The 278126-nt window shown below is 50.2% G+C and overlaps 2 protein-coding genes and 1 pseudogene across 18 annotated transcripts in view; 2 read left to right on the top strand and 1 right to left on the bottom strand.

Moving 5' to 3' along the window:
• The first annotated feature begins 22860 nt into the window (after window positions 1–22860).
• Window positions 22861–122404, top strand: PTPRS (protein tyrosine phosphatase receptor type S). Of its 12 annotated transcripts, XM_053579199.1 has the most exons (36): window positions 22862–23009; window positions 63800–63985; window positions 69727–69872; window positions 70428–70569; window positions 76221–76409; window positions 82309–82419; window positions 92725–92994; window positions 94616–95197; window positions 96952–97085; window positions 97437–97581; window positions 103044–103102; window positions 103235–103349; window positions 104570–104763; window positions 104914–104940; window positions 107015–107132; window positions 107667–108275; window positions 108741–108838; window positions 109331–109584; window positions 110173–110266; window positions 110372–110587; window positions 111200–111357; window positions 111872–111883; window positions 112126–112238; window positions 113816–113863; window positions 114853–114950; window positions 115034–115157; window positions 115677–115852; window positions 115936–116055; window positions 117604–117758; window positions 117837–118122; window positions 118272–118450; window positions 118928–119054; window positions 119145–119270; window positions 120189–120343; window positions 120477–120612; window positions 121157–122404. In XM_053579199.1, exons 2-36 carry the CDS (start codon window positions 63895–63897, stop codon window positions 121223–121225), a joined length of 5676 nt encoding a protein of 1891 aa, XP_053435174.1. In that variant the 5' UTR covers window positions 22862–23009; window positions 63800–63894; the 3' UTR covers window positions 121226–122404. The 12 variants fall into 12 exon arrangements, with proteins under 12 accessions (XP_053435148.1, XP_053435138.1, XP_053435158.1 ...); XM_053579143.1 differs by having other exon boundaries at window positions 103044–103349; XM_053579153.1 differs by lacking the exon at window positions 22862–23009 and adding an exon at window positions 57227–57354 and having other exon boundaries at window positions 103044–103349.
• Window positions 122405–127927: 5523 nt separating this feature from the next.
• On the top strand, window positions 127928–128439 carry LOC128577204 (translationally-controlled tumor protein-like; annotated as a pseudogene).
• Window positions 128440–170587: 42148 nt separating this feature from the next.
• The window catches only part of KDM4B (lysine demethylase 4B), a 143250-nt gene continuing 35711 nt past the window's right edge, over window positions 170588–278126 (bottom strand). The window contains exons 3-24 of one of the 6 annotated variants that reach the window (XM_053579248.1): window positions 272732–272897; window positions 266968–267143; window positions 265549–265663; window positions 259256–259449; window positions 236306–236355; window positions 231094–231197; window positions 226615–226752; window positions 203024–203220; window positions 193993–194094; window positions 193414–193613; window positions 187087–187553; window positions 186652–186772; window positions 184209–184387; window positions 182843–183065; window positions 181370–181446; window positions 181126–181181; window positions 180763–180871; window positions 175963–176148; window positions 175720–175884; window positions 175265–175384; window positions 171781–171873; window positions 170588–171114 (exon numbers count right to left, since the gene is read on the bottom strand). In XM_053579248.1, the coding sequence (XP_053435223.1) occupies window positions 170932–171114; window positions 171781–171873; window positions 175265–175384; window positions 175720–175884; window positions 175963–176148; window positions 180763–180871; window positions 181126–181181; window positions 181370–181446; window positions 182843–183065; window positions 184209–184387; window positions 186652–186772; window positions 187087–187553; window positions 193414–193613; window positions 193993–194094; window positions 203024–203220; window positions 226615–226752; window positions 231094–231197; window positions 236306–236355; window positions 259256–259449; window positions 265549–265663; window positions 266968–267143; window positions 272732–272872 (3396 nt within the window). In that variant the 5' untranslated portion in view covers window positions 272873–272897 and the 3' untranslated portion in view covers window positions 170588–170931. Of the gene's footprint in view, window positions 171115–171780; window positions 171874–174190; window positions 174324–175264; window positions 175385–175719; window positions 175885–175962; window positions 176149–180762; window positions 180872–181125; window positions 181182–181369; window positions 181447–182842; window positions 183066–184208; window positions 184388–186651; window positions 186773–187086; window positions 187554–193413; window positions 193614–193992; window positions 194095–203023; window positions 203221–226614; window positions 226753–229621; window positions 229777–231093; window positions 231198–233167; window positions 233258–236305; window positions 236356–259255; window positions 259450–265548; window positions 265664–266967; window positions 267144–272731; window positions 272898–278126 lie in introns of those variants that run through there. The other 5 variants (XM_053579262.1, XM_053579252.1, XM_053579276.1 and 2 more) reach the window with 5 other exon arrangements.

Genomic DNA, 278126 nt, shown 5'->3' on the forward strand with positions numbered 1-278126 from the left:
TCCTCACGTGATGTTCATTCACTGCAGTCAAGTCCAAGGTGGCTGATCCCTGACTCCTTCTGAGTGCCCAGCATAGAATCAGCACTCAGCTGGCACTGCCTATGGTTACGATCACCCCTCCCACACACACAGCAGTTCATGGGAAGAGACTGTGACTCACCTGGGGTGGATGACACACATAGAGTCACTCAGGAAGGGGCAGGTGGAGCCCAGATGAGCTTGAGACCAGTTGTTTCAACTGCAGGTGGCATCTCCTGTGGAATGGTGAAGGCAGGTTCCAGACAGACTATGCACATTACACATGTACACATGTGCGTGCACACACATATGCACAAGCCCATGTGTGCACAGGCACATGTGCACACATGTACACAGAGACATATGCACATGCTCATGTGTGTACACATACAGGCGAGAGCACACACGCAGGCACACTCACACGTGCATACTCATATGGGTAAACATGTATGCACACACAATCCACACAAACGTGAACACATGCACACACAAGCACGATCACATGTACACACCTGTGTGCATATACAATTGCCCTCACACATACACCTGCTGGCTGGGAGACCACAGCGTTCCTCATGGCCCCTTTCTTCCCCACTCCAACCCTCTCTCTCTTTCTGTCTCCCTCTCTCTCCTTCCTCTCTCAGAACCATTTAAACGATTACAAAGATGCTATTTTTATCTAGAGGAAAATTCAATTATAGACATTGACCTTTAAGTTTCTTCCCAGGCTCACGTGTGGCTGGCCCAGGGTGCGGAAGGCTTGCGTGAACATTCTCGGAAGAGACACTTTCTCAGACTCAGAAGCACCAGGAGTGAAAGAGAAAGGAGAGCCAAGGATGGAGGCCACGTCCACAGGATGGGAGGCAAGTCTCAGGCCTCAGGAATCCCAAAGAGGTCAGCGGCTGAGAGCAGGAAGCAATAAACACCCCAGGATGAAAGGGCTCCCCTTTTTGTTGCCATGTTTTTGGTAGGAAACACTGAATCTGAACTGGTTTGGGGCACCGTCTCTGCGTGGGTTATCCACCTTCCCTCTAATTGTATTTTCCAGAATCTGGCAAGAGTGGGTCCTCAGTAAATGAGCTGGGACTTCTCTTAAATATTTAATCACTCAGCAAATATTAACTGGGTGTCAGGCACCGTCCTAGGTGCTGATGACAGGAAATGGTGAATAAGACAGAATGAAGAGCTCTGTTTTCAAGAGCTGACTTTGTATGTTAAAAAAAAAAAAGTGAAATATGTGGTGGGTCAGGTGGTGATAAGAGCTAAAAAACTAAAAATAATGAGCAGCAAGGGAGTGGATGATAAATGTGAGGAGATGTACAGGGGAGTTCACAGTGAGATGTGGCATTTGAGCAGACAGCAAAGAAGGTGAGGGCAGAGAGGAAGACAGAGGGAACAGTACACAGAAAGGCCCGAGGCAGGATTGTGCCTGGCACGTTGGAGGCCCAGTGAGGAGGCCCATGTGAGGAGGATTGTGGAGGCCCAGTGAGGAGGCCCATGTGGCTGGAGCAGAGTGAAGAAGGGGAGAGAGGGAGAAGAGGGCTGACAGGAGACGGGGCAGGTGGTGCAAGGCCTGGTGGGCTCTGGGGAGGACTTGGGCTTTGACCCCAAGGGAGGTGGGAGCCATGGAGGGCTATGGGCACAGGAGAGACAGACCCTGACTCAGGTTCTTACAGGCACCCTCTGGCTGCTGTAGGGGGCAAGCATCAGAACAAAGGGGACTGGGCTACTCTAGGCAGGCAAGGATGAGGCTGGACCAGGGGGTGTGAAAGAGAGAGGAGAAGTAGGCAGATTCTGGATGGATTTGAAGGCAGAGCCAACAGGATTTTCTAAAGCACTGATTGTGGGGTGTGAGTTTCTGGCCTGAGCTCCTGGAATGTCGGAGTTGCTGCCAACTGAGACAGGAAGGTCATGGGGGGAAGGTGAGGTGATGATTGAGATTTGGCATGTTAAAGATGTAAGGATGAGTGGCCTTCTGGGTGCCCCTGTGGAGATGTCGATGGGGCCAGTGATATCAGGATATCAGGATATCAGGGCCTGGTGTTCCCAAGCAAGATGCCTTTTGAAGAAATAACTCTGGCAGATCTCATGGTGAATGATGTTAGAAGGCATTTGTCTCCATAAGGATGAACAGAAAGACAGGGACAGAAGTGCCCGAGGGCTGTCTTTGAGGTTAGAAACTGAGTGAGGAGACATGTTAGGTTGAGGAAGTCCCATCAGCGAGAAGGGGGAGGCTCAGAAGAGTGCGGGGGTGGGGAAGGAGGACAGTGTTCCAGGAGAAGGGGCTGGCTGCGGAGGACGTTCCTAGGCATGTGAGGAGGATGGGGACTGGGAAGTGACTTCTGGATTTGGACACTAAGAGCTCACCTCGACAAGGACAATCCCAGGAAAATGGTGAGGAGAGTCTAGCACTGAGATTTTAAGGAAGCACCTTAATTCTCTGAGGTCAGATACCCCAAGTCTGGAGTGAAAGTGTCAGTGGGGTCACACCCACCCACCCACCCAAGGTCGATCTGAGGGTTTGGTGAGGTTATGTGCTCAGCGCATGTCCTCCTTAGTAAGGCAGGGCTTGTGTCACTGGACTGTTGTCATTAGAGTTAGTAGTGCTATCTGTCTATCCATCCACCCACCCATCCATCTTCTTTTTTTTTTTTTTTTTTTGTGGCCGGGGCTGGGTTTGAACCCGCCACCTCCGGCATATGGGACCGGCGCCCTACTCCTTGAGCCACATGCACCGCCCCCCATCCATCTTCTTATCTACTCATTAATTGATCCATTACTCATCCATCTATCCATCCATTCATCCACCCATCCATCAATCCATCAATCCATCCACTCATCTATCCGCCCATCCATCCATTCTCACCTACCTATTCTCTCACACACCTCTTCATCGTCTACAAATGCTATGCTTTGTTCTATCTCCAAGCCTGTTCTATGGTCTCCTCCTGCCCCCTCCAGCCATTCTCCTGAGATACTCAAGGGGTCACCCAGGTTTGCCTCCTTGGTTTCCTTCTGAACACTCTGCCCTCACTGCCAACACATGGCTTTTTCCCACATCAGCACTGACCTGACTTGGCTGAATGGATCAGACCCAGCCAGGCTGCCCCTTGCATTCCCTGACTGTGTCTGTGCTCAGTGTGGGGCAGAGAACCTTCAACCGAGTCCTCTGAAGGGGGGCCCAGAGGGCCCACAACATTGGCATCAGCTGAAAAACATCCCTTCAGGGGCCTGTTTAGCCCTGGAAAGAGGTTGCAGATTCCAACCTCCCCTTGTACCCTAAACTCTGCTCCCTGATGCCCCCTTTAATCAGAAGACCTCCTAGCACCAGCATCAAACATTGCTTCTTTTGGATCGCTATGTCTTATTTCTGCTTCTTGTACCATCCCCGAGAGCTGGGCAGAAGCAGAGAGATGAGGAGGCAGAAACCACCACAAAGAGACTTGTCCCAGCTCTGCACTGTCTTGCTGCATGACCTTAAGACACGGCCCATCTCTGGGTCTCAGTTTCCCCAACTGTGCAATGAGACAATTCTTCCCTTTGGGGAGGGATGAGATTATATGGATGTGCCTCCCACACCGGCTGGCCCCTCACTGGTGCTCAGAGCATAGCTTCCTTTTCCTCTAGTGGGCAGCTGTTTGTTGGCAGGACCCCCAAAGAGAAAATGATATCAGAAATTAGTCACCCACAGTTCCGTGGTGGGCCAGAGCATCCTGGAGTTGGCCACCTGGGTTCAAATTTCACTTCTGCCACAGTTTACTGTGGGAATGTCTGAGCCTCAGTTTCCTTATCTGTACAATGGGGTTACAACTGCCCTCCACCTCAGAGTCACTGGGTAGACTGAATATACCAGCCGATTATATTATTTATATTGCCAGACACCAAACATAGCCATTACTAACATTGTGATGTTCTTTGGACATCTTTCTATGTGTAGAAATAGTTTGGGGATCATGTTTAAAACCACTTTCTCCAAAGGAAATAATAACAGTGAGAGTTAGGTCTCCTAAGCTAGCCTGGGCATTTGATATCTCATGAAATTCTCTCATCGTTTCTAAGAAAGTGATAGGCATACTTTCTCTCTCTCTGTCCCCCGTTCCCTCCCTCCCTCCTTCCTTCTTTTTTCTTTCTTTCTAGATAGAGTCTCACTCTGTTGCACAGGCTGGAGTGCTGTGGCATTAGCTTATCTCACAGCAACCTCCAACTCCTGGAGTTGGCAACTCCTCTTGCCTCAGCCTCCCAAATAGCTGGGACTACAGAAGCCTGCCACACGCCTGGCTAACTTTTCTATTTTTTTTTTTATAGAGATGGGGTCTCTTGCTCAGGCTAGTCTTGAACTTCTGAGCTTAGGTGACCACCTACCTCTACCTCCCAGAGTGCTGGGATTATAGACACGTGACACTGCACACAGGCCTCTTTCTCTCTTTTTGGTTCTACTTCATAGAAAAGGAAAATCTCACATGGTGACAAGATTGTGAACCCCAAACACCAGCCACAGTCCAGAGCTGAGTGAATGGGTCAGACCAGCCTCTGGGGGGTAGGGTAGAACATGGTCCCTCCTGGGATATATTGGGCCAGGCTCTGCCCCAGCCAGCAACTTCCTCCCGATGTCGTGGCAACTGGCTCCCTGGAGAAGCTAATTAAGGTGACTAGGAGATACTTCCCACCCTTTCTTGACCCTCACCTGGGAACAAAATGATAGGAGGGTCTCTTTAATCCCTGTGTAGGGAAGGTGTGGCAGAGTATCCGTGGCTGGAGGGACATGGTTTCCCCAGGTTGCATCACTTGTTCTGAAGCTGGGTCCCTGGAGGCCGGGGAGGGCATACGGAGAAAAAGGGGTGAGATCACCAGCTCAAAGATTGCAGAAGGGCTAGGCACCATAAGCTAAACACCCTCTATTAACCATTCATTCCACAGTCACAAAATTTATTCTTAGATATTCTTTGTTTAGATAGGTCAATAGCAGCAGGACAGTGTATCCAAGTGAAGAGCAATGCTTAGATGGCACCTGCCCTATTTGCAGCACCTCGTTAATATTAACACATTATAGCCTCATCCTAACAGTTCCCTGAACTGGGTTTCACCATCTCTGTTTCCTAGATGAGGATGCTAAAGCACAGAAAAGGGAAGTGACTTGCCCAAGGTCACACAGCTGATCAAAAGCAGAGCTGGGCTTTTAACCATCACGCTATTCTGCCCTTTTTTTTTTTTTTTTTTTTTGAGACAGAGTCTCATTTTGTTGCCCTCGGTAGAGTGCCGTGGCATCACAGCTCACAGCAACCCCCAGCTCTTGGGCTTAGGCGATTCTCTTGCCTCAGCCTCCCGAGTAGCTGGGACTACTATTCTGCCTTTTCTAGCCCTGATCACCCAGTGTCCATCCCAGCAATGGTCATTGTGACTCTGTGTTCCCGTGTACGCACAAGCATGTTTTTTTTGCCCGCCTGCTTTGCCCACACATGGGTGTGCACTCACATGCTGTTGTGTACCTTATCACTTAACAATACACCTTTGAGATAAGTTCTTCTCAATACATAAAGATTCTCACTCAGGCAGTGGGGCCGTACTTCACTGAGGAAGTAAAGCAGACTGTCACATGTTGTGTGTTTATGGCAGGATACATTTCACATAGTAGGAAGTTTACCATTTTAACCATTTTTAAATGTACAATTCAATGGAATTAAGTGCATTCACAATGCTCGACCATCGCCACCATCTATTCTGGAACAGTTTCACCAACACAAATTGCACACATGAAGCAGTAACTCCCCTTTCTTCCCTCCCCAGCCCCATCCTACTTTCTGTCTTGATTAATTTGCTTATTCTAGATATTTCATGTAAGTGGAATCTTATGACATTTGTTCTTTTGTGTCTGGCTTCTTCCACCAAACATAATGCTTTCAAGATTCAGCCATAGCAGCATAATCAGAACTTAGCTCATTTTATGCCTGAATATATTCCATTTTGTGTATTCATTTATCTGTTGACAGACATTAAGTTGTTTCCACCTTTTGGCTGCTGTGAATCATGTTGCTGTGAACATTCATGTACAAGTTTCCATTTGAACACTTGTTTGCAATTGTTGAATTAAACCAGACTGTTTTAACCTGTCCCCATGGACGGACATTTAGGTTGTTTCTATTTGCTTTCCACTATTGCAGCCAATACTGCAATAAACATTCTTACCAGCTCTGTGCCTTGGGCAGGTCACTTCATCGGTTGGTAGCTCAGTTTCCTCATCTGTCAAATGGGGGCGGATAAGAAGATTGTGGGAAGATTAAATGTGGAAACTGTAATAGAGGCTCGGAACAGGTCAGGTATACAGTAAGTGCTCCCCGAATGTTCATCCTTCTGGGAAGTTTGGAAGCGCCTTACCCTCCCAGCCCCATCGAGTATCAGCTTTTGTGGCAAAGGGGGTGGGGGTGTCGATTGTTATTTTATAGGGTGATGCTGACCTAAGTGGCTACACAGGATCTGACACACATAAAGGAACAGTTGCACAAACTCCCACATGTCACGTGCCCAAGGACAAGTGGGCTGAGCTTATGACTGGACAGGGACCTAGCAGCTGCAGTTTGTTGGATGTTATTAGCCCATCTGTCTTCCTTCATAGGCAGGCACACGGGAGCAGGGACACAAGTGGGTACACAGAAGCCACAGTGACATCTATACTCAGGGCCCCTTCTCTTACACCTGACTCATCAGGCCCAGAAAGACAGGACTTGAGAGAGAGGCAGAGGGAGTCCAGGCAGGAGCTGCTGAGGCCCCCCACTCACAGGTCAAAGCTGAGCCAGTAAGCATGAATGAATTTGCTCATTGGTTTGTTTGTTTATTCCTCCCTTCATTTATTAGGTACTACTGCATGTCAGGTGCTGCTCTGGGTGCTGTGGATACAGCCAGGGACAAGATGGCCAGTTGTGAGCTCACAGTCTATGGCTCTTACTCCCATTTAACAGATGAACAGACTGAGGCTCAGAGATGTGCAGGGAGTGAATGACATTGAGAAAGTAGTAAAGGATTTGGAGAAGGACTGGCCTGATAGGATTTCAATTTTAAAGAGACTCCTCCAGTTGCCTGTCCCCAGGCTCTGGGGGTCTCATAGGCAGTGGAAAGAATTTGAGATTTGGCATGGGAGCAAGGGAAGTCTGGAAGGGTCTCAGTGGCAGAGTGGCTTTGTGTGGATGAGGCTTGTGATTTCATATGTTCCTTCTAGCTGCTGAGTGGGGGATGGAATGTCAGAGGTGGAAGACAGGAGCTGGGGGCCCAGGAAGAGCTTGGAGTGGCTGGGAAAGGCCACTTCAACCCTTTCTCAACCCATATTTTTATTGCTTTCCAAAGTCACCCGTGGGTCAGGCACCAGCAAGATGCTGTTAAAAGGTATCCACTTTTCCTCCCTGATCCCCAAGGTCCCTTCAGTCTATGCCAAGTAACAAAGAAGGCAAAGTGGTTCCAGGCACCTGCAGACATAAATGCTATGGTGGGATACCAAGCCAAGTGCTGGCATAGGGACAGTCCCCACTTGGGTTGGCAAGGAGCACCCTAGCAGGTCCAGGTGAAGGGAAGTGAGTGGAGGCCAAGTGTGGGACATCCCCCTCCCATGACAGTCCCAAGCCCAACTGTCCCTGTGCCCACTTCATTTCATGCACACTGCCACCAGGTGGGGACATGGCTATGGCAGCACTAGGGACAGACCCCAGGTGCAAGATGCAGCCAAGGGTATCTGCCAGGTCTCGAGGGCAGACTTGGAACCACCCTGCAGCTGGGTCTGTAAATAAAAGTGATGTGGCTTCAAACCCTGGGCTGCAGGGAGGAGAAGGGCAACATCGATCACAGCAGAGGCCTACTGCATGCCAAGCACGTCACACATACCATTTCATACTGTTCGTGAAATAATGCCATGAGGTTGAGATCTCAGTACTCTCTTTGTGGAGGCGAAAAATGAAGCCCAGAGATGAGAAGCAATTTGCTCAAAGTCACACAGAGAGAAAACAGTCCAGCCAAGACCTGAACTCTTGTCTGAGTCCAGAAGCCATTCTACTGTCCTCTCCAGAAGGGTGTGGAGGATTTTCTCAGAGCATAAACAGCCTCTGAGCCCCATGAGGGCAAACATATACAGATCACAATAGTTCACTGAGCTGCCCATGGCAGGCATCACTAATCAATAACAGAACTCTTTCCCAAGGAATCAAGACTGAGGCATCACTATTAGATTGTAGCATGTCTTTCCCCACAGAAATGAGAGAGGCTCTGAATCCTTTTCAGCACAGCTCCCAAACACCTACTTCCCAGGAACAGCCAGGTGTGCAGTCCAGGTTGTGGTAAACACTTTTCACATTTCAAAAACTATTGCTCCTTCATCTTCCAGATTGATCTTTTAAAGCCACAAACTGAATACCTTCCCAGTTAAAAATTTATTCGCAATTTTTTTTGTCTCTGTAGATGAAATCCAAATTCCCGGCTTACTTTGCCTTTGTTCACTCTGCCTTCCATGGTAGCCCCACTCCTAACCACAGGGGCTAAAGTCTCCCAACGTCCTCATCATGTTACCGTGCTATATTATTTCTTTGCAGCAATTGTCACAGTCTACAATTAGCATTTATTCCTTAGCTTGCTTGCCCCCTCCCCCATATGGCAGGAATGTGGTCAGTGGTGTCCGGAACCTGGAATGGGTATTCTGATTGGCTTAGATCTCATCCAATCTGTTCAGACCAGAGAGTAGGGCCACGCTGTCAGTGAGGAGGGGATGGTGTCTTAGAGAGGCAAAGGGTTACTAACATGTTAAATATTAAAATATTTTCCATATTTGGCAGATGGGGAAAGTGAAACCCAGAGAGGCGGTGACATATGCCCAAGGTCATGCAGTGAGTACTTGGGTTTTTGCTAGAAACTTCCCTTCCTAGGACAATGAACATCTGTGCAACAGCTGGCTCAGGCAATGCCCTGCATGTAACAGACAACAAATGAGGTGCCCCTTCTCATGGGAGCCGAGCCTTTTCTCCTGTTCTGAGAGTGCCCCAAGGAGAAGCCCCTACCCCCACAGCATCTCACAGCCTATGTGACCTTCATTCAATCTCAGCATGCCTCCTCAAACACACTGGGCTTCAACTCCAGAGCAATTACATTCTCTTTGTGGCTGTCCTGCCCCAGCCACTCTAGAGGGCCTGGCGCTCACAGCTGTGGGTGAAGTTTGCGCATCGAGGACAGGAAGTGTCTATCTTTATATTCCAGCATTAACGAGCCTCCATCTTCTTGAAATGGCATTTTCTTTCTCCTCCTAATAAATGAGAATTTTTTTTAGCTCTTCCGCCATCACTTGATTCTCAAGTCTGAATTGTCTGAAGGCTTAAAACACTTCTGAGTATACCAACACATTTTAACATTTTCCTTTCCTGAAAGAGAAAAGCAGAAAAAGAAAGAAAAGAAAAAGAAAAAATGATCACACCACTCCACTCCAGGCTGGGCAACAGAGCAAGATCTTGTCTCTTAAAAAAGAAAAAAAAAAAAAAACAGAAAAAATTTCACTGTATTAACAGGAGTATGATGTGCAAAAAAAATGGAGGCGATTGTGCCACTTTCTCTGTTTGGAACCTAACTAAGAGAAATGTATTAAGTTCAGAAAACTCTGACTGACTGTAACTTAAGGAAAAAAGCAGGCAGAGTAAGATATAACATGAGCTGTTCAGTTTTGTTTTTTGTTTTGCAGTTTTTTGGCTGTGGCCAGGTTTGAACCTGTCACCTCCGGTATATGGGGCTGACACCCTACTCCTTGAGCCACAGGCCCTGCCCTATTTTTTTTTTTTTTTTTTTTGTGGTTTTTGACCAGGGCTGGGCTTGAACCCGCCACCTCTGGCATATGGGACTGGTGCCCTACCCCATTGAGCCACAGGCACCACACCCTATTTTTTTTTTTAAGAGAGAGTCATACTTTATGGCCCTTGGTAGAGTTCTGTGACGTCACAGCTCACAGCAACCTCCAACTCCTCCTGGGCTTTGGCGATTCTCTTGCCTCAGCCTCCCGAGTAGCTGGGACTACAGGCACCCGCCACAATGCCCAGCTATTTTTTGTTGCAGTTTGGCCGAGGCCATGTTTGAACCTGCCACCATCCGTATATGGGGCCGGTGCCCCACCCACTGAGCCACAGATGCCACCCTGTTTTTTTTTTTTTTTTAATTCACAGGCATTTAACGAGTACCTAAAGTGTAGCTGGTGCTGTCCAAGGGCAACAGCACGGTCTCCGCCTTCAAGGCACACAGAATTTGTAGGAAGGCAAATGTTAAAGAGTTAATGACGGGCGGCGCCTGTGGCTCAGTGAGTAGGGTGCCGGCCCCATATGCCGAGGGTGGCGGGTTCAAACCCAGCCCCGGCCAAACTGCAACAAAAAAAATAGCTGGGCGTTGTGGCGGGCGCCTGTAGTCCCAGCTGCTCAGGAGGCTGAGGCAAGAGAATCGCGTAAGCCCAGGAGTTAGAGGTTGCTGTGAGCCATGTGATGCCACAGCACTCTACCAAGGGCGGTACAGTGAGACTCTGTCTCTACAAAAAAAGAGAGTTAATGACATAACTATTATAGTTAATAATTTAGATGCAAACTATTCAATGAAAGAAGGAACCAGGAGGTGAACTTCAACTAACTTCTCAGGTTACATCCTGGTCTCAAGGACAAACCTCTCTCTGCTTGTCCTCTCTGTTTTTCACCCTCCTGCCTCAGGCCCTTGCACAGGCTACTACCAGTATTCTCTTCCCACATTGAAATTTGTGGGTCTCAGAGAGAATGATGAGAGGGAGTCCAGGGAATCCCAGGGGGCTCTTGAGCAGAGTTATATTTGAGGCATATGAGCAATAATCAGTGGGCTGAGAAGTGAAAGGAAAAAGAAAGGGATGGGTCAGGCTTGGTGGTTCATGCCTATAATCCCAGCACTTTTGAGAGGCTAAGGTGGGAGGATCTCTTGAGACGAGGAGTTCGAAATAAGTTTGGCCAAGATAGTGAGACGCCAACTCTACAAAAATTTTAAAAATTAGCTAGGCAGGGTGGTATGCATCTGTAGTCCCAGCTTCTCAGGAGGCTGAGGCAGGAGGATCACTTGAACCCCAGAAGTTCAAGGCTTCAGTGAGCTGTAATGATGCCATTGCACAGGACAACTAAGTGAGATCCTGTCTCAAGAGAAAAAAAAGAAAAGGAAAGGAAAAGAAAGTGGCAGCCAACATTCATTCATTTGGCAAACATTTATTTAACATCTACTACATAGCAGACCCTGAGGCCACAGGGACAATCCAGATAGGGAATATTGCCTGATTTTTCACTGATAAGGAAACTGACTCTCAAAGAGATGTCATGATTTACCCAGGGCTGCAGAGCTACTGAGTGGCAAGGTGTCTGACTCCAAACTCAGGGATTTGTCTGTTTTACCAAATTCTGGTTCTCAGAGCAAAGAGCAGCTTGCAAAGAGGAGGAGCAGGATCAGAGGATGGAAGTTAAAGGAAGAAGAGGAAGACTGGTAGAGGAAAGGAAAATAACCTGGCTGTTAGTGCTGTCCAAAACCAAGGTGGCTCTTCCATACAGTGAGCAAGGATCCCATTGCTGGAAGTATGAGAGTCTAGCTTGAGTCAGAAAGGGATTTCCACTCTGAGAAATCCACTGGGCTCCCTGGCATCTCACCTTTCCAATAGCTGAAGGGAGAGGAGACCCTAGCGCCAGACTTGTGGACAGCCTTTGCTCAACACCACTCAGTACACGAAGACACAGTTTCCAATCCTGGGTGTGCTGGGCGGGGCCTGGGCAACTTGTCTGTGCCTCGTCTATAAAATGGAACAATGACAGCACACATGTCCTAGGATTTAGGGTGGGGCTGTAGGAAGCCCACTAGAAAGTACCAGGAACAGAAACTGTGCTCAAGAAATGCTGTTTCTAGTGCCACTGCCAGCCCTGGTCACTCAGGGGCTCCAGTTGTCGGTGGGACCTTGGCATACACTGGGAGAAACTGGCTCTGGAAGCCATGTCAACGATGCCTCCCACTCAGCCATTGGGGACTCCAGCTGCAGTGCTCAGGGGAATGCATAGCTAGGCCTGAGTGTGGGACAGCAGCGGAAGTGCATGCATGCCTCACCTTGCTGCACAACTCCTAGGGCGGCAACTAGAGGTGACATGGGACTCTGGTGCTGTGGGCACAGCCCCTGACCAGTGCATCCCCACAGGTGAGCCACCATCGTCTGGGTTAATAATGGGAATGTGCCTCCCATTGGTTCCTACGGGTTGCCTAGGCCCCAAAAAGCCACTGGCAAGGCGGTCAGAAGTGGGGCTGAGGATCACTCCATCACTCAAGTCTGTCCCCAATATGGCCACTTCTCCCCCTTTTCAGCTCCTACCTGACTCCACCCCAGTATTACTCCCTTGGACCAGTGCAGTCACCTGGGCCCTGCATCCCCCCATCCCCATCCTCACCATCCATGATCTGTCCTCTCTGCAGCAGCCAGAGGGCGCCTGTGACCACCTCAGTCAGAGCCCATCCTTCCTCTGCCTACAGCCGTCAGGGCTCTCAGGAGGGAAAGCCCAAGTCCTCCCTGCAGCCCATCAGGCCCTGAATGACCCTCCCTAACCCCTCCCTGCCCTCTCCTCCTCTCACTCTCCCCCTCATCACTCTGCTTCAGGCATGTGGGCCTCCTTGCTGTGACGCCAACACCACTAGGCATGGTCCTGCCCCAGGGCCTTTGCACAGGCTGGTGCCCTCTGCCCAGGATGCTGTTCGTCTACCTCCTTCACCTCTGTTCAAACATCACAAAGAGGCCTTCTCTGACCACTTCTCTATTATTGCAGCCCCAACACTTCCCCTTTCTTGCTTCATTTTTCTCCCTGGCACTTCCTATCATCTGACCCGGTATAGATGTATTTATTTATCTGGTTTCATGTTCTTTTCTTCCATTAAAGTCAGCCCCTCACAGGCTGGGATTGTTGCCTATTTTGTTTCCTGCTGTATCCTCACTGCCTGGCACCCAGTAAGTGCTCAATAAATACTTGCCAGATACACAGATAAGTTAAGGAATGAGCCAGAGTTAGAGCTAAGATAGGAAGCCCAGCCCTGTCTCTCCCAACCTATGGGAACATCAGTACCACCATTCCCTCTCTGAGCCTCAGTTGGCTCTGCTATAAAATGGGACAGAAATAACCAGTCTTACCTTACAGGGTTGTTTTTGCTGCTTGGCCAAGTGGGAAGCTCTCAGCACAGACCAGCTGCTCGTCAGATGCAGGTTTCTGTTGTTCTGTGTCAGGGACCTTCTCCTTGGCTCTCTGCTCTCTGCTCAGAAACATCCCAACGTCTTTCTTTCTGTTCCAAAAAGTCATGACCATATTGAGGGACAAGGACAGTGACTACAGTCTGGGGAACCCATGCACAGTGCCTGAAATGCAGTCCTGAGCCTCTTGGGCATTGGAAAAACTCCCCTCTGGAGAGCCCCTGAGTGCCAGGCACCAGGAGAGGAGTTTGGGCGGGTAATTGGGACACATCTCCAGCGGATTTATTTAGCACTTCCCATTTTATCTGGTGCAACATCTCCGCTGCCAGGACGATCCCACTCGCACTCGCCTTGTGGTCTTGGTCTGTCATTCCCTATGTGCCTGGGGCAGGTGGGAGCCAGTGAGGGTGGCAGGGGGAGGGTAGACTCCCCTCTGGTCTCCTTTGAAGGTGTGAAATAATGCTGCCATTATTGAGTGCCTACTATGTGTCAGGTGCTGCTCTATGAGCTGCATGTGGTTACACTCAAGTAAATGTTGCTCTTGGACATTTGTTGATTGACTTACAGACTGACAAGCATAATGGCTAACACAGATGGGTTGAATTGCCCACCAGGACAATTTCCTCAATCTTTGGAAAGAAGTGCCATGTGCCTTACCCAGATTGGTAAACTGGGACTAGCCTTGTAACCTTCTGGAGGAAGAAATATACTTCAGATTGGTTGAATCAATGAGGAAAAGGATGTCACTCCGACTGATGCCACAACAGTTAGGGTGATCTGTGCCTCACTCCTCTTCCCCTCTTCTCAGCTTAGGGCCCTATAGCTCTGCCCAGAACCAGCCCTTTTTCCTTCATTCACCTTTCCAGGGACTCTAAGACGCCTCTCCTCCTCGATGATGATGCAATGTATTTCCAAGATACATCTGGGCCCAGTATGCAAATGTAGTGAGTTAACCTTTTCCACTCACTCAGCAGGTATTCGGCCAACCCCACGATGTGCTCCATTCTATGGGATAGGTGGATGAGCCTCCTACCTGTCCCAGGCCCCTAACCCAGCTCTAATAGTGACCTAAGATCAAGGGTTACAGGCTGAAAGAGTCAGAAGGGTTTCCCGTAGGTGGCAGGCGGAAGTTGTCAAGGGCACAAAGTGGCAGAGATAGTCAGAGGGGCAAGCCAGGTGGTTGAAAATACCCAGGGGCAGGACCACTGGGGAAAGAGAACATTGCTTCAATACCAGGTGCCTCAGTTTCTTCATCTGTAAAATGGGTCTCATGAAAGCCCATAGTGCCTGGGCATCACCAAGTCTCAGTGAGGTAGTTCAACCTATCTTCAGGCTTCAGTCCTCCTTAAACAACCTTGACCCATGCTGTCTGTACTATTGGCTACTTAATATTTTATTTTCATCATTTGTGTCCTTTTTAGGTAAATAAATGTCTTTTTCTTTTTTTTTTTTTTTTTTTGGTAAGGAAAACTTCAGGTCATGCCTCTAGCCCTAGCTGCAAACTACAAATTGAATAAATACACAAACGTAATAAGTCAAATGAATAAGACAGAAGTTTACAAAGAAAGACAATGATGACCCAGCCATGAAATTAATAAATCCCAGGAACATTAACAAACCCAAGCGCAATGATCTGATCTAAGAAGTAAATAGCTTTGGCCATCAGCGATTCCACACATTGCACACTGCATGTGCTGAACTTAAAAATCACCTTGCAGCCACCCAGCAGTTCAGGTGCCCACAGTGATCACAGAAGGGAAGACCTCTGGCTTGGTGAGGCTTGGGGGGGGGGGTCCAAATAGCAAAACCAGACATGTCCCATGGATATTGCATACAACACCCCGCGCAGCCCCCTACCTGATGGAAAATCTAAGCCTCTCTTCCTGAGAATGGGTGACCTAAGAGGCCCTGCCTGCACCAGCAACTGTCAGGAGATAATGGACTAATTTGAATTTGTCACTGGATCCCCAGGGAAGGCAAGAGAGTATAGTCCCTTGATCTTCCCATGTGCTGGCCAGGCCTGATTATTGGGAGGCTGATGACATGGTGTCCTCCAGGCTTCCCCCAAGCCTGGATCTTTGCATACAGCCAAGGGCATTTATGATTTATGGGGCAAGATCCAGCGTCTCTTATAGTATGTCTTAGGGACGCCAAGCTTCTCATCCTGGAGTAGCTGAAGTCTTTGAGGGATAGCAGCTAAGCTACCAGTCTTCAGGGAATAAGACTGTCATGGGGTTGAATTATGTCCCCCCCAAAAAAGAGAAATGTTAAAGTCCTAATCCTAGGACTTTAGAATGTGATCTTATTTGGAAATAGATCTTTAAAGAAATGACCAAGTTAAAATGACACAAGGTGGGTCCTAATCCATTATGACTGCTGTCCTTCCATAAGGGGGAATGGGGACCCAGAGACAGACAGACATAGAGGGAAGATGATGTGAAGATGTCGGGAGAAGACAGCTGTCTACAAGCCAAGGGCAGAGGCCTGGGAAGAAACCAATTCTGTCCACACACCTTCATTTTGAACATCCAGCCATCAGAGCCATGGGACAATAAATTTCTGCTGTGGAAGAAATCCTGTCTGTGGTACTTTGTTACAGTAGCACCAGAAAACGAATATATAGGTTCCCTGGAAAACACAAAGCCAGAGAAACAGGTGGGAGCTCACCCCAGGTATGCACCCTGTTCCAGAGTGTTAGGGCTGCCTCAGTTTCTTCTCTTGCTATCCGTAAGAGCTTAAATGGAGAATGGTGATTCTAGCCTCCCAGGGACTGGAACAGGGTTTTCTTCTAGGGTTAATAAGAGTCTTTGGGAAAGGATAAGTGGTCCATAGGGATAGGTGTGAGACAGCATGTCTAGCATTTGCTTTGTCCAGAGGTGCCCAAAGCAGGATACAGCACCCATACCCAGGACCAGAAGATAGGATGGCAGGGGTACTTCTCAGCCTCACAACAGGCTATTATTGGTTGATCGATTGAATGAATCTTGAATTGTGATGCAGACTGGGTTGCAGTGGCACAATCATAGCTCACTGCAGTCTTGAACTTCTGGCTGCAAGAAATCATCTTGCCTTGGCCTCCCAAAGTACTAGGATTACAGGCATGAGCCACCATGCCCAGCCCTAGCAGATTTTTCTTTAAAATTTTTTTATTTTTAAATTATCATAGGTTATAGGAGATTGCAAAAGTAGTGCAGTAGAGAGGTCCCATGTACCCTTCACCCAGCTTCCCTCAATGGTCATATCTTCCCTAACCATGGCACATTGTCATAATCAGGAAGCTGACATTATACAATTCACTGGCCTCTTGAGATGTCACTAGTTTTACATGCACTCATTTGTGTGTGTTTCCTTACCATTTTATCACACATTCAGATTTGGGTAACCACCACCACAATCAAGAGGCAGAACTATTCTGCATAAAAGTCTGTTTTGAAAGAATTGTCTAAACGACCCACCAATCCCACTCCTTTGTAGTTATCCACCAGAAACAAACACATACATTCACAAAAGACCAGTATGTGCATGTTCATAGCAGCTCAACTCATAATCATCTCAGAATTGTAAACAACCCAAATGTCCATCAGTGGATATGCAGAAAAACCATGTGGAGTACTGCTCCATAATAAGAATTAAGTAGGGATATGAGCAAGAACATGGTTGAATCTCAATGCCAACATGATCAGGCTCAAAAGGCAACATTCTGTATGACTCCATTCATGTAACATTCTGAAAAAGGCAGAATTAATCTATGGTGGAAAAAATCAGAACAGGAGTTATTTCTGTTCTGGGGTGGCTGGAAGTGTTCTCTGTTTTTTATTTTTGTTTGTTTGTTTTTTTAAATTTGGGTGATGGGGGTGACATGTGTTTATACTTATGCCAGTATGTGCATTTGTTTATATTAAAATAATGGAAAGATAGATAAGTTGAACACTTACCTAAGATTGGGTATGGTGGCTCATGCCTTTAATCCTAGCATTTTGGGAGGCCAAGGCAGGAAGATCAGTTGAGGCCAGGAGTTCAAGACCAGCCTGAACAAGACTTAGACCCCCCCCATCACTACAAAAATAGAAACATTATGCAGGCATGATGGTGGGTGCCTGTAGTCTCAGCTACTTGGGACGCTGAGGCAGCAGGATCACTTGAGCCCATTAGTTTGAGCTATGATGATACCACTGTACTCTAGCCTAGGTGACAGAGTGAGACTCTGTTTCAAAACAAGAAAAGGAAAGAAAGGAAGAAAGGAAGGAGGGAAGGAAGAAAGGAAAAAAAGAAGGGAGAGAGAGAGAGAGAAAGGAAAGTTTGATAAAAGGTAGAGTGTGCTAAACAATACTCTCTATTTGCTTTAGTTACTAAAAAAGTATCCTGGAGCCCCTTTCCCAGGAATCTAGGCAACGGATTCTTTTTCGTGACTGTATAATACTCTCCAGTGAGGTTATACCTGGTTAATTTAACTGGTTCCTTTTTCTTGGATATTTGGTGTTCAAGTGTTTCTTTACACTTTCCAAAATAATTTCCTATGATGTAGATCTGCTGACCCCCACAAAAAATCCTGAGCAATTAACTCATTTAAAGTATACAATTCAATGGTTTTTAGTAGATTCATAAGCTATCATCATCATCAATCATCCACAACCTAATTTTAGAACATTTTAATTACCTCAAAAGAATCCATCACCTAATTCAAGATCGTAAAGATTTTTTTTCTTTGAGACAGAGTCTCACTTTGTCTCCCTTGGTAGAGTTCCACCACGTCATAGCTCACAGTAACCTCAACCTCTTGGACACAAGTGATAAGTGATCCTCTTTCCTCAGTCTCCCAAGTAGCTGAGACTACAAGTGCTTGCCACAACACCCAGCTATTTTTAGAGATGGTGTCTCACTCTTGCTCAGGTTGGCCTCTAACTCCTGAGCGCAGGCAATCCACCTGCCTTGAACTCCTAGAGTGCTAGGATTATAGAGGTGGGCCACTACACCTGGCCTAAGATCATGAAGATTTATGCCTATGTGTGTGTTTTTTCCTCAAGAGTTTTACAGGTTTATATTCTTATATTTAGGTCTATGGTCCACCATAAATTAATTTTTGTGTATAATGTGAAGTCCAGGCTCAATGTATTCTTTTATACGTGAATATGCAGTTCTGCCAGCAGGACATGTTGAAAAGACTATTTTTCCCCCAGTGAATTGACAATTTTGATGAAAATCAATTGGCCATAGACATGAGCATTTATTCTGGACTCTCAATTCTATTCAATGAAGTTATGTCAATTCTCAGAGCAGTAATATACCATCTGGATTATTGCAGTTTTGCAGTAAGTTTTGAAATTAGGAAATGTCCAACTTTGTTTCTTCAAGATTATTTTGGCTATTCCGAGACCCTTACATTTTCAATATGAATTTTAGGATCAGCTTGTCGATTTCTGCAAAAAAGTCAATTGGTATTTTGATAGGATTGAATTGAATCTGTAGATCAATTTGGGGATGACAGGTGTCTTAACAACATTATCTTTCCAATCCATGAGCATGGGATGTCTTTGCATTCATTTAGGTCTTTTTAAACTTTTTTTGACAATGTTTTGTTATTTTTACAGCATAAGTTCTGCACTTTTTGTTATAAATATATTCCTAAGTATGTTATTCTTTCTGATCAATTATAAATGGAATTGGTTTCTTATTTCATTTTGTTTGTTCATTGCCACTGCATAGGAAATACAATGGATTTTTGTGTATCGACCTCATATCCTGCCGCTTTGATGAATTGGTTTACTGGTTTTAATAGGCTTTTAGTGGCTCCCTCAGGATTTTCTGTATACAAAATGATGTCATGTGTGAATAGAGATAGTTTAACTTCTTCGTTTCCAACAAGAAGGTATTTTATTTTGTCTTCTTGCCTAGTTGCCCAGCTATAGCCTCTAGTACAATGTTGAACACAAATGGTAAGTACAAACACCTTTGTGTTATTTCTCATCTTGGAAGGAAACATCCAGTCTTTCACCACTACGTACAATGTTGCCTGGAGATGCCCTTTATCAGGTTGAGAAAGTTTCCTTCTATTCGTAGTTTGCTGAGTGTTTTATTATAAAGCAATGTTGAATTTTTCAAATGCCATGGTCAGTATTTGAACTCATGTCTCTCTGACTCCACAGCCTCAATGCTTACTTTATAAGCTCTATCAGTAGAACCCAAATGAACCCCACATGGAGCCCAGCACACAACAGGAAATAGAGTGTTCCTATCTGTCCCTCCGCCCCTTTTCTCTTTGGCATTTGCATGGAGGAAGGAGGGAGGGGGGAGAGAGAGATCTATTTTGAAGTAATGTGCAATGATGGTAGAATTTCTGGCATAGGGCAAAGTGTGGGGGAGATGATTGGAATTTTGGACCTGTCTTATGGGATTCAAGGCTGGGTTTTGTGCAGATGACCCTGAACTTGGCATGAAGAGCCTTGTTTGTGTGCTACAGTGATGGGCAGCTGATGGTTTCCTAGGAGTTGTCTCAACAAAAACACAATGAAGTTAATTACCAGGTTCTGGGAGATGCTGAGGCAGAAGTTGGGCTGGCAGGGAAGGAGGAGGAAGGTGGGGGGGAAGCCTTTCCCCAGCTTCCCTGCAGAAGATGAGAAAGTTCATTGACTGACCTTTTCACCCAACAATGACTCATACCTTCAGTGTTCCAGGTGTTGTGGTCAGCAGACATGAACAGAGACCCAGAACCCAATATGCACCACTTCCCAAACCTAGTGTCTTCCATGGTGTGGAACTTTGAGGCTTCAGCCATGCTCCTAAGGACAACATCCCCTCCTTGGTTTCCTTTAAGCTTTGGCTTATAAGCAGTCTTGGTTTGGTGCTACTGTGACCTTAGCACCTTTCTGACACTTGTCATCCTCCTGCTGCAAGGGTATCAGACTAGACTGTTTTGTTCTTGTTGTACTGATTTTTATGGTCATCTTTTGTTTTTAGCCAGGGATTCTGAATTTCCCACTTACAGTATCGCGTGCATCAACTGACACCTTCTTCAGCCTGTACTTGGTGCCAGGTGACTGATATGATGCAACTTATTTGATCCTCCAACAGTCTTAAGAGACATAGATGATTCTTACCTTCATTAACAAATAGACAAACTAATGCACAGCTAGAGCAGGGAGACAGATAGGAAACAAGCAAACTGGCCAAAATATAAAATTATTCCATATAATATAAAATTAATATATATTAATTATACATATACTTTAATATATCTTAAAATATAAAATTAATAAATAACCTGTTACTGAAATGAAGATGAATGTGTGTGGCCACCTGATCAAGATAGTCAAGGAGAGACTCTACAAGACTCAGTGGGTGAGGAGGATTGGCCTTGGGGTGAGCAGGAGGGACCAAATCCTAGGCAGAGGGCACAACTAGTGCACAGGCCCTGGGGCAGGACGGTACCTGGCATGTTGGAGGCAGAGCGAGAAGGCCTGTGTGGCTGGGGTAGAGTGAAGAAGGGGTGGCAGGAGGAGGGTCAGGTGGGGAGGGTATGGCAGGTTGTGCAGGGCCTGGTGGGCCTCAGGGAGGACTTGGGTTTTTACTGAGTCAGACATTATTTATCTCCTCCATGGTACTGTTAAATCCAGGGATTTGGGGGTTTTTGTGTTTTTTGGGGGGGTTGAAAGACAGTCTCACTGTGTTGCCCAGGCCAGAGTGCCAGTGGCATCAGCCTAGCTCACAGCAACCTAACTCCTGGGTTCAAGAGATCCTCCCATTTAAGCCTTCTGAATAGCTGGGACTACAGGCACCTGCCCCCCACCATGACCAGCTAATTTTTCTATTTTTAGTACAGATGGAGTCTAGCTTTGCTTAGGCTGGTCTCCAGCTCCTGAGCTCAAGCAATCCACTTGCTTTGGACTCCCGGAGTGCTACGATTATAGGTGTGATCCACCACACCTGGCTGACTCCAGGGATTTTATAAGAGTTTTTACTTCTGTGGTCCACAGCACTTAAAAACACCCTAGCACACAGAATCTGAATGGACACATTTCCTGGACACATGCTACCGCTTTTTACTTTCATTTTTCTTTGCAGCTCACAAGAACCCTTGGAGGTGTAAGTGATTGTCTGCTTTTTGCAGAAGCTAGGCTCAGAGTGTTGCAGAAACTTGTTCAAGTTTCCTCCCCTAACAGGTAGTGGGGCTGGAGTTCATGTTATGTCCTCAGAGTCAGCAGTCTCATTTTATTTGGCCTGCATTGAGCAGGCAAAGCTTGAGCACCTACTGTGTATGAGAAACCACACCAACCATTTGTGTGTAGACTACCCCATTTGATCCTTCAAGATGGGTTTGTGTCCCCATTGCTTAGATGAGAAAACTGTGGCCAGATTGTCAACAGCCAGGTCAGGGTAACCCAGCCAGGAAAGAAAACAAAGCAAGTTCTGCAAACCTGGCCACTGCACTGGCCGCTGGGACACTCCAAGCTTAATTTAGGTTCCATGTTAAATTATTCATTCTCTCCTCTCTCTTCTCCTGTTTATGACTTCCGCCTTCTCATTTCGTTCCCAGGGTTAATGCTTTTTGTTTATCTGCATCTTTGGCCCAGATGAATGAATCAACAATTTTAGAGCCCCCCCCACCCCCAAGTTCTAAAGCTAAGTTCCTTTGTGGGCACAATGCCTTCTCCAAATACAGTACCTTGAGGAAATAAATGCTTTCAATGTGCTTAAAACACAACAGCTGGATGTGCCCTCAACTCCATGATAATATTTCTTTTATTTTTTTTTTCTTTGTCATGCCATTTCCAAGCACCAATTGCAGGTCAGGCAGGCACAATATAGCAATTCATCTTTACACCCTCCTTGGGCGCAGGGGCTACCTTGCCCTATTTCACAGAAGGAAGTTGAGACCCAGAGAAGCAAACCCATTTTACAGATGGGGAAAGTGAGGCTCAGAGCCCCACACAGCAAGTCAGCATCTCAGCTGGGCTTGCTACTGTAGTGTGTTCTGACTCCAGGGCATTAGGAGATGGTAATTAGGTAAGAACAGTGTAAAGTGCTCACAGGCCCCAGGCTCTCTGGAGCCACACCTCAGTGTGACCAGAATTAAAATAGGATGGGATAGAGCGTCTCCCAGGTGCTGCCGATTTGAGCAGAAACTGGAAAGATGAGAAGGGAAAAATCTTGCACGAGCAGGGTGAAGGAACTCTCAGAGGTTGGGTCGGCTGGAGCACGCACACCGCAGGGCAGAGTGATGGTGCCGGTGTTAAAAGTGAGTTGCAAACGGGAGGCTGAATTTTATTCAAAGGAAACTGGGGAGTCATGGTGGAGTCTAAAACAACGCATGCAAAGTGCCTCGGCCTTTACACCAAGCGCGCCGGGTCTCACCCCCGCGGGCAGTGGCTAGAGTGGCCCTTCGCACGGACTTCGCCACCCACGTGTCCCGCGAAGCCCCCTCGGCCCACGTGCTCCAGCCGCTCTTTAAATGCTCCTGGGCCACGTGGCCGCGCCGTACCGCCAGATTGGCTGGGAGGCGTGGCGATTGCGCGGCTGCGCAGTGACGCGCACGACCGGCTCCGCCCCGGCCCGGCCCCCGGCCTGCCAGCAGCAGCCGCGCTGGCGGAAGGGATGACGTCACCGGCTGGGGGAGCGCGAGCCGCAGTGAGTGTCCTCGCGCCGCCCGCCCGGCAGCCCGGCCGGCGCGCGCACGCCGCGAGCCGCTGGCTCTCGGGCTCTGCTCGGATCCCATGCAACAGCCAGGATGTGAAGCGGGGCAGAGCCGGGGGAGCCCAGCCCAGCCACCCTCCAGGTAAATAAGACAAAAAAAAAAAAAATCGTGTACTTGAGAAAAAAAAAAATCCAGGCTCTCCTGCGGGGGGCTCGGCGGCAGCAGAGTGGGCAGCGCGCCGGCTTTGTGCCGGGGAAGCCCTCTCGGCCATTGTGCTCAGAGGATGCTCCGCTGCAGCCGGCTGCACGCCCAGCGGCTGCGCCCCGAGAGCCGCGTCGGAACAATGCCCCGAGGGTCTGGGCCTGGGAGGGCTCGGCGGGCGGGGCCAGGGGGCTTCGTCCCAAGCGTAGGAGGGGGCTGGGCTGGCGGGGCCCCGAGCGCGGCGTTGGAACCTTCCCAGAGCCGCGGGCTGCACCACCCCGGGCTGCGGGCGGGTGGAGGCGCGAAGGGGGACGCGCGCGTGTAAGCGAAGGGGGTGCTGGCCCGGCGGGGCCCGGACGGGGTGTCCGGGCGGGGTCCTGGAGGCACCGGGAGCTGTGCAGGTGGGGGGCGTGCGGGAGCCCTGGAGTGGAGACGAGTCGGGACGGGTGGCTCGAGGTGGGGAGACCCGCCAGTGAGCTCGGGGATGCTGCGCCTGCCACCTCTCTCCGGATCCCCATCGTCGGGAGACCCCCGACTCAACGCCGGTTCCCCTTGCACACTCCGGGCCCTGTCGCTCCCTTAAGGGGTGGGTGGCCTCTCCGGCACCCGGGTCTTGCCCCACCCTTCTGCGGCCCCAGCGTCCCCTTCCGCCGGCACCAGACAGGGGGAACCTCAATCCCCTGCCCCAGGGTCTCTGGCGGACGGGCGCGCTCGCCCAGCACCTCAGTCTTCTTTCAGCGCTGGGGGCCCCGTGGGGATCCCGGGAGAGGGGAAGCCACCCCTGGAGCTGCCAGCCGGGCGGATTCCGCTTGCCCCGGGAGCCCCCTGGGGACTTGCTGGGGGGGAGGGGCGGTGACGTCACCCGGGGCGGGGCCGTTGGATTCAGGTTGAAGGGGGCGCGGGGCGTGCCCTGAGGGGAGCCCCTCAACCCCGCGGGTTAGAGCGCCGCGCCCTGGGTGCAAAGGTTTGGCCAGGCTGAGGCCAAGTTAATTGCTTTTTATGGGAATGCCTCCTAAATTTAGTAATCTCCTTACTACCTATCCGGTCACCCCCACCCAGTTTCTGGACACTTCCCACCAACCACCCCTCCTCAAATTGGGGAACTCCCCTTCAGCCGTTTTCTCTCTAGAATTCTCAAATCAGGGAACCATCCTTCTACACGGGAATATTTTTTTCAGCTGCACACCCAGTAAAATCTGGGACTTCCTCTTCCATTATCCCGTCCTCAAATCTCAAACCTTCTTCTGGTAGCCTCCTAAATATGCACCTTTTGAGAATGCCGCTTCCTCTACAACCTGTTTCAAATTCAGCTGCCTTCTAGGCACCTCACACACACCCCCAAATTAACAAACCTCCCGGCTCCTCTTCTTGGGGGTGCCTCCCCTTCCTGGGCTCAGCCGGGATTCCCCTGTCCCTATCTCAATCTAGGAGAGCCCCTATTCTGGTCTTCCAGCCTTTCTGCCTCTGGCTGAACCCCTGAAAAATCAGCTGGGCCAGTGGGGCTGGTGAAGGGGGCATCTAAGGTGTCGCGCCCTGGCAGAGAACTTGGGATGTCCCAGAACGCCGACAAAGCAGAAGGATCCCCCAGGTCCCAAGGATAGGGACCCGCCCGCTCTGGGCTCCTATTGGCCAACACTCAGACTTTGTTGGGATTCTGCCTTCCTTTTGAAGCCCCTCGTCACTGCTGTCCCTGGGGGTGAAGGATGAAGGCCCCTCTTTGTTCTGGGTGCCCTGCTTCCCCTTAGTGCCCTCTGTGAGCGGAGAGACAGCCGGTGCCTCTGCTCCTGTGATACCAGCTGCCGCTGCTGCTGGAGCTTTTATTAATGGCCCAGGGAATTGGTGGATTCTGCCATTTGCATAACTCCCCTCCCCCTCCCAGGGTCCCCTTCCTTTGTGCCCCCCTCCCCCTGCCAATCTCGCCTGCCTTCTGTCCCTCTGCTCCTCTCTCTCCTTCCTCTGCCAGCTGATACTTTGGCGGCTGAATGCAGGCAGCTGGGACTGGGGGTGGCTGCTTCCCACCTCCAAATCCCAGAGCCCACCAGGGTGGGCATGGGTCTCCACCTGGACCCGCTGTTTGACACAAAGCCCTCCATGGGGCATCTCTTTCTGCCTGCTGGCAGTCCATGCCTCCCTGCTTCCCCTTCAGAAAGCCACACTTGTCCTGCCCCGTCCCCGGGGGGTGGCACCTACACCATGACAGTGCACTTCTGTGGGGGGGAGGGCCAGGGCTCTCGAGCCCCCTGGGGGCCACCACCCGCCATACTCTATCACCCTGAGAGTTGGTCTAATTGGGCTTAGGCAAACAAAACGTCGCCGGAGACCCAGGCTGCCTGGTGAGCTCATGTGCTTTTCTATTTCTGCCACCCCAGCCGATGACATCGGCCCCCCCAGGGGGTGACAGAGGCTAGTACTGTCAGTGCCCATCCCAAGAGGTGGTGGGCGGCCTGACCTGTTCCCCACCCCTTGCAGGAGACAGCTGGCAGGTCATTTTGGTGTAGCTGGGGTGTGGTATTAAAGAGGACCATGGGATGGTGGACCAGCTCAGGGGCATCCCTCCTCCCACCCTCACCAGAGGGTGATCTCGGCCTCTGACCCTTGTGTGTGCTGGGGACAGAGGGGGGCACTCAAACCCAGGCTCTGCCTGCTGCCCACATAGAAAAAAAATCACTGGCTGACCATGCTTGATTCTTTATCCCCTTTGAGCATTTCTCAGTGTCTTTCTTTTTCCCTTTTGCATCTTTGAGTGTCTGTGCACCCTGCTTGGAGATGCAGGACTTTTACCCTAATGCTGGGACACTGTAGAATGGGGAGGAAGCTTTGTGGACGTTGGGGATTCAGTGGTAGCATCTCCGCGAGCAGATTTGGAGCCATCACTTTGCACCCGTTTTCTTCTTTTTTGGGTGGGTCAGAGTCGGGGGTTCCCCAGGCCTGGCACTGATCAAGGAAACAAGTCCTCCTCTGCTCATCAAATGTCTTTGCAGGAGGTGACTTGGTTTTCCCCCCCAGCCTTCTGGGTTGGCATTGAGCAGCCTTTCACAGATGTGGAAATACAGCATGCACCACCACTTGCCGCTCCCGGAATCCCGGTGACTTGGAGACCTGTGGCTTCACTGATTATTCCGGTGTCCGCATAGCCACAGAGATGGTCCTCAGGTGGCCAGGAAAGGCTGGGCAGGGATGGATGATGTGACTGTTTACGGAGGCATGCCATTTCCACTCCGGCACCCCGTGGCCTGGTGTTCACCCTTTTCCCGTGACTAGCGCAGCCGCCATGCGTGGGGGAGAGGAGAAGAGGGGGTGTTGAGAGTTCGGGATGGGGGTGAGAGGGAGGGAAACCCTAAAAATAAAGGTGGATATTTATAAACCCAGCGGGTTTGGGGGATAATTGACAAAGCTTAAATGTTTTCAGCTGAGAGCGATTCCTTCCCTCACCACCCTATTAGGCTCCATTTGTGGAATCAGTTGGAGCCAGGGGAGATTCTCAGGATGTGCATTGGGTTTGGTGGAAGCAGTGCTGGCTATGGCTCCCTTCTGGGGGTCTTGTGCTTTTGAAGGAAGATTGTGGGGGGGGGCGTCCCAAGAAGGAGCATTACCAGGCTCTCTTCTGCATCTAGGATGGCCTCGTAGTTTGCCCTCCAATGGGCAATTGTCCACTTCCCAGAATTTGCAAGATAGGAAACAATGTCTCTTGGGCAAAGCTGGTGCAGATGGCCCTTATGTCCTTCCCTGCAGCAAAAGATGCCCAGGATGAGGCATTCGAAGAGACCCCAGCTACTCACCAGGGCAGACGAGCTCAGCCTCCCCTGGGGCCATGATGGAATGGGATTAAGACATAAGTGCCATGCTTGGGCAGAATCTGGCAAAAAAAAAAAAGCCCACCATGGGCCGTGAACAAAAGCATGTATTAGAGAGCCTGGATCCAAGGACTTTTCAAACTGTTTCTTAAATCTCGTTGTCTTCCCACCTTACATTGGTCTGGAATCAGAAAGCTTCTGTCTTGTAGGGCAGGGGAGAGAAGTTGCAGGAAGGCGGTTGAGGCTCCAAGGCATGTTGTTTTATCACAAAGAGGTACTATGACATTCTGAATTGGGGGACCAGGTACCACTCAGAAAAGGAGGTTTGAGGAATGTGCCTTGCTGGGGGAACAGACGGCAGAGCATCGCCATGAGGTACGGAAGAAGTAGGGAACACCTGGGTCTCCCCAGTCCTGAGGTTCCAGCATATCGAGTGTAGTAGGTGGCTTCTTACCTCCCCCTATTATTTTTCTTTAAGGAAAGAAAAGACGCTCAAAACAGGGGGGGAAGAACCCCCATGTACCATTTCTGTCTCATCTCTGGTTGATATTTCAGAACTGTTTTGGGGAGGGTGTGCGTGGGGAACATGAAAAATCAATTGGCTTACACTTCTGCAGAGGCGAAAATTAACGAGCAAGTATGAGTGATTCACGGACAGGCCTTTGACTTTCACATTGCTTTATTTTTGTCTCTCTTCTTTTTTTTCTCTTCCATGGAACTGCTGATCTCTCCCTTACTCCGTGGCCTGGCCAGACTGGACCTGGGAGTTGATGCTATTCTGGGCTGGCTGAGGAATCCCCTCTTATGTTCCCTGGAATCAAGCCACCCTCAGGGTCCCGCGGAGGCTGGAGGGATTCCACACCTGAAAATAAATGCAGGATTTTTGTGTAGCGTTCCTGTTCCCTTCTCATTCCCTTGGATCCCACCCTGGTCAGGCGCTCGGAGCTTGGGTTTCTGGATCAGAGTGACTCCCTGTTGCCTTAATTGGGGCTGAATCACAAATGTTTCTTTTCAAAGAGATAGTTTTTAATGTTTTTTTTTTTTTTTTTTTTTTTAATTTTTGGTAGATGTGAGGTCTTGCTATATTGTCCGGGCTGGTCTCTAATTCTTGGCTTCAAGCAATTCTCCTGCCTCAGCCTCCCAAAGTGCTGGGATTATAGGCATGAGCCACCACACCCTGCTTGAAGGGACAGATTTTTGTCCAGTGCTCTCCTTATGTTACCTGGGTGACCCCTACTATTCGAGTTGTTTTTTATCTTTGCTGTTAGCTCCCTGTCATGCATCCTTGTCCTCCCCCAAACTGGAGAACTGAAATTCTTAATTTTTCCCCGGTTCTCTCTTTCCTTCCTCCCTCCTTAGTGACCTTACTTGTGTCCTTTAACTTCTCTGTGTAGTAGCTTCCTCTGTTCCAAAATGAGGTCACCCCTCTGGCTTCCAGGTTACAGTCCTGACTTGGGTCTCCCACTCCTCTTGAGTTGTGGGAACAGGGTTAAGTTGCGTGACTTCTCTGTTCCCTCATTTCTAAGATCAGTGCACTCATAGCCATGACATGAGATGCCATGGACTTGAAGAGCCTGCCTCGGCTACGCACACGTCGCCACTTCTGCCCTACAGCTCCACACCACTCAGTTGGAAAACTGCATGGATACAGTGTGGCAGAGAAGCCACAGCTTTGGAAGCCTAGGACCCTGGATGAGGCTTGGCTGTGTGGAGAGGGGCTGGGAGGATGCTTCATTGTCATGTGGTCTCGTGGATAATTGAGTGTTGGTGGAGATTCAGGGGTTCTAGAGAAGAGAGGTCGGCGCGTCTGTGTGTGTATAATTTAATGCCACTTATAATTAACTCCCATGATCAGCAAATGAGGGGATGTCGGGGGGATAATAATAGCTGCTCTGACTTATTTGGAGTTGGCACCCCGTGCCAGGCCCTCTGCTAAGTAAACACGTTAGTAGCATCCTCATCGCCTTGAACTTTCCATACTCTGGTAGCGGAGTTGCTATGATCAGAGCCCTATTTTGCAGAAAGGGAAACAGACAAAGAGAAGGGTCTTAGCTGGCTTGAGGTCACACAGCCCATAAGTGACACAGTGGGAATCTAACCCAGAGCTGTTGAAAGCAAGAACCAGAATTTTTTTTTTTTTTTTTTTTGAGACAGAGTCTTATTGTGCTGGAGGTGAGGGCAGCAGAAATGAGATGTGGAAGGAGATTTGGCCAGGGCAGACCACATGGGGTCCCCACCTGAGGAGTTTGAATTGTATTTAAAAACATGCACCTGGCCAGGTGCAGGGGCTCATGCCTGTGATACCAGCACTTTGGGAGGCTGAGGCAGGAGGTTCCTTTGCGGCCAGGATTTTGAGACCAGCCTGAGCAGCATAGGCTGAATGCAATGGCCTCACCCTAGCTCACAGCAACCTCAGACTTCTGGGCTCAAGCAGTCCCCTGCCTCAGCCTCCCAAGTACCTGGAACTAAAGGTGTGTGCCACCACACTCCACTAATTTTTCTATTTTTAGTAGAGATGGAGTCTTGCTCTTGCTCAGGCTGGTCTTGAACTTTTGAGCTCAAGGGATCCTCCTATCTCAGCCTCCCAAAGTGCTAGAATTACAGGAGTGAGCCACCTTACTGGCCTGGAACCTGAAATCTTAACCCCTGGGGGGGCTCTGCCAGGTTGTCAGGGCTGTCATCTTGAGTACCTGAGAACCACTACGGAGACCCACAGCTCTCAGCTGCCTTCTTCAGAGAATAAGAACAGGAACTCTGAATGGAGGTTGCCCAGGGTTCAAATCTCATCTCTGCCATTTCTTGGTTGTGTGACCTGATGCCAGTTGCTCAACCTCTCTGTGCTTCCATGTTTCTCATCTGTAAAATGGGAAGAGTAATAATACCAACCTTAAGGAGTTGTTAGGAGGGTGAAATGAGTTAATACATGTAAGATGTACACTTACAACAGCACCTGGAATGCAGATGCTACTGTGCTATTTTTTTACACCACAGGACATGTAGCAGGATCTGCCCCTGTCCCTAGCCCCTTGATGGGGTCCAGCACAAGAGAGATGTCAGGATGACTCAGCCACTGCAAACTGGGGCGTTCCCCTTCACTGGCTGCCTAATCATGGCTGCCCCACTTCCACAGCAGTGCCTGATGAGAGCTGAGTCGTGGAGGGCCAGGAAGGTGTGCAGGGAGGAGCAGGCAGTGGCCTTGCGGGACCCTCCAGGGACTCCAGACTTGGCTCCCAACTTCCAGAGCCCTTGATGGGTCTGAGTATCACCAAGGGGCAATTTGGGGCTTTGACTGTAGCCTCGTGAGGGGTGCTCCAGAGAGGGATCAGTTGCCAAGCTTGATGTGCGAGCATGTGTGCATTCATTCATTGACTCACTGATTTCATTCATTCCATCATCAGTGTTTATTGAAGACCAGCTGCCAGTGAACTTGGCAGCCGGAGTCTGGTTTGAGATTCTACCCTCGCTGCTGACCAGCCGTGGGGACCTTGGGCTAGTTACATAGCTTCTCAGTGCCTCGGTTTTCTCATCTGTAAAATTAGTACTTTGACTCTCATGATACGTATATTTTGTGAGGAATATATGAGTGCACATGGGGCTGGTGAACAGAAAGTGCTACGTAAGTTTTGTTTTTGTTTTTTTGGGTTTTTTTTTTTTTTTAGGAGATAAAGTCTCAGTTTGTCACCCTCGGTAGAATGCCGTGGTGTCATAGCTCACAGCAATCTCAAACTCTTGGGCTCAAGCAATTCTCTTGTTTTAGCCTCCCAAGTGCCGGGACTATAGGCACCTGCCACAGTGCCTGGCTATTTTTAGAAATGAAGTCTCGCTCTGGCTCAGGCTGGTCTCGAACGGGTGAGCTCAGGCAATCCACCCACCTTGGCCTCCCAGTTTTCCTCTTTTTAGCTAAAAGCAAATAAAAACAAAATTGTGGCGATACGGCTGTATTTGCAGCAGCCCTTGGACTCTTATCTGTTGGGGGACACTGAACAAGTACACAAGGCAAGTGCACGTATCGTGGATCATGACAGGGCTCTGCTAGAGTTGAAAATCTGGTGGCACATGGCAGCTTCCCTGTCACTATTTTGTCCAGAGTGATACAGTGGACCTTTCTGAGGAGGTGAAACTTGAGCTGAGACCTGAAGGGTGAGTCGGATCGTGGGGATATTTGAACAGGTGCTGGGATCAGTGAGTGCCAAGACTACGAGAGGGAAACCTACTGCGGTGCAGCTGGAGGTGAGGGCAGCAGAAATGAGAGGCAGAAGGAAATTCGTTTGGTGCAGACCACATGGGGCCCCACCTGGCAGAGTTTGAATTGTAGTTTAAAAACATGCAGCCCAGGGTGGCGCCTGTGGCTCAGAGGGGTAGGGTGCCGGCCCCATATGCCCGAGGTGGCGGGTTCAGACCCAGCCCAGGCCAAAACTGCAAAAAAAAAAAAAAAAAAATGCAGCCTGGCCGGGCACAGGGCTCAGTAACGCCAGCGGTTTGGGAGGCCAAGGCAGAAGGATCCGTTGAGGGCAGGAGTTTGAAACCAGCCTGGACAGCAGACCCTGTCTCTATAAAAAAAATTTTTTTTAAATTAGCCAGATGTGGCATACGCCTGTGGTCCCAGATACTCAAGAGGCTAAGACAAGAGGATTACTTGAGCCTGGGAGTTTGAGGCTGCAGTGAGTTATGATGATGCCATGGCCCTCTAGCCTGGACAATGGAGGGAGACCTCGTCTCTTAAAACACACCTGTGCATCCGTGCACGCATGCATGCACACACACACAAGAGCATGCAGCCAGAGTTTTCTGAAAGTTCTCCCAATGCTTGGATGATGCCACTATTGGCATTAACAGAGAACTTGGAAAAAATAACCTCTTGGAATGGTTATTGGGGCTGAGGCCCAAAGAGGGTGAAAAACTTGCCAAAGGCCACACAACTATGAAAGTCTTCCTGCTGGGCTGGGCTTTGTGAAGGAAGATAGGCAGGGACCCGTCCACACCAGTCTGAAGGAACTTAACAAGGCAAGAAAACAGGGAGGGAATGTCATTCTCAAGCTCCAAAATCTGCCAGGGCTGCACCCTTCCCTCACATGGGTGGCATAGGCCGATTGGACTCTCTAGTTCAGTGGTTCTCAACCTGTGGGTCGCGACCTACAGGAACTGTATTAAAGGGCTGCAGCGTTAGGAAGGTTGAGAACCACTGTTCTAGTTCCTAAGGAAGCCCCAGAATGGGCCCCCTGGCCAGATCTGCTGGTTTTTCTAAGGAAAACCAAAACTTCAGGTTTTAGGTGAAATTAACCTATTTCAACATCATTGGTTCATTCTTTTCCTAAGACATTGTAACACATCATGGTACAGAAATCCACTTCACCATGGGGTTTGACCACTTCCCCAGCTTGGACACCTCAGTTGCCAATGATGAGCCTCTGTTTCCTGGGTGGCGAAATGGATTATTTAAAAAAAAAAAGAAAAGAAAAGAAATGGATTATTTAGCCACCTCACAGGGTTGTTGAGAGGAACCGCTGTGATAACTCACAGGGTGTGCTCAGAACAGGGCCTGGGCCAGCATCTGCACTCGATAAACGTTGGCTCTGATTGTATTAATATTGGTCATAATGATAAACTTGACTTAAATTAAATGCTGCGTAGAAGGAAGCCTGCTCGTCCCGAGGGGCAGGGCTGTGAATTATCTGCTGGCTACAGGACCTGTTTCTCCATCTCTTGTTTTCTCTGGAACATACTTGCTTGCTCTCAGGGCTGGGAACCTGGGTTACCAGGGTTATTAGTTGAGTTTATCATGGCGATTCTCAACCAGGAGTGATTTTGCTTCCTGGGGAACGCTTGGCCTTGTTTGGGGACTTTTTGGTTGTCACATCCAGGGTCAGTACTGGGATCAAATTAAATGGAGGCCAGGGATGCTGCTCAACATCCTGCAGTGCCCAGGACAGCCCAACCCCAGAGGATGAGCTGGCCCCAAATGTCAGCTGTGTTTAGAAATGCTGATTTACACTCAAAACCTAAGATGGTGAAAGAAATCAGGTGGCAAGAGAAATCAGGCTCCTTATGCTGCTGTCCCTGAATATCTACCTCACATAATCACTGATGCCTCTTGGGGCCAGAACACCCAGATTACTAATGGATTTCTTCAGTACACCTGTCCTGGTTTCCCCGGCCAATTGATTATTGGAAGTGGGTAATTGCCCCTGTCGGATGGATTCTAGAGGGTTTCCGGCGACAGTTCTGCCTCCACCTCCCTGAAATCAGCAGGACGTGAAGAGGCTGCCAGACCCAGGACATTTTTCCTTGATCTCACCTGGTCCTGGAAGCTCAGGCTCTGACCCCTCTGTGGAAGGGCTTTGGAGATCTGAATACTCCCCGGGTTTAAATCCTGACACAGGCCCTCCCTGGCTGTGGGAAGTGACTCCATTCTTCTCCCCTGAGTGTCAGGTTTCTCATACATGAAATGGGGATGAATCTTGCCTGCCGCACCCTTGGGGATAAATTGATATAATGCTGGGGGCCCAAGACACACAGGAGGAGGTGCTGAATGACTGTAATCTCCCCGTCCCCATCTTCATGCAGTGCGCAGTTGGGAGACACAAGGATGGAGCCTCAAACCCATGCTACCCAAACAACAGTAGTGTAAGAGAGAGAACGCACACAGGCAGTGAGTTCCCCGTTGTAACAGCCACTTGGCCCTGGGCTCAGGATTCACTCGTGTGTTCTCTTTTTATCCTTAGAGCTGCCCTAAGAAGTAGCAGGTGGTACTTCATCTTGCAAGTGGGGAAACTGAGGCACAGCAAAAAGACTAGAAATGGGAATAGAAGCCTTTTCTCAAGCAAACAGAGTTGTGGTTTCTGTGCTCTTAAAGGCTTCATTGTGGGCTGGGCCCTGCAATTGTGTAGCTAGATTTTGTGGCAACAGTGTAGCCAGAAGGATGCTTCCTATAGCTGCCTGGAGACTGGGGATGCTGTTTTCAGCCAGAGTTTGGCAGGGTTCTGTTTTAGCTGCTTACAAGCTTTGTGGCTTTGGGGAACTCACTTCCCCTCTCTGGATGGCACACCCCAACCCTCTTCTCCATGGACTGTAGGCTGGGTCCTGCTGCCGCTCCCTACTTCCTCCTCCTCTCTGCCTTCCCCATTCCACTCCACACACATCCACCTTCCTTCTGCTTCCACCTCCCAGCCTTTGTCCTTGCTGCTTTCTGCCAGAAGCTCTGTTTGTGTCCAGGGCGACCCTTTCCCGCCATTGTCCCTCTGCTCACTGTTTCCCTGCCTGTATGCACCCCCCTCCTGTACCCAGACTCTGCCGGGTCCACTCTCTTCCTTCTAGATTAGCCTGCCTGGCTCTCCAGAGCCTCCACCTGACCATCCAGCACCAACTCTGATGCATTTGATTACCCTGATCAGTCAGGTAATGATGGGGAAAGCCCTGCAACGGCAGCTCACAGCCAGGGCTCCCTCGACCTGCTCCGATCAACTTGGAACAGCTAATGTTGCAAAGAGAAATAGCCATGGGCACACTCTGTCCTTGGGCTGGTAGGCTGGGAGCCCATGTCCTGGGTAGAGGTGCTATGTGACCTCAGCCACTTGCATGCCCTCTCTGAGCTGCCAAGTGTCCGAAGTGCCCAGCATAGAAGCAGTGAGGCATGGCCATTGAGAACTGTATGTCAGAGGGGTTGGCCTCCAGTCAGGGGTCTGAGGATAGAAGTAAGGGAAGTCAGTGAACACACAAACAGTCTGTGAGAATCCTGTTTCCTAGGGACAAGGTGAGAGGCCCAGAGGGGGCTAGGAGCCTCAAAAAGTATGCAGTGCCTGGACCAAATGATTTTAAGACTCAGCCATGGCCAGGCATGGTGGTTCATATCTATAATCCTAGCAGTTTGGGAGGCCAAGGTGAAAGGATTGCTTGAGGTTAGGAGCTCCAGACCAGCCTGAGCAAGAGTAGTCTATACAAGAGTAGAAAGAAAAAATAGAAAATTAGCCAGGCGAGGTGGCATACCCCTATAGTCCCAGCTACTCAGGAGGCTGAGGCAGGAGGGTCACTTGAGCCCAGGATTTGGAGGCTGTAGAGAACTATGATCATACCACTGTACTCCAGCTGGGCAACGGAGTGAGATCCTATCTCAAAAAAAAAAAAAATACTTAGCCAGTGTTGTTCACGTGATGATGCCCTGATGTTCACGTGACATCCCATGTATCCAGCCAGACAGTTGTAGAACTTACTGAGGAGCCGACCAGACTTGCATTTGGGGATTGAATTTGGCATTCTAAGAGTGATGCTGAGACAGAAGTTTTCCCTGCCAGCCTCCTCATCTGTAAAATAGGAGTAAGATCTTTAGGTGCAAGCACCTCAGTGTTGAAGGGTCTGTACTAAACATGCATGGAATACCCCAAACTGACTGAGATGTCACGAGATACCATACGTAAGTACAGCATGATGATTAATGCCGTTTAGAAGCAAGATTGGTATGCCTACAGATGGGCCTTTGGGGGCCAGGATTTGTAAGTTCTGGGATGTGGCTGTGTCCAAGCATATTGAGTTATGCCTGGTGCTGCCCCACTGCAGTGTCCAGAGCAGGTTGGCAGAAGACCGCAGTGAGCCCCAGGCAGGCCAAACACAGGCCAGGACAAAGGCAGTACTTGATGCCATGGGGGGGGTGCTGGGGACATGAGCAGGGCTGCCCCGTGAGCCTGGATGGGGAAGCTGCCAATGTGCCCAGAGCCCTCAGCGAATGTGAAGGGTCAGTTCTGACCTTCTCAGTCTGTGCCAAGGTTACTCTATGGGTTGCCCTTAGGTCTTTGGACTCCCTGTCCAGTGCTTTGCCACCTCTCTCCTATGGACTCAACAGAGTTCTTAAAACCCATTCTGTTTTAAAAGTTAAAAGAGAAAACTTTCTTTCATTCTTGTGAATGGGCACCTGGTATGTCCTTGAAAGCAGAACCTTAAAAATAAACGCCATGAGGGCAGAAACAATGACATTAACTTCTTGGCTGGTTTCCCTAGTGTTGGCTCTATGCTTGAAACTGAGGTCTGAGTGCCTGCAAGGCATTAAGATGCCTCAGCACTCACTTGAGACTCTCAGCCTTAAGCCAAGCACAGGAAAGACCCCTTGCTGGCTGAGTCATGCTACCGAGTGTGGCCAGAACTGTTTGAGGGAGTCCTCGATAGATCCTCTCCTGCCTTCAGCCTGACTTGTTTGGACTTTGCTTCTGAGCATTTTTTCTCAACAGCCTGGGGAGAAGGTTATTTCTCCCTGAATTCAATTAATGAGCCTATTAAAAACTATTTATTTTCTCAGACAGTTGTTTACTGAGGAGAAGGAGATGAATTGGCCGGTGTCCTCACCAGGTAGTGAGGAGGCAGAATGCAGGTGCCTGGTGGCTTAGCCCTGGTGCTTTGGAGAGCTCACGCTGTGGGTGGGATCCTTGCCTTCAGGGCGACCACAGGCAGAGCTTGTGCTACAGTTGCAGCCACTTTTTCCTGGCCTTGGTGTCTTTGGAGAGTGAAAACCATCTTGATGTGGAGGCAGAGGGTGGGCCCTAGTGATTTCCCCTTTCCAGGCCAAACTCTCTTCAAGTGTGCTTGTTTAAAACCTAATGCCTGGCCCCTATGGGCCACATGTTTGTGGCAGGGTCTCCCATATTCCCTCTTCCATGGCAGTTGAACTGTATGATTTTTATCTGAGTACATAGCCACCTAGAGGGGAGAAAACCATACTTCTCAGCGTATCTTGTGGCTATCTGTACCATATGATGCTATTCTGACCTGTGAGATGAATGAGCAAGATTTTCCAGAAATGCTTTTGGATGGTAGCACATTTTCCCCTCTACTCCCCACCTGGAATATGGAAGTGATGGCAGGTGCTCAGGCGGCTATGTTGGACCATGAGGCAAGTGTCATGTATAAGAATGGGGATTCAAAGAGATAGAAGGAACAGAGAGAAATTACAACTCTCCTGTGAGTTTTCTGGCATTTGCAACTCAACTTGGTTCTAACTGAGGAAGTATGTGAGCCTTGGGACACAGTGCTCTCTAGGGTGTAGCTGTTCTTGGCCCTCTGCCTCAGAAACCCCAAACTTGAAGTTCTCCAAAGGTGGACGATGAGGATGATGATAAAAGACCAAGTGTGACGGGTGCCAAGGCAGCCCCAGCCTCCTGCCATCATATTGTTGAATCTGCACAGCCCTCTGAGACAAGTACAGACGCTGCCATTAGTCTCACTCTGTCATCCAGGCTGGAGTGCAGTGGTGTCCTTATAACACTTTGTCTGCCCCTTTTTGCAAATACGGACACCAAGGCTCAGAGAGGGATATGACTTGTCCAGGATCACACAGTAGAATTCACACAATAGAATTGAGGCACTTGGCTGACCTCAAGTGCCTGGCTCTGGGCCAATTAGCTTCCTCCAGCCTAGGACTGGGCAGTGGGGACATGAGAGAAAAATTGTGTCCCCCTTTAACACAGAGAATGGTCCCAGCCACAGGGGCTGCCATCTGCTCCTGAGTCTCCCCAGGTTCCTACAAAAGGAAGCAGATTTCAGGTTCACAGTATAGAGACCAAGTTCCTATAACTCATATAAACAGGTGTTTGTTGAGCATCTGCTGTGTGCTGAGCACTTTACACTGATTGGCTTGTTTAATCATCAACCCTGTGCAGTGGGGGCAGTTGTCACTTTCCCTCCCTCCCTCCTTCCCTTCCTTCCTTCCTCCCTTCCCTCCTTCCTTTTTTCTCCAGAAACAGGGTCTCACTCTGTCACCTGGGCTGAAAATGCAGTGGTGTCATCATAGCTCATGGCAGCTTCAAACTCCTGGGCTCAAGTGATCCTCCCACCTCAGCCTCCCAAGTAGCTGGGACTATAGGCATGCAGCACAATGCCTGGCTAATTTTTTAATCTTTTGTAGAGAGGGTGGTCTTGCTGTTATCCAGGCTGGCCTTGAATTCCTCAAGCAGTCCTTCTGCCTCAGCATCTCAAAGTGTTGGGATTACGGATGTGAGCCATTATGCCAGGCCCTCATTTTCCTTCTTCCAGTCCTCTGCTATACCTGGTCTGGCCCCCAAATTACTCACCTGGACCATTATAGTTACCCTTGCCTGGCTCCTTGGGCTTTCACCTTTGCACCCCATGGTCTGTCCTCCCCACAGCAGCCACCAGATGGCACCTGTGAACCCCGAATCCCCCTGTCCCTCCTCTGCCCACAGCCCTTCATGGCTCCCAGCTCCCTTGATATCAAAGCCCAACTCCTTCCTAAGGCCCATCAGGCTCTGCACGACCGGTCCATCCCTTCCCTGCCTGCCCCTTCTCACTCTGCTCCAGCAACACAGGCTTCTTTGCTGTGTCCAGCATACCAGGTGTGGTCCTGCCCCAGGGCCTTCGCAAAGGCAGTTCCCTCCCTATCATATGTTTCCTCCAATATGAATATGGCTTTCTTTCTTACCTCCTGAGGTACCTGCTCACTTTTTGGTGGGACCTTCCATGACGACTCTATTTAATTTAGGCAGCTGCTTCCCCATCTCCCCATTTCCTGCTCTGCTTTGTCCTAAAGCACTTGCCACCATCCTTATTGTGTGCTTCTTAGTTATTGTCTGCCTGTGTCCTCCCCCACTGGGTGCGTGGTGGCACCTGCACACAGTAGGGCTCCATGCATATGTTTTGCCTGAACAGCTCTCCAGTCGTAGGGTAAAAAGGAGGCTCTGGGATACTCGAGGTCTTTCGCTGGCTGGTGGCAGTGGCTGCACTCATGAGGTGGCTTCCACGTTCTCACTCTGAACCTCCCGGGAGTCGGCCAGTCAAGGCGGGCCCATGTCGTCCCTGCGGCTGCTTCTTCCTCCCACCCCCGCATTCTCACCTCGGCCTCCAGAAATAGCCCCTTTAAAAAATAGCCACGTCCCCCAGTTCCGGGGCCTCTGCCTGCCCACGGACGTGGTGCGGCACTGCCGGGCCAGCCTCTTTATTGCTATGGGATTTTTAAAAATATAGCTGGTGTTAGATGACTTTTATTTCCCCTCTTTTAAACCCAAAGTAGCCTGGCTACCAACTGTGCTGCGTGTCTGTATTGATTCTCTGGTGAGGCACTGGCATGAGGGCATCTGGTTATCAGGGGTGAGGGTTTCTGCTGCTGGGTCATGCCAGCTCAGGTGTGGACCACGTATCCTACAGTTCCAAGTCTGGCCAAAAAGTCCTGGAATTGATTCCCAGAGCTGCCTCTTGCCAGCTGTGTGACCTTGCACGGTTAGCAAAACCTCTCTGAGCCTCAGTGTACCCTTCTGGAAATAGCCACAGTTTCAGGGTTTGAGCAAATGATTTAATTTCTCAGAGACTCAGTTTACCTTTCCATGAAACAGGGACATCTCAGGGCTTGGGCAAATGTCTGACATTCTTTGAGCTTTTGTTCCCGCCTCTGGAAATAGGACATCTCAGAGCTCTCCACTCCAGGCCAGCACACAGTAGATACTCATAAGGGATAAGCCAACTTCATTACAACATTCAGGTCCCTCTAAAATGATCTCCATCACTTATCTGAAGTAAGGATTTAGTGAATCTAGTGCTGGCTCTGGACCTGCCACTTCTAGGCTGTAGAACCTTCAGGAAATCACTTCTCCCCTCAAAGGACTCAGTTTTCCTCATCCCTAAAATGAGCCCACATCGCTGGGTTGTCAGGAGGCAACCACCTCTGTTTCCCCCAGTACGAGCATACAGCAAATGCTCCTTAGCAGCTGCTGGTGGTTCTCTGTTCCCTTACTTTATGCTCGTCATCCATCAAGAGTACGTCAATCAGACTTGACGCAATCTAGTCTCCACATGGCCTATGTCTGAATCTGTCCCTTATTAGCTATGACTTCTCTCTGGGCCTGATTCCCCATCTGTAAAAGGGGGATAATGATAACCTTGGCCTCTCAGCATCCTTGGAAGGACCCTGTGAGTGAATTGGGTGAAGCCCTAGGCAGGCTGGGCTGTCTGGCAATCATAGACAAATATGTTTATTCGCTAAGTATTTATCAGACCTTCCCCATGCTGGCCCTTCCCTGGGAGCAGGATTGACAAGCTGGACACTTATTGCCTCTGTGTGTCAGGCCGGCTTTAAGGTCTGTGCACCAGCAGGGGCTGTGTTCCCCCTCCTGACAGACCAGGGATTAAAGGCCACAGGGTCCAAGGCCATAGGCACTGCCGTGGCCGCCCCTGCTTCCTGTGCCTTCCTGGCAGGTGTTGGGCTGCCGGATGGCAGAGGACCGGCCCTGGATCACATGTAGGGACAGGAAGAGCCCAACTAGAGTAGGAGTGGATACTTCCGCTGTCAGCCCTGGGGGCCCAGTGGCTTGTTTGACTGCAGCTACCACCTTCAGATTTGTGCTTTCTTTGGTCATGGGGGAATTTCTTGGACACCTTCTGTACACCAGGGTCTGTGCTAGGACCCCACAGGGGACAGAGGGTGTGGCTTTGTGGAGTTCACACTCTGATCCTGGAGAGACAACAGGCAGAATAGAATATGTATGTACCTTGTTAGAGGGTGACAAGAGTGAAGGAGAAAAGGGACTGGGGAGTGGAGGGAAGAGAGATGTTGCTGTAAATGGGGTTGTAGGGATGGTGTCATTGTGCCATGATAGAGAGGAGAGAGGAGCCAAGTGCTTCTGTGGGGGAAGAGTGGTCTAGGCAAAGGCCCTGGGGCAGAACCGGGCCTGGCATATTGGAAGCACAGATAGGAGGTTCCTGTGGCTAGGCCAGAGTGAAGAGGAGGAAACAGGGAGGACGGGAGGGCAGGAAGGGGGCAGGGCAGCTCATGCAGGGCCTGGTGGGCTACAGGGAAGGCTTGAGCATTGAACACCCAGGAAGGTAGGAGCATGGAGGGCTGAGGACCAAGGAGGGACTAACCCTAACTCAGGTGTTCACAGCTGTCCTCTGACTGCTTTGGGGACTGACGGAAGGGCAAGAGGACCAGGATGGAGGGGATGAGCTGGTTCAGGTAGAGACCGAGGAGTAGGGAGAAGTGGGCAGATTTGGGATAATTTTGAAGGCTGAATATTCCTTCTCTTTTTCCTCCCATTTCTGTTAGTGGCCAGGCTGACCTGTCGCTTTCTCCTCAATCCTTCCATCTACATTTCCAGAACTTAGAATTTCAGGGACAGATACGGAGGTGAGGCCAGGCCAGGGCCTTGCCCTCAAAGGGGATGCACCATCACTTAAATGGAGAACACAAACAATTAAAGAGACTGTGGAGCAGCTTCTCACCGAACCAAGTGTCTGGGACAGGGGATGCTAGATACCCTGACAAGGATGGACAGAAATACTATTCACCATTTATCAGCCACTTTGGTATTGTGAACAGCTCTGCGAACCTTCTGTGGATTTAATCTTCACGGCGGCTGTGTGTAGGAGGGAAGAGACTGTTATAACCATTTTACAGGTGAGGAAAGCTGAGGCCCAAAGAGGTTGGTGTACCTCCTCAGGGTCACACAGCATGACCAGACCACCTTGCCATTGGGCTTGGCTGGGTTGGGTTGCAGCCTGCTCTGTCCTCATTCCCTCCAGCATTTTCTGGTCATGATTTCTTACTAATTTATAGGTGGACCACAACCCTGCTCTCTGCAAATGTAAAGGTCTATATGAGTTTGAGTTCTCTTATTCAGATGTTGATTGAAGTCCTGCCCTATGCCCGTGTTAGGAAAATAGGCACTGACAATGGCTGTGTGGACAGTGCAAAGCCAAGGATTCTGTCAGACCCAGATTCACATTCTGTCCTCACCTTCTACTTAGCTGTGTGACTCTGTGGTCATTGCCCACCCTCTCTGAGAACTCACTTTCTGTTAAATTGGGCTTGAGTGTTTGTGTATCCATAAAATATTTTCCCGATGTTTGCCTTAGGTGGACGGTTTATTTCTAGTGTCCTGTCTTGACTATTGTGGCCCTCAAAGCGTCACTCAACAAATCATGATGTTTGGGCATGTGAGGGTGGGGAGGAGCCCTGGCCATCTCAGTACTTTGTATGGATCCCTCACAGCAGGTGTCTCAGATGGCTGGAGGAAAATCCTGGGGCAGCAGGGGCAGCTGCCCATAGGAAAGGCTAAGAGTCCAGTGCCTGGTAGTTTGGGGAACAGTGCTGTGTGTAAAACCCCTAATCAGCAGCTCTAGGACAAAAAGCAATTTAGAAGCGCTGGACTCAGAATGCAGAAAAGTTTTCAGAAAACTCAAACCATGTATTTTACTTGTATTTTCCATTTACATATGTTGTTCAAAGGAGAAAAGTGTTAAAAATCTATATCCAAAGAAGTATCCAGAAGCTCTTTCAGTAGCTATTGAATTAATTGTCTGTGACAAGTAAGTCTTGGCCAATTTAATTGGCCATGCTGTTTTTCTTTCTTATTGATACATAAAATAACAATGCATCTTAAACTCAGTGGAATAAGGAAATTGCTGGAATTGGGATGAGGGAGGGGAAGAGAGGATGGGAGGGGAGATCAGGGAAGGCTTCCTGGAGGAGGTGATAGCTGGTGGGAGATGTGACAGTTGAGTAGGGGGTAACTGGACAGTGAGGGGAGGGAAGGGTGTTCTAGGCAGAGGGAATGGCATGGCCAAAGGTTTCCCACAGAAGGTCTTTGTGAACCTGCAGGACGAAATAGTTGTCTCACTTCATGTCTTGCATTGGGCCTAGAGCATAGTAGGTGCTCATTAAATGAATCATGGTAGCTGTTCAGTCAGTGGGCCCTGCCCTCAGGCCCAAACTCAAATAATGCCATGTGTGTATTGCTTTCTAGCAACTGTGTTCTGAATGACCTGAGACCCAGAGGCTTGGGCTTGGAGCCCCTAACTATGTCAACCATTAAGCCAGGAGAGCCTGCAAGGTCTTGAATCCTCAGCCCACTGCCCCAGCTACTAATGCAGCCCCATCCTTAGGGGCACCGTGGCTGCCCCAGTGAGAGATGGAGAAACCCAAATTAAACTGACATTAGTGAAAACTGAGAAGGTTTGTGTTAGACTGTATCAGCTTCAGGCATAGCTTGATCCAGGAGCTCAATCAAGGAGACTTCAACAGGTGGACAAAAGCAGATTCAGAGAGGTTGAACCATTTGTCTGAGGCCACACAGAAGAGTCCAAGCCACAATTCAGACTCTGGTCACTTGGAGTTGCTATTCCCTGTGGTTTAGAAGGTTGTCCCAGGACATGAAGTAACAACCATTTTATTGATGGGGAAACTAAGGCTCATACAAGGAAAATCACTTGCTTGAAGTCACAAAGTACACATGGAGCAGAACCTGGCACCAAGCTCACCTTAAACCTGTGGTTTTAGATGTATGTCATATGGTTTATTCATAAGCACAGCTTGAATGATGAGTTCAACTGAGATAGGTAGAAGAAAAGGCTGCAGCATTGACCTTGGGCCAGGCCTGCCCCACCCATCTGAGAAGTACTCACTCTCATCCCTCCTGCCACCTGCCTTGGATGGTTCTGACATTTCCCGTGTCTCTTGATGAACACGTCACAGGCTGACAGATAGGAAAGTCCTCCCTGACCCTGGCTCTGTGCCAGCCATGGACCCCGGCCAGGCCTGCCCATGTCTGTCACATGAGGAAATGAGACTGGCAGCCAGTTGTCATCCCCTGAGCCAGCCGTCTTACTCCCAACACCCAATTTCCTGCGTGTTTGTATTGATTGTGTGATTGCATTGATTCTTCCCTGTAAGCATTTTTCAGCCGATCACTGCACAAAGGACCACTCTATAAAGTCCTGCCATCCTTGCCTGGGCATGGCCCTATCTCTGCTCACTATGCCCTTGAGCATCTCCAGAACATTTATTGGCCACCCACTGTATGGCAGGCATCAAGCTTGGCTATCAGTGAGCATAGTCACCAAATCTGGATCTGGGCTTTGGGGCTCAGTGGTTTAATTTCATAACCTCCCTCTGCTGCCACCAAGTTGTGTGACCTTGGACAAGGATCCTGACCTCCCTGAGACTCAATGTTCTCATCTGTAAAATGGAGAGAATTCAATGAGATATGTGTATAGGGCTTTGAACAGTACCTGGGCACACATTATGTGATCTATAACTATTAATAATTATTGTTACTATTGGTATTATTTTTTCTTATTTTTAAACTCTAATCCCATGACAGGTTAAACTATTATTATTTTAGCAGTAGCATGGGTTGACATACTGTTCTCCTCTCCCCACTTCTGCACACCCTTTGCCCGCTGTTCCGTGCTGTGCTCTTTTACTACAGTACTGGGATGTGCAGAGCTGGCAGCCTCTTTTTCAGGGCTGCATACTGTGCCATCAGCCTGCCCAGCACTTCCTGATAGACTTGGCCATTTGTCTCTGCTTTGCTTTTGTAAGAAATGCATTGCAGTGCTCATTCACACACAGGCTTCATACTAAGCACGAGATTATGCGTGGGATGCACATTTTAACATTCACTCCCTCTCACCTGGTCACCCTGCAAAGAGTGTGTACAGTCTCTGCCCCAGTCACTGGCAAGTGAGTTGGGGCTTCCTCTGAAGGGCTTTTATGAGAAAGGAATGTTTTTCTTCTTTCCTTGGCCATCCTTGACTGCTTCCACCAAGCTGGCTGCAAGATCCCCCTGTCCATCCCCATTCCACTGTCCACTCGGTGTAGTTCAGATCTAAAATTTCCCTCCAAACCCTAAGAAAAGCTTCTGTATGTTCAGGAAACAAATCATAGTCTCCTTTCTGGGACCAGACCCTGCTGGAGGTCTAGAGCTCCATCAGTGGATACTTATTGAGCACCTATGGTGTGCTAGGCCTGATCCACACAGGACCAGTTATTGGAAACAGAGTGGTAAAGAAGACAGAAGGAAAAGCCCTGCCCTTGTGGAAGGCAGCAGGAGAAGGATGATAAAGAAATAGATTAAATATTTATTAAGAGTCTGTCCCAAAGCAAGAGAAGAGGTAGGTGAGAAGGAAGGGCTATTTTAGCTACACAATCAAGACAGGCCTCACTAAAGAGGTCACATTTCAATAAAGACCGGCAAGAATGAAGGATTAACCTGTGTGGAGATCCAGGAGAAGATGGTCCAGGTAAAGGGCACAGCCCATGCAAAGGCCAGCTAGGAGGCATGTGTGGCTGGAGCAGAGTGAGGAGGGGAACAGAGGGAGGAGGGAGGTCAGGGAGGGGAGGGGGCAGCTTGTGCAGGGCCTTGTAGGCCATGGGGAGGACTTGGGTTTTGACCCTGAGTGAGGTTGGAGCCAGGAAGTCCTGTTGGCAGAGGAGGGATGAGCCCGGACTCCAGTATTCACAGATGCCCTCTGGTGGCTGCTGTGGGGCAGACAGGCTGGGGGTGACGGGGTTTAGAGGTGGGGGAACAAGGGCAGAGGTGATTTTGTTGATCCAGGCCAGTGATGGTGGGGCTGAACCAGATGGAGGCAGAGAATAGGGTTTTTCAGAATTATCTGGGTTAGCCAACCGGTTTGGTTGAGAAGAAACAGGGTGACTCCTAGGCCTTTGTCCCGAACATCTGTGAGGATGGAGATGAACATCTGTGAACTGAGATGGCAGAGACTGTCAGAGGAATGGGCATGGGAACCCCCATGTTAGCGGGATACCAGCCAAAGATCCCAGGAGGCAGTGGGCTGGGCTGGTCCCTGGATCCAGTACTACACGCTGGCCGTCGAGCCTGGGCAAGATATATCCTCTTCTCTCCCTCAGTTTCTCCATTTGTAAAATAGAGACAATAACTGATAGAGAAGTGCCCAGCACAAACAAGGGCCCTGGCAGAGGATGTGAGCTACACATTTTGGGGTAGAATGTGGAAGAGTGGAGGTTTGGTTTGTAGATCCAGAGATTAAAGCCCAGAGTGGTTAAGGCACTTGCCCAAGGCCACACAGATTGAAGCCCAGAGTGGTTAAGGCACTTGCCCAAGGCCACACAGTAAACACTTGACCCTACTGAGAGGCCCACACACTTTCCCCACCACTAGAGCCAGCCAAACACCCCTCCCTTCTCTCTCCACCCCCACAGCTGCCAGCTTCAGTTCCCAGTGGTTTCCAGGCTCCCTTTATTTCCAACTTGGCTCTTAATTCCCACCCTAGTGTGCCATGAGCCCAGGGCACTATGCCAGATGGGTTCCAGGACTGGGGGCTGTCTAGGTAAGCACTCTCCACCTGACATTCAGGGTTCCTTTTGCCTATGCACACCACCACCGCAGTGCCCCTCCTCTTATGCTCCTGCTAATGAAGGAAGAGAAATAGGAGGGAGTGAGCAAAATTATATACACACACGAACATATAAAAATTAGTTTAGGATCCAGGCCAAGAACCACTTGCGCTTGGCCAGGCATTGTGGGTAATTCATCGCTGATTACCATAAAAGCCATAGAGCCCGGCTGACAGGCGGCTGTGGGGCTTTTGTTTAAGATTCTGATGAATATATAATCCCTCTCCCGGCTGCAGCCCATGGTTTCCCCTGCCCCTGAGACTGCCAGGCCCCTGCCTGTCCTGCTCTCTTCCCTGACTCCTGAGCAGGGCCCCCAGGAAGAATGTCTGAGGGGCGGGCAGTTCTGGCCTGTTCGGGAGCTAGCCCTGCTCCATGTTCCTTCCTTTCCTGAGACTGTGTTGGAGAAACTTGGCTTGGCATTTGATGCCCTCCACCAGCCACAGTGATCCCAGGCTTTGTACTGCGGCCCCTACCCTTAGCCCAATTCCCTCACTTCTTCCTCCATCCACTCAATGTGGATTTACTGGGCTCTGACTATTTGGCCACATGCAGGGGCTGCGTGTGCTGTGGTGGCTGATGCTGACAGGGTCCCTGCCCTTGTGAAGTCTGGGGGTGACGGATGATTAGACAAGCATTTATCTGTAGGTAAGGAGTCTCCTCTGTCTTGCCCAGGAGATGCAAATTAAAACAATGAGATACATTTCTTGCCCATCCATTTAGCAAAAGTGTTTGAAGCGTGGTAATATCCAAGGTGGCAGCGTTGAGGGGAACTAGGCCCTCCAGGCACTACTGGTAGGAGATTAAATTGGCATCTCTGTGTCACCACATCTGTTATTTTTAATTTATTGTTCTGGCCAGATAATGCATACACATGGGATAGAATTGAAGATGGAGAGATAAATGCACAGTGGGTTCTCGCTAGTGCTTGCAAAATCCCTCCCCTCTCCTTCCCTGGAAGCAGTCTCCTAGAACAGGGGTCAGTAGATTTTTCTCTCTAAAGAGCTGGATAGTAGATCTCTTCAGCTCTGCCAGCTGAAGTTTGGTGCTACTGAACTCTGTCATTGTGGTGTGAAAGCAGCCATAGACGAGATATAAACCAATGGGTGTGGCTATGTGCCAATAAAGCTTTATTTATAAAAACAAGTGAGGGGCCAGATTTGGCCTCTGGTGCTATCCAGAAGAACTTTCTGTGGTGATAAAAATGCTCTCTGTCTTCACTCTCCATACAGTTGCCATGAGCTGCACATGGTTATTGAGCATTTGAAATGTGGCCAATGCAACCGAGGAACTGAATTTTAAATCCTCTTTCCTTTTCTTCCATTTAAATTTAAACAGCCACATGCAGCTTGTGGCTACTGTTTTGGACAATGCAGTTATCTAGAAATCTTCTGTGAACATTCAGTAGGCGGATAGATTTATATTCCTTTGTTTAACCAAATGGTAGCATCTTTTACATGCTGTTCTGTACATTGGTTGTTTTTTTCCCCCACTTAAAAATATAGTATCTTAAAAGTAATTTTATAGTCATACATCTGGTGTTCCCATTCCTTTTCACAGCTGTGATACTGATCTCATAATACTAAGAGATACTAATCTCCTGTATCGTTATTTTGTCCTTCATGCTGTTATTTATTTAACCAGTCCCCTATTGGTGGGCATTTAGATCTTTTGCTTCAGGTCTTTGCTTTTTGCTGTGAGGATTTTCTACATGGGAATGTGTCTGATATTATCAAGCCCAAAGGGAACAAGTAAACTTAATTTTGGATAATAGCCATTTGGGGAGTACAGTCCCCAACCTCTTTGGGGACTGCACTGACATATACATTTCCAAATATGCAGAGGGGAGCCTGTTTGTTCAGAATGAGCTGTAACCAGACTCTCCACCACAGATACCCAACTCAACATCACCTGGGGAGACAGATGTTTCTCCAATGGGGCCAGGGAGGCATTAACATGGAGATTCTCCTCTGCATTAGATAAAGTTGGGGAAAATGGAGCAACCTATGTGTCCATTCACAGGGGATTGGGTAATAAACAGGTATAGCTTTGCAGTGGAAGATTTGACCCCAAGCAAAAAGTGGTCAGGTTGTGTGTGCTCAGTAGATACAATGTCATGTGGGGTAAGGGGAAACAGTGATACAAACAGAATGATACACATTTCACATTTAAAAAAAATTACTGAGTGTTGCCTTTGGTCTGTAACTGCATAGGAATGAAAATTGACACTAACAGCAGAGGTTGTTACTTCTAGGGACAGATAGGAGGGACTGTCCCTGTCACAAATATTTGCAGCTGCTGTGTTGCAGGTACTCCCAGGAGGAATTTGAATGAACTAATTCCCTGCCCTCTTGCTGCTTGTACACTAGCCAGAGAGATGGAGAATATACAAAGCAAAAGAGAAAAAGTATGTAAATATCAGAGGGTGGTAATGTTGCTCTAGACCGCAGGCGTCCTCAAACTTTTTAAACAGGGGGCCAGTTCACTGTCCCTCAAACTGTTGGAGGGCTGGACTGTAGTTTAAAAAAAAAACTATGAACATTAGCCGGGCGTTGTGGCGGGCGCCTGTGGTCCCAGCTGCTCGGGAGGCTGAGGCAGGAGAATCGCGTAAGCCCAAGAGTTGGAGGTTGCTGTGAGCAGTGTGACGCCACGGCACTCTACCCGAGGGCGGTACAGTGAGACTCTGTCTCTACAAAAAATAAATAAATAAAAACTATGAACAAATTCCTATGCACAGTGCACATACCTTATTTTGAAGTAAAAAAAAAACAGGAACCAATAGAATCACACTGTCTCATGTGGCCCGTGGGCCGCAGTTTGAGGACCCCTGCTAGGGGAAAAAGGTCAGGAATGGGAAGTGCCAAGGTTGGAGACAAAATTTTAAGTAGGATATACAAGAAGTCCTCACTGAGAAGGTAGTATGACTAGAGGCCAGGAGTGCGGGAGGGAGGTGTCTGGGTGGGCGTCTGTGGGGAAGAACAGAGTGAACAGAGAGCACAAAGTTCTGGTGGCCAGACCGCACTGTACAGTCCGCCGATGCCTGCGCACCCCTCCATCAGGGCTCCCAGGGAGCAGTGCTTATTGGGGGCATCTGCTGAGGAATAATTACTACTAGTAATAAATTTCGGAGCCAGTGGTTCATCCTTATGTGTCCTGCCCACGTGCAGATGGCTGGGTCACAGGGGGGCTAGGTTTAAGATGCAACACATCCTGGGCATCCAGACTTCCTCCAGGTGGAGGCAGTAGGGCAAGGGCTGGGGAGGGGAAATTGAGGCCCAAACAAGTGGTGGGAGGAGAAGTTGAGAACCTACTTGGCTTCCAGTCCCAGCTCTGCCTCTTACCAGTGGCGAGAATTTGGCCCCAACCTCTGTGCCTCATTCTCCTCAACTAAAAAAGTAGGGAGAAGACCAATTACCAGGTTTTAGGAGATTGAGTGAGCTACGTTCAAGCATGTCTGGATCATGGGAAGAGCCAAGAATGATAGCAAATGTACTCATTGAGCACCTACTGTGTGCCCAGCTAAGTTCTGAGTGCCACACTCATATTAAGTGCTTTAAAAGCTTTTTTAGGTTTTGGGAGGAGATGGAGTTGGTTCCAGATCCAAACCCCTGTCCAAAGATGTCGCCTTCTCCCTGGTCACCTAGGACTTGGGACAGCCTCCCTCGTCCCCACTCCCCCTGCCTTGGCCTAGCAATAGTTTTTTGTTTGTTTTTTTTGTAGAGACAGAGTCTCACTTTATGGCCCTCGGTAGAGTGCTGTGGCCTCACACAGCTCACAGCAACCTCCAACTCCTGGGCGATTCTCTGGCCTAGCAATAGTTCTTACATCCTTCACATCTTAGGCAGCCCCTCCTTCTGGAAGTTCTGCTGCATCCCCCATTGCAGCTCTGATCTTTAGCCCGAGACCTTGTCTGCCTCCCTCATATGCCTGGGAGCTCCCCAAGGCTGCTTTGGGGCTGCCTGGGTCATCCTAGTACTTAGCTTGGGCTCTGGTATACAGTAAATGCTTAATAAATGCTGAGGGTAGCCGTGAAAGGAGAATCATTACAGGGATGTGACAATTGTTTATTTCTCAAATACTAGGGAGTTGGAGAACACATTCCCCCATGCCCCTGTCACCCCTCTAAGACCATCTCCCCTCAGACCTTCTGTTCCCTGTCCATACCAGCTCCCCTTTTTCACTAGAACTGGGTGCGTTTTTTCTATTTTTATTTTTATTTTTTCACATATACACATGTTCATTAGGCTTCCACTTTTTGCCTTCACAAAATTAAAAAGGCTCAAAATTTAAGAACTGAGTGTGTTTTTTCCCACCTCAGTACCTTTGCATGTATTGGGATGCCCTCCCTGCCCCCATGTTCACATGGCTGCCTCCATCTCCTTCTCCCTAAAAAAAGAGCCTCAGAAAGTTATCAGCCCTCATGTGCGGTAGGTGCTGGGGTTTCAGCTATGACCCAAACCAGGTCTCATCCAGAAGGAAGTAGGAGTTGCATCCAGACCTGCCTTGAGGACCACTCTGGTTTGTGCCTCGGTTTCCTTGATCTTCACAGATCTCAAACCCACAAAAATCAGCCCTAGGCACCTAATTGCCAGGCCTCCTGAGTGCAAAGGTGGGGAAAGTGAGACTCAGGGAGTTGAAAGGACAGCTCTCTCAGAACAGAGCTGGGAAGAAAACCCAGGCCTTCTGCATCTTATGTGCTGTGATTTTTTAAGTCAGGAACTCACCCCTGGAACGGGGCTGTTTGGGGGTGGCCTAGGAGGAGGTATCTGGAAACCCAGAGTTGCATAGATCAGCTGCTGAAGCTAGAAGCTCCCCTTTCGTAACATGTCAAGGAGAGAGGCTCAGCCAAGTCTGAGTGATCTTAAACATGGCATCTGCCAGGCTCTTTACACAAAAATCCCATCCCCATCCGGCTGTTGGTGGCATTAGCAATAGTATCCAGCGAACACGGAAGAGCTAGGTACACATTTTCATCATGAAACAATTTCTGTTGACTTTCGAGGCTGGGTAGAGCCTACTGGGTCTCTGTTAGAGGTGTACAGTGCCATGTATTATGAGTTCGTTTCCAAAGTAAATTAATTAGTTCAAGGAGAAGATGTGAGGCAGCTGAATGAAAGATGAAATGAGGGATGTTGGGACGTAGCAGAAATCATGAACAAGGAGGAAAGACATGGGAGGAAGGTGCCACTGGGTACCTGCCAGGTGCAAGACGTACTTAAATGGAAGACACACAGGCATCTTGCAGAGAAGATGTGGCCAGATCTGTCAATGCAGCCATGGCTAGCTCAGGGTGAGAGATGATGAGCCTGGTGGGGGCCTGAGTGGGGACCAGACCTGGTAGCCAGCCATTCTGTCCTCATCCCCCATGGTTTTGGCTCACTCAACAATTTACAGGGCAAAGCAGTCTGGTTGTGATCAGGCAGCACTTTATAAATTTCTGCACTTGGGGCCGGAGTGGTCCCCGAGGAATGATTTTCATCCAGGAAGACCCAGGTTCAAATCTCAGCTGTGTGACCTTTCTTTTGGGGACTTTCATTTCCACATCTTAACAATGGGGAGTTTAGAGACCATACATGGCTACCAAAAGGCAAGAGTGGCTGGGGGGACTGTAGCACAGATGGCTTGCCCTGACCTCTTTCCTCCTGGCTCTGTAAGGTCTCTTAGCCCCGCATCTGTTCACTCATTTATAAATATTTATTGAGCACCTACTATGTGCCAGTCCCTGGCAATGACCAAGACAGACCTGGCCCCACCCTCCTGGCTCCTGGAGTCTTGGCTGCGCCTTCCACAGCACTTTCTGCAGTGATAGAAACACTCTGTATCATTGGGTTTCAATGCTGCAGCCACAAGTCACACTCGAAATGTGGCTGGTATGACTGAGGAGCTGAATTTTAAATTAACTTTAAATTTAATTAGTAACATGTGGCTAGCAGTTCCCATATTAGATGATGCAGATCATTATAGTAAATGAGTAAAGAGAAATTCAGGAGACAACAGCCATAAAGGAAAAAAAATAGAGGAAAGATGGTGTCACCTGAGCTGGTATGATCAGCAGGGCTTCTCTGAGGACATGATGCTTGAGGGAGAAGTGAAAGGTGAGAAGGAAACTGTCATAAAAATGTGAAGGGCATTCCAGATAGGAAACAGCCTGTGCAAAGACCCTGGGGCAGGACCATACCTGGCATGCTGGAGGCACAGGGAGGAGGCCTTGTGGCTGGAAAGAGGGAGGAGGTGAGGGTAGGAAGGGATAAGGGAGGTCATGCAGGGACTTAAGGACAGGAAAAAGGACTTTGGCTTTGACCATGAGGGAGGTGGGAGCCATGGAGGACTGGGCAGAACAGGGGTAGGCCCTGACTTAGACTGAGAAAGGTGAGGGTGGAAACCTGGGGACCAGTGTGGAGGTGAGTACACTAGTCAAAGCAGGCAATTATGGAAACTGGACAGGTTGAGAGGGAATAGGGATAAAGACAGATAAATTCACTGGAGACTTAAGAGAGAAATTGAGAGTATTTCTCAAACCAGTATCATTTGGGGTGAGGGAAGATGAGGAGTCAGGGCCAGCTCCCAGGTTCTAGCTTTAACCCTTGGAAGGATGGAGCTGCCATCAGCTAAAATGTGGAACACATGGGAGGAACATGCTGCTGGATCCAGCCACACCTGAAGGCATCTCAGATTTGTCCTGAAATAGAGGAAAGTAGCTGGATCGGCAGAAGCCAACAGGTGAAAAAGGCAGACAAGCTGGAGCATGCCTGCAGTGGGCATTATGCCCACTATGGTGGGACTGGCAGGCAGACCTGGCGCCAGGGCTGTGATATGAGCATGGGTGAGGCTGACTTCTGGCTGGATGGCACACGCTTACTGCCCCAGGTTACAAATGCCTTACTAGGTGGGGAGGGGCTTGTGGGGAAAGGGAGCCAAGGGGAAGCTGCCCAACCAGTTTCTTTCAAAACCCAGGGTGTGGAGTTTGGTGGTTGCACCTAATGAAACTTTCCGGTGCCATATATGAGGAAGGCAGGACGGAGTCCTGCCCCAGTGTGTCCAGGGTGTGGTTTGACCTGAGGTCCTCACATTAGGACAGGTTTCAGAGGCTTAAAAAAGAACATCCTAGTGGAGTTGTCCCTTCCTTGGAAGTTTCTTCAGGAAACAATGAAACACAGCTTCATTTGGGGATATAACTCAGTGTTGTTTACAATAGACGTAAACAAGTAGGACTTTATGAAGTTCTGTGAACTGAACATTCCAGTTGGTTTCAGAATGGTGGTTCTCATGTATATTAAAAAAAAAAAAAGAAGAAGAAATGTGCCTGTTCCCAAAACATAAGAAAACACACTGAAGGAAGCAGCCTCAAAGCCATTGTATTTGCTATTCCTTCTTCCTGGAACTCTGTTCCCATGGGTGTTTGTGTGTCTGATTTGCTCACTTCACCCAGGTCTAAACTCAAATGCCACTACCTCCAAGAGATCCTCAGCTTCTGGAGCCTCACCATGCATTTAATTTTCCTTCGGGCAATTCAAGCATTGCCCAGCATTGTGTTATAGAAAATGTTAGTTTCTTTATGTGTGTCCATCTCTCCTTGTCTGTGAGCCCCCACCCCCACCCCACAATGAGGACAGGAGGATTGGTTCTTTCATGCCCACCATTGTGTTGCAAACGACCCAGCACATAGGAGGTGCTGCAGTAAATGTTTGTGGAAAGGATGAATGAAAATGACCACATCGATAGCTAATAGTTCTCTCCAGGCAAGAGGAGGATTATGGGTAATTTTTATTTTCTTCTTTATGCTGATTTCCCCTAATTTTCTGCTGCACGCGCCTATTTTATAATTAGAAGAAAAGTTATTTTGAAAAAAAAAAAAAAAAAACCAAATATCCCAGCTGTGGGAGCTGACGTGCTCTACCCCATGTTCCTCCCCAAGGGCAGCCACTTTCTGGGTGTGTACAGAGGACATAGTAAGCAAAGATTCGGGGGTCAGCCCTCAAGATACTGGGTGGGTCAGGTAGTCTGGGAGGACTTCCTGGAAGTGCTTGCTCTAACCTCAAGGTGCTCAGCCAAAAGCCCTGGAGTCATTCTCAAGTCTCTGCTTTTGCTCATCCCACAACCAGCCCTTTAGAAAATTCCACTGGGTCTGCCTTTGCAGTCTGTGTAGAATGAGCCCATGGCTTCTGCTGCTTTGTTTCTCCAGTCATCCAGCCCCATCACTGCCCACCTGGACCAGCCTAATCACCCCTACCTTGGTCCCCTGGTTCTCACCCTCACCCCCCACAATCTGTTCTTCTAATAGCAACCAAGGGCACCTGTGAGTGCCTGAGTCAGGTACCATCCCTCTTCTGCCTCCCTTCAGGGCTCCCACCTTCCTCAGGGTCAAAGCCCAAAACACTGCAGCCCACCAGGCCCTGCATGACCTGTCCCATCCCCTCCCTGCCCTCCCCTCCTCCCTCTTCCCCCTAGTTCAGCCACACAGGAGGTGGTCCTACTCAAGGTGTGGTCCCACCACGTGTGGTCCTACTCAAGGCCTCACTGTGCCACCAACATGATAGGTGTGGTCTTGCCCCAGTACCTTTGCACAATCTGTTTTCTCTGCCTGCAGTACTCTTCCCCCCCAAACATTCACACCGCTGTCATATTTCCTCACCTCCTTCAGATCTTTGCTCACATTTTGCCTCCCCTGTCCTCTCCCCTCTACTTAATACATCCTCGGGTCCCACAACCCCTCTTGTTTTCATAGCATATACTACCCATCTCATCTGAGGTATAGCTCATTTCCTATTTGTCACCCCCATTGGAGTGTGTGCTCCCTGAAGGCAGGGATCTACGTCCGTCTTGGTTGCTGCTGTGCTTAGAACTAGGCCCGGCATGGGTGCTCGGAAATGTTTGTTTTTAAAAGGGCAGGTGGAGATACCCACTTTATGACAATGGCACCACACATTAAGGCTTTTGGGGAGAATAAGAAGGTTGAAGGTAGTTCTCCAGGGTGGGAATGGTCCCAGTTCTTCATGTAAATGCTTGCTGAGAACCTCTTGCATGTTGTAGGGTGACCATAACAGACCTGGATCTGCCTTCTGAGGCCAACCTTTTTTATTTCACAGAATACTTGAACCTATAGGTAAACTTTCGTGGCACATTTAAATTATGTTGATCAAAAAAAAGTATATATGTATATATATATATATATATACTTACTATGCTTTGAACTTCTTCAAAAATAATTTAATTAATGATCTTTAAAAATTTCCACAGCACATAGGTTGAAATCATTCATCTTGTTGGGGAGGCAGGCTTGTGAACAGGCAGTTAGTATCTGGGGTGATTGGAGCCATGGTGGGGACATTCAGGGCTCTTTGTGGACAGGGCCACTCAGCCAAGGAGGAGGCTACCAGGTCTGTCTCCCCCACTCCCTGCGGTCACTGCCATTGAATGGGGGCAGGAGGTCATCTCCATGGAGACATAAGCAGGAGGCCCTGAGGGCAGTGCTGGCCTGGGAGAGGATGGTAAACCCTCAGCCCTTAATCCCTGAATCCTAGGCAGCCCAGAGACAGGCATATCTGCCCTGAGTGTCCTGACAGTGTGCATTCTTTGAGCACTTCTTGTGTACCTGGTTTACGTTACAGATGGGGAAACCATAGGCCAGAGAGATGCAGGTCCGTCCTTAAGGCATATGGGATGAGTCTGGATTCACACCCAGGTCTTGAGCTTGGAACCTTGCTTCAGATGCAAGCAGGGCACCTACTGTGCTCCTGCCGGCATTTCCTAAGGGCCCACTAAGTGCTCCCTGCTGAACCAGGGAGAATGGGTCAATTCCACACCTGTGTTGGCATAAAGCACCTCCATGAAACACCTACTGTGTGCCCCACCACAGGTGTGGCTGTGTGGGACAGGAGAGATGTCACAGAGTCCCATTTTTAGTAGCACCTCCTGTCTGCTAGTCCCTGTCAAAGAGGCAGGTGGGGAGTCTGCATCTAGACATTCATAGGGCACCTGCTGTGCACACTGTGTTTAGTGGACTCCAGCTCAGGCTGCCCTGCCAGTGTCAGTCACAGGAGATTCTGTTTTGCAGATGAGGAAACTGAGGCACGGTAAGATAAAAGAGCATTTGGTGCTGGGGAGGGTAGAGGTGAGAGTGGATTCCTGGTGGGGGCAGGTGGTTGTCTCTTCTGGGCTTCCACAGCTGCTTGTGTGCCCATCAGAGCCCGTGTCCTTTGCTTCGCTGGGTCGTGGCCTCTAGAGGGTGAGGCTGTCTCCCATGCGGCTGTGTCCCTCCCTAAAAACAGGGGCTTAATGTTTTTAGTGTTTTATTGTCAGTGCCCGGAGGGGCATTCCCGCAGCATTGTGGGTGAGAGCTCAGGACCCAGACCTTGGTTCCAATCCCTGTTTTTCCTGACCTTGGGCAAATAATTTCTCTTCCTTCTTGGGAAAATAGGGATGATGGTGGGACCTGCTTTTAGGGCTCAGTGCGCTGTGTCGGCAGTGGGGTTGGTCCTTAGCGCTGATGGGGGCCAAGCAGATCCAAGGGCCGACCCCCCAGTTCCACAAGCTTTGCTGGGCATCTGCATTCCCGGCCTCGCCAGTGGAGTTTTCAAACCCGCACCCCAGGCAGCAGTGCCGGCTCCGATTGGCTGCTTGGGGAGAGCTGTCCCTTCCTCACCCCCTTTCTCTCTCTTGTCCCTCCGCCCCACTGGTGTCGCGGGCCTGGCACCGCGGCCCCATCTGTTTCCAATCTGGCCCGGAGCTCTCCGCCCCCTCCTCAGGGCGGGGGGCCTCTGCCACGGTATCCCCCCCATTCATTCCCGCCAGACCCTGTGGGGAGGTCTCCGGCGGGAGGAAAGCCTCTGCGTCCGTGCCCCTCCCCCACTTTCTGGGTCAAGGCCTCGGGTCCAGCCCAGCCTGGTGTGGGGGGTCTTTCTGTACCTTCCCAGACTTCTTGTATTTGGGTGTATTAGGGGAGCCCTCCGGCGCCGCATCTGTTGCCATGGCCATTATCAGAGCTGGGATGGGGGGAGTAGGGTAGGGGCCCTGCCTGGGTCCAGGCTTCCGAAGACAGAGTAGTCTTGGGTCTTGGCCCACTTCTAGTGCTGCACTGATCTGACTCCCCTCTGGTCCACACCCCCATCCCCGCCCCACTTCCGGCCAGGGCCCCGCCCTCCGCCTGCACTCCTAGGCGCCCTCCCGGGTCCCGCCCCTGGGAGCCCCGCCCTGCAGGCCCCGCCCCCAGGCCGAGATCCGCGGGCCGAGGCCTCTCCCGAGTCTCCGCTGTGTGCCGCGCTCCGCTCCGGGTGGCCCGAGCGACGCGGACAGGCTGCGGCGGGCCCTGCGGAGGCAGCGCGGGGCCCGACCCCGATCTCCGAGCTGCAGGGTGAGTGAGCCCCTGGTGACCCCTTCCACCCGAGATCCAGTCCGCGTCAGCTTTGCCTCTCTCCTAACTCCCCCTCCGCCAGGCTCCAAGAGGGGACCCCCTTGTCTCCCCACACAGTGAGGGCCCAGCATGGGGGGGTGGGCGCAGCTGCTGCCTTCCAGGGACAGCTTGGGCCTGCTCCCCTCACCATTCAGGCCCATCGCTGGCACTTTGGAAAACTCCAGACCGTTATGCTCCGCGGGGGCCCCCTCCCCCGCCTGGCCCCCAGCCCGACCTCCTCCCCCATCTCTTCCCCTACCTCCCAGGGGCGGAGCCAGGCTCGGGGCAGTTTTGCTGCCAGTTCAGGGGAGCTCAGGCTGGGACTTTGAAGACTTTGGAGGAGGCGGCGGGACTTCAGGGGGCAGGCAGAGGTGGAGGGTCTGTGGCTAGGATCCCTGCTCTTGTCACCCCCCAAAATCACAGAAAGTTTCCCTCCCTCTATTTGTCCCTGCTTCCCTTGGGTCTGCAAGCCCAAGGTATTACAGGTCCCAGAGTCCTGTGCTTACAGAGTTTGGTGACCCCAAGGGGCTTCCCGTAGACTCCCAGGCTGGCCCCAGCCCTAAGTCCTGCCTGCTCCTTCTAGAGTGCCAAGCTTTAAGGCTTGGGCAGATCCTCCCACCCAGGGTAGATATGAGGCTGCATCCCTTAACCGCCTCCCCTTCCCTGGGCAAGGAAGTGAGAAAGTGGGTATCTCCACCTGCCTATGGTGATCTCCCTCTGAGGCTTCAATTTTCCCCCTCTGGAGTGAATGTGACCACAGGAATGATATGGGTGAAGTGCCAGGTGGGGCTGAGTATGCAGCAGGCAGCCACTGTATGCTGCAGTGGGAAGGAGGCCTCCATACTGGGAGATGGTGAACTCACAATCAGAGCAGAACTGCAATGGGGGGACCCTGAGGCATCCAGGAAGACTTCCTGGAGGAGATGACAGATCAGCTGAGACCCGAGTGTGAGAGCTGGGGTTTGGTGGGAGAATGAGGAAGGGCGTACTGGGTGGGAAGAACACTGTGTGCAGATGTCCCTATGTGAACCAGAAGGCTGTTAGTAGGGGCCTCAAAGGATTGAGGGAAATGTGGTTCTGGGGCTATGGTGGGCATAACAGGGGCCGGATTGGCAGGTCTGGAGGCTAAGCATGTGAGTCTGAGTTTTAATGGACATTAGTGGAAACTATGGAAGGTGTTGGAGCAGAGGAGAAGCAGGACTGGACTGAGGAAGGGTCCCAGGGTCTGGGGAGGAATCCAGAGAGACTTAAGGAGTTGTGTGGCTGTGGCTTGAAGGGTGAGCTAGCTGAGGAAGGGTACATCTCCTGGGGAGACCTGTACTAAGAAAGGCTCAGAGGCCTGAGGCAGTGCATTCTGGGAACTGTAGTGCCTTGCCGGAAGAGGATAGAGAAGGGTCTCATTGTAAAGGGCTCAGCCAACCAAGCAGAGCAGTTGGGAGCTCTGGTGGGCACATGAGCAGAGAATGGGCACACCCAGATTTTGGAGTCTCAGGGTCTTCCACAAAGCAATCCTGAGGGACATGCTGGCAGGGTAAGCTTGTTAGACTTTGCACCTGGGGAGCATGGACTCTGGGCTCAGTGGAGAGCCGGGCCCTAGCCTTAAATTCCAGCCCTGGCAAGCCCCCTCCTCCATGCCTGAGCCTTGGCAAGATGCTCTCAGCCTCAATTTCCTTACCTGTTAAACGGGAGGAAGGATAGGGAGCATTTGGGGGCTTGGCATCCAGAGGGCACCCAGTGGACGGTAATAATTCCCCTTTCTGGGGCTGGGCCTTGTTCCCCATCAGCTCCACCCATTCACTCCTGGCCTTGAGGACCCTTGGGGACAGTACCCTGAACCTTCATGTCCTCCCAGTATAAATCAATAGTCAATTAAAGACAAATCCCTCAGCCCAGTGCTCAGTTCCGGGAAGGGTGGCAGGGCCAGTCCCACCCAGCTCCACCCTGAGCCTGTTCCCTGGTGGGAGAGACACCGAACAGACCTAAGAGGAATGGAGCTTGGCCAGAGCCACCTGTGACCACCAGTGGCCATAAAGCTGGAGCCCAGACTGGGGCTTGCTGACTAAGGGGGTTCAGCTGCCATAGGCTTGATTTGGCCTGTGAATGACCCAGGGATTCAGGGGGGCTGGGGGTCTGGATCTTTTCCTTGGAGGGGCTCTGAGGCCTTGGAAATGGGATTCCAGACAATGGTGTGAAAGAGAGATCTAAATGGGGGTGGTAGTGGCAAAGGTAGGGAGGTTGTACAGAGTTGGGGGTCTTTTTCCTACACTTCTCTTCGCCTCTCCTGTGCTGTGGGAAGTCCCCTGAGAATCAGGATTGGGCAGATGAGTCCCCAGAGCCCACAGGACAGGGTAGATAGACCCTGTGGCCAGAGCTAGGGCTGGGAGAGGCACCCAGGCCTCCTCGAACCCAATAAGACCCGCTTCATGCGGGTGACACAGCCTGTTTGCTGCTCAGCCCTGGGTCATAATCACCCCTTTATGTTCCCTGGACCGCGTGGGCACACAAAGCCGGCTCTAGGACCACATGACCCATACCTTGGCGCCTGTTTGGAATGAATGCCCACTTGCTCCCCACGACCGCAGTGTGGGAGCCCTCAGAAGCAGCTCAGTGGGCTGTACCAGTCCCAGAGAAGGTCATCCACTTCCCCAGCATCACATAGTAGCTGCAGAAAGACACGGCCACGTGATGTGCTCCCAGCTCCTTTACAAGCCTCAGTTTCCTTGTCTGTGAAAGGCGGCAGGCCACTGCCTCTAACCAGCCACTGCTAGCAAATGGTGGGCAATTCAGCACCTGACAGCCAGGCTGGTGGGTGAGAACCCTGCCTGGGCCCCAGCTTCCAGGTCCAGTGGCCAATCTCTCCCTTTTCCCCACCCCTGGCTCAGCCTCATTTAATGCCTGTTATTTCCTGCAACCCCCAGGGACAGCCTTTCTCTTGCTGATGGCCACACCATCCCTGGGAGCTTATAGATTGCTACACCTGCCTTAGTTTCCCTATCTTGGCAGTGAGAGGGCTGGTGACCCAGGGCGCTTTGTTGCAAGTGGGGCAGTAGTGGAGGGTTGGCCTAGTGCCAGCCTGGCAACGTTCCTCACTTCCTTGCCCAGGGCTACAGAAGGCTCCTGGCTGCCCTGTGGGTCTAGTTCATACATCCTCTCTACCCTCATCTCTCCTATCTTTCTCCTGGGACCTCTAGAACCTTCCTGCATAGAGACATCTTCACTCTCCCACCTCCCATCCCATCCCCACCCACCCTTAATCACATTCACACTTAGTCCTCAGCCAATCATTTAATAATATTAAATTAGGAACAGCCTATGCCATTGGGCAGGATCACACCTGGCCTGTTGGAGGCAATGTGAGGACTCTGAGTGGCTGGAGCAGAGTGAGGAGAGGGAGGAGGAGAGGGGATGGGGCAGGTCATGCAGGGTCTACTGGGCCTCAAGGAGGACCTGGACTTTGACCCTGAGGGAGCTGGGAGCCAAGGAGGGCTGTGGGCAAAGGAGGGATAGGCCCTAACTCAGGTGCTAGCAGGTGCTTTCTGGCTTCTGTGAATGGGACAGACTGTAAGAGTCCAGGGCTGGAGCTAAGAGACCAGGATGGAGGTGACAGTGATGGGGCTAGACCAGATAGAGTTGGAAGAAAGGGTGAGAAGTGGATAGATTCACATTAGCTTCTGAAGGCAGAGCTGATGGACTTGCAAATATCCTCCCCCGAGCCCTCAAATAAGACCCTACTTCTGGGGTCTTCCTGAAAGCAGGAGTCAGTGGAAGGGTTGTAGGCTTACGGGGTCCTGCTCCCATCATGGACCACACCTCCAAGGAAGACATGAGCCTAAGAGACCCTGCAACTTTTTGTCTTTTTTCTTGGTAGCATCTGACCCCCTCTCCCAAATATCTGTCCAATGCCTCACCATCCTCATTCCTACTCTGTCAAAAGCTACCATGGCTGTGGCTCTGGTTCCTAGCAGGCTGGAATGGCAGGTCTGGGGGAATTCACGGTCAGCCCTATCTCACCTGGACATCAGGAAGGTGTGGGCCAACCAGGCTTGGGCTGCAGGAGCTAAGAAATAATTAGGGTAGGGGCTGCTGGATTTAGAAGACACTGCCCTGGCTCCTCCCTGCAAGCAGGTGACTTCTGTGCTCTAGGCTGTAAGATTGCTGTGCCGCCTCAGTTTCCCCAGAGGCTCTCAGGGCCTGCCCAGCTGACCCAAGTGGTTTGGACCTGACTACTCCCTACACCATTTAGCCAAGCAGATGTACATCCATGGGTGGGGACAGCCATTGTGGTCACCCTAGCCCCAGCTGGCCACACTCCATCTGGGGTTACTGCCTTTCTTGTTGGCTACTCTTGCTCTTAAAGGGCCAGGGTGGGGGCGCAGGATAAGGGACTGTGCTTTAGGCTTCATTTTCTCCATTTACCCAGTCCCCAGCTGGTGTGTCCTAGGTGTATTTATCGTCTGACGGTGTGTCTGCCTGTCTTTATAGCCTGGCTGTGTGCACATAGTGTGAGTGGGAAGGGGATCTGCCTTTGCACATCTGTGTTTGTTGTCTAGCTAATGCACATGTGGTCTGCTGAGTGCAGTCTGACTGTGGTGGCATCCATGTCTTTGTATGACATTTACCTGTAGGTATCTGATCTGACGCCACTGACTACATGTTTGTATTTGCCTGTGGCCAGCTGTGTATGTGTACTGCCTGCCCATCCGTGACTATGTGTGTGCATCTTGTCCGACTTGTCCAACTTTAAGGCCTGGTTTGGGGCTTGTCTGTGTGCAGATTTTATTGGCCTGACTATGTGTGTGTGTGTGTGTGCCTGCACCCATCTCTGTTGCCTGTGTGAACATGTCTGTACACATGTCTGGTCTCCCTGTTTGCTTGTGGTCTGGCTGTGTGTCTGTCTGTGGCCTGCAGGCACCTTACTCTGTGTCTAGTCTGACTGTGTGCATGTTGATCCCCTCCACCCTTTCCTCTCCTTGAGCCATGACCGGCCACCCTGGGACCGCCCCAGGGCTGGGCAAGTGACCGCAGCTGGATATTTTGGGAGCCAGAATCATAGGGACTGCCCCATCATTACATGACAGCCGTCCCTGTGGCTATAGCCTGGACCCACCCAGGGCATGACCTAGGGTGGGCGCAGTCCTGACTGGGCCACAAAGACCTTTTCCTCAGGCCCCTCTCTGGCTGTCTGCCATGGCTTTGGCCAAAGAGGAGATGGGGGGGGGGTCAGTCCAGAGTGTGAGGTATGTGATAAGGGACCCTTTTGCCCTAGAAGAGGTGAAGTTCTTGTGGGAAAGACAGATGCTGAATGATTAACATTCTCATTTAATTTGGGAACTGGGGTAAATGCCATGCAGGGTGATCTTAGTCATTTCTGAGGCTCTAGGATGTGAAGTGGAGGTAAGGGGGTGGTTTGACCTTCAAAAGGCAGAGAGGGCTTCCTGAGGACCTGTCATGTGGTAGAGGACAGCATTCCTGGCAGAGGGCACAGCGGAGGCAGGGGCTCAGAGGTAAAATTGAGCTCAGCCAGCATGGCCATGCCTCCAAGTTGAGAAGAGGAGGTGAGGTCAGCTTAAGTGGCTTCATGTGGGGGCTCTGGGAGCCATGGTAGGTGTTAGAGCAGGGCAGGGACAGGTAGGGGTATGGGAAAGATCAATCTGGTAACCTGGGAGGGGCCAAGTTACAGGGCCAGGCAGCCCTATAACTGAAGATTGGGGTCTCATCCTCCCTGAGGCCCAAGCTGTGAGATGGAGAATTTGAGGTCAGAGTACCCCCAGAAGTGCTCCATCTTGGGTTGGGTCTCAGCCTGAGTCCGGGGCACAGCCTGGAGTTGGAGACTTAGGCTGGGATTAGGGCTTATCCCCGAATTGAGGCTTAGCTGGAGTTTGGGGGCTGCCTTCGTCCATTTGGGCTCCTGTAACAAAATACACAGACTAAGTGACTTATAAGTCCTAGCAATTTGTTCCTTGCAGTTCTGGAGGCTGTGCAGTCTCAGATCGAGGCACTGTAGATTTGTGTCTGGTGAGGGCTGTCTGGTTCACGGAAAACATCTTCCTACCGTGTCCTCACATGGCAGAAGGGGCAAGGGGGCCTCTCTGGGAGCTCTTTGATGAGGACACTAATCCCCTTCATAGGGGCTCCATTTGTGACCTAATCACCTTCCAAAGGCCCCATCCTAATAGGGGGGATAGGATTCAAGATTTGAGTGGGGGAGGGGGACACAGCATTCCTTCTCTAGCAGGGGCTCAGCATTTTCAGTCCATCTATTAGTCCACAACACTTCCCCATCATCCTGTGACCGTAACCCCCCCACAATCCTCCCGTGCCCCTCTGTGCTCCTCCTACTGCCTCCTCCGTGAAGGTCCCCTGGGTTTTTCCGCTCTGTTCTCACAGCTGCCTGTTGTCTCTGCAGACGTTGCCCCATCTGACACTCGGCTCAAGGCCTCTTTGTGAGGGACCTGGGAGGCCATCCCCATCCAGGACGGAGGTCAGAGGTCGCTGCCAAGCATGGCGCTCACCTGGGGGCCTGGCGTGGCATCTGTGGTTGGTCCCCTGGGTCTTCTCATGGTCCTGCTGGTCGGAGGCTGCACAGGAGAAGGTAAGAGGCTGGTGTAGGGTGTGTGTGGGTCTGCGTTTGCATTTGCAGGTACGTGTGTGAGTATATGTCCCCACCTCCTCGCTTGGCCAAATAAAGCTTCTGAGCTCTGTGAATGAGGCTGAGTGCCTGCTGTGTGCTGGGCCCTGAGAGATTCAGAGATAAATAATAATGATGCTATTAATAGAGCAATAACAGTAACGATGACGGTGATGTCTGTTTTCCCAGCATCGACTCTGCACCAAGCTCAGTGCTAAGCGCAGTCTTTACCTGCTTCATCTCCCTTGAGCCTCACAAAACCCAGGATACTGGTTTTGTTACCTTCCACATTTCCTGACGAGAGGAAACAAGGCTCAAAGGATGTAATGGACCTACTTGAGGTCACTCCTTAGTGAACCACAGAGTTCCCCTTTCCTTGCAGCAGGCAGAAATACCCGCACCTGGTGGCAGATACAAGGGCAGACAAACATTCCCAGGCAAAGCTAGGGGAGGCTTCTTGGGAGAAAAGGCATCGGGGCTGGGGTTTTGTGGTTATGGGGAGTTTGCTGATGAAAAAGCCATTTCTGGTGGGGTTGACAATATGTGGAAAAGTCTTGGAGGTGAAAAGCAGTAGTTATATTTCAGAGGTGGGCAAGGCTACATTTCTGGCTATAATGTGGAATATGAGAATCAGTGTGGATGCGGTACCAAGACCCACCCCACTCCACCACAGGGGATTTAAGGGAGGCATCATTCATGTCTATGAGGATATAGTCAGGGCAATGGGGAGAGACAGAGGGTTCCCCAGTCGGGCTGAGTTTGAATCCTGGCACTGCTGCAGACCTCGGGCTAGTGACTTAAGCTCTTTTGCCTGCCATGACAGGGCACATAACATTATCCACATTCCAGCATTCTTGTGATGAGGACATGGCCGTAAGCCCTTGCTTGCTGCTTGGCATATAGGAAGCCTGATAGTGTGTGTGTTACCACAGGAATAAGAAGTATTACTGCTAAGTGAGAACTCTGTAGACATACACCCCTGCATTATCCATTTGTGCTTTTTCTTGTTTTCACACATGCCTTGCATATTCAGATCAACTATCGCAATCTGATAAGGTGAATACTATTATCATCCTTCTCATTATACAGTTGGGAAAACTGAGGCACAGTGAGGTTAAGTCGTAGCCAGGAGGTGGCCATGCTGAGATTTGAACCTGGGCTGCCTTGTACCAGAATCCAGGTTCCTGAGCACCATACTGCTTTGAGGTCAGAGGCCAAATGTAGCAGAGCCATGATCTCTGTGGCCACTGCTAGGGCCTTTGTCTTCCTGAGCTCTGTTCCCTTCTGTGGGAATGGCAGGCCTTCATTGCTGAGCACATTTAATTTTTCATTCATTTATTCACCTTGGCACTGTGGACTTTTGGAGCTGGATCATTCTCTGTGCTGGAATCCATCGTCTGTGATGTAGCATATTTAGCAGCATCCTTGGCCTCTACCCACTCAATGCCATTAGTACCCTGTCCTCAGTTGTGATAGCGAAAAATGTCCCCAGACAAAATTTTCTCACCCCAGGTAAGAACCACTAATTTAACTTACATTGGTTGAATAAATAATGTAAGTTACTACTTCAACATCATGCTCCAGTGACAGTGATCAGCCTCAGGCATGATGTTTATTTATCAACCCACTGAGATCTCAAGAGCCCTAGAGCTGAGATCATCTGTGTTACAGGTGGGAAAACTGAGGCTGTAAATGGAGGTCATGGAATTTAGAGGCTCTACTGGCTTGACTTTGTCCTGGCAGGTTCGTGCCCTCATATGTTCATTCAGTGAAATTTTAATCATCTACTGGGTGCCAGGTGCTATTTTAGGCACAGGAGACAAAACAAATATCCCACCCCCTTACAGAGCTGATATTCTAGTTGGGGAGAGGTGCTTAGGTGTGTTAGATGATGGATGTGCAAGGGAACAAAATGAAACAGTAAAGGAGATGAGGATGTAGGGGTAGGGCTTGAGGGGAGTTGCAGTGAAGAGGTGGCATCTAAGCAGAGACACATGACCGTCTGGAGGAAAGGTGTCCCAAACAGCACACAGCCTGTGCAGAGTCCCTGCGGCAGGACTGCACCTGGTGTCTTGGAGCAGAGTAAGGAGGCCTGTGTGGCTGGAGCACAGTGAGGAGGGAGAGAGAGAGGACGAGGGAGGGGAGGAAGGGGATGGGGCAGGTCATGTAGGGCATGGTGGGCCATGGGAGGACTTGAGCTTTGACCCCAAGAGAGGTGGGAGCCTTGGAGGGCTGTGGGCAGAGGAGGGAGAGGCCCTGACTCAGGTGCTCACAGGAGTCCTCTGGCTGCAGGGAGGACAGGCTCACTGGCCTAGGTGAGTAATGAGGGAGATGTGACTTAGGATACAGACACCTGGCCTGTCCCAGAAGCTCACTCAGTGGGCTCTGTAACTATTATTACTACATTGTTGCAGGTGTTGGTAGTGACCTACACTCAAACCAAGGTCTTCCATCTCCAAGGCTGGGATATCTTGACCTTAGTAGGTGCATCTGTTTAGCAGGAGCCCTATCACCTGGGGGCTGGCAGAGGGCTGTGGACATTGTAGTTGGCACAGACAGTTGCAGGGGGTCATTTGGGGCCTTGGGGAGCACACAGGGAAGTGGTTGCTGTCCCTCAGAGAATCTGGTGGGCAACTGCAGCCTTTACCAGCCAGCATCAAGGGGGATGATTTCTGCTCTAGAAACATCCCCTGGTCCAGTGGAGCCTCCCCAGGGTGCTGTGGGCCAGCCCAGGCAGGGCTAGAGCGGATGGAGCGGGAAGGTTACCAGATTCTTCCCTGCAGAATCTGAAATGGAAAAACAGACATCAGGCCAAGCCAGGCCCAGGAGTGGGAGGCCTAAGCCCCAACCTTCAGAAAGATATGCGTTCCCTTCCCAGCCTCTGTGACGTTGACATCACCACTGTTAAACTCAGTTTCTTCATTTAAGAAACAGGGATACTGGGTGGCACCTATGGCTCAGTCACTAGGGCGCCAGCCCCATATACCAAGGGTGGAGGGTTCAAACCTGGCCTCAGCCAAATGCAACAAAGAAATAGCCAGGCGTTGTGGGCGCCTGTCGTCCCAGCTACTCAGGAGGCTGAAGCAAGAAAATTGCCTAAGCCCAAGAGCTGGAGGTTGCTGTGAGCTGTGATACCACTGCACTCTACCGAGGGCAACAAAGTGAGACTCTGTCTCTAAAGGAAAAAAAAAAGGAAGCAGCAGGGATACCCACAGTGCTTGTGGTTGATAAAGACCTACAATCCTATTTGACCAGCATGCGTTGTTTCCCAAATCCTGGAGCTGGGTGGGACTGGGCTGGGATCCTAGTGAGCTGTGTGGTCCGGTGCAGGTCATTTAATTTTTCTGAGCCTTGGTGTGACACAGGTATGAGGATGATGCTGAGTCCCTCCAGGGCTAGATAAATGCTTGTTCCCCTGAGCTGCAGGCATAGCCTTCTCAGCCCGGGGTGTCCTTCCTGTGTCTCTGCCCTATTGCTGAGAAAAGGAGGGGTTGGTTTGTCGGAAGGAGAGATTCAAAGCATCCACAAGAACTTATCTAATGGAGGATGCTATGGGCAGAGATAGCTCTTCTAGGCTGGCTTGGATCCCAGAGTTGCCCAGAGAAGACCAAGATGCCATCTGCTGGGCAGAGGGGAAGTTTCAGGGGAGGCGTAACCCCTCTGAGGCCAGGAATGAGCAGGCATCCAGGTTGAGGGCGCCGTTTTCTCAAAGGTCGCCAGACCCAGAGAGGAAGGTCCCTTCACCCTTCCTGCTGAGATCCAGTGTGAGCACAGCCCTGACAGGGGATGGCCAGGCAGCCAAGGGGACAACAGGAGCTCCTGACCTAGACTGCAGTAATCTGAGAAGGCTCCCCAGGGGAGGTGCTAGCCCAGCAGAGGCAGAATCTGCCAGATGAAGGGAGGAGGATGGGATTCCAGGAGGAAAGAACAGCACAGACCAGGCCAGAGCCCAGCTGCGGCCTCATCTCATTTGCTGGATTGGAGGGTGCAGGGGGTGTGCTCTGGCTCAAAGCCATAAACAGGCAGTTTCTGCTTTTCCTTCCAGCAGCTCCCAAGGGAGGGTTTTTACCAGAAGTAAGATTCTTGACCTGGCCACAGTGACTTTTCTCCATGTCCTTGGCTCGAGGACACATATGGCCCTGGGTCACCATTCTTGAGGCCAGACGGAGGGACAGCCCAGAAAATCAGAGCCAAGGAGGCCTAGCCTCAGGCACAGTGTAGAGGAAAACATCTGCCCTAATCAGGCTCCAGACCTGTGATAGAAGCATATAAGACTTGGGTTTGGGGGGTGGTGCCTGTGGCTCAGCGGGTAGGGTGCTGGCCCCATATACTGAGGGTGGTGGGTTCAAACCTGGCCCCGGCCAGCTAAAACAGCAGTGGCAACTGCAACAAAAAATAGCCGGGCATTGTGGCAGGCGCCTATAGTCCCAGCTACTCAGGAGGCTGAGGCAAGAGAATCGCTTAAGCCCAAAAAGAGTTGGAGGTTGCTGTGAGCTGTGACACTATGGCACTCTACCAAGGGCAACAGAATGAGACTCTGTCTCAAAAAAAAAAAAAGAGTTGGGTTTGAGAACAGAGGCCTGGGTTCAAGTTCTGGTACAGTCCGTTCTGAGCTCTGTGATAACCTTGCAAGCCTGTTCATGTTTCTGAATCTATATCCCTGCCTCAGGAGGATACACAAGAGGTGAATGAGACCACACATACCTGTGCACAGTGGGTCTATCAGTTTTTGAGAGAGATGGTCAGTGCTAACATGTGTGGTCGTATCAACAGAAGCAAAGCCTTGAATGAGGGAGGTGAGGCAGATCAGGCCACCAGGGCAGGGACTCTTTTGTTCAAAGCCCAGATTGAGCCATGAATGGGAAGAGTTGGAGTCTGTGGGGACCCAGACTTGAAACCTGAGGCCTCCTTGCAAGGAGGCCTCCTGCACTTCTGAAGAGCCAGAACTTTTTGAGTGAACTCCTTTGGTCCCTGTGCTCACTCTATCCATCCCCTTTTGTTGAATGCCCAGACTGCTTCCTGAGGGGTCCTTGTAACTCTGGTGCAGCCCTGTGTCTGTTGACAAAAATCTCAGAAGTAACTCCATCCATTATATGGGGTACATTGTAACGTTATTGGGAATAGAAACTTAGGGTCCCTTTGGGTGATTCAAAGGTCGCTGTAGAATTAGTCGATTCCAAGAAAACAATGTTAATGGATTCTTCATAGATACCATGTAGCTTGTCTCTGGGGCAGCTTGTTGAGGCTGCTCTAAGGTGTTAAAAGACATGGTATTTGACAGTTGGGACTTCCCTAGCAGGACGTAATACATCAAATCATCGTGGGGTTGGGAGTGCAAAAGCCAGTCTTATCCAACTGGGCTTGTTCAGCTTAGCCACAGCTTTGGTTTGTATCTAGCCAAAGTGAGTGCCTTGCCTGATCTGTACCTTGATTTTCTCACATATGAAATTTGTTTTACCCGTGTAGGGGTTGGGTTGGGGTATTTAGGCACCTCTGTGCCCATGGATGCCATGGGAAGGGACAGAAGGTGTCCACCGGCTTCATGTCCTCTGTGCCTTCCTCTTTCTCTCTCCAGCCTTTCTGCTGGGCCCACGTGGTACCCTGTGGCTGGACAGAGGGATGGAGGGCACGTTTGTGTGGCTCCGTGGGGTCCTAGCCACATTCCGGGACCCACCAGGACTCCCCTCTTCCTGCTGTATCCCCAGAGCCCCCCAGGTTTATCAAAGAACCCAAGGACCAGATCGGCGTGTCAGGGGGTGTGGCATCTTTTGTGTGTCAGGCCACCGGCGACCCCAAGCCCCGGGTGACCTGGAACAAGAAAGGCAAGAAGGTCAATTCTCAGCGCTTTGAGGTGAGTCCGGGTGGGGGGGAGGAAGCCTTGGGCCAGTGCTCCCCTAAGATGTGGCCACAACAGCTCCCCCACAGAAGATGTCACAGACATGCTCCCCAGATGTAGCATGGACAGTAGTGGCCAGGGCAGCCTGTCTGGGCGCCCTTTCCAGCTGGCCCCCTTCTCTCCCTACTATGTAGCCTCACCTGCCAGGCTCACTTGCCGTGCCAGATCCATGCTATGTGACTTCAGGCAAGGCCTTGAGCTCTCTGAGTCTTCTCACACACAGCACACTGCACGTAGGAGATACACAACTCTGAACACAGACACATGATCAGACATGCACATTTCTGCATCTAGCATGCCTTTGCCTGCCTGTCCCAGGGGCTTACATGCATGTCATCCACATAATACCCAGACCCAGGTCTCTGACTCCAGTGTATTGATGCTGGACACACACACACATGCGTGTACAGTCTTTCACTCATCTCTCAGATCATCTCCCACAATCCAGCCTGGGCAGGAACCTTCCTGGGACCCCAGCCTCACCCTGTCTTTTTCCCCTGCCCGTGGCAGACCATCGAGTTTGATGAGAGTGCAGGGGCTGTGCTGAGGATCCAGCCGCTGAGGACACCCCGAGATGAAAACGTGTATGAGTGTGTGGCCCAGAACTCAGTTGGGGAGATCACAGTTCATGCCAAGCTCACTGTCCTCCGAGGTACTGGGCTTCCTGGGCGGAGGGGGGCAGGGGAGGAAATGGACCTGGTCTTTGGGGATAAACACGAAAGGAATCCTTAAAGGTGTCCCTAAACCCTCCTGCTTTGGATTTTTGGGAGGGAGACTTTGATCTCCTTTTCCAGACCAAAACACTGCCAGGGTCCAGAACCTACTGGTAGGAATTTATTGAGCCTTTGCAGGAAAGAGAGGAGTTAAGGGACTACAGTCATCCCTATTTATTTATTTATTGAGACAGAGTCTCACTTTGTCACCCTCCATAGAGTGCTGTGGAGTCACAGCTCACAGCAACCTCAAACCCTTGGGCTTAAGTGATTTTCTTACCTCAGCCTCCTGAGTAGCCGGGATTACAGGCGCCCACCACAAAGTCCAGCTATTTTTTTGTTGTCATTGTGGTTTAGCAGGCCCGGCTGGGTTCAAAGCCACCAGCCTCCATGTATGTGGACGGCGCCCTAACCACCGAGCTACAGGGGCCAAGCCAATCATCCCCATCTATTAGCCTCATCATTCTCTTCTGATTACAAGAGGCTGATCCAAACACAAGTTGGTTCAATCAAGGAAGAGAATTAATTGGTTCATGTAATTAAAATTCTGTGGAGTAGTTGGCTTCAGGTTTAGCTGGATCTAGGGGTTCTTTCAAGAGAGTTCTCAGAGCTCAGTCTCTCTCTGCCTCTTGGCTTTGTTTACTTCTATGTTGACTTTATCCTTGGTGAGATTCCTCTCACCCCTTTAGCTTGGATCCCATGCTCTGAGGGAAGAACAAATACTCTGGCCAGGCTCTTCCCTGCAGGCAAGGGCATGCCAACCCATATAAACAGTTTAGTAAGGGTTGGTTCTCTCAAAGGAACAAAGAATGAGTGGCAGGCAGAAACAGCTGCTTGCCACTTCCCCTTACTTTCACACAGGCCGCTGGCCTAGTCCAGGTGGACTGAGAGCACCAAGAAGTTGCTTTCTCATTGTAATAAAAACAGCCTCACCACAAAACCCGTGCCCAGCTGTTCTCTGCTGCCTTCTCCACTATAACTTGGCTTTAGCCCTGGGGTGGCCACCTGAGTGCAAATCTTTGCTGCCACTTTGTAGCTATGTGACCTTGGGCAAATTAATGAACCACTCTGGTCTGTAGTTTTCTTATCCCTAAAGCAGAGTCATTTGGATCCTCCTAGTCAGTCAGAAGGAGTAATGATGGGTGAATGGTGCAGGTAGAGAGATCAGTATAATGCCACATGTGATGAGGTCTCTTTTTCTATTATTTTCATGACTCTTGTTATTTTGGTTCAGTTAGACAGCTGCTACCGTCTCTCTGCAGCCCTCAGGTGGGTAGATTCCATTTGTCACCTGCAGGGATGTTTCAACCAAGGGCATGAGACACAATGGTGCCCACATGTGGCTACAGGCACAGCTGTTCTAATGTTCTCTGGGGTAACATAGTTGTGGCCAGTGTGGAGCCCTGCAAGGACACACAAGGGCAATACAAGTGCCCATCAGCCCATGAATGTATTAAGGAACTGTGGTGTATGGATGCCATGGAGTACTATTTAGCCATAAAAAAGATGGTGCCTTTACATCTTTTGTATTTACCTGGATGGAGCTGAAATACTTTCAGTAAAATATCACAAGAATGAAAAAGTAAATCATCAGTGAATTCAATATTAACATGAAACCAACATATAAACAACTACATGCCCGCATATAAGAAAAACAAAAGTATAGTCTAGCAAGGTGGGAGGGGGAGGAGGGATGGTGATTGGCAGGATCTCACCTAATATACACAATGTGAGGGTGTCCAGCAGCCCCCTAGGTGAAGGGCTCAACTACAACTTGAACTTTACCTTAGAAATGAAAACAATGTAACCTAAACATGTGTGCCCTCATAGTAATCTGAAGTAAAAAAGAAAAAAAAGTAGCCCCCGAGTCATTTCATGCCAGACCCTGGTCACATGAGCTATGCAATCCCTCCTACACAAAGGCCTTGTGCTGGCCTGGTGCCTGTAGCTCAGCTGCTGGGGCGCCAGCCACATACACTGGAGCTGGCGGGTTTGAACCCCACCCGGGCCTGCCAAACAACAATGACAACTAGAACCAAAAAAAAAAAAAAAAAAAGCCGGGCATTGTGGCGGGTGCCTGTAGTCCCAGCTACTTGGGAGGCTAAGGCAAGAGAATCACTTAAGCCCAAGAGTTTGAGGTTGCTGTGAGTTGTGATGTCACTGCACTCTACAGAGGGCGACATAGTGAGAGTCTTTCTCAAAAAAAGAAAGAAAGAAAGAAAGGCCTTGTGCTGGGTTTTACGGTCTGCCATTGCCGTCTGGAAAATCTTAGTACGTCTCTAACAAGAGACCTCATAGTTGCATGTGTGTGGATCCAGCTGGGGGAAGGAGGGAGGAGCAGAGGAGGAGTATGCCTTCCCAGCCTGGCCTGCCCCCTCTGCCTAGCAGATATTTTTGACCTGACCTTTCGTGGGCACAGACAGAACAGCCTTTGAGCCTCCATTGTAAGTGCTCAGAGTGTTAAAGGACAAGTTGTGATATCGCTAACTGCCTCATTTCTGGGAGTCTGGGGTAAAAGGACCCTGTGCCCATCCAGTCTTCAGCTGCTGCTCTCTGTTGTCGGGCTAACTAGGAGCCCATCTTCCCTGCCAAGGCCCAGGGCTCTGGACCTCCTGCCCACCCAACCCCACCCCACCCCAGGGAACTTCGGCCAAGCCACCGACAAGGGGGACCATCTGGACTGCCAGAACTGCTTGAAGCACTCCCTGCCTCCTCCTCCTCTGCCATCTGATTGTGAACCCCGCGCATGCCTCCCGTGCTGTTGTTTTAATTAAACTCCGAGGAATTGGGCACAATGTGGTACGCGATGTACATTTTTGTTTAATTAGGAGCTCTCAGCAACGTCAGGCAGCCACGGCCTCCCCTTGCACCCTGGCTGGCTGCTACCTACACATGCTCACGGGGACCCCCACAAAGCTGTGTATGCACAGGAAGTGCTCGTGGGTAGATGTGTGTGGGTGCAGGTGCCCACAGGGGAGAGCGTTTACACCCATGCACACGCTGCACACACATGCCCACACACAGAAGAGTGTGAGGTTGCTCACACACAGTAGAGGCACACAGGCCCTCATGTGTGCACATGAGCACACACAGGGATACCCTTGGATTCGGCCCTGGGCACCAAGACAGCTTGAGGCCCAGATGTTCTGGCTTTAATCTCCAGTGATGTCATCAGCCAACCAGAACCACTTGCAAGGCTGTCCGTGCTTCTGGCGTATGAAAGAAGGATGAGGCCTGAGCCACCCCAGACAGGGTCTAGATGCCCCCTCAGGTACCTGATGGGTCCAGCTCTGCTTTGGGGGTTTTATAGCTGGTCTGGTCCAGCTCTGGGGCCAGCCAGGCCTGGATGCAGATACTGCTGCGTCCTGGCTGTGTGACCTGGGACAGGGGTTCATCTGCCTGTGCTTAAGTCTTCCATCCATGAGGAGGGCACAGCCTTCTGTGCCTACACAACACCTCCTACAGAGTTAGCTCAGGACCTGGGGCTGGGACTGTTTTACTCCCAAACAGTGACCTCTAGGCCAGACCTGAAGCTCTGTTCCACTGGGGAAATGCACATTTTGCCTGGTCTTGGCCTCTTGCCTTCTGCAGTGTTGCCTGGGGCTCAGACTCCTCTCTAGGTGGTGGCCTCTCACCCACCCGTATCCACTCTGTCCTCCTCATGCCCTACAGTTGTCCTGTTTGGGGCATTCATATGCAAATAACCCATGTGTTGTTTCTAATTTATGTAAACAGTATTATCTACTTTAGGAGATAGCAAACTTTTTCTCTAGAGTGCCAGAGGGTAAGTATTTTTGGCTCTGTAGGCCAGTCTGTCACACTAACAGCTCCACTGTGGAGTCATGGCAGGAAAGCTGAGAAACAATGGGCATGGCTATGTGCCAATAAAACTTTATTAACAAAACTAGAGGGCTAGATATGGCCCAGGAGCCATGGTTTGTGATCCTTGATCTATACCATCTTTCCTTTTGAATTTTGCCCACTTAGCAACATATCCTGGACTTTATTCCAATCTGTTTGTCCAACCATCTCTCTTGCTGTTTTAGATGGTCTAGCTTCTGTGTAGTAAGTCCCTATTGATGGATGTTTAAGTCCACTGTTGTTACTGCCAGCACCTCAGGACACCTCTGTGCATCCCTTCTGTAGTGCACAGTATGTAGATCATAGACGCTGGGCTCAGGGGGTCTCTGGTGGATGGTGCCAAATCGCTCCCTCCTGGGGCAGTGCTCCTACCAGCTTGCAGGCATGCCTTCCCATTTCTCCATGTTGCCAGCACTGTGATTAGTGACTTCTTTGTCACTTGCACATCAGGGGTGGAGTGAAGGGTGTATTAGTCTGCTCTGGCTGCCATGACCAAGTGCCCCAGATTGGGTGACTTAATAGGAATTTATTGTCTCATAATCCTGGAGGCTGGAAGTCTGAGATGAAGGTGTCCATGGGGCTGGTGTCTTCTGAGGCCCCTCTCTTTGGCTTGTAGACAGCTGTCTTCTCCCTGTGTTCTCACCCGGTTGTCCCTCTATGTCAGCTGTGGGTCACGATCCACAGGAACTATATTAAAGGCTTGAGGCATTAGAAAGGTTGAGAACCCCTGTTCTGTGTGTATCTGTGTTGCAGACTCCTCTTATTTCAAGGACTCTACTCGATTAGGGCCCACCAACATGAGCTTATTTTTACGTTAACTTCCTCTTGAAAAACCTTTCAGTCACATTTTGAGGTACTGAGAGTTGAGACTTCAGCATGCAAATTTGGGATTAAGGGGCAGAATTCAGCTGAGGACAAGGGGCTTGTGGTTGTTTTAATTTGTACCCAGAAGACTGCCCCCATCCCAGGGCTCCGTTGAGGATCAAAGGCCAGTGTAGAGATTGGGGCATGTTAGGAGTTAGAGCTGAAGGAGCAGCAGCCTCCCCCACCCGGCGTCAACTTCAGCTAAATTAGGCCACAGAGCCCGCCATCACGGTTTGTAGAGCACTGAACAGAGGCAACCCATCAATTAGCTGGCTGGCCTCATCGCCTCAGTCCGGAACCACGTTCCCACCAGTCACGGGCGCTCAGGGCCTGGGAGTTCCCAGGAGGAGCACATCAGGGGTGTTTGTGTCTCCTCCTTATGTTCTCCTTACCCCTGACTTACCCTGGCTGGCAAAGTGGGACCCTGAGGACTGGAGGCCTGGTACTGCGCACGGTGCTGACAGCACCTGGAATTGAGTTATCCGATCATTTATTGAGTGCCCACTGTGTGCCAAGCCCTGCACTGAATGCTAGGGACACCATGGTAACACAGCTATGTCATTATATACGGAATTTGATGTTCTGGAGAAGACAGTCGGGAGCCTGGGTGGATATAGGACAAAGCAGTGTGAGCCATTTGAAGGTGACATTCAGATAGGTAGATGGGGGGCAGGGGGGCAGGGATTCCAGGCCAAAGGAACAGCAGAAGCAGGTGACCCAGGAGAAGACTTGGGGACTTTAAGGGCATGGCTAGATTAGGAATAAGAGGAGAAGGATGACAGAGGTAGGTTCCCAAGCCTCAGGCCCAGAGGGGTAGCTGTGCATACTCAGACCTCTGCCCCATTTCTTCCATCTCCATCCTCAGAGGACCAGCTGCCCTCTGGCTTCCCCAACATTGACATGGGCCCACAGCTGAAGGTGGTAGAGCGAACCCGAACAGCCACCATGCTCTGTGCTGCCAGCGGTAACCCTGACCCGGAGATCACCTGGTTCAAGGACTTCCTGCCTGTAGACCCAAGTGTGAGCAATGGGCGCATCAAGCAGCTGCGATCAGGTGAGCACAGGTGGCCAACAGGACATGGAAATCATGGAGGATGGTATAGAGAGAGGGGCCTTAGGGCCTAATGGGAGACAGATAGGCAGAAACAGTGGCAGCCATGGAGGGCATTTGGCTGTGGGAGAGAATGTCTTCAAAGCTGTACCAGTGGGCAAAGAGGCAGGATAATGAATGGGCTGCTATGGGAGGTGGCAGAGGAATAGCATCTCTGCAGAAGCAGTAGGCTCGTTTAAGGAGAGTATGTCTAGTGCTGAAGCAGTACATGTCTCCAGAGGAAACAGTGCAGGTAAGGTGATGGGGAGCCAAAGAAGACTACAGAGACAGAGTGTCTCCAAGGCTAAAGCAGTACAGATGGAATGGGATGGAGAGACAAACAGGGTGGTGGTGAAGAAACAGGGTCTGTGATGGGCATAGACAGACAGCCCAGCCTGTTTGTTTAGACTCTGGCTGGGATGGGGAGACCTTTGAACAGAGCCAGGCCTTAGCCACCTTGGGGACAGGTGCTTCCACTATTGTACCTCAGCATAGCACCCACGTGCCCCATCTGAGTCCATCTGTTGGGGGGGGGCGGGGTTTGCATGTTGTGTCTGTCGTCCTACTGCTTCACAACGTGTCTATGTGTGCGTGTCTGGGCTCCCTTGCCAGCCAGGCCTGCTTCCGGTGTGTGGGCACAGGCGTGCAGGCCAGGCTCTCAGCACACATGGGTCTGCCTTCCCCTTCCCAGAGGAAAGCTTGTCCACATGCATCCACACTGCAGTCGCTCCCATGTCCGTGCATACAGGCCAGTGACCCATGTGCACATGTCTCAACCTGCACCTCCATGGTGCCCGTGCATAGGGACACACATGTGGTAGGGATGTGCTTGTGTGTCCTCACACATCTCTGGACATTGTGAGCACACATGTTGATGCCCATCGCATGTGTGTCTATGTCACAGATTTATATTTTAGCTTATTCAGAGCTTAAGGCCCTAAAATCACCCTACACCTCCCATACATAACTCTTTTTGCTTTCTCTCTCCCCTTCCTCTGAGGATCCCACCGTGGGAGCCCCCATCCCTCCCAGCAGACCTCCGCATCACACTCAGCAGCCCCCAGCTCACACCCATCTTCTCCCTACTCCCAAAAGAGCCCATTGGCCCATTCTCTACTTTTGGCTCCAGCAGCAAAGACCCAAGCCCTGAAAAAGGGCAGATGTGAAGCCCAGAATGATCTTCCCCGGAAAGACCCAGACCTTGCACTGGGAAAAGAAATAACTTCCCCCCTCCCAAACCGTAAGAGTGTTTGCAGCTTGTGGGATTCAAAAAGGGGGAACGATAGCAAACCTCGGAAAGCTAGTCATCTGCTGCTGGCTCCCACCCACAGAGCCCAAGCGGATGAAACAGCTGAGAGACTAGAAATTCTGGAGCCTGAGGACTCAGGTGCCAGCTCTGTGCCCTAGCACAGGCCACCCTCTGTGAGCCTCAGTTTCCTCATATAACGTACCTATCTCCTAGCATTCTCATGATGTCCAGGATGGAATTACTGGCACAGACTAAGTGCTCACTGAGCATAAGCCACTTTTTTAAAAACCAGGATAAATCTTATTATTCTGACTTTCCCTTTCTTCCCACCCCAAGGAGGAGACAGGCTTCTGCACAACCACCCATTAACATTCCTGTTCTCTTTTCTTATCCCTCTGTTGTAAACGTTCAGAAACCTTTGGTAAGTCTGATTTCTTCACAATGTCCACAACTAACGCCCCTCCCGTGTGCCCCTCCTGCCCTACCCCCTCAAACTAACAGCCACTGTGTCGGTAACTGTGACCTATTCTGCGTGGCATGTTTACTAACCTTCCACCCCCACCAGCCACCCAGCCCTCCATGCGGGGCACCAGTGGGCTGCAGAGAGAGGAGGCCAAAAGGAAAAGAGGAAAAAAGATAAGTCCAAAAAGGCCAACCAGACATCCTCAGGCTAGTGGACCTTCACATCTAACAGAGTTACCCTCCTGTACCATTCTTGGCTTCAGTGCCGCTGGAAAAGCATTTAATTACAGAAGTTTAAGGGCTAGAGATGGGGTGAGGTGGGGTGGGAAATTATCCAGCTGAGCTGGTACTAGGTACTTTTCACCTACTTTCCTTAGCATTCAGCCTGAATCTCCTGAAATCAACCACTGGACTAATTCTTACTAAGGTAAGAGTGACTGATACAGACTCACCGTAGTCTCTTCTCAGCTCCCTCTCGGTAGGAAGCAGAACTACCCTTAATGCCTAAGAGATGCAGTCCTCTCTGCTCGATAGAGTAGCCATGGGCAATTTGGCCATTTTGAGAAGCCTGGTTCTTCAACTCTAGCTTCTACTATCATCATCCAACAGTAGTGAAACAGTACAAAGGGAGGGCCAGTCTATATTGGTATTCTTCACAGAGTAGCCTCATGGGTTGTGGATATCCCAAAAAATTTAACACAGATTTCTGGTGTGGCTCACACCTATAATCCCAGCCTTTTGAGAGGCAAAGGCAGGAGAATTACTTGAGGCCGGGAGTTCAAGACCATCTGGGGCTACATAGTGAGACCCCATCTCTACAAAAATACAAAAATGAATAGTGCGTGGTGGCACACACCTATAGTCCTAGCTCCTCGGGATGCTGAGGCAAGCTAATCACTTGAGCTCAGGAGTTTGAGGCTACAGTAAACTATGATGACACCACTGTACTCCAGCTTGGGTGACAGAGTAAGACCTTATCTCTAAAAAAGAGGGAGGGAGAGAAGAAAAAACACAGGAACCACACAAAGTATAGATAGCCTAGAGTCTTTCTAGCCCAAGAGGCTGGAGAAGCTGGGATCTTGATGCCACCTCGGATTCTGAGCCTCGGGGCCTCCTGTATAACAGTTCTGGGCCACAAAGAAGAGGCTACATTTTCTCACCTGCCAGCAACTTGGCCCTGGTCTTGGGGTCTGCATAATTATCCCTAGCCATCATCAGCAGAGAACAAAGGCCTCAAAACTCCCCTGGAACATGAAGTGAGTGTATAAAATTCCAGCGTAGGGCTGTCTTTTCCTGCCTCCTAAGCCCAAATAGATAGCTCTTTCCTCTTTTCCTTTTGGAAGGTAAGAAGGCTAACAGGGCCCTCTCCCTCTGCCCCACCCCCTTCTCTGGCCTGTATGTAATAGCTTCCCTTTGCTTTATTAATGCCCAGCCCCGGGGCACTAACCCCTCCTTACCCCCCTGTCTCTAACAAGATTCCTGAGACTCCCGTCTCTTCCTGCCCTCCCTAATTCTGCTCTGTACTTGAAAGTGGTCCCTTGCTGGGCCCCCCAAGAAGCAAAGAAGGAAGGGCGGTTATGAAGGGCCAGGCCAGGCCGACAGACCTCCCATTGGGCATAGAGACACCCTTCAGGCCTGCCCAGAGAAGCTTCTGGACTCAATTTCCCTGAACCCCCAGAGATTTCCACCTCTACGGGAAGCCCTCCTTGTTCAGCATGCCCTGAGACCCCACCTCACTCATAGGAGGTTGTCCTGTATTCTTCAACAAAGCCTGGCCCAAGGCTGGCTCAACGCCCTTGGGGCAGAATGGACAGGCCTGGTTCTTGTGGCCTGGCCCAGCTTCCCTGGGGCCCCCCGGCCCCTCCGACTGCCTTCTGACATTCACCTGATTCTCTCTGCTTCCCTTACAGAAAGCACTCCGATCCGAGGTAAGAGGCTCTTCCCTCACTCAGCCACCCACCTACTCACACGCTCTTGTTGCCAACCCAGTCCCCCAGGCCCCACGAGGGCTGCCCCAGAACACCCCCTGCAATGTGTCCTCCTAGGCACCCTACCTGGTATCTGTCTAGTCTCTGCGTCTGTGTCTCTGTTTGTAGCTGGGGAACCAAGGATGACAGCCAGCTCACCTGGCTGTGAGAAGGGGGCTTTCTCCTCCCCAAGAAGGACACTCCCTGCCTCGCATGCCTACCCCAGTCATGGGAGCCAGGTGTGGTTTTGCCATCTGTAAAATGAGCATGCAGAAGAATGTTTCTAGCTTGTATAGCTCTTTTTGAACCTGGGACTCCCACCCGAGGACACGTAGAGACATGCATTCTCAAAAGCCAGGTCTCACTCCCTCCATCCCCAACGCAAAGTGCTACCCCAGAGAGAGACTAGAATAGGCCTGAGTGGGATCCCTGGAGAAGAATCAGTGTCTAGTCCTAACTTTTCTACAAAACACTGTGCGACCTAGAACAAGTTCCATACCCTCTCTGGACCTCCATAATGATACCTATTTGCATGCTTCCTTACATCCTTGAGGTCAGAGGAAAGTAGGAAATGTTCTGTGATGGTAGAGCCCTCATCCATTGCCCCCAGAGGGAACCTCCTAATCTGTGGGTCTGAGCCTGTGGGACAGCCATGAACAGAGGTGGGGAGCTTGACTGTGACTGAAGCCTGTGATTCAAACGCACTTGGAGATATTTACCCATCATTTAACTCATGGTCAGCAGGCACTTAGGTTCAGGTCTGTGATTCAAACATACTTATAGAAACCTTTGCCTCATTTATTAATTTATAGGCACTTAAGTATTTTATCAATGCCTATAGTTTCGAACATACTCAGCCTCATTTTCTTGTGAAAATGAGGACTTGTTCCACTTGTGGTTTCAAATGTCCCTAGGGAAATCTTGACCTCTTTTTCATTTACTCACGGGCGCTATAGTATTTAATCAAAGCCTGTGATTTCAGATATTCTTAGGACGGTTCATTCATTTTTATATGTTCACGTGGGAAGTGAAGTAATTGATTTGGGCCTGTGATTTCAAACATACTGTGAGGAAATCAGCCTTGCACCAAGGCCTTGGATTTGGGCCTGTGATTTTAAATATATTTGAGAATATTGGCCTCTTCTTGACATCTTTATTCATGACCAGCAAATTCTTTGATCCAGGTTTATGATTTCAACCATACTTGAGACATTTTAACCTCAACTTTATTTGTGAGCCTAAGAGACTTTCAGTTAAAACTCTAATTTCAAATATTTTAGAAATCTAATCCTCATGCAACCATGAGCATAATGAAGTTAGGTCTAGGACCATAATTTCAAACACACTTGAAGAAGTTCATTCAGTTACTCATAAGCTTTAGGATCTTGAATTCAGTCCTGTGGTTTTAAACACAGGTAGGGAACTTCAGACTTATTTACTGGGAAGTTTTCAAATGCCTGGGGAAATTATGATTCTTCTTCAGTTAGTTTCAGGCACAGAAGGCTTTGGTCCAGTCCTTTGATTTCAAACATACTTGATGCCTATCAGTCTCGACATCCTTTACCTTAGCTGTTCTGGGGTGTAACCCACTTCTGAAAGTTCAAGCACCCTTGAAGAAGTATAACCCTGTCTGCATTTATTTATGGGCACTGAGGGTTTTGAGGCCAAACATACTTGAGGAACCCAGATCCATGTTCAATCATTCATGAGCACTGGTTAAAACCAGCAAAGCAACCACTAGCTCTCTTGAGTTTTCACATTACTTATGGTGGCCCTTTAGATACCTGGATCCCTCAAATGATGGTTACAAGTTGTGAATGCCAATCTATCCTTTCTTCCTGGCCTGGAGAACATCACCTACAGCTTTCTCAAATACACTCCTCCAGCTTTATAATTTAACTTGGCAGTGGTTTTTATCTAGTACCAGTTAAGTGACCAGCTGCTTTTACAGTGAGAATGGAGGATTTGCTGGAGAATCCAGTGTGTTCAGGCCAGTATGGGACTGGTCTTGGGGTGGGAATTATACAAGCCCCAGCTTTGAGGCTTCTAGGCAAACTCATCTCTTTGTCTGCCTCTCCGGTCCAGCCAGAAGAGGAGACAGACCAAACCGTACTCTGGTGGGACAGCCTTCACCCACTTCCTGGCCTCCCTCTGACAAGCCAAGCTTTCTCCCCTCTTCCTGCAGGGGCCCTGCAGATTGAGAGCAGCGAGGAGACCGATCAGGGCAAATACGAATGTGTGGCCACCAACAGTGCCGGTGTGCGCTATTCCTCACCTGCCAACCTCTACGTGCGAGGTAGGGAACGCCGCATCCAGGTCAAAGGCAGGGACCCGCCCCGTCCCAGACCCCTCCCTCCTTGGGCTCGCAGCCTCTGGGCTCCCCCGTTCCCTGCAGACCCCAGCAGGAAGGCCCTTCCCTGGTTGCAGTGGGACCTTGAGTGAGGCAGCATCCCTGTCTGGACCTCAGTTTCCTTCTCTATAAAATGGGGACAGCTTAAATCCTCCCCCCACCCCGTGCCTTGCAATGGATGCCCCTCGGGGAATCAGTGATGGCCGGGTGGGAAGGCGTGGGGCAGGGTGGGGGGGGTAAGTCTTGGGCCTACAGGGCCAGGGGAGCCTGCAGGCTTCTGCCCCACCCCACCCCACCCGCCCACCCACCCACCCACCCAAGTCGGCTTCTGTGGTGTGTCGTGCCTTCCCGTGTTGTGTGCTGGCTTTGCTTTTCCCAACTCTGTGGCCTCATAGTGCCCTGCTTCACTACCCCCTGCCCTGTCCAGTGCCCTCAGTCTAAGAGTCGGGAGGTGGGGCGTCTTCAAGGCTACCCCTCACCTGCTGGTCCCTGCACCCTCAGCTAGCCCAGATCCTGGTGCTTTCTGTCTCTTCCTAATGACCCTCAGGAACAGACAGTTTAGACCATCGGGCAGCCGGGGCCATGGCAGGCACATGTACCCCAGAAGCTTGGGGGGTTCATCCAGCTGAGGCAGGCACGGCACCCAGGGAAGCTTGTCATTCTCGGTTTCTGATTTCCACTTAGTCCTTGCCCCCAGCACCTTCCCATCCCCTCACCCCAAGGAAGCTTCTGTATAAATGTCCTTCCTTCTGGGTCCCTTGGTGCCTCCTCCAAGGTGCCAGGGGGCTCCCCTGCCCCCAGATGCCTCTGTGGCCCTCCTCTTATCTTTGGGTTGGCTTTCTTGGGTCCTCTTCCTCCTTCATTTGCCACATCCTAATTAATGGTTGTTTCTGATCAGATTTGTGGTAGAAACAGCTTCCTCCCACAAGAATGCCAGGGCCCCCATTCAAACCCCAGGGCTACCCTGATGAGTTCTATAGAATTGACTCAATCGTATCCATCTCCAGGTCTCAGTTTCCCTCATGTAAGGCCCTAAGCCCTGGTCATTCTCCACTGGGGATGCCAGGCAGCTCCTGCCCTACCCACAGACCCTCACCTGCTCTGTCCCCACCGGCTGTAACTTCCACTGGCCCTGAAGCGACTCCTCAGTCCTAGACCTTGGGTTTTACATCTTGCTTCTGAGGAGGAGGCCACCCGGACGGGATGGGAATTGGGATGTGGGTGTGTGGGTGGGGAGGGGGTTGGGGGGCACCTCTGATCCACCATCACGGCACCTCTGGTGAGTTGCATATGTGTTCATGATTCCGATGGACTGGTCTTCACTTAACCTGCTTATTTCTCTGCCAACATCTGGGATGGGGGTTTGTAAATCTGGCAGAACTTAGAGAATGTGGACAGTAGGAATGGGGCAGGGAGTGGGGCGGGACCTTTGGCAAGGGTTTGAGGAGGGAGGGGCCTTCCGTGTCCTCAGCCCCCGGAGGTGGGCTCCCCAGCCTGAGCCTTCTTCCTCCTGGAGGCATTTGAGGGGCTTATGTCAGCCTCCCAATCTCAGATGCTCCAAAATTGAATTTAAATAAGAATTGAGAAAGAAAAATGTAGATCTTGTGTGTCAAGGGCAGAGTGGAGGAAAGGGAAAAAAAAAAAAGGTCATTGCTGTTATTTTTGTTTTTTAATTTTAATTTTTTTTTTTTTGGTTTAAAGAAAAAAAGACAACAAACTATTGCAGCTTTTAGCCTTGGGAAGTCCTCTTTTTACTCTCTGTATCTCCCCTATTTTTTTCTCTTCTTCCCATGTCATTGTGTTCCGCATCAAACCCCCTTTACATCCCTCAGAGCTTCGAGAAGGTTGGTGTGTTTTTTTCTTTTTTACTTTCTTTACCCACATTTTTACATTCTGAAAATGACACGCACACGCACGAAACACTTGTAGACACTACACGGACACGCGCTGACATGCACACAGAAAAAAATAGCAAAATGATGACAAAGATGAAATGTGAATAATAAATGCAAAGCAAACAAAACAAAAAAAATAAACTGCCAAGTGAGAGCAAAACCCAGAAAGACACGAAAATCTCAGCCGCGCCCAGCCCGGCCTAGGGCCGGCCGCACACATGCGATGCTTGCATTGTGTTCGCCTCTGCATCCGTTGGTAATGTTGTTGCTAAGTTTTTTGCACTCCTCGTCGTCATGGTAATTCGGGCCTGATGCATGCTGGGAGAATGTAAAAATTTCTCTGCATGCTTCTCTTGTTGGTTTGGTTTGGTGAATTCCTAACGCCTTCTGTTGGAGTGTTTCTTGTCTTCCGTTCTGTTCTTCTCTTTTCGTTTTCTTTTCTTTCTTTTTTTTTTTTCCTTTTCTTTATTTTCTTTTTCTTTTTTCATTTTCCTGGTTTTGTTTCATTTGGGGGGGGGGATTGATTGGTTCTTTTTCCCCCCTCCCATTCCCTTTGCCCAGTCCCTTTCTCCCCCAAAGCAATTAGTCTTTGGTTCTGTCTTGTTTCTGTGCTATTTAGTTTTGGTTTCTTGGGCTGAGCTGTTCTGTGGTTGTTCTCCAAACGCATTGTGATTTAAAAGCCAGTGTTCCTGTCCCAACTATCACCCAGGAGGGTGGAAGGGGTCCTGCAGCTAGGATGCTGGGGCAGAAAGTGACCACCTAAGCACAAGGACACAAGGGAGGTAGCACAGATGAATGGCAGAAGGTCTGGGTGGGGTGTATAAGGGGAGCAGCCTGATTTGCCTGAACTCACTGGCCAGTCCTTTTTTCCTAAGCTATCCCTCCTTTGGTGGCCATGGTGGAAGGAAGCTCAAGCAGGCACATTCCTATCCTTCTGCCTCAGCATTAGACTACCTGTTACTCTCCCCCAAATAACCCCTCACCTCCCCCCCAAAAAACAGGCATTTGAATGTGCATCAGCATTTTGTGTTCTCACTCAATTTAGTGATATCTCCAAATGAATAGTGATCACCTTAAGATGGGGGGCTCACAGCACCATCCTTCCGGGACAAAATATGCTTGGCACATGGCACCAGAATGGCAGCTGGCATGAAGACATTATACACTCTGTCTGGGCACACATTCAGAATTGCCCATCGGGAAAATGTAGAATGACAGACTTTGAAAGAAAAGCTTGGCCAGTTACCTGGCCTGGAGTACTACATCTCCACCTTCCAGGCAATGGTGGCTGCTTCCCATATTTCCCTCAGACTCTGAGCCCAGTCACAGGCATCTTTTGTCCAGCAACACAGCATGGTCACTTTCTGAGTACCTGAGCGTCAGAGCTGTGGAATTCTGGAGAAAACCTGTGGGCACCTTGGACACAGCCTCTCCCCTACTCTCTCTGCCTCCCAGACTCTCTCTCTGATTCTCTCTTTCTCTCTCTTTCAGCTCTCTTTCTCTGTGTGTCTCTCACTCTTGCAAACCTTCAGAGATACACACCCCCATCTTCCACCTCCCCAAGAAAAGGCCCTTGAGAGGCCCACTGCAACCCCAAATAAAAACCAGCCCCCAGTAAAATATCCATTTAGATTTCTAACCACTCACCCCCAGCTCATTATCCAATTTAGATGATAGTGAAGGGCAGAGGTCAACCTCTTTGGGATCCACCTTCTCTACACTCTCAATTATTAAATTCAGAGCCAAGTTGGCAAGAGGACTTCAGATGCAGTAAGAAGAGATTTATTTCTCCTATCTCTTTATTAACCCAGTGTGAGAGCTGCCAGGCTAACCCTCAGGAAAGCCCAAAAGATAGGAGAAAGAGGTCTTCAGCCTCTTCACCAAAGCTGGGTCTTGGTGAATTGGAACTGAGCACACTGAGGGTCTCTGAAGACGACTTGGATAATGAACATTAAAAGTTACCCATAGGATTGTTAGAAGATAGGGAAGGGCTTCAAGCAGATGATCTGGACAATTCACTTCCCTTCTTTGGGTGGCCTCAGTTTCCCTGTTATGTACTTCACGTGTCCACTGTTTGAATAAGATGGCATCTGGGAGACTGTTTTAAAAGAATTGTGGGGCAGAAGGTAGTTCATTTGCTCAGACCTCATTTTTCACTAGTGCTTTTCTGAGCTCATCTCATGATCTCATCTCCTGGCTCCAACTCCATCTCTGTGAGGTGAGTGGCCTCCTTAGAGCCACAGCTGTCAACTTGCCCCCCACACCACCACTTCCCTAGGAATTTCAGTGGCCACAGAAGGGGGCATTAAAGGCCCTGCTCAATTACTAGGTTGCCCTTGTAGAAAAGTGCCAGCTCACCAAAAGAGACAGGCTACCCATCCTGCGCTGCCTTAAAGCTACAAGTATTTACATTGTTGCCTGAGCAGCCAGTCCCAGGAATTAATTCCAAGAAATCCCTACTTTCAACCTAACTCTTCTTTTAACTGACAATATCTCCAACTGGGTGGTTCACAAGGTAGAATAATCAGACTTATTTGTCCCCCCCAAATTTATCTCTGGTATCCAAAGGACTGAAATCAAAACCATGCCCACTTTTAAATATGCATATAGCCAACAGATTCACTCCCAATAAAAGGAGTGACATGTTGCTCAGGTTTTTGACAAGGTGGGAAAATGATCAGATTATATTCTCCCTGGGAGTTAATTTTCTTTTCTGTTTCTTTAAAGCCGTAAGCCTTTAAGGTATGGGTTAGTGGGCAAAAGGTGGTATCTTTACCGCTTGATCTAGCATTATAGAACTAGGGTGCACTGGACCCAGTTAAATGGTGCACCACCCACTTGATGCCGGAAGAACTCAAACTAAGCTAGAGACATCAGGGAAGTCAGTCCCTTTAAGGGACTTAGGATATCTTCAAGATTTTAGAAGAGGCCAACGGGTCTGGAATAGTTTAACACAAAGTCTCAAATGCCAGTCTCAACCAGGACTTGATACCTGGTGCCATTAGGGTCTAGATTGCCCCGATTTCTAGGTCTTCTTCAGAACTCGTGACCCACACCCAGGCCTTTTCAGACTAATCCATAACATGCAATTTTATGGGACAAATTTGTTTTCAGAATTAAATTTCTAGCATCCAAGCCCTAGAATTTATAGATGTGGCCTTTCTAGAGGTTTTCCTTAACTCTTTCCTTAACTCTCTAAATGGGTAGATACAGGTAATGGACCCAGAATACTCCTGACCTCCTGTATCCCAAGAAAGACCTCCATTGGGGTGTACTGGCCAGCTTTCTAGTTTCTATTCACTATACTTGGCCATTTGTCTCCACCCAGGGCCCCCAGCTTGACCCTGAGGGCAAGCAGTGCTAGATCAGGACTCGGGCCTTCTCATCCCCAGGAGGAGAAGGGACACCAGGATTCCTTCCATTTGGGCTTAGTGGGCGGCCAGGAGGGGGGCATTCTGCAGGAACACTGAGCTCTGAACACCTCGCCTGCTGCCTGCCTCACACTGTTTGCATTGCTGTTTCCTGGGGGGACGGGAAAGGGGACTATTAGATTACACCTTGTCATTGGGAAAGTCCTGTGTCTCTGGCGGCCGCAGTGAGGGGGGTGGTGTGAGGGAAATCAGTGGATTGGCAAAAACTGGGAGGGACAAAAGGAGGAGATAGAGAGGGTACCAAAAACCAACAACAATAAAAAAAAAAAAAAATGCCTCTAGTGCAGCTCAACGTTCAGCTCAAAATGTCAACAACTTGCCAAGGCTGCTGGTCAGCCCATGGACCAGGGTTCTAGCCAGGTCCCTCCTGGCCTTGCACGCTGTCTGGATGGCGGAGGGAGCTGGCAGTGGGAGGGAGGGGAAGGAAGATGCACAAGGCAGGCCAAGGGAAGGTGCCCATCCTCCCTGGGCTGTGGGCTTGGGGCTCAAAGGAGAGGTCAGCCATGGGCTTTGGAATTAGGGCTCCAACCCCTTCCCTTCCCCCTCCCTGACAGGTGTAATCTAAGCTTAAATAACTCCCTTGGAGGCTGCACAACTTCTTGGCATCTCTCCCCTGCCCTCCCCATTCACATATTCATTTTGGAGTTTGGAGAAGCATCCAGAACCTTCTCTTACCCCAAAATGCCCAGCAGAGCCCCATCCCCACCCCCGCCACCTTGGAGCTGCGGCTTGCTGAATTGTTGAGATGTCTGACACTGTTGGGGTTCCCTACCTAGTGCTCCAACCAGATCACCTCACTTTTAAGTTTCTTCCCCACCCTCTTTCACCCTCACTGCCCCTCCCCAAAGCCCTTTTTGGTTTTTTAGTTTCTGCCGCCTCTTGCCTGGGGGAGGGGTCGTCTCCTGGTTGCTTTGATGGTTTTTGAGTTGTTTTTCCATGTGAATCGGGGTTTGAAGCGACCATCCCCTACCCACCACCCACCCTCCCAACCCCGTCACCCACGTGAGTCCCCCCAACCCCCGCTGGGACCCCCGGCTACTCGGTGACGAGAAGAGCTGGAAACCAGAGCCAGCTGCAGCGTGCTGAGGACCAAGGCTGGTGTGGTCCCCTTATAACCCGCCTGGACCCTCCATTCAGGTCGGTAATTGGGGGTGGGGGTCCCGCGGGGCCTCTCTGTCCCGTGGGCTCCGTGCCCACCTTAACTTTCTAACCTGCACCTCAAGCTTGCAGCCGGGGATGGAAAGCTGATGTGGGTGGGTGTCAGCACCAAACCAGGCAGAACATAGCATCAGCCACCTGCCCTTGCCAGCTGGGAGGATGTCCAGAGGTCTTTTACAGGCCTGAGCCAGCTATAGTGCCATTGGGCATGGTCGTCCTCATACTCATAGCAAACCAGCTTCCTACACCACACCCTTAGGAAAAATGAAGTGGGCAAGAAAGCAAGTGGGCAAAGTTTCTTAGGTGTCAGAGAAGGTTTTACAATTTATTGGCAGGTCCATTTAACTTATGGCTGCTGGCCATGTTGGGGATTGTGAGCACTAAAATTACTGTTATTGATAAATGCCTTCCCACATTTAACGGACTTACACTTGAGAACTCTATATGGCAAATCTTTTACATATTCAAGATGTATCGCTAATCTCTACTTCCAAATTATAACACCCCTAAAGGGAGAGAGTTTAAAGTGTTATCAGATGTCATGAACAGGGTCTTTAGATGAGATATTGACCTTTACAGAAGAGATAAATTGGCCTGACATTTAACCTTTAGATTCTACAGGTAGATCTTCCTGCTCCCTTTGATGTTGCATCAATTCCTTTAAATGTGAGCCTTTTAGTGATGGCTTTTGGACATTTATTATGATGGCTACTGGACATTTAACTGGTGGCTCCTGTGCACTACTCAGTTGATGAAGTTGTGCATGTATGTAAGTGATGGGTACTTTCGCCCTTTTTGGTGTCCCCTGTGAGTCAGGACACACTTTTAAAAGAGCCACATGCCAAGAATTGATAACCTGGCTTTAGTCCTTCCTTTCCACCATGGTGTCTTATCTAAGAGGCAGGGACCAGGCAGGCCTGTCTTTGAGCTCTAGCCACACCACTTCTTGCCTTTGTAATTCCCAGCTAGTCTCTGAGCTTCTGTTCTCCTGTAAGCATAGGGACATTTGCCTCTCAAAATTATTGAGGAAGAAGAAAGCAAGATAGAGATTTGGTAGTAATTCTTACTATTTCTATTTCTTCATTATTACCTTTAAAAATTGTTTTTAACTATAATATATCTCAGACTCCTTTAAGACAGAGAGTCTATTTGCTCTTCCCAGCACCTGGGAGGCTGGAAAGTAGCTTCACCAGCACCATATATCTGTACAGGGTCTTTGAGAAGTGGTCCGGAAGGGGCTTTAGAGAGAGAGGTTCAAATATTTGGTTTGCTCCAAAGATTCTCCATGAGGAGCCTGTCCCTGTGGCCACCTCAAACCCTCCACTGAGGCTCCTGGGTGCAGAGGTCAGATGCTGTGTTCTGCTGGGGATGGGGGGAGCACCTCCCTGGGGAAGCCACAGCCCTCTTCCTTTCAGACCCCGATTTTCAGCCCCACACCCATTCCATGATTTTTTTTTTAACTTCTTGCTTCTGGGTATTGTATTTTGTTTCAGAGGGGTTAATTTTTGGGTTTTAGATTCTTTTACTTTCCCCCTTTTCCTTTTTTTTTTTTTTTTTTTTTTTTTCATTTCTTCCTGGTTTTGTTTTGGATGTTGATGCTGTTTTTTTTTCTGTCCTTGAATAATAATTAGCCTCCCCCAACCCTACGCTCACACCCCCCCCATCGTGTTCTGTTTCCATGACAACACAGCCACTGCATCCCCTAGCCACCTGCACTTCTCTGTTGATGTCAATGGGCTGCCCGGACCACTGTGGACCATTGTCCGGCAGGCTGGAACCCATTCTTCCCCCACCCCTCACACCTCCACCCTCTCCCCAGCCCTGCCAGAAAGCCGCCCCCTAACCCCATCTCAGCGCCTCGCCTGCCCCTCATCTCCGGTCCGTCTGCATGGCCCCTCCATCCTTCACCTGCCCCTGATTCCTCCCCTTGGGCAGCATCTTTCATTCCCTCCATCCTGTCTCCAACGTAACTCTGGACTTTTCGCGGGGCTTCGTTTTCTGAAGGGCTGCTGGTTCCCAGAACCTGCTCCCCCACCCGCTGAGCCCCCCATGCCTCCTTGCCTCCTGCCTGGATTCAGGGAGCAGGGTTAGAATTTTCAGCCAGGGACCCATGCCAGAAGGGAGGGTATTGGGGCCACCTCACTTCATCCCTTTGAGTCCCCTCCTTGGTAGGGTAAACTAGAACCCCCCTGAAGCCACCCTTGAAGTTACACCCCTAATACCATGTGAAAATCAGGCAGGTGGGAATGGTGACCCTAAGGAATCATTTAGTATTGCCAAGCCTCCAGTCTGTCATCTGTACAGTTGAAACAAGCCTCCTCTACCAACCTGAAGCTGGTGACTCAATCACGTGGCTTCTTGAGGTTCTAAGAAGGGATGACCCCTTCCTGGCTAGCGGTAGTCCCTAGGTCAGCCTGAGTCCTCCCTATGACATTAAACATCTGTAGGGCCAGGGGGGGTCCTGCAAGTTCAGGTACCCCTTTCTCCCACCCCAGAGAACCCATCTGACTTCTGAAAATGGAGCCCCCGAAATGCATCCTGCTGCCTTTGTAGTCGCTGAAATTGGGACAGAAGGCTGCATTCCCTTCCACGCTAAGAAATGCACAGAACATGTCCCTGTTTTCTCAACATTCAAGTTCATCCCCTTGTTTATTATTATTATTAATTATTATTAATATTCTATTCTGCCAGGGCTATGATGTGACAATGTGCCATGTCACATTGGGTCACATCCGCTAGAATTAATATGCAGCATTGAAGTGGGCCCCCTCCCTCCTTTCTTTCTCTGTCTATTTCTATTCTCTCTGTTAATCTGTCTCCTCTCTCTGGTACCCACATAGTGTGCACTAGAGACCCCTGAAATGCATTACCTCTCTCTCTCTCTCTTTCTCTCTCCCTCCCCCTTCTCTCTCTCTCTCAACTCTCTCTCTCTCAACCTATTTTGCATGATGTTTGTGACTCTGAGAGCTGCATCTATCGATGGAAACTTGTCAGATCCGACAGAAGCTTTTAGAAGGGTTTCTATACCCAAAAACCACAAAAATTTCATTAGAGTTTCTCATCTTTTCCTTGAGGGCCATGGGGAAGTCGGTGGGACCCCAAGTCAACCAGAGGGGAAGAGCATTGGGAGACTGAGATCTCAGTCTCCTCCCGCCTCCAGGTCTCAACATCCTCCTTCCCCCAGAGACCCAGGGAGGGCTGGACACTCCCTCCCATAACCACACCCTGCCCGGCCCCCAAACCCTGACACTGGCAGCCCAGTCTTCTAATGTTCTCCACAGTGGCTATTCCCACTCAGGAGCAAATAGAGGGGCTGCTCCCCCAAGCCACATCTGTCAGCAAAGATGAGAAACCACTGATAAATTTTTGTGTCCGTATCTGTGCTGTGACCAGCCACTCTGGTCTATGAAACCCTGTTGCTATGAGATAACGCTTCATGTCTCTTTATTATATATTGATATATCTCTTTATATATTGTTTGTGAAGTACCTTCCTTTGAAGTTTGGTTTCTTTGTGTTGGAATTTGGTTTTTTAATTTGTTCTTTTTTGTTTGTTTCCTTTTCATTTGGGGAAAAATTAATTGGGGGAAAGAAACAACCTTGTTTATATTTAAATTGTTTTCCACTTTTTTTTTCCTTTGTTTCTTTCTTTCCTTCTTTCTTTCTTTCTGCTTTTCTTTTTTTCCTCTGCATTTTCTATCTCTATCCCTCCCTTCCCACCTGGCACATTTCCTTACCACCACCACGGCCGCCCACCCCCCTCCCCAGTCCGCCGTGTGGCGCCTCGATTCTCCATTCTGCCCATGAGCCACGAGATCATGCCAGGTGGCAACGTGAACATCACCTGCGTGGCTGTGGGCTCTCCCATGCCATACGTCAAGTGGATGCAGGGGGCTGAGGACCTGACTCCTGAGGACGACATGCCTGTGGGTCGCAATGTCCTAGAACTCACGGATGTCAAGGACTCAGCCAACTACACATGCGTGGCCATGTCCAGCCTGGGTGTCATCGAGGCAGTCGCCCAGATCACAGTGAAATGTAAGCAGGGCCCACAGGGCCTGGGTGGTAGGGCTGGCTGGAGTGTGTCCCTGACTCCAGGTGCAGATGGGAGGCAGAGATAGAACATTCCTTCGTTACTGGCTTTGGCTTTGGTTATTGATGGCTGTGAAGAGGGTGGTTGTTCTTTGAGCAGATATTTATTGGTTATAAATGATTCTGGGTCAGGCCTTCTGCTCAGCTGAAGTCAGGGTCTGGGGGAAGAGGGGTTGGGAGGTTGTACCCATGTAGTCAGGCAGTAGAGATACAGGCTGATTAGAATGGAATAAGGGAGGGATTCAGTGCCCCAAGAGTAAAGGTCTCACATCCCAGGAAAATTAGGTCAGGGAAGAGGATGTCTCAGTTGAAAGCCTAAAAGTTGAATGGAAATGAACCAAAGGGGGTGAGGAATAATGTTCTGGGAAGACAGAACAGTGCATGCAAATATTCAGAGCATCCAGAGAGAATAAACCAGGGGCCATAGATTCTCCTGGTGTCCAGAGTTTGTGGTGAGATTCAGAGAGCAATGCCCTCAAATATTTTTCAAACTTTAGAGCAAGGGGCAGCAAACAACAACCTGCAGGCTGAATCTTGCCCTCCACTTGTTTTATAAATAGTTTTATCAGCACACAGGCACACCTATTCATCTAGGCCAGGCGTCCTCAAACTGCGGCCTATGGGCCACATGAAGTGGTGTGAATTGTATTTGTTCCCGTTTTGTTTTTTACTTCAAAATAAGATATGTGCAGTGTGCATAGGAATTTGTTCATAATTGTTTTTTTTTTAAACTATAGTCTGGCCCTCCAACGGTTTGAGGGACAGTGAATTGGGCCCCTATTTAAAAAGTTTGAGGACGCCTGATCTAGGCCTTGTTTATGACAGCTTTAGGGCTACTCCAGCAGAGCTGAATAGTCACAGCAGAGTCTACCCAGCTTGCAAAGCTGAAAAAAATTAATGCCTGGTGTTTCGTAGGACATGGTTGTGAAACGCTGCCCTAGAGCCTTAGAAAGTGTCAACATTAGCCAGTTTGTTGGTCATTTGCCTGAGAATTGAACTTCTGCAGGCAGATGCTTCCTGGGGCCTGAGTTGCATGAGGTCTTAAAGAGTAAATACTTTTCTTAAAAGGGAAATAAGACTCTTTAAAAAAAAAAAGCAAACATTTTTGGCTTTATGGGAGTGTGCAGTCTCTGCTGCAAGCTACTTAATGCCGTCATCATTACATAAAAGCATCAACAGTGTGTAAGCATGGCCATGTTCCAGTAAAACTTTACTTTTCTTAAAAGGAAAATAAGGCTCTTCTTTTAAAAAAGTAAACATTTTTTGACTTTATGGGATTGTGCAGTCTCTGCTGCAAGCTACTCAATTCTGTCATCATTACATAAAAGCAGCCATCAACAGTATATAAGCACAGCCATGTTCCAGTAAAACTTTATTTAAAAAAATAAGTGCTGGCCAATCCAGCTGTAGTTGGCTGACCCCTGCTATGGATAATGAGATGGGGTTGTTAGGCCTGCAGTTACTGCCTAGCATATCAAGACTCAGAAAGGATAGTCATGTGGCCAAAAGTCACACAGCCTTTAGGATCCTCCACCAACATCCCTGACGATGCCTGCTGTCCCCACAGCTCTCCCCAAAGCCCCTGGGACTCCCATGGTGACAGAGAACACAGCCACCAGCATCACCATCACATGGGACTCAGGCAACCCAGACCCTGTGTCCTATTATGTCATCGAATATAAATCTAAGAGCCAGGATGGGCCGTATCAGATCAAGGAGGACATCACCACAACGCGCTACAGCATCGGTGGCCTGAGCCCCAACTCAGAGTACGAGATCTGGGTGTCAGCCGTAAACTCCATTGGCCAGGGTCCCCCCAGTGAGTCAGTGGTCACCCGCACAGGCGAGCAGGCCCCAGCCAGTGCCCCACGGAATGTGCAGGCACGAATGCTGAGCGCCACTACCATGATCGTGCAGTGGGAGGAGCCAGTGGAGCCCAACGGGCTGATCCGTGGCTACCGGGTCTACTACACCATGGAGCCCGAGCACCCTGTGGGCAACTGGCAGAAGCACAATGTGGATGACAGCCTCCTGACCACTGTGGGCAGCCTGCTGGAGGACGAGACCTACACCGTGCGGGTGCTGGCCTTCACCTCAGTGGGTGACGGCCCGCTCTCAGACCCCATCCAGGTCAAGACACAGCAAGGAGGTGAGACATGGGACCCACAGGGTCCCGGGGGCTGCAACCTGAACGCCACAGAGTGGCGTCCTGCACTATGCCTTAAAGTATGTTCTTACTAGCTTTTTTTTTTTTTTTTTTGAGACAGAGTCTCAGTATGTCGCCCTCTATAGAGTGCTGAGATATCACAGCTCATAGAGTGCTATGGCATGACAGCAACCTCAAACTCTTGGGCTTAAGCAGTTCTCTTGCCTCAGCCTCAGAAGTAGTTGGGACTACAGGAGGTGGCACAGTGCCCAGCTATTTTTTTGTTGCAGTTGTCATTGTTTAGTTGGCCCAGGCTGGGTTCGAACTCACCAGACTTGGTGTATGTGGCTAGCACCCTAACCACTGTGCTACGGGCGCCAAGCCTTAATTTGTTTTTAAAGGCAAGGTCTTGCTCTTTCCCCAGGCTGGAGTGCAGTGGTGTGATCACTGCAGCCTCCAACTCCTGGGCTAAAACAATCCTGCCTTAGCCTCCCAAATACCTGGGGCTACAGACATGTGCCACCGCACCTGGCAAATTTTTGTATTTTTAAAGATGGGATCTCACCATGTTGTCCAGCCTGGGCAACACAGTGTGTGACTCCTCCGCCTCTACCTTCCAAGGTGCTGGGGTTAGAGGCATGAGCCACCATGCCCAACCTTTGAGGTAGCATTTAAAATCAAGGAGTTGTCCCAGCCAGAATTTTGGCTTCCCTTAGAAAATGTTACTTGAAAAGCCCATAGGGCTTTGATCAGATGTCCAGATGGATCCCAGCAGCTACATGTCAGACAAAGGGTACTGTGCCCATGTGCTTCCCTTTTCTCCCTTAACTGTCTGGCCCCATCAGCTTTTGAGTTTGAGAACCCCTAGTCTGCTGTTCTGATGCTGCTTCTTTTGAAATAATAAAGGAAAAATATCTCGACCTGAAGGCAGGGGGGCCAGTCTCTCTCCTGCTCAGGTAGAAGAACTCAGAGGGGCCCACCCCCACCCCCAGCTCTCTGTGAGTGTCTCACCCTCTCCTTTGGGGCTCAGGCTTTCAAGACCTAAAATCCAGGAAGGCTCGGGCACCTGTTCAAGCAGTGAAAGTACAGGAGGGTTGGAGCTATGTCTGTCACAGCACAGAGGGTGCAGAATAGAGATCCAGACTTGGGAAATGCACTCCCCTCCCAGCCAATTTCTCTGTCAACCTGATCTGCAACAAGTGGGGAGGGCACTGTAATAATTTGAAAAAGGGATTTTTTTGTTTTTTTGAGAGATAGGGTCTTGCTCTGTGGAATGCAGTGGTATCATCACAACTTACTGCAGCCTCAAACTCCTGGGTGCAAATGATCTTCCTACCTCAGTCTCCCGAGTAGCTGGGACTACAGGTGTGGTCATAACACTGGTTAATTTTTTTTAATCTTTTGTAGAAACAGGGTCTTGCTATGTTGCCCAGGCCGGTCTTGAACTTGCCCTCAAGGAACTCCTACCTCAGCCTCCCAAAGGGCTGGGATTACAGGTGTGAATCACCATGCCTGGCCAAAAGTTGGATTTTTCAATGTGTTTTTTTTCTTACTGGAAGAAGAGAGGGTAGGGAAATTGAAGGGGACAGGTGATAGCAACATTCTCATGGGGGAGGTTCCCAGGAAAATAAGAGAAATAAGAACAGTCCAGAAATACCTGGAACTAAGAAGCCCTTCCTTCAAGGCAACTCCGGGCTTCTCTTGGGGAGAAGGAAGACACCTGCCTCCCTCCATTTCCATCTGTTCCCCCACCCCAGTGCCTGGCCAGCCCATGAACCTGCGGGCAGAGGCCAAGTCAGAGACCAGCATCACGCTGTCATGGAGCCCCCCACGGCAGGAAAGCATCGTCAAATACGAGCTCCTCTTCCGTGAAGCCGACCACAGCAGGGAGGTGAGGCACCCCGCAGGAGGGACGGGCTGGTCCATGCAGGGTGCCTCTGCCCGTGCTGACACAACCCCTGGCCGTCTCTCCCCCTTGTCTTTCCCCACTTATTGCCAATTTTCCCCTTTCTCACTGCCTTCCAACTCCCTGTCCCTTTCTCTGCTTTCCTCTGACCTACTTTTTCTGTGTCACTCCCCGTCTCTGTGTATTGATGTTTCTGCCTCTTGGTCTCTTTCTGTATCTTTTTCTCTCTGTCTCGGTCTCTTGTTTGTCTCTGTCACCGTCTCTCTCCGCCCCTATGTGTTTCTGTCTGTCTCTCTGTGCCTCTCTCCGTCCCACCCCCTCCTCCCTATGCCCCAGATGGGAAGAACCTTCGACCCAACGACCTCCTTTGTGGTGGACGACCTCAAGCCCGACACTGAGTACGCCTTCCGCCTGGCGGCCCGCTCGCCACAGGGCCTGGGCGCCTTTACCTCGGTGGTGCGGCAGCGCACGCTGCAGTCCAGTAGGTGTCTCGCGGATCCACCCTTCTCTGCTGGGGGGGACCCGTGGCCTGTCCGCAGATGACCCCTCCGTGGACTGACCAGACGGGTTCTGCTATGGGGGAGGGGGGCACCTCCAGGCTGATCTCCACTCCACTTCTCGACCTTGGGCACATCCACCCACACGGTTCCTCAGTTTCCCTCCAGTGCAGTGAGGGTCCCACCATGGGGTTCTCTGTGACCCTGAGCTGGTGACCTGGTTTGAAGCCCAGGAACAAGGGCTTCTCTTCCTCCCAGATTTTGGGGCTAATGGAACTACCACATTGTGCTCAGTTCACGGGCCTTTGGAGGGGTACAGTGAAGCTGTCATCGTAGCTCACATCCCACTGTTCTCAAAGCAAAGGACATAGAGACAAACCTATCTCCCAGGGCAGGGAGCACGGTTCTCAGGACTCCAGTACAAGGTCCTTCATTGCTGGGGACGGGGGTGGAATCATAGCTGATGCCAGGTTTTGAGGGAACTAGTATGTCCCCATTTGGAGCTCTTGAGTCCCTGGAGTTCTTTGCTGTGCCCGCCCGGCCTCCCTGTTACCAGGAAATCACCTTTCACCCAGCAACTGTCTCTGGCCCACACGTGGCTTTTGTGCCACCGCTGCGCTCCTTGCCTGCCCCACCCTCAGGGCTAGGCAGGTTTCTTCTGCTGTCTCCCTGCCTTACTCACCTTGCTCCCCTCCGCTCAACCCAACCCGGTGTGGCCTCTGCCAGCATGGCCTTCCTGGTGTGGCCCCCTCACGCTTCCCCCTCTGACCTTCCCTCCCTCAGTCAGTCACGACGTAGCCACCCGGGCTTCATTCCAGAAGCAGCCACGGTGTCCAAATCTTCAAGCACCCTGGGTGTGTGCACACAGGGGCATCTCGGGTCAGTTAAGAGTGATGTCAGCTTGGGGCTCGGGTCGGGGCATCTGAGCTTCTGGGATCAGGGACCTCAGAGACAAAGCCTCCCCCACACCACCACCCTCGGGCCACATCCTCCCTCCCACTCCCCCACGCTGAGCCCATCCAAGAGCTCAAAGTGTCTGGGCATGTCTGTGTGAGGTGGAGTCAGTGAGGGTGGCCTGTGGCATGGGCAGCCACCCCAGAGACTGGCAAAGGTGCCCCGAAGGTGAGTACATGCTGGTCTCAAGCAGGTTCACAAAAACGGCCTACCCTGTGTGCCCCCTGTCCACATCCACTGCTCTGGGCTGCACATGCAGTCCATAGCCCAGATTTGGTCCCCAAATTCTCTCAAACCACATGGCACTCCCATACAGTGCACATGCATATCCATGTGTCTGCACTTGCCCTCCCTGTTCCCTCCTCAGATGTCATGCAGGTTGGGCCGGATTGTGAAGGACACGACCTCCAAGGTCACCTAGAAAGCGGCTTTGGCCTGGCCATGCGGACCTCCGGGGCGGCCCAGGACAGGGAGTGGGGGAGAAGGGACTCCCCGCCTCTCATCCCAAGACGGGTGGGACCCAACAGAACTGGCAGCAAAGACACAGGGCCAGGCGTATCCCTGGGGACTGCGGGCTCCTTAGGCTGAACACAAGGGTAGGTGGAGGCCAGACCACTCAGCCATGGGTCTCCCCAGGCACCATTCTACCTTCCTGTCTAACTGGCACCAGCCCGGAACTGCAGCATGCCCACACTGGGGCCCGGAGCAGGGCCACGGGCTCGCTTGTACCCAGAGACCCACCAAGAGTTTGGTCTGGCCTTCTAGGTCAGCACTCTGCCGTTCCCTTCCTCGTAAGAAAGTCTTATAAGTTAGCAGTTGAAGAGCAGAAGGTAGGTAACCAGACTGGGAGTTTTCTGGAAGGCGTCTTTCTTTCTTTTATTATGGTTTTTCTCATCATCATGACCATCACTGTTGTTTCTTATTTTATTATGGTTTTGGTTTTATTTTTCCTCTCTCTTTCTCAGCAAATTCATTCCTTCTGGCACATTTCTTGGTTGGTTTTTCTGCTTCTGCCTGTTTCCCCTGGGCACTTTTGGTTGAGGTGGCTGGTCAAGAAATGGGGATAGGACCTCCCAGTGACTAGTTTTGGAGGAAGAATGGTCTCTAGTGTTTTCACATTCAATGAGATAAGCTATTAGGGTAGCCTCTAGGGTCCCTGGTATCCTTGTGTCTTAGAGGACAGAGGTATTTGATTCTTTTCTATGTCACAGATCCTAGCATGGGGGTGTACACATAGTAAGCACTGAGTAAATGCTCACTGAACACGAGGCTGGTGTGATGATGGTTTCAAGCACCTTCACAAGCAAGGCCCATGATCTCTCTGGCCTCCCTGTAGGCAAAGCAGACCCTGGAATTGTGGGAGTATGGCTTCAGTCATCCCCACCTGGCGCATGCTGAGGTTTGAACTCCCAACCTCAAGCTGAGACAGCCCATGAACAACAGCTGAGTCTGGGTTCAAATCCTGGCTTTGAACCCTTGGGCAGGCAACTTGCTGTTTCTGAACTTCTGTTTCTACATCTTTAAAGAGGGGCACACTGCTGGGCTTTGGGAAGGATTTAGATAGTGTTATAATATAAAAAGCTTCCAGAGTGGGGCTACAATAATAGCAGGCTTTAAATCTGGTTTCCCCACCTGTGATAGAGAGTAGGGCGTGAGGGGAGACAGTTCCAGTTACGTGTGCACCTGCAGTAGGTGTGCAGGACATGAAGTTACAGACTAGCAGCAATGCCCTTAGGGTAACACCTGGCTTGTAGCAGCATGTGGGAACTATCACCATTGTTAAGCAAAGCCCTTAATGTATTGTCAACTATATAGTCGCTGCCCCATAAATGCAGCTGGTGTTTTAAAATTATAGATTGGAGGGCTGCGCCTGTGGCTCAAAGGAGTAGGGCGCCAGCCCCATGTCCCGGAGGTGGTGGGTTCAAACCCAGCCCCGGCCAAAAATGCAAAAAATAAAATAAAATAAAATTATAGATTGGCACAGTGCTGAGTACATAGTCAGCACTCAGTAAATGCAGACTATTAACAGTTTGTAACAAGCTTAACCTGGTACCAGGCACATAGTAGGTGCCCAAAACGTGGAATATTGTTTTGGTAAGAAGTGCTTAAGGCTCAGCACCTATACCTCAAGCAGCTAGGGTGCCAGCCACATACACTGGAGCTGGTGAGTTCAAATCCAGCCCGGGCCCGCCAAACAATGACAACTACAATCAAAACATAGCTGGGCATTGTGGCGGGTGCCTGTAGTCCCAGCTACTTGGGAGGCTGAGGCAAGAGAATCGCTTGAGCCCGAGACTTTGAGGTTGCTGTGAGCTGTGACGCCATGACACTATACCCAGGGCGACAGCTTGAGACTCTGTCTCAAAAAACAAAAAAAAAAAAGTGCTTAAAGGTGGCACTTGATACAAAGAGGTTGGCCTGGTGCTAGGCACATAGAAGGTGCTTCTATGGGCACTACTGTCAGTCTGAAAGGATCTAGAATGATGCTAAGTATACAGTTTTTGCTTAAAACATGCAATTATCCGCAAACCCCTTGCCACAAATGGTAGGTACTCAATAAGTAAGAGCTATTGCCATTTAGGGCGGCGCCTGTTGCTCAGTAAGGCGCCGGCCCCGGCTGAATTGCATCCAAAAAAATAGCCGGGCGTTGTGGCGGGCACCTGTAGTCCCAGCTACTCAGGAGGCTGAGGCAAGAGAATCACTTAAGCCCAGGAGTTGGAGGTTGCTGTGAGCTGTGTGATGCCACGGCACTCTACCCAGGGCCATAAAGTGAGACTCTGTCTCTACAAAAAAAAAAAAAAGAGCTATTGCCATTTTTATATAAGGTCTTCAGCACAATGGCTGGCACACAGTAGGTGCTTAATATATGGTGAGCTATTACTATTACCCAGTGAAGCCCTTTGCACAGTGCCTGGTACACAGTATTAATAGGTGCTTACTATGTGGGAGCCATTACCATTTTTCAATAAGTCCCCAGCACAGTATCTGACACACAGTAGGTACTTTGGCAACTGCTGTTTTTATCCTCAGCTATTACTATTCCCAGTCCCTAGTAGGTGCTCAATTATTAACTCTTGCTGTTGATCAGTAATGGGTGTAGTGTGATTCCAAGTAATAGCAGGGACTAAAAACAGGAAAACTATGATCTCTAAAGACCTTGGCACACAGTAGGTATTCTGAGCTGTGAGATCTTCAGCCCAGCACCTAATATAGTAGGTATCCAATAAACAGGCACTTTTATTATTAATCTATAAAGCTCTTGGCACACTAACTGGCACACAGAAAGTGCTCAAGACAAGGGCATTATTTTCTCTTTTCAGTGAAGCGAAGAGGATGATATTAGTTGAAGTAAGCCATTGGGATAGCCTCTGGGGTCCCTGGTCCCACGGGTGTATTTAATAAATAGATGCTTTTACCATAAGAAAAATTAGATATTTTTACCATAAGATATTATGAAGCCCTTGCCACCATGCCTGGAACACAGTAGGTGTTCAGTAAATATGCATATTTACTGTTATTGTATGAAACCCTTGAGATGATACCTAGCACATAGTATACTTGATAAATGGAGCCTTTGCTGCTATTCTTCTTGGCATGGTGCCTGCCACACAATAGGTACTTAACAAATAGATGATTTTGCTAATATTCTGTGAAGCCCTTGGCACAGTGCTTGTATGTGCCTATCAAATGGTGTTTCTGTTGCTATTCATTCCCCTTGGCATGGTACCTGGTACACAGAAGGTAATAAATGGTGCATCTATTGCTGCTATTCTTGGGCATGGGGCCTGACACACAATAAGTGTTCAACAAATAGATGCTATTATTTTGTGAAGCCCTTGGTGTACTGCTGACACATAGTAGGTACCTAAGAAGTTGACCTTCTGCTGCTCCCCTTCACAAGGGTCTGGCTCATAGTAAGCACCTAACAAATGGAGCTTCTTCTGCTTTCCCTCCAACATGGTGCTTAGCACATAGTAGGTGTTCCGTAAATAGATGCTTTACTGTTATCCTATGGAACCCTTGGCAAATGCCTAGCACATAGTAGGTACTTAATGGGCTACAGTTGGCATTCCTCTTGGCATGGTGCCTGGCACCTATTGTGTCTAGTAGATTGGGTTTTTTATTACTATTTTCTCCTTTAATGGTGCTTGGCACATAGTAGGTACCAAATAGATTCGACTTTATTGTGTGGGACTATAGCTGCCCTGTGTATAAGACCTACTGTGTGCCACGTAGGTGCAGCCCCATATTGTGAGCACAGCAGCATTCTTGGCCAGCCCTCCCGGCCACCATCCTACCCGCCCATCCACCCTACCATCTCACCTTTGGTTGACACCCGCTTCCTTTGGGTTCGACTTCTCTTTGGTTTGGTTCTGTTTTGTTTGTTATCATCTTCTTTTTTATTTTCTCTTTCCCATCTTTTGTTTCCCCGTCCTCCTCCCTACCCATCCCACCTCCCTTCCCTCCCCCACGTTCTCCCCACCCCCAATAGAACCGTCAGCCCCCCCTCAAGACGTTAAATGTGTCAGCATGCGCTCCACGGCCATTTTGGTAAGTTGGCGCCCGCCACCGCCGGAAACTCACAACGGGCCCCTGGTGGGCTACAGCGTCCGCTACCGATCGCTGGGCTCAGAGGACCCGGAACCCAAGGAGGTGAACGGCATCCCCCCGACCACCACTCAGATCCTGCTGGAGGCCTTGGAGAAGTGGACCGAGTACCGCATCACGACTGTCGCTCACACAGAGGTGGGACCAGGGCCCGAGAGCTCGCCCGTGGTCATCCGCACCGACGAGGACGGTAAGCACTAGCCCCGGCCTGGGACCCCCGCAGGCCCCAGCCCAACCCCTGCCTTGGAGCCTTGCATCTGGAAAACTGGGCTGGTGGTCACAAGGTAGAAGGCACAGTCATGAGAGGACACTACAGAGCTAGCAGACTTCCCCCAAGAAATGCCTATAGACATGGGCATTTAGCTTTGTGGCACTCTCCTTAGCTTTGTGGCACTCTCTCCCTGAGCCTTGTGCCTGAAACGTTTAGTTGGCAGACTTGTATTTTGGTCAAACGTGGAAATGAGATCTAGGAAATAACACAGCACCTGCAACAAAATTATCCCTTGACCTAGGAAACCTGAGATTTAGACTCTTGGGATAATGCTGGACTTAGGGTTTCCTTTGTCTGAGCCACCTTACCTAGACAGTAGGTAGACAGCAATAGTGCTTGTAATGGTTAACCAGCTCTCTGGGCAAAGAGGCCAATTGGTAGCATTGGCCAATTTCTGTGATATAAATATTCCCACTGTGGCCAGTTTCAAAGTAGAAAGTCTGAAGCTAGAAAAGTGGAGCACTGTTCCTGGTTGAAGTACTATGGTAGGCTGGTGGGGGGGGGCTTGTGTTGGGGACATGAAGCCAACTGTCTTCCCAGTAAAACTGCAGGAACTCAGGTTACCTTCTGAGCCATTTGCCCAGAAGATTGTTACAGCCACTTCATGTCCTACAAGTGGGGAAGCAGCTCCCACTGCCCAGCTCCAGGGTGGGTGGGATAGGGGAGCAGGCAGAAATGATCCCTAGTGCCAAGTAGGCCACCTGCTAGCTGGAGTATTTAGGATCTTGCCCTTGCACTGCCAGGTTCAAATACTGGTTGGAAATGTCTATGTTTGCCTCTTGCTAACCCTGCAATCTTGAAATCAACACTCTGGGCCTCAGTTTCCCCAAATGTAAATGAGGATGATAAGAGTCACTGGCAGGGAGGAATGCTGTAAGGATAGAGGCAGTGTGGGTGTGACCTGCTCTTGTCACAGGCTGGGAGCAGGTGGTTGAGGCTCCAGGAGGGCCTTAGGTGGACACCTATCAATGGGGCGCGTCCTCAGAACCCCCTCCCAGGGCTGTGGGAGGCGCTCAGTCAGAGCGCCCTGGTAACCAGCAGCCGCTCGGCATCCTGGCATCGGGCAGTGGTGCTGCCCGAGTAGGGTCGGGCACCCCGGTAACGGCCCCGCCCGCCCTCCCCTCCCCTCCCTCCGCCAGTGCCCAGCGCGCCCCCGCGGAAGGTGGAGGCGGAGGCGCTCAACGCCACGGCCATCCGCGTGCTGTGGCGCTCGCCCGCGCCCGGCCGGCATCATGGCCAGATCCGGGGCTACCAGGTCCACTACGTGCGCATGGAGGGCGCCGAGGCCCGCGGGCCGCCGCGCATCAAGGACGTCATGCTGGCTGATGCCCAGGTGGGCGGGGGGCAGGGCTCCGGGAAGGGGCGGGGCTCCACGAGGGGCGGGGCCCGTGTGTGCTCCGCCTTCTCGCTGTTTCCCTCTGGCACCTCTGGCTTCCCTGCTCACCTTCATCCTCTCTCCCCTGCCGGCTCCTCCCTCGCTCAGTGGGAGACAGATGATACTGCCGAATATGTAAGTAGAGACCCCCAGCCACCGCCGTGCTCTTCTGTGGACCGTGCTGTGCTGTGATTCCTGCTCGCCCCTCAGTGAAAGGGTCTCCTCCTCTGCGCCCACCCCCCCACCCCATTACCTCTTGGAGCTGGCAGCCTCAGTTTTTACATAGACAATGGGTGGCTCTGACCAATGTGGGTACCTGCTGAGCTTGCAGGAGGGGTGGCCTATATACCAGGCCTAGGCCTCAACTTGGGCCTCTGTCAGCCCTCCCACCTCATTGGCTCCTGGACTTGGTGGGTCTCAAGCCTCCTGGGTCCCCCTCTCCCCAGCCCTCCCTCCTTCTCTTGCTGGACCCAGTCTGACCCTTTCATCACCCAGTTCAGGCCTGCCTGGCCTAGAAAATCTCTCCATGGCCATGCCATCCTGTCCATTCTGGTCCCTGAGTGATGAGAAGATTCAGTGGGCCCAGGGTGGAAAAATGTCTATGGTGCCATGGTTACCACCCCTCAGAGCTTCCCCCAGGAGGCCCTAAACCAAAGAGAGGAGTCACTGCATCACTTTGGGCAAGTCATTGCCTGCTGTGGGCTTTCTGCCCCTAAAACAGGAACCACAGGCTCTTCTGAGGGCCCTAAGTCCGACATTCATTTGGCACTGGTCCCACCCACCCCCATGGCCTCTGTCTTGGGTTCCAGCTCTGCCCTCTGCTTGGCTCCAGCAGATGGGGCCAGGGTGTGAGGCTCAGGGGTAGGAAACCCTCTATATGTGCGTCCCTGTGCCCCTTTTTATCCTCCTGATCTGGAGCCAACCCACAGCTCCCAGGCATGTGGAACAGTGCTTGTGTGCTTGCAGATGGGGCAGATGGGCCATGATGCAAGAGTATGCCCAGGCATGTGTGTGCTGTTGTTCAGTAGACAGGCAGTAAGTTACAGACTGTTGTAGACCCTATGAGAGGCGCTGAGGATGTAGCAGTTACTAGGACTTACCCGAGTCTCCCCTCATCTTTGGGAGAATGGAGAGCATAGTCTAGCAGGGGAGAGGGACATGAATCAGAACAAAACATGAAGACATACATAGTTCCAGCTCTGACGGGAACAGGGTTTAGACAGGAATGTAAATGTTTAAAATCAGCTCTCTGGGAGCATTTCTGATTTGTAGCATCTGCCCATTTCCATGGTGTAAATACTCCCACCATGTCAATTTCAAGCTACCTGTAAGATGCAGGGTAGGTCATCATCCTGTGGTATTTCCACTGTACAGATACAATGGACAAGATGACCTCAAGAGCAAGATGATAGTGAACACAGTAAAATCACTAAAGGCCTGAGGCAGGAGGATCACTTGAGCCCAGGAATTTGAGGCTGCAGTGAGCTATGATCGCACCACCATATTCTACCCCAGACAACAGAGTCAAGACCCTGTCTCAAAAAATAAAATAACTAAAAAGGGGTGGGTTTTGAGTACGTACTGCCTTTTATTTTAAAAGTTTGTCTGATTATAAGTTTTTAATTTTTAAAGATAGCTGCATTTCTTAGCCAGATCACAAAATTCCTGAAAATTTAACATTGGCTTTCTGGAATTGGTATCGGGCATCTTCAGCACATGATGAGTATAGAGGCAGTGAGAACAGTCCATGCAAAGGCCCTGGGGTAGGACCATGCTTGGCATGTTAGAGGCACAGCTAGGGTGCCTGAGTGGCTGGAGCAGAATGACTGAGGGAGAGAGAGGAGATTAGGACAGCAAGGGCACAAGACAGGTTATGCTGGGCCTTGTAGACCACAAAGAGGACTTAGGCTTTGACCTGGAGGGAGGCGAGAGCCATGGAGGGTTTTTGGCAGAGGCACCCTCTAGCTGCTGCAGGAAAGACAACCTGTGGGGGTCAAGGGTAGGGGCCAGGAGAACAGGGCAGAGGGGACTGGGCTGGTCCAGGCATATGAGAGTCAGGCTGCATGTGCCCATCTGAACATGGGCATGCTGCGTACCTTGGTCTCTGCATGAGTTTGTGTGCACGCGTCTTGACCCAGGCCTGGGGAGGAGGGTGGACAGGGCTGGTCCCAGCCTCTGTGCTAGCTCTGACCAGGCCTACCACCTGCAGGAGATGATCATCACAAACCTAGAGCCTGAGACTGCATATTCCATCACGGTAGCCGCCTACACCATGAAAGGCGATGGTGCTCGCAGCAAACCTAAAGTGGTCGTGACCAAGGGAGCAGGTATAAGACCCACCCACGCCCCCTGGCCCCCTGTGGGAGCAGAGCATGCCCCCAGAGTTCTTGAGCCCAGGAGGGGCAAGGCTACACCTCCAATGGGAAGCCTTCTCTGACTGCTCCCATCCCATAGTCCCTGGGCCCCCATAGTGTCCCACACTTTTTTCATCATTACTCTGGTCACCCCCCTTAGGTTGCTGTTTCGTGGTGATGTGGCCTGTCTTCCCCCACAGCACCATGAAGCCTGCTCTCCTGGCATCACTGCCAGTTTCCCCTTCTGTCCCCTTCATCAGTCCCTATTTTTTTTCTCCAGCCACAGTTGAGCAAGGAAAAAGACGCCACCATGAAGATGTAAGGGGAGGGTATACCAGGCAGAGGGAACAGCCTAGGACAAGCTTGAGATGTCAAAGAACAGCAGAAAAGCCCCTGGTGGCCCCCAGCCCACTCTCCACACCTGCCCCTGCCCCCAGGAACCTTGTTGCCACACCTCTGACCTGCTGGTGGCCCTGAGGCCCTCACACCTGGTCTGTGTCCCCACAGTGCTGGGCCGCCCCACTCTGTCGGTGCAGCAGACCCCTGAGGGCAGCATTCTGGCGCGCTGGGAACCCCCAGCCGGCACCACAGAGGACCAGGTGCTGGGCTACCGCCTGCAGTTTGGCCGCGAGGACTCATCGCCCCTAGCCACACTGGAGTTTCTGCCCTCCGAGGACCACTACACAGCATCGGGCGTGCACAAAGGGGCCACGTATGTGTTCCGGCTGGCAGCCCACAGCCGTGGCGGCCTGGGCGAGGAGGCAGCAGAGGTCCTGAGCATCCCCGAGGACACCCCCCGTGGCCACCCACAGATCCTCGAGGCGGCCGGCAATGCCTCAGCTGGTACCGTCCTGCTCCGCTGGCTGCCACCCGTGCCTGCCGAGCGCAACGGCGCCATTGTCAAGTACACGGTGGCCGTGCGCGAAGCGGGTGCCCTGGGCCCCGCCCAAGAGACCGAGCTGCCAGCGGCAGCTGAGCCGGGTGCTGAGAACGTGCTCACGCTGCAGGGCCTCAAGCCTGACACGGCCTATGACCTCCAAGTGCGAGCCCACACGCGCCGGGGCCCTGGCCCCTTCAGCCCCCCTGTCCGCTACCGGACGTTCCTGCGGGACCAAGGTAGGCGCGCGGCGACCCCAGCACCAGAGCCGGACAGGGCCTTGCGCCCACCCCCACCCCAGCCCCCTCCCTCTCCCCTGCCCAGGTAAGTGGTCACTTTTCTGCTTCCTCATGGACGCTCAAGGCAAGTCCAGACACCGAGGCTCCGGCGTTGGCAAAGGTGGGACGTGCCTCAGGGGCACCACCGCCCCCACTGCCACCCCCACCCTCATCTCCCCTCCCTCCTCTTCCTCCTCCTCTACCTTCTCTCTGCAGCCTCTGCAGCCGCGTCGTCTCCCACAGCAGGGACTTGGGACAGGGCAGGCAGGGCCGGGCCAGGGCCAGGCAGGAAGGCCATGGGCACAGGCACAGCGGATGACAGGGAGTGCCTGGGCCGCCCCACCCTACCCCATCCTGCCCCACCCTGTGCCAGGCACTCACAGGGCCTCTCTTCTGCTTTCTCCCTTTGTGGCTGTGTCTCTGCAGTCTCACCCAAGAACTTCAAGGTGAAGATGATCATGAAGACATCAGTTCTACTTAGCTGGGAGTTCCCTGACAACTATAACTCACCCACACCCTACAAGGTGTGACCACTCAGTCAGCAAGCTGGCAGGGTCAGGGGCTGGGGCTTGGTCAGGGTTAGATTTCACTACAGAGTTGATGTTAAGTCTGGGATCAGGGCTGGCTTGAAGAAATGGGGCTCAGTTTGGGATTGAAGCTTAGTGAATATTAACAATCAGAGTTGGGGGTTCAGCCTGAGATTAGAGTTTAGTCTGGGTTTCATGCTGAGCTTGGGATTGAGGTTCAGTTTGTGATCAAGGCTTAGTTGATATTAGGGATCAGAGTTGGGGTTCAGCCTGGGATCAAGGTTTAATCTGAGGTTAATGCTGAGTCTGGGGTCAGGGATCAGTCAGGGTCAGGACTCAGCTAGGATTTAGGTATAGTCTGGGGTTGGGACCCTCAGATGGGATCAGGATTCAGTAGGATTGGGGTTCAGTCAGGGTCAGGGGCGCTCAGCCTTGCTGGGCCAGGTTTTGAACCCTTTTAAGCCCCACTGAGCCAGCCCTGGCCTACAGATCCAGTACAATGGGCTCACACTGGACGTGGATGGCCGCACCACCAAGAAGCTCATTACGCACCTCAAGCCCCACACCTTCTACAACTTTGTGCTGACCAATCGCGGGAGCAGCCTGGGTGGCCTCCAGCAGACCGTCACTGCCTGGACTGCCTTCAATCTGCTCAGCAGCAAGCCCAGCGTCGCCCCCAAGCCTGATGCTGATGGCTTCATCATGGTGTATCTGCCTGATGGCCAGAGCCCTGTGCCTGTCCAGTATGTTCATCCCCACACTCCAGATCCCTTATCACCCCTATCCACCAGCTGTATGATGACAGGAGCAGGCCACAAGAACTCTCTGTGCCCCAGTTTCCTCACCTGTGTATTAAACAAGGATTGTCTCAGTTCTGGCTTGTGAGGTCCCAAAGAAGCAGTGTTTCTTACGGGTCATTGTTACTAAATGCCATTATGTCCACTCTTCTAAAATTCCCCAGCATCTCCCATTTTCTTGACCCTTTACTGGGCAGGGCTAGGGCACTTTAAAGGATTTGATCCTTGGCTTCCTAACTGGTGGGAGACAGAGCTGGAAGTCCCCAGTGGGGAAAGGAGGACTCTGCCTGAGAGGCAGAGAAGAATTAAGAGCTACAGGATTATGTGGGCATTGGAACTGGGGGTTTGAAGGATGTATAGGAGTTCAGAAACTAGAACTACCTGATATAAGCCTTCTAGGGAGGGTCATTTGTGATGGGGTATAGGAGCAGAAGGGAAGACAAAAGAGAGATGCCGCCCCAGCACACTCCCGCATAGCATACCTTGGTTGTGCCTATAGACAGCACCTTCTGACTCTTTTACATCTCCCAATAGGAACTACTTCATTGTGATGGTGCCACTGCGCAAGTCTCGTGGAGGCCAGTTCCTTACCCCACTGGGTAGCCCAGAGGACATGGATCTGGAGGAGGTGAGGACCTGGGGCCTGGCTTGCAGGGCCCAGATGTGTCACAGCATTTGTGTGCTCATTTGCTCCCATCTGAGCTCTGAGTCACCCACACCTCTGTTCCCACAGCTCATCCAGGACATCTCACGTCTACAGAGGCGCAGCCTGCGTCATTCGCGCCAGCTGGAGGTGCCCCGGCCCTACATTGCAGCCCGTTTCTCTGTGCTGCCACCCACATTCCATCCTGGTGACCAGAAGCAGTATGGTGGCTTCGATAACCGGGGCCTAGAGCCTGGCCATCGATATGTTCTCTTTGTGCTTGCTGTGCTGCAGAAGAGTGAGCCTGTAAGTTCTAGATGGTGTCTTCCCACATCCAGACACACCTTTTGAATGAGGCAGGCAGACCTCAAAGAGACCTCAGTCCCTGCAACCTTGACCTCAAAGCCAGATGTAGATCCTCCCAGCTCTCTGTGGTCAGAGCTGGGCAGAGAAGAGGACTTGAAATGGGGAGAGTCCCAAAGGAAAGGCTTTTTTTAGAGGAATAGACCTTGGAGCTGGCACTTTGAAGGAATGTAGGAGTTCAACAAAAGAAAAAGCATACCAGAACTTGCATGTGCAAAGATGTGGAGGAACAAGTGGAACAGAAAGGATTTCAGGGGCGGTGCCTGTGGCTCAAAGGGGTAGGGCGCCAGTCCCATATGCCAGAGGTGGCGGGTTCAAACCCAGCCCTGGCCAAAAACCACAAAAAAAAAAAAAAGAAAAGAAAGGATTTCAGTTTCTGGAGCACAGGAGGGAATGGGGAGAGCAAAGATCGGCAGGGACCCAGTACAGGCCACCAGGGTCAAGATTGTAGGGAACCATAGGAGGGTTTAAAGCAGGGAAGGAGCATAGGTTTGTGTTTGAGGAAGACCCACTACAGGAGGGTGCATTCTGAAGGAAGTCCCCCTGTTCCTGCAGACCTTTGCAGCCAGTCCCTTCTCAGACCCCTTCCAGCTGGATAATCCAGACCCCCAGCCCATCGTGGATGGCGAGGAAGGGCTTATCTGGGTGATTGGACCTGTGTTGGCCGTGGTCTTCATCATCTGCATCGTTATTGCCATTCTGCTCTACAAGAAGTGAGCCCCCTGGGCTCTCCTATTGACAGCAGGGAGGGTCCTGGGAGAGGAGGGTGGGTCTGGGAAGATTCAGAGAAAGACCATCGCAGAGGATCATCACTGAAGGCCTCTGTGGCATAGATGGGGAAACAGAAAGGTTAAGCCATTTGATCAAGGTCACACAGCCTGGGGAATGTCAAGGCTGGATTGGCTGTTCCTATTAGTTACTATCACCACAATCAACACAGCAAGAAGACTTGGGATGGAAGCTGCCTTTTCCTAGTTCATTGAGGACAGTAATTTCACTGGTCACATGGAGCATGCCCCAGCTTGGAAAAAGGGAGGGCTGAGATGTGCCTCCTTGTGGGGGTGGGGAGCCAAGTAGGAATTATGAGCCCCATGTTACAGAGGGCCAGACCAAAGCTCACAGGGGTTATGAAAGCCACTCAGAGTCACATATGGAGCCCTTTATGGCCAGCATGTCTTTATCTCTCTTCTTTTCCCCCTTCTCACCCATGTTTGCTTTCGGGAGCAGCAAACCTGACAGGTAAGAACTCCCCCTGCCTTTTGGAGGCTTGAGGAAGGGTAGCGCTGGGCCCATGAGGGGAAAAGTGCCTGACGCTACAGCAGCTTATTCCCCTGTCTGTGCGTGGTTCGGGAGACCCCGGTCATGTACCCACATGGTCCCTTTCCTGCCACACAGTCGGGGCCTGATGGTGTCAGCACGTGTATGTGCATCTTCAAGTACGTGCTGGTCCTCACTGGGTTCTCCTGCTTGCTCCCCATAAGCAAACGGAAGGACTCGGAGCCCCGCACCAAATGCCTCCTGAACAATGCGGACCTTGCCCCCCACCACCCCAAGGACCCTGTGGAAATGAGACGCATTAACTTCCAGACGCCAGGTATGTGCTTATTCTGGTGCTAGGGATAGTACCAGTGGGGGAGGGAGCCGGAGAGAAAAGGAAGCTGCCACCTTGGAGGACCCTCATCTGCCCCTTCTGAACTATGCTTGGCCCATTTAAATTCCTGATTCCCAAATACCACCTTCCCTACAGAGATGTGGGCTTGTTGTTGTCTCATGGATTAGTTCTACTTAGAGACCGAGTGAAGCTTTGTAAACGTATGTTTAACTGATGGTCGCTGTCATCTTCAGTAGCCTCAAGAATGTCTAAAAACAAAAATCTAAAAAACATAACAAAAAAATAAAAGCACCCCTTATCTCTTTTGGCAGAAAGAGCTGTGCTTCTGTCTACATTTCTAGTTTTAGGGTCCCTCAGTGGTGGGAATCAAGGTTTGCCCTTGGCTGTTTTCCACACTCCCTTGGGATAGACCCCAAGTGCGGTGCAGAAATTATACCTGCCTCGTGCCCTCCACCTCTCCCCTTCCCGACTGCAGAGGCTCATGCTGTCCTGCCTCTTCACAGTTCCTATAGATGAACAAGATTCAGCTAACGTCACCTGCCACTCCTAGCAGGAGAACGGAATCAAGGTCTCATCCTTGTGTGTGATGATTCATAGATGTCCCCCATCCTCTCCGTCTTAATGGGCTCATGCCAGCTGCTTCTAACCAAATCAGGAGTTTTTCATTTTATTGACGGCTGCTGTTCTCCTTATGGGTTCACAGCATGGTTACATCTGTCCCTCCACCTGTACCTGGTCTCTACTTCCTGAATCTGAACGGGTTCACATCAACTATGTTTCCAACCAAATGGAGATTTTAAACATTTGTATTTAACTGACGTCTGCCATATTCCTGAAGGGCTCATGCTCAGCCTCACGTGTCATTCCTCTTGTGCTTTCTTTTGTCTGTTTCTGGACTGGCTCATATCATTTCAGTTTTCACCCAAATGAAGCTGGTGGCTGCCATCCTCCAGAAAGAATCATTCAGGGTCTTACATGTCACCCCTAGGGTATTCTCTTCTCTTTCTTATCTCTAGACCGGCTTGTGTCACTTCAGTTTTCATCCATAAGAATTTCAAACCTGTATTTAACTGATGACTGTAGGATCATGCAAAGTCTCATAATGCAACCCTAATGCACTCCCATCCCTTTTCTGTTTCTGAACTAAGCTTATGTTAGTTCTGTTTCCATCAAATAAGAATTTTAAACGTGTGCATTTAACTGATGGCCGCTATCCTTGAAGTTCATGGCATGGGCCCATATGTCCTTCCCCTGCCCCTATTTCTCCTTCACCAGCCTGCCTCCTTCTGCTGCCCTCAACAGGGGACCCAAGGCCATGCTGTTCTGGAGGGGTCATGTGACTGAAAACCCTAAAGCTCTAGAATGCTCCCAGAGTAGCCGGGGCTAGCACCTACCGTAGGTTCTCAGGTTGAGGCCTAGGTAGCTACGTGTCCCTTCTCCCTCATTATTTAAGTTGCTCTGGCCTTTGCGTCTGCCCCTTGCCAGTGAGGGGTGGGGGAGGCAAAAGTGGGGAGGGGGGGCCTGCGTGTTTTCATTTATTTATTGTTTGCTGTTTGCAGATTCAGGCCTCAGCAGCCCCCTCAGGGAGCCGGGGCTTCACTTTGAAAGTTAGTTCCTGTGTCTCTCTGTTCTTGGCTTCCTTTCGCCCCGTTTGTTTTCATGTTCAGTTTCTCCATCCTGCCTCCTGTCTCTGTCCACACCCCCGCCCCCGCCAGCCTCTGCCTGTCTGTCCTGCACTGGCTCCTCGAGGAGGGCAGCAGTGGGGTGGGGGTAGGTTTGGTCCTCTGGGCCCTCTGGCGGCTGGCTGTAACCTGTGTGCGCATACCAAGCGTGCGTGGCAGGGACATGGGTGAGACACACACATATTCAGGAGATGCCTGCGTGGAGGCTCAGAGCATCATCTGCTTGTCAACTGGCCTGGAAACCTCCTGATGGTTTCACGCCTTGCACACGGGCCCCAGGAGAGGACAGGGCCCTGGCAGACCTAGATATTGGGGAGAGAGGCAGAGCCAGGCCCACTCCTGTCACCTCCAGCACCTACCCCAGGGCCTCCAAAGTATAGAGAACCCGCTGCGGTCGGGGGCCAGTGGGTACCCACATGCACCCACACACTGCCTGACAGTGGATGTTTTGGTTCCTCTGATCCCAGAAGGACAGAAGGAGGCATCAGCCGCTCACCCTGGGGACAGCATTTCTGAAGCCCAACCAGCTATATCTGCTTCTTCATTTCTGTGCTACTCACCTGCTTCTTGCCTCAAGGCACTGGGAGCTTGATGTCCTCTAGGGTGACCTTTCCCCAGCCACTACACCTCCACCTGGGTCGGGGACACCAGGACAGGCCAACATTGTGATCCCAGCCCCCTCCAGGAGTTTTGGGCTCTGTCCAAAGTGGCAGCCTCATACTTGCCGCCTTTAACTGCCCCAACATGAGCCACCCTGAGTCTTCCCTCCTGCTGAGCCACGCCCGGCCACCCCCTCTAACTGCAGCTCGTCTGTCCATCACAGACTCACACTGTAGAGCACCCCTGCCCCTGCCCCGGCACCCGGGGTGGCCCCACAGTGACCAGCCCGCACCGGCGGGTCTGCTCTCCCATAGGCATGCTTAGCCACCCGCCAATACCCATCGCAGACATGGCAGAGCACACAGAGCGCCTCAAGGCCAACGACAGCCTCAAGCTCTCCCAGGAGTATGAGGTAACCTGCCTCCACCTTACATTGCCCCTGCCCAGTCTTAGGAGCACCTACCTGTCACCCACCTGCCTCCCCTTCCTCCATAGTCCATCGATCCTGGACAGCAGTTTACGTGGGAGCACTCCAACCTGGAAGTGAACAAACCCAAGAACCGCTATGCCAATGTCATTGCATACGACCACTCCCGTGTCATCCTCCAACCCATTGAAGGTAGTGCCCTGGGTTTAACTTGTCCTTCCTCACTCCACAGAATGCACACAGACCTCTTCTTAGCCACTGAAGCCTGATTCTGATCAGAGACCTGATCTGCAGCTCCAGCTAGAGGCCAGCGGGCATATTTAACTGATGGCTGCTGCCTATAACATGGGTCCATCTATTCCTCTGCATCAGTGGTGCTCAATCATAACAGTTCTCCCACCCAGGAGACATTTGGCAATGTCTGGAGACATGTTTGGTTGTCACAACTTGGGGGTGGGGTCCTCCCAGCATGGGGTGGGTGGAGGTTAGGGAGACTGCTCAGCACCCTGCAGTGTGCAGGACACCCCACCACAGAGGATGATCTGGGCCTAAATGGCAGGAGTGCTAAGGAGAAGAAACTGAAGGACATGCCCACAATTGCCGTAGGGACACTGGGGCACTCAGAGGGAGCCTCCAGGAAGGGGTGGGCCAGAGGCAGCCTGGCAGGACAGAGCACCCCCATGTATCCCTGGCCTTTCACCCTAACTGTAGGCATCGTGGGCAGTGATTACATCAATGCCAACTATGTGGACGGCTACCGGCGTCAGAACGCTTATATAGCCACACAGGGGCCTCTGCCCGAGACCTTTGGTGACTTCTGGCGTATGGTGTGGGAGCAGCGGTCAGCCACCATCGTCATGATGACGCGACTGGAGGAGAAGTCACGGGTGAGACCAGAACCCTGCAGCCTTTGGACACACCTCCAAGCCAGTTGCACCCCATGCTTATGCCTGTTCTCCTGCCCGTGCAGATCAAGTGTGATCAGTACTGGCCCAGCAGAGGCACGGAGACCTATGGCTTCATCCAGGTCACACTGCTGGACACCATCGAGCTGGCCACATTCTGCGTCAGGACGTTCTCCCTGCATAAGGTGGGGCCCAGGCTGGGGCTGGCAGTGGAGAAGTGTGATGGGAGGGAGACAGAGGGCCCCCAGAGAGCTCCCCGTGGGACAGAGAAAGCTGAGCGTGTCCACCCATGCTTATCACATTCTCATGGAGCTCGGTTCATGAATGGGAAACTGAGGCTCAGAGGGGTCACTGCCTATCCAGCCATACTAGGAGGACAGAGCCAACAGAGCCAAACTTGGCAGTGAACCAACGGTGGACAGGCAGTTGTCCACTCAAAAGGCAGAGAACAACAGTGTCCTCCTCCCTTCAGTTGTGCTGCACGTCCTTATTGCTCATTTGTTCTCTGCCTCCCTCTTGGATCTATGATGGTGCCTCAGCAGGATCCCAGCCCTGCCCTCAGGGAGTCTCCAGATAGCTGGACAGACACTGGCAGCCCCATGAAGTCAGGATTAGAGGGGAGATTATCTTTAGAGAGGTATTTAACTGATGGCTGCTGCCCATAATGTAATTCCACTTGTTCTTCTATGTCAGTGGTTCTGAATTGGGACAATTCTGCCATACAGAGGACATTTAGCAATGTCTAGACACTTTTGTTATTGTCACAATGGGGAGGGCAGTTGCTATGGACTCCACGATGTGTCCCCGACACCCTGCCAGGAACCACATGCTTGCCCCAAGAGCCAGAAGACTGAGTAGGAAGGAATAGGAATTCCTGGTCATTCATATACATAGCCTGTGCTGCATGTCACTCCCTGACCTGGATACCAGCACATGGCAGGGCCCGAGACAGACAATGTCTTGCCCTTGTGGGGCTTACAGTTTAGTGGACAAGACACAGATAACAAACACATGAAATGACAAAAAATTTACGCATAGGAGAAAAATAAAGCAGAGGAGAAGAGAGTGTGTGTCAGGGAACCTGGAAAAAGGTACCACGGACAGATCTTGGAAATAGCATTTCAGGGAGAGGAAACAGCCTGTGGGACCAGGCTGAGCGTATCGGAGGCACAGCGAAGAGACTTGTGTAGTTGGAGCAGAGTGAGGAAGGAGAGAGAGGAGGGAAGGGGACAGGACAAGTCATGCTGGGCTTGGTGGGCTACAGGGAGGATTTGGGCTTTGACTCTGAGAGAGGTGGGAGCCACAGAGGGCTATTGAGGGTGGGGGGGAGGGAAGCTCCTGATGCAAGTGCTCATGGGCGCCCTCTGGTGGCAGCTAGAGGGGGTGAGAGCGGGAGCCAGGGACTGGGATATTCTCCATGGTAGGGGAGCAGCAGGAGGATTTGGGATAGACTAGTAAGGAATCAAGGGTGACTCCCAAGTTCTGGCCAGAGCACCTAGAAGGATGGAGCTGCCCCCAGCTGAGATGGAAGAGTGGGTTTGGGAAGAAAGACGGTGTGGCATTGGCCACACTGGGTGTGAGGTGCCCCTGGGACCCCACATAGAAACATCCAGGAGTTGGCTGTACACCAGGTCAGGCCCTGAGAAATGTGGTAGCTTGGAGGTGTGAAATCGAGCATCCTCAGCATGTGAGTGGTGGGCTGTGGTGACAGTTGTCATCCCTGTGGTCCCCAGAATGGCTCCAGCGAGAAACGTGAGGTCCGCCAGTTCCAGTTCACCGCATGGCCTGACCACGGTGTGCCCGAGTACCCAACGCCCTTCCTAGCTTTCCTGCGGAGAGTCAAGACCTGCAACCCACCTGACGCCGGCCCCATCGTGGTCCACTGCAGGTACGTCCAGCCTGTCCCGCTCTGCCTGCCTTGCCCCTGTCCCCCATCCCCCTAAACGCTGTGTGGCTGTCCCCACAGTGCTGGTGTGGGTCGCACGGGCTGCTTCATCGTCATCGATGCCATGCTAGAGCGGATCAAGCCAGAGAAGACGGTCGATGTGTATGGCCACGTGACACTCATGAGGTCCCAGCGCAACTACATGGTGCAGACCGAGGACCAGTACAGCTTCATCCACGAGGCCTTGCTGGAGGCTGTGGGCTGTGGCAACACAGAAGTGCCCGCTCGCAGCCTCTATGCCTACATCCAGAAGCTGGCACAGGTGGAGCCTGGCGAGCACGTCACCGGCATGGAACTTGAATTTAAGGTGCCAGCAGGGTGGCAGTTGTCAGGGGCAGGGAGGGGGAAGAGGAGGTCCTACGAGCTGGAGACCAGGTTGGCCCCAAGCAATATGGATGAGAACCTTTCCAAAAGCACAGCCCTCCCATTCTAATGGCGGTCCCCTTGACCCCACAGCGGCTGGCCAACTCCAAGGCTCACACATCACGCTTCATCAGTGCCAATCTGCCTTGTAACAAGTTCAAGAACCGCCTGGTGAACATCATGCCCTATGAGAGCACGCGGGTCTGTCTGCAGCCCATCCGGGGCGTGGAGGGCTCCGACTACATCAACGCCAGCTTCATTGATGGCTATAGGTACCTTGCCTTGACCACCTGAGGGCTCCAGAAGGATCCCATCCCTGCTGTCAAGAGACAGCCCAGTCTTGTGGGTGACAGAGCTAGAGAGAAACTGCCAGTCAAGGCTGTTTGGAGGGAAATCTTTAGATGTGTAGTAACTGATGGCCGCTGTCCGTAAAGTGGTTCCATTTGTCTTTCAATATCAGTAGTTCTCATCTGGGGCACTTTTGCCACCCAGGCGATATTTGGCATCTGGGGACATTTCTGATGATCATAACAGCGCTTGAGGGAGGGGTTGGAAGTCAGGAGACAAGAGAGACAGCTTTGTCAAGGAGTTTAACAATTTCCCCATATGTAGAATGGGATTATCGGAAAGGAAATTGTGCACCAGGCAGCCATCCCTAAGTAGGCAAGTGTGTGCTGGTATAGCTACTGTGGAGTCCAGGTGGGGCTGGGGCTCCCTGCCAGCCCTGGGCTCACACACCCTCCTCACAGGCAGCAGAAGGCCTACATCGCAACACAGGGGCCTCTAGCAGAGACCACAGAGGACTTCTGGCGTATGTTGTGGGAGAACAACTCAACTATTGTGGTGATGCTCACTAAACTGCGGGAGATGGGCCGGGTGAGCCAGGGCCCAAGGTGTTCGGGGAGGGAATCAGGAGGGAACCAGGCTGGGACTCGGGGCTAACCATGGCTGCTGTCCCCTCAACAGGAGAAGTGTCACCAGTACTGGCCAGCCGAGCGCTCTGCCCGTTACCAATACTTTGTGGTGGATCCAATGGCAGAATACAACATGCCTCAGTATATTCTGCGAGAGTTCAAAGTCACAGATGCCCGGGTGAGTGCAGGGACTGATTGCCAGGTGGGGGTAGAGTCTGGAATGGGCTCAGTGTCCCCCTAGAGATCTGGAGAGGGCTTCCCTGGTTGGTGGTGGAAGCAAATGCACCACCTTGAATCATCACAGGCTGGGAAGAAGACTGCTTTTACTGCCACGTAGGTAGAGAGTATCGTGATCCGCATGCTTGCCTCGTAGCATCCCTGTTAGGGGGCATAACCCCACTCACTAGGAAGCCTGGCCTAAGAGCATCACATAAAAGGGAACAAATGGAATTTTCCCTGAAGTCAACAACCTATAGAAAGCTAAAAGGATGAGGGTGGCAGGAGATGGAGAATTAGCAGTCGTGGGTGGTAGGAGATGGCACCGTTGGATGGTGACGATGACGATGGTGGCAGGAGATGGAGAATTAGCTAGTGGTGGATGGCAGAAGGCGACACCACTGTCTGGTGAAGGATGGAACTGTCAGGTCATGAAAGGTGCTGGACTACCAGTGGAGAATGAATAATGCTGGTACTACTGGGTTTCGGAAGATGATCAAGGAGCCTATGATGGAGGATGGATGGAGAAGGGGTTGAGTTGTGCTACAGGGGATGACAAAAGACCATGGCAGTAGAGAACACGTCTGAGAAGGGCAGCTGCTGGGTGCACTATGACGGTGAAGGATGGGGGATGGTGATGCTTGATGTCACACCCGGCGTGGCAACTGGGTTCAGAGACGTGGGAAGTTGAAATGCAGCCACTGGGTGGTGAAGGTGAGGAGGACCTGGGGGAAAGGAGGAGGATGGGTTGTCATGGTGAGCGAGTGGCAGGAAATGTGCTCACTGGAGCTGAGAATGGGGAGGACAGAAGGTTGACAGGCAGGAAAACAGCCATGACTGCCACTGCCACTGATCACAAGACCTGGCTTCTCCATCTTAGGACGGCCAGTCCCGGACTGTCCGGCAGTTCCAATTCACGGACTGGCCAGAGCAGGGTGTGCCAAAGTCGGGCGAGGGCTTCATCGACTTCATTGGCCAAGTACATAAGACCAAGGAGCAGTTCGGCCAGGATGGCCCCATCTCTGTCCACTGCAGGTGAGCTCCCCTCCTCTGCCTGGGGAAACTGAGGATTAGCAGAGACAGTCCCGTGCTTGTGCAGTCCGGTCTGGGGAATGTGAGGGCTCTGGAGCACTCGCCCCTGGACTGCTATGCTCCCTTCACCCAACAGTGCCGGTGTGGGCAGGACGGGCGTCTTCATCACACTCAGTATCGTGCTGGAGCGCATGCGGTACGAGGGTGTGGTGGACATCTTCCAGACTGTGAAGATGCTGCGAACACAGCGGCCGGCCATGGTGCAGACAGAGGTACAGACAGGACAAAGAGGGGCAGTCGAGCCTCAATTGCCACCTTGGACTTCTCGTGGTTGTTGTGGGTAGAGGGTCCACAAACTCCTCCTGCTTTGGCGTAAGGGGCTGAGTCAACCCTTTTGACACAACAATGAACTGAAGTCCAAAGCTAGTGGGAAAAATGGGTCCATTATGGTTCCAGAGTCACAGCAACTTTGTGATTCATACTGTCCCTGACCAGGTTCTAAAGTCCAGCTGAGGTACAGAGGGAGAAAGTGAGGCCCAGAGCCAGAGTCATAGACTTCTAAACCTGAGGGAGCTTTTCCTAATGGAGGGATTAGTAGTCACATCTTAAAAGATGAGCAGGGCTTCCCCAGGAGAGAGCCGCAGGAAGGTGTGGCACTGCTGGCCGCACTTGGGGATGCCCTCAGAGAAGGATCTAAGGACTGTAGGGGTCTCCTGTGAGAGAGACGCACCAGGCTGAGGAGCTTGGCTTGCTCCTGAGGGCACTAGGGAGCCCTGTGAGGCGTTGACAGGCCCTCCTTCCCCTCTTCTCCCACAGGATGAATACCAGTTCTGTTATCAGGCGGCTCTGGAGTACCTTGGAAGCTTTGACCACTATGCAACCTAAAGCCATGGTCCCCCCTGGCCCGACACCACTGGCCTTGGACACCTCTGCCCCGCCTGGGCGGAACCCCGGAGGCCTAAAACCCCAGCGGGCAGGGCGGGAAGAGGAGGAGGAGGCGGCTGCATTTCTGAGCAGTCTCCAGGGACGATGCGGCCCCTCAATTCCCCGCATGGCCCGGCTGACCCAGCGACCTCCCTGGCACCGGCCGCCTGCCTTCAAATACTTGGCACATTCCTCATTTCCTTCCAATTCCAAAATAAGAGATTCCGGGGTGGGGGGTTGGGGGGCTGGTGAGCAAACAACGGTATACCCCAGAACCAGAGGACAGTGGGGCACAGACCATGGACTGACCTCTGGTCCTGCCCAGGAACCTGGGAGGCTCCTCCCTGCCCTGCAACCTAAAGGTGCTGGGCTGGGGGGCAGAACCCAGCTTTCTTTTAAAATTCTCAGTGTAACTGTATCCCGTGACATTTCTTTATTTTTTTTTTTTAAATGGTGTATTTTTTTTTTCATTTTTTTAAAACAACAAACAAAAGACTTGCCACTCAACGAATTTAAAAAGAACAACTTTGCTTTTTCATATTCTGTTCAAAGACAGTCTATTTTTTCACTGTAGAAAACGTCCTTGTGTGATAGTTATGTTTGCAAACGTGTGCGCTGGGTCCATGGCCGCTCCTCTGCTTTTCATTTTGCCCTACCATCAGAAGGTATGCCTCGCTCACGTGAAAGAATGGGACGTCCTTTTGTTCCTGGTTTCTTTTCTTTTTTGCTTCCCCTCCTTTGTTTTCATTTTTTCTAAATTAAATTTTCAGACATATCAAGTATAGGTCTAAGGGTGGGGCTCTGGGGGTACTTGGTCCCTGCTGTCAAGGAGATGGCCACATACCCCCCACTATGGCAGCTGAGCTCCTGCCTCCGGCCCCCAGTGAGGAGGCTGACATAAGGGAGAGCAGCTGTGTGCTACCCCACATCAGGGATTCCCCCTGGGACAATGGGGCAACTTGGGGGGAAAGCCAAAAGATGGAACCCCCTCTCCCCACCCTGAGCAAGTGAGTTTTTTTCTTTTGTACAAGAGCAGAGCTGCGGTTACTTTCAACTTTACTCAAGCGGAAACAGCTGGGTGGTTGTCCCACCTCTGTGTATGTAGATATATCGACTTTGTATTAAAGGAAGATCGTCCGACTCCATCGTGGACTCTTTGTTGGAGGCCCACTTGCCCCATCTCATCCCTGGGGCACAGTGGGAAGGGTGCTGGAGAGCTGATGTTTTCTGAGTTGGCCCAGAGAAGTGATGGTGCTTGTCTAAGGTCACACAGCAACTAAGTGGCCAGGTCAGAATTTGAACCCAGAACCCAACCCCTGACCCTATAGGAGCTGCTGTGTTTTCTTTTTTTTTTTTTTTTTTTTTTGGTAGAGGCAGAGTTTCACTTTATGGCCCTCGGTAGAGTTCTGTGGCGTCACACAGCTCACAGCAACCTCCAACTCCTGGGCTTAGGCGATTCTCCTGCCTCAGCCTCCCGAGTAGCTGGGACTACAGGCGCCCGCCACAACGCCCGGCTATTTTTTTTGTTGTTGCAGTTTGGCCGGGGCTGGGTTTGAACCCGCCACCCTCGGCATATGGGGCCAGTGCCCTGCTCACTGATCCACAGGCGCCGCCCGGAGCTGGTGTGTTTTCATTACAGTAGTGACGTGATTGAGAATTTACCCTGAACTAGGCACTCAGGAAACTGAGGCACAGGATGGGTCAGTTACCAACTCACAGTCACACAATGAGTTTGAGGGGGAGCTGGGATTCAGATCCTGGCCAGTCTCTCTAACAACCCTAAAAACCACACTATGTTGCTTTCTTCAGAGGGCTCAGGGGAAGGAGGAACTGACTTCACACAGAAAAGCAGCAGGTCAGGAGTACCGTTTTCTACCCATGCTCTAGGCCACTCAATGAGTCAATCAAGATTCTAAGCTTGAGTCATACCCTGCAGAATAGAGGATGAGCCATTTTATGTCTACCCCTCTGAATAGCTTACCCCTCTGGCATAGGAGCCTTCCGCAGGAGCCAAAAGCAAGATAAAAAGATCCCCCCCACCCCCGGGCAGTGCCTGTGGCTCAGTCGGTAAGGCGCTGGCCCCATATACCGAGGGTGGTGGGTTCAAACCCGGCCCCAGCCAAACTGCAACCAAAAAATAGCTGGGCATTGTGGCGGGTGCCTGTAGTCCCAGCTACTCGGGAGGCTGAGGCAAGAGAATCGCTTAAGCCCAGGAGTTGGAGGTTGCTGTGAGCTGTGCTGTGTGAGGCCACGGCACTCTACCGAGGGCCAGAAAGTGAGACTGTCTCTACAAAAAAAAAAAAAAGATCCCCCCCCAAAACCTCAGATAAGCTCTAGGAATAAGAAGGGGGTCCTGGTGAGAGCAGGGGCCCAGGCTAGGAAAGAATGGGATTACCCCTTTCATAAACCAACATGTCAAGTAGTCAAAAAATATAGATGTGACTAATATGGTTAATAAGCTTAGTCAACTAATTTATCAAGCCCTATATGCTCCCTCCTCCCCAACTTCTCAAACATATGAGACACTTACAAAAATGAGAAATTCTGAGAAAAGTATTAGATAAGATAACCTGATCTTGGCTCAGAGCAGTAGATTAGCCTGTCCTGGGAAGGCCTACAATGGGAATTTTTTTTTTTAATTTCCAAATAAGACATGAGTTAAATAAATGTAAAAGTTACAACATTTATAAAATTCAACAGTTCACATAGTACATTATGTGATGAAACCCGTGGGATGCAGCCAAAGTCATACTCAGAAATTCATAGCCTTGAACACGGGAAAAAAAATTCTAAATAACTTTTTAAAATGAGCCACACTTTCCATTCAAATATCCAGAAAAGAATACAATAAACCAAATAGAAAATAAAGGCACAAATGGAAATTAATTTTTGGCATGATTCTTTTGCACTAAAAATATCAAGAACTTTCTTTGAAAATGGCAAAAGTAGATAAATCTTTGGCAAGTACAATGACGAATAAGAGAACATGCAAGTAACATCAGAAAAGTGGGATAAGGAACATCACAGATGGAGGCTTTTTTCTTTTTAATGAGTTTAGGGGAGTCAGGGAAGAAGAAACTGAAGAGGAAGAGACAGTGGATATGGTGACAAAGCTAACAGGAAAAATCCCTCACTCCTATGAGAAGGGCAGACAGTAGGAGAGAAAAACATGGAGGCTTGTCTCCTTTAGCTCAGGGGCTAGGGCGCCGGCCACATACACCAGAGCTGGTGGGTTGGAACCCAGCCTGGGCCTGCCAAACAACTACAACCAAAAAATGGCTGGGCGTTGTGGCAGGCACTTGTAGAAGCTTCCCAGCTACTTGGGAAGCTGAGGCAGGAGAATCGCTTGGACCTAGGAGTTCAAGGTTGTGAGCTGTGATACCACAGCACTCTACCAAGGGTGAGATAGTGAGGCTCTGCCTCAAAAAAAAAAAGAACTGAGAAGAACCATATAAGATTACTACTCTGAGTTCCGTTTTCAAGAAATAAGGGTGAGCTTGGCACCCATAGCTCAATGAGTAGGGCGCCAGCCACATACACCAAGGCTGGCGGGTTTGAGCCTGGCCCGGCCCTGCTAAACAACCAAAAAAATAGCCAGGCATTGTGGTGTGCACCTGTAGTCCCAGCTACTGGGAAGGCTGAGAGCAATGAGAGGCAAGACAATTGCTTAAGCCCAAGAGTTTGAGGTTGCTGTGAGCTGTGATGCCATTGCACTCTACCAAGGGCAACATAGTGAGATTCTGTCTCAAAAAAAAAGATGAAGGAAGCTCTTCTTAGTGACACAATATGGGACAAAAGGGACATAAAAGACAAACTTTAACCCAAGCCTACTCCTAATTGGATCATCCAAGACTTTACCAATAGGGTACTCTGTCCAGAGAACTCCTACTTAATCCTGACAGCCCAGTACTAAAAGCCTAAGAAGATATCCCTTGTTTTCCCTTCTCTGGGCTGCCTAAGCCTCATGTCCATCACTCTACCCAAACTTCAAGTCCACTGAGGTTGAAATTTCTGAAGAGTATCTATCTTGCCTTCCTTACTGGGAAAAAGTAAAAAACAAACAAACTTTTTAGGGAAAGGTTAGGGAAAGTTGGTATGTGTGTATGACCTTCAGCCTTTGAGATGTTCATGGCTACATGGTGGGGCTAAGTGATAGCAGACACTTTTCCAGAGGAAGGAGACCCTAAAGAAATGCCTTAAGTTACCACAAGTGAGCCTCTCCAGCTGCTTTGGTCCTACAACACATTGACTGCCAAACTAGAAAAAAAATTTTTTTTCCATGGGGCCATGTGTTTTATTACAAAAATAGGATTAAAAATTCATGGGTAGGGTGCTGGCCACATACACCCAGGCTGGTGGGTTCAAACCCAGCCCAAGCCAGCTAAACAACAATGACAACTGCAACAAAAAAATAGGCATTGTGGTGGGTGCCTGTAATTCCAACTACTTGGGAGGCTGAGGCAAGAGACTCACTTAAGCCCAAGAGTTTGAGGTTGCTATGAACTATGATGCCATGGCACTCTATCAAGGATGACATAAACTCTGTCTCAAAAAAAAAAAAAAAAGAAAAAATTCAATAACAAAGTCATCCCTTGTAATTTAATGAAAATTTTGTTCTATTTTATTGTTTGCATGAGTTATATACAACTGGAACAGGGTGATAGGAGGTTGGGGAGACATGCTGATTGTCAGCAGAAATGAGCAGAGGTTTCACAGCTTCACAAGGCCCCAAGCTGAAAACTAGTGTGGATTAGGTAAGATTCACATGGCAGTTAATGTGTTAAAGCAAAAACATCCACAATGAGTTATGGATAGAACCACAGTTGTGCTGAGGGACTGAAGTCAACTTTTTCAGAAACTGCAAAAGACCTAGCAGAAAAAAAATCACAGGATCTTGAGGAGATATGCAATAGCAAACTTGATCAAATAGCTATATAAGGGACTTTGTACCCCACAAGAAACAGGCATATGTTTCTTCTGTCCAAAGACCTGCAGCCATCACAAAAACAGACCATGTATTAGACCACAAAGGAAAGCTCACACAGAGTTCACTCAACCACAGTGAAAATATAATTATAAATCAGTAATAACCTATAGCCTCTCAAATACACATAATTGGAAATTGTAAAACAAATGATGAATTAAAGGTAAGTCAAAACATAAATTTCAAAATATTTAGAAATGAATAAGGACATCACTGCAAATTGAAACCTGTGAGGTGCAATTAAAAATGTTCTCAGAGGTAAATTTTAAAGTCTTAAGTGCATTTATGGCATGAGAAGTGGGGTGAGGGGAACCGAAAATAAATAAGCAGCCAAAGTAGAACTCAGAGGGAAATTCATAGCCTTGTATGGATTTATGAGCGAAAATAATTGGAAATAAACTAGTTAAGTTTTCAACTCAAGCATGTACCAAAAACAAAAATTTGAGTCAAGAGAAAACACTATTAAGAAAAATCAGAAATTCATGAAATGGGAAAAATAATGATATAAAACCTCCATCTTTGGGGCTTGGCACCTGTGGCTCAAGCAACTAAGGCACCAGCCACATACACCAGAGCCTGGCGGGTTCAAATCCAGCCCAGGCCCACCAAACAACAATGACAACTACAACCAAAAAATAGCCAGGCGTTGTGGCAGGCACCTGTAGTCCCAGCTACTTGGGAGGCTGAGGCAAGAGAATCTCTTGAACTCAAGAGTTGGAGGTTGCTGTGAGCTGTGATGCCACAGCACTCTACCCAGGGTGACAGCTTGAGGCTCTGTCTCAAAACAAAACAAAACAAAAGCTCCATCTTTGGAAACATCTGTAATAGAGACAGAACTCTGACAGGATGACACAAGGCACTAGGGAAAAACAATAGGGATGTGGGGTTACCAATCACTCTTGCACTGGACATATTTTAAAGGATGAGAGTGTTCTATGTATATATAATTTTATACCACTAAATGTCTAAAGTGATCATTTTTTTAAAAACTAAGATAATATCAAAATCAACCTACATTATGAAAAGTGAATAATCTTAGAAAATGATGAAGTGATGGTAAGGATTTATCTCCAATACAAGACACTTTCCCAGATGGTTTCTCAAGTGAGTTTTGCCAAATCTTCAAGGAAGAGATGATTTGCACCTTTCGTAAACTGTATCAGCTTATGGGTGGGGGGGAGGTGGTACCCAAACTGTACAAGGACAACACAAGTGGGTAAAAACTACATTCCACTTATGTATATAGATGCAAAAAGACCAAGAAAATTCTAGCAATGCAAATCTAGCACCTCATTAGAAGAATAGGTTATTGGCTGGGTGCAATGGCTCATGTCTGCAATTGTAGCACATTGGGAGGCTGAGGCAGGAGGGTAGCTCAAGCTTAGGAGTTCAAGACCAGCCTGAGCAAGAGCAAAATCCCATCTGTACTAAAGAATAGAAAAAATAACTGGGCTTTGTGGCAGGCATTTCTAGTCCAGACTACTCAGGAGGCTGAAGCAGGAGGATCACTTGAGCCCAGGTGTTAGAGGCTGCAGTGAGCTATTAAAACACCAGCCTGGTTTTTTCCGCCCGCTCCCCACCCCCCCACCACCCCACCCCAAGCACTCTGGCTCCACCGCCCTCCGAGCTCTGGGCTCCTGCAAAGCTAGCGCGGCCGTTGTCTCCCTTCAGCTGCCATCATGATCATCTACTGGGATCTCATCAGCCAGGATGAGATGTTCTCCGACATTTACAAGATCTGAGAGATCGCGGATGGCCTATGCTTGGAGGTGGAGGGGAAGATGGTCAGTAGGACAGAAGATAACATTGATGACTCGCTCATTGGTGGAAATGCTTCCGCTGAAGGACCTGAGGGCGAAGGTACCAAAAGCACAGTTATCACTGGTGTTGATATTGTCATAAACCATCACTTGCAGGAAACCAGCTTCACAAAAGAAGCCTACAAGATGCACATCAAAGATTACATGAAGTCAATCAAAGGCAAACTTGAAGAACAGACACAAGAAAGAGTAAAACCTTTTATGACAGGGGCTGCAGAACAAATCAAGCACATCCTGGCTAATTTCAAAAACTACCAGTTCTTTATTGGTGAAAACTTGAATCCAGATGGCATGGTTGCTCTTCTGGACTACCGTGAGGACGGTGTGACCCCATATATGTTTTTTCTTTAAGGATGGTTCAGAAATGGAAAAATGTGGGCGGCGCCTGTGGCTCAGTCGGTAAGGCGCCGGCCCCATATACCAAGGGTGGTGGGTTCAAACCCGGCCCCGGCCAAACTGTAACCAAAAAAAAAAAAAACAATAGCCGGGCGTTGTGGCAGGCACCTGTAGTCCCAGCTACTTGGGAGGCTGAGGCAAGAGAATCGCTTAAGCCCAGGAGTTGGAGGTTGCTGTGAGCTGTGTGAGGCCACGGCTCTCTACCGAGGGCCATAAAGTGAGACTCTGTCTCTACAAAAAAAAAAAAAGAAATGGAAAAATGTTAACAAATTTGGCAATGACTTTGGATCTATCACCTGTCATCATAACTGGCTGCTGCTTGTCATCCACACAATATCAGTACTTAAGACAAACGGGACTGATGTCATCTTGAGCTCTTCATTTATTTTGACCGTGATTTATTTGGAGTGGAGGCATTGTTTTTAAGGAAAAACATGTCATGTAGGTTGTTTAAAAATAAAATGCATTTAAACTCATTCGAGAGAATGCCTTTTAGTTTAATACACTTTTAAACTAAATCCATCCTATAGTGTTCCTGGAGAAGCTAGAGACTGGTTATAGGCCACTACTAGAAAGCATAAGACTGTGATCAGATAAATTCTACAGTGGTAACCACTCCTGAGACTGGAATGTAAAGGAACCAAAAGTTTTAATTCTGAGTTACAGTAAAGGAAGAGACCATGCTCATAGCAGTGCCAACACTTGAAGTGGAGCCTTAACCCATTTCATCACCTACAACGGAAGTAGTGACTGGAAGAAATTACCAAGAGAATAAAGAGACTAATTCAGTTGGAAAAAAAAAAAAACACCAGCCTGGGTGAAAGAGAGAGACTCTGTCTCAAAAACAAAACACAAGAAAACAAAACAAACTAGATATTTTCCAGGTGGACATGCGTGATTTTAAAAACATAGGAGCCAGGTGCAGTGGCTCATGCCTATAACCCTTGAGAGGCCAAGGCAAGTGGATTGCTTGAACTCAGGAGTTCAAGACCATACTCAGCAAGAAGAAGACACCCTTGTAGCTCTACTAAAATAGAAAAAACTAACTAGGCATGGTGGTGAACGCCTATAGTCCCAGCTACCTGGGAAGCTAAGGTTGCTGTGAGCTATGATGATGCCATAGCACTCTACTCAGGGCAACAGAGTGAGATTCTGTCTCAAAAAAATAACAAAATAAAATAAAGTAATACCATAGCAAAAAAATTTGAAAAGTTGTATATATAATATACCCATGCTGGTAATCTATAAACCTCTGGTGAGGTGTGGCCATTTTAAAACATGACCACAGGCTCGGTGCCTGTAGCTCAAGCGGCTAAGGCACCAGCCACATATACCAGAGCTGGCAGGTTCAAATCCAGCCCCAGCCCACTGAACAACAATGACAACTACAACCAAAAAAAAAAATAGCTAAGCATCATGGAGAGCGCCTGTAGTCCCAACTACTCGGGAGGCTGAGGCAAGAGAATCACTTAACCCAGGAGTTGGAGGTTGCTGTGAGCTGTGATGACACAGCACTCTACCCAGGGTGACAGCTTGAGGCTCTGTCTCAAAGAAAATAAAAATAAAACATGATCGGGCAGCGCCTGTGGCTCAGTCGGTAGGGCGCCGGCCCCATATACCGAGTTCAAACCCGGCCCCAGCCAAACTGCAACCAAAAAAAATAGCCGGGCGTTGTGGCGGGCGCCTGTAGTCCCAGCTGCTCGGGAGGCTGAGGCAAGAGAATCACTTAAGCCCAGGAGTTGGAGGTTGCTGTGAGCCGTGTGAGGCCATGGCACTCTACCGAGGGCCATAAAGTGAGACTCTGTCTCTACAAAAAAAAAAAAAATAATAAAACATGATCACAAATTCTTTGACACTCCTCTCACTGAAAAGCGAGTTCCATGTCTTCTGCTCTTAGATCTGGGTGGGCTTATGACTGCTTCAACCTATAGAATACAGAGGAAATCACGCTGGGTGATTCCTGAGTCTACATCATAAAAGGCCCTCTCAGCTTCTACTGGGTTCCTTTGAAACATTCATTTCTTGGAAGCTCCCTCCCAGAATGCATTGTCTTGAACACCCCTATCATGCTGCGAGGAAACCCAAGCTACATGTAGAAGCCACATACAGCCCAAACTCTGTACAACTGTTTGGTTTTATACATTTTAGGGAGGCATGAATTTCAGGTAAAATAAAAAATCAATACATGGAAGGCTTATATTTGTAGGCCTGAAAGGTAGGACATCTTGAAGCAGGAGTTTATAGGTCATAGGTGGGTTCAAAGATTCTTTGATTTGTAATTGGTTAAAGAAATAAAGCTTTGTCCAAAGGCTTGGAATATTTTAAGAAAAGGAAGTCTGTTAATCAGAGACAACTCACAGTATGCTGGCTCACTTAATCCTTTAAGCAAATTGATGATCTACAGGTGATTTAAACTTTGCCTTCATGACCTTAGGTCCTGTTAATAATTTAGAGTCTTATTGTCACAAAGAATCTGTTTTGTCAGTCTTGGGATCTATTATTATTATTACTGAGACAGAGTCTCACTTTGTTGCCCTCGGTAGAGTGCTGTGGCCTCACACAGCTCACAGCAACCTCAAACTCTTGGGCTCAAGCGATTCTCTTGCCTCAGCCTCCCAAGTAGCTGGAACTACAGGCACCTGCCAAAATGCCTGGCTATTTTTCTTGTTGTTTGTTTAGCAGGCCCCAGGCCAGGTTCGAACTCACCAGCCCCAGAGCATGTGGCCAGTGACCCTAACCACTGAGATGGGCGCCTCAGGATCTCTTTTTTTACCATGAATTCTGGTCAATTGTCACATAAACTCCAAAAGGGAGGGGGTATGATGAGGCGTGTGCAACCTCCCTTCCCTTTAAATCTAGGAACTCCGTTTTAAGTTTCTTCTTAGGTTTCCTTGCCCAAGAAGAAGGGTCCACTCAGTCAGCAGAGGGGGACAGGGCATAAGATTTTATTTTTAGTTACAGTTTGGAATATTATGGAGTATGTATTCCATCAAGTAATGGAAAATTATATAGCAACAAGAAGAGCCAAACATTGAATGAATACCCAGGAGGGAACATTTCTAGACCTCCCCATTGCCCCCTTTTTCTAAAATACAACTGACCTAAAGCTCAAGCCCTCAGGCAGGCAAACTTTCATTACCGTAATTTTGTTCTCTTTATATTTACTTTTATGGCTATCTGCCTCATAAAACAGATAAAGCTCTATAAATTCTCCTTGTGACTCAGGAGGAAAAGTCAGTTGGTGGAATCTCAGCCAGATATTGAGAGGGAGCCTCCCAGACCACTAAACTTTGCAGCAACATTTTGCCGAGTCAAGTTGAATGTGAAGATCATCCTGGAAATAAAACTAGTTCTTTAAAAAATATATATCAAAAGCCATTTTCTTCACCTACTCAGCCTATAACTGCCAAAGTCATTAAAATCCAGAAGAAAGTGAGAAAGAAAGCTAGGGAATTATAATTTTCTCTTTGCATTTCAATCAAGTCAGACAATAGGATAGCTGCAGCCATAGCTTTCAGGCAGGCCTGGGCAGGCTCATTCCAGCCCCAGCAGCACCCCCACCCCCATCCCCCAGACAAAGATCAAGCAAGCTGGACCCAACAAAGGAATCCAGGAGGCCACTAGGTCTTGGGATTTTGTCTGCAGGCAGCAGCCTGGTCCTTTTCAAACAGGGCAATGGATGAATGAGCCTCCTGAATAGAAAACCTTTCTGTGTTTGGGGGCCCAGCTGAAGTTTCCCAGCTCTGGAATGTCTGGGCCAGCTTAACCTCCTCCTTCCCACTGTAGGAGCCCTCAAATGGGACTCTGGGCAGAAGGGTGATAGAGACCTGTGGGTACTTGTAAGTTACATCCCATTCGGAGACCACTTCGCTTCCTCATTCCAATCTGAGCTGTCCCTACAGCCTCATAACCCCCTGGAGCCACAGGGAGCAACCTCACACTTCACCCCCACTTGGGGAGCTAGAATGGAAACCAAAACTAAAATAGCAAAAATACATAAAACGTACACTCACAACTGCTGCTGAGGACATGGAGAAACGGAAGACGTCTGCACTGCTAGGGGAGATGTGGAACGGCACAGCTGCTGTGAGAAACAGTTTGGAATTTTCTCAAAAGTAAACCCAGCAATTCCACAGCCCAGAGACTTGAACAAGGCATGAGCATTTATAGCATTATGAGGATTTGTAATAGCCAAAATGTAGAACCAACACAAGAATGAGTGAGCACAACGTGGTCCATCCACTCAGGGGACTATCGTGCAACCCTGACAAGGAAGGAGGCTCTGACACAGGCTATGGTGTGGATGGACCTTGAGGACATCGTGCTCAGTGAGAGAAGCAGACACAGAAGGACACACAGTGTGAGGTTCCATTTATGTGAAATGTCCAGAACAGGCAGATCCACAGAGATAAAAAACAGATTAGTGGTTGCCAGGGGCTGTGGGAGGGAATGAGGAGTGGCTGCTGATGCAGATGGGGTTTCTTTTGGGGTGATGGATGTTCTGGAATTATACAGTAGTGATGGTTACACAATTCTATGGATATTCTAAATACCACTGAATTATTCACTGTGAACGGGTGAATTGTATGCTAGGTTAACTGTCTCAATTATGAAACATTTTTAACCTTCAGGGATCTCCCAAGGTCAACTCCTCCCTCCCCAGCTTCTCACCACCATATTCTTGCTGTGGCACCTCCAGGCACTTGCCAGGGCTGTTCTCTCCACCTGGAGCTCCCCTCTAGCCCTGTCCAGCTACTGCACTGGTGTGTGGTTATTTGCTGAACGTCGGTTTCCCTCCACTATATTATGAAGTCCCCGAAGGTAGGACCTGGGGGTCTCTCCTGGGAAGGGGAGGAAGATGAAGACAGCAGAAAGTCCCACACAGCCTCAGCATCCAGTGCCGCCTCAAACCCAACCTCCATCCTGTAAGTCCTTCTTCGTACCCCACCACTGCATCCACTTTTCTTCAAGACAGTCAGAAGTGGTTTCTGCCACTTGTCCCCACCCCCCACCCCAGATCCCAGGAGACACAAGCCTGTCCTGAGCATAGAACTTGGTGCCAGTGAGGCAGGACCCAATTAGACCACCAAATATTCTTGCAGCACAGAGCCCTGAGGCCTACCATAGTGCAATACCCGCCCACGTCAGCTGAAGGTTCAGAGGGAGGCAGGGGTCTGGGAAATGTTTCTGCCATGAGGGGTGTCCTTAAAATGACCAAACAGGAGCATCAGCCAGGACCAAGTCCAAGCAGTTGGGTGGGGCCAGAACCAGGCATTTTTCTCCCCCTGCAACCTTCTCCTTCTATATTGAAGTTATTATTCCACCAGGATAAAAACAACCCCCAATTGTGGCCCAGGGTTTTTTTTTGGTTTTTTTTTTATAATCTAAATAATGTTTAGGATTTTTTTAATCCTAAACATTTTTTTTTAAAAGAGGGGAGAAAAAAACTAATTACATCTTTGAGGGACGAAATCATAAATCACAGAGTTACGATGGGAACATGGGCCACACGAGCCAGGCCCACAAGCTGGCGACAACTTCTTATCTCATTACGGTTTAATTAAGAATTATGTTTGAGCATCTTCTGTTTCATTATCGTTGGGCCCAGCTGACTTCTAATCTTTTTCTACCCAGCATAAAGGAGGGTCTGGTCCAAGATGCACGCTAATGAATTTACAATTCTCTCTTTGGGGAACTTTAATAAAATTAGCCCGTGCAGAAGATGAACACAGATACGGTAAACTTCTGGAGGGAACATTTGCTTTCTTTTTTTTTTTTTTTTTTTTTTTTTTTTTTTTTTGTAGAGACAGAGTCTCACTTTATGGCCCTCGGTAGAGTGCCGTGGCCTCACACAGCTCACAGCAACCTCCAACTCCTGGGCTTAAGCGATTCTCTTGCCTCAGCCTCCCGAGTAGCTGGGACTACAGGCGCCCGCCACAACGCCCGGCTATTTTTTGGTTGCAGTTTGGCCGGGGCCGGGTTTGAACCCGCCACCCTCGGTATATGGGGCCGGCGCCTTACCGACTGAGCCACAGGCGCCGCCCAACATTTGCTTTCAATTATGGGAGTCCTGAGGAGAGGGCCAGGGGGGCCCCGGGGACCAATGCAACAGCAGGAAGGATACCAAGGTCTGCACCGTGTGATCCGGGTCACGCGTCCTTCCCTCAGCAGAGGAAAATTCTGCCCTAATGGGCTTCCCTGCTTATATCAAGCACATGCTGTATACCAGGCCCTAGATACAGCAACAGATAAGACAATCCCCCAAATCATCTACAAATCATTATGCAAATAGAGGTCTGAGAAGTTCTCCAAAGGTGAGCCCAGGACAGTGTGAGAATTTGGACCATGAACTCCAACTTGATGGTAGCATCAGGGAAAGCTTCCTGGAGGAGGTGAGCTGAAACCCAAAGGATGAATACAAGTTGGCCAGGAGAAGGAAGGGTGAAAGTTGTTCCAGGAGGCAGCCCCAGAAAAGGCCAGCAGAGTGAAAGGGGGATGGTGTGTTTAAGGAATTTAGGGATGAAGAATGTCACATGAAACGAAGTCAGAGGGATAGAGGCAGGAAATACATGACTGTCTCAGCCCATTTGTGTGGCTCTAACAAAATATTTCACATTGGGTAATTTCAAGAATAGAAATTCATTTCCTCACAGTCTTGGGAAGGCACCATCAGGTCAGTCTCTGGTAAGGGCAGCTCTCTGCCTCAAGATGGTGCCTGTAGCCGTATCCTCAGTACAGGCAGAAGGGCAAACAGAGCTGAAGGCTGCCTGAGGCCTCTTTTATAATGTAAGGGCCTAATCCCTCTCACAAGGGAAAGGGTCCTTAGGGCCTCTTAAAGTCTCCCTCTGTGGCTCCCCGCCGACCACATACACCAAAGCTGGTGGGTTCGAGCCTGGCCTGGGCCTGCTAAACAACAATGACAATTGCAACCAAAAAATAGCTGAGTGTTGTGGTGGGCGTCTGTAGTCCCAGCTACTCGGGAGGCTGAGGCAAGAGAATCGCTTCAGCCCAATAGTTTGAAGTTGCTGTGAGCTGTGACGTCATCGCACTTTACTGAGGGCAACATAGTGAGACTCTGTCTCAAAAAAAAGAAAAAGTGGGGCAGCACCTGTGGCTCAAGGAGTAGGGCGCCAGTCCCATATGCCAGAGGTGGCGGGTTCAAACCCAGCCCTGGCCAAAAAAAAAAAAAAAAAAAAGAAAAAGTCTCAGGGCGGCACCTGTGGCTCAAAGGAGTAGGGCGCCGGCCCCATATGCCAGAGGTGGCGAGTTCAAACCCAGCCCCGGCCAAAAGCTGCAAAAAAAAACAAAGTCTCCACCTGTTAAACCTGGTGCATTGGCAATTAAAGGGACACATTCAAATCATAGTACTGGCTTTGAGGGCAACACTGAGTATGTCCTAAGAATAGTGAAGTCAGGTGCTGTGGCTCACATCTATAATCCCAGCATTTTGGGAGGCCAAAGGGGGAGGAGCACTTGGGACCAGGAATTTGAGACCAGTCTGGAAAACATAGTGAGACCCTGTCCCTACAAAAGTTTTTTTTTTTTTGCAGTTTTTGGCTGGGGCCGGGTTTGAACCCGCCACCTCCAGTATATGGGGCTGGCGCCCTACTCCTTTGAGCCACAGGCGCCGCCCCCCTATAAAAGTTTTTAAAATAATTGGGTGCAGTGGTGCATGCCTGTCACTCCAGCTACTTGGGAGGCTGAAGGAGGAGGATCGCTTGAGACCAGGAGTTGGAGGATGCAGTGAGCTGTGATGACACCACTGCGCTCCAGCCTGGGTGACAGAGTGAGACCCTATCTCTAAAAATTAAAAAGAATAATAAAAAAAAAGAACAAGGGGAAGCCTGGAAGATGCTGTCAAATTAGTGGATCCTCCTGATGCCCTGGCCACAAGCCATGTGCTCCCCTCAACACACCAATGACTGCTGTTTACAAATACCCAACTCCGTCTGAGGGAAGTTCTCTGCTTTCAAGAGCAAGCTCAGCCTGTGAGGTGAAATAGGGGTGGGAGAGGGGTCCTGGCTCCCACCCCCGACTCACAAGGATGGCAGGATCTAGCAGAAAAATGCTCTAGCTCTCTCATCCTTCTGGTGGGATGCCCCCAGGGGCCCCAGGGGACTGACCCTACTGCCAGCATCTGTCCCTGCTCATGAATACAGCTCCTATTTGTTCTTTCCCTGCCTCACTTCTCCACCCCCTCCCAGAGCTTCCTGGAATCACCTCTCACATAAACTACCTGTTCCCAAATCTTTGTTTCAGGTTCTCCTTCTATGGCTCAATAAACAAGGTTTTAGGCCAGGCTTGGTGGCTCAGGCTTAAAATCCTAGCACTCTGGGAGGCCAAGGCAGGTGGATAGCTTGAGCTCACAGGTTTGGACCAGCCTGAGCAAAAATCAAGACCCCATATCTACTGAAAATAGAAAAATTAGCTGGGCATTGTGGTGGGCATCTATCATCTCAGCTACCCAGGAGGCTGAAGCAGGAGGATCACTTGAGCCCAGGAGTCTGAGGTTGCTGTGAGCTACAGTGCACTCTACCTCAGGCAACAGAGTGAGACTTTGTCTCCAAAAAAAAAAGGGCGGCGCCTGTGGCTCAAAGGAGTAGGGCACGGGTCCCATATGCCGGAGGTGGTGGGTTCAAACCCAGCCCCAGCCCAAAACTGCAAAAAATAAAAAAATTCAGGGCTGGTTGGCAGATCCATGGCTGGTAGGGTCCCAGGCCTCTTCTCTGTTCTTTCTCCATCCTCCTCGGAGTATGACCTTCATCATCCAAGTTACCTTGCGATCCAACGTGGTTGCCAGAGCCCCAGCATCATGCCTGCCTTCGGGCAGCAGGAAGGAGAAAGGGGAAAGAAAAAAATATTGCATATGCATCAGCTTACTTTAAAGGAGCCTCCCAAGAAATCCTATGTGTAACTTTTGCTTGCATCTCGCAACCATCACGTAGTCACAAGATCACACCTGGCCAGAAAGGACGCTGGGCAATGCAGTCTTTCAGGTGATGCCTTGGCACCCTCAATACAATTGGTTGTCTGTGACTAAAGAAGAGAGGGAGCATGGCGGGCCACACGCCATCTCTGTTGAAAGGGTCGTAAGCCATTCATTCTTGACAAACATTTATTGAGCACCAACTACATGTCAGGCACGTGGCATCAAGCAGTGATCAAAACAGACCTTCAGCTCCCTGAAGCTGACATTTTAGCAACAGAGAAATAGAATCAGATTCAGGTTTTAGGTTTTTGTTTGTTTGTTTGGGCCAGAGTGCCCTGGTGTCAGCATAGCTCACAGAAACCCCTAACCCCTGGGTTCAAGGGATCCTCTTGCTTCAGCCTCCAGAGTAGCAGGGACTACAGGCATGCACCACGACACCAGGATAGTTTTTCTATTTTTAGTAGAGATGGAGTCTCGCTCTTGCTCAGGCTAGTCTGGAACTTCTGAGCTCAAGAGATCCTCCTGCCTGGGTTTTAGGATTCCAGGCGTGAGCCACTACCTCCTGCCCATTGGTAGTTCTTAAAGCTCAATGTATAAACAGGGCTGAGAACACCACTCTGAAGGAGCAGGGGTTTTGGGGGGGAGGGGAGAAGGTGTTGTTTGTTTTGTTTTTTTTTGAGACAGGGTCCATTCTGTCACCCTGGGTAAAGTGCCATGGCATCATAGCTCATAGCAACCTCAGACTCCTGGCCTAAAGTGATCCTCTTGCCTCTCAGCCTTCCAATTAGCAGAGACTACAGGCATGTACCACCACACCCTGCTAGTGTTTTCTATTTTTAGTAGAGACAGGGTCTCGCTCTTGTTCAGGCTGGTTTCAAACTGCTGAGCTCAAGGGATCTACTTGCCTCAGCCTCCCAGAGTGCTAGGATCACAGACATGACCTAACGTGCCCAGCCCCAGATTCAGGCTTTTTTAAAGATCACGCTGGCTTTGGAGAAAGTGCTGGAGGAGGTGGTGGCTGAGACCAGGAAGGGGGCAGTCACCAGGGAGAAGGGGGCATGGAGAGACCTGCCATATGAAGGATGTCATAGGGTTGGTTATGAGAGTGGCAAGGGAGACAGGGTCCCCAGTCGTAGCCCAGTGGGAAGGCAAGGAAGTGGGACCAGGCCCTAGACTGGGACAGAGGGTGCTCCATCCCCTCTACATTACAGCCAAGCAGAGCAAGTCCATGGCCAATGCTGTGTGAGGATTTCATGGAGAGATTCAACTCTGTTCCTTCCTCCCTCCTGCCTGTGGATCCAGGGTTCTTGGCTGAAAACACCAAAATACAACTCTGCATGGTTTCAGGAAAAAAAGGGGGAGATTTACAAAATGATATTGAGAAATAAATGAAGGCCCTGATGAGATACAGCTTTACACTTGCTAGAACAGTGCTATAAGGAATTTCTGTGATGATGGAAATGGGCTCTGTGTGTGCTTTTCCATACAGGAGCCACCAGCTCTTTGTGGCTTCTGAGCATTTAAAACAAGACCACCAGGCCAGGAGCCGTGTCTCATGCCTCTAATCCCAGCACTCTGGGAGGCCCAGGCAGGTGGATTGCCTGAGCTCACAGGTTCAAGACCAGCCTGAGCAAGAGCAGGACCCCATCTCTAAAAATAGCTGGGCATTGTGGCGGATGCTTGTAGTTCCAGCTACTCAGGAGGCTGAGGAAAGAGGATCACTTGAGCCACAGAGTTTAAGGTTGCTGTGAGCTATGACGCGATGGCACTCTACTGAGGGTGGCAAAATGAGAATCTGTCTAAAAAAAAAAAAGAAAAACCAAATCTGAATTTTTAAAATGTTTTGCGATTTTATTTTATTTTTTTTTTATTTTTTATTTTTATTTTTTGTGGAGACAGAGTCTCACTGTACCACCCTCGGTAGAGTGCCGTGGCCTCACACAGCTCACAGCAACCTCCAACTCTTGGGCTTAAGCGATTCTCTTGCCTCAGCCTCCCGAGTAGCTGGGACTACAGGCGCCCGCCACAACGCCCGGCTATTTTTTTTTTGGTTGCAGTTTGGCCGGGGCTGGGTCTGAACCCACCACCCTCGGTATATGGGGCCGACGCCTCACCGACTGAGCCACAGGCGCTGCCCATGTTTTGTGATTTTAGGTAATTTTAATTTAAATAGCTGCCCACGGCTAGTGGCTACTCTGTTGGAAGGTGTGCTTCTAGTAGGTCTAAAATTAAAAAGACTGACAACATCAAGTGGTGAGGATGTGGAGCAAGAGGAACTCTCCTGCCTTCCTGCCTTGTTGGTGGGGTACCAACTATGGTGTGCAACCACTTTGGAAAATGGACAATTTTTATAAAGTTGATTATTGACATAGTTAGGCCCAACAACTCCAACTCTAGGTATATTCCCAAGAGAAGTGAAAACGTATGTCTGCAAAGCCCTACATGCAAATACGGTGAGTGATCTTATTCATAATCACCTAAAACTTGAAACAACTCAGATGTTCATTGATAAATAAATGGGGGGTGGCTGTGCTCCTTTTTGGGGCTTCAGGGGAGAACCCCTCTCTTGCCATTTCTGGCTTCTAGAGGTCACCCACATTCCTGATTCAGGGACCCTTTCTCCATCTTCAAAGCCAGCAATGTCTGCTCCTTCTCAAATATAATTTCTCTCTCTTGGCCTCCCATTTTCACAGGACTACCCTGAGTCTACCTGGATAAACTGTGATGACATTTTAAGGTCAGGTTGCTAGCAACATTCATCCATTTAATTAAGGACAGTCTTCATTCCCCTTGCTTTGTAACCTAACACAGACACAGGTTCCAGGGTTTATGAAGTTGATGTCATCAGGGGTCATTATTCTGCATCTCACTGTGACTCCCCAGTCAGATCACTGCTGCCACTGGGCAGGAAACCCTCTGAGAGTTGGACATATTTTATGTTTCAGTCTGTGTGTTCACAATATGAACATAATAGTTCATCAAGATGTACCCTGTTCTTTATAAGTAAGCTTTAATTTTTTTTTAAAAAAAGAGGGAGATCTGATGCCAAATAAGTACATAAAAAGATGTCCAAAATCATTAGCCATTAACAAATCAAATAAAAATTATAAGAAGATACCACTTCACACCTATTAGAACAGCGAAAATAAAAAACAGCAATAACACCAAATGCTCACAAGGATGTGGAGAAACTGGTCTCTCATACATTGCTGGCAGGAATGTAAAATGATACAGCCACTGGGGAAAACAGTCTGGCAGTTTCTTTTAAAATGAAACATGCGACTGCCATACAACCCGGCAATTATACTCCTGGGCACTTATCCGAGAGACATGAGAACATATGTTCATGCAAAATAGTACGTATATATTCATCACAGCTTTATCTATGACAGCAAAACACTGGAAACCAAATGCCCTTCAGTGATTGAAGGATTGAACAAACCGTGGCACTTCTACGCCTGGAATATTACTCAGTAATAAAAAAAGAACAAATGATGGATACATTCCGCAACGTGGATGGAGCTCAAGGGTGCGATGCAGAATAAAGCCAGTCAATCTAGGAAGAGCGCATACGGTCTGATTTCATTTATATGATGTTCTCAAAATGACAAAACTATGGAGATAAAGAATAGATTTAGTCGATGTCAGGGGACAAGGAAGAAGAGGTGGGAGTTTGGAACATAGAGACAGGATGGTTCTGCAGCTTCGGCTGGTGGTGATTATATGAATCTATACATGGACTTTTACTGCATGCAACTGTGCACACACACACATGCACACACAGAAATGAATGCAGGTTAAACCAACAAACGAAAACACCCTGAAGAGATCTGTATGTGTGTGGTCTATTAACAGCGCTATCTCAACATGAACTGACTGGTCTTGACATTGCCGTAGGTCATGTAAGGCATCACTATTGGGGGAGGCTTGGAGAAGAGCACACAGGACCCTCCGTTCTATTTTTGCAACTTCCTGTAAGTCTAGAATTAGCCCAAAACAAAAAGTTAAAACAAAAAAAAAATCAAAAGAGAGAGATTAGATTAGCAATGAATTAAGAGAGAATCTTGGGAAATCAAACAGAGCCTCATTTTCTTTTTCTCTTTTGGCAAAAACGCCTCCATAACTATCTGCACTGTGAAGTCAAAGGGGCACAAAGGGTGTGTACTGTTCCAGCAATTTGGTGGGAGAAAAATATGCCAGTGTTCCCCCCCCCTCCAAATGCTTGACCATTTCTTTGCTCATTCTGAAGGTTTGTACATGGTTTCGATGGTAAATGAAATGAAATCGACTATACAGTAAGATAAAGTAATTGCATATTTTGGTTTTTAAGCTAAAGTCCTGATGGATTCTCTCTGTTTGCTTCAAATTCTGGCACTTGCTTTGTGTGGATTCTCAGTCTGGCAGTTGTGAGACATTCTTGGATTCCATAAGCTTATGAAGGCGCTGAACTCCACAGGCGAGGAGATTTCCAACTCCAGAGAGAAGCCTAAGGCCATTTCCTAGAATAGAAACACAGCTCACATTTTCTCTCCTTCTCAGACTTCCCCCTGGAATCCAGGAACCCTCCACAAAAGCTGGAGTGTGGGGCTTCCAGGACAAGCCCTGAACTGAAATAAAAGATATTCTCAGTACAGAGAAACTGGATCTCACTTATTTTGCTGGTGGGAATGTAAAATGGTACAACCAGTCTGGGAAAACTCTTAAAACCCAAAATGCTTACCATATGATCTGGTAATTGTACTCTTCGGCATTCATCCCAGAGAAATGAAAATGTATGTACACGCAAAACCCTGCACACTGGTAATGTTCATACCAGTGTTACTCCTAACAGGCAAAAGCTGGAAACAACCCAGACGCCCTCAGTTGTGGAGGGTTAAACAGACCGCAGTCCATCCCTGCAGAATACCACTCAGGGGAGAAAAGGAAGGAACTGCTGACATGCAGCCCCTGGCCGGATCTCAAGGTCACACTGTTGAGTGGAGGAGGGGGGAAGCCAATCAATCTCAAAGTGCAACAGATCTGGGGATTCTGTTAATATGTAATATTCTTGAAATAACAAAATTGTAGAGTGGAGAAGAGATGAGTGGTTGCTGGGGGTTGGACTTGGAACAGTTTGGTGTATTGATTGCCGCAGTGATTACAAGAATTTACACATGTGATAAAATTACATAGAACTACATTGTATCCATGTCAATTTTCTGGGTTTGATAATGTATAATAATAAAATGTTGCCACTGAGGGAAGCTGAGTGAATGGTATACTGTTTCCCTCTTATGCTATCTTTACAACTGCCTATGAATCTATTGTCATTTCAAAATAAAAAGCTTTTTATTTATTTATTTTTAGAGACAGAGTCTCACTTTGTTATCCTCAGTAGAGTGCCGAGGCATCACAGCTCATAGCAATCTCCAGCTCTTGGGCTTAGGTGATTCTCTTGCCTCAACCTCCCAAATAGCTGGGACTACAGGCGCCCGCCACAACACCCAGCTATTTTTTTGTTGCAGTTTGGCCAGGGCTGGGTTCGAACCTGCCGCCCTTGGAATATGGGACCGGGGTCCTACTCACTGAGCCACAGGCGCCACCCAAGAAAAAGCTTTTTTTTCCCAGCTACTCAGGAGGCTGAGGCAAGAGAATCGCTTAAGCCCGGGAGTTGGAGGTTGCTGTGAGATGTCTGATGCCATGGCACTCTACCAAGGGCCATAAAGTGAAACTCTATCTCTACAAAAAAAAAAAAAAAAAAAAAAGCTTTTTTTTTAAATTTATTTATTATTATTATTATTTTTTTTGCTGTTTTTGGCCGGGGCTGTGTTTGAACCTGCCACCTCCAGCATATGGGGCTGGCGCCCTACTCCTTTGAGCCACAGGCACTGCCCCTAATAAAAAGCTTTTTTTTTTCAGTTTTCGGCTAGGGCCAGGTTGGAACCCACCACCTCTGGTATATGGGGCTGGCGCCCTACTCCTTGAGCCACAGGTGCCACCCCCAATAAAAAGCTTTTTAAAAAGGCTGGAGCTGGGCATGGTAGCTCATGCCTATAGTACCAGATTGAGCCCAGAAGTTGAAGGCTGCAGTGAGATATGATCGTGCCACTGCATTCCAGACAGAGAAAGATCCTTTCTCTTCAAAACAAAAGAAAGGTGGACTGAGAGGCCTGTGGTCTTATATGTAATAAACCTTCCCAGAAATAAAGACCCAGGCAGAGACCAAGTGATTTCCTGTGAGACCTCAGAGTCTCCAGTACCACCAACAAGCCAGCTCAGGGGATACCCCTCAGAGCTCCCTTTCCACTATCATATAATGAACACACATGGACATTATGGAGACAAGATTGGGGAAACACCACCTCGTGCAGTTGTGGGTGACCCCAGCGGAAGCTTTACTTAAATAATTAGCCTTGCCAGCAAGCAGGTGGACAGAAGCACAGTCCATTGCTGGCTAATTGTTCTTGCTCAGCTCTGGGCCCTCTCTGTTGGCAGGTGGCCATGCTGCACAGATGCACAGGATAATCGAGGCGATGTGACATGCACATGCAGTTTTCCCTTTGCTGAAGGATCCACACGTCCTGGGCTCCTTGGACCTCCAAGCCCTTGTTTGGGCTAATCCTACTGTATGAGAGCCCATCCTGGACCACAAAGACATCTCTGTCTGTGCAGCCTCCAAGAATTTCAGACTCCTCTTGGGCACTCAACTAAAAATATACCCACCTACAGGCTGTGATTTAAGCAGTGAACATAATCATCCTTAGTGCCAGGGCATGCAGAGGGATAGGTACATAATGCAGCAAAAGCAGGGAAGGCTTCCTGGAGGTGGTGACATCCAAACTAAATGCTGAGGATAAAGAGGAGGAGACAAGTAAAGAAGAGGGGGCCTGGTGTCTTAGGCAGTGGGAAAAGCAGTGCACAGGCCTGGATAAAGTCAGTCTGGGGCCTTACATGTACTTCATCACCCAAAGTATAAAGGCAGGGAGTGGAGAAAAAACAGTTGACAGGGACCAGATGCTGAATGCCCTTGTAAACCATGTTCCTAATAGTTTGGATTTTATTCTGGGGGTAATAGGGAGCCATGGAAGGCTATTGAGCAATGGACAAATACTAACAGCTTTATGATTTATATGGATTCCTTTCACTCTTGGGTTTTCCCCCAGAAAACATCTGCTCATTCTCAAAGCCTAGTGCCATCATCTGCCTTCCTCAGAAGCCTTCTGGGGTCCCCAATCCCACTACACCCATCTGTTGTCTCCCTTAGCTCTGATCCCGTAGTACTAGGGGTATCTGATTCTAGCTCAATCCACCCCCAACCTGGGGAGCTCCATAAAGGTCAGACCTGTAGCCCCAGTGTCACCCAGAACAGGGAGTACATAGGAAGCACCATTAAACATCTATCTCATAAATAAATGAATGATCAAAAGTTTCAGTATCACCAAGCATGAGCAAACAGAATGGGCATTAGCTGTGTGACCATGGGCACAGCTCTTAACTTCTCTGAACCTCAAAGCATGAAAGAGGCCTGAGCATCAGGCCTTTCCATAGCAGGAGTTTTCTGTAAAGGCCCCAGAAAGTAAAATATTCAGGCTTTATGGGTCCCACAGTCTCTGTAACAGCTCTGTCAGCGTTCAGCCAGGGAAGCCACAGACAATTTGTAAACAAATCAGCCTGGCTACCTTTTAATAAAGCTTTATTGTGGCATAGATATTTGAATTTCATGTAATTTTCATGTGTGGTGAAATAAATATTCTTCTTTTGATTTTATTGTAACCATTAAAAAAAGTAAAAACATTCTTAATCTGTGAGCCATGCAAAAACAAGCAGCAGGGGCTGGGCGCGGTGGCCCACACCAGGGATCCCAGCATCTGGGAGGCCCAGGGGGTAAATCCCTTGAGCTCAGTTTGAGACCAGCCCATGCAAGAGTGAGACCCATTTCTACTAAAAATAGAAAAATCAGATGAGTATCCTGGTGAGTGCCTGTAGTCCCAGCTACTTGGGAGGCTGAGGCAGGAGAATTGTTTGATCCCAGGAGTTTGAGGTTGCTGTGAGCTAGGCCGGCCAGGCCAAATGTGGCAAAGTGGCCCAGGAACCAGAGTTTGCTACTCTAACCTCTGTTGTTCTTTGTTAAGGTGGTGGTAACAGAGGCATGGGTGTGTGTATACATACACACAAACACACACACAGAGGGTGCCAAAAAATATATACAACATTTTTGTTGGAAAATCTGTCTTAAAATTGTAATACTCAAGTCATGTTTGACTTCTGCATTTACAAGAGATGCAAGATACAATATTCAAGATAACAAACGTTATCAGTATATACTAAGTACTGAGTATTGCAAAGATGAATACAAGTCATGTTTGAGCAACTCTCGTAATTGTAGAAGTCAAACCTGCAAATGGGGAGGTTTGAGTATTACAATTTCAATACAGATTTTTCCTTTCCTAAAATGTGGACATTTTTTGGCGAGTTGATGGTAACAAACTGGTCAACATATAGAGGTGGTCAACATAAGGAACTAGGTCCACTATACTGATATATACACACCATGGTGCATGTCTGCTCCGTGTCGACTTAAGGAGGTGGTCTGTGTAGGGAGGCAGTCAGCAATGGAGGTTCTACTGTATATTTGCAAAACCTATAGAGTTGTATGCTTAAGAATGGAGCACTGCTTTATACCTAAGTTACAACTCAATTTTCTTTTTTCTTTGCAGTTTTTTTGGCTGGGGCTGGGTTTGAACCCACCACCTCCAACATATGGGGCCAGCGCCCTACCCCGTTGAGCCACAGGCGCTGCCCAAGTTATAACTCAATTTTTAAGAGCAAAGGGAAAAAAGGAAGTAAGTCTATGGGGATTTTCTAGAAAAACAAACAAGTAAGAGTTAAATTTCATTAGAACTGAGATTTCATCTTTGTGCGAATAATCACAAGATGGTGTGTGCATCTCTGTGGGCGCATGCTGATGTCCGTAAACATGCAGAGAATGGTGTTGGCAGGAAGCCCCACAAATTTGGCAGTAGTGACAAGAGAGCCCAGGCTGGACAAAGAGGGCAGAAGGTCAACAAAGACCTCAGCTTTGGTGGCACCCGTAGCTCAGTGGTTAAAACATCTATCACATACACTGAGGCTGGCGGTTCAAACTCGGCCCAGCCCCCTAAAACAACAATGAAAACTGATAGCCGGGCATTGTGGCAAGCACCTGTAGTCCCAGCTACTTGGGAGGCTGAGGCAAGAGAATCACTTAAGCCCAAGAGTTTAAGGTTGCTGTGGACCATGACGCCACTGCACTCCACCCAGGCGCCAGCTTGAGACTCTGCCTGAAAAAAAAAAAAAAGACCTCAGCTTTATTCCTAGTGTTAGGTGGCATAGAAGTATAAGCATTTCGTTTGTGCAATTTTATTTTGCATTTTAATATGTATTTTATTCCTAGAAAATTTTTAAATTATTAATAAATTATGGTAAATCAATATGACCTAGCCAGTAAAATCAGATTTTTCAAGACACATGCCTTATATTTAAAGTGTATATTTTTGCAGTATACTAATATACTTTATTAGTAAACTTTCTTTTCTTTAATTTTTTTTTTTATTGTTTGGGATTCATGGAAGGTACAAAGGATTAGGTTACACTGATTGCATTTGTTAAAGTCCCTCTTATAATTGTGTCCCGCCCACAAGAAATGTGCCATACACCATGACCCCCCATCTACCTCCCTCCTCCCCTCTCTCTGCTCCCTCTTTCCCCTACCCCTTACCTTGTATTAAATCATCTACGGCCTTCTTATTAGAATTGAGTACATTGGATTCGTGCTTCTTCATTCTTGTGATGCTTTGCTAAGAAGAATGTGTTCACCTCCATCCAGGTTAATACAAAAGATGTAAAGTCTTCATCTTTTTTAGTGGCTGAATAGTATTCCATGGCGTACATATGCCACACCTTGTTTGCTCACCTCAGTATTTTTCAATGTATTGAGGTATTTTCTTTTCTTTTTTTTTTTTTTTTTTTGCGGTTTTTGGCCGGAGCTGGGTTTGAACCTGCCACCTTTGGCATATGGGGCCGGTGCCCTACTCCTTTGAGCCACAGGCACCGCCCACGCCACACCTTGTTAATCCATTCCTGGGTTGGTGAGCATTTAAGCTATTTCCACATTTTGGTGATTGTAAATTGAGCTGCAATAAACAGCTCAATTTGTGCAATATGTGCAATAATGCAAATGTCCTTGTGATAAAAGGATTTTTTTTTTCTTCTGGGTAGATGCCCAATAATGAGATTAAAGGATCAAATGGGAGGTCTAATTTGAGTTTTTTGAGGATTCTCCAACTTCCTTCCATAAAGGTTGTATAAGTTTGCAGTCCCACAAGCAGCTTTAAAGTGTTCCCTTCTCTCCACATCCACGCCAGCATCTGCAGCTTTGACACTTTGTGATATGAGCCATTCTCACTGGGGTTAGATGATATCTCAGGGTAGTTTTGATTTGCATTTCTCTGATGATTAGGGACAATGAGCATTTTTTCATACATTTGTTAGCCATTTGCCTGTCTTCTTTTTTATTTTTTTTTGAGACAGAGTCTCACTGTGTCATCCTCAGTAGAATGCCATGGTGTCACAGCTCACAGCAACCTCAAACTCCTGGGCTCAAGTGATTCTCTGGTCTCAGTCTCCCAAGTAACTGTGATTACAGGCACCTGCCACAACGTCCAGCTATTTTTTGTTGCAGTTGTCATTGTTTAGCTGGCTCAGACCAGGTTCAAACCTGCCAACCTCGGTGTATATGGCTGGCTCTGTAACCACTGAGCTACAGGCTCCGAGCCATCGTCTGTCTTCCTTAGAGAAGGCTCTATTCATGACTCTTGCCCAGTGATATATGGGATTGCTGGGTCTTTTCTTGTTGATTAATTTGAATTCTCTACAGATCCTAGTTATCAAACTTTCATCCAGTCTGTGCAATTTTTTAAAAACCTACAATTTAAAGTGAACACAAACTCAAGAAAACTGAAAACATACGTCTACACAAAAACTCGTACATAAAAAGGAACGAGGCTCTGACACAGGCTGCAATGTGGATGGATGTTTAGGACATCGTGCTCAGTGAGAGAAGCAGACACAGAAGGACACACAGCGTGAGATTCCATTTATGTGAAATGTCCAGAACAGGCAGATCCACAGAGATGGGACATGCATTTGTGATTGTCAGGGGCTGGGAGAGGGGGTGGGGGTGACTACTGATGGGGATGGGGCTTCCTGTCAGTGTGATGGATTGTTCTGGAACTGATAGTGGTGACAGTTGTACAACCTTGTGAATGCACTAAACCCCACCAAAGTATACACTTTAAAAGCTGAACTTTGTGGGATGTGACTTCTATTCTGATTTTTCTTTAAAAAAGAAAATATGGATAAAAAATATTTAAATAGACAATAAATGGTGAGATTTGAATAAGGCCTATACCTCAATTAGTTGCATTATACCAGTATTCTGGTTTGATAAGGTATAGTGGCTATATAGTCTATTATTATTGGGGGAAGCTGGGTGAAGGATCTTAAGCTATTTTTAAATAAAAAGTGATGATGATGGTGACGATGATGCTAAAGGATCTTTGATGCAAGATGTGGAACAGCATCGGAGCAGCCTGCCTCAGGGCTGCACTGACATGTGCTCCACGACCAGTAGAGGCCCTAGCAAGAAACAGGGAGATAAGCCGACTCCCAGAGTCCCCACCTCACCCTGGCCCAATCTCTAGCCTTACCTATCCCTGGCAAGAACAGTGGACACAGGAGATCTTTTTTTTTTTTTTTTGTCTGTTGATTTGACACAGGAGATCTTTAAACAAAAATGCCTAGACACATCGCAAACACCTTTTAATTCAACAACCCAAACAGCAAAAGAGATTATTAGTTTTGTGTAAGATTTGACTCAATTAATTAGTTCCAAAATATCAGCCTATCCAGACAAGCAAAGGAAAACAGAGATAAATCCCAGCCCAGCTTCCCTTCATCTTTTAAAGGTAATTAACTCTTTGTTATTAGCTTTTAATTAGGGAGTAATAATGGCCTCATTAATACGCTTTATTATACTTGTCACCAGGCAGCTGTTGCAAACAGATCCTATTATCAGATGTTGGTGGACCCGATGTCAACAGTGCTGATGCCAGCTGAGGCCGGGGTTCAAAGGCTCTCCTGTGTGCCTTTTCCAGGGTGCTCAGGGCTGGGCCATCAGCCCTGCCTGGTTCTATCACTGTAACCCTTCTCAAGTGCTCCCCCAAGGGCTTCAAGGGACTCCTCATTTCTAATCCCTGCAATAAACCCAAGACCCAGACTGTGTCATGTGCCCATCGCCTTGCTCACTATTTCAGCCACAAGGGTGACAAAGGTCACCCTGACCCCCTCCTCCCTCATGCTTGGTCCCTCCTCTACACTATGGCTAGGTACAAGGTCATTCATGGCCACGTTGCTTATTTGTTTTTCTTTCAAGTCTCGCTCTGTCAACCAGGCTGGAATGCAGTGGCACAATCACAGCTCACTGCAGCCTCAAACTCCTGGGCTCAAGTGATCCTCCTGCCTCAGCCTCCTTAGTAGCTTAGAAGCTTGGACTATAGGTGCCACCATGCCCAGATAATTTTTTAAAAGTATTTTTTGGGGCACAGTGCCTGTAGCTCAGAGGGTAGGGTGCCAGCCACATGCACCAGGGTTGGTGGGTTCAAACCCAGCCCAGGCCTGACAAACAATGACAACTACAAAACAAAAACAAAAACCCAGCCCAGGCCTGCCAAACAGCGACAACTACAAAAAAAAAAAAAGAAAGAAAAATAGGCAGGTGTGTGACAGGCATTTGTAGTCCTAGCTACTTGGAAGGCTGAGGCAAGAGAATTGCTTAAGCTCAAGGGTTTGAGGTTGCTGTGAGCTGTGACACCACAGCACTCCACCAAGGGCGACATAGTGAGACTCAAACAATAAATAAATAAATAAATAAATAAGTAAATAATAATTTTTTTGTAGAGACAAGGTCTCGGTATGTTGTGCAGGGTGGTCTCAAACTCCTGGCCTCAAGCAATCCTCTCATTCCATATCTTCCCCCCCCCCCCAAGACAGAGTCTCACTTTGTCACCCTTGGTAGAGTGCTGTCGCATCATAGCTCACAGCAACTTCAAACTCTTGGGCTTAAGTGATTCTATTGCCTCAGCCTCCCAAATAGCTGGGACTACAGGCACCAGCCACAATGCCTCGCTGTTTTTAGAGACAAGGTCTAACTCTGGCTAAGGCTGGTTTCAAACCTGTGAGCTCGGGCGATCCATCCGCCTCAGCCTCCCAAATGCTGAGATTACAGGCAGGAGCCATCACACCCAGCACTGTATCTTGTCTTGATTACTCAAGGGTATGAAAACTTATTGAACTATACATCTGAAGATAATGTTTATTGAATGGTATATAAACTGGGCCTTAATAAAAAGATTTTTTAAAATGAGATGAACATTAAAAGATGGAATATGAATACATAATATAAAAAAGGTCCAAAGTATAAGGTTAAGTAAAAAAGGTAGTTCACAAAAAAGGCCATGCCCAAATGACCTTCATTTTGTGGGGAAAATATTTATGTAAAGTGTTGGTATATGCTGTATAACCAATCACTGCCAAACTTAATGGCTTAAAACAACGCACATGTATTATCTTATACTTTCTGGGGTGGTCAGGAATCTGAGCATAGCTTAAGTGGGTCTCTCTTTTCAGAATTTCTCTTGGATCCAACCAAGGTGTCAGCCAGGGCTTTGATCTCATCTGGAAGTTCAACTGAGGAAGGACACACTTGTGACGTCATGCAGCCCTCAGCAACCTTCTGTTCCTTGCCATATAGGCTTCTCCACAAGGGCAGCTTCCTCAAAGACAGTGAGTTACAAAGTTTATTGATAGAGTCTGCCCGCAAGATGAATGTGGTAACCTTATGTAACATAATCATGAACATAGTGTCCCAACACGTCTGCCATATTCTGTAGTTAGAAGTAAATGACAGTCCTGCCCACATTCAAGGGGAGGGGGATTAATTACATTAGAGTCTGCTGACCACATAGATGAGAATAAAATGGGGTGTTGTATATATGCATACATACCCAATGGGTGTAAATCCGCAATATGTGTGTGTGTGTGTACATGGAACACACTCACACATACGAAAAGAGAAAAAAAGAGTTCATGCCATCCTGGGATCACCAAAGCCAAAGCTGGGCATCAGTAGATGTTTAATCAATGCTTGCTGACTATGGGATAAATGGCACCCTGGGTTTGAACCCTGCTGTAGCCTGAGGCAAGAGGCCTTGTCAAGCTAAGGGAAAATTATTGGTCATTTGCTTATCAGATAAAAAGACCTTGAGGCAGGCTCAGCTTCATAATTGTAGCACCAGGCAAAGTAAAAATTCAGGGCTCCTTGTGAAAAAATATAATCAGGCTGAACACAGTGACTCACATCTGTAATACCAGCCTCTGGGAAGCTGAGGTGGGAGGATCATTTAAAACCAGGAGCTTGAGTGCTGTGGCGTCACAGCTCATAGCAACCTCAAACTCCTGGGCTTGGCGCTGCCTGGATCTCCATAAGAGCTGCGCCACGACCCCAGACCCTCGACCCATGCCCGCCAGGCCTCCGTATGCCCTGACCAGGAACTGCGGGAGCCGCGCAACCCCGTGTCCTCCCTCCTGTATCCTCCCTGCCTCCACACTGGCCTGCTTGTCTGGCCAGGGACACTGGTAGCCACGTGCCCTCTGGAGCCCTCCCTGCCTCTGCGCAGAGCCCTTCTCCTGGCCAGAGACTCCTGGAGCCTTGGGCTCTCTGTGTCAAAGTCACTGGGTGCCAGGCACTCCCAGAACTGTGTGCACCACCTCCCGCCCGTGGCTGGATCCGGGTGTGTCACACACCAGAGCTGCTTCCACAACCAGAACTCCCTGGCTGGGGCAGCCCCAAAGGAACTACACAGGGTCACTCCCTACAAAGATCCAGCAACAATAGAGTGATCTCGCTGGGGTCTCATCTTAGAGAGACACCTCCCCAACTCTGAGGATGGCCAGAGGCAACAGTGAAAAATAATCAGGAGGTGAAATCAACAGAAAAACTCTGGCAATATGAATAATCAGAGTAGATCAACTCCCCCAAGGATCAATGAGGCAGACACAGCACAAGATCCCATGCACAAACAAATAGCTGAGATGTCAGAAATCAAATTCAGAATCTGGATAGCAAATAAGATCGAATTAGAATTCCAAGCAGTAACCCAAAAGATATTTCAAGAATTCAACGAATTCAAAGACCAAATGACCAAAGATTTTGACACATTGAGACAAGAAGTCACAGCCCTCAAAGATCTGAAAATCACAGTAGAATCCCTCAGTAACAGAATGGAGCAAGCAGAAAAAGGATTTCTGACATTGAAGACAAAGCTTTCAAACACTCCCAAACTCTCAAATAGGGAGAGAAATGGAGGGCAAAAACAGATCACTCTCTCAAAGAGCTCCGGGATAATTCAAAGAAAACTAATGTTCATCTTATAGAGATCCCTGAAAGTGATGAAGTGGCTTCACAAGGCACAGAGTCTCTTCTCCATGAGATTATGAATGAGAACTTTCCAGACACGCCAAGAGATTCTGAAATTCAGCTAGCAGACAGTTTCAGAGCTCTAGCATGACTCAACCTGAATAAGATCCCCCAGACACATCATAATCAATTTCACTAAAGTTAATATGAAGGAGAAAATTCTGAAAGCAGCCAGACGAAAGAAAACCATCACCTACAAGGGGAAGAATATTAGAATAACTGCAGATCTCTCTGCCAAAACCTTTCAAGCTAGACTAGGATGGTCAACTTTTAATCTCCCAAAACAAAATAACTTCAACCCAGGATCCTGTACCCAGCTAAACTGAGTTTCATTTATGACGGAGAAATTAAATACTTCAATGACATTCACATGTTGAAGAAATTTGCCATAACTAAACCAGCTCTCCAGGATATTCTCAGACCTATCCTCCATAAAGAACAGCATAATCCTCCACCACAAAATTAAACCCACCCAGAAATTTTTGATCAAATTCCAACTTCCACAGTCGCAAAAGGATTAAAATTGTCCACCGGACTCACAAAAGGCTTATCAATATTCTCAATTAAGGTGAATGGTTTAAACTGTCCTCTAAAGAGGCACAGGTTGGCTGACTGGATACAAAAACTCAAGCCAGATATCTGCTGCATACAAGAATCGCATCTTACATTAAAAGACAAATATAGACTCAAGGTGAAGGGATGGTCATCTATATTCCAGGCAAATGGAAAGCAGAAAAAAGCAGGCATTGCAATCCTATTTGCAGATGCAATAGGCTTTAAACAAACCAAAATAAGGAAGGATAAGGATGGACGCTTCATATTTGTTAAAGGTAATAATATGATGAGATCTCAATTATTAATATTTATGCACTCAACCAGAATGCACCTCAATTTATAAGAGAAACTCTAACAGACATGAGCAACTTGATTTCCTCCAGTTCCATAGTAGTTGGAGATTTTAACACCCCTTTAGCAGTGCTGGATAGATCCTCCAAAAAGAAGCTAAGCAAAGAAATTTTAGATTTAGACTCAACAATTCAAAATCTGGACTTAACAGACATCTACAGAACATTTCATCCCAACAAAACTGAATACACATTCTTCTCATCAGCAGAAGAAAGGAACATACTCCAAAATCAACCACATCGTAGGCCACAAATCTAACCTCAACAAATTTAAAAAATAGAAATTACTCCTTGCATCTTCTCAGACCATCATGGAATAAAAGTTGAACTCAATGACACAGGAACCTGCATACCCATACAAGAACATGGAAGCTAAACAACCTTATGCTGAATGATAGATGGGTTATAGACGAGATTAAGAAAGAAATCACTGGGTGGTGCCTGTGGCTCAGTGAGTAGGGCGCCAGCCCCATATGCCAAGGGTGGCAGGTTCAAACCCAGCCCCGGCCAAACTGCAACCAAAAAATAGCCGGGCGTTGTGGCGGGCTCCTGTAGTCCCAGCTGCTCGGGAGGCTAAGGCAAGAGAATCGCGTAAGCCCAAGAGTTAAGAGGTTGCTGTGAGCCGTGTGATGCCACGGCACTCTACCCGAGGGTGGTACAGTGAGACTCTGTCTCTACAAAAAAAAAGAAAGAAATCACCAAACTTTTGAAACAAAACAACAATGAAGACACGAATTATCAGAACCTCTGGGATATTGCAAAAGCAGTCCTAAAAGGGAAATTTATAGCACTGCAAGCCTTCCTCAAGAAAACAGAAAGAGAGGAAGTTAATAACTTAATGGGACATCTCAAGCAACTGGAGAAGGAAGAACACTCCAACCCCAAACCCAGCAGAAGAAAAGAAATAACCAAAACCAGAGCAGAATTAAATGAAATTGAAAACAAAAGAATTATACAACAGATCAATAAATCCAAAAGTTGTTTTTTTTTAAAAGATCAATAAAATAGATAAACCTTTGGCCAACCTAACCAGGAAAAAAAGAGTAAAATCTCTAATTTCATCAATCAGAAATGGTAATGATGAAATAACAATAGACCCCTCAGAAATTCAGAAAATTCTTAATGAATACTACAAGAAACTCTACTCTCAGAAATATGAAAATCTGAAAGAAATCAACCAATACCTGGAAGTACGCCACCTACAAGACTTAGCCAGAATGAAGTGGAAATGTTGAACAGGCCTATATCAAGTTCTGAAATAGCATCAACTATACAAAATCTCCCTAAAAAGAAAAGTCCAGGATCAGATGCTTTATGTCAGAATTCTACCAAACCTTTAAAGAAGAACTAGTACCTATACTATTAAACCTCTTCCAAAATATAGAAAAAGCAGGAATACTACCCAACACATTCTACGAAGCAAACATCACCTTGATCCCCAAACCAGGGAAAGACCCAACAAGAAAAGAAAATTATAGACGGATATCATTAATGAATATTGATGCTAAAATACTCAGTAAGATCCTAACAAACAGAATCCAACAACACATCAAAAGAAATTATACACCACAACCAAGTGGGATTTATCCCAGGGTCTCAAGACTGGTTCAATATACATAAATCTATAAATGTAATTCAGCACATAAACAAACTAAAAAATAAGGACCATATGATTCTTTCAATTGATGCAGAAAAAGCTTTTGATAATATCCAGCATCCCTTCATGATCAGAATGCTTAAGAAAATTGGTATAGAAGGGACATTTCTTAAACTAATAGAGGCCATTTTCAGCAAACCCACAGCCAATATCGTATTGAATGGAGTTAAATTGAAATCATTTCCACTTAGATCAGGAACCAGGCAAGGTTGCCCATTGTCTCCATTGCTCTTTAATATTGTAATGGAAGTTTTAGCCATTGCAATTAGGGAAGAAAAGGCGATCAAGGGTATCCACATAGGGTCAGAAGAGATCAAACTTTCACTCTTCGCAGATGATATGATCGTATATCTGGAAAACACTAGGGATTCTACTACAAAACTTTTAGAAGTGATCAAGGAATACAGCAATGTCTCAGGCTACAAAATCAACACCCATAAATCTGTAGCCTTTATATATACCAACAATAACCAAGCTGAAAAAACAGTCAAGGACTCTATTCCTTTCACAGTAGTGCCAAAGAAGATGATATATTTGGGAGTATACCTAACAAAGTATGTGAAATATCTCTACAAAGGGAACTATGAAACTTTTTTTTTTTTTTGTAGAGACAGAGTTTCACTTTACGGCCATGGCATCATACAGCTCACAGCAACCTCCAACTCCTGGGCTAAAGTGATTCTCTTGCCTCAGCCTCCCGAGTAGCTGGGACTAAAGGCGCCTGCCACAATGCCCGGCTATTTTTTGGTTGCAGTTCAGCCGGGGCTGGGTTTGAACCCACCACCCTCAGTATATGGGGCCAGCGCCTTACCGACTGAGCCACAGGCGCCACCTGGAACTATGAAACTTTTTTTTTTTTTTTTGTAGAGACAGAGTCTCACCTTACTGCCTTCAGTAGAGTGCCATGATGTACACAGGACTCACAGCAACCTCTAGCTCTTGGGCTTCCGTGATTCTCCTGCCTCAGCCTCCCAAGCAGCTGGGATTACAGGCACCTGCCACAACGCCCGGCTATTTTTTGGTTGCAGTTCAGCCGGGGCTGGGTTTGAACCCGCCACCCTCGGTATATGGGGCCGGCGCCTTACTCACTGAGCCACAGGCACCACCCGGAACTATGAAACTTTAAGAAAAGAAATAGCTGAAGATGTTAACAAATGGAAAAACATACCATGCTCATGGCTGGGAAGAATCAACATTGTTAAAATGTCTATACTACCCAAAGCAATATATAATTTTAATGCAATTCCTATTGAAGCTCCATTGTCATATTTTAAAGATCTTGAAAAAATAATACTTTGTTTTATATGGAATCAGAAAAAACCTCGAATAGCCAAAACATTACTCAGCAATAAAAACAAAGCTGGAAGAATCACGCTACCAGACCTGAGACTGTACTATAAATCAATAGTGATCAAAACAGCATGCTACTGGCACAAAAACAGAGAAGTAGATGTCTGGAACAGAATAGAGAACCAAGAGATGAATCCAGCTACTTACCGTTATTTGATCTTTGACAAGCCAATTAAAAACATTCAGTGGGGAAAAGATTCCCTATTTAACAAATGGTGCTGGGTGAACTGGCTGGCAACCTGTAGAAGATTGAAACTGGACCCACACCTTTCACCATTAACTAAGATAGACTCTCACTGGATAAAAGATTTAAACTTAAGACATGAAACTATAAAAATTCTTGAAGAAAGTGCAGGGAAAACTCTTGAAGGAATTGGCCTGGGTGAATATTTTATGAGGAGGACTCCCTAGGCAATTGAAGCAGTATCAAAAATACACTACTGGAATCTGATCAAACTAAAAAGCTTCTGCACAGCCAAGAACATAGTAAGTAAAGCAAGCAGATAGCCCTCATAATGGGAGAAAATATTTGCAGGTTATACCTCCGATAAAGGTCTAATAACCAGAATCCACAGAGAACTAGCAAGAAAAGAACACGTGATCCCATCTCAGGGTGGGCAAGGGTCTTGAAGAGAAACTTCTCTAAAGAAGATAGATGCGCCAGGCGCGGTGGCTCACGCCTGTAATCCCAGCACTGTGGGCGGCTGAGGAGGGAGAATCGCTTGAGCTCAGGAGTTCGTGACTCGCCTGAGCGACAGTGAGACCCCAACTCGTGAAAAAAATGGAAAAACCCAGCTGGGCGCCGCAGCGAGCGCCTGTAATCCCAGCGGCTTCCAGAGGCTGAGGCAGCGGGGTGCCTGCAGTCCAAGTCTGAGGTTGTGGTGAGCTACCACGCCCACTGCACTCTGCTCAGGGGCATAGGGTGGGACCCTGTCTCAACAACAACAAAAAAAGAAGATAGATGCACGATCTACAAACACATGAAAAAAAGCTCATCATCCTTAATCATCAGAGAAATGCAAATCAAAACTACTTTGACATATCACCTAACCCCAGTAAGAGTAGCCCACATAATAAAATCCCCAAACCAGAGATGTTGGCGTGGATGTGGAGAAAAGGGCACACTTCTACACTGCTGGTGGGAATGCATACTAACTAATACGTTCCTTCTGGAAGGATGTTTGGAGAATACTTAGAGACCTAAAAATAGACCTGCCATTCGATCCTATAATTCCTTTACTAGGTTTATACCCAGAAGACCAAAAATCACAATATAACAAAGACATCTGTACCAGAATGTTTATTGCAGCCCAATTCATAATTGCTAAGTCATGGAAGAAGCCCAAGTGCCCATCGACCCACGAATGGACTAGCAAAATGTATACCATGAAATATTATACAGCCTTAAAGAAAGATGGAGATTTTACCTCTTTCATGTTTACATGGATGGAGCTGGAACATATTCTTCTTAGCAAAGTATCTCAGGAATGGAAGAAAAAGTATCCAATGTACTCAGCTCTACTATGAAGCTAAATTATAGCTTTCACATGAAGAGTATAACCCAACTATAGCACAAGACTATGGGGAAAGGGCCAAGGAAGGGGAAGGGAGGGGGGAGGTTATGTGGAGGGAGGGTAATGGCTGAGGCCACACCTACAGTGCATCTTAGAATGGGTACAGGCAAAACTTACTAAAGGTAGAATACAAATGTCTACATACAATAACTAAGAAAATGTTCAATAACTAAGAAATGTTCAACTACGTTGAACAGTTTGATGAGAATATTTCAAATTGTACATGAAACCAGCACATTGTACCCCTCGATTGCACTAATGTACACAGCTATGATTTAACAATAAAAAAATAATTTATTTAAAAATAAATAAATAAATAAAACCAGGAGCTTGAGAAAGAGAAGGAGGGGAGGAGAATTGGTGTGCTCTCACTTAATGGGCACAATGTAAGGGCATATGGCACACCCATTGGGTGTGGGACACAACTACAAGAGGGACTCTACCTAACAAATGCAAACATTGTAACCTACTTGTTCATACCCTTACATTAACCTGAAATTAAAAGAAAAGAAACCAGTAGCTTGAGACCAACTTGGGCAACATAGCAAGACCCCACCTTTACAAAAAACAAACAATTAGCTTAAAAATGAAGTGGGCGCCTATAATTCTAGCTACCTGGGAGGCTAAGGCTGGAGGACTGCTTGAGCGCAGGAGTTTGAGGTTGCTGTGAGCTGTGATTGTGCCACTGCACTCCAGCCTAGGTGACAAAGTCCCAATCTCTAAAAAAACAAAAGAACATCCACCTCATAGGATTCTTGTCAGGCTCAGATGAAAAGTAAATATAAAAGTGAAAAATGGCCAGATGTGGTGGCTCACACCTGTAATCCTGGCACTCTGGGAGGCCAAGGTGGGTGGATTGCCTGAGCTCATGGGTTTGAGACCAGCCTGAGCAAGAGCCAGACACCGTCTCTAAAAATAGCTGGGCATTGTAGTGGGCATCTGTAATCCCAGCTACTTGGGAGGCTGAGGTAAGAGAATTGCTTGAGTCCAAGAGTTTGAGGTTGCTGTGAGCTATGATGCTATGGCACTCAATCCCAGGGCAACTGAGTGAGACTCTGTCTCAAAAAATAAAAATAAAAATGCAAAATGTACAGGGCTGTACATAGAAGAGGGGCTTATTGGTTATTTTCTTATTGAATAGAAATAGAAGGCCCTCAAGGGAGGCCCAGCTTCATAATTGCAATGCCCAGGGCAAAATGAAGATGTAGGGCCTCTTATTAAGAAAAGTACCTTGATCCTTGTAGGGACATCAGCCTCCTGCGTGGTTGAAAATCGACATGTAACTTTTGACTCCCTGGAAACTTAACTACCTCATCTTAACTTGCTAAATACATCTGCAATGACACTATTTCCAAATAAGGTCACCTTCTGGAGTCCTGAGGAATAGGACTTCAACATAGAAATTGGGGGGGGGTGCAATTCAACCCCTAACGTTGAGGCATTTAGTGCTTATTCCTAGGGTCTGACTTTCCAATTGCAAGTGTTAGCTGCCAAGAAAAACAAACCTTTTCAGAGACATTTTGAAAAGTTCTCTAGGGATGGTAGAAATACTGTGTTAACCAGTATAGATAGAGGCCCCTTAGTGAGGATTACAAGTACATGCCCATGGGGAACAGGGATTTTTTTAATATTCAGAATTCCAGGCATTTCCTAGTAAGCAGGATCACCCCCAACCTCTACTCCTTGCACCCTTCATTTGACTACACTTTATACCACAGCAAATGGGCTAAGAGTGTTGGCTCTGGACTCAAGTGTCCTGGGTTCAAATTCTATTTTGCCTCTTGGTTGCTGTATAAACCTAGGCAAGTTACTTCACCTTTCTATGTTTCTATGTCCCAATCTATAAAATGTGAATAAGCCTCATAAGGTTGTTGTGAGGATCAAGAAAGAGAAGTCACTTAAAGAACCTGTGGCTGTAAGTCCTCAACTGTCAATTGCTAATTTCAATTAGCCTCTAATTGGGCTAATGTCTGGTGTTGTCACACCAGGGAATTGAACATACAATGGCCACCATCTAAAGATGGAAGAACACAGGGTAGGAAGGTTTTTTGTTGTTGTTTTTTTTTTTTGTAGAGACAGAGTCTCACTTTACCGCCCTCAGTAGAGTGCCATAATGTCACAGGACTCACAGCAACCTCCAGCTCTTGGCCTTACGCGATTCTCTTGCCTCAGCCTCCGAGCAGCTGGGACTACAGGGGCCCGCCACAACGCCCGGCTATTTTTTTGTTGCAGTTTGGCTGTAGCTGGGTTTGAACCCGCCAACCCTCAGTACATGGAGCCAGCGCCCTACTCACTGAGCCACAGGCGCCACCCAAGTAGGAAGGGTTTGATTCTGGTTCAAGTTAAGAAAGCCCTTCCTGGAGGATGAATATTGGATCTGGCCTTGAATCCTCACTAGAAAGGTAAGAGCTCGACTTTGAGTGCCAAGGAGGGCACTTTAAACAGTGGGTACAGCTTGGGCAAAAGCTCGAAGGTGAGCTGGTACTGGGGCATTTAGGTGAGGGTAATCCATCCTGCAGACAAGAAGATGACTATGATGTTCCTAAAAAGACATGCTGGCTGAGGAGTTTGTATTGAGAGGCCAGTGTTACCCAGAGTGTGAGCTGCAGAGAAACATATGGGTTGCTTCAAGAGAGATGCAACAAGACTACTTTGTGTATGTTTCACAAAATTGTAACATAATAAGTTTCTCAAGAATCCCGTGACAGTCTTAATTACTTCCTTAAAGACTAAGCATGTGCCTCAATGACAGCATTGGCTAATGCAGGTCAATGAATATCTTTTCGTTGCTTCTTGCTGTTTTGTTATTCACTGTGTCTGAATTAGCATTTCTTGTGGTTAGTTTTACATCGTGCTATTGAACCAATTTATGAAAATGAATCAAGGATATGAGGAAGCAACTTTTCTCCTGGGTATGTACCCAACACAAGTGTTCACATCTGCTCCCAAAGACCTGTTTGAGAATGTTCATAACAGGACTATATGTAATAACCAAAATGGAAAAAACCCAAAGGCCTATCAACTTTAGAATGGATAAATATGATGGTTTACTCATATGCCAGAACATTATGCAAAATTTTAAAAAATGAACTACAGAGACAGACAATGTAGATGAATTTCACAGATATAATGTTGAGTGAAAGAAGCCAGATGCAAAGAGAACTTACTGTGTGATTCCATTTATAGAAAATACAAAACAGGCAAAATGAATCTAAGGTGGTGGAAACCAGGATATGGGACCCTCTGGGGGTTGTAACTGGGAGGGAATAATGGGGGCTTTTCGATATAGGGATTGATTGTGCAGCTGCTCAACTTACCTGTTTCAGGCTATGAAAATTCAACTTATCCACTTATGTGTTCTTTTCTGTACATGCTGTATTTTGATAAAAAGCCACTAAAAAATGGATCAGTGACTCAAAGTGGTTCATAGAGTATAAAAGCCATGCTGAGAATTGTAAGGTAAATACCACAACCTGGAAATATTTTGTAAACATAAGCAGTGGCTGGAAGTCAGTGCAAACATGAAATGGACAATCTGCATGTGTCAGGACTCGCCTGCCTGTGAGCATGAGGAATTCTCACAAGCACTGGAAAAGATGTGAATGTAAAGTACAGTGGCTAAGTGGCATTTATGAGCTCTGTGATCACTCAAGCACAGTGCCAGATGAGCCAACAGTTAGGAGATGCTGTTGAAGGGTCACATGAAGCCACTAGCAATCTCAGCTGCAAAAAATAAAAAGAAAAGATAACAGATCCTGATGAAACACATGAAACATGGCATGGCTCAGCACCTGTAGCTCAAGTGGCTAAAGCACCAACCACATACCCCAGAGCTGGAGGGTTTGAATCCAGCCTGGGCCTGCCAAACAACAATGACAACTACAACCAAAAAATAGCTGGGTGTTGTGGCGGGTGCCTTGTAGTCCCAGTTACTTAGGAGGCTGAGACAAGAGAATGACTTAAGCTCCTCCAGGAGCTGGAGGTTGCTGTGAGCTGTGATGCCACAGCACTCTATCCAGGGCAACAGCTTGAGGCTCTGTCTTTAAAAAAAAAAAAAAAAGAAAGAAACATGGCGGCCTCTGGACTCCATGAAACGTGTTACTCCCTCTCCCAAAATTAAGCAAAATATTCTAGTGATAGATTTAATTGCTAGAAACCAAAGTAAAGTCAAACCACAGAGGGACCATTCCACACAGGGCTCACTGTTCACACAAAGGCCATCTCAAGTCACCATGGTAGGCAGGAGTTGGCTCGTCTCAGCTTGTCATAGTCAACTATTAAATTTTCAGGAATTTTGGGAACTGGTCACAAAACAGCGATTATAGAAGTAGCCATTGTGAAAAATAAAATACTTTAGTAAATTATATTAAAAGCAAGGCAATAAATACTCAAAACTTATCATATGCTGATTGTTTTGCTTCCCTTTGCCATCATCTGTGCTCTTGAGGCTATTTATGGTTATTGCACCTGCTGGCTGGAGACATCATACAACCGTGTGCTACTGTGCTTCTCTTCCCTATACCACGCTCAGTGACATCATGCTGGTAACTTGAAATTGGCCATGGTGAGAATATTTACACCAGGGAAATTGGCAAACTACCAACTCAATGGTGCTCAGAACAACATCCTTGCATTTTTCTCTGCCTCTCTCTTGTGACCATAAAATGGCTACTGTGACTCCACATTCCAGATGGGAGAAGGGGGAAGAGAATGGAAGAAACATTTCTCTTCCAACTGTCCCTTTCATGGGGAAATAAAAAACTTTCCCAGAATTCTTCACCATTTATGTCACTGTGTCACGTGGCCATGTATAGCTGCCAGGAAGCCTGGGAAGGTGAGTAGTTTGATTTCTTAGCCTCTGAAGTTGAGGAGGAGAAATAAGAGAAGCAGTTGGGGTTTTCTGCCAATAGTGCCTGCCTTATTTAATAATCACTGAAAACTCTTTCTTCCAGGGAGAGACCATTGCTACGCAAATGCAGTTTGCTCATGAACTACAAATCCCACGCAAATTTATTCACCAAGAACAGCCAGTGCCAGCAATTGCCCTCCCATCTGACTCAGCAAAGAAGAAAATGATGGCTATTATGACAACAGCTCCATCACTCTCTTCAGCTTTGGGACAAGCTGGGCTGTGATGACAAAACTCTGCTTTTTGTCGCTGAAGGACCCTGGAGTTACTGGGCAGAGGTGCTCACATGCGTTTTTGAAGCATGAGTTTTGAGGTAATGCATCTTTGTGACACCAGTAACACCACCCACATCAACGGCTGTTATTTCAGGCTTATGTTGTGGGCAGGTTTTCAGCCACTTGTGCTGCCTTGAGCCACTCTTTTGGGGTTGACATTCCCAACTCTAAGGACAAACTGGGGTTTCTTAAAAGCAAATCAAAAATGGAACTTGGGTGGCGCCTGTGGCTCAATGGAGTAGGGCCCTGGGCCCCATATGCCAGAGGTGGTGGGTTCAAACCCAGCCCCAGCCAAAAACTGCAAAAAAAAAAAAAAAAAAGTGGAGCTCTTGCACAAATGGCTCTGTCACCAAGCGTGCACGCACATGTGACCCTTTGCTGATTCATAATAATTTTCTTTTCACGTTGAAGGGAGAAATGGATGATTCATTGTGGGGTATATTTAAAAACTACATCCAAATGCTTCAGCAGACACAAATGTGGGATTCTTTGCAGAATTAACACAACGAATGTTGGGATGTGGTCTGTGGATGCCTCCCCAAGTGGGAAGGTCACACTTTCCAACCCACAGTGGTAGAATCCACACAATTGTTCTTCAGGGAAACATTTCTCTGAATTTTTTTGGGTCCTCATTTCAGCTAAGGTCTAGCCATGAACCCCTTGCCACAGCTTCTGCTACATGGTAATTGTGGGCTTGGTGTTTTTCATTTAGCGAAATCAAGCATAAGAGAAAAAAAGGCTGGCATGTGACCTTTGCTCCAGAACTCAGTGACCGACGCTGAGCTGGATGGATGCAGCCTGGCAAAAGACTGAACATCAAAATCAACCTTCCTGCTGATGGGAAATGGTCATCGTGGAATTTTAAAAATAATGTTTCAAGACAGTTCTGACAAAAGGCTTTTAATCAGATGAAAGGGTGCTCCATCTCACTCATTCTAAAGGGAATGGATGTTTAAACCATAATCAGATACCACTTTTCACTTATCAAATAGACAAGGATGACAGAGCCAGGTCACACTCTGTACCCAGGAGGATACCGGGAAAAGTCTACCCTCCTGCATTGCACACTGGGGATGCACATTGGGGGTGACCTGGCTACAGGAATTAAAGGAATTACAGGGGCTCCCCCTGAGCAATCCCTCCCTTTGTTTCTTTGGGAATTTGTTCTAGAGAAACATATAGACAATGTACAAAGAAGCCAGCTTGCTGTAGCATTTGTCTGTAATTGGGGGACACTGCAAATGTACCCCCACAGCCCACCCTTCTCACAGACACCAGTTGGCACCTATGAGCACCTGAGTCAGGGCCTCTCTCTCCTCTGCCCACAGCCTTCTATACCTCCAACCTCTCTCAGGGTCCAAGCCCAAGTCCTCCCTGAGCCCCACCAGGCCCTGCACGACCTGCCCTGTCTCCTCCCTGCTCTTCCCTCTTTCCTGTCTCCCCCTCCTCACTCTGCTCCAGCAACATGGGCCTCCTCACTGTGCCTCCAACTCGCCAAGTGTGGTCCTGCACCTCTTCTGGGTCTTTACTCCAAAGAGGCCCTAAATATCCTATAGAAAACAGAACCCGGGGGCAGCGCCTGTGGCTCAGTGAGTAGGGCACCGGCCCCATATGCTGAGGGTGGCGGGTTCAAACCCAGCCCCGGCCAAACTGCAACAAAAAAATAGCTCGGCATTGTGGCGGGCGCCTGTAGTCCCAGCTGCTCGGGAGGCTGAGGCAAGAGAATCGCGTGAGCCCAAGAGTTAGAGGTTGCTGTGAGCCGTGTGACGTCATGGCACTCTACCCAAGGGCGGTACAGTGAGACTGTCTCTACAAAAAAAAAAAAGAAAATAGAACCCCAATATCCCCTTATTATCTTTTTTTTTTTGGCACAGCATTTACAATTTTAATCTGCCACATAATTTGACTATTCTCCCCATCTATCTCCCATGACAGAACACGGGCAGGGATTTTTATTTTCTCTCCAAACTCTTTAAACAGTGTCAGGACGACAAAGGCGTGGCATTGGCGTTTGCCAAGTGACTGAGTATAAACTCCTTTCTTGCTATGTTCTGAACACGTCCCCAGAATTCATGTGTTGAAAACTTAATCCCCAATGCAACGATGTTGGGAGGGGGGACCTTTGGGGAGGTGCTTAGGGTTAATGCCTTTATAAAGGGGCTTCTTTGCTGGCTCAGGCCTGTAATCTTAGCACTCTGGGAGGCTGGGGCGGGTGGATTGCTTGAGCTCAGGAGTTCAAGACCAGCCTGGACAAGAGTGAGACCCTGTCTCTACTAAAAATATAAAAACTAGCCGAGTGTTGGAATGGGCACTTATAGTCCCAGCTATTTAGGAGCCTGAGGTGGAAGGATTGCTTGAGCTCAGGAGTTTGAGACCAGCATGGGCAAAGCATTAGAAACTAGAAAAATTCCTCCAGAGCCGGTTTTCCCCAAATACCCTGGTCCTGCCAACACCAGGACTCAGAGAACCACCTGCTGGTCACACTCGGGGTGGCCACTGCATATGCTGAGGGCACCAGGACCGTGTCCTCATCCTCACGGGGCTCATGGTCAGGTACAGTGGGCAGTCGTGAGGCTAGCAGCCCACAAGGATAGCCCAGATTCTCTAGTCCACAATAGGAAAGACAATCCAGTGGCTTGACTTGTGGTCCCTAGAAAGATCTCTCTACATCTTATTTCCCGGCCCCCATGAATGTGATCTTATTTGGAAAAAAGTATCTTTGCAGACACTATTACCAATCTTGAGATGAGGAGATCATCTTGAATTATCCAGGTGGGCCCTAAATCCAATAACAAGTGTACTTTTATGAGACACACAGGAAGGTACAGAAAAGAGGCAGAGGCTATGTGACCCTCCCCCTAACCCCAAGGCACAGACTGAAGAAATGTGGCCACAAGTGCAGGAAGCCAGAAGAGGCAGGAAGGGTCCTTTCCTAGAACCTTGGGTGACCTTGTTGACACCTTCATCTCAGACCTCTGCCTCTAAGACGGGAGAATAATTCTGTATCTGAGCCTCCAGCTTTGTGACTTCGTTGCAGTAGCCCTAGGACATGAACATGAGGGAAAGAGCATGAGTACTCAGGCGCCCGTGGGGGGCCCTCGATCCAAAGATGCTGCTTCCCAACTCCCTGCGTGACCCCCACGACTTGGGCTGTGTGTTTCTAAAGCAGCCACCAGAGCTGGCAGGAAAGAAGGCCCGGACACCCCCCCACCCCCACCCTCTGGAGGCTGTCAGGAGGGGCTGATTTGTTCTTGTCACAGGGCTGCACCACAGCATGAGAGGCTCACTCTTCCTGCCCTTGACCCCGAGGCTGTGTGTGTCACCCCTTGGCCTGCCTATGGCAGCAAATAATTCTTATTTTTTCCACTAGCAGAGCAGGAGTACTGAGTAGATCTAATCCATAAATAACACTACCAGGTACAGGTGCTGGGACCCCCAGGCATGTCCCCCAGCTAGGCCTGGCTTCAGGGGCCCAGGGAGACAGGGCCATGACTCTGTCCCCAAAGCAGCCTTGCTGGGGAACAGGGAACAGCATCAGGGTGGGGTGGCTGGGAGGAGGTAAGGAACCATGGAGCAATCTCAGTACAGTCAGGAAGGCCATGAATCATGACCACAGTGGGGTTAGAGCCAGAACTCAAAACAGCAGAGGCTCGGAGAGGAGCCAGATCCGGGGAGGGGGCAGTCTGTGGGACATGGGCACTGACCTTCTAGCAGTTAGGAGGATAGGCAGCTATGGCCTAAGTGGAGGCAGAGGGCTCCCCGAGGTGAGTGGACTGCCGGATGGGTGAATGATGGACAGATGGATGGATGGGCAAATGGATGGAATTAGGGTCCCTGGTCAAAGCCTTCTCTTTCACCTCTGTTTGAGCTGAGCACATTTTTTTCTGCAAAGGGCCAGATACTAGATATATTGGCGTTTGTGCCTGTGGGCCAGGTGGGCTCTGGGGCCACCACTTAGGCCTGCTGCTGTAGGGATGGCTATGTGCCAGTAAGACTTTATTTATAGAAACAGGCAAGGAGCCTGATATGGCTGGCAGGCTGTGGGTGGCCAAGCTCTGCCCAAGAACCCTGCCCTCGATGTGACATACCACAGCCCACATTTCTCTGCTGCCCTGTCCTGTTAGGGGATGGGTCTGTTTAAACATCCCTCGTCACCCTGTCAGGACACTATGACTGATCTCTGCATCCCCTCCTACCTGTGACCCTGTTCTTGCCAGTTAGGGCACATGTCAGAACTGTATTTTTGGTTGTGTCTCCCTTTTCCTCAGCTATCTCCCCAGGGCCTGGCACATGGCAGAGGCATGAAAATATTAATCAATGTCTGAACAAACAATGGGAGCTCAGGTGCTGGCCACAGAGCCTAGCATGCTGCCGAGATGGGAGCCCACTGGGCCCAGGTGTAGACCTCATCAGCCCTGTGTGGTCACACATTGGAGGACCTCCTGCTGTCTTTACTCTGCCTGGTATATAGAGATGGCCTGTCCCAAACTACCATGGTCCCATGCAGAGGCTATCTACCATGGTGGCTGTGCCCTGCTTTAGGGCTATACCTGAAGGGAAGGATCTGACCACACTTACAGCAGATGGGGAAAATGAAGTCTGGCGATATTGAGAGTACGCTGGGGTCAGGGTGGTCCTGAGGAACCTCTGAGAACTAGGGTGAGGGGCAGTCAGAGGAAGTTTTCATCAAAGGAACCCTCTGCTCAGGACATAATCGCTTGGCAAGCAAGACAAGAGGATGTCTGTTCTGCAGGGGAAAACCAAGGCCCTGGGTCCCCCACGGGCATCCATCTGTTCCTGCCAGGTGACCTTGTACATTCACTACGTTGCCCAAAAGCTGCCAGACCCAACCTTGGGGCCAACCTCCCCAGACCTGGCAACCAGCACCCTCAGCATCTGCACCCCAAAGATCTTACCTTTGAATCTGCCCTTTCCCTTCCTAGTTCATGACTTTTTTTTTTAGAGACGGAGTCTCACTTTGTCACCCTCGGTAGAGTGCCATGCCATCACAGCTCACAGCAATCTCTTAACTCCTGGGCTTAGGCAATTCTCTTGCCTCAGCCTCTGGAGTATCTGGGACCATGGGCACCTGCCACAATGCCTGGCTATTTTTTGTTGCAGTTTGGCAGGGGCCAGGTTTGAACCCGCCACTCTCGGTATATGGGGCTGGCACCCTGCCCACTGAGCCATAGGCACCACTCCTAGTTCATGACTTTTTCCAGGTGTTCTAACTCGTCAGTAAATCTCCTAGGCTCTGCTCTCAAAATATAGCTGTAATCTGACCCCTTCTCACTACACCTGACCTCTACCGCCCTGATCCCCAGCTCCCCACTCTCACTCCCATCGTCTGTCCTCCCCAAAGCAGCCACCACCTGCAAACACCTGTGTCAGACCTAACCTTCCTCTGCCCACAGCCCTCCATAGTCCCGCTTCCACTTCTCCCTGTCTTCCGCTCCTCCCTGTGCCTCCAAGATGCCAGGCATGGTTCTGCCCCAGGGTCCTCCTCCCTTCCCATACTCCAGCACTAGATCATAAATAAAGACGCTTCCAACGACAAGAGTGGGACTTCGCAGTGCTCGTGAGCCTTTAATTCATTATGAACCTAGAGGCGGGGAAATTAGGCAAAAAATACAGCGCATCCTTAATCTCGGATAGGGAAAAAAATCAGGATGGGTGAGTTGTTTTGTTTTGTTTTTGCACATAGTAAGACACAGATAAATCTTTGTGGGGAAAATGCACGGCTCCTGCTTGCTGTTCGTGGCTTGTCTGCACAGGTCAACTCGGAACCCACATCTGGGAGGGGTGCAACCCAGAGAGACCCCCAGGGGACCCTGGAGCTGCAGAGGCACCTGCCCACTTCTTGACAATATAAATAGAATTTCCAAACTACATATGAATACAGTGGCAGTGCCACGCAGACGGGGCTGCTGCATGCAGAGGGACACCCCCACATTTTGGCCATGCCCCCCACACTCCCCTACCCTACCCTCTCAGGGGCTACCTGCCCCTCCCCCACCAAGGAAAGGAATTCTCTCCATTTCCTGAAATAGTTCTCTCTGGCCTGACAACCTTTACAATACTCTTTAAAGAAACTTTTTCAATACAACCAAATTATCCCCTGAGCCCCTCTGGGGCAGGAGACTGCTAGGGTAAAGCAGCTCTGCAGAGGGGCACAGAGCACAGGAAAAGGTGCTTCCCAAGCCTGGGCTGCAAAGGATGCATTTTCTGTCTCATCGGGTCAACCCACAGCCCAGCGAGCTGAAGGCAGCAGCGCTCCCACTCTCTCTCCCAGATACAAGATGGTGAAAAGGACAAGCACCAAGCCCCTTGCGGTCCCAGAAGCCCTCCCTCTACAGAGAATGATCAGAGCAGAGGGCAGATGGATGGACCTAAGGACTGGCCCAGCATGGAAATGGATGGCCCTGGGCTACCCCAAGGGCCTGACTCAGGTCATGTCCCCCTGACTGGCTCAGAGTCACACCTGATAGCCAGGAAGCCACTCCCTCACCCTGAACCTGCTCTGGAAAGAGGGCCCTTGAGCACCTGCAACAGGGCAGCCCGGAGGGGAGGGTGTTTACTTTGCAAAGGGGCAAAAAAAAGGTGGCCATCACAGGGAGCCCCAGCTCCTCTCAGGGGTGCTGGTGAGACCATGAGTGATGGGGCCATTCACCTGCCCACCCTCCTGGACCACTGCTGGTCTCATGACAGCTGCGGAGTCACCTTGAGCTGCAAAGGTATTTGCCCACCACATACTTCCTTCCCTGCCTGCTCTATAGACAAATAATATTTTAAAACAACAACAAAACGATAAAGAAAATAAACGATGAGATGCTTTGATCTCTCAGCAAATCTTGGTTCTGAGAAAAAGAACATGTTTTGTCTTGTTTTGTTTTTAAAGCCACAAATCTAGAAAACAACTTTGGGGATTTTTTTTCCTTTTCTTTGTTTTCCTTTTTTCTTGCATTTTTTTAAAACAATATGTATTTATAGAAAGAACCTCACAAAGGTGATTTATGTACAGAAGTCACAATCTCAAAGGCTGCTCAGTAGGCAATGCGGTAGCACCTTTTCAAGAAGAGAGCTTACATGGTTTAAAATTCTGAGTAGTTGAGTGGGGTACGTGCCCTGGCCAGCCCCTGAGCCTGCCTGGCCCTGCTCCCTGAGTCCGGGGCCGCGTGTCGGCATCCTGCTCGCTTCCATGGCCCCAGAGGGGCACCTGATGAGGAGGTAAGGACAGGACGTCACAGCCAACAAATGCCAGGGGCACACCTGGTCTGCCTGGCGGGGCTGGGGGTCTCCCAAGCAGCTGACTGTCCTAGAAGGGGGCTCTGGGCCGACCCTGCACTTGCAGGAGGTTCTCCATGAAGGCCAAGTAGTCCGTGTTCCGCCCCGGGTCCTCGGTGGCGGTGTTGAGTGGAATGCCCACACGCGGGCGCTTGGCAGCCTTTGCTTCCTCCCCAGAGAAGGTGTGCTCCTGCAGGGCCCCTGTGCTCAGCGACTGTAGGACAGCAGAGAGGGCCTGGTTAGTGTGGCGGGGATCTGTTGGGCCCTGGTCACTGCCCCCCTGCAAGTGACATTCAAAATAAGTTAACTGGATACAGACCACTGATCACTGGGGACAGCTGCTGTGTGGCCTCCTATCTCCACATGCATCCCTGATCCTGAGAGCAAGGGGCTCGTACCTCTGCCTCGCCTCTGCCCCCCAGGAGGCTAGACAGTCTGGCTGGCTGGCTGTTCCTGCCTGCTTCTGGGCTGTGGTGAGCATAACCACCTCTAGGCTCATTCATCTCAGCCATGGCCACCTGCTCTCCACAACCTCTCTGCCTCCAGGCCTCACTCTTCCCATTTAATGAGAGACGAGTTTAGGAAAAGTTTTTTTTTTTTTTTTTAATTGTCAACCTGGGTGCTGAGATTTTATTTGTGTTCAGAAACCTGGGCCATGCCCCCAGGTTTGGCGGTATATCAGGGGGATCTTGCTGTGGGATGAGGGAAGGCATTGGGCTCCCCCACGCCCACTCCACAAAGCAGGCCCAGGGCAGCACCAAGCTATGCAGAGGCAGGGGAACAGGCTGAGCCCTGCAAGTGTCACCAGGGGGCAGAGGCCAAGGAGGAGGGTGGCCAACATATCCTGGGGGCAGTGCCCATGACTGAAACAGACACTCACCAGCCTTGATCGTACCCTCTTGGGGAGCTCCTCCTCCAGTGTGAAGAGGTCCCCACGCTTCACTGTCAGCTGGGACCCATCTTCAAACTCCACCTGCAGAAGGAACAGGCACAGTGTTTTCAGGTCCTGACACCTTCAGGTGGACATGTGGCCCATGCAGGCCACCTCTGTTTGACAGAGGCCATGTGCACTGGGAGGGCCCTGCTGCAGGCTGAAGCTCACCCTACCCACATCTACACACAACCCTCAGGGAGCAGGCGAAGGGGCCCTCAGAAGTAGATGCAGGGCAGCTGAGGCAGGACAGGCTCCCACAGCTTCTAGGCAGAGATAGCGCCCTCCCTCCCCCACCCCCCTGCCACCCCCAAGCTCAGGTTCTAGAGGCTGACAGACACAGCCCTGGGGCAAGAGGACAGAGACAGCTGGGTGGGCAGATTGGCTCGGGGAAGTGGCATCCTAACTAGCTCTGGAGATGAACACGGTCAGGCCAGGACAATGCAGAGGCCCAAGTTCAGGAGGCCCCCAACTAGAAGGCTGAGGACAGGACTCCTGACTCATGCATGGGCCCCTCATAATGGCTTGGTCACAGCCTGCCTTCAGTCAGAGAGGCAGACACATTGGGCCTGTCCACCCCCTATGCTCCTCTCCCTGGGGGGCTTGGGCTCTCCACTTCTTCCTAAAAGGAGCAGGACCCTGCTTGGCATGCAGAGGTGCCCTTGGGGCTCTTTTAGTAACACAACACCACTGTCTCCTGAAGGAGCCTGTGTGCACTGAGGCCTGTTTCATAAAAGCAACAGGCACATGTCCCTTTGCCTAGGAAGGGTACTGCAGTTACTCCCTGGCCCCAGTGGCCATTCTCCTCTGAGGAGCAGAAGGCTCCAGTTACAGAGAACTTGCTTTCCATATTTAAAAACTCAAACACATCTGTAGTCCCAGCAGTTTAGGAGGCTGAAGCAGAAGGATCACTTGAGCCCAGGAGTTATAGGCTGTAGTGAGCTGTGATTACACCACTGCACTCCAGCCTGGGTGACAAAGAGAGATCCTGTCTCTAAAAAAGAAAATTTAGTACACAGCCATGATTTCATTTAAAAAAAAAAAAGAAAATTTGAAAACCTCAAATAAACACTAAGAATGTCAATGGGGATGAGTGTCATTTAAAAAGCTCGGGCACACAGAAGCCTGCCCAGCCCCACCGCCAAGAAAGCACAGACTCTGACTCAAGGTAGCCCTTGGCCCAAGCCCACTGGTCACTGTGATTCTCCAAGGACTGGTGAGACAGAGACAAGAGGTGGACGTTGGAGAAAGAGCAACTGCTGTGGGTACCACTCCTGGCCCAGTGCAGGCAGCAGGAGGCCTGGCCTCAGTCCCTAACTTGGATATGCAGATGCTAACTGTTCTCCTAGATGTGTCCTGGAGGACAGCAATGACTTCTCCGGCTGTGCAGAGGAGCCACATGCCAGCCCCTGCCCGCCCTTTCTGTCTTGTTTGTAAAGTTGATTCCTTCCCTGCCCCTCTGCAGTGAGGAGAATCAGGCAGGGGCCCTGAGTCTGAATGCTCAGACCCACCCCCAGGGTTGCCAGGATCTTAGCTCAGCTGTAGGCAGCAGCTCCCAGCACACAGCTCCTCCAGCCCTGGCGTGGCCTTGCTGCACACCATGATACAAGCTCCTTGGGAGGAAAAAGCGAGTTCCAGAAACTCAAATGAAACTAGCTCAGGTTTTTAGGTCAGAAGGACTGGGGAGATCCGCTCTAGATTCTTGGGAGGAAGAACACAGCTCACCATCTTGCCTGAACCACATGGGCTCTCAGGGAAACATCTTGTGCTCAAATAACTTGGGATACATAGACTGATAGGAGAGTTGTATAGTTCCCTCTCTGGAGGGCTCCTAGAACCTGAACTTTGTGAGTCTCCACAGGCAGATCTTTAAGGCAGAATCTGTTTTTAAGTTTTTGAGAAAGCTGCAGCTTTCCCTGTAGCTGTGAGAAGTCACACAGAGGCCCGTACACCTTGGCCTCGGTCCCCATGTGGTAATATCCACGCAGTACATTTCAAAGCCATCTTGGCGTGTCATGTCTAAGAGGAAACATGCTCCAAATGTTCCAGAAGGTCGGGTTCCTGAAGTCCCAGTGAGCAAGGTCTGCGGGGCCAGCAAGTGAGGCAGGTCTTATACCACCTGGACCAGACCTGCCCAGCTGTCCCATGGCTGTCTCTGGGGTAGGCAGGCGCTCCATAGTGGCAGCTATATTTCTCTTTCCCAAACCCGTAGCCTGCTTTCCTTCTGAACCACCTGCGCTGATTTCCAAGCTCTAGCCAGTACAGGACCATCACCGCCCTGCCCCCACACTCTGCAGGTGTGATAGGACCTCACTGCTGAGGCCTGTTAGTTCTGCTTCCTCCCTGTCGCTGCCCTTGCCTGGGTGTCTGGTGACTTGACAATTATCCTGAGAACGTCTGAGTGGTCACAGCTTCCTGTTTACCAGCCAGGCCAGGTCTGCTTCTTTGGGCTCCTTTTTGGGATGTGTAGCCAAAATCCAACATGAGTTTCCCTGTTGTTTTCAAGCACAGCTATGAATTTATTAGTTTAATTTTTCATGTCTTTTTTTTATCATCGTCACAGTTTTCTTTTTGGAGGGAGGCACATTGGCATGTGTATGGCCTGATTTCTCAAACAACCTTCCACCCCCTTTCAGACATCCTGGCTGAACCTCCCATGTCCAGCGTCCAGTCCCAGTCTGCTCTCAGGAGGACAGGCTCCAGGCAGATAGCATCTTCTTCACCCACAGTCCCAGAGACTACTGTCTACATTAACTGCTTCCTGCAGAAGACTTCTGGTTGGGCAGGGAGCCATCCATGGGGGAAAGGGGAAATGCCAAAGGGCTACCTGGTCACCACGGACCCCAAACTAGGTCTGCGATGGTGTCCCATCCTCCCACAGTGGGAATGTGCAGCGGGAAGGGGGAGTGCCCCGACACTCAGGGTTATGGCACCTGTCAGGTAGATATTGCCTAACAGTAAAGATCAGGGACACGGATGTTACCCACACCTAGCAGGACTTGACTGTCGCTCACTCAACCACCCATCCTGCTTCAAGATTCTTTGTGAGCACTACATCCCAGCCTGTACACATGGGAAGGAAGCTTCAGTAGGATGGCGAGGCAGGATGGTGCCTTCACACCTCCTCCCCACCACTAGGCAGAGCTGTCCAGGCCTGGGGCATATTCCACCATGCAAAAACAAACAAACAAACAAACAAAAAAAAAAAAAAATGGGAAGACATCCCTCAGAGGGGAACAGCAGAAAAGAAGTCCCTCTCAGCCCTGAGAACTAATAAGCCCTGTGCTTTGGAATTAGGCTAGGAGTCAGGGCTGGCCAGGCCTGAGTCTCACTGGGCATGGCTCATGTCAGTCCCAGGCATAGGTGGCTGAGCTGTACCCCGAAAACCAGGGTGGGTGGGTGGGCTCTATGGGGGCAGTGAGGGCCCCCTTACCTGGCAGATGTGGCTGGTCATAGAGGAGATGAACTTGGCCTTGTAGATGTTGCCGTCTGTCCACCGTAGCTCCACTGACTCACCCTCAGCAGGGGGCCCAAGACGGACACAATCCCTGCTCTGTGGACAGAGGGCAGATGGTAAGTGCAGTCTACTCTCTTAGGCACCTAGCAGCTCACCTGGATCTCAGACCCTCTCCTGTGCCCACCAGCCAAGTCCTCTGCCCAAAATTCTAAGTGAGCTGGAGGTACCACTTCAATGTAGGCCTAAGTCGAACCAACAGTCGTTTCTGCCTCATCCCTATAGAACCAGAGTGGCACCGCCAGCCTGATGCCTGTGGATTAGGTGACCATGCAACAGACTGAAAGGATGAGGCCAGGTCCTGGCTTCCTTGTTGTAGACACCCTCCTCCCTGCCCCCACCCACAAGCTTCACCCAGCCCCGCCCCAGCTCACGGTGATGCTCTCTGGGTACAGGTTGTCGCTATAGGATCCATCGTCAAAGTTCACTTCATAGAAGGTCTGCGCAGTGGTGCCGATGACGCGGCAGCGGTAGTACAGCCCATTGCGGTTCTTGGTGATAACTACTTGGCCCAGGCACACGGCCCTCAGGAGCTGGACCTGGGCAGGAGGGAGGAGGAGTCAGCAAAGGGAGAAGGGGACTGGAAGAGAGGTGGGGTGGCACTCAGGGACACTCACGGGGTGGCCGCCCGCCTTGTGCTTGAGGCAAGTGATGGAGACCACATAGGGCCAGTCGTCGGGCTCCATGAGCACGCCGGCTGCGTGAGCACAGGTGACGTGGAAGGAAGTGGAGCAGCGTTCATAGGAGCACTGGATGCAGGCGCCCGACACCCTCTTCATCCGCTTCCGACAGTACACGCACTTCTGCGAGGATACGGGCAGCATGGGTGGGAAGTCTGCTAGCCCCCAGGACTGTGTCCAGCCCCAGGACTGGAGGACCATAGCACACCCCCACACCCTGCTGAGCAGGGAAGCCAGAGCAGGACGACCCTCAGGGATAGGAGTGGATGCCTAGGGGCTGAGGGAGGGGGTAGGGAGTGGCTGCTGATGGGAGATGGGGTTGCTTTTTGGGGTGATGGAATGTTCTACAACTGCACAAGAGGTTCTACCCAACTCTGTGAATATACCAAAAACTACTGAGTGGTACACTTGAGAATGGTTACAGTGAAGTGTTTTATCTCAGTTTTTGGTAAGAGGTAATGCAGAACAGCCTCCTTCATGGGATGGCGGGGGGGGGGGGCAGCTGAGTGTGATCTTTTCCCAGGAGGCCAGGGCTGCAAGTCACTCCATATCTGTCAGTGTCTCCATATCTGTCACTCTGAGCATTTAATAATCAGGGTCCTTATCGCTCTATAAACCATGTTCAAAATCCAGATGAGCAAAGGGACTGCCCGCAGCAGTGCAGCTGCGAGCACTGATCGATGGCAATGAGATCTCATTATTAAACTGTCAATATCCAATTCTCTGCCGGCAGGGACAAGTGCTGATACACAATATGACCCACATGGTGTTAACCCTCCAGGCCCGCGCCTCTGCCCTGCCAGAGCAGCAGCTTCACTCCCTGGAGGGCTCCTGGAGCAAAGGCCCTAGCATGACCCCAGCAGGCGGCCGAGCTGCCTTGAACATGTCACCTACAGGCGTCTGGGATTCCTGGACAGCCCAGCCACACAGCACAGGCCTAGGAGAAACCCTGGTGCACAGCTGCCTGTGTCCACTCATTATCTAAGTTACCTAAGCTTCCTCATCCTGAAGAATGTGCACCAGGCCCCTTTAGAATTGCTATGGGGCTACAGCATGGACCCAAGGCCAAAGTCACCGAAAGCCACCACCTCCTACAGGTGAGGTCCCCAACAACATGCCACACTTGTGGCCTCAGGGCAGGTGTTCAGAATGCTTGACTCCCTCAGGCAAGTCACCTCCCTCCCTAGGCCTTGGTCCAAAGAGCCTCGCAGGTACACCGTGCATGCTGAAGATGAGGGTCTGTTGGTCCATGGGGGGCCTGGAAGGGGTCCAGGACTGGAGGAAGCAGATGCCCACCATTGTCCCCAACCTGCATTCTTGTGCCTGGGGGCTGTCCACTAACCTCCTTTGGCAAACACTCCCCCAACACCTGAGGGGGCAGAGAGTACCCTTCACTCTTTCTCTGTGCCCCCAAACCTTAAAACAAGCTGGAGAGCAGATAAAGTGGGTTCAATCTGCCTGGTCCCTGGTGCTGACTACCCCCATCCTGAGCCCCTCTCAGACCTCCTACTCCTCCTGGAAGCCTCTGGTGTGTCTAACCAGCTGCCAGCAGCTATCCCAGCCTGGTGAGGGAGACCTCCTGAGCACTGGTCTGGGCTTAGCCTGTAGGAGCTGGAACCAGCCCCCATTCACCAGGACCCCCATCAGGAGTCAGGCTGATGGATGGATGCCCATGGCCTGGAAGAGGGTTGGTGGCTGGGCAGGCGGAGGTTAACCGCTGCTTCCTTGCAAGGCTCCATTAAGCAGTACAAGCAAGCCTTGTGTAAAAGGATTTTTAATTCATCGTTACAAGCACTGGTAATGAAGAGGCTGCATGCTGGAAATGTCAGATGATCCATAAAGCATCCGGGAGGGAGGATTTATCGCAGCGCCTGCACCATGCCATCACTCCACCTGAATGATGAAGCCTTTCACGCCTGTGCTCATGGGCTGAGTCACTGGCGCCCAGAAGAACTGCCCTTAGACTGCCAGCCCCCTGATCATCAGAGCCAGGCAGGACTGGTGTGAGCTACTGTACTTTATGGTCTGGGCCTCCCCTTCCAGGTGGGCTCCTAGGCTGTCTGCTGGGCCCTGTGTAGGTGGCCCTGCACCTGTGGGCCCTGAGTGCAGTGTCCCAACATGCCAGGCTGCATCAGTGCACGAGAAGCTGGGATTCGTAGAGGGCATCAGTCCTGTCCTTGAGGGCTCCCAGCTGGCACCAACCCCAGAGCCCAATGCATCTGCCTCCTGCTGTGGCCTGTGTTGAGCCTTTAGTGTCAATACCCACTATCACAGAACTATCACAGGTGGTCAGGAAAATAAACAGCAGAAAAAACTGCCAGAATGCTGTGCCCAGCTGAGGGCAGAGCCCTGGTGCCCAGGAGACAGTATGGAGGCTCCAGGGATGAAGGACAGGCAAGTGATTGGGATGCATTCCAACAAGTCCTGAGCCCTCTGCCTGTGCCAGGTTCTCCTCAGTTTTTGGCTGGACAAGGTCCTAAGGGCTAAAAGGAAACCGAGTCATGGGCTGGCCCAATGTGGTTTTCAGGCAGGTATGAAAAGGCCTCAGGGAGCCAAGGGTTATGGAGAACAGTGCCTAGAGCTAGAGCCTGGGTGTGGACCACTGTCCCTGCAGGTCCCAGTTCCTCAGTAGCAGAACAGGTTGGGCAGGGACATCTCCCTCACTGGTACTGCTCAGAAGTCATGCAGGGGGCCGCACTGAGGGGATGGAGTGATGACAAGCAGCTAACAGCTGCTAGCACATAGAGTTGGCTCAGCTAATGCTGTGGCCCTCTTGTGGGGGGGGGAGGCTGCTAGCACCATGATTCACAGTGAAGAAGGCAGAGGCACAGAGAAGTCAAGGAATCTATCCAGAGTCACACAGCTGGCTGGCCAGGGAATCAGTTTCTGCTCTGACCACTCCAAGGGATAATTGTCATCAGCAAGAGCAGTATGCTACAAGAGGGACTCCCGAGGCAACCCCATGTCCAAGGATAGCTATGTTCCTCAAAGGGGGGGGGGCACCTCGATGTACGCCTAGAGAAGCCAGTGATGAACTCCTTCTTCTCAACAGCAAAAAACCAAGTAACCAGGTTAAAATGGACCAAGGACACAAGTAGACCTTTCTCCAAAGGAGACACACAGCCAGCCAGCAGGAATGTAAGAGATGCTCGGGGTCACTAATGCCAGGCAAATGCAAATCAAAACCACAGTGACATGTCACCTCGCTCCTGTCTGGATAGCTGTCAGCAAAAAGTTCAGAGAACATTACTCAGAAATAAAAACAAAGCAGGAGGAATCACGCTACCAGACCTCAGATTATATTATAAATCGATAGTGATCAAAACTACATGGTACTGGCACAAAAACAGAGAAGTAGATGTATGGAACAGAATACAGAACCAAGAGATGAACCCAGCTACTTACTGTTATTTGATCTTCCATAAGCCAGTTAAAAACATTCAGTGGGGAAAAAGATTCCCTATTTAACAAATGGTGCTAGGTGGGCGACATATAGAAGACTGAAACTGGACCCACACCTTTCACCATTAACTAAGATAGATTCTCACTGGATTAAAGATTTAAACTTAAGACATGAAATTATAAAAATACTAGAAGAAAGTGCAGGGAAAACACTTGAAGAAATCAGCCTGGGCGAGTATTTTATGAGGACGACCCCCGGGCAATTGAAGCAACACCAAAAATACATTACTTCCAACTTTATTCAACCATTGTGCCAAATGCTTTTGATTGAAAAAAAGAATCCATTTTTCATCACATGTAACAATACAGTATAGAAATGGTTCACCTTTATGTCATGAAAGCAAAGAAAAACAAGCTTCAGCATGATTTTTCTTCTGATGCTTGCATAATTCACGTTGAACCCAGTTACTCAGCTTCTTTACCTTGCTGATTTGTTTCAAATGGTTGAATATGGTTGGAATAGTAACATCAAACCTTGCTGCTAATTCACATGTAGGTTGAGACAGATTCACTTCCACAACAGCTTTCCACTCATCATTATCCACCTTGGTCTAAGGGCGCCCACGTGGCTAATTTTCAAGATTAAAATCACCAGAAGGGAACTTCTCAAACTATCAAAGTACTGTGCGTTCTTTAGCCACATCCTTTCCAAATACTTCATTTATGTTTTAAGCTGTCTGTGCTGCACTGATTCCACAATAGACCTCATATTTGAAAACAGCACCAATTTTTGATGTATGTATGGTTTTGCAAAACTTTCTTCATAAAAGATTTGAATAATAATTACAAGCCAGAACATGCATTTGAAAGAATGAAAATGTATCCTCACAATAAAAATAAGTGTCAAAGTGAAATGTCAGAGTAAGTACTTAAGGAAATCAGACATTTCATACTTCATAACCTAATATTAAAAAAAAAAGTAAGAGAGGTCAGCCTTGTAATAAGAAAGGAATGGAGCCCACAGCCCAAGCAATCTTTGCAGCCTTAAAAGCACAAGGCTCAACTCTGCAGAGCCTTACCCTGAGTAGACACACACCAACCAGGAAGCTACACCTGGTTGGGGACCTACTTTTGACCTTTGTACCTTGAGCCTAAGGAAATGATTAAAAAAATAAAATGCAGGCTCAACTACAGCAGTGGAGGTGGCTTCCTCACAGCTACCCAAGTCCACGTGGGAACACAGAGCTTGGAGGAGGCTGTTTCAGACCAGAAGGAGGTGCCGGGCTGGCTGATCTGTGGGCAACAGCAGAGTCAGACTGGATCTCCAGGACTTACCAGTTTCCACCGCTGCTCGGGGATGGCGCTGATGTCTACAGGGTGGCGTTCAATCACATTCAGGAACCGGGCCTCAGGGACAGCAATGGCACAGATCACGTGGATCCACCTGGGGGGGGGGGTTGGGGGTCACCAGTGCACTTCCCATGGCTCGTCACAGGAGGAGGACAGGATGAAGTTATAAGCCCTGTCAGGACTTAAGAGACCTCAAGGGTAGGTCTGGACTCTCATCTGCTCCTTTTCACACCCCATCCCCTATCTGCAATACTGGCAGCTTCACAGGAGAGGGGCAGAGTGGGGACAAGACACCAAAGCCAGGGGCTGCCCAGGGAGTTGGGCTCCCTAACCTGCCATGCCACCCACCTCCTCTCAGTGGTCATCTGCAGTGCTCCGCCCCGTAGGTTGCACAGGCAGCACTCCTGTAGGACCAAACAATGCAGGTAAGGGGCCTGATTCACCCATCAACCCACCCACGTCCTGACATTTCACCCTAGCAGCCACCACAGTGACAGGTGGAGTTGTTGGGGGAGCAGGCCATAGGCACAGTCCCCACGGGAAGGGTCACTCAGCCTCCGAGGGCACTCCCCTGCCACAGGGATTAAGTTACCGCAGTCCAGGCACCGGCCGAACACCGGGAACACGTCCAGCCTTCCATGACCAGCTCCGGGCGGATGCCGTAGCAACCTGTAGGACAGTGGGGGCTCCTGAGGCTCAGATAAGGCCACACATATAGGAGAAGGGCCTCCTGGAGTTTAGGTGACTGCTTTCACCGACGACCTTGCCCCAATCCAGGCCACTGCACATAGCCAGAGAAAGGCCTGGAAGTGTCTTGGATGTCAAGGATGCAAGAAAGTGAGGGGCCCCTGCTGGGTCTGCTATGCCTGGCTGGTAACACTTCCCACCCTTGCTTATCCAGGGCCTGCCCCCTAATAGTGGCTCTTCTTACCCAGGCTTTGAATATGGTCCCAGATTTCAAAAAAGGGGAGGCCCTAGGACCAGGTCAGAGGCAGAGTTACATCCCAGATAAAGCCTCACCCAGGTTTGCTACCCAGCTCCATGGAAGGCAGTCCTGGTGAAGGCTCGCTATCTGGAGCCTCCAGTCTCAAACCAGGAAGGCAGAGCAGACAGGCTCCTGACCAGGAGACAAAGTGTCCTCCCTGGCAGCCCCCTGCAGGGAGGGGCCAGACAGAGATCTATGACTGGCTCCCTTGGCTGCAGCACAGAAAATTAAATGTCTCCAGAAAGCTTCTCCCTGCCTTGGAGTCTAGCCTCACATTCGCTCTCACCTTCACGCCCAAGGAAGGGGCTGATACCCATTTTCTTTTCTGTGCCCAGGCTAAGTTCTCAGGCTCGGGAAGGGTGGTGGTGGAGAGCAGAGATAAATCAGAAAACCTGACCACTGAGGAGTCTCACTTTGGCCATCAATTCCAACCAACCCTGGCCCAAAACCTGGGCTCTGACCAGCTCTTGGTCTCTTCCTGCTGCCTCCCAGTCTAGGGGAAGGGGTGGTGAGGCTGGGACTCTGTAGAACTGTCCAGAAGGGCCAGCCGGGACAGGCTAGCCTCAACCAGGGCCAAGGGCCGAGACATCTGCCTCTACCGAAGGCAAAGAGAGATTCCAGAGAACACAGTCTGAGGAGAGGAAGCAAGTTTCTGGTCCTCTTGGGCCTTACATAAGGTGAGTACCCCATCTAAGGGACAGGTTAGGGTGAGAAAAGTGCCCCAGGGCATGATGTTTTCCTCCAGCAGAGGCCTCATTAGAGGTCAGGGCCCTGGACTGTATGGTCCTCTCTGGCACCTAGGGACCTGCAGTAGCCCAGAGCACTGGGCTGTCCTCTGTGAGCGAGCCTGGCCCAAGAGCAGGGCCACCCTGCCCTAGATGGTGAGACTCAAGCCCATCAGCCTTGTTACGGGAAGGACAAGAAGGCCAGTGGGAGTCCTGCCCTGGGGTCCTGTGACAGCCCTAGCAGTCACCCAAGGTAAGGAGCTGGCCAGCCACCCAACTCCTAGGGCACAGGTCCCTCCCAGCACCCCTCAGAGTGCCCACAGCCTACTGGGCCCCTGAGGGATAAGACACTCACTGGCGTGAACCTGCAGGCAGCAGGTGGCACATGCAATCAGTGGGCTGGTCCCATCCTCGCCAATGTAGGAGTTAGCAGGCAGTGGCTCTGTGTTCTCACCGCCAGAGGTGAAGCACATCTCAGGGATCAGGGGCCGGGTCTTCTGGCCACTTTTGGAAGGTGGAGCAGCTGACAAGCCCTCCCCAAGCAAGGGCTGGAGCATCTCCTTCTCAGTCTGGAGAGACTGCAGGAAGCGGGTGGCCTCAGTGAGGAGCCCAGCCCAGGAGCGGGTGGCAGGGGCAGACAGTAGAGACCTGCGTGTGGTGTGCCCCTGGGCTCCAGGGTGGCCTCAGTGGTGGGCACACCTGACACTGTCAAACCAGGCTGGGTGCCTTTCCCAGCCCTCTGGGAAGTCCTAGGAGTCCTTAAACACAGTCCTGGCCTGGCTTGGCCCTGCTGAAGACCCTTCACAAGGATCACATTTAGACACTGCACCCACACTGGCCTTTAGGACCTATTGGTACTGTGGGTTTGCCAGTGGGGCATGAATAAATTAGTCACGACTCTCAACCTGCTCAGTGGGGCTAAGACCCCTCTACCTCCCAAGCAGCCTCTCCAGCTGCACAAAAGGCAGAAAGCACCTGGAAAGCTGCCCAGATACCATGTCTCACTTGTGTCAATGAGCAGAACACAAAATCCCACTCAGAGAGGGGAACTGTGGGCAGCTCTCAAAGGCAGGGCCCTGGGAACCCTCATCTACTATCCTCCAGATCAGACACAGCACAGCTGATGCCTATAAAAACACCCAGCTGGGGCAAGAAGCTAGGGACACAGAAAAAGCGGGCGTGGTCTTGCCCTGGGGACATAGAAGACTAGGGGAAGGGAGAACTCAAAGGAAAACCAAACCCGGCAGGGCTGGGTGGCTGGAAACCAGGTCCCCAGCCCTCAGAAGATAGAAAGGTGCCAGACACAGGACTGTGGACAAAAGTGCCCCACTTGGCCAACAGCACACAGGGACTGTACTGCACCCTCTAGGCCACTCCCAGGTGCTCTGCCCCCCAGGCCATGGTGCCCTCTGACGTCATCAACCTAGCCCTCCACCCTTGCACCAACCACCCTCATTGCTCATGGCACAGACATCCTAATACAATGAGGGGACTGGGCTCTCTGCAGCCCCCACCGGGGCCCCCAGAACACCAGGGTGCAGGACAGAAGCCCCCTCTTGAGGTGCATGGCAAGAGCCCAGCACCTAAGCCATCTGTAGTTCCTGCAGCAAACAGACTCCCCACCCTTCCACTGACCCCATTTGGGGTTCTTTGCAGGTGAAGTGGCAGCTCCTGCAGGGCCTCCCCATGGGGTCCCCATGCCCAGGGCCCGCAGCAGCCACCTGGCTGTAGGGGTAGAAGAGGGTACAGATGGCGCAGTAGGGCTCCGTCAGGGCTGCTGTTGCATTGAACTTCCTCTCAGCCTGGAAGCTGGCTGCCTTGTTCTTCCACTGCAGGGACAGCAGAGACCTCAAGGCCTCGGGGTCACTCACATCCTCCTCTCCAGAAAAAGGGAACACTTCTAAAATTAGATGGGTGAAGGGAAGGGAGAGGGGAGGGGAGAAGCTTAAGCACAGGAAGAACATCCAAGAATCACCCAGGGGGCTCTTTACAGCACCCACCCTGGCTGCCACCATGATGTTCCTGTTTCCGTAAACAGGCAGGGTCACATCTGCCTTGCTCCCTAGGGTCTCCCCAGTGCCACCGCTGAGCCTCCACCCTGGGCATTTATTCCTCCCCACACATTTGGAGCTGCCCATTCGCCCAGGGCCTTCCTAGTGAAGGACCAGCTAGAATTCCATGGCCAGACTGCCCCGCTGGTCTGTGCCTGCTCTGAGGTCTATGCACAGGTTGGCAGCCACCAATGAAACATTGGGACCATGGCCTCCTTTCTCACCACTGGGGCTCAGGTCAGCCTGCCAGGGAGCATGTAAGCTCAGCAGACTCCCTGAGCTCCAGGAAGGCAGTGAGTTGCCCAGAGGCACACACAAGGGAGGTAGCCATGCAGGTCTCAACCTGCTGGTGGACATTGCCTACAAGAAGCCACAGTAGTCTCTTCCAGCTGGCCTGTCACGGTCCCTAGCTAGACTCAGATGGCCTACATTACCAGTCACTGTTCCCCAATCTCCCCATGTCCTCTATCCATGTGGACACAAAACAGGGGTGCTATCCACAAGAAGTGGGGTGATCGTTCCTTCAGCCCAAGCCTTAGCATAGCTAGATAGGGAGCTTTGTCTGCTAGGCCTGGTTCCTCATCTCAAGGAGGTCAGCACAACCTGACTCAGGAAGCTTCAGGCCAAGACTTCTGGCCCAAGAACCCAGGCCGGGTGGTCCAGCCAGCTGAGTCCAAGGCAGACTCCAAGCAACCCCAGGACACCTGGGGGTAAGGATAGAGCCACTGGCTTCCTTTCATCACCGAAGAGCCCAGGATGCACACTGGGTCTGGGGGCTGCGCAAAGGCTCTGGCCTCACTGAAAAGACACATCAGGGGTCAGAGAGTGGTGGAGTCCCCGGGGGAAGGAGACCAAGCTATTGGGTAGAAGCCCCCCAGAGGCAGGCTGCCAGATCCCGCCACACGGGAGCTCCAGCCCTGTTATCAGGCACTGTTAGCACTCTCCTCTCTTGACCCTGCAAATTAAGATTCAGAATGAAGAAGCTGTCCAGACAATTTTAAAATTCTACATGCTTCTTAGTGAGAGGCTGAAGCGATAGATGAAAAGTTGGCTTAGTAGGATTTCTGCACACAGGATAGGAGTATCAGCTGAGTGTTAAACAGAAGAGCCTCCATCTCCTCCCCTCCTGAGCCAGCCTGGTCACAGCCTTTTATTCCAGTCTCCCCAAGGCCCCACTATCTGTGGTCAGCCCTGGGAAGTGGCTTCCACCAGGAGCATGCGCCCCCTATGAACGACCCGCCACAGGCAGCCTGGCCAAAAGGTCAGAGCAGGAGTGTCTCTGCCCAGGGTAACCACCTGCTGGAGTGACCATCTGCCTGGGGAGACCCATATAAAAAAGGTTTTCCTTCTGTCACACAACAGAAGGAGCTTTTTATCAATGAGCATGTCATTTCTATTGGAAATGAGGTTGGAAATGGGGAGAGCTATTGGCTAGCCCTACTTTCAAGCTCTCAGGCCCTGCATAGCTCTGACCCCATTTCTACAACTTCCACCTGAAGGGGGTGGCCAGCATCTCTGCTCGTTGCTCACATTGGCCAGTGTGCCACCTGTACAGAGTCATGCTTTGTATGTTCTAGAAGACCACAGCAGTGCAGCATCCAAGCAGGTCCCATGGCCAGGGAAGGCTGAGGCCCTCTCATGTACTGAGGGCTTGGCAAGGGGAATGCAAGGTCTAGAGCTGCCAGGAAGCACTCAGCTAGACCTGGGAGGGGCTTCTGGTAGAAAAAGGGTCTACTCAGAGCCTGCACAGGGAGCACAGGCAACACCAGCCATGCCCATAGCCAGGATGCCCACAGCCCCTACCTCCAGGTCTGCCTACACACACAGTGTGCAGGTTGCTTAGCAGCAGGCTACACAAATTACAGGCTTTTGCTCTGTGGCTTCTCCCACAGAAGACCCATAGTCCTCAAGTCACAGAAGGGTAAGTTGCACCCATGGGCCTGGGCTCCAGGCATTCTGCAGCCTGCCCCTTACTGGCTGCATCCCAGACTAGGAAGCAGATTGGGGAGACCTTCAGAGGCCCTGGGGGTGGGCTGTGAAGGAGCTATGGGGGCTGCTCAGACTGACAAGAGCTGGGGAGGCCCTAGAGTCAGGTCCTGGGAGCCCTGCTCACCCTCATCACTTGAGGCCTCCTGCTTGACCACCGACAGTGGGGAGCGAGTGGGTGGCCTGCCCAGGGGGTGGCGTCGGCTCTTCTTAATCTCCACCTTTAGTTTGGAAAAGGTAGATGGCGCCTGAAACGAAGACAACAGCCACCTGTGACGTCACTACATCCAGAACCCGAGCAGAGTCTGCTCAGCAGCCACACAAGCAGCTCAGTGGTGCCTAAGCTTTCTACGTCAGGGGTGATGGATAGGCCCAGGCAAGGGACGACAGTGACCATACTGTTTTCTAAACTGTCACCAGCCCTGTGAGAAGAGCTGCAGGCTCCATTTTGGATGAGCAGGCCCAGGAAGGACCTCTTCCTGGCTGGGCCCACCTGGCCAGCACCCCTCCCCCATCAGCTGCACCCCTCCCCACCCTACCCTGCCTGTGCCTTCTTCCCCACCTGCATCTCTCCAGTCCGGGCCTTGGTCTCAGGTCGACCAGCCCCGCTGCCCGCTCCACTCTCCTCTGGCCCTGTCAGCTCCATGGGGGAGGCCTGTTCCTTCCAGGTCAGACCCTTCTGGGCAAAGTGCTCAAAAGCCTGCTGGCAGGACACATGGTCTTGGTCAACTGCCACCTTAGTGGGCCGTGGCACCACATACAGCATGGGAATGATAGGCCGCAGCTTGGCTTCGAGCTCTTCACTGGGCACCTCAGGGGGCACAACATTGAGGAGTGCTGGTGGGTGGCTCTCTTCTATGACCGCAGAGCCCAGCACTGGGGGATCCAGTGGGGGCAGTGGCCTCAGTGCCTCCTCAGCAGGGATGGGGACAGGAGGGGGTGGCAGCTGCAGAGGCAGTGGGCCATAGCTCTTCTTCTTCCGGTCACTCTTGGCCTTGGCTGGTGGCCGCAGCTTGCCCCTCCCATCCTCTGTGGGGAGAAGAGATAGCAGTCAAGGACGGAGCCAAGTCACCCACGAGGCCTAGGAGCTACTTGGGATCAGCTGGTAGTCAACTGTTACCCTGGAAGCCCCCAGTAGGCAGAACCTCCCTTAGACACAGGGTGGGCATAAAATATGGGACTTGGGAAATTTGGACCACTATAGGGTCACTTCGCCAGGTGGCAGGAGACAATCACCCCACAGCCTGTGTTTCTGGTCAGCACTGTCCACCCCTGCAGGCCTGCAAGGACCTACATGATGACAAGCTCAGCGTGCCCTTTCTTGGTCAGCAGCACCCACCCTGCAGGCCTGCGAAGATCAATACAATGATAAGCTTAACATGCCTCTGGGACCACAATGAGGAAGTTATCAAGAGTCCCCTGGGAGGGGGCTTCTCTGTATTTCAAGGCTCCTGTCTGGACAGGCTGCACTAAATGCCATCATTCCCCAGGGTGGGTGCCAAGAAGAAGCAACATTTGTTTTCTTTCCACATATCTGAATTTTGTATATTTCTACCATTAACATATACAGAACTTAAAGAATTTTTCAAAAGCAAAACTTTGAAGAAAGAACCACAAACCAGAGGTCACTTGAGGGAACAGGAGTGCTAGATGGGCCTGGGGGCCTTCTGCCTGGGAACCCCTGGGTAAATCTGGGGGGATTTCCTGACAGGCAACAGGTGAAGGGCCAGGTAGGTGTGTCCTTAGTGGCATTTTAATTCGAGGCCATGACCAGTGTGCAGTAAATAAAATATAAAACTGAGATGGGGAGTGTGGTTGGCTGAATTATGGCCCTCAAAGATTTCTAGGTCCTAACTCTAATGGATACATGGACATGGCACCTCACATGGCAAAGAGACTCCACTCAGGAGATGAGGTTAAGAGCTTGAGATGGAAGATCATCTTGGATGATCCAGGGGTCCCAGTGTCCTCACAAGGTCCTCACATGAGGATCCAGGAGGGTCAGAGGCAGAGAGAGATTGGAAGATGTTGTGCCGCTAGCTCTGAAGGTAGACAAAGGGATCCCAAACTGAGGGATGCGGCAGCTTCTAGACACTGGAAAAGGTGGGAGACATGTTCTCCCCTAAAGTCCCCAGGAGGGACCAGCCCTATCGCACCTTGATTCTAGCTGAGTAAGGCCCATGCCAAACTTCTGTCCTCTAGAGCTGTAAGACACACATGTTGCTTTATGCCATTAGGTTGTGGTGGTTTGTTACAGTGACCACAGAAAGCTCACACAGATGGTGACTCCTTGGAGGGCTGAGGGTAAAGTGGGATGCTGCACTTTGGACCCTGCCCTCAAGGAAAATCAGCCTATCACACCCCACCCTGCAGACCCTGGGTCCTGATCCACTTTTTCCAGAGGATGGAACCCTGGCTAAGATCAGAGGCCTTGTGTCTCTAGCATACACACAAGTGGTGACAGTGGCTGATTACCAGGTCCCACCATCCGGGGCTATGGAACTTTCAGTGCTAAAACTGGAAGGTCCAGAGCAAATCTGCTAACACTGTCCAAGCTGGGAAAACAAGGAAAAATGGAGGGAAAGGAACCTACCCTGTTTCCACGAAAATAAGACCTACTTACAGGAAAGATAAGACGTCCCCTGAAAATAAGACCTAGCGCATCTTTGGGAGCACACCTTAAAGTAAGACACTGTCTTATTTTTGGGGAAACAGGGTATCTCTTTCCATGCTAAATTAGAGACAATGTGATGCTTAATGGGGTCTGGGTTGGGACACAGTATCACAATTCACCTCTCACTATAAAGCCCCATCCATGCATAGCCCTTGTTCAGCAGCTGTGAGGCCAGTGCCAGGACAAATAGGGACAAGAGCTGGGCAGAGATTCCGGAGTGGCTCCTCTCAAGAGCAGAGCCTCCGAGTGGCCCCTAAACCTCTGAGCTGGTCTCTAGTTCTTCTTCTGCAGGGGGGTATTCCCTTCAGAAGCCAATGGAAGCCCCAGACCTCAGAGTGACATGCCTAAGGCTCAGCCTCAAGGTCCTGTGACCATCTCTCGGGGAGTATGGACCCAGGTATCCTCAGGTGGAACTGAATAACCTTGTAAGTCTTTAAAGAGGATGGTGAGTAGCTAGTGCTGCTCTGCACCTGTGTACTGTGGTAGAAAGGAGGACTTTGGTTTGCACTTCCTCTCCACTCACTCCCCTACTGACCTCTTCTGGGCCCCACGCTGCCAAACACAAACACTTGCTTATAAGACACAGGGCCCACACAACAGGTGCCCACCTCTAGAACTCTTATTTACCCAACACAACCTGCACTCGGCCCACCTGGCCTGCCTGCAGGAGCAAGCATGTGCTGTTGAGCATTTCATAGGTCCCACAGTGCGTGCAGTGCAGACATGGGGCCTAAAGGATCAGAGTCCTGAGGACAGTTACATCCCCCCAACCTCCACAGGCAGACCAGTGAGTAGCTAGCTGGTGTCGCTCTGCTGAATGCAGAGACCCTGCCATGGGTGAGTCATCCCGCAACTCATGTAATGCAGTCCTAACCCCCAGGACTCAGAATGCAACTTTCTTTGGAAATAGCATCATTGCAGGGATAAGTTAAGATGAGGTCATTAAGGTGGACCTTGATCTAGTACAACTCACAATGTGCTCATGAAAGGGGTACATCTGGGCACAGACACCCACGTGGGAAAGCCATGAGAACAGGAAGATGCCAACTAGGAGCCAAGGACAGAAGCCTGGGACAGGTTCTCCCCACAGCCCTTAAAGAGGGCCAGCCCTGCCTACACATGATCTTGAATTTCCATCCTCCAGAACTGAGAGGGAATGTGTTTCTATGGTTTAAACCTCCCAGTCTGAGGGACTTCACACAAATGAAACTCTGTGCTCCTACAACCTGCAACATTACATCTGAGAATCCCTGGGGTGTAAAGCCTTGTCCTTCCTGGAGGAAAGGAGGGCATCAGTAGGTGCCAGTTTCTTGTCCCTTTTCCATCAGCAGGCATCTATGTGCCTGTCCCCACTCTGGTACTGAATAGTCCTTGCTCCAGGGCACAAGACCCAGAGGAAAACTTTGAATGTATTGCAAATGTTCCGCTTTGCAAGATGAGGCCAAACTGGTCTCCAAAGCTATACCTGGACTAACTCAGGTCTCAGGTGGCAGTGGACAGGGCTGACCCTGATGTGGGCATTGGTCACTGCTTGGCCAGGGTGGACGCTTTCATCTCTGGGGTCTCAACAGCATTTTCACGTACATTTCCCAGAGTGCTGGAGTCTGTCAGTCTGTGCTGTTTCTTCCCCTGGGCCGTTTTTTTGCTGGGTTGAGCATCGCACTGATCCTAAGGAATCCTTTATTTGCCCTTGGCTAGTGATGGGACACAAATATCATTCCCATCTGTCAGCTTTTCTTTTCACTTTCTTTTTTTTTTTTTTGTAGAGACAGAGTCTCACTGTACCGCCCTCGGTAGAGTGCCGTGGTGTCACACAGCTCACAGCAACCTCCAGCTCTTGGGCTTACGTGATTCTCTTGCCTCAGCCTCCCAAGCAGCTGGGACTACAGGCACCCGCCACAACGCCCGGCTATTTTTTTGTTGCAGTTTGGCAGGGGCCGGGTTTGAACCTGCCACCCTTGGCATATGGGGCCAGCGCCCTACTCACTGAGCCATAGGCACCGCCCTCTTTTCACTTTCTTAAACGTGCACTTCGTGATAATCACCAGTTATTTTAGACTAATCAAATGTGTCAATCTTTATCTTTCTGGTTTATGCTTTTTAATGAAAAATTACTGTAGCCTAAGATTATAAAAAGTTTTACTACTTTGTGTTTCACACTTTAAAAATCTGTTTTTATAATATCAATTCTTACTTAGGCCATGTGGCAGTTCTGGGGCCTGTGGATATCACCTCACAGTTCTGCAGGTGGCACTGACTTAAGAACACTGAGATGGGAGGTCATCCTGGATGACCCAGGGAGCCTAATGTCCTCACACGAGGAATCAGGAAGCTCAGAGGCAGAGAGACTGGAAGATGCTGTGCTGTTGGCTCTGAAGGGGAGGAAGGTGCCAAGGGATATAGGTGGCCCCTAGACGCTAGAAAAGGTGGGAGACCAGTTCTCCCCCTGAAGACCCTAGCAGGTACCAGCCCTGCCACACCTTGATGTTAGCCTGGTGAGGCCCATGTCAGATGTAATGTGTTGTTTAAATGTGATCATTTATTATAGTGGCCACAAGGAACTTATGTGGGTGTGCAGGGTAAGAGGGACAGTTCTCCCCATCACTCACTAAGTATCCCTTGCACTAGGGATCCTTGATCTGTCCATCTTTGCTTAGGTCCTATAAGCTTGCTGGCCAGTCTCCATGTCTGGCAGGACAAGTCCCAGGTTTTCTGCAACCCTCTATTCCTGGGCCTTTCTCCATCTGCATGTAAAGCATTTGTTTGGCCTCATCATCAATAGCCTCCACCTGCTGGACCCTACACAGGGCTGCACCGAACCTGCAGATGATATGAGAGGAAACTATCTGCACGTTGGGGAGTTCTCCTAACACCTGGTATATCGCTGTCTTTATTTAGTAATTCTTTCTTATCAGAAGTCTCCAATTTTCTCCAAAGGGCCTTATTTTTTTTGGTCAGATTTATTCCAAGGTACATTGCTTTTTGGTTGTGATTATTACAAATGTCATCTTTTTGAAGATTATGTCTTCTGTGAGTGGCCTGGGTATGAGAAGCAAGATTTGGCTCCTGTGTATCAAGCACAGTCTCCACCAGCTGTGCTCAATCCCTGTCACTCTGGGGCTCTGTCTACGGAGTCATCTGTGTTCCTATGCAGATAATCATGTCCACATGCAAATAATGCCATAGCACCTGTGTCTTCCTTCCCTTTCCTATGATGCCTTTTCTTTCCCTGCCTTGCTGTTCGTGCTGGCTGACCCTTCTGAATCATGCTGAACAAATAGGGTCCAGACTTCCCACCAAATGAGTGGCATGTTGGCAACAAATCACCCACACGACTCCCTCTCCCCTCCTAGGCCTCTGTGAGAGTTTCCCTGGGGACTGCCACTCTTCCCACAGAGGAACGCAGACACTCCCCACTCCTCGCGTATGAGGGGCAGGTGGGGTGTGTGCCTGTCTCCCCTGAGCTCTGTCAGAGTTGTGACCTTGTCACAGGCAGACAAGGTCACAGAGGGTCCACACAGAAGGAAACTGAAGATCCAGCAGGAGACTCTAGTGATATACAGCCCATGGCCAGAGGCAGCCCACATGCCTCATGTGCCCTCCCATGAAGGGCTTGTTTCCACCTGGGAGCTGCCATGCATCCAGACATATGAGAAGCTAAAGCAGCGGTTCTCAACCTGTGGGTTGTGACCCCTTTGGACTGTATTAAAGCTTCGCAGCATTAGGAAGGTTGAGAACCACTGAGCTAAAGCTATAAATTAGGAAAATGAAACCCAGTCACAGAAAAGAAAAAGGAATACTGTGTAACATGGGTCCAGGGTACATTCCCAACACTCATGGATTAAAGGGCACATTTCTGAGGTCCCCACCCTCTGAGGGACTCCTGCATCACACTTCCACCAATGGCTGTGCCCTCTGTCTTGGAGGTCCTAGAACAGGGGGAGTCCAAAGGGCTTTGCTCAAAGGGGACGTCCCCACTGCAGGACATTCCAGCATTTGGGCTACAGGAAGCAGGAGGATTTCTCTCCTCAATTCCGGGGGCAGAGGCATTTGTTATGGAAGTTACCCCATAATGTCTATTAACCCCCATACTGGCAAGAAAGTGACACCAGAATCCTTACACAGCAGGAACACTACTGCAGGAGGTGCTGGCTCTTTTTAGTAGACACCAACTAGGGCCAGACAGGTGTCAGGCCTTCCCCCACTGGGACTGACCTTCTGTGCCCTCGGCCTCCCGGAGATGTGATGTTGGCTGTGACTCCTCCTCATCCTCCTCAGGATCAGCCTCTGGCCCAGTCTCTCCCTTCGCACAGCCCCCCGCCTCCTCCAGGAGGCCTGCCCCAGCCACACCCTCCCCAGTGGTCTTGGGGTCTTCAGGCTTGGGCTTCTTGGGCTGGCTCCGCTTCCGGTGAGACCTAGAGAGGGTCATTCATCAGGCAGGAGGGGAGGCAAGACAGGGGAGACCCTGTCTGTACACAGGCCATGGTGGGTAGCCACATGGCTCCAGAGATGGGGCAGAGAATGGGGTTTCGCTCTGGGACGTGGGGGAGGTACGGGGGCTGCATAGGGAAGAGAAATCAAGGGAGAGGGGCAGTGGGAACAATGGGGGTCTGTCAAGCCAAATGCTGATGACAGCTGCAGATGGGAAGCCGACTGACACCAAATGGGATAGCAGGTGGGACCAGGCTGCAAGACCCAGTGTGTGGTGGACAGAGACATAGGAGAGTGACTCTGGGGAAACGGCAGCTCATGGAAAAATGCCTGGATGACAAACGGAACAAAAAAGACACTTACGACAGCCCCGGCTTTTTGGTCTGCTCTTTCTTCCTTTCTAGATTTGGTTTTCTCTCCTCCTCAGTCTTTTTCCAGTGTCTGTTTTCTTTCAGACTAATTTGTCTAGAATGTAAATTTCAGGGAGTTTTTCTCTAGGATGCAGCTCAACTCCCCAGGAGGGCTCGTTTGAGGCCTTGCTGTGGGCACCTTCTGTGTCCAGCTCTCTGGGGCCTCCCTTTATAGCCCAGGAGATGTGCAGAAGCCCAAGCCCCGCATGGTTCCTCTGGCCTGTGCCAAGGCCCCAAGGCCTTAAGGTGCTTCCTCTATGCCCTGTGACGAGGATCTGCTTGCAGGGCACAGCCTGAGCACAAGAAGTGCCAAGACAATGGGCGGACAGCAGGCCGGCCCCCAGTGAGGAGGTCAACAGAAGGTCTGCAGGCCTGGCTTAGTTACAATTTATTAGAAGCAGGGGAGAACAGGTGAAAAAAAGAGGAGAAGTGAGGAAGGTGAGAGGGCCAGGGTCTCCCTAGCTGAGTCCCCTTATGTGAGTTGAGACCTCACAGCCCAATTTCCCTCTCTCCCCTTCCCCAATTAAGGTTCAGCCACGCCAAACCCTGAGCAGACAAGCAGAGCTGGGAGCATCAGCTGTAGCTTCTGGGGTGCTTCCCATGGGCTCAGACTTGGGTACCTTAACCCTATGGGGGCCCTCTGGCACTGACAGCTCCAAGGACCAAGCCATCTCCAAGATGGGCTGGTCATCTGAGTGGGGTGGGGCCCAGAGGGCCCCAGGGCTTCTATTGCCAGAACTTCCATCCCCAATGGAGCCAGGCTGTCACACAGCAGCCTCTGCTCCCCCAGGACATTGGACCTGGCCACTGCCCAGCATATCCCATGCTGGCTCCTGGGTGCATTCTTGGGGAAGCCTTCCTGGACCACCCTTTTTCATTGTCCCCAGAACATGAGTCACTGCCAGGCCCCCTTGTTTCTTGGCTGCCTAACTCACTAGAGTCAGTGCTCCCCAATGTGTGCAGCATGGCCCACCACAAGATGACGCAGGGCAGAAAGCGAGTGGGGAGGCATGGCATCACACATGCATGTGCACACGAGGTTGAGGTGGCAAGGGGAGGGCAGGGGACAGGTAGGAACACAGGAGGTGGTAAGGAGACATACGAGCCACTCTTCCCTCCCAGGGATGGGCAGACAGTCCTGGGCTCTACACTGGGGTTTGTCTGGGAAGTGCTGGGTGCTTACCCTGCTTGTAGATGGTGGGCTCAGAGGTGGGAGCTTCAGGACCCAGGGATGGGGTGCAGCTGGCTTCAGACACCACTCTACCAGACATGCCCCACCCCTGGCATGGCAGCACCCACACTAGGGCGCCTACCACTCTGACTCACCTGCCTCAGCTTCCTGTGGCTGCCATTGGTGCCTCAAACCTTCCTTTCACCCTGTTAGGCCCTGGAGGCTACATCTAAACCAGTCCCATCCCCACAGCCAGCCAGTGGTGTCCCCATGCCTGTGAGCCACACCCTGATTTCCCCAAGAGCCCAGCCTGCCCTGGCCCCAGGGGGGGGACGTATCCTAATGGTTCTGATTTCATCTGCGACTTCCCAACATAGAGGGCTTGGCTGTCCTTGTCCTCCTCCATGCTTTCCCCACCCCTCTCTGGATGGGATCTCCTGGTCCTTCACCCCCTGGTTTTTTCAGCTAATGCCGTTGTTTAGCTATATATCTTTCAGCAGCTCTCTTGAGAAATGAGGTGAAATCTGAAACTCACATGTCTAAAAAGCCCTTTATTCCCTTCACACATTTCATTGGTGATTTGGCTAGGTTTGTATTTCTGGGAGGGGATTATTCCTCTTCTACCTTTTGAAGACCTTGTTCTTCATCTTCTAGCTTGCAGTATTACAACCGTAGATCCAAAGCTAACAATAATCTTTATTCTCTCTTTCTCTGTACCTGGGCTAAAGTGCAATGGCAACATCACAGTTCACTGCAGCCCATACTTCTGGGTTCAAGTTATCCTCCTGCATTAGTCTTCTGAGTAGCTGTATAGGTGAGTGCACCACCATAGCCAGCAATATTTTAAAGTTTTTGCAGAGACAGGGTCTCACTGTGTTACCCAGGCTGGTCTCAAGCCCTAGCCTCAAGTAATCCTCCTGCTTTGGCCTCCCAAAGTGCTGAGATTGCAGGCGTGAGCCACCACTCTGGGCCTGATTCCTCATTCTTTTTTTTTTTTTTTTTTTTTTTTTTGTAGAGACAGAGTCTCACTGTACCGCCCTCTGGTAGAGTGCCGTGGCGTCACACGGCTCACAGCAACCTCTAACTCTTGGGCTTACGTGATTCTCTTGCCTCAGCCTCCCGAGCAGCTGAGACTACAGGCGCCCGCCACAACGCCCGGCTATTTTTTTTTTTTTGTTGCAGTTTGGCCGGGGCTGGGTTTGAACCCGCCACCCTCGGCATATGGGGCCGGCGCCCTACTCACTGAGCCACAGGCGCCGCCCTGATTCCTCATTCTTTATGTTGAATTATTTGTTCACTGTGGAAGCTTTTGATATCTTTTGTTTACTCAAGAGAGCTGTGAAATTTGATAGTGATGTGTTGTGGGTAATTTTCATCCTCTGACTAGACTTTTTAATCAGGAAATGCAAAGTCTTTGGATCATGAGAAATTTCTTTTTTCTTTTTCTGAAACTCCTGTTCAAGGCTGATTTCCTGGACTGAGCCGCCTCCTTTTCAGCTCCACCTTTCTGTCTACGCTCCAACAGAGGCTTCCTCTAGCTGTCCCCTGCTTGGCTCACACATCCACTCTTACCTGAGGGCCATCTCTTCCCTAAACGTTTCATCTTTAGAGCAACAGGGCCTTCCTTTCTGAATGCAAAGCCATGTCCCCGCTCTGAGGGTCATCAGGCTTCCTCTGCCTGCTGCATGTTCTCTTTCCCTTTCCATCTTAGACCCTGTCTTTCCCATTGGAGAGTTTCCTCTGATGTTTCTGAACCCTAGCTGTCCATTGTTGGTGGCTCTGAGCATGTAAGCAGCACTGTGGACGCAGCCCCAGGGGATAGAGACGCAGGAGGCTGCACTCCAGGGTACCCCGGTACCAGAGTCTTTAGTTTTGTTCTACTGGGCCCCTCTTTTACCCAGAAGGGGACCCTGTGTTGTCCTTTTTGGCCCTTGGGGTGGTGGTGCATACGACTGGCAGCCAGGCCCCAGCACTCCACTTCAGAAAAGGCACTGCCCCTACCCAAAGCTGCCCACCACCTTCTGTTGGGAGATGGGTGGCATGGCATGGACGGGGACAGCCACAGCTACAGCTACAGGGGGTCTGGGAAGGCCCTTGGGCCCAGCCAATCCTCATGTACCCTAGCAAGGCTGCCCTGATGCCAACCCACCACAGCCCCCAGCCCAGGAGGAGCCCAGGCACCATCCAGTTGCTCCCACTGGCCATCCTCTCCACAGTGGGCCTGTGGTTTTTCTGTGTTACCAAGGCAGTCACCTCCTGCCCATCCTTTCCTTCTTTTCAAAGTCTGCTGCCACTCTCTCCCTCCTGTCCTCTCTGCCACTGCTTCACCTCTTAGTGGAGAAGAATATGGACCCAACCTGTCAGGCTTCAGTGGATACTACTTTGCTTGTTTATACAAACCAAATGTTGGGACTTAGTCAAAATAACAGTGCTAATATTTTCAAGGTGGAGGCAGATATCCCTCGGACCTCAGGAGGCAGGTAGGCTTCTTTGGGGCTCTGCCCCCAAAGCACCGGTTGGGGTTGCTAGCTCTCAGCCCAGCTGCCGGCCCAGGGCTGCTCACACCCACGAGAGAGTCAGGGCTACCTGAGCCCTGGCCCAAGGCTCGGGGTGGCTGTGAGGCCTTCCCCAGGTTGTGCCCTCAGTGCCACAGCTTCTCCCACCAGCTCTCTTCCCTCCCTGCACTCACTGCCCCTGAGGCAAGGGTCTGTGCATCATTCAAAGAATTTCCCTTTTGAGAAACTACAGGGCTGTGTAAGGAAGACAAATGCAGGAGACACAGAGTTCCTGGAGCTCCTCGCTCCTAAAGGGTCAGCAGGAGCTGGCAGGGTACAGTGGTCATGAGGGCCTGTCCCTGTGTACCAGGCACCATGTTTGTGGGGAAGGGCTCAGGACATGGCAGGCTGTGGCAGCACTGGCGGGAATGGGGGTCTAGAAGCACTAGGAGGACACTGGCCTGCAGCGCAGTGGTGTCAGGTAGCAGGGACAACAGCACTAAGCTCAGAAAAGGCCCAAGGTCCAGTCAGGCTAACTGTGTAGCAGTGGGTGGGGAAGGCTGGACCAAGAGTGGCCAGGTGGTGCTGGTGGGAGCCATGGGACCAGGCACAGCCATGTCAGGCTTGGTGACAGCCACAGAGCAGCCTCCTCATGGGCTGCAGAGGCTGGGGTGAGACAGGCTCCAGAAAGAAGGATGTGCTTGTTTCCCAGCTCCCACCCAGGTAGGGAGCATAGGTGCTGTGTGGGGCGTGCGCACTCCTGTTGGAGCTCTTACTGGAAGAAGCCAAGATGAAAAGCTTATCTTCACAGGGTGGAGTGTGGTTTGGGCACTAGTGTGGAGAAGATGGCAGCAGTCGGCAGAGCCCCAGGCTACACAGTGCCACCCAGGGTCGGGGGAAGGGTGCTGGCAGCCAGCAATGACGCAGTATCAGGTGTCCTGTTCATCATGGAGAAAAATACAAATAGCCACTATTGAGGGTCAGTGCACCCAGCAAGGCCTAGTTGTGGAAAATAAATCCACAGAAAGGCATTGTGGTGGAGCAGAGCATTTTCTCTCAGCTCTGGAGGCTACAGTGAGCCATCTGCCTCCTGGAGAGCTAATGCCTAGCCTGGCATCAGCTGGAGGTGCCACCTAATAAGCACGGGATCTTCTCATAGCCATTTGTAAGGGAGGGAAGCTCTTGAGCATGTGGGCCCAACCTTACACCATCCCTTGGTCTAGGGCAGGGATTCCCAACCAGGGCACATTGGGTAACACTTGGGAACATCTGCAGACAGCAAATGGATGACTTGTGTTTTTTAATCCAGTCAACCAATCTATGTCTCTTCAGTGGGGAATTCAAGCCATTAACATTTATTGAGATAATTGATAAGTGTGGTAGTATTCTATTCGTCTTATTTTGTGAGAGTCCATTGCTTAGTTTTATCTTTTGCATCAGTGTGGAGGTTTGGTTCTGTCCTTTAATTTCTGAGTTCTTACTTTGCTGCTGATCCATTGTGGCGGTCAGTGTGCAGAACAGGTTGAAGTATTTCCTGTAGAGCTGGTCTTGTCGTGGCGAATTTCCTCAATGTTTGTATATCCGTAAATGATTTGATTTCTCCGTCAATTTTGAATCTTAGCAGGGTACAGAATTCTGGGCTGGAAATTGTTCTGTTGAAGTAGATTAAAGGTAGATGACCATTGTCTTCTTGCTTGGAAAGTTTCATTAGAGAAGTCTGCGGTCACTCTGATGGATTTGCCCCTGTAGGTCAACTGGCGCTTACTCCTGGCAGCTTGCAGAATCTTTTCTTGTGTCTTGACTTTGGACAGGTTCATCACAATGTGTCTTGGAGAAGCTCGGTTAGAGTTTAGGCGACCTGGGGTCCGATAGCCCTTTGAAAGCAGTGTGTCAGAATCTTTGGTGATATTTGGGAAATTTTCTTTTATAATATTCTCTAGTATGGCTTCCATTCCTCTGGGGCATTCTTCTTCCCCTTCTGGAATTCCTATAACTCGTATGTTGGAACGCTTCATAAAGTCCCATAATTCTGACAGTGAACGTTCTGCTTTCTCTCTCTCCTTTTCTGCCTCTTTTACTATCTGAGTTATCTCAAAAACTTTGTCTTCTACCTCTGAAATTCTTTCTTCTGCATGGTCTAACCTGTTGCTGATACTTTCCATTGCATCTTTAAGTTCCCTGATTGACTGTTCCATTTCCTTCAGCTCTGCTATATCCTTTTTATATTCTTCATATCGTTCATCTCTTATTTGATTCTGTTTTTGAATTTCCTTTTGGTTATTTTCTACTTTATTAGCAGTTTCCTTCATTGTTTCCATCATTTCTTTCATTGTTTTCAACATGTGTATTCTAAATTCCCTTTCTGTCATTCCTAACATTTCTGTATAGGTGGAATCCTCTGCAGTAGCTACCTCATGGTCCCTTGGCGGGGTTGTTCTGGACTGGTTCTTCATGTTGCCTGGAGTTTTCTGCTGATTCTTCCTCATGAGTGATTTCTTTTATCTGTTTCCTTGCCCTAATTTTCCTTTCACTTCCTCTTGCTCTTTAAGTTCTCGTGCCTGTGGACTGTTCGGGCGCTCAGGGCCCGGGCCCACGCCAAACGCGCCACCGCCGCCAGCACCTGAGCACAGCTTGTCTAGCGGCCGGGGTCCTTCCAGCTTCAGTCCGCCACCTCCGCGTGCTCTCTCCGCAAGCCTGCTGTGTCCTCCACCCCCACCTCGCCTCCACTTGGGAACATCTGTACTTGTCACACTGAGGGTTGCTCCTAGCATACAGCACGCAGAAGCAAAGACAATGCTCAGTACCCTAGAGTGCCCAAGACAGCCTCACCCCAGAGAATGACCTGCCCAGTGTCCACAGGCTCCTGTCTACTAAGTGAACCAAGTTCACTTTCCCTCCAATCACAGTCCAGCCAAGAACATTCAGGCAGTACCCCTAGGCCCCAAAATAAGCACTCTGAAGCTCAGGGGAGCTCAATTTAGGGACAGGGATGGGCCATGTGGGGAGTGCTGGCAAGGGAGAGGCACAGGGCAACTTCTGAGAACCAACCAGCCACCCTGGGAAGGAGGAGGGCGCCAGGCTCAGGCTTTTAAACATGAGTCACCAATCACCCTTTACAGAGAAAAATACCCCTGTGACTTAAAAAGAAAGGGACTCAGCCTTGTTTTACATACTAAAGGCTTTACAGAAATGATATCCTAGCAAATAGGACTTAATTTGTTATTCAGTCCCTCTGCTGGATTCTGCAACTCTCCAGGACAGTGGGAGAAGGAGGGACACTCCAGAAAGAAATAGCTGGTGACTTGGGTGTTGGCAGAAAGAGGGGCGGCGGGGCAGGCTGTCCAGGACTGTACACAGAGAAGTTTCCAGGTAGCAGTGAACGCAGTGGTCTGCCTGGCTTCTTCCTGGCAGGATCTTAGCCAGCCCCTAATCCCACTCCACTCCCTGGAATGCAGCGCCCACCTGCTTACTGGCAATCTGCTCTGTTGACCAATTATCCACAATCAATTAGCCATTATGCAAATAGCATATCCTGGCTGAGAGCTGGGGGTGCTCAGCTTGCCCTGCTGGGGGCTGTGGGGCCTGCACAGAACAGCCTCACCACAGACCTAATTTCAGGAGGAGTGAGCAGGAAATTAAAGAGACAAACAACAAAAGGAACTGGAAAAGAGAAGCTCACCTCTGTGCAGGCTGCTAGAAAGAGATGTGAAAAACATTCTGAGCTGACAGAACATTCTCCAAGATAGGGGTCCGACCCAACAGGGAAAGCATATAGGTGAGGCTGGGACCACCTAAACTCATGGACCTGCAGCCCGATTAGGGAAGAACATTCTAGACTGGGGGTGACTTTTCACAGAAACCAGTTCCAAGGCCTGTTTCTGTCTCAGAGGGTGGGAGGCATCACTGTGGATATGAACTGGCCAAGCCGCCCCCAACCCTGCTGCTCAGTGCCCAGGCCATGGGTGGGCACTATCAATTACCAGCTGGGACAAGATCGAGCCAGAAGTGATGGAGCAGAGGCAGACAGAAAAGCTCAAAGGTGAGGGGGAGGCCGCCCTCCACTCTAGGGCTGAAAGTTTTAGCCCAATACCAATCCCTCCATGGCCTAATTTGGTACAGCCCATGAGCTAAGAATGGTGTTTACATTTTTAAATGGATCAAAAAAGAAATATTATCATATTGCGCAGCACGTGAGAATTATGATATCCAGCTTTCGGTGTCCATAAATAAAGTTTCAGCAGACACAGTCGTGTGCACATGTACTAAATGCCTGTTGATTGCAGTGGCCTTGAACTGCAAAGGCGTGTTCAAGCCACTGTGGCAGACAGGGTCCTGCCTACGTAAGTGAGAGTCACTAGTTAGCTCTCTGGCCCTTTCTGTGGAGAGTCAGCCAAACCTATGCTGGGCTGGCCCTCTTGGGTCCAGCTCACACTCAGGACTGGTTGCAGGGCTCCCATAAGGAAGGGACCTGTCATCAGCTTATCTGAGAGCAGCCCAGAGCCCCAGAGGCCAACAAAAGCTGCTTCTAGCTGCCTAATTTCTTTTTCATTCCAAGTGTGAGGTCAACCAAGATAAGACCTCCCCCAACTTCTCCATGACCTGGGGCAAACACAGGTCAAGAAGCTGCAATACTCCCCCGAACCCCTCCCCAGGCACCAGATGCTGGGAGCACAGGCATTGTCCTAATGAGCAGGGGCCAGGGATCTGCACAGCAGAGATGTGCAGGCTGCCAGATTTGCAGTGAGAGATTCTGAGCTGGAACAAGGGTAACCCTGCAAGGCTGGGGTCCAGGATCTCAATGCAAGCAACACTTTTCATCAACCTGAACCACAGATGCAGGGAGCAGGGGCTCCATGGCCCACCTGGCACCCCATGAGCCTGGCACAGCCCCCGCTATCTCTCAGAGTCCTCAGGGGAATGAGAAGCCCTAATAGCAGAAACAGGGTGAGCAAAAGGAATGCTGTGTGCTGCCCCAAGAGGAAACCAGGCAGTCATGTGGGGTATGACCTGCTCCTGTCACCCTGGAAGACTCAGGTCAAAGAGCCGCGGTGGTCCCAGGGGCAGCCTCCTGGAAGGTGGTGCAGCAGGGAGTAAGGGGAACATGCATGTTTAGGCAACACCAACACTGCTCCCCTTAGGCTAGTTGGCCTGAAGCACACACTGCGCCCCCCAAGTAGGGAAAGACACGGAGGGAAGGGCTGAGGGGGGGCATAGGACCCCTGCCAGTGGGGAGTGACCTGAGGCTGGGAGGGCCTGGGCAGGGGTCACTTACTGTCACCACTGGGGGTGGTCACAGTGGCAGCCATTCAGAGACTCACCTGCGGAGGAGCTTGGCCTTCAGTGAGGCCCGGGAGGCGCTCCAGGAGCTCAGCTCAGGGCTGGTGAGGGCCGTGGGCCGCGTGTGATCCAGCACAGTGAAGTCCTTGCCCTGCTTCCACAGTTCGTAGCGCTCAGGCTGCAGGATGCGCACGAACACATCCATGGAAATCTTCACCATGTCCTTCCGGCACGTGCACTGCGGGACAGGGGATGGGCACCCTGAGCCCCTGGCACCATGGCCCTGGTCCTCCCTTGTATAGCCCTTCACCCAGCTGCTTATTACTAGACCTGTCACAAGACAGGAAGTGAAATCTTCTTTTTCCCAGCAACAGGTGAGGCTGCCGAACATCCTTTCTCAAGCCCCATGTGTTCCCAACTGTGAAATCTCTGGCCTGCCCCTTGGAGTTATGACAACCACCAACCAAACATTCAAGAGCAGCATTTGGATAGCAGAACCCTCTGCTCAGGGTGGAGGGCTTAAGGATCAGGCAGAGCCCTGGCACTCAGCAGCCTGGGGCAGCATGGCTGAGGTTCTGCTGCCTTTGGTCAGTTCAGACAAAAATGGCTCTCTTCTCGGGAGCACATGCCTCTGAAGACATAAAAACCAACACAGAAGGTTTTATAGTACCAATTGTTCCAAGAGGGCCAGGAAGGAAGGAAAAGCGGAGTGTCCCCAGAGAGCTCAGAAAACACAAGAGGAAACACAGACTCCTGGGGGCTCTTGAGGGGCAGCGCTGGCCTAAGGGCTCTGTACACCTTATCCAGCTGTCTCTACCTGAAGAGGAAGTTGAAGGTCTAAGAGTCTCAGTGACTCAGCCACTAAGAAAGGGAGCTAAAATGCTAAAATGCTACATACCGAGGCAGGCACAGGTGACCTCTTGCTGGACTTAAGTAAACGTGCCCTGGACAGGATGGACACTTGTGCTTAGGGAGGTCAAGCAAGCAGCAAGCATGTGGTAAGGACCGGCTATGACAAAGGGATCTCCTACCCTTCTGTGCCCAAGAGCCCCTCTCTACACCACTGCTCTAGGGGCTCCACTGGGCAGTGGATTGGAGGCACTGCAGGTAACCTGGAGATACTCAACTCTTCAGGGACTAGGGGGCCAGAGAAGCTGGGCGCCCCAGAGTGCAAGATGCTGGAAGCCCAAGCAGCTTTTCCTGCAACCATCACTTAGCTGTCAGGAGGTGGCTAGGCAGCCCTGGGTTCTGGCTCACCTCACTTGCAGCTGTTGTGGCTCAAAAGCATCACAGACAATGTACAAACATGCAGGCATGACTGTGTGCTAGTAAAACTTAGACAAATGCAGGCCATAGGGTGGCACTGCTAGTCTAGACTCTGAAGGATAAAGCAGCCATGGGAGTCTTCTCCAGGGCTGTGGGGAAGCTCAGGGATTGGGAGGCCCTTCCCTTCCTCTGACAGGGTCTCAGTCCCCCTCCTGATAGGGAGACGAATGCCCAGGGACACAGGGTGGCTCCAACCTCCCGCCAACCCTTGCAGTTCAGCCTCAGAAGTCTACTTGGAACTTTCCCATGTTACATTTCTGTTTTAAGTACCCAGCTTGCTGTCATTGCTATGTTCTCAATGGAAACAAAGGAATCAGAATGGTAAAGACTTAACTGAATGTGACAATTATGTTACCTTGCCCTGACAAGCCCTTCCAAACACCCCTCAATTTATTCTGGAAACACTGAAATATTTACAACCCCAAATCTGATGTTGAAGGAGGTGGTAGCGGAAACCTTCCAGTGGAATTTCCTGAAGCTCCCACCCACCCCTGTTCCCTGATCCCAGGGGTAGCTGTGGAACCTTCTGCTGGATCCAGGAGCAGGGACTGGGGAACAGTAATAACCCGACCACGCTGAGCAGGAGGGAATATTTATGGCCAAATGGTTCTCAGCAAACTCAATTCGCTTAATGAAAAACTGTGCAGGATAGAAAGGTTGGCGGTGTGATTTGGCTGCGATGGAGAGGCTGCACAGATGGTGCCCATGTTTCAGATTCCTGGCCGGGCCTCGGCCTCCCCAGTGTCACCATTAACAGCGGCTTAAGGGATTTGTATTGAGCGGCTTTGCCTTTCCTTAAGTAATTAAAAAAAACACCTGTGTGCACCTATGGAGGGGCCATGTAGACATGCTCTGCGTAGCACATCACTGTGACCTGGAACTGGGCCTGAGCCCCCTCGCCCAGCCAAGGCTGGCCTGGCTACTGATGTGTCCTATGCTCAGGGGCTGATGCTGCTGGTGTAAACCATCCATGGTGGCAGGTGCTGTGGGATACCTGACAGAACGGTGGTAGCTGGGAACAGTGGCACCTAAGTGTCCACAAGGGCTCTGTAGGGATCTGGGGAGTGCAGGCACCTGAGAAGGAAACAAGAGGGAAGAGGGAAGGCCCTGGGGGGAGCGGTGCCAGGGAGGGGAGTAATAGTCTTGTGGATTTAGGACACAGGACAGGCATTTCCAAGTGCTGGGCAGCTGAGTAGGGGTCTCCTTGTTTTAATCCAACAGTTTGGGAGAGGAATTTGCTAAGGCCATGAAGAGATTAACTTTTTCTTAAAAGCCACCTCCTGGGCTGGACATGCTGGGACACCACCATTGTCCTTTTTTGTTAGGGGACTGCTACATCCAGGGAGGGGGCAGAGTTCTCAGGGTGGCCTTCAAACTGGTGCCTAGGGAGGGAAGGGACATAGGCCAGCAAAGCCCACCATCTGCTTTTATTATTGAGGCCCTGGGTCATGTTGTCTGTCACCAGCCCTTGTCCTATTCCCAACCCTTTGGGACATATATTTTCCGAGGATCTGCAGGAATTACTGAAGTTGACACCTCCTGCCTGTTCTCGCTTCCTGTTACTCATATTAGCACACACCCTGCCCCCGCCAGTCTCAGTAGAGACAGAATGCACTCTCAAGGGGGAGTCTGGCCATGTCATTAGTTCTGATGGAGAAATCAGGCACAGAATGCAGGAAAGGTGGTCTGAGTGGTCCCCTGAAGGCTTCAGCATACTCCAGGGTCTCAGGTGCCAAGGCACAACACACAGCAACTCAGTCACTAGAGCCACGTGGGTGGGGCCATCTGAGAGTGGCTGAATGGGCACTAGCCTGCTCCAATCCAGCCAGGGCAGGTAGCAGTGATGCCTCAGTGCTGAGCAAGCCTCTGGGGAGAGAGGAGGGAGGAGAAGCAGCAGGAGGAGGAGTGCAGGCAGGATGCAGGCAGGGAGTACACAGCACCTGGCCTGGGCCCCCTGCCAGGCTCAGCCTCCACTGAGGGTATTTACTCCAAAAGGAACCTCCCCTGCCACGCCCTGGCATTGGCCTTCCACACATGGGGGGCCTCACCCACCTCAGGCTCTCAGCCTCAATCTGGTGACCCCCACACCAGGACCTGGTCTTGATGCTCTGGGCTGGGCCTGACCCCTACAAGCCTCTTCCTGCCCCTGGTGATGTGGTAAAGCCAGGCTGGGGGGACACCCCCTGGGCACCTGCTTGGCACCATGACACCGCACAGAACAGGTTCTCAGATGGCACCTCATGTTGAGAGCACCAGCACTGCCACAACAAGCAAACTGATCAGAAGAACGGGCTGCATGGCACTTAAGCTTGCTGGAGACTGGCTGAGTGAAGCCTCCGACAGGAGAGGAGAAGCAGCAGCTCTGCCCCTATAAGAGTCCCAGAGGAGGAAGCTGGAGTTGGCCATCATCACCCCACCAGCCCAAGCAAGGCTGACAGCTTCTAGAGGATAACACCAGCAACCAGCCACATGGGACATGGGGCCAAGCCGTGTAGTTCTATGGGCCACGGATCACGTGCAGATTGCAGGTCCCTAAACATAAACAAACTCAACCTGCAGGTCCCCTTTTAGGGATCTTAAGGAGAAAGGATTTCAGACAAAGACACCCACTGCCTCTTTTCTGAGAGAAAAACACGCACCACACACACAAATGTAAGCCGAGATAACTCCAACCGCAAGGCTCGGCCACCATGGGCAGAATAAGGCAATGACAGATGCGCATGATGTGCAGTGTGCTGCAGCCAGACCTGCTCTATGAGACAGTTCTGACAACAAAACACTCTTACCATATGTATTACCTGAAAACATACAAGCACACAGTCATGCATACAGTGGGGGCCCAGTTATGAGCAGAGACGTTGAAAAAAAAAGACAAATTCGCCAAAACATCAGCCAGGTTTTTTCACTATGACATTAAACAATTCTCTTGCCGTTTCTTTTTCTAAACCTCTTTACTGAGTGCATCATACAAATCAGGCCTGCCACTTGGTCATTAGGTTTGGCTAATGCAATTGACTGCTGATTCACTACCTTACTGTTCTCGTGACAAGGACAGAGTGAACAGTCACAACAAAGAATAATATGTGGATTCTGAGCCTGCACACAGTCACCATTGAGTCCTCTACAGAAAGTCTACCACATCCTGATTTAAGTCATGAAATAATTTTTATAGAGTAACTTGCAGTCTAAGGACCTCGGTGATGAACATCCCACATACCAACTTTGGTGCGAAGTGTGAGCAGTCCCAGATGTGCCCTGTGAGTACTCATAGCAGCTCTAGTTTTTATGGAGTATGGTGGCCACATATCCCCACCTCCTCCCCTTCTACCAGCTCCGGAGCAAGAGCCTTTAATTGCTCCCATCAAGAAGCAGCCTAGCCCTGGAGCAGGGAGGTGTGGACTCTGACTGTGCCTCTCTGGGCCACCTGCCCTCCATGCCCATCAGCCACTCACTGTGGAAATGCTACCAAGAACCCAGGTGGAGCTCAAGGACCCTAGGCCCACTGTACTTCACCCTTGGGTGTCCCAACCCCACCCTGGGATGGAACCCAGATAAGATGCACCCCACAATGTCCAGGGATGTGGCTGTCCCTGACTAACCAGCTCCAAACCTCTAGCTGGCTGGGACTGCCCTAGTGTGACTTCGTTTTCTTGTCATTTGAATGAACCTAGACTCCCATATACAGAAGAATGCAGCAGTCAGGGTCCCTATAATGACAACCAAATGATCAAGGCCCTGGCTCAGCTCAGTTTACATGAACTGTGCAGGGCCCAAGCAGGGATGAGAACAGCACAGCCTTGGAGGCATGCTTTTCTTCTTCTGTTTTGTTGGGATGTGCATTTTCTTACTGAAGGCAGTTCCAGTATGCCATGGAGTAATATTTTGGAGCAAAAGCAGTAATATTTTGTAAGCTCTAAGGGACACATATAAGATGAGATCTAACTTACAGGAATGATGTTCCCTGAAAGATTCCCTTCCACAACAGAGTATCAGGGTACAAATTCCTTGCAGGCTTCAGAACTGTCTGACCCAGAGTTGAAAACATGTTTTAAGGACCTTTAATTTCCCAAGGTTTGGACCAACCTAAGATTAGATCTTGCATTGCCAGCCATAAAAATTCAGACAAAATGGTTTCAAACTTTTAGCTCAAAATGAGTCATGTCTAAATTATCATGGCCTCTGAGTTAGAAAGTCTGAATTAATGCAGATTCACCCTGCAATGCTGGGTCCCTGCCCCAAAGGCTTACAGTGTAATTGGGGAGACAAAATAAACACATGTGAGAAGCCAGAGAAACGCAGACAGCAGAGAGAGGCTACGTCCCCATGCCCTCAGGGATGACTCTGAATACCAGGAAGCAGGGTTCTGGACCTATTGCTGCCAAGGGGCCAGGGCTGCTGGCACCAGCTCTGTCCCCACCTTTCCATGACCAGAGTGACTCCTCTGCTTTTCAGGGCCAAGTTAGTGGGATAGGTTGGCCAAGGACCTGGCCAGCCTCCCTGCCATTCATGCAGCAGGTATCAGGTGCCTTTTGACCAGATAAGCATCCAAAAAAGGTCTCTTTTGCTCACCCATCTCTATGACCCCTGGGTGAGCAAGTCTCAGGAACTCACCAGGACTCTGAGAATCTGGTATGAACATGGCCAGCTTGCTCCAGTTCTGTGGAAGGCAACTAGGCCCCTACACTGCAGTCTAAGGACCACCTTTGTGAACATCCTGCCACCTCCTCCAGCACCAAGATAGGGAAAGGACAGAGTATGGTATGAGCCTCACATGGCAGAAGCAAAGTCAGCCGGGCTTGGGAGTAAATGGCTACATCATGGCACAGACCTTAAGAAAGGCCCAGGGTAGAGAAAGTGTGTGCCCAGTGGCTCAACCAGATGCAGCAGTCACTTACAGGTGATAAGCAGGAGATTTATGACCATGAGTTAGGGGCCCAGATCTAATCTAAGTACCTCTGCCCTGGCCAGCCCCTGTTACTCGGTGCCCAGACGCCAAGTCAAAGAGCTAGAAGCAGGGCTGTCACTGACTCAGAAGACTGATATATCAAACATCCTGACATTCACAGCTGGGCCCCCCAGGACCCACTGCCAAGTTCTGGGGGAAATGGGAAAGCAATGTTGGGCTGATAATGGCCTCTGGTTACACATGGCAGAGGCCCAGTGCAGAGGCAAGCAGACTTCTTTCTAAAGTGTGAAAAAAATAGAAATCAGAATGTCAATGGACTCAAAATTGGTGGCTGTGGGGCCCAAGGCCTGCTTTGTGACAGTGAGCTTGCCTGGCCCCCTGCAGAGAGCAGGGATGAGCCTGCTGCTCACCATACCCACAGGGTCTGTACACTAGACAGATCCCAGGGCTCTGGTGCCTTCCAGGGGAATGACCACCAACTGCCCACATGACCTGACCTGGCTTGGGGGACCCCTAGGACTGTCCCTTGAGACAATCACTGAAGACTGTCCCTTGTGGGAGGAGTGGATACAGAGGGCAGGCAGGGCTGTTACCAGGAGATACTTCTTTAGCTCCATCTTGTGCTCTCCATCGCTTTAAAAAGTGAAATAAGTTTAACCTTTTCATAGGAATAAATATTAATGCCCAATAAAACTTGTAAGATCTTATTACTTAGCAGTTCCAGAGCACTAGATGTGCAAAGCACTTCAGCACTGCTTTCGGGCCCAACAAAGTCTGGGGAAGGGGAGTGGGGAGAGAAGGCACCAGTGCTCAAGAGAGCAGACCAGGGCGGGTTACTCAGCAGAGCAGAAAGTTGGGTACTGCACCTGCTATGGGGGTGCAGCCCCATTCCCTTTCCGCTCCCCTCCCCCAAACTTCATTGGGCACCTAGTCATCATCCTTGGTGACTCCCATCTCCGTCTGCTGCCCCTTCCAGAGGGCCCCAGAATGCCTCCATCCCTGCCCCCTGCTAACTGAAGGGCAAAGCTACAGGAAGGAGACAGGTACCAGTGTTTGTGGGTGCCTGGGTCTAAATGTTTTTGAGGTGATGGGCCAAGCACACACAGCCCACCTCCTTCCTGGAACCACAGGAGGGACTTTCATAAAAGATACATCTGCAAAGACAGGGGAATGAGGAAGGAGACAAAAAACAGTAGTGAAGTGGGTAGCTGGCCAACAGTGGGAAGGGATGCAGACCCCAGGGAGCCAACCCCAGAAGAGATGAGGGGACAGCAGGTACGCATGACGCCTCTGCAGCCCATACTCTGCTGGAAGGGAAAGGAGGACACCTGCAGGGTGGGCTGTCAGAGCACCCCAGCCCACCCACCCCTGCTCAAGGGGGTGTTCAACATGCCTTACTGAAGTCCCGGGGTCGCCTGACCTGGGGATCCTAGGCAAAGCTCAGGGTGTCCATGCCACCCTCAGGACCCTAGGAAGGAGCCCTGAGCACTATTCCTGCATAGTCTGGCTAGAACAAGAGGAAAGACCTAAACACACTGATTTGGGGGGCTCCCCCAAACAGACCATCCATATCCCCCCATAGTAAAGCTCCATGTGAGAAAGGTAGCCCTACACCCAGAGCTCACACCAGCCTCAGGCCCCAACTCGGAACCATCACACTCCATCTTCACTAGAGAGCATCAGGGACAGGATCTCTACCACGATTCCAGGACAGCAAAACCAACAATTGGAAAAACACAACTGGGAAGACACAGAGGTCAGGGAAGAGATTTTCAAAAAGAACTTAAAACTATCATCCATATCCTCAGAAATAAAAGATACCACATCATGAAACAAGAAGAGAGCTTATAGAAAAGGAATATCCAGAGGACAAAAGAAGGCAGAAGTTAACAATAGAAAGTTTGGGTAATACGATTAAGGGACTCTCCCAGCAAACACAAAATAGTTGAAAAAGACGGAAAATGGAGCAGGAAGAAATAAAGGAACTGGAGTGCTATATCTGAGACATCTAACCCTGAGTGACAGGAGTCTGAATTAGAGACGAGAACGAAGAAAGAGCAAGTCATTGATGGGACCACTGGAGAGTCTCCCAGCATTGGGGAACCCCAGATGGAAAGGACTCAAGGGTGCAGGTGGCAAACATCAGGCCCATGCCAGGCACCTAACTGGGAGACATGAGAACATTGGGGACACAAAGAGGACTAAGATTCCATAGGGGAAAAGAACAGGTCACACACCAAAAGTGAGGAATCAGAAGAGTCTGGCTTTTTACCAGCAACACTGAAAGAACAAAGGTGAGCACAGCCCACAAAGTCCTCAAGGAGGACAAATGCCACAGAGATTTCCAGACCCAGACAAACTGTCAGCTGCCTGGAAATAGTGGCTTATCCTGCAGGCATCCCTCCACCTCCTTGTCTAAGCTTTCTATGGAGTTTTTGTTTCCTTTTTCTTTTCTTTTCTTGTATCCCTGTTTTCAAATGAGAAATCTCAAAACTTGATTATGTCGCACCCCCTGAAGGTGCCGCTGGAGGTTGTGCCCCTCTTAAATAAGGTCACAGCAGGTATTTAAAGGGAAAGGAAAGTAGTGGCCTTCCGGTCCAGCACTGCCTTGCCCCCAGCGTCCAGCATTGATGGCACCTGGAACATGTCCTCCTCATCCCAGGCTCTCTGAATGTAAAGGTGAGGGAAGCCTCAGCAGAGGCTCAGACATGCTCCTTGATCTTCCTCAGGAGGCCGACTCTGCATCTGGCCTACAGAGTGGGGATTAGGCAGTAGGTGAAGAGACTGTGATAAACTTTCTGCTCATTTGGGTTACTAGGACAAAAAAAACATAACTGGTGTCTTTTACACAAGTCATTGATTTTTCATGGTTCTGGAGGCTGAAAATCCAAGATCCAGGTGCTGCGGATTTGCTGTCTGGCTCACAAGTGGTGCCTTCTGTGTCCCCACAAGGTGGGAGGTGCAGGGAGCTCCCTGGGCCTCTCTAGTAAGAGTGCTGATCCCACCCATAAGGCCCCATGCTCCTGACACCATCGCCTTGAAGGTCAGGCTGTCAACACACAAGCTCTGGGGAACACAAGCATTCAATCCATGGCACCTTTCTGTGGAAAGGAGGACCATCTTCATTGAATGAAATGAGATCACACAAGCAGTGTGTAGCCTGGGCAGAGTTGGCACGAAAACACTTCCCATTCTAAACAAGACTCTCCCCTCCCGTTTTTTTTTTCTTTGGAGACAGAGCCTCAAGCTGTCACCCTGGATAGAGTGCTATAGCATCATAGCTCACAGCAACCTCTAACTCCTGGGCTCAAGTGATTCTCCTGCCTCCGCCTCCTAAGTAGCTGGGACTACAGGCACCTGCCACAACACCCAGCTATTTTTTGGTTGCAGCTGTCATTATTGTTTGGTGGGCCTAGGCTGGATTTGAACCCACCAGCTCAGGTGTATGTAGCTGGTACCTTAGCCCCTTGAGCCACAGGCACTGAGCCATCCCCTCTTATTTTTCTTGCAGCCCCCCAACCATGAGTCATCTAGAACACAAAGGGCAATGCAACTGTTTCTCTGGTTCTGAATTCCCAAGTCTGTCCATCTGTTCTTTATGTCTGAGGAATTGTCCTTTGCCAGACAGAATAATCCCATGCAAAATTCCTGAAATGAAGTGAAATCAGTGTGCTTTGGCTTGGCACCGTGCTCAGTGGCTAGGGCGCTGGCCACATGCTGCAGGGTTTGAATCCAGTCAGTGCCTTCTAAACAACGACAATAACAACAAAAAAATAGCCGGGCACTGTGTTGGGCAACTGTAGTCCCAGCTACTGGGAGGCTGAGGCAAGAGAATTGCTTAAGCCAAATAGTTTGAGGTTGCTGTGAGCTGTGACACCACGGCACTCCACCGAGGGCAACACAGTGAGACTCTGTCTAAAAAAAAAGAAAAAAGAAAAGAAAGAAAAAGAAATCAGTGTGCTTTAATAAAGTATAATTAAAAAATAATAAAACAAGTTGCATGCTTGACCTTCCTGCCACATTGTACTACAAAAGGAATGTGCTCCCTGAGACCCAGCCCCACACCCACATCCCAACAGCAGGTTCTGCGGACCCTGCAGCATCTGGCACCCAGAGACCACTGCAGACCTGGCACAATTGGGGGACTTCATTTACCCTCTCCTTTGCCGCTGAGCCCAGCCTTGCTCTGCAGGGCTCAAGGGCTGGGCTTAGACAAAGCCCTCCAAAGCCCCTTCTGAGGGTCCATGGGGTATATACATGCAAACACCTTGTATGGTGCACGACAACTCCTGGCTGACATTTGGGCCCGGAGTGCCTAGAATCCAAAGCACTCAGGGGCCCTGTGTGCAGGTGGCAGTGCCGAGCCCAGAGAAGGAGGCTCACGTCTCATGGCTGGGTGCCCTCACTGGGTACCTGACCTGTAGAGAACCCTCAGCCAAGCACAGAGGCCAAGCTCACAGAAGGCTCTCCAGAACAGCTAACACTTCACCTGTTACAAAGCTCCAGAGGAACAAAAGAGAAGTGGCCAGGCACCCTCTGCCCCAAGGCACCAGCCTTCCCAGCACACGGGAGGCTGCCCTTTGCTTCTCACAGCTTACATCCTACATCATACTTTTGCATCCTACCTGTCTCGGAAAGCACATTCTAGAAAATGTTCCACATGGGAACTTAAGGGGGCCTCATTCTTTCTGGCAGCTATATAATATTCCCATGCTCACTATCCTTCACTACCTGTATAATGATCCCTTGTATGTGAAGCTTGGTGTCACCACGGCTCTGCACACTGCCAACTTCTCGCCTTGGGTGGCTCTTCTCTGCTAACAGGCACCACTCTCATACAGGGGGTGACCCACTCATTTCCCACTCTACGTACCTTGCACCATGCACGTTGCCTGTCCCCCACATTCTTTAAAACACAGAATCTAACAGAAAACACTTGTTCCCTTGTGGACACTTCCCTCTCACCAGATATTTGAAATCATTCTCTTGGTCTCCACAGCTATTAAAAGTGACCACAGAAATGAGGGCATCTTCTTCTGCTAAGGCAGGTGCCACCCACAGCACATATCACCCGCGTCACCAGTGACTCGGGGTACAGAAATGTCACATTTCACAGAGCGAAAGACCAGGGTTTGGGCCTGCCAGCAGGTGCCCCAGAAGTCCCTGGAGCCCAGGAGGTTGGGACGCCCTGTGGAGAGTGAATGGAGTCAGGAGGGGCAAGTCTGGGGCCACATTGTAAAGGTTCCCTCCACTATGTAAATGAGCTATGGACATTCCTGTCTGTCCATGTCAGGACCTGGTATGATGTCAAAACGTTTGCCCCACAAAGCAAGCTCCCTGTGGGCCTGAGTTTTCAGCAACCACTGCATAGTCTTACGGGCTGCCTGCTGCTGCGGAGACATGGGGGTACATGCTCTGCCTGCCAGAAGCTAGGGGCTACGGTTCCTCACTCTACAGTTGGGGTCCTTCCAGAATCTGATTCCGAGGGAAATCATATACGGGCATACACACTCAATCCTGTATCTGCCAGGACACCCAGATCCCGAGTGTCCCCAGGTTGAGGAGTTCTGTCCCCTGAAGTACCATGTCCCACTCTGGGTTCTCAGGTCCTGCCCCAGCTGCCTCAGAGCCTGGGGATCCAATTTACTATCCTCCCCTGACCTAAATAGCATTGAACTTTAATCAGAAGTCATCTCTTTTTAAAAGATGGAACAGATACTAGAATTTGCTCATATAAAACAGCAAAGAAGATTATTAAATGTGGTTCAATAAAATCACCAATCACACTAGCACCTGACTGTGGGGATTCTTTAACGCCCTGGTCAGAGCAGCAGTGACGACTTCTGGCCCTCTGACCTGGAACCAGGGCCGAACACGGAGGACACACCAGGAGCTAGCAGGCAGTTAAACAGCAGCAGCCTCAGCCCACGTGGACAGGGCTGGAGCGTGGGGGCTTTAGAAGTTGCTGCTGCAGCCTGGTCTGCAGCACCACCAGCCCAACCTCACACCTGCCACCACTGCGAGCTGCAGACATGGGATGTGCACTGCAGACCCCTCTGTGGGTCATCTTAGCAAGGCTGCCTCAGGATTTTTCACAGTGGTGGGTGTCCTGCACCTGCACCACTCCCAGCCCACAGCTATCAGTGAGCACTAGAAACTCAGGGATGTGACTGAGGAATGGAGCGTTTAATGTCATCTCATTTTGATTACTTTATAAAATGACAGTTGGGCAGGTGGCTCTTGCACTGGAGGGCATTGTACCTCTGTGCACTCAGCTATACCCTGAGGCCCACCTCCCCTGAACCAGAGGGGGTCCCTTTTCCCCACCTTGCCGGGCTCCCTGTCTCATCTCTCCTTTGCGGTCCCTTCTCTACTCAGTGGCCCACTTATCCTAACAAGTGAGTGACCCCTCACTAACCTAACTAGGTGACCCCTCTCATCTAGCCGAGAGTGACCCCTTATTCTAACAAGGCCCAACCCTCTGAGTGGCCAAGTCTGTGTAGCAGCCCCGAGACCCTCTGCTGGGCCCTCCTCTCCTCCTTGAGAGCCAGGCTCTTGCCCAACAGGGGTGGTACATGCTGTCCCTTTACCAGTGAGCCTCCTCCTGTGTGCTCTAGCACCATGCCCGGGACCTCAGGAGAGTGCTTATTGTGGAGTCGGGTCTCTGCAGGTACAATTAATAAAGATGCGTCATCCACTGGTTTAGGGCCCACCTGCCCCAGCCCACCTGACCCAGCACCTGGGTCCTCAGAAGCAGGGGAGAGCCCGTGATGGCATAGAAGGAAGAAAGCATGACCACAAAGGCAGAGATGGGAGTGATGCCTCCAAAAGCTAAGTAAAGCTGAGGACTGTCGGCCATCCTGGAAGCCAAGAGAGGCAGGGAGGATCCGGCCCTGGAGCCTCAGAGGGAACTCGACCCCGCCTACACCTTGACCTTGGCCTCTTTGAGTAGAGAAATGTCTGGTGCTTCCAGTACCCTGGGTTACGACAGCCACAGTACACAGACACGTATGGCCGTCACTGCTGCATCCACCCAGACCTCTGCCACCCCAAGAAGTACCAGCTGCCACCTAACCTCTTCCTTGCTGTGCACTGGTGGGTTCCCAAGATCAGAGATTCTCTCACACATTCTATTTATCATTTGTCTCCTCCCTGCACCTTCCTGCCTTGCTCTCTGTCTCCTGGCAGCTGAACAGCAATCTGCACAATGACCACTGCCCAGCAGGTGCCAGGCCAGCAAAGTGACAGACACACTCCTCTTGTGACGGTTTGTAATGGGGATGGTGCCATGTTCCAGGCATTTCAGCACACAAAGCGTTAACATCACAGACCAGACAGAGGAGTAGGAGGATGTACACTCACATAAGTTGAGAAAGGCATGTGGCCCATTTCTGATTTGATCATCAGCACTGTAGCCAGAGCCAGCAACAAACCAGCTCATTAGGAATCTGCTGGAAACATTTGAAGCTTCATAAACAAAACAATCAGGTGCCGGCTCCTAGGGACCCTCTGCCTGATCCCAACAGTACATCCCAGCAGTACAGAGGGTAGCTTCCCTCCTTGGCAGGCAAGGTCACCTGCTGTCCACCCCAGGTACTACTCCCTCACATCCACCAAGTCCCCAGCATCCTTGAACCTTCTTAAATAAAGGAAGCCTGTGTGTGTGTGTTCTTGCCAGCCTCTGCAGGATGTAACAAGAAGGTGGCCCACATGCCTGGCCAGGACCACCTCCTCCCCACACACTGCCTGGGAGGGCCTGGCACAGAGGGAAGCTATGTCTGCAACCTGGGCCTCCTGCCTCCCCTTCTTCATGTGCCAGGTGTCTCCCAAGTGCTGCCCAGGAAACTTCCATCAGTCCAAGGAGGACACATAGGGGCTTTATCAGTGGGGAACAGAGCAGGGCTTTTACCTGGGCAAACCGCTCCAGGGCTGCACCAATGATTCCACAGGGACTCACAGTGTGGCGGCAGAGGAGATTGGGATGCAGGGACCCAGCATGCCAGATGCCTACTTACCCCTCCTTGGCTGGCAGTTGCACCAGGAGACTCTCTCATTCTCTTGGTCAACCCAGCTGCGATGGCTGAAGCAGGCCCCATGTGCCAGGAGGTCAGCCTCTCAGCCACACTACCTCCCTATGCTCTCCCAGGATGGCATGTCCCTCTGCACACTGCCCTGGAAGATAGCTCTCCCTCTGCTTCTAAAGGCCCCAGAGGCACCATAGGACAGGAAGCCCACACAAACAAACCTCCCTAGATGATGCCACCTGGCCTCAGCTACAGTCAAGGAGCAAGCTGTGTCCACCCAGGGGGGTGGAAAAGCCCAGATGTTACTCTGCCTGCAAAGCCCATCCACCCAAATCACAAACCTTAGTCCAAAAAAAACCTCAACCCCCTTCCCTGAGCTGGATGTGACTACTGCCCTCTGGAGTCCCGGGCCAGTGAGGTCTTGGAAACCTAAGGAAAGGGAAAGACAATGGTGTCCAGCAAGGAGCCTTGCTGGCCCAAGGTATCTCAATTGGGACCCAGTAGTGTCTGGGGATATCTATGTTTGTCATGACTGGGGAGTTCCTGGCACCCAGTGAGGGAAGGCAGTGATGCTGCTCAGTACCACAGTGCCCAGGATGGCCCTAACATCCACGGTTCCCAGTGGAGAGACCCTGAGCATCTTTCTAGATCATTCCTCATCTAGACCATTGCTCTGATGTGCAACACAAGCCCTAGGTAAAGAGCCAGTATATGACCACAGAATCCACTCAGGCAGTCCCAACCACAGACCTTCTCTTCTGCCTGCCTCTGTGTGACTTCGCACAGCTTAGAGTATGTGTGGGAATAGCTCAAGGATATCACCAGCACAGGGGGGACAGCATGATGGGGAGCTCTGGAAGAAGTGCCAAAGAGAAAGCACAATTCACACGTTTCACACAGCAAGTTACAGCAAACATGCACCCAGCCCCCAGAAGCCACGAATCAGAGGGTTAGTGGGGTGCAAAGACAGGTGGGTCAGAGGCAGGGCTAGAGCTCCCAACCCCTCTCCTAGCCCCTCCTCCTTCTCTGCTCTTCCCACCACCACCACCCTGCCCCCAACCTGCTGCTGCCTCAGGCTCAGGGTTAATCACCCAGAGCAGCAGCATCATTACCAAAGAGAAGGAACACACACTGCTGCAGAGCAGCAGAGACAATCAGGCTTGCCTTTTACAGTGATTAAGTTCAATATCCCCCAGGTTGGGGTTTTAGGAGCAGCCCCTCCCCTCCCCGCATCTCCTGCTGGTGCCCCTACCCCAGCCTGGATGCAGGAGGTGGGGGTGTGTGTGCAGAGTGGGCCATCTCCAGAAGCAGGGCTCAGAGGGACACAGCATCTTTCCTCTTCTCCCGCCCTGTTCGGGTGCCCCCTGAGAGTGCAGAGATTTCCCCTGGAGACTTCACACTGGGCAGGCTTTGCTCAGAGACAGTTGCCAGAAAACCAGTTAAGTGCACAGGGCTCCCGTGCTATGCAAACTGGGCTCTAAATCTCTCTCGCTCTGTTTAATCTGCAGTCAACACTCCTCCTGGCAGGCAGCTTAGGGATGCTCTGGAGAAAAGACCCCTTGTCTGCCAGGCACCACCCAGGGGCAGCCCAGGGCCACGTGCTGAGCTGATGTAACATGGCATGCATCCTTATAGGACTAACTCAAGTTCACAGCAAAAAGGACTAGTGCCTGAACATTTTATTTTCCTCTAGCGAAACAGGAGCGTCCCTTTGATCTCCTCATCAGCAATCCCACCACAAAGCCTGCCTGTTGGAATCTGAGCCCAGGGATTTTGCTCAGAGATGTGGAGCAGTGACCTCAGGGGACCTCTCCAGCCAGGCCTACAGGGCTGTGATAGGACACCTGCCCGAGACAATGCCACTACCCTGGGAGACTCTAAGCAGGGAGGGTGTCATCTCCCAGAGCCCCCACAGTTCACCTCCCAGTGGACTGGGGAACAGAGGAGGATGGAGGGTTACCTGGGCAAAGTCACTTTACTGCTCTGATCATCCCAAAGTCACAAGGCCCTAGGCCTGCACTTTATAGAAGGCAGGACTGTCAATAAAGCTTCAGAGACAGAGAAAGAGGAAACGCTTCAGTGGAGAAAAGGACCTCTAAAAACAGAGTCGATAGTGTGTTTTCCCAGTCATTGCCTCATGAATACAGGCACATGTGGTGATTTACATAGCTAGGTCAGGGACACACAGCTGAATGCTGGGCCCTCATCCCTCCCTGCCTGCCAGGGAGTTAGGTCTCTCCCAGACACACAGCAGAAGCCAGGCTCCCAGCAGAGTCTCCAAGGGTTTTGTCTGGTTTTTAATTCCCATTCTTAAAATAACAAAACCACCACTAACAACAATAAATACCTTTCACGATGCTGGGCTGCAGGCAATTTGCTGAGGAAGAACCTAGGAATGGCCAACACCATCCCTCCCTCCCCAAAAAAGCCACCCTTTTCTGACTATCAGAAGAGGAGTTCATGGTTTAAAAAAATAAAGTTATTAAAAAGAACATATTGAGAAGTTAATGTGGGTCTTTAAGGTATTCCAAATTCTACCATGTAAAGCTAATGTCATCTAACATTTGGACCAATCACCTCCCTATTTGGGGGACCACAAACCCTTACAAAAATGAGATTACATATTCATACTCCACAGCCTACTTTTTCACCTAAAGAGTGGTACCTGCTGGGTGTGGTGGCTCACACCTATAATCCCAGCACTCTGGTAGGCCAAGGCAGGTGGATTGCTTGATGTCCAAAGTTGGAGACCAGACTGAGCAAAAGCCAGACCCTGTCTCTAAAAATAGCCAGGTGGTGTGGTGGGTGCCTATAGTCCCAGCTACTAGGGAGGCTGAGGCAAGAGGATCACTTGAGCCCAAGAGTTTGAGGTTGCTGTGAGCTATGATGCTATGACACTCTACCAAGGGCAACAAAGTGAGACTCTCATCTACCAAAAAAAAAAAAAAAAGAGCGGTGCCCATCCCTCCATGCTCATAGACATGAGCAAACTGCATGGCACAAACCCATTTCCATGGCTGTGAGACTTTCTGCTGGTCCAGCCACTTCCTGCTTGCAGATACATAATTACCACTATTATAGCCAGTGAGGCAACAGACATCCCAGACTTGCTCTGGAGGGAGAGCTGCCAGGCACAGGAGACACACACATTTTACTACCGGAGGACAGCAGCCCACACCTGGGCCTCCTAACTGTAAACACCTTTCCTCATCTCATGAGCAAAAACGATGACTTTGGTGCTGGGCCTGGCCTCACGTCCTATGTGCTCCAGTGTCTGGGAGGCAGGATAACCCTAACGCAGTAAGCACCATACTCTCTGACCCCCACAGCCTTCTGTGATTCTTCTTCCTAAACTCTTTTGCATCTCTTTTGCTCATTTTTACCAAATTATAGTTCTCAATCTGCTAAGAACTGACCTGGTAAGGGGACAGGAATTTTTTTGGACAATTCTTGGGATTCACGCACCCCACAACTCACCAAGTATACATGTATTATTCAGGAGCTTTCAGTATATTCACAAAGGTGTACAAGCACCATTACCACCAAAGTTAGAACTTTCTTGTCATTCCAAAAGGAAGCTCCATCCCCATTAGCTGTCACTCCCTATCCCCTTCCCTGAGCTCCCGGCAACCTTGAACCCACTTTCTATTTATAGGGATTTGCCTGTTCAGGACATTTCCTATAAACAGAGTCAGATACTACACGGCTTTTTGTGTCTGCTTCTCTCAACAGGCACGATGTCCTCAAGGTCCATCCTTGTTGTCTGCATCAGAGCCTCCTTCCTTTTTATTGTCAAATGGGTAGTGGCAATAGTCTATTTCCTCCTTCCCTCTGTTTGCACTACTTCCCCGCCTCTGACAACCTGTGCTCTTCCTATGTAACTCCTGCTAGCAAGGGATGAAGCGAGTAGGGGTATCCCCATTTCCCCATCCTGTCCCTGTAACTCTAGGCAGACAGCTCGAATCTGAATGTCACATACAGGCCATGCCTACTGAGGACTAAGTGGACACAGGCAGGGGCATCTCCCCATGTGGATCCCTGACTGGAGGGAGGCAGCACACAGGCTCTAGGCAGATCTGGGGGTCTAGGAAGCCAGGACTGTCACTCAAACTGCTGTGGTGACAGTAGAGTCAGAGTCAAAGTTGAGCTGCTTCCCCTCTGATCAGGGTGGCTCTTCTCAGGAGATCTACTAAGTGCCAGGTCTGAGAGCATCTGGCTGGTGGAAGCTGCTCCAGAGGAAAGGCAACCATAGGCTCCCCCCACAGCAGTGGCCCTGCCTGTGGCTGCTCCCTGCCTCTGGGACACTCTGGGCCTACTGAGTGGGGCCATCCCCTTCTCGTAAACATATCCCCTCCTACTCCGAGGAGCAGGTGCTGGCTCCATTCCCACAGAAGCAGGCATTACTCCCACAGACAAGTGTGATCAGCAGGCTGGTAAAGAACTTCCCCTTCCTGAGGGGAGCAATTGTCCCCTCAGCATTTGTTTCTTAAAAGAAGAATGATCCGGGCGGCACCTGTGGCTCAAGGAGTAGGGCGCCGGTCCCATATGCCGTAGGTGGCGGGTTCAAACCCAGCCCTGGCCAAAAAAAAAGAAGAATGATCCCTCCACTGGAGACGGGGGCCTGGCTCCCACAGACTTTCTGTCAGCTCAGTTTCCCTCCTGCAGGACAAAACTGTGTGAAATTATGTGAAATGAATGGAACCTGCAGCTCCTGAAACCAGGGTCTGTCCCAAGGCAGGTGGTGAGGTTGGGGGAAAAAAATCAAAGTAGACTCAGTCACCATTGAGTGGGCATGACTGTACCAAGGCCACTAAAGTTACAGAGGTGAAATTTGAGTTCCATATAGTTGCCACTATCACATGCTCTTCTTTTGATTTTTTCCCCCCAACACTTCCAACCTCACCTGCTTGGTGAGGCCACCTTATTATCTATGTGCTTCCGGGACTTCACACTCAGGCTGTTGACCACAGCAGAGCACAGCTGCCTGCAAGTTGGGAACACATGGCACACAGATGAGTAGCCCCACAACGAGTGTGCTAGAGGTGGGGCCTTGGCAGGATGAAGGAAGAAATGTGGAAATGCGAGTTGCGCAGCCACCAGAGATGCCCCACCTCCAGCCACACTGCCTATTCGCAAGGACAATGAAATGTGACTGATCCTGCCCCAGGGGACACTGGGGATGTCTGGGGACATTTGTGACTATCCCAACTTGGGGGTCCAAAGGTCACCAGCAGGAGGGGAGCAGGTGTTGTAGGGCTGAGTGGGGACACATGACTGCAGCCACCTGGCCTTCCTCCTGCCCTCTGAGGGGCACTGCCAGTGCCAGCCACCATATCAATGTGTAATGAGGGTTAACACTCCAAGGGATACCGGGAAGGACAGACGCTCCTGGGAGTAAACACTATCTCCAACTCAGCATGGGCCTCAGTGTGCATGTCGGCATCTGCCGACAGGAAGTGGGGTGAGGCCAGTTTGAGTGACAACTCTGGCTGGTGAACTCAAGGAGGTACCAGCTCTTCTGTGGCAGAGGGGGCAGGCCTGCCTCATGTATGAGCAGGGCTTGGAAAGCTCCAGGAAGCTACTCTGGCCTGAGGCTGTAAATCTAGGCAAGTTCTTCTCAAGGAGATCATATGTCTCTAGGATTTTATAGCCAGAAGGAACCCTGGAGACCCTCTGGCCTGCAGGCAGTCAGGGATGCTCTGCAGATGGCTGGAAGCAGTGTTGGCAGCACTTGGCCTGGACGGACCTGTGGGAGGCTGTAGCTACTGAGAAGCCCACCTTGAACCCCCCGAGTCAGCTGGTCTGACTCAAGATACAGAGGTGTAGAGTTGGGGCCCAAGCTGCTTGCAGGGCAGCCCCTCTGCCAGCAGGGCCCCAGGGCTAGGGGAGAAAGGAAGCAGTTGTCCAGCAGGCAGTCCCAAGGCTGCTGGGACCCTCAGCCCCCCCTGCCAGAGAAGGCCAGCACTCCCCACCTATCACCCTGGGTTTGTGAAACCAGGGACAACAGGCTTCCCCATAAGGGCCAAACAGCAAATGTTGTTTGGGGTTTGGGGCAGCTGATTCAACTCCACCACTGCAGGGCAGAAGTAGACTCAGTCACCACTGAGTGGGCATGACTGTGCACCTCTGCCACTAAAGTTACAGAGGTGAAATTTGAGTTCCATATAGTTGCCACCATCACATGCTCTTCTTTTGATTTTTTTTTTCCCCCAATACTTCAAAGATACAAACATCAGGCTCAATTTGCAGGTGGCCTGCTAGATTAGCTCCTGGTCCCTGAATGCAGGGACCCTGAAATGCTGACCCTGAATGCAGACAGCTGAGCCTCAGATGGGCCAGCCACATGCAGGAGCGAGGCTTTGTTACCTATGGGCTCCTGAGCACAAAGAGGACAGCAGAAAAGGACAATTGAGGTGGGGTGGGGGTTCCTGGGAGTCCGAAAGAGAACAAATGAACAAGCCAACACATCTCTCAGCAAAGCTAGGAAGCTAGAATTCTCCTCCTTGGCTATCTTCTGATAAATGAGCTTAAAGAAACTGGCCCAGAACAGGAGACAGCAGGAGGTGGAGAGTCCTGGGCTTCTCCCCCTCCCTCAGACCTTCCCTGGGACCTGGAGGAGCCCCAGATCCCCATCCAGCCTGAGCAGCTCCCCTATCTCTGACAAGTTTTGCTGTTAAGGCTCCTCAGTTTGTGACCTGTGAGGAAAGATGCTCTGACAGCCTCTTCAGTCAGACTGCTTATGGGAGCTGCACACCCTGCCCTAAAGAAGCCTCAGAGCCACCCACACTCCATGATGGCCATAGACACCTCATGGCTAACGACATTCCTGACCACCCTAGGGGGACTTGAGCAGAGAGGCTAGGGCAGGCAGGGGTCTCTGAGAGGGAGCTTGGCGCCTGGACACCCCCCTGGCACTCCCAGCTTGTTCAGAGAGCTGAGCACCACTTGTTCAGCAATTTCACGCTATGCCACTTGACAGTGTAAGCATGGAGGCCGATCTAGATCTGCACGTCCCAAATGTCACTTGTTTGTGAACACATGGCTGAACCCCAAATTGCTTTTACTATCTGGGCAGTCCCCACCCCACCCCCAGCCTCAGCTCTGACAACACCTCCAGGACAAGCCAGAGGCTCAGGGTTCTCAAACTCTGCCAGGGGCTGGTCATGAAACCCACGCATCATCCACCGATGGTGGCCATACTACAACGCAGGTACACACAGCCATATACCCTTACAAAACAGTGATAGCACTGAGATGCGTAATTACTCCTGTAGATCAAAGGGGGAAACCCTAATTGAGGATCTCTCTGCTTAAAAACCCAGATCTCTCTGCTAAGCCCAGATCTTCATTAAAGAGATCCCTGATTTTCTGAACTCAATCTAGGAAGCATCTCTTGAGTCCTCCTTACTACACAGCCCATTTCCTTTCCTACCCTGCCCAAAACAGCAAAGACAAAGAAACAAATGATGAGAAAGATAAAGGTTAGCCGGTTCCTCCAGGATAGCACTGCCCAGAAGAAACATAATACAAGCCACCCATGGTGTTTGAACACACTCAATGCCACATCAGAAAATAAAAAATTTTGCTTGGGGCCATGGTGTTTTATTAGGTCTAGATAGGTCAAGAAGCCTGTATATGCTTCTCTTGGCCCTGGGCTCAAAATGAGCATAAGTTATATAGAACTCACATATTACTTAACATGTTAATTTTTCTAATAGCAACAATAAAAGATGAAATTCGTCTTAATAAAACATGATAGAACCTTCGTAAGGTGACCACCCAAGGACAGTAACAAACTGCTCAGCATACAGAGGTGGTCAGCATAAGGAACAAAGCCTACAGATACGTACATATGGCACATGTCCAGTCTGTGAAAATCAGGTCAACTGAAAGAGGTGGTCAGGGTAGGGAGCTGGTCAACTATGGAGGTTCACTCTATTTTGTTTAAACTGATATACCAAAAAATATCAGTGTATAAAATCAACACAAACAGATTATCTGTGGGATATTTTTCCTGCTTCACTGTGAATGGCTTCATTCTACCTGGCCACATTTCAAGGCTCTTTTATAAAGGTTTGATATCCAGAAAATACTGGATGAATCAGACAACTTGGGATCTGGCCCTGTGACCTCTCTTGTCACCCTACCTCTACATCCAGACCTGGAAAAACCTGCCCCAATCCTGGCCCTGGAAGAACCAGAAGGTTCTGTTTTGAGGAGCTGGTGGGAAGTGCCTGTCTTCTCTCTGCACCAGCTCAGTGAGGGGACATCCTGTCCACAAGACCACAGGGAGCCATGTGAATTGCAGCAAGTGGTCAGACCCATCTCTGCAGGGGAAAGAGAAGGCCAGAAGAGCGGGGCGATCCAGTGTTGCCCAGAGGAGCAGCCATGAGCCAAGCCAAAATGGCCTGAGTCCAGCCTGAGAGGAAAGTTCACCGGCCCACTAGGTGCAGCTGGGACAGATACCGAGAAGCCTGCAGGGACTGATCTGGGAGAAAGCTGCCCCTGCTCCTGTATGGGCAGCCAGGGAAAGACAGGTCCTCTCACACCTACCTCTGAGGCCTGTGGTTCAAAGGCTGTTCACTGTCTACTGGACCTCAGAGGCCAACATGGGCTCCAGAGGATACCAAGCAAGGCAGAGATGGAGAGGGCAGTGGCCAGAGTGGCCCCACCATACCCAGCAGCACTCAGGGCTGCCTATCAAGCAGCCTCACATGCCCCCCACAGCAAATAACAGCCACATAGATGGGTGCACAGAGTTAAATGAATTCAAGCATAAGCTGTCAGTTCAGTGTCTGGTCTGACCAGTAATCATCTTCTATGGTCAGGAATGCAAATTACCAGGAAAAAAATCCTAGGAGTCTCCCTGCCTTTCTATAACCCCCAGGGACCAAGTCAGTAGGACACACTCAGGTACTAGAGAGCTTGGCTGTGGGGGATATTGACCCCAGCTCTGACCCTGTAGTGGACATGCCCAGAAGGAAGCAGAGGAGGGACAAAAGCAGGTATCAGAGTGGGCTCCTGCCTGGCTAAGCCACCCTCAGAAGAGATGGGTCCAGGGCAGAAAAGATAGTGCTGGCTAAAAAGAGCCCCTCACCCCTAAGATTAGAGCTGCCAAGCCAAACCCAGGAAGCCTACCTAGGCCCTTATGCTGGGCAGAACACACCAGAGACTGGCTCAAGGCTCCCACAGTCCACACAGCCTGCACACCTCCACTTTGCTCTTCAAGGTAAGAAGCGCTCTGGGCATAAGCTGTCTGAGAATCCCAGAAAAAGACCCTGGCCGCGGCACAAAACATGGGGCAGCATAGGCAGGGAAGGGCCACTTCTTGCCCTCACTTCATCCGGGCCCTTTCACAGAGTCTATAGACTCTTACCTGAGTGGCCACTTTGCCATAATCAATCCACCGCAGAGTGGCGAAGTTGGTAGATTCTGCACAGTTGAACCCGTGATTGAAGCCAGCATGGTAGCCATAGGGAAATGTGATCATAAACTCCCCGGCCTCCTGTGTGATCTGGGGAGGGAAAGGTGGACAGTGAGGGAGGGGCAGTGGTTACCAGGATCCCCATGGAACACAGCAGGGAACATGGGCTCAACCACTTTCTACCAAGAGCCAGGGAGCCCCAACCTATGAGCCAGGAAACCATGCAGAGTCAAAAAAAGCTCTTTCCAAGCAACCCATAGTCTCTACTCTGTTCAATTTTCCATGTGGCCAAAGAAGGACGTAATGGCACAATTGGTCCACAGCTCTGCTCCCAACTCCCCACCTGGGATCCCGTGGTGGCAGACATAGTCAGCATTTTGATGGATGTCCTATACATGAGAGACCGCTCAATCCTGCAACTGTTGGCATTTCCACCAAACATTTGTAGCAAGCAACAAAGGATCCTCCTTTGGAGGTGGCTGAGTCAAGCTCATAGCCACCGTGATGTGACTCCACAAAGCTGGGAGCGGGTGGGTGGGAGGGGCTGGTGGCAGCTGCAGAGCCCTCTAAAATCAAGACAGGGGTATGTGCATGGGGCAGCATCCTGCCTTACAGGAGAAGGAAGGAACAGCGGCATGCACACAGAATGCTGAAGGCAGCCTATACCACGATGCCATCCCTTGCAAGAGACCAAGGGGGCCATGATGCCACATATCAGAGCTCTGCAGAAGGCTCTGATATTTCTTTATCCAATCCAAGTGACCTGGCCAATCAGACTCTGAAACAGAGAACCTCCCCACACAAAACAAGGTGCTGGGGTATGTGTGACTCGGGTGGGGCCTCACAATGACCCAATATCTGAGACTTCTGGAACAGACCCCCCTAAGACCTGGAGGAAACAAGGGGTCATCTACCAGTGCTGTGGGGCTTCAGCCCCTTCCCCAGGCACCCTGCCCCTGCAAGGAGGGGACACCCAAAGGACCACTCTGAGCACTCACCCACTCTGCTGCTGACTGCACAGCTTTTTGATAAAGCACTTCAAAAGGTGACACGTAACAACAATGATGTTCCCACCCTCTGTGCCCCAGGACTTAAGCAAAGTGCTTCTTTGAGGTGGGGCCATGGGCCTGGTTCATAAGATGAGGAGTTTGAGGCTCAGGGAGTAGAAATTACTCTTTTGATGTCAGGTGGGAAGTCTTTGTCTCTACTCAGCAACAGATATAACTTGGATCGCATGTTGTTTGGGGTTCTGAGTATTATGTACCTGCACCCATAGATCCACCACCCCAAACGAACAGAACATTCTGGGTGCCCTGAGCACTACCCACCAGCCATCTCCCAGGCAACGCCCACCCAAAGGGGGTAGGTGCACTGTCACACAGATCTTTTTTCTGGAGGTGCATAGTGGGTACTCTTGTACCTGGTGTCTTTCTTAGGGCATGTTTTTGAGATTCACTCCTACTGTTTGTTCCAATAGTTCATTCCTTCTCCTCACTGTTGGCCTTGCAGATACATCGTTACTTATTTATCCATCTTCTGTTAACATTTGGGCTGTTTCCAGTTTGGGGCTCTTGAAAGCTAGTAAGAACGTTTGTGTACAAATCCTCATGTAGACATGTTTTCATTCCTCCTGAGTAAATACACATAAAGTGGTATTGCTAGGGCAGAGGGTAGGCGTTTACATTTCCAAGAATCTGCCATGTGGTTTTCCACAGTAGTCACATGGCATTGCATTCATCCTGGCCTTTCATGCCCAGCATTCAGCCAGTTTTGACTTAAGCCTTTCCGGTGGCTGGGCAGTGGCACCTCCTGGTTCTCACTGCCTTTCCCTGACTCCTAGGGATGCCAAACACCAAATCTTATTGGTTCTCTTATACATCTCCTTCCATGAAGTGTCTGAGCCTTTTATGCCTCTTCATCAGGGCATTCATCTCTGCATTCTTGATTTGCAGGAGTTCTTAGGCTCACTAATCATTATTTCTCCGGAGAGATGAGTGGAAATTGCTGCATTCACTGAAGTAACCAACAAGGAGCCAAAACTCTGGAGTGGGTGGCAGGAGATGGGGGAGGGGAAATAAGACTTCTAGAAGCCACAGTGTCAGAATCAATCAAAACTGACACAGCTTGGAGAAAAGCCAGTCTTTAAGAACACTATGATATTTCTCTTTTCAAATAATTAATTGCACCAATCGAGGGAAGTCAGTGTGCATTAAGTTATATTTTTAAATTCCTGTCCAAGTCACAGCCGCATGCAGTGAAATGGAGCTCATGGCAGGAAACAGGGGTGGGGAGGAAAACTATGTGTGGCCCCAAAGCCCCGGCAGCCACCACCCAGGGCATGGGTTCTCTGAGATAGCTTCTACTTACCCCACTCAGAACTCCAGGAAATGGGGGCAATTTTAACTAAGGTTTGGAGCTTTTTTAAAAATAAGCAGTTACTAATGTTCTTATCCTACATTATACCCTCTCAGGCCAAGTAGGACGTTCCCCTGCTTTCTCACAGGCCTGTCCCCTGCATGGTGAAGAACTAATGTAAAGACACACAGTGTGGCACATGCCATGAGCCTTCTGGGGAATGCAGCTAGATCTCAAGATGCCAAGGCTAAAACCCTGTATGGATGGGATGCCAATGCGGGGCCAGGCAGGTGCAGACATTAGGGCCTAATTCACCTGGCCTGACCCCTCTAGGAAGTGAAGCCCAGAACAGATCATGTTCTTAGAACAAGAAGATTGTGTACTGTAAGAAAACCTACATCAGGGTAGCTTCACTTCGAGCCTGTGGTGTCTGTCCTCCACGTCACTGTCATCAACAATAATAAATCAGAAGGCATTTGGGATGATGGATAGGCCATGCAGCCACGTAACCAGCAGTGATAGGAAGTAGCCCCACACGCCAGTCACGGAGAATTTGGTTTCTTTGGCGACCTCTTGCAGTATAAATGAGGAAGTCAATGGCAGATTACAGAAATACACACTTTTAATTATTCAAAAGCTCTGCTATTGATCTGCTTTTTCTTCTACAAGTAAATACCATTACAGAGATTTATAAGTGGAGCACAGGGAGTCACTCATTTGAAGGCTGCCAGGAATTCTGACGAGGGGTCCACACTGCACCTGAAAGGATGTTCATCTTGAGTGTGTAATGTCAGGGGAGGCTGCAAGACACAGGGTGCTGCTCTCTGGCTGGGCAAGGGCCTTCGCCCTACAAGCATGAGGAGATGCTGCTACCCCACAGGCAGCAAGGGGTGTGAGGGAGTGTGGCTGCATATCTGGAGCCCCCATCACCGCTTGCGGCCTCTCAAGAGTACTGACTGCAGCCTCCCAGGGGATGTAGGGGGTGCTTATAGTTCAGGGTCAGGAGTTTTGTATAAACCATAGTGCAATGTAGACACAGACCCAAAACCAGCCCCTCTAGGAAACACCATTCTGGAGAATGTTCTTGGCAAACCAGCCAGAAAACCGGTCTTTCTCACCTCCATAAGCAATGCCATGATCTGTCCAGGTTGCTCCTCAAAACAAATAATGTTGAAAACAGAAGACAAGGGGAGAAGAGGAGGGAATGGGAACTGGCACTTCTCAGACAGACTCTTCTGCTATCTGATGATCACCCCCTGGTTGAGGCCCCAACATAAAGAATGAATACCCGACCTGAGAGCTGATACTGTAGGCGGTTGGATTGAAATGTCAGAAGTAATTTCTGACTTGCTGACACTTGATGTTGAGGGCTTGGAGTGAAGGAGCCTTCTCACTGAACAAGCTCCAGACCCTGACAAACTGCTCTTCACAGAAAACCTTCAACACCTGGGTCCCCCAGAGGGCCCTCTTCTGCACAGCCTGCAGTGCTGCAGCCCAGGGTCTGCCCAGAAGGTTCCAGGCACATGCCTCCTGCTAGACTGAAGTGGGGAAGCATAGCTGGCTCTTCTTGTCCTCAAAGGCTCCTTCATGGGGAGGAATCACCTGCCGTGGACACACTTGCTGAGCTGGGTTCAGAGGGCAGAGCCTGCTCCTGGGTCTCAAAAGCCAGCTGGTGGGGTGGGCAACTGAGACCAGGCTATAGCCTGGGGCCCACCTACAGAAGAGCCAGGGTGCCCTGCTCAGTGGTGCCCAGGGGCACCTGGCAAGTCTGCAAGGCCAACTCTACCCTCTGCCCACTGCAGATCCTGTAGAGGGGCCTCAGTGTCATACCTGACATTCTGATTTGGTTTCCTTCAGTATGGAAAGAAAGTCAAGACCCCATACTCACACACTCGAACTCTGCTCTATGCCAGCCTCTACACCAACTCAGGAGAGCTGGGAGCTCACCATTAGGCAAACATAGCCTGCCCTGGGGTTGCCATTGTCCTAGAACCTTCTTTGGGGTTTAAGAAGCCTGTCCCCTGGTGTGTTCATGGCCCTCAGTTCCAGGCAGGGCCTGAGCCTGCCTGTACGCACCCGACTGAATGGGATCCCATACTTCTTCAGAATGATGGGTGAGATGAGCGTCATCTTGTGCCGCAGGAAGGCATCGCAGCCCTGTGAGCTCCCGGGGAAGAACCCTAGGGCAGAAAGGACAAGACTCAGTCTGAGGAGCCATGCCAAGGAGTTCGCTGTGCTCTGGGCAGGGAGTGGACATGCTGGAACAAGGAACATGGCAGGGCCTGGCTGGGCCTGCAGGTGGGTTTCAGGGCCTCTGAGCTTGTAGCTCAGAGGGAAAGAAACACACAGGAGCTACTTTACAGCCACATAACCTGCAGGGGCTGAGTGAAAGTCTAGCAGGGGCCTGGAGTCTCCTCACTACAGGAGGAGTCAGGGTCCCCCACACTGCGTGGCTGTGCATGGACGTCCCCTCTGAGTTCCTCACAGACAAAATTGTCTACACTGCTATCTATGTAAGAGCACATCCCTGGAAGAAAACACACAGTGTGGCCACCTTCCTGTGCATACCAACATTAGAGCCAGTCCAGCCAAAACGAGGGCAGTGAGCAGTGCTGCCCACATGTCCATGAACAAGTCTCTTAGGAAGAACCAACAATGAAGGGTGAGACATCCCCAGTGGAGTCCAGCTCCAGCCCATGCCATGCTCAGGGGCCACACAGGTGTCCCACACAGGTTTCCTTGGACAGAGAGGAAACTGAGGCCTGGGCTGCCCCACCCGCATTCAGCTCCCAGCCCTGCTGAGAAAGGGCAGCACAGTCAGTTCCTGACCTAACCCTCCAAAGGCCACACAAAATGAGGCTAATAGGTGTGCATCTGGGAATGCTCTGCCCAACAAGCACACTTGCTCCATAACTTAACTACACAGCGATGTTTCCATATCACACATTAGCTGAAGTTCCAGTCAAAGATGAACAATACGCAGTGAAAATAAGGTAGGTCAGGAGATTTCTGATGGTGGCGAGTACACCCTACTCACCCTATCAAGGGTCCAGGGGCAGACAAGGAAACCAGAACCCTCAGGATGATGCACACGGTCCTGCTGCTGAAGGGACTTCCCTGAACCAGAACCCTAGGCTATTCTCCAAAGCTCAGCCATGTCCTCCTGGAGTTGGCACCGTGGGAGGCAAGGCAGGCAACGAATGGGACTCAAAACCCCCTTGGGGGCCTCCCCCTCTGCCATCTGCTCTGCCTATGACAACAGCCAGGAAGGTGGCCTGAATACTTGCACAGGGTGAGGGGCCCCAAGAAGCAGGAGGACAGTGGACAAAACAGAGTGGGTGGCCTGGGCGAGATCCACGTCCCGTGTGCTAATGACAGGAGGTAGTGGCCTGCCCTCCAGGGGTTGCTGCTCCCTCCAGGTTGCACCTGCATCCCAGTCCCCAGCACTGCAGGGTAACAGAGCAGAATTCCCTGTATGACATAAGGCAGTGTGCCATGCCCACAGCAAGAGTGGTGTCCACAGGGATCCCCAGTCCTAGACTGACCCACAGCCATGGCTGGTTCTAGAGCCCTCTGGACTCCCACATAGTCCCTGCGCCTGGGCCTCCAGGCCAACACACACCCTCATGGATGGACATGTGTGTGCATGCGCAGGCACACACTGAGGCAGAGAGTAGGGTGAAGGCTCCTCACTGCAAAGACACAATGGAAAGCACCAGGGGTGAGAAGCTGCCAAATCCAGCAACTTTCCCTGCACTGAAAGCATTTCAATTAGAATTATGACTACCTGCCACCCGGCCCGTGGCCTCTCTGCAGTTCCTCTTTTTAATGCATAGTTTAAGTGGTGCTCATTAAAGCTCTAATAAAGGCACACATTTTAAGTGATTAGCACCAATAATGTGCCAACATATTAACGCTCTCTCCCTGCCCCACCAGTCTCCCAGCGAGCCTCTCTGGAGACAGTTCCGTATTGATTACAGGCCCATTCTACCACCCCCACAACCCAGTGACTTACACCCAGCAAAGTATGGAAAGGATGCCCATGGAGGACTTGGCTTTCCCCAACAACCCACCCTTCCCCCAGGCTCTCTAACCCAAAGGGGAGGACAGGGCCCTGAGGGTTGCAGGGGAACTTCAGCACTTCCCATACCCCAAGCATCTGTGTCCAGCCACCTTCCTGGCCCGCCTCAGGGTCCCCAGCCTGACTGTCTCTCCAGGTTCCAGGGGCTGCTCCATCCTGCTAAGGAGTGACTTTGTGAGTCTGTATTTTCCAAGAACTCACATGAAGGCACCAAAGAACTGACCCCTTGCTCTCTGGCTGTTCTGTACCCAGCCCCTCACTGAGCCCTCCGCATGTACCTAAAAGCTGACCAGTCCTTTGGGTCTCAATCAGACATCAGAAAGAGCCAGTCAAGTTCCAGGGAGAAGGTGGTGGTGGTGTCATCTGGTGGTGGCAGTGGCCCCACTGGGCCCTGTCTGCTGCCTCTCCAGCTGTGCTCAGCCTTCACTCATCTCATGGAAAAGGCCTATTGATGTGGAGGGCTTGGCCATGGCTAACTGTAAAGTTCTAACACAGAGAACACAGTAGATGCAAGCAAGGGCCTCGAGGTCTAGTTGCCAGAGAGCACCTGAGCTAACTGCTCTGTGGTGTTTGCTTCTACAGTTGTATAGCTGCAGTCGGCTGAATGGTGGGCCTCAGAGATGTCCCCGTCCTAATCCCTGTAACCTGTGAGTGTGGCACCTCACATGGCAAAAGCAACTCTGCAGAAGGGACTGGATTAGAGCTTAAGATGGAAGGTCATCCTGGATGATTGGGGACGGGTGGGGGGGGGTGTCCAGTGTCCCCACAGGGTCCTTACACAAGGAGGCGGGAAGGCCAGAGGCAGAGAGAGACTGGAAGATGCTACACTGCTGGCTCTGAAGGGGGGCAGGGACTCCAAGCTGAGGGATGTGGGCAGCCTCTAGATACTGGAAAAGGCAGGAGATGGGTCCTCTCCGGGAGCCCCAGGAGGGACCAGTCCTGCCACACCCTGATGTTGGCCTAGTGAGGCCCATTTTGGACTCTTACCTCCAGAACTGTGATAGAATAAACATCTATTATTATTATTCATTTTATTTTTTTTTTGTAGAGACAGAGTCTCACTGTACCGCCCTCAGGTAGAGTGCCGTGGCATCACATGGCTCACAGCAACCTCTAACTCTTGGGCTTACGCGATTCTCTTGCCTCAGCCTCCCGAGCAGCTGGGACTACAATGCCCGGCTATTTTTCTGTTGCAGTTTGGCCGGGGCTGGGTCTGAACCTGCCACCCTCGGCATATGGGGCCGGCGCCCTACTCACTGAGCCACAGGCGCCGCCAAACGTGTATTATTTTAAGTCACTAAGTTTGTGGTCATTTTGTTACAATAGCAACAGGGAAACAATGTAATTGGGGAAATTTTCTTTAACTTTTATTTTTAAATTAAAATTTGTATTGGAAATGGTACTTTTTAATAAATACGATGGGGAAAAAATGCTTTAACTTGGCTTTTATTTTAGAGCTTCGATATGTAAGTGAAATGGACCTTTGCTAGAGCCTCTTTTTAGTGGCAGAATTTCTACTAGGAGAAGCATGCCGCTGAGACCAGGGCCCTCCTTGCCCACGAGAGCAGGGTCCACATCTCCAGCAGGAGGACTCAGAGTAGCAAGAGCAGAGTCCTTGGTTAGTGTGCTGGGAGAAGTCCCTCCCTCCTTGTCCCCCAGCGACTCTGCAGCCCTTAGCTGGGACACATTTGCAGAATAGACCAGCAGCTCCTGGCATAGCCTCTGGGATAAAAGATCTTATTTTTCCAAAGATTGTGCCCATCTCCAAAGTCAAAAGGCCAGTGGGAAGAGGGAAAAGAAGAGTATGGTGGGTGTTCCTTGCCTCAAAAATTAGGGAGAGACACAGGATGACAGCCAGGCAGTCAGGGAGCCTGTACCAAGGCTGAGCAGGGGCTTCTGGAAAAGCCTATGACTATCTCAGGGCTGCCAGGCTGTCCCCAGCTGTCACTGGAAAGGGCAGGATGCTCAGATGGGCCCTTGGAGTACTGCCAGAGCCTTCTGGGAGCTGGGTCCTTGCTGGTCCTCATTCTCACACCCCAATCCACCCTCACTTAGTCAGCACAGGCAGCTGCCTCTCTGTGTGGCCACCTCCGATCTGAGGAACAAGAAAGGGATTATTCCAGCCAGTCGTGTCTTTTAATGTCTTTCTAGGCACTTATGAGGCATCTGATGGGGCAAGCTTCTGCCGAGTTGTGATAGGGGAGCTGGGGGAGCTGACACAGCACAAGTTCCCTCTACCTGCCCAGATGCCCCCAGGGAGGGGCAGCCATGGGTCTTCTACACAGCCCTCGCCCAGAGTGTCTGGCTGGTTTCTACATATCCCACAACCCAAGGATCTGCCATTCACCCAGGTAATGCCCTGGAACCCTCTCTGACAAACCCTTCCAACTCCAAGAGTCCCCAGATAGAGTCTGAATGTAGGTCAGGCCGCTGCTGCCAGGGACAGTTGCTGTAGGTGCCTGGGCTAGCAAGGTTCCAGCACAACAAGGACAAATAGCCTTGTGGTCACTACACCAGCTCCACACAGGTGAGAGAGCTGCTAGAGAAACTATCTCCTCTTCTAGACTGAACAAAGACTTTTAAGAATTAGAAAAGGAGCCGCACATGGTGGCTCATGCCTATAATCCCAGCACTCTGGGAGGCTAAGGTAGGAGGATCACTTGAGGTCAAACAGCCTGAGCCACAGCAAGATCCCATCTCTACTAAAATTAGAAAAACTAGCCAGGCATCATGGTGGGTGCCTGTAGTCCCAGCTACTCAGGAGGCTAAGGCAGGAGGACTGTTTGAGACCAGGAGTTTGAGGCTGTGATGACACCAATGCACTCCAGCCTAGGTGATAAGAGCAAGGCCCTGTCTCAAAAAAAAAAAAAAAAAAATAGAAAAGGGCATAATGTCAAGACAGAAAACAGCCATTTCCAAGAAGTATGTTATAAGAACTGAAAAACAGAAGTGTTCAGAGCAGCAGCATCCTGGGTGAAGTTCACGGAGAGACAAATCACACAGCAAAGGGGCTATGCATCTGAACACAAGGGTGGAAGGAAATGAAGAAAAAGATAGCACTAGCACAAAGCAGGCCACTGCTCCTCAAAATCAGAACCCAACAGCAATGGAACCCCATGGGGAGCTGGCTGCAATCCTCGGCCCACAGGTCCCACCCTTCCAGCTCCAGGGTCCCAGCTCCCAAGGGCCCAGGGCGTAGACACCTACCGATGGCCAGCCGCTCCAGGCGCTTGCCGTGCTCCGGCGGGATGGCATACCTGCGAGAGAAGGGAGGTGTGTCAGAGGTGCCCGCATGTGAGCAGCCCTGGCCAGCCTTGGCCTTGAGGAGACCCAGAAAGTGTGTGCAGAGCAGATAGGAAATGCAGCTGTGGTTAGCGCCATGAGAAGGGGGTGGCAGCAGAGGGGCAGTCAGGACAGAATTCCAGGAGGAAGGCAATGAGAAGCATGACTGGGGACCAGGAGATGGTGGCTAGGGACTAGGGCACTCAGGGATATTAGGAGTGAAGACACTCCCAGTTAAGCAGCACTGAACCTCAAGGAGACTTAAAAAAGGCAAAAAAGAAAAGAAAAAGCACTGATTGGAACTGTGGGGTGAGAAAGAGTAGAAGGAAGCTCAGGGTCTCTGAGCTGCCTGCAGGTCTCCAGACCTACACCATCCCCTTCCCTGCCCGGACCCAACAGGAAAAAGAAGCTTTAGCAATGAGAAAAATTCTATTTGTCTCCCACTTGGTATATTTTATTTTTACACATTTTATATTGGAAAGATTGCTGAGGCTTTGTCATCAATAAGAAAGATGTAAGGGGAAAGTTTGTAAATGGAGATAGGAGGGTGACACCTCACTAAGATTGCACCACTGCATGCAGGAACCTGGACTCTTTCTGCCAGGGACCAGAGCCTCGTAGAGGAGGGCAGCAAGATGCCCTGAGGCCACATTACCTGCCACCTAGCCTACTCCTAAGGCCTTGGGCCCTTAAGGACACAGTTGAGCCTTCAGCCTCCTTCCAGGATCCTTCCACTAAGGAGGACAGTTCCAAGGAGAGACCCTGCTTCTGAATAATAATGCCAACACCTCACAGTCCAGAACAAGTCATATCAGGTAAGAGACATGGGATGTGGCCTCTCACTGCAGCCCTCAAAGCGCAGGAAGCAAGATAAGGAGAGCACAAAAGAAGGAAGACAGCCCAAGCTCTGGCTGCCAAAGCCCATTCTGACAGAGGCATGTGATTTTTTTAATAAAATAAAAAGGGGGCAGAGGTAGGAGGGAAGGTGAACATCATGTAGTCTGTAATCTAACAGGGCACAGATGATTAATTTCAGGCCACGCTCCCAGGACCTTTGACCAAAGTGACCTAAGCAACTTCACCTCCACTGTTGTCAAGAGAATTTTCTATTGTCTGGGCAAATTCAAGGTTATTCTTTTTTAAATGACCTTTTATCATTTACATAAAGATGATAAAAGTTAATCCCAATCCAAAGTACCTTGGTGGGATTAATGTCCCCCCAAAAAGGGAAATGAAACACTCTACTCCTTCCGAGAAGATGAACCAGGGAACTGAAGGAACTAATTCATGGCTCTAAGGCTGTGATGATTAATGCAATACCCCAGTCTACAATGCTGCTTTCACTTAATTACCGCCTGTAATTGGGAGTTGTAAAGATAAGATTAATTGAATTTGGTGGATGTTAAAAGTTTAATACATTCAAATGTGGTTTCTCTGTTATCAGAGAGTACAGGCTGCAGGCTGCCGGCCTGCTGTGCAGAAAAGCAGCCCTCAGAGAGATCATGGTGGACTCCTGATGGGAGGCCAGACAACCACAGAGACTTCAGGACTCTGTTGCCATCAGTGCCCAGGAGCTACCTCCCACTACCTGGACGAACGACACAATGCAGCAGCCTTCGGGGGCTAGGTGCCCCCCATGCCCCAATGCCAACTGGCATGCCACCCAGCCATCCCCAAGGACTCAGGAAAACCTCAATATCCGGAAAAAGCCACCATGCAAGGGTTCAGGGTCTTACAGACACACAGAACTGCCTGCCAGAGGGAGAGTAGTCAGTGATCTGTCCACACGGGGTTTGCACAAGAGCACCTGAGTTCTGCCTGAGGGACCAGCCCCCTGACAGGGAAGCTTTAGGGTGGCATCTGAGCCTTTTCTCCATGACACAGTGCTCTGGGCGCCCTGAGGACAAACACAGCACCAATAGGCTGCCCACAGAGGCAGCAGCATGGACACAGACAGCAGGGACACACAGTCACCACAGAGGCATCTCAGAGACCCCTCAGGGATCCCCAGAACACAGCCTTGGTGGGGTCCCCTACCAGGGCTCCCCAAAGAGTGAATAACACAGGTCACCTTTGTCACGGCCCTGCCCAGGGCTATGGTGGGCATTCCTGACATTTGGCCCTGACTCTAGAGGGAAAAAAAAAAGGAAAAACAGCTATTTGGGTTGAAAATGTTTGTTCACTAAACCTCGAGGCAGGAGAAGCATCTGTCTGGCTATTAGTGAGCAATTTCTCAGGGCTGTAAAACAAAGTTGGTTTTATTGCCACCGACATAGGGAAGCAGTTTGTCTCACTCCCTGAGAGCTCAGTCTCCATCACAAGGTCAAACTTCATGGCCAAAACCAATCCACTTTGCCTGCCTGTGAACCTAGGTGGCCTCTTTCTGGATGTGGCTGCACCATTTGCCCAGGAAGCAAAGGGCTCGTGCATGTTTTTCTAGCACCGATAGCCCTCCTGGGTCCTCTGACCCCTCTTTCCAGGTGCTCGTTCATGTCAAGACTGGCCAGTGACAGTCTCCAGGCAGCACCTGCTCCAGGCCCCTCTCCTCTGTCCAGCTCAGCATCCCTTCCCCACACACCCAGCTCCTCTTACCCCATCAGCACCATCACTCCTCCTTTGACCCAGTGGCCCCTATTTCTTCTGGCCCCACTATCCCCTCCAGGACTAGCCACATCTCACATTCTGGAAGCCAAAATCTCCCAAGAACACATGAGTCCTGGGCTCCTCCCCTCCAGCATTTTCTGAATAACCCCCAACCCCTAGCCCCACCACATTCTAGAACATTTAAACCAGAAAGTCACTAAGACTTTCACATCTCCAGCAGGAGCCACTGGAGCCATATCTCTGGCAACCAGGTAGCACTACACTGGCCTTATGGGACTGCACAGGGATGAGCTCCCAGGACGTGTGTCCTATGCAAAGGCCACTCTAGGGTAGGGAAAGACAAGGTAGGCAGGCCCCTGGCCCCTCTGTAGGCTCCTTGTTATACTCTGTAGTATTTTGAACAAAGCAGTGATCACCCCTTCTAATTACTACCACCCCAAAAAGGCAAAGCTGAAAACCTATAATCTTGCCCAGGAGGCAAGCTGGAGGAATGGGCCATCTCCCAAGGGTCTGGGACTCAGAGTGGAGAACAGTTATGGGGTAGAGTTGTCCCAGGGACACCGTGAGGCCCTGACAGCTGAGAGCTTCTCCCTGCGCAGTTCTCAAAGGGTCCCCTGGACCTGAGAAAGAACCAGAGCTGTGGCTTCAGGCAGCCCTAGGTCCTCAGCAGACTAGGCCTTGGTAGAGCAGAGGAGGTGATGGCTAGAGGCCAGACAGCTCATGTTGACAAAGCCTGAGCAGGGGAACTGGGAAATGGTGCTCTCCATAGGTGGAAACTTGCCTCTGGCCAGCAAATGGGACACTTTCATCTTGCTAGGACATGGGCCCAGGAAAGAGTCTTCCTGTCCGCCACAGAAGATGCTATTAATAGTGTAATTTTCTTGGTGTTTTGTTTATTCCCCTGGAATGGCTTGATGGATGTGAATAATTATCAGACTATAAAAGCCAGCAAATGTGCTATTTTCTATCGCTCTAAATCATCAAACAAATAAAGTGTGAAACAGCATTTTTGAATATAATTTTCCCCTCTAATGGCTTAGAATTATTATCAAGAACAATGAAAATAAATAAGCAAATGCCTTGTGCGTTAAAAATTAAATGAGTGTGTCAGGAAAAGGAACACAGACCATCTTGGGGAGCCGGGACCTGCTCAAGAGCCATCAGTTACCACGACGACAGTGAACAGCAGAGCTGCAGGCAATAGGGTCTAGCAGCCTCCCAGCATGGACCTCCTGCCCACCTCATGGTGCACTCTGGCCTTTTGGTGCCCTGAGTCTGGCTTCTGTGAAACTGTGTCCCTTAATCACACTGGTGAAGTGAGTGCTGGGGTCCTCCCTGACATGGATAAGGGGGGACCCCAGGGAGGGCTGAGTTGGGACACGTGTTCCATGTATGCTGCTTCACCTGGTGCTCAGTGCCTGTCCAGCTGACACCCCAGAATCTGGGGACCCTGCCTGGTATGGCTGTAGCACTGCCGTTATCAGACCTCAGCACTCGAGGCAAGGGTAGGGTTGGTGCCTCTGCTTGTCCTTTCCTAGGCCATGGGTAGGCAAACCCAGTGGGGCTGCTGCCTCTCAGACCAGCCAGAAAAACCCCCAAAACAGGGCAAAGCTCACAATGAGGAACATGACACTGGGGCCTGCCACACATCCCCTGCAGTTGCTGCTGCCATAGGCTCACTACCTAGGCAGCTCGTCCATGGTGATGCAACCACTCTGGGCACACTCTTCCTCCTGCTGCAAGGTCAACAGACACATTTGGGGCTCCACACCCCAAATGCCCATCCTCATGTGGCCCCCTCAACCCCTGAAGGGGCCTGTGCCTGATACCATCTTGCTCAGTCCTCACAGTGGCTCAGAACCAGGAGATGAGACACTATAATGTTGGCATTTTTTTCCTTAAGATTCATGCAACTTTCTGCTAGGTTGACAAAGACAATTGGAATTTCTTCAGTGGCCCAGCCTGACAGCTCACTAGCTCTCAGCAATTAGGTGCTGGGGGTGATAATGCTCACTTCCCTATTCCGCCTCTGCCAAGGAACTGGTGCCAAGAGCAGGGGTCCGGCCAGGAGGCCTTTGGAGATGTTAGCACAGCCCAATGCCTACTGGAGGGTGAGGAAGTTAATTTCACAGTGTCTGCACAAGGCCCGTCTGGGGCCCTCGCCATTTAAAATGCTATCATTACCGACACTGAACAAGGAGGTAAAGCCCGCACACACCGCGCTAGAAGTGCCCAAGACCAAGTGTCAAGTTGGACAGAGGCCACCTGGCACAGCGGCCACCTGGCACAGCAAACTGCCCACACACAGCCCAGAAGGGCCGTGGCAGATCTAAATGCCAGCAGGCCCTCGAGGGCCCTGGGTGACAGGCGAAACAACAGGCACAATGGAAAAGCCACCATAACTGCAACCCTCAAAACAGAGGTCTACATGGCTTTGGCTAATGCCTCGACAGGACAGTTCCAGGATGCTGCCCCATAGCATGCACCGGAGCAAATGGTCTTTCCATTAACCCCCAGCAGCTCCCTGCTGTCTCACCCTTCCATGCACCCCCAGTGAGTCACCAGGTACCAAGGCTCTATGTCAGAGTTGGCTGAAAATGAGCAGGACCAGGGCGGCTTCTCTGCTCTGCTCCCTTGAACTGCACAGAGGATGGGAAGTACAGGCTTTTGTGATGACAGCTGAGATGAGTCATGTCAACCTGATCTACTGAAACATCCACGTTGGAAGTGGCTAAGACCAGGTGTCAAGTACATTGTGGGGCCTTCCACTTAGAATATGTAAATCATACCTCCATAAAGCTGTTCCCAAAAACGTTCAAGCACTGAGGACAAAAAGATTGGTGAACCATGGGCCTTGCCTGAGTCACTGGGCTAAGGGCCACAGACCACTGGGCTCTCCAGAGTGTTCTCTGACATGGGGCCCCATCAGAGCAATGAGAAATCCTAAAGAGACTAGATCACAAATGGCCCCTCTGGAAGAGGCACCAGGCCCAGGCGGTTTTATTGAGAGTCCTTCCCTACCTTCACACTCATAAGATAGTGCAGAGTAGGGGAGAAGATCAGATGTTACTAAAATCATTTTATGAATCTGGCATATTTTTTGAATAGATAAATGAACGAGAGGCCCTACCACCAACGACAAGGACACATAAGAAAATGACAAGGCAGTCTTCACATAAATGTAAAAATCCTAACAGTATTAGCAAATCAGAAGCAGGATAGTACTATCAGACCACGAAGACTTTATCCCCAGGGCTACAAAAAAAGTCCAACAAATAAAAATATGTATAAAATTCTGAACCATTAGGTATAAAAATTCTTATGCAACTATGACTACAAGAGACCTTCCCACTGTCAAACTTCATGTCAAAGCAGGAGGGGAAACATGGCAGGCAAACCATCCAATCACACAGCACTCTCAGCAATACCATTCTGGAGACACTAAGCAAGGTGAAACATCAAGAAAAAGGCAAAGGCTGGGTATGGTGGATAATCCTAGCAGTTTGGGAGGCTGAAGCAGGAAGATCACTTGAGGCCAGAAGTTTGAGACCAGCCTTTCCTACAGCAAGACTCTGTCTCCATAAAACATAAAAAAATTAGCTAGGTGTGGTGGTGGCACCTGCAGTCCTAGAGCTTTGGGAGGCTGAGCCAGGGGAATCACTTGCAGTAAGCTATGATGATATCACTGCAGTCCAGCCTGGGTGATAACGCAAGACTCTGTTTCAAATAAAAGGAAAAGGAGGCTCGGTGCCTGTGGCTCAAGCGGCTAAGATGCCAGCCACATACACCTGAGCTGGTGGGTTTGAATCCAGTCCAGGCCCACCAAACAACGATGGCTGCAACCAAAAAATAGCCAGGCGTTGTGGCGGGTGCCTGTAATCCCAGCTACTTGGGAGGCAGAGGCAGGAGAATCGCTTGAGCCTAGGAGTCGGAGGTTGCTATGAGTTGTGATGCCACAGCACTCTACCCAGGGCGACAGCTTGAGGCTCTATCTCAAAAAAAAAAAAAAAAAAGAAGAAGAAAGAAAAGGAAAAGGAAAGAACAGAAGAAGGGAAGGGGAAAGTATATAACTATTGGAAAGGGAAGAAATAAACTATTTTAAAAATAACATAAGCTGGGCAGCACCTGTGGCTCAAAGGAGTAAAGCGCTGGCCCCATATGCCGGAGGTAGCAGGTTCAAACCCAGCCCCAGCCAAAAACTGCAAAAAATAAATAAATAAATAAATAACATAAGCTTCAGCTGGAAGCAGTGGCTCATATCTGTAATCCTAGCACTCTGGGAAGATGAGATGGAAGGTGACTTGAGCTCAGCTCAGCAGTTCATGACCAGCCTGAGCCAAAGTGAGACCTCATCTCTAAAAATAGAAAAATAAGCCAGGGCACTGTGGTGGGCACCTGTAGTTCCAACTACTCAGGAGGCTGAAGCAGTAGAATCCCTTGAACCCAAGAGGTTATTGTGAGCTTGATGACATCACAGCACTCTAGCCTGGATGAAAGAGCAAGACTCTGTCTCCCCAAAAAAGGAAAAACAAGCTTCTACACAGGAAATCTAAGAGTACAAACTGGTTAACCACAGAATTAAACAAAATCCAGCAAGGTAGTAAAACAGAAAAGAGCCAGTACAAACACAAAAAGTTTCCTCTAGAAAGTTTTTCTTACCAGAAAGAACAGTCACAGAATATAAACCAGCATTTTTCAACCTTTGTTATCAACATGGCACACCTGAATCTATAAACTTTCATGTCACACTTAAATTACATTGATCAAAAAAATTTTTTAAAAGAATATACTTACGGTGCTTTGAACTTCTTTTTTTTTTTTTTTTTTTGTAGAGACAGAGTCTCACTGTACTGCCCTCAGGTAGAGTGCCATGGCGTCACACGGCTCACAGCAACCTCTAACTATTGGGCTTACGCGATTCTCTTGCCTCAGCCTCCCAAGCAGCTGGGACTACAGGCGCCCACCACAACACCCAGCTATTTTTTTGTTGCAGTTTGGCCGGGGCTGGGTTTGAACCCGCCACCCTCGGCATATGGGGCCGGCGCCCTACTCACTGAGCCACAGGCGCCGCCCTGAACTTCTTTTGAAAACAATTTAATTGATGATCTTTAAAAATTTCTGTGGCACACCTAAGATCTCACAGCACAATATGCCAAGGCACATCTCAGATCTTGCGGCACAATGTGCCACAGCACACTAGTTAAAAAAATCACTGCTCTAAGGTAAACTCTGTCCCTTGTCTGGGGTCAAGAAGCAGAAATTCTTCACTACAACCAAGTCAAACATGAACATGGTGATGTGTTTGTAGCTGCTGAAATCATAGACTCTGACCAGAAAGCTGGCACCCATCTGCATAAAGCTAAGGCAGCTGGGCAAAAACCACTCAATACCCCCAGCAATAGCACCACAGGTAGGAAGAAGGTGAGCACATTGGGGTCACCACACTGGCATACAGGGTGACTATATCATTCTGATTATAGCAGGAATGGAGCACAACTAATGCTCATGGTGGGAGGAGGAGGTAACCCAGGATAGGTGGTCACCCTATGAGTCATTCTGGCGAAATATAAGATGTTAGAAAAAAAAACACATAAGCGGACAAGGCAGCAGGTCCAAGGCCACTTGGACAACCTGACACTGCTGAGACAACTGGGGTCCCCATGTCCCAGCTGAGATTGACAAAGAGAACCGTCACCAACCACAGCCAGCTGGAAAGGGGAAACCACAGAGGATTTGACCTGGGACAGCAAAAAGAGTGAGACCCTTTCCCATGCCTGAAAGAAAAGAGGAGCAGGTGCAACCATGTGTGGGGAAGGCTCCTATCCCAGCATTACCCTGGATGGCCCCTGCACACTCTGCTCTGACTTAGCACCTGGGAGATGGACTGGAACCCTTGATGCTGAAAGGCCACCTGCCCTATTTCTACTGGGAATGTCCTTTCTTCACCCTGGGAGCCTCGTGCCAACAATAGGCAGCCCCCTCATTTGTCCCCAGAACAGCAAGTCCTCCACGCAACAGATACAAACATTTGCTCAGAAGATAGGATCTGCCAGAGACCAATGTGGCTTGTTTCTAGGAAAGAACCCTATTGAGCTGCAGCGCTTTATCTTTAATGGATCATTTTACAGGACAATAGATGATGGAATTTGGTATCTCACACCAGCAGTGTCAATGATTTAAAATAATGACATTTTTATTGAAACACAGGAGATCAACAGAGTCCTGGGAGTAGTCAGCTCAGAGAAAATAAGGAGGCTCAGAGGGGGCCAGCTGCCCACAGGAAAACTAAATAAAACACATGCTGCTGTGGTCAGAGGAGATGTGGTGGTCTCTTTCTGGGCTAGGCAGAGGGCCCTGGGCACCTAGGCACTGTGGCTGTTCTCACCTATCTTCCCCACCAGCCTCAAGTTGTTGGCCACACCCACCCTCAGAAACCAGGTTGGGTGGGTACCCAGGGGCTGGTGCTGACTGCACACACTGCTACCTTAACTGGAGACACAGACACTATAATTAAGTGATGAATTGGAAGCATCTGATTCCTGGTCCAGGTTTATTTTAGGCCTGTGAATTATTTATATTATACAATAAGATCAAGATTGCAAAGTCACATGTGTGCTTGTTTTTAATGGTGTTTTTCTGCTACTTCCCCAGGAAAGCTGAAGGAGTGCCCGTTGCAGGTTGAGGTAGGAGAGGTGGGTGTCCCCAACAGAACCACTACAACCGGGGCTAGACACAGCACCCAAAGCAACCCCTGTACCCCACCTGGGTCTCTCTCATGAACAACCAGGACATGGGTCCTATGTGCTACACCTACAGCCACACAGCCTATTGCTCCTGACACCACACACCTTCTCCAGTGTCGTCTGTACTGAACAGGGACCCAGGAGCCCCTGCCCACCACCATCACAACACACAGGAAGGGCTAAGCAGGAAAGGATGAGGACAGGTGCCTGCTGGCCAATGTGAGAAGACCCCTCCTGTTGGAAGCGGGGAAAGTTAGCCCAACAGTGCCAGGGAGCAGCTCACAGCCAGAGGAAGGTTAGGAGGGGTCAAGAAGCCATTCTAGCCACACTTAAGTCCTTTAAGTGCCCACTGCAGGGGTAAGCCACCACAGGTGTCCTGGGGAGGCAGCATCACACACCAGGCCTGGTGGTCTCCTGACTCTGTCTGAGGGCTAAATGGTCAGACATCTCTGTGTGGGGAGGCACCAGTTGGCCTCTTCATATACCTGCACCTGTTGTCACTACATCCACAAACACTTGACGTCAGCTCCTTTTCTGGACAAACACTGATCGTGAGGTCTTAGTGACCAGAAGGACTGGCCACTGAGTTCTCCCTGGCTCCCAATGTGGCCCCAGATATCCTTAATACACTCCCTTAATTGTGGAACTAGCTTTTAAACTGTGCCCAGTAACCACTGCAGGTCACATACTCCCGTAAGACAACCCAGATTGCAACCCACCAGGTAGAGGCCACAAGACACAGGGTCCCTGCCTGGGTCTTGGGGACCTGGGCCAGGTTTTGGGCTCGGGCACTTTGAGAGGGTTAAGTCTGGTCAGCTCATAAGCAGGTCAGGGAAGCAGCAGACCAAGCCCTCAGTGGGGAAGCTGCTAAACGCAGGCCATCAGTGTGGCTGTCATCCTGGCCCCGTCCTGTGCCTGCCCTGAATCATCAGAAGGCAGCAAGAGCTCCAGCCCCCGCTGCTGGCGAGCAGTCAAAGGGCTAAAGCACACTCACCACCCAATTTTTAAGCAAAGATAACGAGGACTCCCTTTACTCTCAACATTTGCAGCAATCTCCCTTCTGAGGAGGTGAAACCTGCTGGTAGCAACCTCTCTAACTAGAGATTTGCCATGGAAACCAGACCCTGCAAATAGAACCCAAACCTCTCATTTGCAAGGATAGGCGGGTGGGTAAATGACTCCAGTCAGGGCTGGCCTCGCTGTCTGCAGTGGGAGGGACCCCACAGGTAGCCCACACACACACCCAGCTCGAATAAACTCGTAATCTAAACTCAGCCTGGTGGGATTATCTGGGGATGAAAAGTGACACCCAACAAGGACATTTCAAACAGAACCAACAGTTTCTCAAAGTGGTTCTACTACCCACTGGCATGACCCAGTCTGGAAGGAAGCAGTGGCTATTTGATGCCTACCTACCTAGAACAGAATCCTGAGGCCTCATAATGATCGCAAGCCAGTGTGGCGCGTCCCTGCCCGCTCTGAACAAAAGACGCCATAGTGAAGGGCCATCTGCTCCTGCCAGACCAAGCTAGCCGGACCATGTGAGGGGCAGGCACGGATGGCAGCCAGACAGGAGATAATCACTCCATGTGCAGCAGGGATCTGGCCAGACAGAACAAGGGCTTGGCCAGCACCCTGGGTCCAGAGCTGCCCCTAGCTCTGACTCTACACCTTCCCATAGGCACTCCAGCCTCCTGGCCAATGTGGTCTCTTATAGCAACTCTCTCAGCTTTCCTGCCTCTATCTCAGGAGGGCCCCAAAGTCTGACAATGCCCTGGGGGGTGGCAAAGGGGGACTGGCTGCATGGCCACACCAAAAGCTCTTTCGAGACAGTGTCTGTTCCTAGTACAGCTCATGCTGGCCCACAATGGAACCTCTATCAGACCTGAGCTGACCTATCTCTTTCACAATCCCAAGATCACCTCAGAGAAGACCCGCAGGACACCCACCACATATGAAGGGTTGTACTGCCCAGCTCCCTCTTGTATGGTGTGGCCAGTGGGGTGTGGACGGAGCAAAAGGGCTCTGCCCCACGCTGGCCTCCAGACTCAAGGGATCTTTCCCTCTCCCCTCACCTGAATACCAGCCCCCAGCAACCTCGGAAACTAGGTGTCAACGGTGGCAGATACTGTCGTCTTGGGTCCTGGTATCCACATTATCTCTACCTTCCAAGAGAAACTGCCAGCTTTGGTTTCAGCTCAGCAGGGCTAAATTCAGCGGTCTTTCAGGGAATCTGTCGGAAAAGGGTCCTTTCTCTCCCACACCTTCGAGTTTAGCCCACCTCCACCAACTGGGATGCACCCTGTCCCCAAAGCTGAGCAAGCGCCCAGGCCACCTACTCCCAGAACAAGGTACCCTCCTAACTCCACCGAATGACACCTTGAGGATGAGCTTGGGACAGTCTGGGTCCTAGAGCCTTACCATGTCTAAGCTCCATGGACCCAGTGACATTTCCCCAATCTGCTCCTCATCTGTAAATGAGAAATTAGGGCCATGGACAGGAATCCAAGGGTGACTAACTCTAAGCAAAATGAGAGCTTACAGCCATGGATAGGAATCCAAGGGTGACTAACTCTAAGCAAAGCGGGTGCACAGGAAATGTGCACCCATCACAATTATTTACAGTAAGACCCACGGTCAAAATGAATTTCCTACACCAAGAACAGATCTATTTGTAGAAGCCCCACGCTGGGAACAGCCCAGCTGTCCATCAACAGGAGAATGGAAATAGGCTAAGGTCTAGTCAGACAACGAGAAATTTTACCAGCATGAAAATGAAAATGCTATTGCCACACAGAGCAGGGACGAGGCTTTCACATACACCGCTGAGTAGAAACTAAAGAAAATCAGTCCACTGTATGTAGTCCAAATATAGCTAAGACTGCACCACACTGCCAGAGGACACAGACACAGCACAGCAACAGGAGACACAAGGGCGGGGCCCCCAGTTGGGCACCTCGAGTTGGGCAAGGGCTGCAAAGGGCCGAGGGGTGGGAGATCATGTCCTGACACCGTGGGGTGATGGGGTGGCTGGAAGCCATTAGACAGACTGCACACATGTGATTCTTTGGTATTTACATGTTTCATGTTTCTGTACTCAGTAATGTTCACAGTAAGAATGTCCGCACCGAGGGAGACTCCAGGACAGGTAGAGCTCTAAGTGCCCCCAAGGCCCTGGCCCCAGGGCCCACACAGTTGCTTGTGGTTCTGCAGATGTAAGTCATGTCTCAAATCCATAGACCCTCAGAAAGGGAGATCAACTTGGACAACTTGACATTTCACTTCAAAGATAGGGTGAAGGCACAGTGACTCATGTCTATAATCCTCACACTCTGGGAGGCTGGGACAGGTGGACTGCTTGAGTTCAAGAATTCAAGGCCAGCCTGAGCCAGAGCAAGACCTTGTCTCTAAAAATAGACGGGCATTGTGGCAGGTGCCTATAGTCCCAGCTACTTGGAAGGCTGAGGCAAGAGAATCACTTGAGCCCAAGAGTTTAAGGCTGCTGCGAGCTATGATGCCATGGCACTTACCAAAAGCAACAGAATGAGACTCTGTCTCAAAAAAAAAACAAAAAAAACAGGGTGGAAAGGGACAAAAAGGGGCACTTCCCAGGAGAGACACCTGACAGCTGGCCTCAGCTAGGCAAGCAGGGTGACCCCAACAATGGTGAGCTAGACTGGCAGCCTGCACCCTGGCCCCTGATAAGGTGGAAGAGCCCAAACCCCTGGGGTGTTCCACCCCCAAACCCATCCCCTCAGTACTACTGAAAGAAAACACCAGATCAGATTGGGGGCATCCTCCTTAGCACTGTGCCCAGCAACATGAACAAGGAGGTCTGAGAAACTGTCACAGCCTAGGGCAGCTAAGGAGACTTGATGACTGAATGTCATATGGGATCATGGATGAGTCCTGGGACAGAAAGGGACAATGAGAGAAAACTGAGGATGTCTGAATAAAGTGTGGATTTCAGTTAATAATGTATCAAAGTTAGCCTGTTAATTATAACAAGTGTATCATATTAATATGTTAATAATAAGGAAAACTGGAGACTTGCTGTATCTTCCCAGTTTTTCATTAAATCTAGCACAGGTCTAATAAATAAAATCTATTTTAAATGAGAGAGATAGGGATAGAGAGATAGGGGTGGGGGTGGTGAATGTACCACCGAAAAAGCAGATGAAAAGACCTGTGACAAAAATCAAAGGAATAAGGAAATACACAACATGGGATCTCCTGCCCCCCACCCAGGGATCCACTCCCTCTGCTCACCAGAAGCCAATCTCCCAAATCCAGGGGCAGCACAGCCATCAAAGCAGGGAGACAGATCACTGGGTGCATCAGAAGCCCCGACTCAGCACCACTGGCCCTGTAGGAGAGCTCATGGGAGGCTTTGGCTCAGTGGAGGTGACTCTAATTCGCTCTGCAGTCCAGACAAACCCCAGCTGTGCCTATCTCGGTCTCCAGCTACCAGGGAGACTCAGGAGCCAACTGCTGGTGTAGATCATAGAAGAGGGATGGTAGGTAACCAGGTGGCTCTGGTCAAAGGTGTTCTCCCAGTCCTTGGGCTACTGCCCAGAGACACGACCAGAAGGCCCTAACTGCCCTGTGGCGGAGTCAGGCTGACACAGCTTAGCATGGCTAAGGCTGGCAAGAAACTCATTGGACTAAAGAAATGATCTGTGATTCAAAGCCACAATGTGCCACACACACCAGACTCTCAGTAATTGTCTGTCCTTGTACCCACCAGTCAGAGAAAATGCAATCCTAAGCATCACTGTTTGATGACATTTGGTGTCCCAATTTGAGACTCAAAGGTCTCTCCAGCATCAGGAGTTAATTTCTTGAAAGCCAAAGCCAGCTTGCAGTCTTAGATTTACTACCTGGTTACAATAAACAGAAGGTTGGGGCTGCTGGCTTCAGGGCCAACCGAGTGGCTGTGACAAGATCACAGCCAATTGCTGGATAAGGAGGGCCGAGGAGGGGACCTGGGCCAGAGAAAACACAGCTGTGCCTCATCAGCTTCTGCATGCCCAGGCCCTCCTGGCTGTGGCACTGCACCACCTGCCTAAGCATGGCACCAGCACCACACACCACACTCCAGAGTACATGGCCATGAGGCTCCCGGCCTAGGTGCTTTAGTGTCTAAGTGGATAAGTCAGCTCTTGGTGGCAAAGTCCCAGGGGTCAGACTTACTGCCAGATAGCCTGTGTGACTAGGGACTCTTCCATTTCTTTAATACTCATATGTGCACATACACACATTCTAGAGTGCCTGAGCATCACAATTTGCTGGGTCTGGGGAGCCCAGGATGGGAGACTTCTGTTTTAAAGCTGGGACAGTTGAACTGATCACATAACATACTCACACACCGTCTAAAGAACCAGGGGCAAGTGTTCACAGCACAGATAGAAGAGAGAACTGCCACTCTAATGCCATTGCCACCAAAACCATCAGAAGCAGAGGGACAGGACAGAGGACCAGGAAGGAGTTCCCTGCCTGTCCATGACCACATGTCAAAAAGGGAAATGGAGCACCAGGGCATGCCTGGCACATGGCAACAGATGTTGGAAGTAGAACTGACTGGCTGGGATACTGGGCCCCTCAGAGAAGCAGCTGGCCTGCATGCCTGACTCAGAGGGCCTCACTTGGATGTGGTAACAACTCTCTTCTTTAGAAGGAGGTTCTTTCTGCAGAGAGAGAACCCCTTCTACTGTCATAAAATTCCCCAGATAACCCAGTACAGGCAAGAAGGCCATCTCTACAAGGACAAGGCCCCCATGGGCCAGGACTGGGCTGCTACATACAGATGGCAGTGCTCTAGGAAAGACCTGTAGGAGTCCAAACCCTGAGCACATTCTGCTCAAATATGGAGCGACCTGGTCTGCCACCTTAGTTATTATTTTCTAATGAACAGGGGTCTCTGCACCTCACTACTCAGCGATAACGTCATCTCATCATGTCATCTTGGTGGAAGCCTCCTGTTCTCACTCTATTTCCCATCAGATTTCCTGTTGTATCTCTGTCATCTCAGCTTCTTATTTGTGGCTAAGAAAAAAACAGCTATTTGGTTTCCCCAGTGTGTTAATAAGGCACAAGTGGAACCACCTTCCAGCACACTGGTGGGTCTTTCCTGCTGGTCTCCCCAGGCATCAAAGGCTGTGCCGAGTTGCCAAGGGCCAGCTCTGCCCTGACACCGACACAGAGTTGGAGGTAGGCCCAGGTAAAAGAGTAGAGAAGGAGTGTATCGATCTTGCTCTTGCATCTTATGCTGGAGAAGGGCACAGTGCTGGGAGCTCAGTTATTAAAACCAATCTGAGAAGATGTCAGGCTCTGAGCGATCTTCATTCCAAATCAGCACAGAGCTCTGAGCTGATGCCGCCTCCTCAGAGGTGCAAATTTCCACTGGCATCCTCTGTACTGTCACCATCACTGGGGACCTCTCTTGGCCCAGCCAGAGGAATACAGCAGGGGGGAGTTACCCAAGTGGCTGGAACAGGGTCCATGCCTTAAGGTAAGAGAATGGGAGTCCCTACTCTCTGCTGCTGGTAGGACTACCCAGGTGCTGGGGTCTCAGAAGCGGTGAAGCCCTATGTGGTCAGCTCACCCCATCAGCCAGACCCAAACCAGGCCTCCCTGGGTGCTGACACTCTGCACCCTGGGCCTCTGACAGCTGCCTGGGAACAGGGGTTTGCTGGCTTCATCACCCACCAGACCCCCAAGCCCACTCTGGAGATAAAGTGGAGGCCCTCGCATGCCAGCAGCACCACCTACAGCTGGGCTTGGGGAGTTGCTATGGAGGGCCAAGGAGGGAGGGAAAAAGAGAAGGAGGGGGTCTGGGGCTGCCTGACTAATTCTGGCATGCAGAAAAGGAAGCTGGGCTGTGGGTTGGCAAGTTCTTGAAGGGCCAGGCAGGACAGCAGAGGGCAGGGGAGTAGCCCTGCATCCTCCCACCCCGGGCCACAGAGCCATCGTCCCAGGCCAGGTGCTCACCACACTGTGGCTGCCGCACAAGTGACCCACACCCAACTCACTGGGGGACATAGGTCCTTGAGTGCATGCTGCACACACGCCTGCACATCCAGCATACCTCCAGAGACTCCAGCTTGAGCACAGTGGTGGTGCCTGCCGGGAGTCTAGTCTCCTTGGCAGCAGGAAGAAGAGCTGCCCAGGGCAGTGCCTGTGGCTCAGTGAGTGGGGCGCCGGCCCCATGTGCCGAGGGTGGCGGGTTCGAACCCACCCCCTGCCAAACCGCAGCAAAAAAATGGCCAGGCGTTGTGGCGGGCACCTGTAGTCCCAGTTGCTCAGGAGGCTGAGGCAAGAGAATCGCATGAGCCCAAGAGTTGGAGGTTGCTGTGAGCCGTGTGATGCCACGGCACTCTACCCGAGGGCGGTACAGTGAGACTCTGTCTCTACAAAAAAAAAAAAAGAAGAGCTGCCCAATCTCTCTTCTGTAAAACTCCCTTGAGTGAAAAATGCCAAGAAGAAAACTCAAGGTGCAGTTGAATCAAAAGGAGAAATTCTCGGCTCATGGTTCCTTAAAGGTCAGGGAGGCTTCCTGAGCTTTCTGATATTCCTCCTTTCCCACATCCCTCTATGTCAGGGCTCACTACACCACAGATTATCACAAGCCAGTAAGCACCCCACACCTTCACAGGGCACAATCACCAAGCCCCCAGCTTGTGACTTAGAAGGTTGTATCCAGGTAAATGGAGATAGGAGGGGCTCCAAGGAATAGCAGGACAGCCAAGAATGCAGGAGGCCACATCCAGCCTGGCAAAAATGAAGGACTCTGGAGCACTGTGGGGTCATATGCAGGTCAAGGAGACAAATGCTCCTCCACCCAGGCCTCCTGGCTCTTGGGGCCTTTACATGGGAATAGGGCATCTCTCCCCTCCTAGCAAGCCACAACAAGGGGAGTCTGGGGGGCCCTCTTGAGCTGAGAAGTGGCTTCTACAGCTCACACACCTGCTCTGGCCCCACATCACCAGCACAGGAGGGTCCTTCTCTTGCCGTGCTTAGAACACAGAAAACTGAGTGACAGGGCCATATCCCACCAGCTGTAGGACGTTCCCAGCAGAGCTTCTCTCTGGCAGCCCCTGCAGCTCTATCCCTCTCCCCCGTTCCCCAATCCTCCTTACCCTGGCCTTGCTGCTGTGGAAACCAAAGCTTCTGCTCTGGGTTGGGAACAGCAGGCAGCTGGCTCTGCCTAGCACACAGGGATAGGGCCACAAGGTGGACACCTCCCAGGACACTGTGTACCAGAGCCTCACACAGAGCCATAGCCACTTTACTCTTCTTTGGGTGCCCAGAAGTGCCCTGGGATCAGGGACTCTGACCAACGCTGGCCCAGACCCAACATTCTCAGACCCAGCCTGGAACTCTCCCTAAGGTATAGATACAGAAAGGACCCGTGGAGTGGAGGGCACTGCCGGGGGCCCTCCCCTCATTCACATCCACTTCTGCCCTCCTGGCTTGACAGTGCCTAGATGGCAGGAAGGTTGGGAAGGTCAGGGTGAGCTACAGCTAGTGCTGGGTCTCTCTTACATCTCCATAGCAAAAGGGACTGAGAGGCATTCAGATACTGCAGATATTCTTAGCCTGACTGCCTGAGAACAGCACATAATGCTGGCCTTTTGAAGCACATTTCTGTCTTTTATTGACACCAGGCTGTTCACATCACTTTGACACACAAATCACACTACCAAAGTAGCAACAGACCCAGAAAAGCTTAATAAAACACTATAAACATAAGTTTGTTGACACTTAAAAAAAAATGCTACTAAAATCCTCCAAAATGGTTACAATTAAGTGACTGCAGACACAAGTGAAGCAGTGTGAGTGTGGAGACAGATTCGGGTGCAGCCTCAGCCAGGGGCTCTGCTGGGAGCCGCACCAACCCTGCAGGCCCTTAGAGGTCAGGCCAAGAGGTCTTGGTCACCACCTCACTCTCGTGGCCCATGAGACCCAGGAGAGAGCATACCCAGGGAGAGGCCTGAGACAGACCACTCCATGCAGGACCCTCTGGGGTAGGGAACACAGGGTGAAACCAAAGGCCCTTGTGGTCTAGGCTCATAATATCCCACAGCTTGCTTTGAGGTCACCTGGACCACACCTGCCCTAGATGACCTAGGTGCCAATCCCATCCTGGGGAGGGAGGTGAGCCAGCCGGGGGTGGGGGGGGACAGGAACCCCCACATCACAGCAGCTCAGAAGCCCCCTCTCCACAGGGCCACACTCAGGCAGTGCAAGACCACACCCATGCCAGCCTTAAGGTCACAGGGCCTCCCAGAACTTCCAGGCTGGAGTAGCTGCTGTGCTAAGCTCCAACCCTGTAGCTACCTCCCGTAAGTGCTCTCAGGATCCTAGGAAGGGGAGGAGGAACGTAGCTGTTCTAAAGCCAGGTGGCACACAAAAGCTGCAGGTGAGGGCTATGTCCTGGGGAAAGCCTTGCTCCAGGAGCTACCAGCACCTGCCTAGTCCCTGACAGCTACACTCCCTTGCCCCTGACATGTTCTTAATACTGACACACCACACCTCATGCCTGACTCACCAGGTGGCCCCTACTTCCCAATGCCCCCAATCTGCCCCTCCCTTGGCTTTCTATACCTCCTCACTGGCCTGGGTCTGGCCTGCTTGCTGGCCGCAGCACCACCTCACACCCTCAACAGGCTCTGTGCGTGGGGCAGAGGGTCCTTTCAAGGACACAAACCGTCATACCTAGGTGCCTGGGGAGGATGTGCTCCACCCGGAACCATATGGAGCTTCTGCAGGTCCCAGGCAAGGCCTCATGCCTGGTCTCAGCCTGCGCTTTAGGGCACAGACATAGCTTGTTCCCCATCTTGCTTTTTCTTTGTGGTTTTTAAGAAAAAGGAGAAGTTTTCTCACCTTATGACACCAACCAAGGGCAGAGCAGAGTGGACATTCTCCTGCCACTCAGGCAGTGTCTTGGCCCCTTGCCAGAGGTGGGAGCTGAGAGCGTAGGAGAGGGGTGAGGGGGCCAGGGACAACTCCAGGAGTCCTGAGCAAGCTGGCAGGAGCATCTCCACCGCAGCAAAGCCTCAAGAGGAGGGGCGGGGCGCCATCTAGCGGCTGCTCAGGCCCACATTCACTTTCCAAAACACAAACTGCCATTTATGAAAATCTCACCAAACCATGCTGACATCTCTTGAAATTCTTCCAGAAAAGCAAATACCTCCTGGCCTAGAAGTTTCCATGATAATTGGTTGAGGCAAAGGTGCAGAGCGTCACCAAAAAAAAAAATAAATGGACTGACAATAAGACGTTCTAGTATGGCAAGAGGATCTGGCAAGCGCACAGTGTCAAAGACCAGAGAGACACCTATACCCCAGTCTCCCACCCAGTGAATACACCTCGCATGCCAGAAGGGGCAGGTGGGACTGAGTCAAGAACCTTGAAGATGGGAGGTCATCCTGAATTACCTGGGGGCCCAGTGTCCTCACAGGGTTCTCATACAAGGAACCAGGAGAAGTCAGAAGCAAAGAGACTGGAAGATGCTACGCTGCTGGCTATGAAGAGGGGAAGGGGCTTGAGTCAAAGGATGCAGGCAGCCTCTACACACTGGAAAAAGCAGGAGATGGGTTCTCCCTTGGAGAACACACAGGAGGCCCTGCCATACCATAACATTAGCCCAACAGACTGATTTTGGACTTCTCCTGAAATACAAGAGAATAAGTAGGCCAGGCACGGTGGCTCATGCCTGTAATCCCAGCAATCGGGAGGCTGAGGTAGGTGGATTGCCTGAGCTCACAGGTTCGAGACCAGCCTGAGCCAGAGTAAGACCTTGTCTCTAAAAATAGCTGGGCATTGACTTGGCACCTGTGGCTCAAGCAGCTAAGGTGCCAGCACATACAACTGAGCTGGCAGGTTCGAATCCAGCCCAGGCCCGCCAAACAACAATGACGGCTGCAACCAAGAAAAAGCCGGGCGTTGTGGCAGGCACCTGTGGTCCCAGCTACTTGGGAGGCGGTGGCAGGAGAATCACTTGAGCCCAGGAGTTTGAGGTTGCTGTGAGCTGTGATGTCACAGTACTCTATCCAAAGTGACAGCTTGAGACTCTGTCTCAAAAAATTAAAAAAAATAAAATAAAATCTGGGCATTGTGGCAGAAGCCTGTATTCCCAGCTACTTGGGAGGCTGAAGCAAAAGAATCACTTGAGCTCAGGAGTTTGAAGTTGCTGTGAGCTATGACACCACAGCACTCTACCAAGGGTGACAAGTGGAGACTCTGTCTCAAAAAAAAAAAAAAAATAGATTCTGCAGTTTTAACCACAAAGACTACAGTGACTTGTAAAACAGCTACAAGGAGCTCACACAAACCCTATGTCTGATCCCAGTGCCTTCCCACCCTCCCTGCTGTCTTAGTGGGACCTACTACGGATGGCAGGAAAGGGGTTCCATTGTGTCCGTGTCAGAGGTCAGGAGAGGGTGGTCACACATAATGCACACAGGACCAGGGAGTGTAGGTTCCTACCTGGGGGGGGCCTCCATCTCACCTCCCTGCATCAGTGACATCCTGCTTAGCATCTAAGAGGGACCAACTCCTTCAGCCTCAGATGACCATCTAGAAGGGTGCTAACCTGCTCATGAAGAAGACAGAAAAAGAACAGGGCTCCTAAGGGTCCTATTCCACTTTCAAGTCAGAATCCCAGTGCTCAAGGATGGCCTGCAAGTTCTGGATGTTCTGACATTTGTCCAAACTCTAGCAAGCAGCTCAGCCAGCTATGCTCAGCAGAGACAGCCCAGGGAGTCCCAGTGGGTAAGATGGAGATTGCAGAGAAGGCCCTGAACCTCCTGGTTTTGTCACCCAACAAGTTGGACAGCACCTTCCCTGGGGGCACCAGGCCTGACCCGTGGCAGCACAGCTGTATCCTGCTCTTCCTGACACCACCTCCAGGACAGGTACTAGGGAAGAGAGACCCTAGCACTGTAGCTAGGCCCAGCCTTCCCTGGTGGTCTCACCAAGGGTTCACCCCAGAGGGAGGGAAGGGAGACTGGTCTACATTCTGCATTTTTGGTTTTTGAGCCTGAATAATGCCAATGAGGAGGAAGAGAGTGGGAGGAATATCTGGTTCCAGGGAGTGCGCTTCGGACTCCTCTTTCTATAACACTTAAAGAAAAGCCCACAGATGGCCTGATAGCCTCAGTGTTCAGGAGAACTTTGTGTCCCTACAACGCATATGTGGGCCTGGAGCCAGGGATTCTGCAGTGCCCCAAAAGAGGTGGGGCTGGGAGAGCTCAGAACTGAAGGGTTACCTAAAGGCTATGGAGGGCTGGCAGGGCCCACCCGAGCATCACTCTGGCCAAGGGTGGCCTGGAGAAGCCGCAGACCCTGCCTGGCGTGGGGGCAGCAGGGTGAGGCCTCAACTCCAAAGTAGCAGCTGTTTCCTGACACCAGGAGGTAAAGAAAGCCTCAGGCTTCCAGCCTGGGGCAGGTGGGGACACCCAGGAGAAGGCAGAGAGCCCTAGGTTCAAATCTCATGCCCACAACTTTAGGACACTGGTGGGGAGGTAGGTTCTGAGTAGTCTAGAAAGCAGTTTGATACCACCCCCCACCCAACAGATGCTCACAGGCTACTCTGTACATAATGAGAGGAGGTGGGTGGACTACCTCACACTAAATCATGGCCTCATGCTTCCTTCTCTGGAATCTACATTGCTGCGGGGGTGGGGCAGCTCTCAGCCGGGACGTCACAGTTTGCCCAGGTCTGCCTGTACCGCAGCTGCGCATGGACGCTGTGTTCTTCATCCCCACTGTCCCTACAAGGAAGGATGGGCCCTGTGGAGCCTCCTTCCCTCCCACCTCCTCTGAGCTGTGATGAGCAGGGTGACAATAGAACCTTCTAAGACAGCTAGGCAGAGGCAAAGCCCCTTGTTCAGAAGCTGTTCCTACTGCTGGAAACAGAGGACGAATGAAGGCTGCCACAACACAGAGGGCAGCGCTTACCCATGCTGCTGCAAGAGCTGGATGCAAAGACAGCGTCCAGGAATACAGCTGCTCTACTCAGAGACCAAGAGAATGGGCTATGTGGGACATCCCAACACTGCCCACAGGACCTATCGCACTTAAAGAGCAGACACCTGTAGTCTCTGTGGGGAGGCAGGCTTCTAGACCAGCACCTACACCAGCAAGCAAACCCCCCAAGTGGGGACTTGCTGTGAGCCACACCCCAAAATATGTAGGCCAAGAGTGAGGCAAGGGGAAGCACCCACCTGACAGCCACTCCTAACGAGGAGGAAGGAACTCAGGTGTGCAAACTCCAGGAATCTGAAAGGTTCAGCTCTTAAGACATGTATACCCCCCCATCCCCAGAGCTGGCAGCTGATCCTTGACCTTAAGCTGTCAGAACCTCCTGGCTTTTGCCCACCTTGCCTGGGAGAGTCCCTGCTGCAGAGGCAAGCCAAGAGCTTGGAGACTCACCCAAAAGGCAACGCCAAATTAATTGTTCTCCCAAGCATGGCCAGGGCTCACACCTGCCTTAGCAGCAGCCAGAAAAGTCACGGTCACTCACCAGGACTTGGGCTCCCCAAAGTGCAGATAGTTGATGCTATACAGGTCCATGTCCTCGGTATGCCAAGCAAAGGTAGTCTTCCACATGCCGAAGTACAGGTAGGGGGTGTTGACGCCCTCAATGATGGTACCACACTCGCGTTCCACCATGTCCAGGATGGTCCTTAGGCTGCCAATGTTCCACTGGGCCACGTCCTGCAGGACAGGAGAACAGCATTGGTGCCTGCCCAGACCTGCCATAGCCACCTCTAGGCACTGTGGGGAGGGCCAGGTTTGGTGCCCTCAAGTCTCAGAGTACAGGCTAGCCCTCCACAGAGACCCAAGGAGACTGCCTCCCTCCAGTGTCAGAAGCCTCCACAGACATCTGTTCTGAAGGGTCCACTGCCAGCGAGGCCTGCCAGGACAAGGATTGGCCCTGGTGCATAAGCTGATTAGGTTGTCCTGTCCAGGAAGGCCAGCTTTGCTGGAGCCACATGGAGCATACACCAATTACACATGCCAAGGCCTTGTCTCCAAGGCTACAGTTTGGTCATGAACAATTAATGTGCCTCATCAATGACGCAAAGGAGGAACTCAGGGCTAACTTAGCAAGGGTGCCAGAACAGACATTCAGTGATAGCACTTCCAGTAGCTTCCAACAGAGGAGATGGAGAAAGCTTTCAGAACCAGGCATGCATGGATGGAGTCCCCACCCACCAGCATCATCTATTCTTAATGGCACAAGCAAGCAAACCCTATCTTGTCATAGAGCTCATAAAATACATGTTAATCAACTCCAGTACCTAGAGGAAACCTGACGCCTACTAAGAGACCAAGAGGAACCCTGACACACTCGAGAACTCAAGTGCTATTTCCTTCCCTAGGCCACCCCAGCAAGGCTGCTCCTATGTCAGTGTCACCAGCCCTTGGACTTAGCAGGACCAACAGTTCCTCTTTGCAAGGAAAGCCTTAGGCAGGACCCCAGGACAGAGAGAGGGGGCAGTGCTGAGACCCCTTGTGAGAAGGATGAGGAGCCCAGGGTCCCCTGAGAAAGCAGGTGCTAAAGGTCAGGACAGCGGGCAGGGAATGGGTCACTTCCCAACCTAAAGCTCACTCTGATCCACCTCACTGTTCACATGGCATAAGCTAGAAGTAGGGGATGTGGGGTCTAGTCTGAGCTGGGTACTATTTCACCTTGTGGCCAGAAAAGATTGTTTTGCTGCTCTGGGCCTCAGTTTCCCCATCTATAAGAGGAGCATATTACACTAGGTCATCATGGAAAATACATGGCATGGAAGCCCCAAATCTTCCTTCCTGTGGCAGGCACAGCTCATCAGCCTTGGCCTGTCAGAGCCTACCCTCCCAGGGGCTATCACTGCAGACTGGAGATCCTCACTAGACTAGGCTCTACTTTTTGAATTTTTACTTAAAAACAATAATGTAGTATCCTTAAGAGAATGAGAAGACAAGCCACATACTGAAAGAAAATACTCACAAAAGACACACTAATAAAAGACTGCTGTCCAAAATACACAAAGAACTCTTCAATTCAAAAATCAGGAAAGGACAACCTGATTAAAAAATGGGCAAAAATGGGTGAACAGACAGCTCACTGAAAAAAATATACAGATGGCAAGGAAGTACATGGAAAGATGCTCCACATCACATGCCCTCTGGGAAATGCAAAAACAGTGATGAGATACCACAACACACCTGCTAGAATAGCCAAAATGCAGAACATTGATGACAGCAAATGCTGGAAGGACATGGAGCAAGAGGAACTCTCATTCACTGCTGGTGAGAATGCAACCAGTCTGGTGGTTTCTTACAAAATTGTCCATATTCTTATTATACAATCCAGCAACTGTATTCCTTCATATTCACCCCAAGGAGTTGAAAATGTATGTTCACATTGCCCAAACTTGGAATCAACAAGTGTCCTTCAGTAAGTGAATGGACAAACACTGGTACATCTAGACAGTGGAATATTATTCAGCACTAAGGAGAAATGAGCAGTCAAGCCATGGAAAGCCACAGAGGAACCTCAAATGCATATTGCTAAGTGAAAGACAACAGTATGAAAAGGCCACATACTGTATGGTTCCAACTCTAGGGTACTCTGGAAAAGGTAAAACTATGGACACAGAAAAAAAAATCAGTGTTTTGTTACTGGGGGTTGAGGGGAGAGCAGAATGAACGTATGGAGCACAAGGGATTTTTAAGGCAGACCACTACTCTGTGTAATCCATAACGGTGGATACATGTCACTGTACATTATCCAAACCCAGAGACTATACAATAACCAGAGTGACCCCTAAGGTAGACTAAGGACTCTAGGTGATAGTGATGTGTCCATGGAGGTTCACTGATTACAATCAAGAGCCCAGTCTGTGGGGAAGGAGTGCTGATTGTGGGAAAGGCTGTGTATTTGGAGACAAGGAGTATGTGGGGACTTACTATACCTGCTGCTCAATTTTGCCGTGAAGCTAAAATTGCTCTAAAAAGACAAAATCAATTTTAAAAACCCAATTATGTGAGATTTCACCTAGCACTAAGACCATTCAATAGGGAAAGAACCATCTTTTCAACAAATGGTGCTGGGAAAATGGAATATCCACATGCAAAGAGTAAATTTGGATCCCTGCCTCATACCATATACAAAAATTAACTCAAAATGGATCACTAGAGTACGTATGAAACTTTTTTGGGCGGGGGACAGAGTCTCACTCTGCCACCCTGGGTAGAGTACTGTGGCGTCACAGCTCACAACACCCTCAAATTCTTGGGCTTGAGCAATTATCTTGTCTCAGCCTCACTAGTAGCTGGGACTACGCCTGCACTACTATACCTGGCTAGTTCTTCTTTTCTTTCTTTTTTTTTTTTTTTTTTGAGACAGAGTCTTACTTTGTCACCCTTGGTAGAGTGCCATGGCATCATAGCTCACAGCAACCTCAAACTCTTTGGCTCAAGTGATTCTTTTGCCTCAGCCTCTCAAGTAGCTGGGACTATAGGCACCTGCCACAACGTCCAGCTATTTTTAGACACAAGATCTCGCTCTGGTTCAGGCTGGTCTCAAACCTGTGAGCTCAGACAATCCACCCACGTCAGCCTCCCAAAGTGCTAGGATTACAGGCATGAGCCAACACACCCAGCCTAAACTATAAAACTCTTAGAAGAAAACATAGAAGTAAACTTTCATGACTTTGGACTCAACAATGAATTCTTCATACAATGTGTATTGTGTGACACCAATACTCAAGCAATAAAAGAAAAAAATTTTTGTGATTTCTTTTTTCTTTTTTTTGAGACAGAGTTTTACTTTGTTGCCCTCGGTAGAGTGCTATGGCATCACAGCTCACAGCAACCTCCAACTCCTGGGCTTAGGTGATTCTCTTGCCTCAGTCTCCCGCGCCCACCACACCTGGCTATTTTTTTGTTGCAGTTTAGCTGAGATCAGGTTCAAACCCACCACCCTGGGTATTTGGGGCCAGCGCCCCACTGAGCCACAGGCACCACCCATTTTTATGATTTCAAAGACACCAGAAAAAAAGTGAAAAAACAATCCAAGGAATGGAGAATGGAAGAAAATATCTGTAACTACAACATCAGATAAGGGACTTATATCCTTAGTATATGAAGAACTCGTACAACTCAATAATAAAAAGATAAATAACCTAATTTAAATAGACATTTCTCCAAAAAAAATACACAAACAGCCAAAGAGCACATGAGAAGACGCACAACCATGGTCTTTAGCCACTAGGGAAATACAAATCAAAACCATAACAAGATACTACCTTACCCCATTAGGATAGCCAGAATCACAAAGACAAACAACAGCCAGTGCTGGTGAGGATGTGGAGAAACTGTGACCCCCTCCTTACCATGTTGCTGGTAAGGGTAAAACTTGGAGCAGCTGCTTTGGAAAAAAAAAAAATCAGTCTGGCAGCATCTCTAAAAGTTAAATACAAGGTTACCACATAGAGCGGCAATTCCACTCTTGGTTTCTACCCAAAAGAAATAAAACATGTCTGCATTATAGAGAAACTGGGAGCAAGTCCAGGCAGCAGATGAGAGTGATCCAGATGACCTTAGCACCTGACCTCCCTCACCTGTCCCCTCCTGGCCCACCCTTGTCCCCAAATCCTCTCATTTTCTATTCCCACTCATGTCTATCAGTGGGAATGTGGCCACAGCTGCTCTGCTAAGAACCCCAGTGGGCTTATTGCCTGACCTTTCCAGGCTGCCTTGTCTCTTTGAACAACTGGCCCCATTCTTAGACCCCCTCCCTCCTCCGCCCCAGGACCTAAGGAAGAAGATTCCTGAGCTGGGGTCTAGGAGATCTGGGTCTGAGACCTGTTTCTATTAATAACCTGCTGTTGTGACCTTGGGCCTCAGTCCCCATCAAGTTTTTGTAAGTGTACCTGGCAGTGAAGCACGAAAGCTTAGGGAGTACCTGAGCCCACAGATTTTAATTTTGAGCCTATGATTTGTCTGAACCCCCAAGGTGTTGTATTGGTATAATTTCCCAAACTTGCCAGTAAGAAGAACCATCTAGGATGTTTGTTAATAGAATGGATACCCAAGTCTTTCTCCTGGAGAGATGATTCGGTGTGTTTAGGTGTGGTTCAGGAGTCTCATTTTAACCAGTCACTCAGGTGATTTGTAGGATTTGGATGGACCTTGAAGACATCATGCTCAGTGAGAGAAGCAGACATAGAAGGTGTGCAGCCAGCTCCACACCTCCAACCTCTCAACAGAGAAGGAGAGGCCACTATGTAGTCATTTCTGCCCTCCTTTCATCGGGGTCTTGATGCATCACCATCAGTGGTGTGCCTGCTTCCAAGATGGTGGCAACAGTGGTGTTCAGCACGACTGGCCAAGCGTGTGATCTAGAGGATCCAAAGCTGTGATGCCTGCCCAGTGAGGGGACAGCCAGGGAGGTGGGTAGGGCAGAGGGGAATGATTACCATATTCCAGGGTATTATTTTGCATACAGATATCATTATTGCTTTCTAGAGTTAAACTTCTAATGCATAAACATAAATAAAAGAATTAAAAACATTTACATATATATGTAATTAGTACCACCTATAACACACATCCATATTTTTCCCTCAAAATTTGGGCAAAAAAGTGTGTGTTATACATGGCAAAATACAGTATATATGAAACATAAATTTTGTGTTTAGACTCAGGCTCCATCCCCTAGATACCTTGTTAGGTATATGCTAATATTACAAAATCTTTAAAAAATACGAAAATACAAAATCTGAAAAATATCTGGTCCCAAGTGTTTAGGATAAGGGATACTCAACCTGTATACACATACCATGAAATATTACCCTCAGCCATGACAAGGAAGGAGGCTCTGACACAGGCCACGATGTGGATGGACCTTGAGGACATCGTGCTCAGTGAGAGAAGCAGACACAAAAGGACACACAGAGTGAGATTCCATTTATATGAAATGTCCAGAACAGGCAGATCCACAGACAGAAGTGGATTAGCAGCTGCTGAGGAGGGGGGTGGTTGGGGAGTGACTGACAGTGGGGACAGAATTTCCTTTTGCAATGATGGAATATTCTAGAATTGATAATGGTGATAGTTGCACAACTCTGAATGAATTTACTAAAAACCATTAATTATACACTTTAAATGGGTAAATTCTATGGTATGTGAATAGTATCTCGATAGCATTATTTTATAAAAGAAACATAATAAACAAAAGATTCTACAGAACACTAACAACTGAAAATATTACATGGAACAATAATATTTGACAGACAGGTTCTGACTTCACACTTACAACCATGTAAACTTCAATTCTTTGATTCTGTTGGGTTGGTGGGATTAAACTCTCTTCCAAGAAGTGACAGCTCATAACATGGGTAGCAGAGCTGCACTGGGATGCTCTGGCTGGCAGGAGGTGCAACCAACACCGACCCACAAGTACTAAACAGCTTTGTCCAACTATGGCCGCATCAGGATGGCAGCTGACCAGGGTGGCAGGACACAGCAGCTAGGACCACCACCAAATGTCCTGTATTCCAACCCCAGCTCCAACTAGACACAGAGAGTACAGCTGTAGAGGGAAGGATGTGTTCACGGTGGGGGCTGCAGAGTTTGGTGAGAAGGACTCTGAAGATCAGAGAAATTACCAGGCTCCTGCCTTATTCGTTTTAGGCCTTGACCCGTAACCAGAGCCTAAGGAAGAGCAGCCTTCCTGTCTGATTTTAAAGCTGACCTACCAAGACAGATCTATCAGAGCCCTGTCTGCAGCTCCTCCCCCAGGGATTGGGTCCTGGCACTTACGTCGTCATACAGAGAGCCGCTGATGTCAGCCCCATAGATTGGGGACACGAAGGTGAGGTTCTTCCAGTACTTGCGCTCCAGGTCATCGAAGTCCTGGTGGCGTGGGGTGCAGTACCTGTGAGCAGACACCCCGCCCAGCTCAGAGTAGGCGCCCAGCACCCATCAGTGCCTGGGGTTTGAGGTGCCTACAGCACATAGTGGGAGAAGCTGCTCAGACTCCCTGCTGCCCCACTGTGCATGCAGAGTGCTCATCTGTGGTAAACGGACCCACTCCCATGTACCTAGGCCCAGGGAGTCAAGTCTGAACAAAGCCCAGGGGGAGCTGGGCAGGGGACAGAGGCCCCAGATGGCTCTTGTTATCCCCTGCTCTGCAAAGACCAGGACTATTGATGGTAGGCCAGGCTTCATTAGCCCCAGGCACCAGATGAGATGGATACATATACCCCGCCCACATGGACCACACCTGCATCAGCTCTCAGGGGTGAGTGGGAGACCATAGAACAGGGATGGGGATAGCGCAAAAGAGTGGGTCTGTGAGTACATGGACTGTACCCATTGCGTGTCCTTTTAGAACCAGGGAGCAGACTTGTAGTCAGGCAGATACATGCATGTGTGCCGTGTTGAGTGTCTGTGTGTGTGCCCATGTATGTGTCTGTATATGTATCTATGTGTGTGCCTGAGTGCCTAAGTGCCCACGTGCCCGGCAATGTGCCTGTGTGTCAGTATGTGTGCCTATGTGTGTCCACATGAGCTTGCATGTATCTGTATAGAACCAAGGAGCAGTATTTACAATCATGCAAATATTTACCTATGCTCATGTGCCTGTGTATGTGCCATGTACCCACCCACATGCCTGTGTGTCTGTGTACCCAAGTGCCCATGTGCCCACCCATGTGCCTGTGTATGTGTCTATTTGTGTGTCCAAGTGCTCGCCCAAGTGCCTGTGTGTCTATGTGTGTGCCCAAGTGCCCACCATGTGCCTGTGTATGCGTCTATTTGTGCACCTGCCCATGTGCCTGTGTATGTGTCTGTATATGTGCCTGAGTGCCTGCCCATGTGCCTGTATGTGTTTCTATATGTGTGCCTGTGTGCTCATATGGAAGCAGGGAGCAGTATTTATACCAGCCCTCTCTGAGTATACCAGTATTTATACCAAAGAGCCTTCTCTGAGGAGGGCTGTCACCTAAGGAGTCACAGGAGAGTATAGGGGACGCACTCCTGGGCCAGGGGTCAGGGCAAGGCCCTGCAATGAGGGTCAAACTGTGTGGTCCCTCTCAGTGGGTGCCCCTCTGGGAAGTGGGGGCTCTGGACAGGGGAGCAGAGACCCATGCAAAGCCCACTGAGCTGCTCCCCAGTCCCCACATCACTGGGCATGCTACCCTGTGCTGGGTCTCGGACTCTACCCACTGCCCCACGCACTTTTCGCTGTTGGCCAGGCGCCGGTACTCCCCCACCGTCATAGCCTTCTTCTGGATGTTGTACTGTGTGAAGAGGCCTGACTGCCCCGTTACCACCTGCTGGATGGGCGCTGGGATCACCACGTCATCAATGTCGTCATATGTCTGCCGTGGCTTCCACTCCTTCGGGGGAATGATCTGAAAGACCAAGAGGGGAGTCAGCAGTGCCTTCCAGGCAGGCGCCAGGTGAGCACCAGGTGGAGACAAAGCAGAGGGTGTTGCCCACTCTCCAGAGACCAGCACCCCTCAGATCTGAGCCTCAAAGTGCACTCTGGGGGCACTAGAAGCCCTCCCTGACGGTGCTTCAAACTTCCCAGGAGATTGGCATCGCCTGACATGAGTCCCCACCTGGGGACAGAGCTGCAGCCTCCTGTATCCTGGCCAATCAGTGTCTGCACCTGGCCTAGGAAGTGGAACAGGCCTCCAAGCACCAGAGGCTGACCCCAATTCATACTTGTATGACCACAGACTGAGCAGACATAGGTGGGGCTGGATCTCGGTGCTCAGAGACCCGTATTTGGGGATGCCTACATTTGGCCACAGGTGCTGTGAGCTTCCAACAGTACTCTCCAGCAGCAGGAATCAGCCCCACACCTATAGCCAGCTCCTCCAGAGCTCAGAGACCTCCACAGAGCCACACACACCTAGACCGGGGGCTAAGACAAGCTCTCACTCCCCAGTGTCTCTGCTCAATTGAGACCACTGACAGGGCATCTGAGCTCTTGATGACAGAAAGGTTCAGAAACAACGAGCAGCCCTCATGGGACATGCACAACTGGGAAGAGGGCAGATGGTGCTCAAGAGAGATCAGGAATCCCTGTGGCAAGCTAAGAAGCTAGAAGGTCAAAAAGTAAATGAGAAAAGAGAGTTGGGTGAGAGGGTGACAATCCAAACAGGATGAGGGAGGCACTGATCCAGACACCTAGAGCCACGGGGCAGGATAATAGTCATGCTCAGCAGGGCCCAGCACATCTGCTCCCTGGGCAGTCACTGCTCCCATCCGACAGCTGAGGAAACTGAGGAACGGAGCAGATCAACAACACAGCCAAGGGCACTCACTGGATTCAGGGCAGGATTCTAGCCCTATGGGAATGTTTGAACAGTACCCAAGCGCCCCCAGGCCAGCCCCAGGACACAAAAACACACAGAGAATACAGGCAGGAGAATGATGGGTGCCATCCCTAGATATTAAGCCGATGGCTGTGAGGGCCTCACCTTAGCTCATCCTGGAGGTATGGGTCCAAAGCCCACTAGGGGAGCACACTCCTCCACACAGGGTCCCGGCTTCTTCACCCACCTGGCTCTCTCTCCTCCAGTTGGGGTGAGCCTTTGGGGAAAGGAGATCAGATCTCCCACGGGTGCTGGGGTCTGCTGGAGCCAGGCCCATCTCTGTGCAGGCCCTGCCAACAGCTCCAGAGCATCACACCCAGGTCTGAGAGGTAGCCAGCAAGCCCCATGTCTCCTGACTCCTTCCAGAAGCCTGACCCTCACCTCCAGACCAGTGAGAGAGAAACAAGGACCATCATGCACCGTGCTGATGTCCAAGCCTGCTGACAGCTTCCAGAACACCTGAAACCCATTCACCATCCCCAAGGATCCCACTATCACATCAATGGAAAGTTATGTTTTGCTTGGGCAATAAAAACACTTATTCTCCAGTTGCCTGTTACCAACAGAAAGGTGCTGCCTCTGCTATTGGTCAGCCTGCACAGATTTATTCACCAAAACAACAATAGCACGAAGTGGTTTTCAACTGAGGTTGGACCTGTCCCCTGGACAGTGACCGGGGACATTTGTGGCTGTCATGACTGGGGAGGCAGCTCCTGGTGTCAAGTAGGTGGAAGCAGGGACGCTGCTCAGTACCTGTGGCACCCAGGATGGCCCCATTCCAGAAGATAAGCCAACCTCAGTGTGCACAGGGCCCAGGGGAGACCCCAATTTAGAGTTAAATAGGGAAGAGCAACGTCCCAGAGGATGTGATTGTCCGACCAAGAACTCACTCTTTCTGGGACTTCTCCTCTACCTCCAATGTAAATGGTGGTCATAATGCAACAGCATCTCTGGTGGAGGCCACAGGACAACAGCATGCTAGGGGCAGCTGCTAGTCTACAGTTTTCTGAAATTTCAAGAGAGACAGCTAAAGAGTCAGGTGAGACACTAAAAATTTAAGACTAGGAAAGTAAAAACAAAAGGACCTGTTCCCCTGGACAACCAGATGTCCTTACAGAGTAATGAGTTCTGTGATTACAGGTTCCATGAGCCTGGGTGACCTCTCATCATGCAGGTAAGGCCTGACACCCTACCCACTCTGAACCCATGACCAGAGGTGTCTGCTGAGAAAAGCAATGAACTCACTACTTCACTTCTATTGGAAAAAATCTGTCCATAATCCCAGTCTGCTAAATGAACAAAAACACTTCATTCCCAATTTTCCTGCTCTAAAAAGAGTGCCTTGGGCTACTTTGTACATTTCTACCCTCCATTATGGGCACTGCTGCAGTAAAGACATCTGGGAATTGAGGCAGGAGGCTTCACACACGCCCACGACGCCTGGTCTGCACACTCGGGAGCCACACTTCACTTGGCACCTGAAGCAGGTGCTGATGGGCTGCGTGAACGAGGCCACTTCCAGCTGGTCTCAAACCCAAAGCCTCTGGGGAAATCCCCTGGGATTGGTGGAATGGATTATGGCTGAACACTCCCTAAATTCTACCATGATGAGGATCTGGAAGGAGGTCTCCATGCAAAGAATATTTAAAGGACGTCACCTGAAGAACCCTGGAGCATCCCAACCACACTCAGGGCCCTGCTGGCCTGGCACGGCCCCTGAGGAGCCACACATGGGTCCTGAGGAAGCTTCAACCAAAGCTGGGAGGACAGACAGGCTACATGTCCATGGTAAAGGAGGTGGACTCCAGGTAAGTAACAAATCCGGGGGTGGCCAGGACATCTCCTGCCCATATCTGCCTGCAAGCAGCTAAGCCCCTGCCTCCACCTCAGCTCCACTGGGCCATGCAGATTTCAGGGGGGCAGGTAGGTACCACCAGATACAGCTTTGATAACAAGAAAGCTTTCATCGGGCTTTCATGTCCTGAGGTTTCATTACAGAAAACCCCCCAATCCACCATAAACATGCACACACATGCATGCCTGCAGCTCAGAACCAGGGAAATCCAGGTAAAGGGGACCCACACGTACCCACCGCTTGCTCAGAGCTGGCAAGGTACCACATCCCTTCTCTGCAGTGGCTGGCCTCCCTGAGAGCTCAGAGCCCCCACCTGGAAAGCACGGGGGTGGGCAGAGCAAGAACAGATGCTTCCCAGGCCCGTCTGTCATCGCAGAGTCTGTGTGCACCACATGCAATGTCAATGTGACTCCACAGCTGCTGAGTGCTCCTGCTGACTTGTGTGTGAGCACTGCCTCCCCGCCCGCCAACTCTCCCTTGAGTGCCCACCAGACACCGGTGCACACTCATCCCCACGAGCACACGGGATACCCTCTGCCAGCCCCCTCAATGAGTTTCAAAAAGAATTTTCCACATCAGTTGGAGAGAAAGCAGCACATACACCACTGAGGAAGAGTGAAAAGAACACACAAAACAAAAGGCAGAGGGAAGATATGCTCTGACAAAAACACCCAGGCTAAACAAGTTTCCCCTCCACTCAACTAAATTAAGGGAAAACTGGTCCCTTGGAATGAATAAGCCTGAAGCAGGACATCAGGGCCCAAGAGAGACAGAGTAGAAAGAGCAAGATGGAGGTGACAGTGGGGGACAGAGCGATGGGTGCATCCAAGGCCTCAGCAGTGGGACAGGAAGAGCTGGACGTGCCTGGGGAAGAGGAGGCTGGGTGGAAGTTGGAGGATGCAAGCAAAGTGACAGATTGGACACTCAAAGGAGCCTCAAAAGGAGAGAACAGGACAGTTTGAGATATTACTCGCCACAACACTCCTGACATGACAGGTGACTCGACCCAGACCCAGTGATAGCAAGGGATGCAGACATCCCTGGAGATGTAAAGACAGCCCAGAGGTGAGATGATGGCTGGGAGGACTCAAGCTGAAGGGAGCCCACCTCCACCATGGACACTAGAGAAGGGGCACCTGAGCCTGTCCTGAGACAGCATCTGCAGCTAGGCAGGCTCAAGGGAGCGCTTTACATTGAGGTGGTCGCACCAAAGCCATTTCAAGGGAGAACTGAAGCTAGAATGGTGGCAGCTGTTTCTACACTGTCCTGGTGTGCCTTGGACATTATCAGGCTTGGGGGGCAGGACCAGCGGTAGAGTCAGCTGCTTCCTCATCTCCTAAGACTGAGAAATACAGAAATAACAGTGTGAACTTGACATTAAAGGCATGAGGGACCACTGACGGGAGAGGTGAGTGTTAGTGACAAAATCCACCAAGACCAGGCAGTGGGGGGTGGGGGGTGGAGGTCCCAGGGGACAGACAAGACCTCAGAAGTCAGTAGACCACAACTCACTACCTGCTTCCGTGCAGCCTTCAAGCTAAGAATATTTTTTTCATTTTTAAATGGTTGGGGGAAAAAACACAAGACAACTATTTTGGGACAAACGAACAAGATACAAGATTCACCCTCCAGGGTGGTGCCATGTGGCCTGCTGAGCTGAGAGCTCTCACTGCCTGGCTCACTGTACACATCGCCTGCCAACCCTGGTCTAAAGGAAAGAAAATGAGGTCTCTCTGCTGAAGTGAGAATCAAAGAACAAGTGAACTGACAACCCCAAATACACAGATCTTTCATCTTCCAAATAGTCTGGTGAACACTGTCCAGGCAGGCTCACCGGGTCCCAGGAAGTACACAGAGTACAGGCCCACCTGCAGCCACTGCCAAATACGCAGAAGAGCTGCATGCTGCCATTGACATCCAGCAGCAACATGGGGCATGTCTGTATGTCTGTGCTCACACATGCACAAACACATACACGTTATTCTTAAGAGATAAAAGAGCCGGGCATGGTGGCTCACGCCTCTAATCCTAGCACTCTGGGAGGCTGAGGTGGGTGGATTGCACTGAGCTCAGAGGTTTGAGATCAGCCTGAGGAAGAGTGAGACCCCATTGCTAAAAAAACATCCAGGTATTGTGGCGAGTGCTTATAGTCCCTGCTACTCGGGAGGCTGAGGCAAGAGAATCACTTGTGCCCAAAAACTGGAGGTTGCTGTGAGCTATGATGACATAGCACTCTACTAAGGGTGACAAAGTGAGACTGTCCCAAAAGAAAAGGACAAAAGAAACCAGTAACCATGTTGCCTCCAAGGAGAGGCTCATGACAGGAGCTGGACGGGGAAAGGACTCCTACACTCTACCTCCCATTTGACTCTGCCAGACCTGTGCTTTACCATCTCAAAAAAAAAAAAAAAAAAAAAATTGACTAGAAGAATAAAGACAAAAAAAGGCTTCCCCCAGCACCATCTCCCCCAGGGAAGGCTTCTTAGACTTCTGACATCCCTTGGATGATGGATGGACACCACCATGGTATAGTTCTGTGTCCCTGCCCCTGCCTACCAGCCCCCTCCGGCCAGGGACTGTGCCTAATAAGGTGGCTTGTGTTCAGAGTGGTCCTACCAACAAACATACTGAAGTTCAGAGTGGTCCTACCAACAAATCAAAACATGCACCGCCTTTAGAGAAAGCCAGTGCTGCGATCCAGGTGACCAAGAGGTATGCCATAGGCTAAGTGAGAGCTGCATTGGTGCAAGATGTCACCCACCTTGGCCAGGCCCGCCCGATGGGCTCCCTGTGACTCTATGTAGGCCACATATTTGTTGAAGTCCTTAAATTCTTCCATGGTTGGGCGAAACGTCATGATCTTACAACTGGGGTTCTGGGCCCCGTGGTCTTCAGATCCCATGGCGGCAGCTGCGTGGGTGCCACACCTGCAGAGGGAAGACAAGAGAGGGTGAGCAACCCACACTGCCACTCTTTTCTTGGAGGCCTCCTCTCTGGGAAGGCACTAAAAATACCATGGCCACTGAGGACAAAGGCAGCCAGACCCTGGAAGCCAAGCTAGAGCAAGAGAAAAACCCGAGAGCAGCCTCATCATTCTGCACTGAGTACGAAAGACTGCAATGACTTCAACTAATTAAAAGCAGAGGCGTCCTAGTTTTCAAAGCCAAGGCGATACTGGAAGGTAGTGCACTAATTTTAAACCAGGGATCCTTGGAAGTAAAAGCTCTTATCATCAGAGATTCATCTACGGTCACTGGCATCAGATTCAAACCAATACATCAATATATCTTCTTCTGAGCTAGCCGTGCACGGGAGACGGCAGCGACTGCTGGGTTCTCAGGAGCAACCAAGGCCATGAAGAGTATCCCTCATGCCCACTACTCAGGCAGGACCACTGTGAGGAGCCTGTGGTCACTTAGGGACTGGCCTGGCCACTGGCAGAGGAATCAGGCCCATGACAGGAACCTCTCTAACCAGCAAGATGGCCAGTGTGGCTCACCATGAAAGATGCTCAGTCACAGCTGGTCATAAGCAGGCCCAGATGGCAACACGTGGAAGGTGGCCATGTGACTCACTGCTGGGACAGACCGTCCTTGCTGGGGAGGCCACAGGCTGCCGTGGCATCTCATATCCTGGGTTTCGGGGTAGGTGCTGGTAGCCACCCTGACCAGGATGAGGCTTAAGTCACAGACTCTGGAAAAAGCTCCCCTTTGGCATATCAAATTCTCTAAATACAAGGTAGAAAGACTAGAGTCCCTCTAGGTTGGAAAAGGTAAGAAAAACCCAAGTGCACACAAACCCAGAACCTTAGGAAAAAAATTAACAAAATCCACCTCCCAACCTTGCAATCCCCAAAGTGATCTGCCACCTGACAGAGCAAGGGAGGATCCGCTCCATCTAGGGAGTGAGCTCTCAGAGCTTCCAGGACACAGCCAGGACCTGGGCCCCACTCCCCATAGCGCTCCGTGTGGCAAACGCTAGGGGGCAGCAGACACCCAAGAGTACAATGCAAGGTCAGCTCTAGAAGCTCCAGCCAGGCTTGCACTTTCCTCCAAGCCCCTTTGTCAGGAAAAGGCAAAGCTAGGGGATACCCCATCAGGGCCACAGGGGCAGGAGCACGGAGAGCATCTTGAAAACGTGACAGCACGCAAAGGAAGGGCTTGTCAGAGATACCTCCAAAGCAGCAAGACCACTGCTGGGTCTCCAGCTGCCTGCCTAGGAAGCCATCTAGCTGGGGGCCACCACACTATCCCAGCACCAACCAGGTCCCTTTGAGTGATAACTTACCAAGGAGGACACAGAAGCCCCCAGAGGGAAGCCCAGGTCACACAGCAGGCAGGCAGTCGGGGCCAGTTCTCAGCCAGGCTCTGCTGCAACCCCTTTCCCTGTGGCACCTGGTTGATGGACACCAGGCCCACCCATGCCCATCAGCCTCATCCTAGCTGGTTCACACATGGCCTCCTCCTGTCCCCTAGTGTCCTACAGCAAGGGCCACACACATTCCCAGGAACTCCTCATGCCAGGCCCTGACCATTAGGCTGTCAAGGTCACCCTCTTCTGTGGTAGATGGTCCTGCATAGTATGTGTATTTCAAAATACCAGCTTGTCAGGGGCAGGGCTGGAAGGCCCAGGGATGCCTCAGACTCATCATCCACAAAACAAGGAGCTCCCTACAACTGGCAGGGTGGCTGGGGGGTCACCTGGAAGATACACAGCTGCCTTGATGGCTGGCAGCACACACTGCAATATCAGGGGACCAAGTACCATAGTAGTCCCCCACCATCAAAACCCATTTGGCAGAGACAGCTTTCCATCTAGAACAGTGGTTCTCAACCTTCCTAATGGTGGCCCTTTAATACAGTTCCTGTGGGTCATGACCCACAGGCTGAGAACCGCTGGGCTAGAAAGTACGTGCTTTGCAAGTGTGTAAGCTGATGATATATAAACAAGTTTGAAAATGAAGGTACGCTGTTGTAAAGTTATCAGGACAATCTGAGTAGGTAGCCCGAGGTTTCCCTAGGGCACTGCCCCTTCCTGTCTAGCCCTGATGGCATCTCTCCATCAGCTGCCCTGCTGAGAGCACCCCACCAGCCCCACTGGTCACTGCCTAGGAGGGCTGGCTGTCAGGTGATGCCCCATGCTCCCCTGTGAGTCCAAACTGCATAGCCCCATACTATCAACCTCAGCTAGTTCTGCTGCCAAAGCACAGTCCCCAGCAGGGACCAGTCACAGCAGTGGGGGCATGGGAGGAGCAGCAGTCCCTCCCAGCTGAAAGCTGCCTTGGAGGAGGTGTCAGAACATCCCTCAGCCATGGCCCCAGGCATATCAGCCTGCCACTTGTCACCACGTCCCAGAGCAGCTCCAAAAGCCTCCCTAGCACGAGACAGCAGTATTCTCTTGTCTCTGGTCCAAGCTGCATAAAGGGCTCTCGTTCAGGAAAAAGAAGACCTGGGCACCAAAACATTCTCTGCTTTATTCTACTCCACTGGGAGCACCACCCATAGGCCATATTTTCCACAGTCCCTAAACTCACAAAGCCTATAGGCTGGGGACACTCACAGATGATCACTTGCTGCCCAACTGTAGGCTGCTTGACCCCAGTGTCAGGAAACCTTTGCCAGCCTGCTCTCTAGTCATGGTACCAGATTAACATTTCACCTCTGTGCTCAGCTGGCTTTGTGCATGATTTAGCTTGTATACCCTGACCTTCCAAACATCAAGATATGGTCAGGTAAGAGCACAGGGCTCCGGGAGACATGCAGTGTGGGACAAGAACAGCCTTAGAGGACATCATGGCCCTATGGCAGAAAGTTCCAGTATGGGATGGCCTCACAGAGGTTGGACTGAGACAGCCACAGGGATAAAGAGGCTGGAACACAGGAGGCCATTCTAACCAATTTAGAATGCATGTTCAGGTGCAGCACCTGTGGCTCAGCAGCTAAGGCACCAGTCACATACACCGGAGCTGGCAGGTTCGAATCCAATCCGGGCCTGCCAAACAACAATGACAACTACAACCAAAAAATAGCCGGGCGTTGTGGCAGATGCCTATAGTTCCAGCTACTTGGGAGGCTGAAGCAAGAGAATCACTTAAGCCTAAGAATTTGAGGTTGCTGTGAGCTGTGACACCATAGCACTCTACCAAGGATGACATAATGAGACTCTGTCTCAAAAAAAAAAGAAAAGAAAAAGAAAATAGAATGCAATGTTCAAGACTGGGCATGGTGACTCTATCTATAATCCCAGCACTTTGGGAGGTCAAGGCAGGAGGATCAGCCCAGGAGTTGGAGGCTACAGTGAGTTGTGATGAAGTCACTGCACTCCAGCCTGGGCCACAGAGCAAGACCCTTTCTCTTAAAAAAAAAAAAAAAATGCAAATCCAAGAGGCCAAAAGAAAGGTGAGCTTGGCTAGATGGGGGCTCTCATGGGCACCAAAGAACTGAGGTCAGAAGGGGTGGCTTCAAGTGCCTGGCTGATGACTGACCTACTATCAATTTGAGAGCTGCATAAAGAAGAGCTAGGGCTGCTGTAACAAATGACCACAAACTTAAGAGGCTAAAAACATAATAAATTTATTATTTTCTTATAGTTCTGGAGACCAGAAATCCAACACAGATCTCACTGGAGCTGGGTTCCTTCTGGACATTCCCCTTGTCCACAGGCTGCCCGAATCCCTCACCTCAGGGCCCCTTCCTCCCTCTTCAGAGCCAGCAGCACAGCATCTTCTAGTCTCTGACTTTGTTGTGTGAAGATCCTGTGCTGACACTGGCCCCACAGGTAATCCAGGATAACCTCCCATCCCAAGGTCCTGAACTCAGTGGGAAAAGGGTTTCCCATGTGCAGTAACACACCCGCCAGTTGCAGGGACCAAGATCCAGACATCTTTGGCACCATTATTCAGTCCAGCACAACTGGCATGTAAAAAAAGGTATTATGGGGCAGTGCCTATGGCTCAAGGAGTAGGGCGCCAGCCCCCATATACTGGGGGTGGCAGGTTCAAGCCTGGCCCTGACCAAAAAATGCAAAATAAATAAATAAATACCCAGGTGTTGTGGCAGGTGCCTGTAGTCCCAGCTATTCGGCAAGCTAAGACAAGAGAATCTCCTAAGCCCAAGTGCTGGAGGTTGCTGTGAGCTATGATGCCACAGCACTCTGAGGGTGATAAAGACTCTATCTCAAAAAAAAAAAAAAAGGTATTATGCAAAGAAATATGCAACTATCACCACATCCTTCCAACCCCTCTCAAACTGGAGACTGCTTCTGGCTGGTGCATTTCAGGTACAAAGAGCAATCTTCCCATGCTGATTCAAAAGCAGTTTCCAGAAAAATCACAAACACGAGTGAACTTCTCCTGACATAAACAGATGAGGATGGTGCTCTAGGTCATAAAGCACTGAGAGCTGCTTGTTCCTGGACACAAGCTCACTCCTGAGAGAGTCTGCAGGAAAAGCCTGCAGCCTGAGAGAGGCAGACAGAAGCAAGCTCCAGGTGCTGGCTCTCCCAAATGTCCAAAGCCTGCCTCTTGATGTTGGTGCCAGTGTTCCTTCAGGCTGGACTCCGACCAGTGGGATTTCCAGATTGTGAGGTTTACATCTTGTTATTATCTGGAACACTCAGGCTGAGGTACTGGCACAAGCCAGTCTAAAGGCCTCAGATGTAGCCACAAGGTGAGAAACACAAGCTTAGGGCATGATGGTCCCCAGGTAGAGCACCTGCCATTCCTGCCTCCATCCACACGAGAGGTAGTCAGAGGAAAGGTAAGCGCAAGACCTGGAGTCAGGCCCAGCCCGGTCACTAACCCCCAGAGCAAGTACCTGACACCCTAGGAGACCATGACCAGGGCCATACCTTCAGAAGGTAACACCTGACAGTGCCTGGCCCCAGGAGCCTCTCCCATGCTGAGTGACTACACTGCCCAGAACAAAACCTGCCGTGGTCTAAGTCGTGCCTCCAAGTCTTGCTACTCTCCATCTGCGTAGCAGAGGTTGCCCAGGTTCAACCTGTCCTTCCACCCAAGTACTCCCAAACTGCTGCGAAGAAATGTATGAACAATCACTTGTGCCTGTCTGGGGGCTGTGTAAAAAGCAGATGGAGGCAAATGAAGAATGCTCATCAAGTTGCTTAACTTAAGCAAGGATGGGTGTGATGGCTCACTT

The sequence above is a fragment of the Nycticebus coucang genome, chromosome 2, assembly GCF_027406575.1.
Source record: "Nycticebus coucang isolate mNycCou1 chromosome 2, mNycCou1.pri, whole genome shotgun sequence".
Taxonomy (NCBI): Eukaryota; Metazoa; Chordata; class Mammalia; order Primates; family Lorisidae; genus Nycticebus; species Nycticebus coucang.

Bases quoted from the DNA above. Each gene is read 5' to 3' on its own strand.
- PTPRS (XM_053579143.1), top strand. From the start codon at position 63,895: ATGGCGCTCACCTGGGGGCCTGGCGTGGCATCTGTGGTTGGTCCCCTG. The intron at 97,086-97,436 runs GTGAGGCACCCC...CCTATGCCCCAG, and splicing joins AAGCCGACCACAGCAGGGAG to ATGGGAAGAACCTTCGACCC. The intron at 113,864-114,852 runs GTTAGTTCCTGT...GCTCTCCCATAG, and splicing joins GCCGGGGCTTCACTTTGAAA to GCATGCTTAGCCACCCGCCA.